We start from the raw sequence: 288,358 nt of genomic DNA on the forward strand, positions 1-288,358 counted from the left end.
ACCTGCTGAGGCCCTATGGGGTAGCGGCACAGATCTTTCCAGCCCGCGTAACTCACTGGTCAGTGTCTGCCATGGAGCTCTCTGAGTGGGAGCCACAGACAGGGCCGGATTAACTCCCCTGTGGGCCTGGGGCTAATAGATTTTGTGGGACTCTTGTATACAAGTCTTTTTCCTAATTTAAAACAAAATGATCACAATTATGGCATTGAGGCTATTAACGCTATACTAAACTTGTCTTTTAATTAACATAATGTCATTCAGTGGTTACATTTCAGTCTTAAAACATGTAGAATATAGTTAAGTTAATTCAAAATAGGCGGCTACTTATCTTAGAACAGCTGTTATATTAGTTCCTTTCTGGGAGGGAGTTGGGTGCAGGAGGGGGCTCCGGGCTGAGGGGTGCGGGCTCTGGGAGGGAGTTGGGTGCAGGACGGGGCTCCGGGCTGAGGCAGAGTGTTGGGGTGCAGGAGAGGGTGAGGGGTGCGGGCTCTGGGAGGGAGTTGGGTGGAGGAGGGGGCTCCGGGCTGAGGCAGAGTGTTGGGGTGCAGGAGGGGGCTCCGGGCTGAGGGGTGCGGGCTCTGGGAGGGAGTTGGGTGCAGGAGGGGGCTCCGGGCTGAGGGGTGCGGGCTCTGGGAGGGAGTTGGGTGCAGGAGGGGGCTCCGGGCTGAGGCAGAGTGTTGGGGTGCAGGAGAGGGTGAGGGGTGCGGGCTCTGGGAGGGAGTTGGGTGCAGGAGGGGGCTCCGGGCTGAGGCAGAGTGTTGGGGTGCAGGAGAGGGTGAGGGGTGCGGGCTCTGGGAGGGAGTTGGGTGGAGGAGGGGGCTCCGGGCTGAGGCAGAGTGTTGGGGTGCAGGAGGGGGCTCCGGGCTGGGGGGTGCGGGCTCTGGGAGGGAGTTGGGTGCAGGAGGGGGCTCCGGGCTGAGGGGTGCGGGCTATGGGAGGGAGTTGGGTGTAGGAGGGGGCTCCGGGCTGAGGCAGAGTGTTGGGGTGCAGGAGAGGGTGAGGGGTACGGGCTCTGGGAGGGAGCTGGGTGCAGGACGGGGCTCCGGGCTGAGGGGTGCGGGCTCTGGGAGGGAGTTGGGTGCAGGAGGGGGCTCCGGGCTGAGGCAGAGTGTTGGGGTGCAGGAGAGGGTGAGGGGTGCGGGCTCTGGGAGGGAGTTGGGTGCAGGAGGGGGCTCCGGGCTGAGGGGTGCGGGCTCTGGGAGGGAGTTGGGTGCAGGAGGGGAGTCTGACCGGGAGCAGGGGGTTGGGGTGTGAGGTGCAGGCGCTTACCACAGGCAGCTCCCAGGCAGTGGTGCAGCAGGGCTCAGGCAGGCAGCCTGCCATAGCCCCACGCCACTCCCAGAAGTGGCCGGCTGCTGGCACGTCTCTGCACATCCCTGGGGGGAGGGGGACAGCGTGTCTCCATGCGCGGCCCACGCCTGCAAGTGCAGCCCCCGCAGCTCCCATTGGCCGGGAACTGGCCAATGGGAGCTGCGGGGACGGTGCTGCGGGTGGAGGCAGTGCGCGGAGCCTCCTCCCGCCCCCGTGCCAGGGGCCACAGGGACGTGCCAGCAGCCGGCTGCTTCCGGGAGCAGAGTGGGGCTATGGCAGGCTACCTGCCTGAGCCCTGCTGTGCTGCTGGACTTTTAGTGGCCTGGAGATTGCAATTGACTGGCAGAAGCTCCAGGATGGACCAGTCGATCACGATCGACGGGTTGGTGACCACTGCATTGTGTATAATTATGGATTTTTGTGCCGAGGCCCGAGGCCCTGGGCTACAGCCCCTAAAGCCCCTGCGTTAGTCTGGCCCTGGCCACAGAGGATGTGAAGCTGTTGCAACCCGTAGCTGCAGAGCCTGATTCTTTAGCTCAGGCTGTAGAGAGTTGTGCTTTTAACTGGGGAGGGCCCCAGTTCAACCCTGGTGTCAGCCCAGATGTTGGCGGCCGCTCATGCACCATGATGCCATTAGGAGCGGATTCACGAGCCCCACTGACACATGGTCGAGGGAAGTGGGGCAGGCAGCAGCGTCACAGATAGTTACCGATGCCACGCACCGGGGTTGTAGCTGGACTGGGCCTGACGCAGGCAGGGCGTTCACTCACACACGCTTTGTTTTGCCTTTCCATTCAGGTTCCCCAATCGCCACCATGTTCTTAGCCCCAGGAGTGACTCCCTGGAAGACAACGCTACCCGGAGTGCACAACGGTGCCAACAACCCTGGGATCCGAGTCTTTGACTATGACCGAGGCACCCTGCAAGTGAAGGTGGGAGGTGCCCCCACACTGCATGGTCTGTCCCCTTGGGGCGTGACTGCAACAGCCCAGGGGCTACTCACCCAATACCTCCACATTGCTCTAATAAATCAGACCCAGAGGTAATCTAAGGCCAAAGGGAGAGAGGCAGGGGCAAAATATTCCAGTGTCACAGTGTATGTGAAGGTTTGATTCAGTAGGACAATGGCAGTAAGTTCCAGGGAGCTTGGGAGGGTGATGTGGGTGTAGCGAGCTGCTGGGATCAGAGCCCTCCAGGGCAGTGCAGGATTGCTCCTCCCAGTTTATTCTGCAGGCCCTTACCCAGTCTGGTTTTAAATATCCCTAGCAATGGGGCTTCCAGCACTTCCATTTGGGGAATAAAACCACAGCTGACTAGAGCTCACATGCAAGACTCTAGCTCCCATACAGAATATGGTTTAGGTCTGATCTACACTGTGAATGGGACCCATACTGTAACCGGATCAGGGAATAGCTGTGTTGTAGCGGGGGCCCCTGACTCAGTTATCTGTGCTACCTGGAAAGGTGAAAATGTGCTTGTGCCCTTCTTTGCTTCTTTACAGTGAATAAGGAAGGCCCGACAGTATCAAACTCTTCTGTTTGGTCCATTAGAAATGCAACGTTTATTTGTCCTGGAAGATTCTCTGGAAGCCTGGAGAACTAGTCAAGGAGAGATCTCGGGAGCCCAGAGAGTGAATGCTGGGAGACAGAGCAGCAGGGGTTTTAACCAGACTGTTTAAAGCTCTGCTTTTGCCTTGATTTTGTTAACACCCGGTAACTTTGCTGAGCAATGAACAGTTTGGCGAAAGGCAGCCTTTAGTAAAGATTCAGTCCCCCATCTCCTCCAGGAAGGGCTCATGCTTACAGTAACCCTGCACCCTCCCCTACACCCCCCTGCAAAGCGCCACAAGCCTGATATTTCTGTGGTAAAAACAAACACCCCAAGCGCCCTGCCAGCCCTTCTCCATCCAGCATAAAGACGCAAAGTGGGGCACAAATCCAGTTGGTCAAACTCTTTTAAAGCTGACCCTTGCAGGATACTCAGGTTTGAGATACCTTTAACCTGGGCCCCATTAACAGCCCTTTGCACATGGCCTGTTACTTGATGGGATAAAGCCCCCAGCATGATGGCCGGGCCCCCAAGCAGAGCCAACATCCAGCCAGAACTGTCCTGCTGGAATTGGCCAGAGCTTGCCAGACGCCTGCTCACCGCTCACCAGACGGCTGGTGTCTCTTCCACGCTGGGTTTGGCGTGGGCGGAAGCGCCCTACACCAGCAGCAGTGACGGGGAGGCTGCTGAAGCCCAGCCCCATCGCAGCCCTGGCCAAATTGGTCGCTCCCAGTGTTGTTTCTGTGCTCGGTTGCCCCAACACTCCTCTTGGTCTCCTCTTTCTCGCTGCAGGAGGTAGTGACTTATTATTTAAACCTAACTCATGCTAACCTGGTGGCCCCAAGATGGGAGAGAGAGTACCGGCTGACTGAAGCCTTCCAGGTCCCTGACGGGTCAGCACGCTCCATGCACATGGTGCTGGAGAAGATATCGAAGGACAAGAACTACTTACAACAGTACTACCAGTTTAACTCAGTCAAGTATGACCTCACAGAGTGTGACGAGAGCTGCCAGACTGATCATGTCTGTGCTATCAGGGAAGTTGATTTTCTAAAATACGATGAATGCATTAAAGCCAGGAGCTTCACAGCTGTATCCTCTCTGCCAGCAAAACCCCTTTTATTCCTCTGCTCACTGCTTGGCCTCCTCCACTTCCAGGGGCACCTCTGGTGACTCTGCCTAGGTGGACCCCCAGCTCTGTGCAAACAGAGAATGCAGCACATACATCAACATCAGCAAATGCCTCAGGGGTTGGAATTTACTCCAGAAGAGGATGAAATCTGTTTTTATTCCAGGGGTTTTATGACATGACTTTGACCCCTTCTAATAAAGATTGTTGGGTTTGGAAGGGATGGTGTCCTGCCTGGTGCTTTCTAACCAGGAATGTGGGCGAGGAAATTGCTGTTCACCCCACGAGTCCCATAATCTTTAACTCGGCCTGCTAACAAGTGTGGAACTACACCCTGCCTCGTCACTAGGATTGTAGCCCAAGTGCAGAAATTTGAATTAGGAACATTCCTTTTTTCCTAGTACCAAGGAGACCACAGAGGCTGACTGAGTGGCACGGGTGGGTGGCAATGTGGGGCAGATTGTGGTGCATAAGCCAAGACAGCTGGTGTGGTTCTTTAGTCTGACGCTCGTTTACCATGTGAACTTGAGCAAGTTTCTTAGGCCAAGATTTTCCAATATCAATGCCTAACCTTAGGTTCCAAAATAAATGGCCAAGTTTGAAGTGATGGGCACCCAGCGTTACCCCAAGAACAGATCCAGGGGTCCCAGAGTATCCCTTCTGTTGCTTACCTCTCATGGATTGGTAACTGGTTAAAAGATAGGAAACACAGGGTAGGAATACATGGTCAGTTTTCAGAATGAAGAGAGGTAAATCATGGTGTCCCACAGGGGTCTGTACTGGACCCAGTCCTATTCAACATATTCATAAATGATCTGGAAAAAGGGGTAAACAGTAAGGTGGCAAAATGTGCAGATGATACAAAAATACTCAAGACAGTTACGTCCCAGGCAGACTGCAAAGAGCTACAAAAGATCTCTCAAAACTGAGTGACTGGGCAACAAAATGGCAGATGAAATTCAAGGTTGATAAATGCAAAGTAATGCACATTTGAAAACATAATCCCAACTATACATATAAAATGATGGGATCTAAATTAGCTGTTACCACACAAGAAAGAGATCTTGGAGTCACTGTGGATAATTCTCTGAAAACATCCACTCAATGTGCAGCAGCAGTCAGAAAAGCCAACAGAATGTTGGGAATCATTAAGCAAGGGACAGATAAGACAGAAAATATCATATTGCCTCTATATAAATCTATTGTACACCACATCTTGAATACTGTGTGCAGATGTGGGCGCCCCATCTCAAAAAAGATATACTGGAATTGGAAAAGGTTCAAAAAAGGGCAACAAAAATGATTAGGGGTATGGAATGGCTTCTGTATGTGGAGAGATTAATAAGACTGGGACTTTTCAGCTTGGAAAAGAGACAACTAAAGGGGGATATGATTGAGATCTATAAAATCATGAGTGGTGTGGAAAAAATAAATAAGGAAGTGTTATATATTCCTTCTCATAGCACAAGAACTAGGGTCACCCAATGAAATAAATAGGCAGCAGGTTTAAAACAAACAAAAGGAAGTATTTACACAATGCACAGTCAACCTGTGGCACTCTTTGCCAGAGGATATTGTGAAGGCCAAGACTATAACAGGGTTCAAAAATGAACTAGATAAGTTCATGGAGGACAGGTCCATCAATGGCTATTAGCCAAGATGGACAGGAATGGTGTCCCTAGCCTCTGTTTGCCAGAAGCTGGGAATGAGTGATAGGGGTTCTCACCGTTTCTGACTCTATGGAGCACACACTAACAGAGACATCATTTGGTGGACACCTCCCCTCCCATTCATGATCACCCAGTCCCAGATCCCTGGCTAATCACCCTTGCAGAGATCACCTCCTCTCCCGTTTGCAACTGCCCCACCTCTCCTTCCCTCCTAGTCATACTCAGTAACATCCCTGCAGCAGCTGCAGCAATTGCTGCATTGGGAATGGAATGGGACTATTTAGGGTCTTTGATACTTTTCAGCAGATGGAAGGGGAGGAGCCGTGACCATGGTGTGGTGGGTTACCCCCCCTTTGGGGTGCAACCTGATGTACTGGGGTACCACTGAGCCCCCCTGCTCCACCAGCCTGGGCTCCCTCACTCTGTCCTGATGAGCCAGGCCCTCAAGCCTCCTCCAGCACACACACAGGTAGGGACACACCCAGCGGCAGGAAGACACAGACACTGAGATCAGCTCTGCATGGGAAGACTGAGCTCAGGAATTGCCCAGCAATCAAGTGCACACCCCCCTCCGGAGTCTAAACCCAAAACTGTATTGTCTTGTGCTGCACAGAGAACTGTACAGCGTAAGATCATGAAATCTGCTCCCTCCCGCAATGTGGCGGAAGATATGCACAGCTTTTTGCCCCCCAGTTATGAATTCCACAAATTCAGTGACTTTCTTACGGAGTTCTGGGCTAGAAGCCCTGGACTCCCCTCTTCCAGTCCCCCCCAAGCAGACTGTCACGCTTCCAAAGACCCAACCTCGGATACCCCCATTGCCCCTCCTCCTTGTCTTTGTGTCGCTTCCCAGGCAAAGAGTAATCTGGTCATCACCTGGTTGCAGCCCCCTCCTGGGTCTCAGGTTACAAAGGGCACTGGGGGCAGCTGGAGCGCCTCACCTGCTCCAGAGGGTCTCAGCCAAAGTCACACACCTCTGTTCCCAGCACCGAGGCCCTGATGCATCACACAGGAAAACCGGGGCATGCACAGTATTCATCCAAACCAGTAAGACTCACATAGACGCACGTACACCAGAACAAGGGAAATTCCCAATTCGTCACACCTTATTTCCAGTCTCTCTAGCTTCAACTTCCAGCCCTTGGACTGGGTTAAGCTTCCTCTGCTAGACTGAAGAGCCTCGGGTGACAGTCCAGTGGGGTTCAGGGGAGCACCCAGCCCAGGGAGGGGTTGTCACCGCTTGGGCTCGAAGACCCGGCCGACGAGCGGGCGGTTCGGCCGCGCTGCTCCGGCGGCTCGGGCCCCGCTCCGGCTTGCGGCAGCCTGGGTTACGCTCAGCAAGGCGACCCCAACGCCCCCCAGTCCCCACCTTCCCCAAGAGCCGTGGCCCGCACGGGCCAGGCCGCAGCGGGACCCTGGAGCCAAATAATGTGGGTCATGGTGGGGGGCGGAGCCCTGGGGGGGCCTGGGGGGGGTCGGGGCCCTGTCGGGGGGCTGGGTGGGGGTGGGGTGTTGGAGGTCCGGGGGGGCGGGGCCTGTCGGGGGGCTGGGGGGGGCCCGGGGCCAGGCGGCGGGGGTGGGGGGGGGGGGCAGAGCCTTCCCGACCCGGCCCCCGGCCCCCCAGCGAGGCCGCTTCCCGCGCGCGCTGCGGGCTGGGGGCCGCGGGCCGAGCCGCCGCCTCTGCCCCGCCCCGCCCCGCCCCGCCCCCGGCCGGGAGCGTCTCTCGGGCGGCGCCGCGGGGCCGGGAGCGGTCGGAGCGAGGGGGCAGCCGGAGCCGGGGGAGCCCGGGGGGAAGGAGGGGTCCCCAGGGGCCGGGGGGGAGCCCGGCGGGGGGGGAGGGTTTCAAGGGGCGGGGGGGGCAGCCCCGGGGAGGGGTCCCCAGGGGCCGGGGGGCAGCCCGGGGGGGGAGGGTTTCAAGGGGCAGGGGGAGCCCGGCGGGGGGGGGAGGGTTTCAAGGGGCGGGGGGGGCAGCCCCGGGGAGGGGTCCCCAGGGGCCGGGGGGCAGCCCGGGGGGGGAGGGTTTCAAGGGGCAGGGGGAGCCCGGCGGGGGGGGGAGGGTTTCAAGGGGCGCGGGGGAGCCCGGCGGGGAGGGAGGGGTCCCCAGGGGCCGGGGGGGAGCCCGGCGGGGGGGGAGGGTTTCAAGGGGCGGGGGGGGCAGCCCCGGGGAGGGGTCCCCAGGGGCCGGGGGGCAGCCCGGGGGGGGAGGGTTTCAAGGGGCAGGGGGAGCCCGGCGGGGGGGGGAGGGTTTCAAGGGGCGGGGGGGGCAGCCCCGGGGAGGGGTCCCCAGGGGCCGGGGGGCAGCCCGGGGGGGGGAGGGTTTCAAGGGGCGGGGGGGAGCCCGGCGGGGAGGGAGGGGTCCCCAGGGGCAGGGGGGAGCCCGGGGTGGGGGGAAGGATTCGAGGGGCGGGAGGGGGGGATTAGCCAGGGCAGGGAGGGTCCCGGGGGGGTTTGGTGGGAGCCGGCCCCTCCGGCACGGGGCACAGCGGGCAGAGAGCAGGGCTGTGCAGGGCGGCGACATCTGTGGCCCTTTGTGCCATGGCAGGGTCAGGCTATGGCTCTGCTGGCCCCCCCGCCCCATCCCCTCGGTACCGGTACCTGGACCTGCTCTTCGCCCTACTGGGCACTACTGCCTTCTTGGTAGACCTGGTCGCTGATCTGTGGGTGGCCGCCAGCTACATGCAGGCTGGGCACTGTCTCTGGGGGGGGCTGGTGCTGGCGCTGCTGGGCCTCTCCTCCCTGGCCATGCAGTGCTTCAGCTGGGCCTGGTACCGGACGGACAACATCGAACTGGAACTTCCCAGTGGCCGCTGCCTGGCTGCACTGCACCTCCTCCAGCTGGGCTATCTCTACAGGTAAGGAGGCTGCCCAGTAACTCCCCCTCTGCTGAGATCTTGCAGCCCAGGGCCACCTGTCCTCACCCTGACCTCAGCTGGAGAGGGGTCCAGGAGGTCCCTGCAGGCCCTGCGGCTGAGCGTTATAATTTACAAATAAAAACTACACTACACTGCAGTCAGTAACCGAAGGGTTAAAATATCACAGAGTGGCTGTAATTTTCCCCCTACCAGTTGTTACAAACCCAGGAAATTCAGGGTTAAGGTTCAACTGGAATCCAAAGAGCAGGGGTCTGGAAGTGCGCAGTCAAGGCCCCTGTATTCGTGCCGGGAACAGTGAGGCCCCTCAGTCATTCTTAGTGCACGGTCGGGTTGTGCTCCCGGGTCCCAGATGAAGCTGATTTTGAAAGACAATGTAATTTTTTTCATTTCCCCTCCTTGGTGCCCCTCCATTATACAAACAGTAACTTGCTGGCCAGGGACTCATTTGGTGGGCGGCAGGGCTTGGCTGGGGTGGGGCAGCTGCAGTAGGTGACCGCATGAGGAAACGTCAGAACTGTGCAACTCCCTGGTGCTAACGCATACGAAACAGTGCGTGGTTTTGTCTTTGTTCCCAGCGTGCACAAGGAGGCCAGGTCTGCAGTAAGGCTTGGTCTACACTGCCAACTTATACTGGTATAACGACGTCCCTCAGGGTATAGCTCTCCCGCGCCCGAGAGCGACCTCGCCCTCAGTGTGGCTAGTGCTGTCGAGGGAAGAGCCTCTCCTCTTGCCATAGTCACCGGCTCTGGGACGGGGCATTCCTGTGCCAGCGGGGAAAGCTCGCCTCGGTGTCTTCACCCTGCGCTGTTGCAGCACTTAGGTGTAGACAGGCCCATACGCTTCTGCTGGCGTAGCAGCGTCCGTCAGAGGTGGATTTGTTTGCAGCGTTGCTGTCCCGGCAAATCCCCGAGTAGAGCCGTGGCTGGAAGCGCGTCAGCCAGCACGGGTGACTTCGCTTGTGCAACGGGTCTCAGCAGAAGCTCTACCTCCAGGAGGGAGGTTTGCCCGTCCAGCAGCACCGGCGCAGTTGTATTAGCAAACCTTTTCTGCTGTTACAAGTGTGAGACACGCTCAGCTGCCTCAGGCCTCGCCCGCGCGGCCTCCGGTCTGGGGCTGGCTGCACGGCACAGTCCAGCGGCAAGCACAGAGAGCCGTGGGTCAGCTAACCTGGTTGTTGACGCTCTGCTGTTTTCTGGTGCAGAGGAGACCTAAGCTACTGCAGCTGCCTTGTCAGTTCCAGCCATTTCCCCTAAAACGTCCCACCTTTTCCGCCTGGGTTTTCCCTGCTGGGAGTAGTAGCACCAGGAAGGCTAGTGTACACAGGACTCGGAGGCCACCATCCCGTTGCCTAGACCTGCTTGGGTGTTCTGCTGGCAGCCCCCACGCGCGCGTTGAGAAAAGGCTGATGCAGACAGCCTCAGTGCTGTGCTGGGCTCACGGGGGCCTGTCCCTCTCCAGCACCGCCTCTGGAAGTGCCCCATGTTCTTCTCGGGGTGGAGGGTTTCATTCATTCTCTGCCCAGGGCACAGAAACAAACTGCTGAAGCTCCCAGGGTTTCCTGCACACTGGGGCTGTGTTTCAGGCTGCCACTGGAAGGTTCAGTATCTTGTGTGTAAAAAGCAATGTCATTTCCTGCATTTGAACCTATGGTTGTTAAAACTGGGCAGACTGTTTGCTGTTCACCACTTGAGCTGATTGCCCGGGGTTGTGCTTTGTTCAGCTGGGACAAGGAAAGTAAGTCACTTTCTCTTTTGGTTCTGGTCTGCTTCTAGTGGATTTCAGGTCAGTCTGTGGAGTGCTCCGTGCTGCAGTGTTTGGGTTGCAAATACTGCAGGGGAATGTTAAACTCAAACCAAAAGTCATTTTTACTGGAACTGGGGGAAAAATGACCCCCTGGATTTCTTTTTTTTTTTGATGGTGGATTATTAATACAGCCTAAACTTTGGGCGTAAAGTGACTTGACAGGTGAGTGGGAGATCTCAGCCTGTCAAACACAGCCCAAAGCGCCCAAATGAGTGACACTCTGAAGTTATTCATGCAGGAAATGTAACCTGATTTGGGACCCTGGTGTCAGCATACGCTCTGCATCATCCATATGATGAATGCTGACTGGTGACATAGATAGGTGTCCGTGAGAGAAGTCAGGGCAAGGCAGGTACTAGGGATTCACATGAGATCTCCCTTGATGTGAAGGGCATGAATGAGTGTCCCATTCACTTTGACAGGCACGGATTTAGAGCTGTCTTGAGGGCAGGCTGGCTCTGGAATCCCACAGACAGCCAGAGCTGTATTTGTGGCATAGAGGTGCTGCCCTGGTGTAGAGCAGCCTCTCATGGCAGGGCCGTGATGTCTGCGCAGGTGTCTCCGTGTGCTGAGAGCGGGCTGGCGAGCATGCAGGGTGGAGACTGCACAGGAGCGAGACTACGCTGTCTTCCTGTCCCACGACATCAGCATGCTGCGCCTCTTTGAGACCTTCCTGGAGGGCACCCCCCAGCTCACGCTTGTGCTCTCCATCGTTCTGCATACAAACAAGTTGGAGCCTTTCCAGGGTGAGTGGCACAGCTCCTGGGCGTGGTGGGGGCAGGGCACGGCACGGGGGATTCCTTATCACAGAGCTACCTGGTGAGGAGTGGGCGAGTGAGATAAGGGAACGATCCCCTGAGCTGCTTCAGCTCCGGCTTCTAAGGGATACGAGAGCTGGGCCTCGTTCTGGAGCCCGTCGGTCAGACTGGGGAGGTGCTGGTTCTCCCTGGTTGACCCCTCCTGCCCACAGTGTCTTGTGGTCCCAGCCCTGGGGGATTTCTCGCTAGCACATTAGCTCAGAGCTGGGGTTGAGCGTTGTGCAGTGCAGGGCTCCAGTTAGAGCTGCCCAGTGTAGCGGGGAGGTGAATCCCTAGAGGCTCGGAGCCGTCTGCGTGCACTGGCTCTGCGCCTGGGACACCCTCTGGCCAGACTCTGCAGGGTTGGGATGCGGTATGCTGCAAGGAAGGGGGTTCCGGCTGCTGGGAGACCGGACCATTGCCTAGTCGCAAGTGTTTCCCCTTTGTGCTGATGTGCCCATCTCAGACGCTGCAAAGCAGCTTGCTGAGAAGAGGGGAGGGGTTGGGATTTTGGTGCCCATGGGGAGGGATCCTCTCTGGGAGGTGGCAGAACACTCTGAACAAGGGGGGGCAAAAGCAAGGCCCTGCATTGAGCCCAGAGCTTGCTTCAGCCGGGAAAGGGATGTGTTGGGACCACAGAGCTGTGTGCTTAGCCAGGTGCAGGCATGGCACTCCCTGCATCTGAGCACATGGGGTGGGCACCGGGGCAGTGCCCTCGGAGATCGATTGGCTCTCAGAGCTTCCCAGTGGGACACAAAACTGGGCCAACCCTGAGCCCCCCACTCAGCTGAGGGCCAGATGCTATTCCATTGACTCCAGCGGGTCAGGATTACACCCCCCCCCCTTTAGTGCTTGGCTGCAGGGGGCGGCACAGACCAGGTTAATGGGAGGAGCTTGGTCCAGTCCCCCCCCCCCCGTCCAGGCTGGGCTGCCTCAGTCAGGAAGTAGCAGGGTGCCTCCGGCCTTAACCTCAGGCCCGGTCCTGTGGCTACACCCCACTCAGTCCTAAATGGCAATGGCTGAGTCACCTCCCAGCCCCACGGTGTCCCGCCTCCCCCGGCTGTTGGCATCCGGGCCAAGGAGGGCTTCCCCTGAGCCCTGCAGTTCTTTTCTGGTGCTGCCCCGTGGGGGTGGGGCACTCCCGTTCCAGGCATCTCACAGGGAGCAGGGCATGGAATAAGGGCTGGCCTGTGGCCAGGCACTTCCTAAGCGTTTCTGGGGCTCCCTGAAGCAGGAAGTGGCATGTTTCAGTGCAGGCCTATGGGGTGAGTGAGCGAGGGAGGTGTGCAAGGGAACGTGAGAGCAGCTGTGACACAGAGCCCTCTGGCTGGGGGGGCCCTTGAGAGCCGTGGGCTTTGTTCGTTGATCCAGGGCCTGGTTGCAGTGATGCCTCGTTGGGGTGAAGCCGGCACCTCTTCATGCCGGTCACTGGTGCCCAGGGCCTGAGCTGTTGCCTGATGCTCCATGCAGCTGCCCCCACTGCCTGTGGTCCCCGGTGATCCTTTCTCCCGCTGTTGTCATAGGGCTCGGGATTTTCACTGCCTCCCTATGCGTGGCGTGGTCGCTGCTGGATTATCACCAGTCCCTCCGCTGCTTCCTCTTGGACAAGCATGAGCTGGGCCCGCTCTCCTCCACCATCTACTTCCTGTGGAACTTCCTCCTCATCTGCCCCCGCGTCCTGGCAGTCGCGCTCTTCGCCACACTCTTCCCGTGCTACGTCGGCCTGCACTTCCTGGGCATCTGGGCTGCCATGCTCCTCTGGGTCTGGCTGCAGGGCACTGACTTCATGGAGTGCCCCAGGTGGGAGTGGCTCTACAGGGCCACGGTGGCCGTGATTCTATATTTCTGCTGGTTCAACGTGTCCAAGGGGCAGACGCGGCAGCGCAGCACGATCTATCATGGCTTCATCCTGGTGGACAGCGTGCTCCTCGCTGGCTCCTGGCTCTGGCACAATGCCCCTCTGCATGAGCGCTCTTTTCTGCTCCCTGTGCTTCTCGCTGCCCTGGTCTGCTTCGTGCTCGGGCTGCTGCTGAGAATCGCCTACTACAAATGGTTCCACCCCACGCTGCAGGTCCAGTGCCAGGCAAGCTATGATGAAGTAGACACTGCAGAAGGACTAGCCGGTTTCCGAGCTGGCCCAGTGCCGGCCCCTGTGAACAGACGGATGTACCAGCTGTCCCAGAACCACTTCTTGGTCTCTTTGCAGGCCGGGTGAAACTGGGGGAATGGGGACCTGGACAACGTGCCTCTCTGAGCGCAGCTGTCCCTGCTCCAGGCAGAGGGATTTACACCTCAGGGATCTGTGCTGCGGGATCCCAGGCCGGACCTGGCTCCAGCCATCTCGGCGCCTGCAGTGTGTTCCCAGGGACTGGGCACCACACCTCTGGAATGGGCAGCTGTCGCAGGGAGAGGAGATTGGAGCGAGCTAGGCGGGCTGAGGGCACTGGCATGTAGGGCCCAACAGCTGGCATCCAGCACGGGCAGCTGTGAAGCCTGTTCTGGTCTGGCATTCTTCTAATGGGACAGGCACTGCAGCGAGTGTCATGGGAGAACCCGCTATAAGAGTGCTGGACGCATTAACCCTTTATCGTTAGGCCCCTATTACAGGAACTTCTCACTTGTTTCTGCTGGTTGCTGTGGCCTCCCGGCTTCTGCTCTGCACATTGCCCTGTTCAGCCCCATCCCCATTTCCCTGCCAGGCTCACCACTGCTCTGTTTCAACAGAGTTCAATGGGAAACCGTGTGCTCTGTTCTTGGCAGGACCTGCCAGGTTTTCCATTTGTCTGGAATTTCTCTGCACCTGTGTTTTGTTGCTAATTTCAAAGCTTCCCTGTAGTAGTGGGTGACCCACGGCACCACACTGGGCGAGGCTTGGAGCCTCTAGGGATGACTTGGCCACTGCAGGGGGTGTTAGTTTGTTGATGTTTATAAAGGGAAGGGTATAAATATATGGTGTTATAATAATGTGCCATCGACAGAGACCTAGTCTCTAGCTCCGCACTTTCAGGAGGGAACAGCAGCATGTTCCTGTTGGAGAGATGGGGGTAAGCATGTGAAGAATTCAGGGCGGTGGAGGGGAGGTGAATGGTGTGGAGAATTCAGGAGGGTGGGGGGGGCAATGGTGTGGAGCGTTCGGGGGGTGGGGGGGAACGGCGTGGAGCAGTGGTTTTCAAACGGCAGGTCGCGGCATGGAAGGCGCTGGGTCGCAGCGGCTCCAGTCAGCACCGCAGCCTGGGCCGTTAGAAGTCTGGTTGGTGGCGCTGCCCGGCTAAGGCAGGCTAGTCCCTGTCTGCTCTGACCCCGCGCTGCGCCCTGGAAGGGGCGAGCAGCAGGTCCTGCTCCGGGTGGGGTCGTCGGGCTCCGCACGCTGCCCCTGCCCTGAGCACCAGCTCCGCACTCCCTCTGCCCCGGCCCAGAGCCCCCTCCCGAGCCCCGCAGCCCTCTGCCCCAGCCCTGAGCCCCCTCCCACACCCCGAGCCCCGCAGCCCTCTGCCCCGGCCCAGAGCCCCCTCCCACACCCCGAGCCCCGCAGCCCTCTGCCCCGGCCCAGAGCCCCCTCCCACACCCCGAGCCCCGCAGCCCTCTGCCCCGGCCCAGAGCCCCCTCGCAAACCCCGAGCCCCGCAGCCCTCTGCCCCGGCCCAGAGACCCCTCCCACACCCCGAACCCCGCAGCCCTCTGCCCCGGCCCAGAGCCCCCTCGCAAACCCCGAACCCGCAGCCCTCTGCCCCGGCCCAGAGCCCCCTCCCACCCCCCGAGCCCTGCAGCCCTCTCAGAGCCCTCTCCCACACCCTGAACCCCGCAGCCCTCTGCCGCAGCCCTCTGACCCAGCTCTGCTGGGTCACGGGCAACAACAATTTCCTTCAGCTGGGTCTCCAGAAAAAAAGTTTGAGAACCACTGGTGTGGAGAATGGTGGGGTGGGGGGAGGGGAATGGCTTGGAGAATTCGGGGGATGGGGGGTGAATGCTCTGAGCTGAGTAAACCTTTTGCTCTTTTTCAAAACAAAGTTAAAATGTTGAAGTTTTTCCAGTGTTGGTTCTTTGTTGCAAAGATAATTGGTGTGTTCCTGCATGAATCCCAGCCCCGATCGTGGCCCCTTTCCCCCCCCAGCCGTGGCTGACCCTCTGCTCACCTCGGTGGGGTAGTGAGGAGTTGCTTTCCCAGCATTAGGAAACAAGAGCTTGGTGTGGGAGTTGTCACGCTTGGTTCCTGCAGGGACCCACACACTGGCTGTCGTTGGCCCTGGTGGGAGCGGGGCTGCTGATTGATTGCAGTTTCCAGTGTGGTGTAGCTAAGTTGCTTAGTTTCCAGTTTGTGGGAAGCATCTGAGCCTGGCCTCCTGCCGTTTCTTGGCCTGGCTCTTGTGGCTTTAGGCACTTTCCAAGGTGCCCAGCTGGAGAGGTGTGTTTCCGTGTAACAGTCCTAAAGCTGCCCCAGCTGGGCAGGAGAGGGGCTGAGGTTTGTGGCGGGCGAGTATCAGCCCTGGCACTGGGTTTGGCTGGATGGCCAGCTCTGCAGGACCCTGGGCCTCAGTCCACCCCCTCCCTTCCCTCCAGCACCAGGGCAGGAGTCTGGGAGCGTGCAGGCCTTGCCTAAGGTCAGGAGCTGCACTGGTTGATTCAGCTTCCAAGATGCTCCAAAATCCCACCACAACTGGCTGCTCTTGGCTTAGCATCAGTCACTCCCTTCCCACTGATGCTGAACTGCTGAGAGCCAGTTAGGTATTGCAGGGGTTAAAGGTGGCAGCTGCAGGAGGCCCAGGCCTGCCTGTGAGAGATAAGAACCCTCCAGCTGCACAGGAAGGGTGTATCCAAGCCTGGCAGGGCCAAGGGGCCCAGCTCTCGCTGACGGGCCCTTCCCATCTCTGTTTCCATGAGCGCCCAGTGTCCTTTAAGAGGGGATTGGGGATGGGCCATGTTCCAGTATTGGCCAGGGTCAGCAAGGCCCTGCAGACACCTCCTCCTGACCTCTCTGAATTTATTGTTAGAAGTTCTCAGCAGAAAGTGTCGGCACTGGGCGGAGTACCCAGCAGCTTGGTAAAGCCCAACTGCACAGGCCCTTGTGTAATTTTCAGAACAAAATAATGACCCCCCCTCCCCCCCAGGCACCAATAAATCTGCTGCAGGGCACCTTCCCATCGGGGCCACGCTGCTGTGTGACTGGAGCTGCTCTTAGTGTGCTCAGAGCCGAGCTGTCAGCCACCCTACGTGCTCTTCAAGCACAGTCTGTTAGACGAATGGCCACTAGGCCAGGCCTAGCGCAGGCCAACACAGGACTGGGCTGGGCCAGGCCACCACTGGGCTTCTTCTGTTTGTACAGCACCAATCGTGATAAAAAGGATTGGGCCCATAATGCTTTGTGCTCCCCAAGCACCCTGGAACACCAGCCAGAATCCAGTAGTGCAGACCCAGGGCTGGCCTGTAAATGCAGACTGGGATCAGGCCCTATGGAAACCTGGCTTCCACGGTGAGGCCATTCACAAGGGAAACGAGTTGCAGTTTCAGGGTGAGGGGACAGTTGTCCTTATCACATCTCACGGGCTGCCGGCTGTGTGTCAGGGCTGTTCTGCACTGAACTTCAGCTTGAAACATCCTTCCCATTGCGGATTTAACAGGCTGCATAGAGCAGCTCCCAGCAGGATTAGATGCCTTAGAGACTTGGGCTCCTGAACAAGACAGGTGAGCAGGTCCCTGCGGCATGCATCAGCAAGCTGGGAGGGACCCCACATGTGGAGATGGCAGGGTCCCCCAGGGCCATTCCCACACAGCCCGCAGGGAAGGAGAATGCAGTCCCAGCAATTTAGGTGATGGGCCAGGAGCATCAGTGTGTGGGGCTCTGCCTGGCCTCAGCCCATTGGGGAGAGCCCACTGCTGGTGAGTCGGGAAGGGAAATGACAGCTCTGGACTCTGGGGAGGATGTAGGAGGTGGCTGAGGGAGGGAGGGAGTGGTAGGGGAGACCAGGACCTGTCCAGATGTAGTTTAAGGTAACTCCAGCAGAAGGCAGCAGGTGATTTCTCTGCGCCAGCTCTAAGAAAGATACAGCCAACAAACCTCTGTTTAGTACCATCTCCCTTGGGCACCAGCCATTCAGTGGCCAGGGCCTCTGCCCTAAACAAGTTGCTCCAGGCCTAGCCAGAGCCAAACTCTTTCTGCCCTCTAGCCCTTTCCTCCCAGCCAGGCCTGTGCTGGGGCCAGGGTGGCTCTAGTTCCTGACCCCCCCCAGGAGCAGAGAGGATACGTTCTAGGATCTGACTGGGGCCCTGGCTCCTACACCCCTCATGCTCTGCCTAATGTCTCTGCTGTGGTCCCTGCATGTTCGTCAAGGCCTTCTCCATCCCTGGGATGGAACCTGGGGCAAGGCCCAGAGCTCATGAACAGCAGCAGAGATGGGACCCTCTCACTGCTGGAGGGCTTTCCAGCCAGCTGCGAAAGGTCAGCACCAGCTGAAACAATGGGGTGGGAGGGAGCTGGGGTCAGGATGGTCGACTTATCAGTGCCACCTGCCCCTTATGCCCAAGCACTACAGGATAACCCTGAGCGCCCACCCCTAGTAGCCACCCATCTGGTGACATGGGGGACGGTTGGAAATCAGATCAAAAGCTTTCCCAACAGCCTCAACCCTATCCCCACCCCTGCCAATCTCACACCACCCCAAGAGGTGGGGCATAGAGCTGCGGGTCTACACATGAGATGTGCCTTGTGAGGCAACCCTTTCCCCCACATGGCCCATACGGGTGAAACATCCCCTCCACCTGGGGGGACTTTCCCCACCCACCCTGCATGGCCCATGGTATTTCCACACCATCCTTCAGGCCCACGTGTGGGAGAGGAGTGGAGGCGTTGCCCCGTTATTCACAGGAGAGATGGGGTGCTGCCTTTGGCTGTGCAGTAATTTGTTTCCTCACCTCCTGTGAGAATAGCTGAGAGTTGCTAAAGCCCCAGAAGGTGGGCAAGAGTCAGGCAGACACGCAGAAGGGGTTTTTCCCCAGGCAGCGCTCAAGAGGGCTGGAGCATCTTGTGTCACTGCCAGGTAGGTGCAGCCCAAAGCACATGACTGGGAAAACATCATGAACTGCCAGACTAGGCCCCCCCAGGTGGGGATGTGGCACCCTCTTCAGGGGGGTAACTGCACACTAGACTGGGACGAGTATTGCTCCCAGCTGGCCTGTGCAAAGCAGGGTGGATTGATTTAAGTTATTGATTTTAGTCAACTTCTCCATTTGTACTTCTGCACCTTCCTTTAGAAAATGACTGTCTTATTAAGTGAGATGAACATGTTGATTTACAACCACATAGAGCCTTGACACGAGATTTTGAACACTTTTGCTACCTCGGAGAGTTCACTACAGCAATATACATTTATGTAAGCAATATACAGCTTAATATTTTCAGATTCTTAACTGTACATTTTTAGTAGATTAGAAAATGGTGAATGATGTATTGCTATTTACTAGATAACTTTTTGCTCATTAGGATGGTAACTGGAATTTAAACAAACAAAACAATAAAATTTATTTTTATTAAACAAAGCTACCTTAAAAGTTATGTTTTGATAAGACATGTATGTAAAACACGTTTCACATTTATAACAATGATTTATCAGAGAGAGGGGATTAACTGTGGTCAGTGAATTAAACTGATTATTTCAGATGTTCTGATAATTAGTCTAAAACTTTTGCCGCCTTTGGAATTTACATGGAAAGCAGGTCAAGTTATTTTCAATAAAGAAAGCATGTTATAAACAGGTGCAAGAGAACCAGACAGAGTAAAGCCAAAAGGCCATTCTGATATAATCCAGAACCTGTTGAAATTATGCTAGTTAAAAACAGATTATGGGGCCAGAAGTTAATGTACCAAAATTGGTGTGCCTTGCATCTTTTCGGTGCATTGTTTGCATTCAGCACTTGTTCCTTTTTTATCCAGAGGTACAGGAATCTCTCGAAAATATTCCAATAGGGTCTTTTTTATGACCTGCAGCCATGGTGGATATTTCCCTGCCGTTTCCAGGTGTTGAAATTAGCACTAAGGCTGCACTCTGAAGAACACTGTCCCTTCTTCCCAGTGCCGTTTTGATACTGGTGTTGCTCCTTTCCGGTTGCACAATCTGCTCCTTCTCCCCCTTACATAACTTCCCTGCCTCCCCCCCCCGGAAAAAGAAGAACTAACAGCAATCCAAGACTTCTGCTTGTGTAACTCACAGGCCTGTTGCACTGCAGTATTGTACTTGTTTAGAGACAGAGAGGGAGACAGTTCAAAAGTTAGTGGATGTCTGTGCACACATGCAAGGGGACAGAGCAAGGCCATTTACTGGAACTGCCCAGCCCCAGCCAGAAGCAAGGGCTGGGAGTTACTGGGCAGATCACTTTTTTCATGAGCTCGAGAATAAGTTTCCATGGCAGGTGGAGTCATAAATATTCATAATTTGAGAACTGAGGCCATCAGGGCTCATGTAGGGACAAGCTATAAAATAGGAGTATGAGACCCCCACCCCGAGGTGGGCTCAATGGATGATCCTGATGAGATACATGATGGTGTCTCCTAGCGTCAGAGGCTGGGTCCCAGTGCCTGTGATGACAGTCTTTTGCACCCAATAGCACATCCCCAGGTCCCCCACAGGATGAAACCATTAACGTGGCTCCCGACCTATCGTGCCATCTTTATAAAGCTTAGCCTCAGAAGGAAACATCTTTCTATAGAAAAACAGCTTTTAACCCAAAGGTTTTGCTAGAGGCTCATGGATTCAGCAGTTATTTTTTATTTAAATGTTTAAGAGATTATAATAAGTTTTGGCCATAACAGATCTTGTATTAAATTCAGATTTAGTTTTAAACAGGTTTATTTTTAAAAATAAAAACTTATAATTTAAACAACACAATCAAAAAAATTCCATGCAAGTCACAGAACTGATCAATGTTTCTCCCCACGGTGCAGCATGAGCTTGTGGTTCTCCGTCCAGCCCACACAGCAAGCACAAACTACCCCATGTTGGCAGCCACAGCACAGAGGCAAAAGTCTGGCATGAGCCATGAAGAGCATGCTCCTCATTCGCCCTGAGAGATGGCCCTTCCAGGAGAGGGTTCAGAATTTTCCCCTGCCCATAATCAGCTGCAGGGCTGTCACACTGAATTTTAAAGCCAGCAAGTGGCTTTAGTGCCATTTACACTAAACGTAAGAATGGCCAGGCTGGGTCAGACCAAAGGTCCATCTACCCAGTATCCTGTTTTCCGACAGTGGCCAATGCCAGGTGCCCCAGAGGGAATGAACAGAACAGATAATGATCAAGTGATCCATTCCCAGCTTCTGGCAAATAGAGGCTAGGGACACCATCCGTGCCAGGGCACAATTGCTGCTGGGCGGAGATGTGACAGGTTTTCAGAGAACAGACCATAGCAATTATTACAGAAAATAGACTTTATTTTTCCAGTTTATAGGACAGTTCCCATCACACAGAACATGACTGGTCACGGAATCCACAGCCATTAATGCCCTCAGTCATATACATACACTGCAACCAACACCTAGTTCTGTGTAAGGCATCTGGCGGGTCCAGGGGGAACCACCTGCTTGCTAATATACTCGAGTACAAAGGGGTAATGCAGCCCTGCCAGGGCACTGGGAACCAGTAAGCGTCAACAGGCTGGTTTTTAAAGTAACAGGGCTACAGCAAAGCTGAGGACACAGACTTTACCGACTCCGCCAGGAGGGCATAGGAATGCTCAGAGGGAGCATTTTAGGGCTGTGCAGCTTTTCCAGCTTTAGAATTTGACAAGTTGCTGGTTAAATTACAATCAAATTGAAAATAATCAAAAAGCAACAAAGCAGCAGGCAGCAGAAATGGTTTTCAAACAATCCTCTTCTGAAGAGAATCCCACGCCTGCCAGCTCATTAGAGAAGGGACAAGTCTCACAAATGCAGCCAGCCGAGGAAAGAATAAAACAGCCAGGTTAACCTTTATTAATGTAACACAGAAATGTACCATCAACCTCCTGGTAGAAAAGTATTTTACATACGTTGGAGGGGACATCGTATAAATATCGCTAGGAAAGGTCAATGGCTGCAATAGTTTCACACTCAGCCTAAATTTTGCTGAGGTCTTAAAGGTTCCTTAAAATAATCTGAAGTAAACAAACACAAAGCAAAGCCTGCCAGCTATCTGACTGCTCAGCACCTTGGCTTTTACACTCACTGCAAGCACCGGAGCGTCCCCCCAAGGCAGGGCTCCCCTGCAGTTCTACATTGTACAGTGACTGAAGGGGGGAAGGGGGGGTCCCGAGGTTAAGGCACAGATTTCAAATCCCAAATTAAGCTCACTGAAGCATGAGAGACGTGTTCCAAACAGGCTCAGTTTCACAGGACAAAGTGCCTCAAGCATGTTTACAAAAGAGCTTCTGGCTAGTGACCCTCACCAGCAAGAGATGCTTATGGAAACCAGAACGGATTCTCCTTTGATCATCCAAAGTAGACTTTCTCATCTTCAGACGCACGCAGCATCTGTGTCTTTGGAAACTATGCATTTTCACGTGGTTAATTTCCTGCTGGCTGCTCCCCACTCTCAGTGGTTAATGTAGTAGCTAACCCTTCTATGGGCTTTATTTTACAAATAGGTGCTTTAAGGAGCTGAGAACAAGGCAACTCCAGTACCTCCTGTCACATATAGGATATCCCTCGCCGCACTCCTCTAGCGTCTCCAAACACACGGGCACCTCCATATACAGTGCATGCCTTCCCTGCCCCACGTCCTTCTCCCCCAGCACACAACATGTTAGGGAGAGCAGAGACAATGGGGTCTCCTCCCAATGCCAGTGCGTAAACCTCACTGGGGTAATGGCAGCAACATGAGCGAGACACACTGCTGTGTCTGAACACTACATGACCAGGCAGCCTCCCTCCGGCCACCAATGCAGGGAACAGAGCAGCAGTTACAAATACAGATGTAGTTCCAGACATTAGGACAATTCCCATATAATGAGCCATTAAGTAACTACTCACTGTTGAAACTGGCATCACAGATTCTCTACCAGGGAAGTTGCTTCCCAGACTGAATGGTTTCTATGTACATGCCACTAAACACATGGAAGAAGTTTCTTGGGGAGTCAGCTACAAATGCACCCAGCTCTGGAGTATATCAGTTTAAGGTCAGAGTGCAAAACTAGTGCCTAGTGAGTGGATAGAACAAGAAAGGTAGGCTCCTAGTGCCAGGGCTCCCTTTGGCCGTCGGGAGGAGACGACATTCCTTATTTGTTGTTTTATCAAGGAGGTCAAAGATATAAATACACCTGAAATCCAGAGACCCCTATGCTTCCCCAGTTCTCACCACTCCGGCTCTGCCTAGATTAGCAAACCCATCCAGCTGTCCCAAGGTTCAGAGCTGACAGTGCTTAGAACAGTGGCAGCAGCCAGCAGGCTCCAGCACTGCCTACACCCGTGCAGCTGAGCTGGTGCTAGCCATAACGCCAAATTCTCAGACTGTCTCTGGCACAGACAGGGCTCACTGCCAGTGGATTTCCTTAGAAATGCATGAGCTTGCTGCGATGGGGGAGTAGGTCAGGCACTTTGGTAGCTGTGGCCAAAACATGCAGCAGCTCAATGTCCCTCTCAGTGTGTAGCTCTTTGGAGTGAAGTGCTGAGCTTCCCAGACCATCCCCTCTACAGGTTCCAGATCACAGATCAAGGGCTGTCTCGGGAGCTCAGGATGTCTAAAGATGGGATCCTTCGGGTACATCAAACCTTTCATAACCCAGCTGAGCACGAACAGCAGAGAAGACGTGCTGCTGCTGGACATGAGAGGCTCCTACACTGTACACAGGAACCTCCCAGTCGCACATGTTCAGGTGCTACCATGGCACATGCTTAGGAAAGAGGCAGAAGCGTTTCACATGGGATAGGGAGAGCTATGCACAACAAAGCCCTGCAGCTAACACTGGAACTGCCCTCTGGCAATCTCCAAGGTCTAACACATGGCCAGTACCGAGCAGGGTGGTGCTAAGATACAGGTCTTCTCACTGGGAGCTGCTGTCACTTACACCCTAGCAGAAAGGCCAATGTAGCTACAATCCATGTCTGGGTGCAGTGGGGGAGTGGGTTGGGTGTCTCCACTCATTGCTAGTGGCTCTGGGTCTCAGTTGTCCTAGAAAACAGAATTCCACTGACAAAGGGATTTTTGTCGGGTGTAACGGGGTCTGTAGTGTAGTGGGAAGAGGAATCCAAGCAACTGAACCTGATTCTGCCAACAGGAACTTACTGGACCCAGACAGAACTGGGAGAAACAGCCCAGAAAGCTCATTGACATTTCCTTTCCTAATATAATTTATGAGGATAATTGTGCCTCAAATCACTGGTGGCCAAGTGAAGAACCTCCCATCACATCAGCAGTGCTGAATGAAATACAGCACATGTTCCTATAGTGCCCATCACTCTGTAGTCCAGATCACTGGCCATTGGCGAGGCTAGAATTTGGTAATTCTTAGCTGGGAGATAGGGCCCAGGGGAAGGGGTCTGTGGTGACTGAATAGAGATGCAAGCGTTCACTAGGAAAGCAGACCTTTTCCTATAGGGGGAACTACAAGTCCTGGATACATGCCCTTCTTCCTCGTTACTATGCAGTGAAGCTGTCTTGGAACAAAATCTAAAGAAATGGCACTAAATTAACTTCTCTGAACAGATGGGGCGGGGCTCATTTTCACAGTGACAGAGGTATTTTTGACATTTTCATTAATATTTCAAAATTAACAGACTTTTTGGCCTTGCAAGACGGGGAAAATTCAACCCTGCCCCAGACGCTGGACTCTTTTCTATAAAAATAATGTCTATACATTCACTGTGGGTTCTATAACTAAGTTGGTTAGAATGGGAGAGGGATCTTACAAAATCTGTTGCTATTATATTACCACAAGGATAAGCACAGTGAATCTCTGGCGATTACCAGCTAGAGCTCCTTAGCCCCAGTCATTCCCTTCTTTAGAAAACAGAGAACAATTAAAGACTGCAGCTATACTGTGTCTGCTGCTTTGGGTAAACCCCTTTGTACCTGGCAGTACCCGTGCTCCTGAGGAAGTGACCGGATGTCACCTCCTACTGTACAGTTTGCATTAGCTACATTTCTTCATCAAGGTGAAAAGAAAGCTCCCAGACAGACAAGATTTCTGCCCCTCCTGGAGAGGGGCTTGAAAGGAGCTACATTTGCTCCTCTCAGCTTCTTACAGGAAGTCTAACTCGAGGGCCTGGTGAAGGGACACAAGGTCTGCATGGTTCGTGATCCTCCAGAAGGGCATGTTGTGCTGCAACAGAGAGTTACAAAAACACGGTTACAGAACAGCTATCCATCTCCACATAGTCACATCAAAGTGCATAGGTCGAGTTTGACAATGCAGTCCCAAAGCTGACAGGCCCTAGCATACACTGGGCCACCAGGATTCCGCTGGCCTGTTCATGCCTGTGCTACCCACACCTCTATGTTCAGGATGAACAAGGCTGCAGTCAGCTGAATTACAGAAGGTGCTGACCTCAGGCTGCTGCTCTCAGAGGACAGTTTGCTGCCTAGTTTACAGGAGGAGCATGCTTAGATGAGAAAGCAGCTGCATGGCACATGCATGAGAGTCAAGTCTGCATAAAGACTGTACAGACAGTGACTTAGTGCACTTGGCAGTTAGCAGGATTGGATTGAACAACCCTGAACAGCTTGCTTAACCAAACTGTCAATACCCACCGTTAGTCTAATTTATAAAACTGAGAGGGGATAACCAGGAGCAATCTAGTGATCTAACGACTGTTAGGAATGGAGTCCTCACTCATTTCATTGGTGAGGTGCATTTCAGAGACCTTGCACCTCACCAATCAATGTAATACGGTAACATTCTCTGCGATTATCTAATGAGGATGGTATTGTACTAACAGGCTATGAATGCAAGTTAAATGCAACCAAAAAAGGAAGCACCCAAGGGAGACATTAAGGCTGAGAAATCAAGCCCTCAAGAGTCAAGTAATTCTCCAAATTAAAGGATCTCCCACCATGTTAACTCTGTCAGGCTCCACATCATCCTGTACGTACACCCACTGTTAAACAGCATGCCTTGGGGGAGAGGAAAGTAGGGTTACAGTCCCCCCAGCAACTGTGGTTCTTTGAGATGATGTGGTCAGCGTGGATCCCACGGTAGGTTTGCATGCACCGCTGGTGTCAGATTGGGGTCTTTTGAGAAGCATCCATCGAGGCTGTGCATGTGCCCCATGCCTCCTCATGCTCCCATACGAGGGCATAAAGGGAAGGACAGCCATGACCCTCCTTCAGTTCCCTCGTAATTCTCCCTGGATAGCGGGATGAGGAGTCTTGGCTGTATCAGTCAAACAGGAATTGAATTGAAGCACTGCTGTCCCGAACCTGTGAAATGTTTCACAGAGGTCAGTGGGTTGCTCCACGTGGCTGCCCTACAACGGTCAGTGCAGTTCTGCAGCAGGCCAGAGATGTTGCCAGTTCCTGCTGGAGCGAGCCTTGATGTTTGGAGGGGCAGGCGCAGCAGCCAACCGATAGCAAGTGGAAACGCACTGTGTGCTCTCCGTCGAGATTTGCAGGAAGGAGATGGCTTGGCCTTTCAACACATCACATGTGGCCACGAAGAGGCAGGGAGGAGGTCTGAGAGGCTTAGCCTTGTTGATGTAACTAAGCAGGCTCTTGGAACAGTCAGAGTATGAAGCTTCAGGAAGAGGACTGGTAATGATAGAGACTGGTTCAGGTGGAGTTCTGAACTCAGGGTGATTTCATCACCACTGCTCCCTGTCGAAGAAGGTACATGGCAGTCCAGCCATGAGAGCTTGTGCTTCAGCGCCTCTGTGCTGATGTGATGGCCATGAGAAAGGCAGTCTCAATGGTGAGATGGCACAGTGAGCATTCTGCTAATTATTCTCAGGGGGGCTCCATGAAATATAGGAGAACCACATGAACCTTCCATGTGAGAGTAGGGTCTCTTACTGGAGGCAGGTCTGGAGAAGGCCCTTGAGAAATCTTGACTCTGTCTGGTGTGAAAAAACAGAGTGTAACTGTGTTGGAGTGTGGCACACTGATACTACTGCCAGATGGCCTTTAAGGGAGCTAAGGCCTAGTCCTTCCTGCTTCAAGGACCAGTATGTAGTCCAGAATTTTTGGTATCAGGGCCTTAGCTGGGTTTACATCATTTTGAGTTGTCTACATGGAAAATCTTTTCCACTTCGAGGAGCAAGTCTTCCCACAGGAGGGTTTCTGACTCTGCAGAAGGGTCTCCTGGACCTGCAGGGAGCAGTCTCCATCAGTCCTGTTGAACCTTCCAACATCCAGGCCATCAGATGCAGCAACTACAGGTCCAGGTGCAATACCAGCCCCTGGTTCTGCAACTGCATGTCCAGGTAGGTGGAAAGGTGTATTAATGGAGATGTCTGCAGGAGACCTGACAGCCAAACTTGCCTCAGCCAGGAAGAGGCTATCATTATGACCATAGCTTGGTCCCATCTGATCTTGGATATGATCCTGGGGATCGACAGAAAGGGAAGTAGTCCTTGAGACCACTGAAGAAGAAAGGTGTCTGTAAGCGAGCGGGACTAAAACCTCCCATGGAGCAGAAGTCCTTGCATGTGGCATTGTTCACCATGCAAACCGGCCTATGGTGGGAATAGCCCACCAGCAAAACACTGGATCTAGGGATGGATTTCCACAGTGACCACTTGTGGTTGGTTGCCACGTTCCTGCTCAGGAAGGTGCTAGGTTGTTGCTAACCCCTGTTCAGTGCAGAGCTACTGGAGTCACTGTGTGTCAGTGGCACCATTTCCAGAACACAATCGCCTCCAGGCAGGAAGGAGATGATCGAGTACCTCCCTGCCTGTTTATGTAGTGCATCACCAGAGTGTTGTCCATAAGGATCTGCACTGTGGCATTCCAGAGGGCAGATAAGAATGCTATGGAAGCCAGCCTGATGGCTCTTAGTTCCAAGACATTCACATGGAGTTTTAGATCATCCTGAAGCCAGAAAGCTTGCATCTGCAGGTGGTTCAGGTGGACACTCCAGCCTGTGACCAGCATCATCATCAGGGAGGGGATTAAAAAAGGTACCCCTTTTCTTATGTACAGTGGGTCTAGCCACCATTCGAGGTACCACAGGACATAGGGTAGGTCTGAGACTTATTTGGTCATAAGGAACCTAGATGGGGAATAGACTGTCCTCAGCCAGTGTTGCAGGAGGCTCAGGTGAAGTCTGGTAAGTGGTGCCACATACGTGAGCACAGACTTAAGGCCAAGGGTCTCAGACATGGACACACTGTGGTTGTTGGCCTTGTCTGTGGGTCACATACTACAACTGTAGGGACTGGAACTTGTCCTCAGTTTGGCAAAAGCTTTCCTCAAAGGAGTTGAGCAGAGCTCCTTTGAACTCTAACATCTGTGCTGGTACAAAAGACAACATCTCATGGTTTACCAGGAGTCCCAAGTGGGAGAACGGAGCGAGGATATGAGCTGCTTTGATCTCCCCTTCGGATCTGCCTCTGACCTGCCAGTTGTCTAGATACGGGGAGACATAGATTCCTTGTTTCCTTAGATGCTCGGCCACCATGGACAGACACTTGGTGAACACTCTTCGCTCCGTAGAGTGTCCAGAGAACAGAACCCTGTACAGATGACAGTCGGGCCCCACTGCAAATGCTTAATACTTCCTGTGGGCCAAGTGGATGGCGATTTGGAAGTATGTATCCTGAAAATCAAGAGCCACAAACCAGTGGAGCTTGGAGTTCATGGAGGCAAATATTACCATCCTGAATCTGAGATGGCATATGTATTTGCTGAGTCTCTTCAGGTCTAGGATAGGTGAAGACCTCTTTTCTTCTTTGGGACAGGGAAATATCAGGTTTAGAAGCCTCTTCTCCTGCACTCCTGAGGTACCTCTTCTATGGTTCCTAGGCAAAGCAATGGGGTCCACTTCTGTTCGTTATAGGCTCTTGTTAAAAAGGTCCCTGAAAAGGGATGGGGTGGGTGTGGGTGGATATCAGGTAGGGAATGGAACTGGATAGAGTCTGCTTTTCTGAAGTCCAGGGTCCGTATTCTGCTGCTCTCCTTTATTCCTTGTCTCAGGATCCTGAATTTGACCATCTCATGGTCACTGCCTCCCACGTTCCCATCCACTTTTGCTTCCCCTACTAATTCTTCCTGCTTTGTGAGCAGCAGGTCAAGAAGAGCTCTGCCCCTAGTTGGTTCCTCCAGCACATATCCATCCATGACAGTACTCCAGTCATGTGAGTTATCCCACCAAGCCTCTGTTATTCCAATCACATCATAATTCCTTGACTGTGCCAGGACTTCCAGTTCTCCCTGCTTGTTTCCCAGCCTTCTTGCATTTGTAGAAGGCATGGAAGGCAGCATGTTTGGAGTCCGCCATTCTAAGTTCCTGTACAGGTGGGCTGTCTCTATGGGCAGGTTGTACAGGGGATCTGCAAGCAGCTGTTGGTTTGACAAGTGCTAAGAACAGAATAGGCCAATAAAAATAAAGAATGAAGGTGGTTCTGAAGAATCTCAGAAGATCTGAAGGAGTTTTTTGATAAGTTTAGCTGGAGTGAAAGACTAGATGGTCAGACACCATCTAGGCTCAGTCTCGCTGCCATGGCTGGTAAGAGGGAACTGAGGGAGGGTTGTTGCTGCCTGTCCTTTCTGCCCTGGCAGGGGCCAAAAGGAGACACAGGGCACATGCTCGGTCCTGCCAGGTACTGCAATTCAAAATAATCCAATCTCATGCATGTGAGACACATGCATACCTACAGTGGATCCTCACTGACGTACACAAGGGAGAACACTAGAGGAGCACAATGTGACAGAGTTTATGCTGGCAACGGCACCAGGAGATGAAGAGGCCAAGATGAACAGCTACACAGAGGCAAGAGGGGAAGAGCTGGGATGGAGTGCACGTCACAGGAGGATCGGGGAGGAGCTCCACACCACTGGGGAGCAGCCAGGGAAGAAGAGCCAAGCCCCAGGAGCAGAGTCTGTGGAAAAGAAGAGCAGTGCAAGCTCAGCCCCCCAGTTCGCACCAGCCCCACAACCTGAGCTGCAGTCCCAGACACTCACCTGTTTAGCTGCTATCTCTTCATCGCGCCCATCTCCGATCACCACATAAGTTACTTTCTTTCCAAATCGTGACACAATCCTCTCAAAACAGCTCTCTTTACCTGCCAAAACACACCCCAATGGTGAATGCTTGTGGGAGCAGCACTACTCACCCCAGCACAGGCCCACCCTGCCAGGCCAAGGACAGACTCTCATTTGGTTCCTTTCACAAGGCTACCATCTCCTCGGCAAGGACAGAACACCTGCTTTGGACTCTACTGGTACAAGCTGTTCCCTTTCACACGAGCAGCTGGAGAGAGCCAGGCAGCAGAGATTTCTCATTTACACAGTGCTCTTATTTCCATCCCAGGATAGAGAGAGGGTCATTTTCAAAGCACACAATACAAATGCTGGCTCCTTCTCTGATGCGGGAGCCCAAGTCCATGTCTTTTTCAAATCCAGTACTGGGCTGTCTAGAAGGATGAGCTCACAGCCACTGCATACTAGGGGAGTTGGGCACCAGGGAGAGATTTGTCTGTGCCTGCCACTCCCTTCCCAAGGACTGGCTGGAAACACTTTGCAACTACAGATCTAGCTCCAGTGACTAGATGGGCCAATGTGCCATATCCAGGCCATTTGAGGGGTGCAAGCCAAGGAGTTCCCCAGCAGGACTGTTAGCCAATTCAGACATCACACAGCAGCTACACCATTCCCGAGAGGGTGCAGTACAGCCCTGCCCCCCTCCACCCAACTGGCTCTGCTGTCCGGTGCTGAGGAGGGTAAAGTCATGGCCCTGCCCTCTCGCTCTGTCAGGCATCTAGCTCCCAGAGGCTTGCCAGCAGGGCCTGTGCTCTCCCTGGAATTCTGGCCAGCACCAGGGCCCTCCCTTCTCCTGCACATCCCAACACAGGGCCTGACCAAAACTGGGCCTTGAGAGGGACAGTGAGACTCTGCCAATTGAGCAACGCCTCTGTCAAGTCCCTTTAGCAATGGCTCTGTCTGCTGCAGGAGGCTGGGTCCCTGCACTGTATGCCAGGTGGCTGCGGACTCTCTATTTCCTAAAGAGATTTTACTGAAGAGGCTTAAATCTCAAATATCTACTGATAAGAATGTGTTAAAACAATTTGAATACTTCAGGAGCTGTACTGAAGCCATATTCTATGCTCTCTGTGAAGTGCCCGATGACAAGGATGAGGGCAGAAGCCCACAATTGGCAGTCTTGGGCAGTACTGTTCAAACTTAGCTGTGTTACTGGGGCCTCGTCTACATTAGGGTTTTTTGCACCAGGACAGCTACCCGAGTGCCAAACTGGCATGGATGTTCTGCACCTGTGTTAAGTGGGGTTTATCCCAGGATAAACTGTGAAGGTACAAACCATGCATTATGCCAGTGCAGTCCATCCACACTGGTGATGTAGCAACAGTGCTAAAATCCCTGACATAGTTGAGCTCTGGCTCTCCCTCTAGAGGTCCCAGCCAGCACTCTGAAACAGGCACCCCTGGCAACAACAAAGAGCTATTTGGAGTAATAACCGTACCTATTTTTGTAGCACTATAAATATTTTCAATGGGGAACACTTCTCCCAAGCCGTACAAGAGAACTTTGGCGAGAGCTGGCACCAGCTGCGTCGTCGTGATCAGGACATTCACACAATTTTTTCTAAAGGGTAAAAGAAGTAACAATGAAAAACACAGCCATGGCAGAGGGTGCAGGGGCTGGCTCTGGACAGCTGGCTTAGGCAACCATAGCAGGGGCCACATGCTTTGCTGGACACTGCTGTACTTTTCAAAGCAGATCGTAATTTAGCCTCTCTCTTTTTGCCTACTGAAAAAGTCTCCTCCTTGCTCTCCCCCTCATCCTTCTCTTACATTTAGCGCTTTTTGTACATCCCTCCTCTTCTTTAAACTGCATTCAGTGCCTTTAACAGTAGCTGGGCTCTGTCCATCACTATTGCTTTCTGTTCCAAGTCACTGACATGAGCACGCAAGTCAGTTTGAGTCGGAGCTAAGAACACAGCAATGTGCTGTCATGCAGAAGTCTGTCCCTCACTCCCCTGGGGTGAGGGAAGCAGCACCTTTGGCCACTGGGAAAGGAGCACTCAGTTTCAGTTCTGAGCACTTCCTTTGACTGATGCTTATGTAGACAGTAACAAACACCTGCCGAAGCCAGGCCCAGCCTACTTTAGCCAAACAGAGGGCTGCTGTATCTCAGGTCTCTGGGGGTGAAGAAACACAAAGTGGGAGGGAACAGAGAGAGCCCAGGGGATCCCCTCCAAAAATTATATCAAATGTTCTAAGGAATAGGCAGCTAGAGAAAGTTGTGCACGGGTACTACAAGCATTAGCTGCTTCGAGGGGCTGCTGATCACACAGCCTTTTGCTCTGCTTTTCGGCACAGGTGTGTCACTGTAACGCTGGGCAAGCAGCAGGGTGAGAGGATCACTATGCCCCTCCACAAGTTCTGCTGAGTTACTTCCTGTTCTGACAGAGGAATGGGCGCTGCAGCGGTGCCTGGGCAGCTGGTCACGGACAGTTACTGTTGGAGTGACATGTACTTGGCCCCAGTTCCATACCTGGATTGTATGAGAAGTAGGGATTTTAATGCAGTTCCCAGCCAGGAATCCGTTAACACTTCTATATCAGCTCGTAGTCTCTGCAAAGCTTCTCTCTTCTGTGGGCTGAGGAGGCCTACAGGAGGTGCAGACAAACAAAAAGCTCCTTAGAAAACCATATTTCCCCAAGTAGAGGTATTGTCCAGTGCAGAGAACTGCCCCATTCGGGCCTCAAGGTAGCAGCAGTGCTTTCTGGTCTGACTGGCTGGAAAAGGCATGTGAGGAGGGTTGTTTTCAAATCTGGCTATGAGATTAGGAAAACAACAGCTGGTAAATCAGTTTCCAGGCACACAGGTGACATGGTTGGGAAGTCAGGATTGTAACTGGTGTTTGAATTCTAAGGAGTGTGGGGAGAGGGAACAGGGCAGGGCATTTCATGATACTTTGACATGATTGCGTAGACTAGCCCTTAGAGTACTGACAGTATCATCGGTTCCGTTTTGTTCCATTCCAAAGTGCACTGAGTGAAGGGCAAGGAGCTAGGTAGGAACTCCTGGGTTCTATTCCCAGTCCTGACACAGACTTACTGTGTGGCCTTGGGCAAGTCTATAACCTCTCTGTATCTGAACTTCTCCACCTGTAAGAAAGGAAAAATGCTGACCAAACACCCTTGACACTGGGGTGGAGCACACTGAAGCAGTAAAGCACTATATTTATAGATTCATAGGGCCTGAAGGGACAATTCTGATCATCCCGTCTGACCTCCTCCATAGCACAGGCCAGAGAATTCCACCCAGTAAATCCTGAACCAAGCCCAGAATGTAGGTTTGAGAGCTAGAGTACAGATCTTTTAGAAAGAGACTTCCAATTTTAGTTAGAAGACTTAAATACAAGGGGTAGCAGGGCTGTCACCAGTACATTTGCACATTCCACTACTGCTCCTGGGTTAGTGTGGGCAATGCAGAGTTTTGGGGTTGTTAGGAGAACACTTTTTGTGGGAGGAGGGGAAGAGAAGAAACTGGATAAGGAATTCAAAGAACTTTGCCGACAGATTTTAAAAAAGGCGCATCAGACTGTGGGCCCAGCAGTCTGAAGAGTGCACACAGCACACATTTCAGGAAAACTCACGGAGGTTAAGGATGAATCCAGTGAACCTAGGGAGATGTAGGTAGCGTGAAAACGTGCAACATTTCACACCCCTCACCAGCTAACATTGTGCCAATTCACCTCAGTCCTGACCTCCAGCAACTCTAGTCCAGCCCCACACCAACACAAGCTAAACCTGGCCAATGCAAACAAGGCCTAACGCGCTACACTTCCAGTTGTGGGATTCTCCATCTCACTTCACAAACCAGTCTCATTCTGCACTCTGTACTGCTGAACAACCTTTTGAATGTCTCTCTTTTTCACACGGGAAACAAATCAAGGTTTGTGAAAATAAATGTTGTGAAGTGCAGAATGGTTTATTTCAAGTGATTTAAGGTGAGCAATATGCAGCTATTTGTACAAAAGCAGCAGCAATGGGACATTTTACATTTAATGGAAAGATTATAACCTGCTAAAGGCACTGGAAACTGATCAATGCAACCTACATAGCTAGCAAATTGCATCAGATTGCCTTTCAGTTCTGGCTAATGCATTTTCAACACATGAAAATGATGCAACATGTCACGGGGGAGTGGCCATGCCCCTGAAGCTAGGAAATGGAAAGAATGGATGGTCTGGGTTCTCCCAAAGGGTGGATCCCATATGCTGCCTTAGGGGGTGGCGGCTTTGCTAATGCCCAAGCACCAGGATGAGTAAAAATTACTGTATGTGGAACAGCTTCCAGCAAGAACCCCGCTTTGTGCATGGTGCTCAAACTTCACCTGTGGTCAAGGTTCCAGCACCTGTGCACACGCGCGTGGCCTGCACTCACCTCCAACATTGCTTTTGTGCTTGTCATAGATCTCTCGCACTTTGCGGTAGCGGAAAGCCAGTTTTCTCATCCAGTCCACTCCTCCCTGTGCCCCCACTGCGGAGCTGTGATTGGCATTGTTTCCTGAGCCACTGAAGCCATCCGTGGAGAAACTGTAGTTACTAGAGCAGAAAAACAAACCTGTTACACAAGCTGCAGCAGCAGGCTGGCTGACATCCTCCTAACTGGTGGTTTTCTAGTTTCACACTCTGCCCATGGCTGATCAAGCCTCTGGGACCACCAGTCCTTCCCCCCATTGCAGACAGGTCCTCTCTACATAACGGGCCTGTTCCTCAGCACCAGTGAAGATGGGGACTGTGTGTGCTCACTGGGCAATTTACCTCAATGCTCAACAGGTCTCACAACTGCACCTGAACCGCTGCATTCGAAGTGTGAGATTATTCCTCTTGCACTCCCTCAACTACAGAAACCGTCTTCTTCTCCCTTGGCTAACACCTCCCAGTTATATAGCATTATATATAGCAGAGCAGAGGGATAGCTCAGTGGTTTGAGCACTGGCCTGCTAAACCCAGGGTTGTGGGTTCAATCCTTGAGGGGGCCATTTCGGGATCTGGGGCAAAAATTGGGGATTGGCCCTGCTTTGAGCAGGGGGTTGGGCTAGATGATCTCCTGAGGTCCCTTCCAATCCTGATATTCTATGATTCCCCTTTAATCACCAGGCCTCAGTAATCAAATGTAATCACTCTCTTTTCATAGGTCTCACCCTTCTCAACCCTCCACTGGGGAGACAGGCAGCACTCCACGCAGCATCCCCAGCACAGTCTCAACCAGTCAAGAGGGGGCAGTACTATTACCCTCTTTGCTTTACCGGAAATGCCTCTCTACACACACACACTGGCACTTGTGTTTGCACCAAGGCTTTCTAAATAAGTCACTTTCCCTTTTTTCACTGCTGAGCTTGCCACATTTCTTTGAGACATTGGGGTTGTTGTTTTTTAAAGTGAAAAGTTCTAATAAAGTTGTTTAAATTCACAGACATGTATCTAGAACCTAAACTACATAAAAGCTATGTCTGAGAATCCCTCCTGGTTTAGGGCATCTCACTAACCTCACTTTGCACTTCAGATCATATTGTATTGAGATGCACAAGCCAGAGACTGCCTATAGTAGCCCATTAGCTACCTCCCTCATTTGGTGACTCCCCATTAAGACCTTGCTACCTCTCAGCCAATGTGTTCCAGTTTTCTTTGCAGCTGCTTTCTGACTTCCTTGCTTTCATTGGCTTCAATACAAAAAGGTTTCACTGAAATCTAGTTAAGTTACATTTACTGTGTTACCGGTCTCCCTCCGGCCAGCAGATTTGTCAACTGCAGTCTAGGTTTACTGAGTCCATGCTGCTTACTACACATAATTCTTTCTTCTAGGTATTTAGACAATTTTTTTCATTATTCAGTCCAAGATTGTCTGGTACTGTTTTACACTCAGACTAACGTGTCAGTAGGGTTCCAAGTCTCCCATTAAATAGACTGTCATTTCTACTGTCAGGTGATAGGGTACAATTTCCAAGGTAAGGACATGCCATTATAAATACCGTCAGTGGTATTCTCTAGCCTGTTTCATGACACTTCACACCTTGTTTGTTTTTTTGCACCGAGTCGATGCACTCACAGACATGACCACAACCATAGCCTGGTCTCTTTTTCTGAAGGCTTAATTTGGAAGCCAAAGTAGTTCAAATTATTCCTTTCAATGTGCTTTTCCCTGAACTTGTCAATACCGAAGTTCATCTGCCAGCATGTTGCTCAGTCACCTAGTTGTGTTAGGTTGCTCTGAAGTTCCTTGCAGTCTTCTGTGACCGTTTTAACTTAATTATATTGGTGTCACTTATTTAATGGTCCAACTGTAGTTACAGCTCAGACCGACTCCTGTGTGTTACGTGAGCCCAGATCACAAAAAGCCTCTCCTCTTGTGTGCTCTACAGCTAGCTACACCCAGAAGCCTTTGTGTAAGGAGTCAAGAGGCTGCTTTGCTAAACCCTATCCCAGCTGACCAGTTTCCATGTGAGTAGCTGAAATTTTAGCAATTTGTCTTTGGTTTCTCTCAGCACTGTGCACTTGCTCTCATTACCCTAAATTTGGGTAAACTGGGAGAGAGGGGGAAAACACTTTCTGAACCCTCTATGGCTGCTTCATCTCTTTGTGGACAGTTTCTTTGGCGTAAATTCAATCAAGACAATTTGCAAAGACCATCATGTATGGAGGGGCAGCAGCCAGCCCAAAACCGGACTGCAGAGTGGCCTGGCGAGAGGAGAGCTGCCTGTATGGGGGGAGATTCAGGCCTAGCAGGTGTGAAGGACACTCCCGCCAGGTAGAAGAAATGAGATGCCAGGCCCCCCCTCCCCCATCCCCCAAGGAGAAGCACAGATATCACCCAGACTGCTGCACCCATCTTGTCTCCTCAATACTGTCCTAATATTGCTTAACTGTGAATCAAGGTGTAGAGTTGGCCCAGGGAAAGCAGGAAGCTTAGATTAGGAGATGACCCCTCTATGATAAAATGTAAGAACCACCAACAAGGGAGTAAGCCTGTGCTGGCCAAAATGATCTAGAAGGTCTTTCTAGCTTGTATCAACCATTCACCCTAGGTCACAGCTGCACGGCATCATGTCAAAGACTCTGGCAGGACTTTCAGAGGGCAAGATCTCAGACTTGGAGCCTGCTCCTCAAGTTTACCCAGTTTCAACCACCAGATAGTACAACAGAGTACACAAGTGGTTATGTTGGATTGTTTGGCTAAGTAGCTTCCCCTTCCCTCACAGCTTTTCTTGTAGTAAATCTCTCATACAGAGAAGCACTAAACCAGTTGCTCACTCCACACACTTCTTGAATATACCACCTTAAGTCTTGTCCATTGTCATCTGATGCAACATCTTCTACATGCACCTGGTCACACTCCTGTTCAAGACAAAAGACCCACAGATTGCTGAAGCTGAGGAATGCACTGATAGAACAGAAATTGGCTGGTTGTATGTGTACAAATCTTAGATTACCCAACAGGATTAGCAAACTGGTTTAGATGAAAGATGAAATCTTCCATCCTGTCTCCCAAAACAAACCTTTTTGAGGTTCAAAGAACTTCAGTTATCTTTGCCTCTCACATTTAAGATTTCATTCCTCAGCACCTCTGCACTTGCAAGTTCTGGCCAAGACTGGAACTTGAAGTACCAGAAATGTCTGGGCAGAGTTTGCTTCCATGACATTTCAGCTCAGGTTTGCTACTCAAAGGTTGAGAACATTTGAACAAATAACTGGAAATTGTCGGAGTTTACCCTGACTGAACTTCTGATGCTCATTTAGAGTGACAAAGTGGGTGAGGTGGAACAAATGTGAGCCCCACGCAGCATGTCCACGCTGCTGTTAGAAACTCACGACTGGCCCATGCCAGCTGACTCAGGCTCATGGGATTCAGGCTGTGGTGCTGTTTAACTGCAGTGTAGACTTCTGGGCTTGGGCCAGAGCACAGGCTCTAGGATCCTGCGAGGTAGGAGGGTCCCAGAGCTTGGGCTGCAGCCTGAGCCTGGAAGTCTACACTGCAATTAAACTCCCCCACAGCACCAGCCCGAGCCAGCTGGCACAGGCCAGGTGCAGGTGTCTGGCTGCAGTGTGGACATACCCACAGAGCTCTTCTTCAGGGTCTGGGAGAGGTACTCCAGCATCATAGCTAAATGCAAGGTGGAACAGATTGTTTAGCATAAGTAGTTAGCACATATTGTAAGGGATAATTCAAGGTAGAGTGGCCCGTCACACCTCTGCAGTCACAGGACACAAAGAGGGGGTTAGTGGGTTACAGATTGTTATAAACAGCCATAAATCCAGCATCTTTGTTCCGTCCATGATTTTTACTGCCTAGCAGAGTTATGAATTTAAGCTCCAGAGGTGTTAATGTGCCACTCTTCCTTGAATGGTCCCTTAGAGTATGTACTACCTACTTATGCTAAAAAATCTGTTCAACCTTGAATTTAGCTGTGACAGTGGGAGTATCCTTCCCAGACCTGAAGAAGAGCTCTGTGTAAGCTTGAAAGCATGTCTCTCTCACCAACAGAAGTTGGTCCAATAAAAGACATTACCTCTCCCACCTTGTCTCTCTGATATCCTGGGCTGTATCAACATCTGCAGCTATACTGCATGAAGCTCATCTGTGACTTTCACCTTGGCTACCAAATCCACACTGTATTTTACAGTATCTTTGTGCAATGTTGAAACATCATCTGATCAATGATTATCCAAATCCAAATTAATTTCATCCCAATAAACCAGCCATGGAGACATGCCATCAACCTGTAATGTAGTGGCGATATTGCAAACAGCGCAGTGCTCAGTAGAGCAAAGAGCCTGTGCAGAATCATATCCCTAAATGCCCTTTTTCTTGAAAATTTTTCCCTTGCTGCTACCACTGGAGGTGATGGTAAGACCACGAGTATCAAAAAGTTCACTGGCCACTGTTGGCATTTTAACTACCTTGTGTAGACCTGAGCAGGCGAGGTCATGGGGCAGTTAAAACTACAGCTCAGTGCAATTTTTGGGGCAAATAGTAAATTGGCCAATAAATGCATTTTTCGGGGCACCAAACCCATTCGCAAATTTGGGTTGAATTTGGCAAACAGTTTCAGCCAAAAAAAAGCAACCCCAAACATGAAAACAAATTTTGAAAATGTCAAAATACATTGATTTGACATTATTTCAAATGAAATGTTGGTTCGAATTGACGTTCAAAACCTTTGATTGAGCCAAATGAAATTTTTTCATTTTTTTTGTTTCGTCAAGTAAAACAGAGAAAATTCAGTTTTGGTTTGAAACTAACCTTTTTATTTTGTGTTTATGATGTTTCTCTTCGGACACCAAAAAAACTAGTCAGTCATTGGCTCGGTCTAATTAAAACACTGGTGGCTGCTTGCAGCCCAGTCTAAACTACTGATCCCAACATCGCTCCCACATTTGAGCTGAACCAGTCGTAGCAAACATGAGGAATTGGAGGAAAGAGCCTAGTAGAGTCACCACCAGGAACCAGGGGAAATGCTGAATGTAGTGCAGGATACAAACCTAAGTGCAGAGTTCTCGTTGTTGTTGATGGGAATTGGGACCCACGGACCCCTTGGTGCCAACTGGCAGAGGGCACAGGGAGTGCAGGGTTTTACAGGGATCCCCTGGATCAGAGATCTGTACAATAGTTCACCAGAGGGTGGGATGTGAGATCTCTGCCAAGAGCCAGTAGTCCACTATGATTCCTAATAATCATAGTGAAATGTGTGTACAGATAATATTTAAGGCATTATGTATCTATGCTAAAAATTATGTTCTCAAAGTCTTGAAGTTAAGGAAAGTCACCAGGATGTGAGAGAGCTGGGACATGCTACTTTCAGGCAGGAGGTAACAGATAGATATCTCCCTGTCTGGCCATTTGAGTATTGTAGGTGAGTTGCTGATTGTTTTTAAGATACGTTTTTTCTGTAATACTTTTGTTCTGAATAAATAATACTTTGCTTTATGAAGGTTGGCTAGTCAATTGCCTCAGAGACGGTAGAGCTGCAGGTGCTGATCTACATCCAGACCTGCTGGGACAACCACAGTGAACTACAGGAGAAATTGCAGCTGAAATCCCCAGTCTAGAGGGAAAGACTCACAGGACTCTGCCCTGAGAAATGTCTCAGACCTTTAGCCATCAGCTAAGTGGGATGCCAGCAAAGAGGCTACAAAAGGGTCAGAAGTGCAGTAACGTCAGAAACTGTGACAGGTGGCAATAGGGAGATTATAGTCAATTCAAAATCCTCACTTCAATGTCTTTAATTAGCCCAAAGTGCATTTCCTACAGTAGTAACATCACAGAACATGTTTACACTTGTATCAAATTCATGTTAATGCAGCCAAGGTTAAGCAATCTCTTATAAATGTCAAGGCAAAATCATTTATGTAGCTCTTTCTACCTTGGAACACTGAGTTGTTCCAAGAGAGGCTGTATTTTGGGCTTTACCATCTCAGACCATCCAGACTGAACTGTGCGGAGACCTGACAAGCATTATGAGCTGGAATGGTGACATAACTTGATTGCTTTCTTTGTAAAGCTCAAAGCCAAACAGGGCCAGTAGGAAATTAACAAAAAAATTACATTTTTGAAAACACTAATGAAAATTTTTGGCAGTTTTTCTAATATTTGCATTTTTAAAAGCAATTGTGGAGTACACCGAGATGCTCACACATGTAATAGCTCCTGGTTCCTGATCTAAACCCAGCAGCTATAGTGTTACCTTTTAAAAACAGAACTGTGTACTCAGGGGCAATGTAGACGAGTGTTTACAGTAAGGGACTAAATGTCAGTAAGATCAGATTTCTATTCCCAACCATTTATTTGCAGAATCTGAAGTACTTCCATACCTCCTTGGGTAAGCCATATTTATTATATATAATATTCTAATTTAAAATGAATTATTATGATTGGCTGGGCGAAGCGAGGCCTTACACACCTCAACAGCATTTCTGTATTTGTCAATTAGAGCAGGCTGATTGACTGAGTGCATTCCATTTTGTATGATCTTGGCTCACACACCAGCTTTGTTCCTGTACAGCTTTAGTTCTGGTAGATGCTATTAGATTTTCATATTAAGTTCTGCTTCACACTTGTGTTTGTCATTAGAAATAGTACTCTCATCCAGAAGTTTCTGATGTTTAGGTTCCTGAACAAACAACTGGCACATACCTCTAAGTCATTGAAAAATAAGTGCGTGTCGGCCACTTCGAAAATCATCTCCTCCATTGTCAGACCTGAGCCAATCACTAGAGTTGGGTCCTGGAAAACAGGACAGAGAAAGAAAATTTTGCCCTGGTTCTGTACTAAGTAGAAATAAACCTCTTGCCAAAGAAGTTTCACAGGATTCCCACTGGATCCTAAGGCTAGAATGTGCTAGCATGGGTTTTGGGGTTTTTTTTCATACCATTCAATTGTATGGATTGTAATATCCCTAAAATATTGTGGGCACTTGAAGAAAAGCCAGATTCTAGTAAAGTATCAAAGCAAAACAAATCAAACTCCAGTGCTGTGCAGTTTGGACAGATACACTTCCAGCAGCACAACAGAAAAATTATTTGTGATTGTTTAGTATGTTTCAGAGAGGCTCTATTTACCTTCACTCTATATTGGAAACACACTGATTCATACTAATGACAGGGACATGTTTTGTTAGTTACAATAAAGTGACCACACAATAAAAAAAGCAAGCTTAATGTGCTTTATATTTTGAAAATTATATAGCAGCTGTAATACTGACGTATTTTTAAAATGTAAAACAAAACACAGTTATTTTTAGTTTACATTTAAGCACTTAAAATATTCGACAAATGAAACCTCCAAATGATGAAAGTCATTATATGATCTCAGTGCAAAGGGGCTGAAATTACAGAGTGCATGATCCTTAACTTCTGCCAACATCTGCACTTCAAAAATACATCAATTCATAGCCTTGTACTTAATTAAAATGAATGTGTTTGCAGTCTCTATCTCCTAGCTCTGTAGGTACTTGATCCAGTATTCTCTTCTTTGAAGTGGTTACCCCTTTGTTCAAATAAAAGGGGAGGTCACTTACCTGTAACTGGAGGTTCTTCAAGATGCGAGGTCCCTATTGTGTATTCCCCTGAGGGTTACGTGCATGTGCCCAGAGCCAGAGCTTTTCAAAATAGTGTTCGTCAGTCTGTGCTCGTGCCTTTGCATTGCCTCGTGGTTTTGCCTGAGGCGACAAAGGGTAGGGTGGACCAACTGCATCTCAAGTTCCTTCTCTACCGCAGAGGGGAAAGAGGGTGGGATTGGAATACAGACAGGAACCATGCATCTCAAAGAACATCCACTTACAGGTACGTAACCTCCACTACTATTACTTCTTCTTGTGACGGTCGTTACTGCATTCCACTGAGGGTGATGAACAAGCAGTTCCTATATAGGAGGAGGGTGCGAGGAAGATGACAGAGAACCGGGGAACGGAGGACTACTGCATTGAATGAGGTGTCCATTGCAGAATCGTGCAGTAAAGCATAATGAGAAGAAAAGGTGTGTTCCAAACTCCATGTGGCCGCCTTACGTATGTCTGCAAGGGGCACATTGTGGAGTATGGAGGTAGTTGATGCTTGCACACTATGGAATGGGCCCATATCCCAGCTGGTGGGGACCGTTCCGATAACTGATAGCAGAGCGTAACACATCCTGAGACCCACTTTGAGATTCTCTGGGTGGAGATGGTCTGGCCTTTAATTGTCTCCACTATGGCAACTAATAGTCTAGGAGACTTCCAGAAGGGCTTCGTTCTCTGTAGGTAAGAGGCCAGGGTCCTATGGACATTGAGGGAGTGAAGCTGCCATTCCTCATTTGAAGTGTGTGGTTTGGGAAGGAAGGTTGGCAAATGGTATAGGTTGACTGAAGTGGACGCAGGAAACCACTTTTGGTAGAAATTTAGGATGCAAGCGCAGCAAAACTATATCCTTATGAAAAGTGGTGAAAGAGGGGTTACCATCATGGCTCCCAGTTTGCCAACTCTTCTTGCAGAGGTGATCGCCACCAGGCAAGTGACCTTCATAGAAAGAAGAGAAAGTGGCGGACCATAGGTAGCATACGAATCCTCAGACTCAGAGGAACGGGGATGGGAGGGGGGGATGGAATGGGGAATGTTGTAGGAACATGACCAGAAGGAGGCAGATCTGATGTAGGAGAGGGGGTCCTCTTAGCAGGCGAATGGACCCAGGGGTGAAAGTAAGTTAGAGGACTTACCGGTACACCAGAGTCCTGAGCAGGGGGCGTGGCCTCAACTGGAAGAGGTGTGGACTTAAATCCCCGGGCCCTTTAAAACTTGATTTAAAGGGCCAGGGCTCCAGCTGCAGTAGTGGCGGCTGGGAGCCCGCGGCCCTTTAAATCACCCCCGAGTTACCAGCTGCAGAGGCAGCTGGGAGCCCCGGGGCTCAGGGGTGATTTAAAGGGCCCAGAGCTCCAGCTGCTACCGCAGCGGAGCCCTGGGCCCTTTAAATCACTGAGGAGCCCTAGGGGCTCCCGGCTGCCACCGCTACCCTAGGGCTCTGGGCTCTGGCAGAGCTTTAAAGGGCCTGGGGCTCCGCTGTGGTAGCAGCTGCCGGAGCCCCGAGGCCTTTAAATCCCCGCCTGAGCCCTGCTGCCCGAGCCCCGGGGTAGGGGTGGGGGGGCTCTGGCAGGGATTTAAAGGGCCCCAGGGCTCCAGCCGCCGCTACCGCCCTGGCCCTTTAAATCCCCTCTGGAGCCCCACCACCACTACCCCAGGGCTTCGGCAGCAGGGCTCCAGCGGGGATTTAAAGGGCCAGGGCAGTAGCGGTGGCTGGAGCTCCGGGGCTCTTAAATCCCTGCCAGAGCCCCCCCACCCCTACCCCAGGGCTCGGGCAGCAGGGCTCAGGCGGGGATTTAAAGGACTTTGGGTCTCCAGCCGGCGCTACCGCCCCGGCCCTTTAAATCCCCTCTGGAGCCCCACCGCCGCTACCCCAGGGCTCTGGCAGGGATTTAAAGGGCCCCGGGAGGGTATCGGTGGCTGGAGCTCCAGGGCCCTTTAAATCCCCACCTGAGCCCTGCTGCCCGAGCCCCGGGGTAGCGGCGGCGGGGCTCTGGTGGGGATTTAAAGGGCCCCGGGGGGGTAGGGGGTAGCAGCGGCTCGAGCCCCGGGGCCCTTTAAATCCCCGCCACAGCCCTACCGCTGCTACCCCAGGGCTTTAAATTGCCCTCTCGGAAAGTCGGTCCTGGTACGGCGCACTGGCTCTTACCGGTACACAGTACCGGGGCGTACCGGCTTACTTTCACCGCTGAATGGACCAGAACATGCAGAGACCTTATCCATTCTAGGGCACACAGTTTGCGAGGCCCAAGAGCACATCCATTTCTCCCTGGCTTCAACGGCACCTGGTCCATGGACGGAAGCAGGGCCATAAGGTGAAAGGGGGGTTACCATCATGGCTCCTAGTTTGCCAGCTCTTCTTGCAGAGGTGATTGCCACCAGGCAAGTGACCTTCATAGAAAGAAGAGAAAGTGGCGGACCATAGGTAGCATACGAATCCTCAGACTCAGAGGAACATGGGGGTGGTTGGGGGGGGAGGTGGTGGTGGTGGATGGAATGGGGAATGTTGTAGGAACATGACCAGAAGGAGGCAGATCTGATGTAGTAGAGGGGGTCCTCTTAGCAGGCGAATGGACCAGAACATGCGGAAACCTTATCCATTCTAGGGCACACAGTTTGTGAAGCCCAAGAGCACATCCAATTCTCCCTGGCTTCAACGGCACCTGGTCCACGGACGGAAGCAGGGCCGTAAGGGGGCCTGCCTCAGTATGGACAATTCACGCTGTACCAGCAAAGCCATTGCAGGAGGAAATGCCTGGTTCAGGAACCGGGACTGGTGGATCTGGCGAACGATGCAACTTCTTGTCACTCTTGTGGGCTCCACCATGGCTGGAACTCATGGCAGTGTAGTCTTTTTCTTGGATCTGGAGGAAGACTTACTGCCATGCTTACGTGCATGCTTTCGTGTTTCATGGCCAGGCCCCAGCATGGGGTTCATAGTGCTGGTACAGGTGGAACCGGACTGGGACTCTGCAGCAGGAGGTGCACTCCTGGATTGCTCAGGCCGATGTACGGGGGCAAGGGAGGGTCCCCCAGCCAGGATCCGACTGCGGTCCCATGGCAACCTCCATGAGGTGCTTCTTAGGGCACAGAGAAGTCTGGCCTTCCTGGGTGCGGGCAGGGAAGGAGAGGCATGCACATAACCCTCAGTGGAATAACAACAGGACCATCACTCCGAGAAGAAGCAGTATGCATTTTCTACTTCTTTCACCTACAATTAATGTATACTTATTGATAACATTTATGATCTTACCTCTGAGAAAGAGGTAAGACAATATTACCTTTCCATATTTCTGGGCGTACGACCCTGTGAGAAGGGAATGGAAAATGATGATGGTCTCATCCAAGTCCCATAGAAAGACTCGCTGGGAAAGGAATTACAAAAGGAGGTTAATCTTGGAATATTCCAAGTGCCATGCTGCAGCAAACAGCAAAATCATAGAAATGTAGGGCTGGAAAGGACCTCGAGAAGTCATCAAGTCCAACCCCCTGCACTGAGGCAGGACCAAGTAAACCAAGACCATCCCTGACAGGTGTTTGTCTGATTTGTTCTTAAAAACCTCCAATGACAGGGATTCCACAACCTCCCTTGGAAGCCTGTTCCAGAGCTTAACTACCCTTATAGTTAAAAAGTTTTCCCTAATATCTAACCTAAATCCCCCTTGCTGCAGATTAAGCCCATTACTTCTTGTTCTACCTCCACTGGACATAGAGAATAATTGGTCCTCATCCTTATTACACCAGCTCTTAACATATTTGAAGACTTATCAGTTCTCCCTCAGTCTTCTTCTCTCAAGACTAAACATGTCCAGATTTTCCTCACGGTCAGCTTTTTCATCATTTTTATTGCTCTCCTCTTGGACTCTCTTCAATTTATCCACATCTTCCTTAAAGTGTGGCACCCAGAACTGGACACAGCACTCCAGCTGAGGCCTCACCTGTACCAAGTAGAGCGGGACAATTACTTCCTGTGTCCGATGATATGTCTACACGTAAAAAGCCACATGGCGCAGCTGAGCTGCTGTAGCGCTTCTGTGTGGACACACACTACAGCGAAGTAGTTAATCTACCTCCCTGAGAGGCAGTAGCAAGGTTGATGAAAGAATTCTTCTGTTGACCTAGCAGTGTTTACGCCAGGGATTAGGTTGACATAGCTTCATCTCTCAGGGGTGTGGATTTTTCACACCCCTGAAAGTAGCAGCTATGCAGAGGTATGTTTGTAGCGTAGACCAGCCCTGACATATAACACTTTTTTTAATAGTCCCTAGCATAATACCAACTGCCCCACATTGTTGACTCATATTCAATTTATGATCCACTAAAACTCCTAGATCCTTTTTAGCAGTTATTCCCCATTTTGAGCTGTGCATTTGATTTTTGCTTTCTTACTTTGCACTTAATTTCACCTTGTTGATTTCAGACCAGTTCTGAAATATTGTATTGAATTCTAACCCTGTCCTTTAAAGTGCTTGGAACCCCTCCCAACTTGGCATTGTCAGCAAATTTTATACGCATACTCTCCATTATCCAAGTCATTAATGAAATATTGAACAGTACCACACCCAGGACTGATCCCCGCGGGACCTCACTTGAAACACCCTACCCGTCTTACAGTGAACCACTGATACATACTCTGACTAGTTTCAGAGTAACAGCCGTGTTAGTCTGTATTCGCAAAAAGAAAAGGAGTACTTGTGGCACCTTAGAGACTAACCAATTTATTTGAGCATGAGCTTTCGTGAGCTACAGCTCACTTCATCGGATGCATACCGTGGAAACTGCAGCAGACTTTATATATACACAGAGAATATGAAACAATACCTCCTCCCAGCCCACTGTCCTGCTGGTAATAGCTTATCTAAAGTGATCATCAGGTTGGGCCATTTCCAGCACAAATCCAGGTTTTCTCACCCTCCACCCCCCCACACAAATTCACTCTCCTGCTGGTGATAGCCTATCCCCTTGTTTTTTCCTACCTCCCCCCCCCCCCAGATGTTCTGGTTTAACTTGGATTTAAACTTGGAGAGTGGTCAGTTTGGATGAGCTATTACCAGCAGGAGAGTGAGTTTGTGTGTGTGGTTTTTGGGAGGGGGGTGAGGGGGTGAGAGAACCTGGATTTGTGCAGGAAATGGCCCAACTTGATTATCATGCACATTGTGTAAAGAGTTGTCACTTTGGATGGGCTAGCACCAGCAGGAGAGTGAATTTGTGTGGGGGGGTGGAGGGTGAGAAAACCTGGATTTGTGCTGGAAATGGCCCAACCTGATGATCACTTTAGATAAGCTATCACCAGCAGGACAGTGGGGTGGGAGGAGGTATTGTTTCATATTCTCTGTGTGTATATAAAGTCTGCTGCAGTTTCCACGGTATGCATCCGATGAAGTGAGCTGTAGCTCACGAAAGCTCATGCTCAAATAAATTGGTTAGTCTCTAAGGTGCCACAAGTACTCCTTTTCTTTATACTCTGACTAGTCTTTCAATCATTTGGGCACCCACCTTATAGGAATTTCATCGTGACTACATTTTCTGAGTTTGCTTATGAGAATGTCATGTGGGACTGTGTCAAAAGCTTTACTAAAAATCAAGATATATCTATTGTTTCCTCCTTAATCACGAGACCAGTAACCCTAACAAAGAGAGAAATTAGGCTGGACTGGCATAATTGTTCTTGAAAAATCCATGCTGGCCATTCCTCATAACCTTATTATCCTCTAGGTGCTTACAAAAGGATTGCTTAATAATTTGTTCCAATATTCCAATGTGTACCAAAGTTAGTCTGACTGGTCTATAATTCACCACATCCTCTTTGCTTCCCTTTTTAAAGTTAGGTACTAAGGTTTGCCCTTCTCCAGTCCTCTGGGACCTCACCTGTCCTCCAGGAGTTCTCAAAGATAATTGAAACAGTTCCAAGATTCACAAAAAGAAAAGGAGTACTTGTGGCACCTTACAGACTAACCAATTTATTCCAAGATTGCTTCAGCTAGTTCCTTAGGTACCTTAGGATGAAGTTCATCAGGCCATGCCTGCTGTGTCACCCACTTTGTGGTTAGGTGGAGTGTCCCCTATAGGAATGGCCCACTGCTCTTTTATCAAGCTCCATCAACAGTGTGTCTTAGTTTTGTGCCTCTGGTTAGAGAGACGCATTTCTGGATTTCCAGTGTTCCTCCCGTTTTTTACCCAATTATCCCAGCCCCTTTCCCCCGCCAGAAAGGGGAAGCGAGACACGCTGGCCTGACTGCTCTTCCAAAGTGACTATTCAGGAAACCAGACTGTTCACTTACTTCCAGTTCACTGTCCTGAGGGGAGGAGGTATCTGCTTTCCTCTTGCCCCTGTTTTTCCCAGCCATGTTTTTCCTAGTCTGCTCATCTAACTCTTTACTGGCTGTTGCTCTTGGCAAAGATGGACTTGTGGATGGATCTCCTAGAAGAAACACACAACACTGTTCCCATCTCATGATCATACAAAACGAGCACCCAGTCCCAACACATCTCTCCTCCTGACAGCTCTTGGCCATATACTAGAGTCAGAAAACAGGAGATGTTATTGCACCTCATTGAGGCACCAGGAGTTGAACACTACATAGAGCAAATGCAAAGTTTCTCTGTCCAGTCATGTCAATACACACCCATCTCCCCAGTCAATTCAGTAGTAAGCCATGATGGGGGTGAAGTCAGACGGTACGTCTACACTGCGGGCCCAGGTCAGGTGTCTCAGGCTTGTGGGGCTTGAGCTATGGGGCTAAAAACTGAATGTAGACACTTGGGCTGGAGCCCAGGCTCTGAGACCTCACAAGGAGAGGGCCTCAGAGCCTGGGCTCCAGTCTGAAAGTCAACACTGCAATTTTTACCCCCACAGCCCAAGCCCTGCAAGCCTGAGCCAATTGCCCTGGACTCTGAGACTCTGTGCTGTAAGTTTTTTATCACAGTGTAGACATACCCAGGAATGAATGCTGTAGGGTGGGTACCAGGTACAAGATCAATGACAGAGTTCCTCCAGCCACTTAAGAATTGTACAAAGAACACAACCCCTCCTCTGCCTTGCTGCTATTAGAGCTACTTCAATTTAAGTTTCATTTTAAAAATTGTAACTCAATATTTTTAGAAGGTTCCTGCAAGAAAGAGTTCTCTCGGAAAGATTCTGACCCATTTTAGAGTACACTTATTATTAAGTTAGTTCATTTAACATCTCGTTTCCCCCAGGTTCCCGGGCTAGTTGGGTGCCTTTCCTAACTGCCCGTCCCCCAGAACCCAGCTGCCACTCAGCAGCGGTTAGTACTTTGTACTACTTTCGATGCAGTGTGAAATAGGAGAGACTCAACAGGGAGTATTAAACCACCACTGTTTAATTAACTGTTGCTGGAGGGCCAACAGACCTTGCTGAAAAGGCAGCAGGTCTAACAGGTGAGGAGCAATGGCAAGCATTAATTTCCCTCTTTAAGGTATTTTAAGCTACTGAACTCGGAGCCCTAAATCTAAAATCAGATTTTTTTAAGCAGCAGCTAGTTAAACTCAGCCCCACAATTTCTCAGCCTTTGCCAAGCAGCCTAGCCAGGCTCTGGCCTAACGCTCCTCCCACAGTGGCACTTCCAAAGGGAAGCCACCACTGCCCTCTCAATCCTTCTGTGAGCGGCTCAGGAAGCAACAGATCCATCTCTACCCCTGTAAGAGAGGGACGTGGGCTTTTTGGTGATGAGGTCCCAGTCATGCACTATTGTGAGTTGAATCATGACATGACATCAGCAGAAAAGGTCATCCAGCCAACAGGAAAACAGCTTTGGACCAACAGTTAAACCCTTCTCAGTTACATTTTCTGCTTCTTTTAACTGACAAAAGCCTGCGGATAATTAACGGGACGCACAAAGACATTTATATATGAAATGCTTTCTGGAATTTCCCTTTTCCTGGTTTCTACCTTAGATCAGTGAGGAAATTGCACCCAATAATTCCAGCATGAAGGCCAATGAGTTGTAGTTAAATTAAGGCATTTCTTTTAGAAGGACATCTGATCTTGATTTAAAGATTCCAAATGATGGAGAATTTACTACATTGCTTGGCAATCTGTTTCAATGGTTAATTACACTCACTATTAAAAAGAAATGTACATCTTAGTTCCAGTTTGAACTTTGCTGACCAACCCCCCTGCCACTGGATCTTGTTATGCCTTTCAATGTTAGATTAAAGAGCCTGCTACAATCAGAAATCTTGTCCCTGTAAATATTTATAGACAAGTGACAAGATGAACAGGTTGAGCTCCTTCACTCACTAACTGCAAGGCAGGTTTTCTAGGCCTTGAATCATTCTTACAGCTTTTCTCTGTTTTTAAAACATCCTTCCCCTCTTGGTGCCTCATTTTCCCAGCTCTACAATGTGGGTTTTGAAAAGTGCTTTCACATCCTCTGACAGGGCTGCCAATTTCGGTTGGACATATTCCTGAAGGTTTCATCAAATGACAATCTTTAATTAAAGATTGATCTTTAATTCCTGGAGATTCCAGGACAATCTTATCCCTCTGATGAGAGGATTTCTACATATGAAATCTCTGTGTGTGACTATGACACATACTAGGGGATAGGACACTTCATAGCTCATGAAGGCTGAGTCCATTACACCCACCAGGGGCTCACTGTATCCCTCCATCAGCTCCCTGTGGGCCACCCTCCCACCCCCCCTCTACTTTAAGGACTCCCAGCAACTCTCCCACACACCCCTCACGCCAGGGGCTCTGTGTGCCCCCATTTCCTCCTCCCTCTATACCAGGGTCCCCCATTAACCCCCAAGTCAGGGGCTGTGTGCACACCCTCCCCCTTCTACCCCACGTCAGCGGCTGTGTGCGCCACCATTTCTTCCTCCCTCCATTCCAGGATCCCCCATTCTGTCTCTTATGTCAGTAGTTTTGCCCTGTGTGTACCCCCATTTTCCTTCATACCAGGGTCCCCCTCCCAGCTGGGGTCCCCCAATCCCAAGGTGTTCACACCCCCCTTACTCCCATACCAATGTCCCCTATTCTTTTCCCCACTGGGATTTTCTGCTATCCCCTTCTTCCCCTCATATCAGGGGCGCTGTGTGTGCCCCCATTCTTCTCATCCCCAACCATGGCTCTGTATGACCCCCCACCTTTCCTCATCATTATTGTTTCTCTTCTTTATGTCTGGGAGCAAAGTCATTCAGGGTGTTAACACATTACACTCTATTGGGAGGGTGGGCAGAGATTAGATGTGGGGTACTGTTATGCTGGAAGATGCTCATCGGTATAATCTGCCAGTTCTTTGATCTACAGACAACTGCACAGGTGCATGAAGCTGTGGCTGTGCTAAACACACGGTAGGGGCTCCATGTATCCCCCATTTTCCCCTTCCCCCCAGCACAACAGGGCACACACTAATACCTAGAACATTTGCTGAAATTTGGAATTAATTGGACAGGGCATTCAGAAGTTATCCCGTGACAGACAGACAGACAAATGCCATCAAATTGAGCATAAGGCCTCAAGCTCAGTCAATAAAAATAAGTGCAAAGTGAGTGTTTCTTTTTTCCTCAGGATCCCTCCTCACAACCTTCCCAGACCCTAGCTTTCACCAGCTCATCCTACCATAGCCAAGGGAAGTGGTCATCATGGGGAAGCTGGGTCTATCAGAGTTAGAGAGAGGCAAAACATCTGCTAATTTAGAAATGAAAATGTCAGCTCCCCTTCCCCTGCAGAGCCTGGTTTAACTTTCATTTCCCTTCACTGAAGGGCCTTAGAAGCAACTGATGGGAACACTCTGGGTATCGCTAAGAGCTAGAGGAACTGTCTGACACTTGGTCCACTGGGAAAGGAGTCTCTACTTAGCGCATGTTGGTTTCCCCTCACTGGAAGAAGAAAGTTGCTTCAGAAGCACTGGGAAACAAATGGATGTCACCATGGGGGGAAAAAGGCAACAAGCAGAGCTGCCTTCATCAGTGCCAGTTAATATGACAAAGGGGATTGGAGGAAGGAAAGGGAAGAATTTCATGTGGAATGCTGGGAAATAACTTGTTCTCATGCAGGTGACTTTCAGAGCTAAGGAATCCCAAAGTGCTTTGCACAACAGTGAGTTAGATGCCCGCAGTGCAGTGACACAGCTGCACTAGCCCATACATGAGAGCGGGAATGTTGGCCATCACCCCAAAGTTATCTTTAACTTTTATTTGAAGTGTTCCAAGGGATCTTTAATACCCACCTGACAGCAGCCACCAGAGACAGGCAGAAAGTTCTTTAGTTTAACGCAGATGGCACCTATAACCATATGACCTCCACAGTCTTCCGCATCATACTGAAGGGTGTGTAGTGGGAGAATAGGTTGCAGAATGGGTCAGAAAACCAGATATTTTAGGCCCAAAGGAGAAACAAAATGGCAAACATCCTTCTTTGAAAATGGATGGAGTGTGCTCTGCACACATCAACACACGATGCCCCTCGTTACACTTCTGAATTTCACTCCCCCAGGCCTGCCAGCATGCTGTATAACCGAGGGGGTCTGAAATCCACCCTACTAAAGCTGCAGCACTTACCAGAGAAAAGTCTCTGCTCCGTCCGCGTAGGCACCATGGCATTTGCTTTTTCAATTGGATATGTGGTGGTTGCTAATGTGGGACTCTCCATGCTGCTGTCTGCTGGTGCTATAACCCCGAAGCCAGAACTCGGATAGCATGGCTGGTACTGGCTTTGGCCGAGAATTGTGTAGGTAGGGTATTCCTATTCAAAGAAAGGATCAAATAAGGTAGGAAAAGGCTGTTCCTCAGAAAACACTGAAAACCAAATGGGCTGCTGGCCTAGAATGCCTTTGGGACGGAGACGCACAAGCAAAAGCTCAGGCTCTCCCCCTTTTTGGCCCCCAGCACCATGAGAGCTCTACGGCAGAAAGAACTGGTCCCCAAAGGGGAAGGAGCAAGTAGGCAGACAGGATCACCCACTCCAGACTTATGGAGGGAGAAGAAACGGTGCTGCCTGCTAATGAATGGCTTTTAAATTCCAGCTATATCAGAAGGGTTCTCTCTCTCTGCTCACCATCTTGTCAGACTCTTTGGATGCATCACCTTCCCCTTTCCTTGCTGAGGGAGACTGAGAAGGGTTTAAAAAGCTGTGTGACTATATTCTTCGCTGTAGAAGCTACACTTGAAAATTAGGTTGTCAATTAACTACATTGATCAGGGCTGTAAAAAATCCACACCCCTGAGCAAAGTCGTTCAGCTGACCTAAGTCACTGTGTAGACAGAAGAATTCTTCCATCGACCTAGCTACTCCCACTTGGGGAGGTGGATTCCCTACATTACCAGAAGACCTCCTCTCAGTGGTGCAGGTAGCATCTACGCTGAAGCGCTCAAGTGGCATAGCTGTGCTGTTGTAGCGTTATAAGTGTAGACAAGCCATAAGCTAATCATAGTTATGCTACTTACACTTCTGTAATGCCTGCCACACAGGGATTTCAAATTAGAGGATTGGGCCAAAAGAAATCTGATGAGGTTCAACAAGGACAAGTGCAGAGTCCTGAACTTAGAATGGAAGAATCCCATGCACTGCTACAGACCAGGGACCGAATGGCTAGGCAGCAGTTCTGCAGAAAAGGACCTAGGGGTTAGAGTGGACAAGAAGCTGAATATGAGTCATCAATGTGCCCTTGTTGCCAAGAAGGCTAAAGGCATTTTGGGCAGTATAAGTAGGAGCATTGCCAGCAGATCGAGGGACGTGATCATTCCCCTCTACTCGGCACTGGTGAGGCCTCATCTGGAGTACTGCGTCCAATTTTGGGCCCAACACTACAAGAAGGATGTGGAAAAATTGGAAAGAGTCCAGCAGAGGGCAACAAAAATGATTAGGGGACTGGAACACATGACTTATGAGGAGAGGCTGAGGGAACTGGGATTGTTTAATCTGCGGAAGAGAAGAATGAGCGGGATTTGATAGCTGCTTTCAACTACCTGAAAGGGGGTTCCAAAGAGGATGGCTCTAGACTGTTCTCAGTGGTAACAGATGACAGAACAGGGAATAATGGTCACAAGTTGCAGTGGGGGAGGCTTAAGTTGGATAGTAGGAAAAACTTTTTCACAAGGAGGGTGGTGAAGTTCTGGAATGGGTTATCTAGGGAGGTGGTGGAATCTCTTTCCTTTGAGGTTTTTAAGGTCAGGTTTCACAAAGCCCTGGCTGGGATGATTTAGTTGGGGATAATTTAGCTTTGAGCAGGGGGTTGGACTAGAGGACCTCCTGAGGTCCCTCCCAACCCTGATATTCTATGATTTGATCTCCAAGTGCTTTATGGTTACTGACCCTCACTTCTCTTTAAATTGACAGGGTGGGAAACTGAGGTACAGAGAAGTGAAGTGACTTGCTCAAGGTCCCAAAGGAAATCTGTGGTGGTCAGGAGAAGAAGAATAGCTCTACTGACTCCCAGTCCTGTACTTTAACCACAAAACTAATTCTCCACACACAGTGAACTTGCTCTCTGTAAATCCAGTGCCCAAACAACAGAATTTTGAATTTACTTCATGCCCCAACTAGTCCCCATTGGCAAGAAAATGCTGCAGTGAACAAGGTCTGGGGACCATTTAAGGTGGGTTACAAATATTTAGCCTTAAAATACTCAGGAACTCTCAAGAAAATGAATAAATAGTTACACTCCAACTACTATGATGTCAGAATATTTGAAAACAAAAGCTACACCAGATGTGCCCAAGAGAAGAAAAGCTAGCAAGATGTTTTACCTGGTGTGAGATGCTGGCTACCGCTGGTGTTGAAATATTGACAACAGTCGAGGACGTGGAGACTGGGCTAGCACTGGTAGTTGATGCTGTAAAAAGGTAAATAAATCGTATTGTTAATACATTTTAATAATGTAAAAGGGAGAAGACCTATTGTAACCGTGAAGCTGTCACATTTCTAGCCCCAACTACACTCTAACTAACAGCTTCAACAGGGTTTGCCAGGACAATAGGGACGGAGCGTAATGTTTTAAAACTATGTTTTTATAATTCGCTATAGAACACTTTTCAAAAGGCCTTGCCTCCTCCATTCCTGTCACATAAATAGTTCAAATTAGGTTAACTTGACATGTTTTTCTATTAATTTTTATTTCAAATTTTGGGACAACAAAGACCAGAACACAAGATGTATTTGTCTGTATTTGTTACAACAGATAAAAACAAATATATCTATACTAACAGTAAGAGATCTGAATAGCATTTAAATTAGCTCTGATAACATTTTTATCCAACATTGTGGATGAGACCTTAAAATATTTGATCCTACTGAATTCAACAACTTCAGGAAATATTAAAACCCATTTAAGTCATTACATATAAAGCTACTTCATACTGAGAAACTGTTGGTATTTAACGTTTGAAATCCATGTTAAATTATAAGTATTTTCTGGAAGAGGTCCCTTGAGATCACTGTTGACTGCAGCTCTGTGAGACAGACCATGCACTCACAGACACAGATTTACTAGTACGAATATTTTGAGGTGCTTAAGATTCTTAAGTTTTTCCCACAGCAACCAGTGTCCATAGAAGGGTTGCATTTTCAGACAATTTTAGTTCAACTGAATCCCTGGAGTCCCTCTGTGCCTCCCTTTGGGGACAGATGTAAATTAGCAGCACTTATGGTTTTCAAGTAGTAGAATAGTCAGATTAGACTGCGGCCTGCTTTGGGTCTCAGGAGGCCGAAACACAAAATGACAAGCCCAGTGAAATCCAAGTGTACACATTAGGTGCAATCAGAGAATGCTATTATGCCTCCGTCATGCTTGCCCAAACTCCATAAAAAACAAAGGTTCACGGCAGCACAGATTGTAAAGAGATCTTTGTGGAAACTGCACAGTATCACCCATCTTATCTCCTGCCATAAAAAAAATCAGAATTTTCTACAGATACCACCTGTGATGGAATCTCAGCACGAGACCAAAAAACAACCCAGGCTCTTCAATGGTTTGGTGTTTTCCCATCCTTGAGGGAGGCAGCAGAAGGGAAGAGCTCACACCAGGCCCTTCCTGGTCATCGCTTGCTGCCTGGTGAGTCTAGATGCTGCCCTTTGAGGATTCCAGTCAGTTCCTTCAATTTAGTAGGAGGTGAATCTCCCAGAAAGAAAAACTGATCCAAGATGTGCCTCAGAGAAAAAGGAAAACCCCGGTGCAAGAAAAAAATACCCAAGAAAGGAGACTTTCCCTCAGAGAGGTGAGTGAGAACCCTCCCAGATGACATCTCAAGAAACACAGAATGACAGTGAGGTAATTCTCTCTTCTCTAAAGACACCATTGGTGCAGGAATGCCACTCTGAAGAGGAAGCCCCAAGGAAAGAGGTGTTTAGCACATTTAGAAGACACCCTTTCTCAGAACAACGCACACAGCGCAGCTGTCTGGAAATGCTCCTCACCAACCCAGAAGCAGAACTCTGCAATGGATCCTGTGGATGCCTCAGAGGAATTTCATCACCTTGGGATTCCTGTGCCCAGACAGAAACCTTAGCAAGGAAAGGGGAAGATGGGGAACAACTGCACAAGGCGATGTGTTCTTGGAGAAAGAGAACCAACTATTTATAGTGAGCTCCACTCAGGTGGAATCTCTCAATGGAAAACACCTAGTGCCCTACCCTACCTCTGCTACACCCACACTGGCAGAGCCATTGGCCCCTTGCAGAATCCATTAAGACCTACAGAAACTCCTTCAAAAAGTCGGTGGGGAGGAAAATCTGATTCCTGCTCCCAGTATGGAACTAGGAGAAGCCTGAGAGCCTGCGGAGTGGGGGCAGATGGTTGGGGAAGCTGGTCAGGAAACCAGGACATCTGTAGGATCCTCTGGGGAAACCTGCAAAGCTTAAGAGCTCTGGAGGGCTACAGGAGTCACTAGGGCCAAGGTAAGGCGGAGTCCTTGGGCTGCTGCTGCGCCCCTGCTGTTCACGGGTCCCCATGGGGCACACTGCAAATCCCTCACCTTGGTGAACAGTACAGAACAGGTCTGTAACACTAGTCATACCAGGATGTTCTATCTTTATCTCGAGTCCCAGGACTTGCCCTTGCCTACCTCTTTGGGATCAAAGAAGCATCTCAGATTTGAGCAAGAAATTGTCTAATGGCCACAGGCCACACACACACTTTCCGAAGCTGAAAAAGATTTTTGAGGAGTTACAGGGGAGGCCAAGATCAGGCTTACAACGGAAAGCAAGTCTCAGCCTTAACCAGGGACAGGAGGCTGCTGCTCCATTAAAATGGATCAAAGAAACTATAGAAAGGAAAAAAACATATTTGGATTCTGGTAGCAACACAGACAATCTCCCCTTCATGCGTTCTCTTGTTACCCAACACCCTGAGGATATCGCCTGGTCACGGCCCACCTGTTTACACGTTGTAATGTACCAGGTCTCTAACAGGGTTATACTCAATTGCATCAGCAATACTCTTTCAGCAACCGCCGGACACAGGTTACCCTGAGGGTCAACAACTCTTCTGTGTGTGCCACAAATACAGCAACATCGTTCTGCCATGCTGACGTGCCAAAAGGAACTATCCCCAGGTCCCATGTTTAAATGGAGTCACAGAGGTTTGTGTCTTCCTTTTGTTACCCTTCCCCTCCACCCCCGGTTTTCTTTACTTCTCCCTCCTGTTTCCAGATTGCTTCTCCAGACCCTGAATCTTCACTGTCCCCCTCACTGCTCCATTCACCCCAGAATGCTCTGCTTCAACCATCCTAAAATGCCCTATCCTGCTCTGCTTCACATGCTAGTAACAGAGAGCAGAGCAGGGAAGTGGAATTGACAAATTTTGTAAGTTTGACTTGGCTGCTTTGCTCCTACATGGAGTGGAGCAGTGGGGGAGGCAAGGAGCAGTAATTCCTTCTACATCTGACCAGAGTGGTTCGTGCCCACTCTGGCATGCAGGGTAGGAGTCGTGGGTTCCCGGGTTAGATCTAAAGGATACACATTAGCAAAATTAGCTCAAAGAAAATCATCTGCTTTTCAGCTCCAGGGGGAGCTTTTATGTTCACCTGAGTACACTACCCAAGTCTGCGAAGTCAGTAAGTGCACCCGGGCATTCACCAGAGTCCTGAGCCATGGCATTACTTAGGCAGAAGTCTGAAGACCAAAACATACAGAATTTGGACTACAATACATATCAACTGGGCCAATAATACAGCATAACCACATACCACTGAATACATATTCTCCTGTGAGTTCAGTCAGGTTTTTAGGGTTTGTTTTAAAGAACATTTATTCTAAATAAATTATGCTTAAGTAACATTAAGACTCTAGCTGCCACCTTATCTTCCTCAGACCCTTTGACTCTGAAGTCATCAAACAGTCTGTTCTACTAATGTGTTTTCCCATTCCTCCAGCTCTGCCCTTGATCCTTTCCAGTTTGGATTCTGCTCTTTCCACTATATTAACGGCCTCCCCAGGATCACCACTACTGGCTTTCTAATAGCTACATCTACAGGGATCTGCCCTCATCTTTCTTGCTTTCTCTTACTTTTGACACAGCTGATCATGTTCTCTTCCAATCTCATCTATTGTGTCTGTCTGAGATCTCTGGCATCTCCTCTCACCTGGCTGACTGCATCTTATTCTGCAGCATGTCCTTTAATAGGGTAGAAGCAGCTGTCTCTTAGTGTCCCAAATAGACCTGTTCTCAGCATCTGCCTCTTCTCCTCTCCCAGTGACCGTAACTTCTTGATACTTTCGACAATCATCTCTATGGTGAGGTTACCAAATCTACCGCATTCACTCCAAAAACTGACCTGATCTTTCCTCCTAACCCCACCATTCAGTCTCCCTTCCTTTTCTGTCTACACTGACAACTTCTCCCTCCCCCTCTTCCAGGCTCATATCTCAGTGCTCCCTCCACCTCCCAGCATCCAGTGCCTTGTTAAATTCTAAAGTTTTTCTTCCTAATATCTCCCAAATTCACCCTTCCATCACTGTCCCCAAGGCAAAGACTTTTCTCATCTTTCACTTTAACCATCTCCCGACTAGCCAAATGCTGCTGCTAAAATTGTACCTCCCCTGCTAAGACCACACCAGCCTTTTCATCTCATTCAGACTTCCTGTCCTCATCAACAAGCCCTATCTAAGCTTGCCCTTGGCTAAATCCAGTGTGGCCACTCACACAGTCACAGAACACCAGACATTCCAGTACTTCCGGGAATGATGTGGGCCCACCCGCACTTGTGTGATTCCGCCCCTGCCAGCATGATCTCACAAGCACCATGCCACATGATGGACACCATTTTGAAAAGCATGTTGCCACACCCCCACACAGCATGACCTCACATGCACTATTGTGCAAGACCATGCCAGCGGGCAGGGGACTCTTCAAAATGTCATTCCCCATCCAATATCTGGTGAAACCACATCCAGTTTGGTCTCAGTTCCCGATGGGGGACAAACCTTAGAAAAGCAAGGCTGTCTGGCTTAAAACTAGATGGAGAGCCCGCCTAGCTACATCCCAACTCACTCCTCTCTCCCTTCCCTGTCCTCTTGCCAGCCTATCTCCTTTTGCCCCCTCTAGCTTTGCCCTGTTTATCATGCTGCCCTAAATCCAGAACATTCTCCCTCTCCTCATCAAGTGCCTTCTCTCTCTTTCAGCCTCTCCTCTTAACCTCCTCCTCCCCCAACTCCAGTCACCATGGATGAACTTACCATCCTTCGTGTCACTCAAGCCCATCCCTGGGGGTTATCTTCAACCCAGCCTTCTTCCTAGATACTCACAACGAGGCAGTGCCTAAACCCTGCCAATTTTTCCTGAGTACATCCTTTCCTCTCCATCCACAACTCCCATCTAGATTCCCATCACCTCATGTCTTGACTGCTGCGCACCCTCCTCCTTTCCAGCCTTGACAAATCCCATCTTGCCCCATTTGTATCCATTCCAAGTGCTGCTGCAGAGATCATTTTCCTAGCTCATGGCTTCGAGTACGTCACTCCTCTCTGCATCCCTCCACTGGGTCCCCTTCTCCACTGCACCAAACACAAACTACTGTCTTCACTTCCAAGGCCCTCCAAGCCCTACCCCCACCCATCTATTCTCTGTCACGCGATGGCGGTGCTGCTCTGCCCACAATACTGCCCTTCAGTGCCCACTGGGTAACCTTTCAAACACACTTTTGGGCTGTCCCCCCGGCTGCCCCTTACACTTGGGAGGAGCTGCCAGAACCATCTGCAAAGCACCTCAGTATCTTCCTTTCGATCCCTCCTGAAAACTCCCCTTTGCCCTGGTGCTTACAACGGTTAGGCAGGTGGTGACCACTGCCCATCATGGTGAGCTGTGCTGTACGATTGTTTCTTGGTTCTCCCCCATCTGCCTGTTCTATCCACCTGTTCTCTCATCTGAGACTTCAATTAGAAGATCTTTGGGACAGAGACTGTCTTTTTGTTATACATGTACCGTGCCTACCACAATGGGGTCACAATCACTGGCTGAGGCTCCTAGGTGCTACTGCAATACAAATAAATAAATAATCCCTCCTTCCTTCTCCTCACTACTAATCCCCACTTCTCCTTCTCCTGAATTGCTGTCTCATGTCTCATCTTTCTGTCTCATTCTGATGGTGGTGATGTGGGGTGTGACAGAAGAAAGGAATAGCTCTTATTGGAGGTTGCGAAACTCTCTAGAAAACGTCACTATCTCTATATGACGAAATGATCACAGTGACCGTGAAAAAAGCTGGACAATTCAAAGGGAAGGCTGACACGTTTTAGAAAGCACAACTATGCTCCGAACGGCGGTTCCATTCACACGATAGCATGGGGCTCCAGATTTATACTCTCTCTGCGTATCAAACGCGTGCAGTTTGTAAGTGAAGAGCCTCCAACTCCAAGGATCTGATGGTCAAGCTGGGTCTCTTCTACCTCTCACATCACCCCGGTGCATCTGTATTCTGCACTTGGAACTTAGCTGGCAATTCTAGTGATGGTGCACGATGCAGGACAGCATCCAGCAACCTCTTCCCTATCTTCTTATTTTTGTGGCAATTTCCAAAGAAGTGAAAATTTATTTTTTTGTCAGCAAAGGTACACACAGAGCAGCTTCACTGAAAGGTTCCATTTCTAGACAGACAGTCACTTTTCCAATTTTAATTCACAACAAATCCTGCATCTTGGCAGGGGGTTAGACTAGATGTTTCCTGCAGTCCCTTCTAACCCTATGATAGGAAATGAGTTCAGGATAAATGTATCCTTGGGCCTTTCCTGCTCACAATGCAGTGAGCTGAGAAAGCATCAGTCGTAATGATGCACTTCATCAGCTGTACAATTTAAGTCATGTTAAAACCCACACAAATGAGAAACTAGCACGTCTTGAAATTCCTTTCTGAAAAGACAGTTCTGGGAGGTTCTCAAAACTCTGAGAAATTTGTCAAAGGATGAATTTTCATCAGAAAACATTTTCACTAATAAAATGGCAAAAATCCAACCTGAAACAAGTAACTTTGCAGCACTTTTACTTCCCAATATTAAAATGTGAGTCGCTGGAGGGGGGTGGGTGGATATTTGTATCCAGCTCCAGTGTCTACAGCTTCACTTTCTAGCTCACCTTGTATAGTGAAGCAAGCACACACACTGGTACCCAGTGCAGACCATCTCTGCCACCCTAGCTGGCACACAGAAAAGAACACCCTTTGCCTCAAGAAGCAACACTTGAATCTTAGTGCAACTCACGCCCAGGACTGCTAAGAAACAGCTTGAGCTACAAGAGCATTCTGAGGAGCGGCATGCAAGTGAATAACATTCAGTCTCCCCTTTCCCACCGTGCCTTTGCTCTTCACCATGTTAGGATTCATCAGCATGGCATAAGCCAGCTGGGTGCAGGCAGAGCTCTATATAGAGTACAAACCACACACACACACATACAACACATAGGGTCTGGAGCATACAAGAAGAGAAAAATATGGCTTGCAAGGCACAGAGAAGCATGCACAAACCAAGAGCAAACATGCTGGCCTCTTTATTTGTGGTATCTGGACACGAATAGGTGGAGAGAGATGTATATAAAAACCATGCCAAGTTACCTTGAATAGGATAAGAATAATGTGCTGGGCAGGGCTGGCTTGTGGTTAACCCTGTAGTGCAGGTAAGAACATTGTGCTGACTTGGAGATGGAGTCTGAATTAAACCACTTTCAGGTTTCATACCTGGCCACAGTGCACCTGAATCGGATAAATTGGACCAGTTACAAACAAATACGCTGGGACCAAACAGCATGTTTACTACCCGAGAACAGTTTGTCTGTTTGTCTGTGAGAAAGTCACATATAAAAAACAATATTGCTTTTATTTTGCAATAGCAAATTCCTGATTCTCGGGTTGGATTTGAGCTGCTGAGATAAAGCTAGCTGTAAAAAAACAGCTTAGAGACCAGCAAGGCTAGTTTCTAAACCTTTCAATGGAAAATTCTTTGATCCAACAATAGGAGCTATTGCAATGCTGACACCAAGGAGCCACTCATCACTCTCTGGGACTTGGACTGCTACAAAGTGTTCTCAGTAGCCCAGACTGCTACTCAGTAAGATAATGATCCAGCACTCATTTAGTCAATGGCAGTCCTTCCATTGGCTTCAGTGGACACTTGGTGGCTCCTACAGCATTAAAGGGACATTCAACTTCCTATCTAGTACTTAATTTTTATATTTTTTTTTAAGTAGCATCAGATCCTGCATCTGCCCCTGAATCTCCTGCTGATTCATGTGGTTTTACAATTACACTTGACTATTTGTTTTTAAAAAAATCTTTCCCTTGCTTCTGTGCAAAAACTGACACAAATGGGAAAATGACTGACTGCCTTCAGGGGAAAACAGTGAATTGACTGTATAGGCAGGGCTCACAAATGCCCAAAGTAAACAAACTGCAAACAGAGGAGAATAAGCTTTTCCTCAAATCTCTTACAATTCCAGTGATCTTAAGCAATATCCGTAACAACAGAGGCACACATATAGTATGACTTCTCAATCCACGTGCCCCTTTAAGGCTCTGCCTACTGCACTCAGGCTGGAACTGAATCAGCAAGAGCAACATCTCAACAAGGCAGCCTAGTCTGGAGCAGGGTTCTGCAGACTCGTCAAGCTCCTGATTTCAGCTGCTTTCTGAACTAATTCCAACATCAGCAAAAACAAAAAAATGTGGAAATGGCAGAAGTGCTAAATGACTTTTTTGTTTCACTTTTCACCAAAAAGGTTAGTAGCGACTGGATATCTAACATAGTGAATGCCAGTGAAAATGAGGTAAGATCAGAAGCTAAAATAGGGAAAGAACAAGTGTAACAATGCTGCCTCTGGCAGGACACTACTGAGAGTATCAATTCAGGACAAATTGCTTAGAGCAGGGCAGTTACAGCCCAAGGCTGGGTTTCCTTTACCATTAAGGCACACCAAACCAGCCAAACAGAGAGGACTTCAGTCTCACCCCCTGGCTAATCATAAGTCATATAAACAATTCCCTTAGACACCCCAGTTTCCCAGTACCACCACCAGTGCCACTCATTATGGGGACAAATGGTTATGAAAACCAATACCCCAGTAAAAGAAAAAAGGTTCTCTCAATCCCAAAGGACCAAGCCCCAGACCCAGGTCAATATACAAGTCAGATCTTACCCACAAATCATGCTGTTGCCAATCCTTTAGAATCTAAAATCTAAAGGTTTATTCATAAAAAGAAAAATATAGATGAGAGCTAAAATTGGTTAAATGGAATCAATTACATACAGGTAATGGCAAAGTTCTTGGTTCAGGCTTCAAGCAGTGATGGAATAAACTTCAGGCTCAAATCAAGTCTCTGGAGTACCTCCACAGCTTGGATGGGTCATTCAGTCCTTTGTTCATAGCTTCAGTTTGTAGCAAGGTTCCTCCAGAGGTAAGAAGCAGGATTGAAGACTAGATGGAGGGGCTCCCAGGGCCTTCTATATTCTCTGCCATATGGAAGGACGCCCCTTTGTTCTTACTGTGGAAAATCACAGCAGCAAGCTGGAGTCTGGAATCACATGGGCAAGTCACATGTCCATGCATGACTCAGTTTTCTTACAGGGGGGAACAGCCATTGCTCACATGCTACCTTGAACGTTCCCAGTAAGACTTCTCATGTGGTTTGGAGTCTCCCAAGGTCCATTGTCAGTTAAGTGTTTCTTGATTGGGCACTTAATCTGCAAATTCTGTTCTCAAGAAGCTGACCAAATGCTTCACTAATGCTACTCAAACACATTGAGATACAAATACATAGCCAATATTCATAACTTCAACTACAAAATGATACACATATACAGATAGCATAATCATAACCTTTTTATAGACATCTCACACGACAACCTTTGTACAGTATTTGCTGCAAATATATAACAGTGGTTGCAACAATGATCTATACGGTCACAGTTTATGTCAATAACATCACAAGTAGTTAAAAATTACTTAGACAAGTTAGATGTATTCAGGTCACCAGGGCCTGATGAAATACATCCTAGAATACTCAAGAAACTGACTGAGGAGATATCTAAGCCACTAGCAATTATTTTTGAAAAGTTATGGAAGACGGAAGAGATTCCAGAAGACTGGAAAAGGGCAAGCATAATGCCCATCTATAAAAAAGGGAATAAAAACAATCCAGGAAATTACAGACCAGTCAGTTTAACTTCTGTACCCAGAAAGATAATGGAGTAAATAATTAAGCAATCAATTTGCAAACATCTAGAAGATAATAAGGTGATAAGTAACAGGATGGATTTGCACAAGGGCCAAGTGGCTGAGATAGAACTGCTAAAGAGACTCTTCATTTTCTGAGAGCCTCTTCCACATTTTAACTGAGAAATTTTACAAGTAGGATTACTTTTATTTCTTTGTATTTAATTTCCAAGTTCTACTTGAAGGAAGAGGACAGAGGAAAGCAAAATAGTCTCATTTGTCTGGCTCAAGTGCAGATGTCAGCTTCTAGAAGTTTCCTTTACTTTTTTTTTTTATTAAATAGCCTTCTTGTGCCAATGTTGGTGCATAGGGCAGAAGCCAGCTTTTTCCATTCCTCTATCATTTGCTGCTGCTTCCATTTGTTCTGTGGTGTTCAGATCAACTCTTTGGCCCTCCCTGCTAAGGGTTCTTCTTAAGGTTTCTTTTAGGCACCCTCATTTTCTCACAGCAGTTGGTTTCCACTTGACAGCTTCATGTGGGAGTCTGTGTGTTGGAGTACTGCAGAAAGGGATTGGGAGGTCTTAGTGGATCACAAGCTAAATACGAGTGAACAGTGAAACACTGGTGTAAAAAAAGCTAACGTCATTCTGGGATGTATTAGCAGGAGTGTTATAAGCAAGAAACAAGAAGCAATTCTTCCACTCTACTCCATGCTGATTGGGTGTCAACTGGAGTATTGTGTCCAGTTCTAGGCACCACATTTCAGGAAAGATGTGGACAAATCGGAAAAAGTCCAGAGAAGAGCAACAAAAATGATTAAAGGTCTAAAAATATGACCTATGAGGGAAGACTGAAACAAATGAAAAGGAGTACTTGTGTTCAAGAATATAAAAGGATGTTACAAAAAGGAAGGAGAAAAATTGTTCTCTTTAACCTCTAAGGATAGGACAAGAAGTAATAGGTTTAAATTGCAGCAAGGGCGGTTTAGGTTGGACATTAGGAAAAACTTCCTGTCAGGGTGGTTAAGCACTGGAATAAATTGCCTAGGGAGGATGTGAAATCTCCGTCATTGGAGATCTTTAAGAACGGATTAGACAAACACCTGTCCTACAATTCTAGGATTATACATGCCCCAGATATGTCCAGCATTTCCTTCTGATTCTGGTGGAAACAAGCTGCTGGCTGATTATTTCTCAGATCTTTTAACTGCTGAAGAAGTCTTTCCAATCAATGTCCAGAATCTTTCATAGGCACTTATTTTTTAAGGTGTCTAATTTTCTGTCTAATGTTTTAATAGACCTCCAGCTTTCGCAGCTGTATGTTCACACCAAAATTATGTTTGAACTGAAAATTCAGAGTTTTGTTCTGGTGACATATATATTTGATTTCCATACATTGTTGAGTTTAGTAAATGTTGTGGATGCCTTTCCTACCCTTGATGTCATTTCCTTCTTGAGGTCTCCATTAGCTAACATGGTGCTGCCCAGGTAGATGAACCGTTCTACTTTCTTGATATTTCTGCCTTTTAATGTGATGTTAATGATTGACGTTTGGGTTTCAAGGATGTTTGTTTTAGCATAACTAACTTTAAGCCCAGCATGGTCTGCTTTTTTTGCCAGGTTGTCTGTCTTTGTAACTTTTCAGGGATGTTGTTCAGTAGCACAATATTATTAAACTTCAGTACTTCTAGGCATTTGCCACCTATTCATGCTGTGCTGGTATTTGTGTTGCTAATACACTTCATTATCCAGTATATGGTAATGCCAATCAAGAGTGCAGATAAAATGCAGCCCTGTTTCATGCCACTGTCCACACCGAACCACTCTGTTGCTCGGTTGTTCATCCTTACAGACCACTTCACATCTTTGTATGTGGCCTTGATGAAATTACATAATACTGATGGAAACTGCACAGTAATGTGTGCATCCGTGAGAAGTCCATGAAAGAACCTTCACAGCTCAGCTGGGTTTGAGTCATCAAAGTGAAAGAAACTAGTTTTTAAAAGTAGGAAGTAGTGTATTGTGCCAATTTGATATAATTCAAAGATGGCTGAACAGAACTGGCTCAAATTTGCCAAAGAAAACCCTTCATTTTTGGGCTGAGACCATACATGAAAAGAGGGCTTCAGAAGGAAACTCCTTTTTCAACCCTAACTACAGTGCTCACTAAGCACAACTGCTATAAAAATACCTACATATGTTAATGTGATGTAACATATCATCTTACAAAGCCATTCTCATTATTGTTATAGACAGCAGGATAATGCCAAACTCAAAATCATAGAATCATAGAATATCAGTGTTGGAAGGGACCTCAGAAGGTCATCTAGTCCAACCCCCTGCTCAAAGCAGGACCAATCCCCAACTAAATTATCCCAGCCAGGGCTTTGTCAAGCCTGACCTTAAAAACCTCAAAGGAAGGAGATTCCACCACCGCCCCAGGTAAAGCATTCCAGTGCTTCACCACCCTCCTAGTGAAATAGTTTTTCCTAATATCCAACCTAAACCTCCCCCACTGCAATTGGAGACCATTAGTCCTTGTTCTGTCATCTGCCACCACTGAGAACAGTCTAGATCCATCCTCTTTGGAACCCCTGTCATAAATATAAAGAGAAGGATAAACACTTTTAAAATCCCTCCTGGCCAGAGGAAAAATCCTTTCACCTGTAAAGGGTTAAGAAACTAGGATAACCTCGCTGGCACCTGACCAAAATGACCAATGAGACAAGATACTTTAAAAAGCTGGGAGGAGGGAGAAAAACAAAGGGTCTGTGTCTGTCTGTGTGATGCTTTTGCCGGGAACAGAACAGGAATGGAGTCTTAGAACTTAGAAAGTAATCTAGCTAGATATGCGTTAGATTATGATTTCTTTAAATGGCTGAGAAATTAAGCTGTGCTGAATAGAATGGATATTCCTGTCTGTGTGTCTTTTTGTAACTTAAGGTTTTGCCGAGAGGGATTCTCTATGTTTTGAATCTAATTACCCTGTAAGGTATTTACCATCCTGATTTTACAGAGGTGATTTTTTTTTTTTACTTTTTACTTCTATTAAAATCCTTCTTTTCAGAAACTGAATGCTTTTTCATTGTTCTTAAGATCCAAGGGTTTGGGTCTGTGGTCACCTATGCAAATTGGTGAGGATTTTTACCAAACCTTCCCCAGGAAGTGGGGTGCAAGGGTTGGGAGGATTTTTGGGGGGAAAGACGTTTCCAAACGCTTTCCTAATAAATAAACCCAGATAAACGTTTGGTGGTGGCAGTGGAAGTCCAAGGGCAAAGGGTAAAATAGTTTGTACCTTGGGGAAGTTTTAACCTAAGCTGGTAAAAGTAAGCTTAGGAGGTTTTCATGCAGGTCCCCACATCTGTACCCTAGAGTTCAGAGTGGGGAAGGAACCTTAACATGGTGGCAGAGCAGTGGAATTAACTTGAAATCATTTTGAGATCAATCTGAGATTTTTTGAACCAGAAAAACAGATTTTAAAAGGAAATTTTTAAAATCCTTTGGGCTGCTAGAAAGCAGGTCTCCAACTGGAAATAGTTGCAAGTTTTTTTTGCTTTGCTTTGGGGCCAGAGCAGAGACAAAAGGGAATTATCTTTTGTGAATTGCAGTTTTCTCTACCTAAAGGCAGAGTAGTTAACCTCCTGCAGGGAAATTCACAAGTCTTCACAGACCTGAAGGTTTTTTTTTTTTACCTAAAAGTAACTAGAGGGGTTTTCTGCCTATTTGCCTGGAGACAAAGGTGTTAGGGTTTTTGGGGGTTTTTTAAAAAAATTTTTATTGTTGTTTGTTGTTGGGTTTTTTTCTTTTTTTGGATTTTTCTGTTGGCTGACAATCACTATCAGAGAATATAGGTATCCTATTACAGCACAGCAAAATTTTACAAGCCAAGTTTTGTTTGTTTTATGTCTAACCCTCGGGTGTAAAGTTAGTTAAAAACAGAGAGGTAAAGATGACAGACAACAAGGCACTACACAAATTGGAGTTAGCCAAACTGGAGGCAGTGAAAGAAGCCGAAAAAGCCCTAGAAGCTGCTCACAGGAGAGCAATGGAGGCAAAGGACAAAGAAAGGGAGGCAGTGAAAGAGGCAGAACACCACCAAGTGGCTGCTCACAGAACAGCTATGGAGGCAAAGGCCAAAGAACTGGAGGAGAAGGAAAAAGAGAGAAAGCATGTGGAGGAAGAGAAGGAAAAAGAGAGGAAGCATGAACTGGAGATGGAGAAGGCAAGGGCTCAGCAGAATATACCAACAAACCCTAGCAATCCTTCTCCAGGTACCACTTCCCATCCCAGAAAGTTCCCCACCTACAAGGCTGGCGATGATACCGAGGCCTTCTTAGAAAACTTCGAAAGGGCCTGCCTTGGGTACAGCATCTCTACAGACCAATACATGGTAGAGCGGAGGCCGCAGCTCAGTGGACCCTTAGCTGAGGTGGCGGCTGAAATGCCTAAGGCACAAATGAACCAGTAAGAACTGTTTAAAACCAAGGCGAGAATCAGAATGGGGCTAACACCCGAGCATTCCCGTCAGCGATTCAGAGCCCTAAGGTGGAAACCAGACATCTCATTTACCCGACATGCCTACCACACTGTGAAACATTGGGATGCCTGGATATCAGGAGCAAGTGTTGAATCTCCAGTAGATTTGCCCTTCCTAATGCAAATGGAACAGTTCTTACAGGGTGTTCCTGAGGAAATAGAAAGATCCATCCTAGATGGGAAACCCAAAACTGTAATCGAGGCGGGGGAGATTGGAGCCAAATGGGTGGAGGTGGCAGAGAAGAAAAAAACTGGTCGCAGTTGGAGCAGATACCAGAAGGGACAACCTCAGACCACACCCTATTACCGGGGGCCGCCCAAGGCTCCACCTACCCCCCAAGGAACCCTCCAGCCACCTTATCGTCCCACCACACCGTTCTCCAGCAACCCACCTCGCCCCAGTGACCCGTCAGCTGGACGATGTTTTAAATGTAACGAGCCGGGGCATGTAAAGGCCAACTACCCCAAGAACCCCCCGCACCCCTTTCAGGTAGTTGAAAGCAGCTATCAAATCCCCCTTCACTCTTCTCTTCCGCAGACTAAACAATCCCAGTTCCCTCAGCCTCTCTTCAAAAGTCATGTGTTACAGTCCCCTAATCATTTTTGTTGCCCTCCCCTGGACGCTTTCCAATTTTTTCACATCCTTCTTGTAGTGTGGGGCCCAAAACTGGACACAGTACTCCAGATGAGGCCTCACCAATGTCAAATAGAGGCGAACGATCACGTCCCTCGATCTGCTGGCAATGCCCCTACTTATACAGCCAAAAATGCCATTGGCCTTCTTGGCAAAAAGGGCATACTGTTGACTCATATCCAGCTTCTCGTCCACTGTAACCCCTAGGTCCTTTTCCGCAGAACTGCTGCCTAGCCATTCGGTCCCTAGTCTGTAGCGGTGCATGGGATTCTTCCGTCCTAAGTGCAGGACTCTGCACTTGTCCTTGTTGAACCTCATCAGATTTCTTTTGGCCCAATCCTCTAATTTGTCTAGGTCCCTCTGGATCCTATCCCTACCCTCCAGCGTATCTATCTCTCCTCCCAGTTTAGTGTCATCTGCAAACTTGCTGAGGGTGCAATCCACACCATCCTCCAGATCATTAATGAAGATATTGAACAAAACCGGCCCCAGGACCGACCCTTGGGGCACTCCGCTTGATACCGGCTGCCAACTAGACATGGAGCCATTGATCACTACCCGTCGAGCCCGACGATCTAGCCAGCTTTCTATCCACCTTATAGTCCATTCATCCAGCCCATACTTCTTTAACTTGCTGACAAGAATACTGTGGGAGACCACACCAAAAGCTTTGCTAAAGTCAAGGAATAACATGTCCACCGCTTTCCCCTCATCCACAGAGCCAGTTATCTCATCATAGAAGGCAATTAGTTTAGTCAGGCATGACTTGCCCTTGGTGAATCCATGCTGACTGTTCCTGATCACGTTCCTCTCCTCTAAGTGCTTCAGAATTGATTCCTTGAGGACCTGCTCCATGATTTTTCCAGGGACTGAGGTGAGGTTGACTGGCCAGTAGTTCCCCGGATCCCCCTCCTTCCCTTTTTTAAAGATGGGCACTACATTTGCCTTTTTCCAGTCATCTGGGACTTCCCCCGATTGCCATGAGTTTTCAAAGATAATGGCCAATGGCTCTGCAATCACATCCGCCAACTGCTTTAGCACTCTCGGATGCAACGCATCCGACCCCATGGACTTGTGCTCATCCAGCTTTTCTAAATAGTCCTGAACCACTTCTTTCTCCACAGAGGGCTGGTGACCTCCTCCCCAAGCTGTGCTGCCCAGTGCAGTAGTCTGGGAGCTGACCATGTTCGTGAAGACAGAGGCAAAAAAAGCATTGAGTACATTAGCTTTTTCCACATCCTCTGTCACTAGGTTGCCTCCCTCATTCAGTAAGGGGCCCACACTTTCCTTGACTTTCTTCTTGTTGCTAACATAGCTGAAGAAACCCTTCTTGTTATTATTAACATCTCTTGCTAGCTGCAACTCCAAGTGTGATTTGGCCTTCCTGATTTCACTCCTGCATGACTGAGCAATATCTTTATACTGCTCCCTGGACATTTGTCCAAGCTTCCACTTCTTGTAAGATTCTTTTTTTGTATTTAAGATGAGCAAGGATTTCACTGTTAAGCTAAGCAGGTCGCCTGCCATATTTACTATTCTTTCTACACATCGGGATGGTTTGTCCTTGTAATCTCAATAAGGATTCTTTAAAATACAGCCAGCTCTCCTGGACTCCTTTTCCCCTCATGTTATTCTCCCAGGGGATCCTGCCCATCAGATCCCTGAGGGAGTCAAAGTCTGCTTTTCTGAAGTCCAGGGTCCGTATTCTGCTGCTCTCCTTTCTTCCTTGTCTCAGGATCCTGAACTCGACCATCTCATGGTCACTGCCTCCCAGGTTCCCATCCACTTTAGTTTCCCCTACTAATTCTTCCCGCTTTGTGAGCAGCAGGTCAAGAAGAGCTCTGCCCCTAGTTGGTTCCTCCATCATTTGCACCAGGAAATTGTCCCCTACACTTTCCAAAAACTTCCTGGATTGTCTGTGCACCGCTGTATTGCTCTCCCAGCAGATATCAGGGTGATTGAAGTCTCCCATGAGAACCAGGGCCTGCGATCTAGTAACTTCCGTGAGTTGCCGGAAGAAAGCCTCGTCCACCTCATCCCCCTGGTCCGGTGGTCTATAGCAGACTCCCACCACGACATCACCCTTGTTGCTCACACTTCTAAGCTTAATCCAGAGACTCTCAGGTTTTTCTGCAGTTTCACACCAGAGCTCTGAGCAGTCATACTGCTCCCTTATATACAGTGCAACTCCCCCACCTTTTCTGCCCTGCCTGTCCTTCCTGAACAGTTTATATCCATCCATGACAGTACTCCAGTCATGTGAGTTATCCCACCAAGTCTCTGATATTCCAATCACATCATAATTCCTTCACTGTACCAGGACTTCCAGTTCTCCCTGCTTGTTTCCCAGGCTTCTTGCATTTGTGTCTAGACATTCAAGGTAACTCACTGATAGTCCTGCTTTCTCAGGATGAGGCAGGAGCCCTCCCCTCTTGCGTGCTCCTGCTCGTGCTTCCTCCCAGTATCCCACTTCCCCACTTACCTGAGGGCTTTGGTCTCCTTCCCCCGGTAAACCTAGTTTAAAGCCCTCCTCACTAGGTTAGCCAGTCTGCATGCGAAGATGCTATTCCCTCTCTTCGTTAGGTGGAGCCCATCTCTGCCTAGCACTCCTCCTTCTTGGAACACCATCCCATGGTCAACGAATCCAAAGCCTTCTCTCCGACACCACCTGCGTAGCCATTCATTCACTTCCACGATTCGACGGTCTCTACCCAGGCCTTTTCCTTCCACGGGGAGGATGGACGAGAAGACCACTTGTGCCTCAAACTCCTTTATCCTTCTTCTCAGAGCCACGTAGTCTACAGTGATCCACACAAGGTCATTCTTGGCAGTATCATTGGTGCCCACGTGGAGAAGTAGGAAGGGGTAGCGATCCGAGGGCTTGATGAGTCTCGGCAGTCTCTCCGTCACATCGTGAATCCTAGCTCCTGGCAAGCAGCAGACTTCTTGGTTTTCCCAGTCGGGGCAGCAGACAGATGACTCAGTCCCCCTGAGGATGGAGTCCCCAACCACCATCACCCTCCTCCTTCTCTTGGGAGCAGTAGTCGTGGAACTCCCTTCCCTAGGACAGTGCATCTCATGCTTTCCAATCGGCGGAGTCTCCTTCTGCTCCCTTCCCTCAGATGTATCATCTAGTCCACTCTCCGCATTCGTACCTGTGGAGAGAACATAAAAACGGTTGCTTACCTGAATCTGCATTGCTCGTACATGGACGTTCTCCTTTCTTCTTCTGGAGGTCACGTGCTGCCAAATTTCTTCACCGTCCTTCTGTCCCCGCTGCGCAGCATGCTCTGAATCTTCAGAACTTTGTGCCAGTAGAAGCATATCCTGATGTCTGGCCAGGAAATCTTCAGTTTCTCTTATGCAATGCAGGGTCGATACTTGTTTCTCCAGATCTTGAACCTTCTCTTCCGATATGGAAACCAGCTTTCACTTAAACCTCTTGGGCTGAAATTTTCCATGTTGGGCATCTACCTCAGATGGAATTTATTTATTTATGAAAGTTTCAGCAAAAGTGGTTTAGCTGTCCATTAGGGGGAAGTACATAGACTCACAGGACTGGAAGGGATCTCGAGATGTCATCTCGTCCAGTCTCCTGCACTCACGGCAGGACTAAATATTATCTAGACCATTCCTGACAGGTATTTGTCTAAACCTGCTCTTAAAAATCTCCAATGATGGAGATTCCCCAACCTCCCTAGGCAATTTATTCCAGTGCTTAACCACCATTAGGAAGTTTTTCCTAATGTCCAAACTAAACTGCCCTTGCTCCAATTTAAGTCCATTGCTTCTTGTCCTGTCCTTTGGGGTTAAGGAGAACAATTTTTCTCCCTCCTCCTTGTAACAACCTTTTATATACTTGAAACTGTTATCATGTCCCCTCTCAGACTTCTCTTTTCCAGACTAAACAAACCCAATTTTTTCAATCTTCCCTCATAGGTCATGTTTTTTAGACCTCTAATCATTTTTGTTGCTCTTCTCTGGACTTTCTCCAATTTGTCCACATCTTTCCTGAAATGTGGTGCCCAGAACTGGACACAATACTCCAGGTGAGGCCTAATCAGCGCAGAGTAGAGTGGAAGAATTACTTCTCACGTCTTGCTTACAACACTCCTGCTAATACAGCCCAGAATGATGTTCGCTTTTTTTGCAACAGTGTTACACTGTTGACTCATATTTACCTTGTGGTCCACTATGATACCCAGATCCCTTTCCGCGGTACTTCTTCCTAGGCAGTCATTTCCCATTTTGTGTGTGTGCAACTGATTGTTCCTTCCTAAGTGGAGTACTTTGCATTTGTCCTTGTTGAATTTCATCCTATTTACTTTAGACCATTTCTCCAGTTTGTCCAGATCATTTTGAATTATAATCCTATCCCCCAAAGCACTTGCAACCCCTCCCAGCTTGGTATTGTCCACAAACTTTATCAGTATACTCTCTATGCCATTATCTAAATCACCGATGAAGATATTGAGCAGAACTGGACCCCGAACTGATCCCTGTTGGACCCCACTCATTATGCCCTTCCAGCATGACTCTGAACCACTGATAACTACTCTCTGGGAACGGTATTCCAATCAGTTATGCACTCACCTCTTAGTAGCTCCATCTAGGTGGCATTTCCCTAGTTTGTTTATGAGAAGGTTATGCGAGACAATATCAAAAAGCTTTACTAAAGTCAAGATATACCACATCTACTGCTTCCCCCCCATCCACAAGACTTGTTACCCTGTCAAAGAAAGCTATCAGGCTGGTTTGACACAATTTGTTCTTGACAAATCCATGCTGTTACTTATCACCTTATTATCGTCTAGATGTTTGAAAATTCATTGCTTAATTATTTGCTCCATTATCTTTCTGGGTACAGAAGTTAAGCTGACTGGTCTGTAATTCCCTGTTTTGTCCTTATTTCCCTTTTCATAGATTGGCACTATATTTGCCCTTTTCCAGTCTTCTAGAATCTCTCCCGTCTTCCATGACTTTTCAAAGATAATCGCTAATGGTTGAGATATCTCCTCAGTCAGCTCCTTGAGTATTCTAGGATGCATTTCATCAGGCACTGGTGACTTGAAGACATCTAACTTGTCTAAGTAATTTTTAACTTGTTCTTTCCCTATTTTAGCCTCTGATCTTACCTCATTTTCACTGGCACTCAGTATGTTAGACGTTCAACCAGCATCAACCTTTTTGGTGAAAACCAAAACAAAGAAGTCATTAAGCACCTCTGCCATTTCCACATTTTCTGTTATTGTTTCCCCTCCTCCTACAATGCTCTCCTTAAAAAAAAATGTAATAACCACTTTACTGAGAAGTGCCATCACGCATTTGGGTCAGAAATGTATTTTTTCCCATGTCTGAAAATCTGCTCAAATTTAGCCAAGTTTACACATGCTCAGTAGAGTTCTGTTAGAGTCTACCAGGGTTATCCTCCATCCATCCACATGGAGTATGCTCAGTCCCCTAGCTCCTACCTGTTGACCCGACTCAGTATGTGCCATCCCCACAGAGTGAGATCATCCTGGGGCTGTTACTAAATTTGTTAAGACACTACATCTTTCAATGCCGACCTCACATTTGGTTAAGGACAAAAATTTAAAAAATAGGAACCTACCATTAGGCTCCTAAATCCATACTCAGACAACTGGTCAGGTTTTAAATGGTGCTGAGAATACAAAGCTCCTACTAAAGGCTACTCCTGGGGGAATTCTGCACCAAAAAATTAAAAATTCTCTGCATTATATTTTAAAATTCTGCATATTTTGTCAAAATAACAATATAATTAAGCCAGTTTCAATTATTTTGATAATTTATTTCAAAATACCTGTCAGCAAACATGTCTGTAACAATACAGACAAAAAAAAGATTCGGGTATTGTTTTTTTTTTTACAAATACATTCCTTACTAGGCACATTAATATAGAACTTTGAATAATTCATTCAAACTGCAAAACAGAAACTTATTTCCTCCACCCATCAGAAGCAATGCAAAGGTTTGAGGGAGTTAGGGGTAACAGAGAAACTGAGGGAGAGGAAAGGAGCCTGGAGTGAACCTGGTGGGTTATTGGGTGTGGGTGGGAGAGGTATGGAACAAATTTTTTCGGGGAGGAAGGGAGGGATTGCTAGGGAGTTGGGGAGCCTCCTCCATGCAGACCCTGGTTGACCCCAAGCCTCTCCCATTCAGTCAGGCACATCTGCCCCTATCCCCACATCCCCACGTGGCTCTGCAGCCCTCCTCTCCCATCCCCATGTGGCCTTGCACCCCCACTCTCATTCAGTCTCTGGCTCAATGCTGAAATCCCACTAGCTCCTGAGCCCATACCCCAGTCTATCCAGCTCACTAGCCCTTCTGAACCCCAGGCTGTGGAGACACACACACACACTCCCTGCAACCCTGTGTGCCCCACTTTGTCTGTTCTAACCTGGCTCCACGGGCAGGGTGCTGGGATGAACTTCTACTCCTGGGGGAATTCTGTGCCACTGTGCACAATTTTTTTCCCCGCACAGAAAATACATTCTGCCCCAGAAGAGCTGCAGTTCTGTCTTTTGCCCACCCGAGGCTGCTCTGGTGCCAGAACAGCCCGTAACTGGCTGCATGCATGCTGCTGGCGGTTCTGACACCATAGCAGCCTCTGGTGGATGAAAGTCAGAACTGCAGCACTTCTCAGGCAGAATGTATTTTCTGTGGAAAAAAATTCTGTGGCCAGACATGAATTCTGCACATGCCCAGTAGCGCAGAATTCTCCAGAAGCATTAATGGCAATGGGAGCTGCAGGGCTCTTAGTGCTTTGGGAAATCAGACCAATTCTTTAGATGCCTAAATATCGACTTAGATTGAGTGTCTAAGTGCCGTTGTTTAAAATCTTGGCCTAAACACTTTCACAAAAACAAACAAAAAAAAACCCAACCAAATCCACACACTGTTAGGATAATCAATGAAACACATGTAGGAAGACAAGAGAACACACAGAGCAATGCATATTCTTTATGTTTCCAGTAAATGAACTATCAGTTCACAGGTCATCTATGGTAGCAACTGAATGAACCTCTAAACAAATGCTCAGATTAACACAAAACTATATGTGACTCAAACAACATCCTGAAATCACAGACCGGATACACAGCGAGGCAGACACACATGAACTCAAGACTATAGAGATTGACATTCTTGTTTCATTTTGCTCAGTACAGCGTGATTGTTCTATGTATTCCTACAGCGAACAGAGTGTTCACGAACAGTACATGTGAGTGAAGACCCAGATATCAAGAGAGCTGCAGCACTGTAAGTTTCTCTGTGCTAACCCCCCGCTTCACATGAAAGGAATCACCCCTTTGGGTGAAATGGGAATTCAGTCTCCACCATCCACACAGATCTCAGGATCTAACAAGATGGACACCGGGGGCCAAATGCAATGTAGGTACCCCCTAGGGACTCTGCTGACACCACCAATTCAGTTGACCTCTTTCCATGAACATACCCAAAATGGTAATAAATCTTGGTCATTACTGACACAGACTAGGCTGAAAGTGCTGAAGCACAAAGTCCTCAAAGTCACCCAATTCCCCGCCTCCAAAGAGCCAGAATTTCTAACAGACACCCCCACACATATACATCACCGAAGACTCCTAGTTCTATAGCTTTCATCCAGCTAGTGTCATGAATCTGTCACTGCAGGTTTTTAAGAACAGGTTAGACACACACTTGTCAGGGATGAACTAGATAATACTTAGTCCTGCCTGAGTGCAAGGGGCTGGACTGGATGACCTCTCGAGGTCCCTTCTAGTACTACTATTCTATGATTCTATCAAAGGGCAAATATCTGAACACTAGTGCAGAAAAGAAGATGGTACGGAGGAGTCAGACCCTCAATATATAAGTGATTAGAAGAGGAATCATTCCCACTATCTTTTTTTTTTTTTTAAACATGCCTATTTTGACCCCAAGAAACACCATCGTTCTCCGATTTCACAAATGAGATAACAAAGCTTGCACCATTTCAGCAGCCAGAGCTGGGGACAGAACCCAGGTCTCTAATAAAATTGAGCCAAATCTCTTCCACTTTGTGAATTTTTCAGAAGCAATATGGCAAATTGGACAGTGTTGCCAACTCTCTCAGGTTTATAGTGAGAGGCGCAATTTTGGCCCCTACTGTAGGAGCTCTGGTGAGAGGAAGAGCATGTTACTCTCTGTCGACTAGCCCATACAAGGAGACGTGACATACACACATTTCAGTGGGTTACACAAGTATTGTAAGACAACAGTGAGATGCTGGGCACCAGAATTGGTTAAACAGCATAGCGTCTCTTGGGGTCACCTGTGGGGACTGATCCCTGGACTGTGGATATAAAATCATGAGCCACTACCACTTAAGATGAAGAACTAGATCTCTTCAAATGGACGCAGCTGCAGAGTATTATGTGGTCCAGCTGCTAACGGGTGATAAAGCCATACTGTTTTCATGTAAGTTACGGAAGCAAACTGCCACCCACACACTAGAGAGGAGGCAGGGGGAGTTCAGAAATTGGAACACAGTCCAAAAGACAGGATTGATTTCTGTTTCTCTCATTACTTTTGCGGCAATCTTACGATTTCTTGGCGTCTGACTCATAATTTTTTTAATTTGGGGGTTCACAATATTAGAAAATGAGAAAATCCAAAGGAAAATTCAGTGGTACAATCACTCATGACACCCTGAAATGGCTAATGCAGAACTTAAATGTTACTGCAATGTAACCATCTGTTTCAGTGGCTTAATACATAACAGGAACTACGGAGCTAAATACTATTATTAGCTAAGTAATCTCAAAGACAGTGTAACAGGCAATCTACATGCAGTGAAATGTGAGGTGAGGCAACAGGTCTTTTAATACAAGCCAATAGGCCAGTACTAATGTACCAGCAAAAAGGAAAGAAAGAGGATACCTAGTGCAGAGATGTTACACTGGGCAACACTGGAGAGGTGCTTTGTCCCATTTCACCTGGTACATAAATCAGCACTGAAGCAGTCAAGTAATAATTTGGGAAAACTGTAATCCCCAAGCATCAAACATCCCTGCAGTCAGCTTGCCAGTCCACCAGAATTAACTGAGAGTACATCAGATTTTTTACAAGATCTATTTAACACGACATTCCCACCACAGAGACAATGCACTTTAAACCTGAACAGCTGTCAACTAAACACATTATTCCCTCATTTCCAACTGTTCTATTATTGAAAGCCAAGCCTGCGGTCTTCTGTAAGTTCTTCCCTCTAAAATGCCTGGGAAGTTTGCTGGAAAAGCAATGGGCATGGGAAGTACAATTATATACATTGTTTGAAGAGAATTTAAAACCTTTAAAACAACTTTTCTGTTGACGTTTTACCAAAAGGAGGTAGTCCATAGGTCTGGGTTGTCTGTGGGTAGATGGCATAAGGTTGAGTCTGCTGTAGAGCTTGATACTGAGTCTGACCAGGATAAGGGGTCATCGTTTCGGATATAGGTACAGAAAGGATATGTGCATATGGCCTATAAAAAAAAGAATTAAAATGTTCATATTATGCAGCTCTCATCATGCACAAGAACATCCTGAAAGGGTGCTTTAGAAACATGTGCTAATTATAAATACAGAGACATTTGCTTTTTAAGGAACTCAGGAGGAGAATATACCAGCTGATAGACGCTCTTAGGCCTCATTTTCCGTGATGCCAAGCACCCACATCTCCAAATGAAGTCTTAAAGAGCTGTGGGTACCCAGCATCTCAGGGAAGTCAGGGTGCTTTCCCACAGTTTTAGTAGTTTCAGAAGAGTCTAAACGAGTTAGTGACAAGCTCCACCGGTTTCAGTAGGATTTGAGCACAGAGTTCCCTTAGAAATCCCAGCCAGTATCATTAATATCAATTAATCAAAGGGATATACAGTTACAAATGTTTAACTGTTAAAAAAGTAAAAAATGTTGCAAGCCAATTAAAGCCATCCCATCTGTTTGGCAACAAAGCAATGCCTTAGGACTTGTCCATACTACAATTTGTAAGTGCTTTAACACATTAACACACAACTGCAGCATGAGGCTCTGAGACTGCATGAAGGCAAATATGGGGAATTAAGATATCTAGAAATTATTGTGCAATGGGAGAAAATACTAAAATCTACAAGTATAGAAGAAGGCTGGGGCATCCTAAGACGAAAATCAAGGTGATGATGGCGATTTGTCTTAAAACAAGATAAAGAACAAGCAGATGACAATGTGGCTTGAAGCTCTGAGCTGAGGTTTAAAAAACTATACTGAAGTGACAGAGCAGGGAGCAACTGAACAAGACTAATCAATCAATAAAGGCATTCCAGTACCACAGTGAAAGGCACAGAATCTGGAAAGAATACCTGATAGGGAAAGAAAATAGCAGAATGAGCTAATAATAGCCAATAAGGTTAACAATATGAGAAGGGTTTTATAATAAAAACAACAAGGAGTCCTTGTGGCACCTTAGAGACTACCCAATTTATTTAGGCATAAGCTTTCGTGGGCTAGAACCCACTTCATCAGATGCATGGAGTGGAAAATACAGGAGCAGGTATCCGGGAAAAATAAACTAACATGAAAGTAAAGCCATTCATAAATGAGGAGGGTGAAATAGCAGTAACATCTCTTAAATGGCTTAATAAATGTTTTTTTAAAATCTAACTTCATCAAGAGAAATAAAGGAGATGTTTGGACAATTAGGAAGTAATGAAGACCTAATATTAATAAGAAGCAGGCAAGGGAACATTTAGGATTTCTGTGAGATCCATTTTTCTACAGTCCGGATGACACACATCCTAAGTTTGTAAGCTTACCAAACCATTATTTATGAAAAGTCATGGAGTACTGGGGAGGTACCAGAGGATGGCTGGCAGGGGAGAGAAGGCGGTATCAATCCTCAAAAAAGGAAAGACAAGTGATCCTAGAAATGACCAACAGGAAACTACATTCAACCGCTAATAAAACGGAACAAAATATGTAAAGTAAATGGTAAACATCTAGGCTGGGGTTTTCAAAGGAGGCTAAAAGGACCTCGAGTCCCAGTGACTAGGATTGGAATACCTAGCTCCCTTTTGAGAAAATGTTAAACAATGTATGAAGAGAACACTGGGAGATGTAACATCTGATTATTCCCATTTCCTTTACATTTGATGCTGACAGCTCCTTTTCCCAGGTATGCAAGTGCTTAGATGTCATCAGTGCCTAAATAAAGAGGGACAGTTGACGCTAAATATTGGTGAGATGGAAGGCATGTTGATGGGAAGAGGGAAATATCTGTAGGAAGTAGCAAACACCATAACATCTTCCATCAAGGGCATCTATTCTTAAATCATCAAGATGATATGCAGCATAGTGCCCAGAGCCCCTGACTGAGATCAGGGCCCATTGTGCTAGGTGCTGTACATGTATACAGTAAAAAACAGTTGCTGCCTTGAAGAGCTTCCAATCTTAGACCCAGTCTTACAAACTCATGCAAATGGTTAATTTTACATAAGCGAAACCACAGATTTCAGCAAAATTTCTCACACGGCTAAAGTCAAGCATGTACATGTTTACAGAACAGGGGCTAAACCAACAAGACATACACCAGGTAGAAGAAAGGGAGTATTATCCCCATTTCACAGATGGAGAACTGAGGCAAAGATAAATTGAGTGACTTGCCGAGGGTCACACAGGAAATCTGTGGCAGAGTGAGGAACTGAACCCAGATCTTCTGAGTCCCACAGGGGCCTTCCTAGATACCTCACTGCTACCAGATATCCAGGTAACCACAGCTGGTAAAGATATCTTTTTTCATCTGTGGCAAATCAGATAGAGGAGGACCTGGCATTGTGATCTGTACACTCACCACCTTCAAGCTAGATACTACAATGCACTGCCACCTGGGAATGAAGGCTCAAGACCGAAAAGGCTCATTATGGTTCAGAAGGCAGCAGTTTGCCTGCCCATCAACATAAACTGCCAGGTGTTCTACTTTTGACCCTCACAACTGTCCTTACTTTTTCCTGTTGTCTCCCGTAATTATTTGAGTCCCAGGCTCAGTGGATCCTCACCATAGGCTGGGGGAGAGCCCTTTAGCCATAGGCGGGCTTGCGCCTGCCCACCTCCTAGTAACCAATAGGAGGACACTCTTGCTGGCATGGAGCTGCTACTACTGGGCCCAGAGCACCCGCTTCAGCTTCGTCTGGGCCGGATTCCCGCCCCCCCAACCTCACCAGCTGGTGCTCTCCCTGGGCTACTGTTGCTCCTTGGGAGACCCTGCTGGCCTGCTCCCCAGAGGGGGAGTGAGGACCTCGCCACTGTTTTGCTACCACCTGTGGGGTCCCTCCTCCTGCCTGTCTGCTGGTTGCTGCTGTCTGAAAGCCTGCTGCTGCCTTGGGGAGGAAGAGGAGGACCTTTGCTGCTGGGAGAGCTCGCAGGACCACTGCAGGACACTGTGGAGGGGGCTTACTGCAGGACTGAGCAACTTTTTCCATCTTTGCTCTTGTGGTGGTGGTAGCTACTGTTGCTGTGGGGTGCAGGGGGAGCAGCGCAGAGCCCTCCCCCGGTCCATCTTTCTCCCCTCAATCACCACCACCACTCCTGCCCCCTCTATCACCCCCCCACCTACCACCTGGACCTGTTCCTCACCCCTCCGCTCAGCCGCTTGCCTTGCCCCTTTTTTCCACCATTTGGGACTGCAGCAGCAGCAAGCAAGGCCAGTGCTATGCAAGTACACGTGGGCACAAATGTCTTTCCCCTCCCTTTGGACTTGCCCTCCCCTCCTCTGCTACTTTCAGCTGGTGTATCTCCCAACCCTCTGCTTTGCCCACCGGCCTTCCCACAGCAGTTTGCCCTCTTTCCCCTTGCTGCCCATATTTGCCCCCACCCCCGCTCAGATCTCACAGCAGTGGTTCTGCTTTTTTGCCTGCCCGGCTCCAGTCCCTGGGAGTTTGCCTGCCCCGCCCTGGGCCCTGCAGTTTTCCTGCCCTGGCCTGCTTCCAGCCCGTTCCTTTCTCCATTGCCCTCCCCTCCCATCCCCTCCCCCACCGTCCAGTCCCCTCGTTAAGTGCGCCCATGTCCCACCCCTACGGGCTTGTGCCCCTTCCCCTTTTATGTTGAGCTCCTTTGTTCACTGCACCCCCCAATGATATTATAATCCTTCCCCTTCCCAGTGCAGCAGGAGGCACCAGTATTTCCAACATGTGTTGGTAATTGCGCCCCTTCCCCTCCCCTGCCTTGACTGGTGTCCCCGAGATCCCCCCACCTATCCCCCTTGGCGCCCTCCTCCCCTACTTGCAGCCAATTGTGGAGGAGTAGTTGGCCTTTTCTCCTCCCCTTTTCTCTCCTTTCCCCCCCTCTTTCTGGTGTGCGTCCCTGTCCCTTCTGAGAATGGCATGGGAAATAGCGGATGAGGCCCCCCGGGTTGACCCTGCTGCCCCCCATCAACCTGTTCCCCCATCCATCCCAAAAATAACAAACTACCAGGAACATATCAACCCAGTGTTCCAGACACAGCACTGTTTCCCCAAACACCCGGTCAAACTCAGAGCCCCAGTCCTGAGCTGTCCCATACCCATACCCTTACCATTTTTGTTCACCTCCCTTACTCCAGAGCCCTACACCATGACAATTTCACTCCTCAGGGACAAGGGAACTGTCAAGAATAATTCAGGGTGCTAAAAGGAGCAGAACTAGAAGCAATAGAATAAAATTAAGGGAAGGAACAATAAAGCTGAATATGAGAGGACACATCCAGTTACTGTTAGACTGTGAAACAGACTCCAAAGGGAAGTGGGGGAAGCTCATTCACTTGGAATATTTATGACTAGAGAAAACAAAGCACTGGAGACAACAGGGAACCCTTCCACACTCATCTATGTGAATTAGATCATGGGTACAATTTTCAAAAGGACCTAAGTGACACAGGAGCCTAAATCCCACTGAAAGTCAGTGGGGTTTGGGCTCCTAGATCAGTTAGATTCATTTGGAAATTTTAGCCCTTTCCTTTCTCTCTCTCCAGTGTGTCTGGATTTTATACATAAGGAAACGATTTTATACATAAGGAAACGATTTCATTTTCACTCATGTCCAGTTTGTTTATTCACTGACTACCTTGGGCTTGAGTCTATAATACATTATGTTCTCAGTCATTGCTAAGGTATCATGTCACTTAGTAATCACTAAAGGCCCAATCCAACTCCCACTGAAACCAATGGCAGTCTTTCCATTGGCTTCACCGTGTGCTGGTCTGGGTCACATATGCAGCAATGCTAATTTGTTGTCTCTAAATATACCATTCTGCAATGTCAAATGTTCTACTAAATGCAGGTTGAGATGGTAGGAGGGGAAGGTTAATATAAGAATGGACATAGTGGATCAGACCAATGTTCCGTCTAGCCCAGTATCCCGTCTTTCAGCAGTGGCCGACGCCAGATACTTCAGAGGGAATGAACAGAACAGGGCAATTATCGAGTGATTCAACCCTTGTTGTCCACTCCCAGGTTCTGCAATCAGAGACTAAGGACACCCAGAACATGGGATTGCATCCCTGACCATCTTGGCTAATTAATTGCCATTGATGGACCTACACTCCATGAACGTATCTAGTTCCTTTTTGAAACCAGTTATAGTTCTGGCCTTCACAACATTCCCTGGTAGAGAGTACCACAGTTTGACTGTGCATTGTGTGAAGAAATACTTCCCTTTCTTTGTTTTAAACCTTCTGCCTATTAATTTCATTGGGTGACACCTGTTTCTTGTGTTATGAGGAGTAAATAACACTTCCTTATTCACTTTCTCCACACCACTCACAATTTTATAGACCTCTATCATATCCTCCCTTAGTCATTTCTTCTCCAAGCTGAAAAGTCCCCATCTTTTTAATCTCTCCTCATATGGAAGCTGTCCCATATCCTTACCATTTTTGTTGCCCTTTTCTGAACCTTTTCCAATTTCAATATATCTTTTTTGAGATGGGGCGACCACATCTGCACACAGTCTTCAAGATGTGGGCGTACCATGGATTTATATAAAGGCATTATTGTAGTTACTGCCTTGTTATCTATCTCTTTCCTAATGGTTCCTAATATTCTGTTAGCTTTTTTGATTGCTACTGCACATTGAGCAAATGTTTCATAGAACTGTCCACAATGACTCCAAGATCTCTTTCTTGAGTGGTAACAGCTAATTTAAACCCCATCGTTTTGTATGTATAGTTGGGACTGTTTTCCAATGTGCATTACTTTGCAATTATCGACATTGCATTTTATCTGCCATTTTGTTGCCCAGTCACTCAGTTTCGTGAGATCCTTTAGGAACTCCTCACAGTTTGCTTTGGACTTCACTATCCTGAGTATCATCTGAAAACTTTGCCAACTCGCTGTTTACCGCTTTTTCCAGAACATTTATTAATATGTTGGTCCCAGTACAGATCCCTGGGTGACTCTGCTATTTACCTCTCTGCATTCTGAAAACTGATAATTTATTCCTACCCTTTGTTTCCTATCTTTTAACCAGTTACTCATCCATGAGAGGACCTTCCCTCTTATCCCATGACTGCTTACTTTGCTTAAGAGCCTTTGGTGAGGGACCATGTCAAAGGCTTTCTGTAAGTCCATGCATACTATATCCACTGAATCACTCTTGTTGACATGTTTGTTGACTCCCCTCAAAGAATTTTAATAGATTGGTGAGACATGATTTTCCTTTACAAAACCATGTTGACTCTTCCCCAATAAATCATGTTCATCTATGTGTCTGATCATTCTATTTTTTACTGTAGTTTCAATTTCCCTGGTACTGAAGTCAGTACCAGCTTGTAATTGCTGGGATCGCCTCTGGAGCCTTTTTTTAAAAACTGGTGTCACATTAGCCATCCTCCAGTCATCTGGTGCAGAAGCTGATTAAACTGATAGGTTATGTACCACAGTTAGTAGTTCTGCAATTTCATATTTGAATTCTTTCAGAACTAAATCAAAAGTTTTAAGAGTTTAGAGAAAAATGCAGTTATAAAATTTAGAACCAATTGTTCAACTTACTTTGCAGAATATAGCTGTGAGGTATAGTCATTTGGTGACCTTGGGATGTAATCAGTGCATGTCAGAACTGAAAAAGAAACATTTTATACAACAGAATTGTAAAGAAAGGATTTTTTTTAAATTACACAATTTATAAAAAAGTAACAAAACTTAACGAATCACAGTGAAACATGAGCACATCTCACAATGTGTTCTAATCTGACAAACGATGTAAGTTTTTGGAGTGCTTTAGATATGTGGCTTAAAAAATATTTACAAACATGTGCTGTTTAAACAGGGTGAAAAATGTAACTTCCTGCCCCTGTAAATAAGTGCAACATTCAAAGCAGCAAGTTGTCCCTTCAGAGATGATAACACCAGAATCTGTGGCTTTCACTGTACACCTTGATTTTGGGAGTGTGACAAATCCCCTGAACATTCTAAAGTTCTGCACATGCACCGATGCCTCACTTCAGCACGCGCTGCACTGAAAACCCCATGGAACCCAGCTGTTACCAGAGCAGCTATGGTGGCTAAGGGATAGAGAGACTGCGAGGTCAAGTTGAGCCAGGCTCTGCCCCCGGACCCCTCTCCTCTGCCCCCAAAATACATGGGCCCAGCAGCCCATCTTCTCCTTCTGGTGGCACTACATTAGGCAGGATCCCCCCAACCCATCTCTTGGGGACAGGACAAGAACTCATGGAGCAGAGAAACAGCCTGGCTGCTGCCAGAACAGCTGTAGCAGCAAGGGAGAGAGTACCAAGCGTTACCACCTGCTCTGGATCCTGCACATGGCCCTGGCAGCCCACTTCGCCCTTGGGGATACCACATGAGACAAGAGTTCACCTATCTTCCATGGGCAGCATAACAGGGCCAGTCTGAAAACACGTCCACTTAGCCTCAGCGCCTGTTCAGAAGAGCCTGCCATATCTTGTCCTTGGCTATACTGTCTGTAAAAGGGGGCTACTTAGTCAAGTCATTGCTTCTGTGGTTATCCATCCTCCTCTAGTGGCTTGTTCATATACAGTAACAGCCTTCTGCTTCCAGCTAATGTACTTAGCCCTGTAGCTCAAGTAGTACATCTGAGGTACAGTTCAAACACTAATAATGTGAAGTTCATTACAGTTGTTCAAGCCAATGTTTTTACTTTTTTCTGTTTAAAAACGCAAATGGAAATTTAAAAAGTTATCCGGGTTGCAAAGGCAAGCACTCAAAAGTGCACAAATGTCATATTTAATGTTGTGCGTGTGCCTTATGATACACTCTATAATTACATGGTCACACACTGTTTTTTCCACAAGACCTCTGCCTCATTCAGTGCACAGGGCAGTCGGTGTTCAGGGAATGAATCAGGGCTGTGCAGTAAATAAGGTCACTCTAGTCTGTGGGCTCTCTGCCTCGTTTGCTCTAGAAGTTGGACGGCACACAGAGAATGAGGAAGGGAACTGCTGGAAGAAAAAGGGTGGTCCTGGGGTAAAGGCATTTAAATGCCACTTAGAACTGGCTTCTAGCCTGGCTCTCCCACACACTTCCCATGCTTCCTCAACCAGTGCTGTGGGGCAACTGGCCACTGGCTGCATGTCCCTCACTTGCTGGTTGCCCAATGTGACAACCCAGGGGCTGGATACACAGAAGTGCTGAGTGCTCAGAACAGTGAGGCAAGTCAATGGGAGCTCAGTGGGAGCTCACTTACCACCTCTGGCAGCAAGGCAGTGAGATGTGGAGTTGTAGGCACAGGAGTTGGCAGTCAGGAGGATCTGAGTTCAGATCCTGGCTCTCGCACTGATTCAGCTTGCATCCATAAACCTCTTTCTTTGTCTCTGTTTTCACGGTTTTGAAATTGGGATGATAAATACTCTCCTACCTCACAGGAAAGTTGTGAATATAAACTCATTAGTGTCTGTGTGGCTTTCATACTATATCAATGAGAGCCACAGAAGAGCCAATGAGCATATTACTAATTCTGTATTCAGCGCAGGGCTTGGATGGGGCACGATAAATAAGGCAAAGGCCACACACTGAATGATGAGCATAAGAGCTGCCTCATTCCCTGAGTGCTGTCTGCCCTGTGCATAGAATGAGGCTGAGGTTCTATGGAAATAATAGGGTGTGATTATGTAATTAAAGAATTGTATGCACTGGGGGGCTAAATTACAGTTGCACAGGCAACCTTCAATTGACATTTTGACTTTGCAACCAAAATAACTTTCTTTTAATTTAGTGTTTTGGGATGTAGTTTAATTATACAATGTAATCCAGTATGATATTACAATCCTGAAAACATACAGTCTGAACCTTACAGAAGCTGCTTAGTATTGACCATTGAATGTTGTGGGTTATGAGTAGAGATGACAAAGAAAGTCTCAGGGCTTGTCTATACAAAGGGCTAGTGCATGGCAAGATGGGATGTGAATCTACGGCGCACTAGCTTGCCGCATACTAACTAGCCATGTGGGCCCTGCAATTTTAAACTAAATGTTCCCTAATGTGCTTTGCCCTTCTACTGAACAGCAGCAGGTCAAAGTGCACAAGGGGAGAGGAGGTTATTTTCCTGTAATTGGGCATTCTTTGAGACGTGGCCCCTTTCTGTATTACACTGCGGGTTACGCATGCACACCATGCGACTGGAGTCAGAATTTGAAAGTTTAGTCCATTGGTCCTGACTCGCCTTGTGCTGCCGTCCAAGGAGATAAAGGGCAGGGCAGACAGACTGCGTCTCCGGTTCCTTCTCCACTGTGAATCAGACAAATACAAAACACAGGGGAAGGGTGGGTAGTGGAATATAGATAGCGATCACACATCTCGAAGAACCTGCAGTTAAAGGGAAGTAATCTCCTCCTCTTCTTTGAGTGATGGTTTCTATTGTATTCCACTGTGGACGATTGGCAAGCAGTACCTTAGTTGGAGGAGGATGCAAGGATGAGGGTGGAAGGCTCATGCAAAGAACCACCATGCTGAAGGATGCATCTGCCACCGAGTCCTGCACAAAGGTATAGTGTGTTGCAAAGGTGTGGACAGAACCCCATGTGGCTACTTTACAGATCTATGAGAGGCACAACCTGAAATAATGCTGTGGTCATAGCTTGGAGTGAGCCCATACCTCTATTGGGGGAGGTTTGACAGCTGGTAGCAGAGTATAATGCAGCTAGAAATCCATTTGAAAGATTCTCTGGGTGGAGATGGCCTACCCCAAGTCTCTCTGCTACCTCAGTAAATAGACTTTCTGATTGGTTTCATTCTCTGCAGGCAGAAGGCCAGAGCTCATTGAACGTTGAGGGAATGGAGAAGATGTTCTTCTGCAGATGCATGTGGTTTCGGGAAGAAAACAGCTAAGTGAATGGACTGGTTAATCTGAACCCTTAGATAAGAATTTCGGGTATAGGCGTAAGGAAACCTTACCTTTGTGGAAGACTGTAAATGGCGCATCTGCCATTATAGCTCTGAGTTCCTGTATCCTCGCCGAAGTGATAGCAACAAGAAAGGCAACCTTCATGGAGAGGAGGGACATAGAGCAAGATGATATTGTCTCAAAGTGGGGCTTCATTAATACAGAGAGTACCAGATTCAGGTCCCATTGAGATGCAATTGTTTGGAGAGATAGGAAGGTTCTGAGGAGGCCTTTCAAAAATCTATCAGTTAGTGGGTGTGTAAAAATAGAGTAACCTTCCACAGGAGGATGGAATGTGCTGATCACCGGTAGGTGGACTCTCAAAGTGCCAAGAGCAAGGTCCAATGCGTACAAGGACAGAATGTGGTCCAGGATTAGGAAATATCAGTTGCTTCTGGTAAAACTCCTTTATGTTGTGCCCAAGACGAAAACCGTCTCTACTTAGCTCAGTAATATTGTCTACTGGAATTTTTCCTGCTGTTTAGAGAGAATGTCTTGTACCACTGAGGAACATGCCTGTTCTATAGTTGATGCCCATCCACGTATCATGCACTGAGGTGGAGTGGACATGGATTGGGGTGCTTGATCTCACCATTGCACTGTGTCAAAAGGTTGGGAAGTACGAGATGGGGATCGGTGGGTGGGACGACATGAGCAGAAGATTGGGGAAGCAGAACTGTCTGGGTCAGAAGGGGGCAATCAGAATGACTGTTGCCTTGTCTTGATGGATTTTGTGGAGCACTTGAGGTAGGAGCGGTACAGGAAGGAAGGTATAGGTGAGCTGGTGTGACCAGAAGAGAAGAGGGCCAAAAGAGGGCCTCGTCCTGAGAGCAGTAACTGAAGGCTCCCCTGGAGCAGTACGTGATGTTTGTCTAAGAAGCAAATAGGTCCTTGGTTGTGGTCCCCCATTGCGCGAAGATGTCACATAGCACTGCATTGTGAAGTTCCCACTCGTGATTGATCGCAAAATGTCTGCTGAGTGACGTTGTAAGCACATTCTGCATCCCCGGAAGATAGGCTGCGGATAGGCTGATCTGATTGCTGATGAACCAGTTCCAGAATTTGACCACTTTTGTGCATAGAGAGGCGGATCTCACTCCTCCTTGTTTGTTGTGGTAAAAAAAGAGACTGTGGTGGTGTTGTCCAACATGATCAGAACATGATGACAGCAAATGAGTGAAAGAAAGGATTCACATGCTTTTCTTACCGCTCAAAAGTTCTAGGACATTGATGTGCATTCTGGATTCTTGAAGTGTCCATGTCCCTTGTGTGGTATGGTCATCCATATGTGCTCCCTAGCCTAATAGTGACATGTCAGTGATGATAGTTCTGTCCAGGGAAGAGGGAAAAAATGGGGACTCCCATACATATGCAATGTGGGCCTGTCCACCATAGGAGGGATGATAGTATCTTGGGTGGGACTGTCAGCATGAGGTTCATAGACTGAAGGTTCAGTGAGTACACAGACTGAGGCCATATCTGCAGGCAGACAAGGTGAAGTCTAACAAAGGGGGCACGTAGGCACATGAAACCCATAGCCACGTAGAGAGAGGCACATCTTGGCTGGTACAAAAAGGTTGTTCGTGATGCGAGCTATGACAACATTCATTGCTTGAACACTGTCTGTAGGCAGGTATTCCTGTGCCATGATAGAGTTTATGCTAGCTCCAATGAAGTCCAATGACTATGTGGGGTTAAGGATTGACTTCTTGATGTTGACGCTGACTTCTAGTGAAGCAAGGAGGCTGAGTAACATGAAGGTAGATGAGTGGGCTTCTTGGCAGGACCTGGCGGCTAGGAGCCAGTCGTCGAGGTATAGAAAACCAAGGAGACCATAAAGCCTGAGAACTGCTACTACAGAAAATACTTTGGTGAAGACTCAGAACAGTAGCTATCCCAAAAGGCAGTACTCTGTATTGGAAATGGTTGGAGCGCACCATAAATCTGAGAAAATGTCTATGGGCAGGGTGGTTGTTGATGTGGAAGAAGCATCCTTCATAATGGAGAGCTGGGAAACAGATGCCTTTTTCTAAGGATGGAATTATTGTTGCCAACGCCACTACGCGAAACTTCAGTTTGCGGATGAAGCAAGTGAGGTGGCAGAGATTGAGGTTTGGTCTCCAGCCACCCCTCTTCTTGGGTATGAGGAAGTAGGTCGAATAGAACCCGTTCCTTGATATGCTAGAGAAACGTGTTTTATTGCTTCTCGTTGTAATAAAGAGTTCACCTTTTGGGTAAGAATACTGTTGCAAGAGTGGTCCCCGAAGGGGGGGTCTTTGAGCATTACAAACTCGATTGTATAGCCACAGCTGATGACATTCAGCACCCACGTGTCCATTGTTATCACACTCAAAGCATGGGAAAAGAGTGCTAAAGGACCCCCAAATGGAGCGGAAGAGTCATGAGTCTCTCAGTGATTATCGGCTCTCAAGTTTGTGTCAAAAATACCTCTTGGCTTGAGGATGGGGGTTGAGACATTGAAGCCTGTGGGGGGGCCTGGATAATTTGGACCTCTGGATCTTTTGTTGCTTTCATGGAAGTTCATATGGTCTCTGTGGGTGATAATGAAGAGACCTGTACCTTTGGGTAGACAACAGGTGGTGGGATTTTCATTTTGAGGCAGGAGTATAGATGCCTAACGAGCGAAGAGTAGCCCTGGAGTCTTTTAGTGTATACAAAGACTCATCTTTCTTCCGATTGAAGAGATTTATCTATGGTATTCTGGACCTCCCTAGGAAAACAAGAAGCATGAAGCCTAGACTTTCTGTGCATCAAAATAGCTGTAGCCATGGCCCCGGAAGAGGTATCAGCCATATCCACTGCAGACTGGAGGGTAGTTTTGGCTATGAGTTTGCCTTCTTCAGTGAGGGCCTGAAAGCAGGCATGAACTTGTTGTGGGAGACTATTTGTGAATTCCTTGAATTTAGCGTAATTCAGGAAGTCCTATTTAGCCAACAATGCTTGATAATTGGCTATCCTGAACTGTAAACTAGAGGAAGAGGAAGAGAAGACTTTCCTCTGTAGAAGATCTAGACACTTCCCTTCCTTGTCCACTAGCGTGGATTGAGGGTGGTGTTGTTTAGCTCTCTCAGCAGCAGCCTGAACTACCAGTGAGTTTGGAGCTGGGTGGGAAAAGAAGAATTCTGAGCCTTTGACCAGGACACTGTACCATCACTCCTCTCCTTTAGGAGTGGCGGTGCATGTGGCAGCATATGCCACACGGTCTTGGCTGGCTCCAGTATGGTTTCATTGATTCTCAGAGCTATTCTCTCTGGTCCTAAAGACTGAAGAATGTCCAGAATCTTTTCCAGTGGGATTTGGAGTTCCCCCGCAACTCTCTGTAGATCTTGAAATTGTCTGAAGTCATCAAGTGGGGAAGGGGATGATGCAGTCACAGCTTTGTCCAGCGACGAGGATGGGGGTCTAGCCGGTTCTGGAGGGACCATCAGAACCAGGGTATAAAATTCTTCCTCCTCCGCTACGGGATTTGTGGGCCTGCTTGAGGGATCCCTAGTGGGTGAAGCAGGTGGCAACACTCTCACAGACCAGGCAAGCTCCGAATGAGGATGCTGCAATATCCTAATGGTCCCCAATATGGCCAGTAAGACAGATGCATAGGAGGTTGTTCCCATTGGTGTGTCAGTCTCCATGATGGTGTATAGGAGCAGTACCGTACAGGTGGTTCTGCCCCTGGTTACAATTCACTGGAAGAGAAAAAGGCAGATTCCAGTTCCAATAGTGGTACTGTCAGAACTGATGGAATGGTGTACAAACATATGCAAAGAAGGCGAGAGACCCTGTACCATAAGCATATCCATAGCAGGGACTTACGTTCTCCGGAAGTGGAGGGGCCTAATAGAGATGACAATTCTGCATCCAGCAAGGTGAATCATAGAATCATAGAATATCAGGGTTGGAAGGGACCCCAGAAGGTCATCTAGTCCAACCCCCTGCTCAAAGCAGGACCAATTCCCAGTTAAATCAGACTTCTTTGGGTGCAGCCATGGCTCCAGATTTACCTGGTGTAAGAAGCACTCTCTCTTTCCTGGTCGCCAGTACCGATGCTGATGTCTGTCCCAGTGCAAGAGGTTCTCTCTTCTTGTGAGGGGCTGGAGATGGCGGTACCGACAGTTCGCCACCTGGAACCATTGGATCCCATTGTTTATGGGTCTTCTTCTCAGGCCAGTGGGACTTAAAATGTGCTGTGGCCCCTGGGGCTGAGCTGTCCAGTTTCCTGAACTTGGAGGAAGACTTAGTCCCAGGCTTATTGGAGTGCTTTCTAATCTCCCAACTAGGCCCCATCATGGGGTCTGTGGAGGTGCTTCTGCTGGCATCAGAGTTTGACGTAGCACCAGGAGGTGCACTCCTCACAGAATCAGGCCGATGTACAGTGGGGAGGGAGGGGTGTTCCCTGGCATGTATCTGACTGCAGTCTCATGACCATCTCCATGAGATACTTGTGGAGATGAAGTGCACAGCCCTCTCAGGTACAGTTGGGGAAGGACTACACAAAGCTGTGATGTGAGCTTCTCCCAAGCAGTAGAGGCACCACTGAATTGGTTGTCACTTACTGAGAGGGATAGTGGTCAAGAGATTCAGAGTTTGAAACCCAAAGTCCTCGTCATAGTCTGATATCCGAAGAGGGGTATGAATGGGGGCAGAAAATCCCTGAAGTCTTCACTAAACTGTTAAAACTATTAATTATTAAAACTAGAAATAAAACTAGGTAAACTGTCTTAAAAACCGATAAAGCTATTTACAACTGCAATTAGAACAGCATGAGAGAGGAGGACACAAAGTTCTGACCCAGACCATGTGGTGGTGAGAAGGAACTGGAGATGCAGTCGGTCCACCCCACCCTTTATATCACCTTGGACAGAAGCACGAGGAGAGTCAGGGCACATGCACGGACCAATGGACACTACTTTCAAATTCTCTGAGCGCATGATGTGCATGCATAACCATAGTGGAATACAATAGGGACCATCACTTGAAGAACTTGTAGTGTGGTAGCAAGGTCCACACAGCCAGTTAGTGCACAGCAAGCGGAGTGCACTATAGATTTATACCTCAGCTTGCTATGCACTAATTCTTCATGTACACAAGCCCTCAGTGGATTGTAGACAGTATGCACCATGGAAGTCCTCAAACGGGGACCCTCACAGAGTTCTATTCTGTCACCTCTTGTTCATCTGTATTAAAAGGCACTGGGGGACATTTTTAGGCATTCTGAAAATCCAGGGCTATCAGTATGCTGATGACACTAAGCTCCACCTCTGCCACTGTCTCACTGTGTGACCTTCTGCGAGTTGTTTATTCTGCATCTCAGTTTCCCATCTGCAAAATGAAACTACTTACCCTCACAGTGGTTTTGAGAAACTTTTTCTGTAAAGCTCTGAGAGCTTCAGATTAACTGTGCTTTAGCAGTGCAAATGATTATAACAGACTCCACTCAGTGTTTGTGTTGAGGTAGTGACAATTTATGAGAGATGGTTCCCACTCATTTGTCATTACCAAACAACAATCCCTGCCCAAAGGAAATCACAATCTAGGATTTAGACAATGCACAAAGAGGAATGAACAGGCAAATAGGGGAATGGGGAAGACACAGTAATGACAGAGGCAGGAATGTTGCATTAGTAGTCACAACCAAGGCCAGGCAGTAGCGATATGTAGGCATCGCAGCAAAGGTGGGTTTTAAAGAGGGATTTAAGAGGTTGCGATAATGGCTTTGTGAATTTTGACGAGGAATTCTTCTCGAGAACAGGGATATGCGTGGGAGAGGTTAGGAAGGTGTCTATGAGAGAAAGTGACAGGAGGGAGATGGAGATTGGCATCATTAGTAGAACAAAAGCAGGGGATGGCCTCTGATAAGTAATTAGATTTGAAAGATAAGGTGAGGTAAACGGTGAAGGACCAAGAAGTTTTTGCTTGGTGCAGAGGACCCTGAGGAACCAATGGACACAAAGAAGGGAGTGAGGGGGTCAGAACGAGCCTTACTTTCACTTGACATGGGAAGGTTTGGGCCAAGGTTTGAAGATTCAGATTTCTGATCACTGACTTCTGTGGTGCTCACTTGACTGAAAGGATAAAAGCACACATTAGCCACCAACATCACCAATCTGTGCACTAACAGCACTGGAAGTTTTAAGCAATTGCTTTTGACCTTCCTAGCTAACATTGGCCACAGGCTGCTAGGGAAACATTCTGCATTCTGCACTATTTCACATATACCAACACACAGTAGAATCTGGAAGATATCCTTGCATTTCTTTGTACAAACCTCAAATCCTCACGTCCTTCAGAGTATTAACTCACTAATTTTCTCAAAATAATAAACTTTTAATAGAACACAGAAATCTAATACAACCTTTGTTGCAACGTGTAAATGTTCCCAAAGGGACAAAAACAATCCATGTCACAGCTGGGTCGTGGGTGGCCAAATTTAGTAGTCAGAGCCAGAGTCCACAGTCACAAGATAGGGTTTAGGAGTCAGCTGGGTCAGGATACCAGGAGCTAGGGGTTAAAGTAACGCTAAGGACTTACCGGTACGGAGGGCCGGGGTCCTGAGCAAGGTGGGGTGAGGCCTCGGAAGAAAGGGCCGGGGCCTTTAAATCCCCAGACCCTTTAAATCGCTGCCGGAGCTGGAGGGCTCCCAGCCGCTGCCGCTACCCCAGGGCTCCAGCAGCAGGGCTCTGGCGGCGATTTAAAGGGCCTCGGGCTCCGGCTGCTGCCAGGAGCCCAGGGCCCTTTTAAACTGTCGGCCTAGGGAAGCTGCTCCCTGTCGGTACAGTCGGCTGTTTACCGGCTCTTGCCAGTATACCATACTGGACCATACCGGCTTACTTTCACCTCTGCCAGGAGACAAACTGGGGATCAGAACAACAAATCAGGAACCAGAGTCAGGCCGGATCAGGACACTGAGAGGTCAGAACCACAAATCAGATGCCACGAAATCAAGCAGCAGGAGCAGGAAACACAAGGCACGCAGTCCAGAATGGGATGGAGCCCAGTTGTTTGGACAGCTTCCTGTTCCTACTGCTGGCTTAAGTAGGACCAACCAGCAAAGCCTCAAACTGGAGCTGGTCTTCTCTGGTCCCAGGCAGGCAAGCATCAGCAGACTGCCAAATGGAGGGCTGGAGCATGGCTGCTCCTGGAAATCGTGCAGACCCAGGTTTGAGACTCACGGGTCACGACAATCCAATTAAAGACAGAAAAACAATCAGAAAAGACAATGCTGTCCCACTCATTTTCTCATACAATTTGATATGCATAGCACGCTTCTCTCTAAATGTAGTAATAGTGATTAATATTATCAAAGTAAAAGATGTACTTAAAAAGAGCTACTAAGCAAAAATTATGTACCATTGAATTAATTCCAAAATAAAAGATCCTATCAATCAGAGAATTCCTTACACAGTGAATGGTTGTCTCACCTGACTGCTCCAGGGAATGTATTAAATAGAGCACTACAACGCAACATTAAAAGCAAGATGTAAGTTGATGCTATTTAAATTCTATGCAGTCATTCACAGAAAATGCTTTTGGCAAGATTTAGCATTCTTATAAAAGCTCATAGTGTCTCAAAGAATATAAATGAAGATGAATGATAAAAGCCCATGTCTTGTGAAAAATGCACAAAGCAACCTGCTTTCTCAACTGAAGCATTCAATGAAAACAAGAACCTGACAATTGGTCAAAACTAACATCAAAATCAGTACTACACACCTTAAATTTTGTTCTCCAGATTCCTGCATCTTGGCCTTTTTCACCTGCAAAGATGAAAATGTTCAAAGACACCATGAGTGAGATCTGTCCTTGACAATCTCTGTACACAAGTGACAGGCTGCAGTTAGAAGCTAATCATTGTTTGCAACACAGTTATTAGTAGTTGTTTGAATTCAAGTAGCCTTGTGGTTGAGTCCTGGAGTTAAATAGTGAAACCTGTAGGTTCTCTCATTTAAACAGCTACTGCTACCCCAGAATTTGTTTGCAAGGTTGCTTTTTCCCTGTCTCCCTCCCGCCCCAGCCACTCCCCGCCCACTTTTTTGCACTGGGATACTGAACTCCCAAGGTTTGATAGGGACCTTTCTTTGTAACCCAAGGAACTTCATTAATTCTAAAACAATCCTATTCTGAACAGATCTAGCACTCAGACTGCACCCAGTGCTCAGCTGCCATGAACTAGGATCCCTTACCCTCTCCCTAGCTAAATAATGCTTGAGGCAAGAAGTTTAAATCATTTCTTTGTTCACAACAGTAGCAAATCGGAAGTCCCAACTTGCATTTTTGAGAAAGAGAAATTAAACTAGTATTTAATACTGCATTTGTGGATGGCTCAGTAGTCTAATGGTAGCATGATGTACTATTGTAGGGGGATCAATTTAAACAAAGATTTGGTCAGTCACTTCTGGTCCAAAATGGACTGGGATTCTATCATAGAATATCAGGGTTGGAAGGGACCTCAGGAGATCATCTAGTCCAACCCTCTGCTCAAAGCAGGACCAATCCCCAGTTTTTGCCCCAGATTCCTAAATGGCCCCCTCAAGGATTGAACGCAACTCTTGGGTTTAGCAGGCCAATGCTCAAACCACTGAGCTATCCCTCCCCCCAATTGTTTTCAATTTTGAATTTTTATAACTCAGCTTCCAGTCCCCAGATCTTGCAGTACTTCTCAAACAAGCCATTTAAATTCTCTTAATCTTTCTCAGGTGAGAAAACCTGGATTTGTGCTGGAAATGGCCCACCTTGATTTTCATAGACATTGTAAGGAGAGTGGTCACTTTGGATAAGCTACTACCAGCAGGAGAGTGAGTTTGTGTGTGTGGTTTTTGGAAAAAAAAAGGGGGGGGGGTGAGAAAACCTGGATTTGTGCTGGAAATGGCCCAACTTGATTATCATACACATTGTAAGGAGAGTGATCACTTTAGATAAGCTATTACCAGCAGGAGAGTGGGGTGGGAGGAGGTATTGTTTCATGGTCTCTGTGTATATAATGTCTTCTGCAGTTTCCACAGTATGCATCCGATGAAGTGAGCTGTAGCTCACGAAAGCTTATGCTCAAATAAATTGGTTAGTCTCTAAGGTGCCACAAGTACTCCTTTTCTTTTTGCGAATACAGACTAACACGGCTGTTACTCTGAAACCTGTCATTTATAAAAAGCAATTCATGTAAAGTTCAAGCAGACATTACAGTTATTCCGTATTTGAATAATACTTACTGAAATAAGAAATAATAAATTGTCTGGAATTACTCCTTTTTCCCCATTCTTCCAAATATTTTGGAAACACATATCACATAAGTAGTCAATAATATGTAACAGATTATCTTTTGTACTAGTAATCAGTAGTTTTGTAATAGATTAGATTTTCAAAGTAACTGTTGCCATAATTAATCACAGGGGGGAAAAACTGGGAATCCAGATACATAAAATATCAATCAAGTGCTAATGAGCTAGTAGCATTTTGCAAGGATTAATTCATTCCTTTCCTTATTTTTAAATGTTAACAATAGGTTTCAACAATGCTCTCTCTGTGAAAAATAATGTTAGCTACATTCATTAGTTCCCTTCTTTACTATGTACAGGTGACAAACAAATATTTACAGGCAATACAAATCAGTATTGACCATCAGTGCAGTGGTCAATCTATTCCACTGTTCCATCTCTGACAGTGGTAGGAGACTAAGAAGAAATTGCAAGGAAATTCATAGTGGGTAGTTTTGGAATAACCTGTCCATAGAGTAAGTTTCCTCCTAACTCCTGTCAGAGGCTGGCTTATAACTGAAGCATGAGTAATCACAGACCTATGTTTTCCTTACCTATGGATGCTATTATGGATGTTTTCATGACCTATATAAATGTCTGATCTTCTTTGAATCATACAGAGCTCTGAATCTCAATGGAATCTTCTTGCGGCAGTTTTCATAGAACATCAGGGTTGGAAGGGACCACAGGAGGTCATCTAGTACAACCCCCTGCTCAAAGCAGGACCAATCCCCAATTTTTGCCCCAGATCTCTAAATAGCTCCCTCAAGGATTGAACTCACAACCCTGGTTTAGCAGGCCAATGCTCAAATCACTGAGCTATCCCTCCCCCCACTCATATGTGTTTAGTATAGGAGAGTGGCAAAGAGTCCTGTGGCACCTTATAGACTAACAGATTTATTGGAGCATAAGCTTTCGTGGGTGAATACCCACTTTGTCGGATGCATGTAGTGGAAATTTCCAGAGGCAGGTAGGTATAAATATGCAAGCAAGAATCAGGCTAGGGATAACGAGGTTAGTTCAATCAGGGAGGATGAGGCCCTCTTCTAGCAGTTGAAGTGTGAACACCAAGGAAGGAGAAACTGCTTTTGGAGTTGGCGAGCCAGTCACAGTCTGTTTAATCCTGAGCGGATGGTGTCAAATTTGCAAATGAACTGAAGCTCAGCAGTTTCTCTTTGAAGTCTGGTCCTGAAGTTTTTTTGCTGCAGGATGGCTACCTTTAAATCTGCTAGTGTGTGTCCAGGGAGATTGAAGTGTTCTCCTACAGGTTTTTGTGTATTGCCATTCCTAATATCTGATGTGTGTCCATTTATCCGTTTATGTAGGGACTGTCCAGTTTGGCCGATGTATATAGCAGAGGGGCATTGCTGGCACATGATGGCATAGTATAGGAGAGTATTTCTTTGATTAGTTTTAAATTTCCTGCCTTTCAGTTTCACTGAATGTCCCCATGTCAGTTTATCTATTCTTGTGATACATAAAGAGTTACAAAATATTAACTAGATTTTTCAGACTAGTTAACTGGAAGAGATGCAGTTCTTCAGTCTGAACATCCCCAAAATATTTCCTATGCAAAGATTATTAAATCTACATTCCTCCCCAAAATATCCCCATGTTTTCTAGTACATTTGATAACTTCAGTATAAAAAGTAGCCACAGCCTACCATAAAAATGAAGTAATGTTTTCTCATTTTGTTTGCATCAAGCTTGACTGAATTCTAAATATAACATTGTCACTCATTTTTTGTCTGTAAAGTAATGTGTTTAATTATTACACTGTTGCATTTACTTTAAAGTTAGATGTAGGACTTTATATCAAATATGCTGACTATTATCCTGCATTCACATTTTCTCTTCCAGAACTGACAACAACATTCCATCTAAGTAATTTAAAAAACAAATATGCACTAACATTTCAAATATCTTTAAGAACTTTGTTGACAAATTTTCTATCAAGAAGAGCATGATCAGTGATAAGAAGCACCTCAGGAATTTTGAAACTGTAAATATAAATAGTAAAAATTAAAATGTCTTGTTTTTGTTACAGTATTTAAAAATGAGTTATTCACCCTAAAATCTTTATTAGCAGAACTTTGGATTTAGGATGCAGCAAACAGGATTTAAAAACATATATCACTCCAACCATACGTCTTACCTACAGACACAGTTAAATTAAATTAAATTAAACTAAATTAAAGGTGACAATACTGCTCTCCTGCAACAGCTGCTCACAATGTACTAGGGAATAGGGAACTTCTCTAAGCTCTCCAGGGTACCAGAAGAAATTAAAGAGCGTAGAGTTTATAGTAACTATTTTACAAGTGCTATCTTAAGTAGTAATTTTTCAATTTCTATATATGGTTTGAAACCATATATTTCATTGTACAGGTTCTGAACAAAGCAAATATTTATTATCCATTATTTTAATCTAAGATATTAAAAACTTCAAATGTACCTATTTACTTGTTTTATTACTGTAGTTTGTATAACCCCAGTGAGGCTAATGGACAATATATTTTACCAACAGCAAGAATGATCCCCACTTCTAGAAACAATAAATGTAAGACATATTTCCTGTTATCCTTTAGAATAATCACAATTGACTTTTTTTAGACTACTGATTTATTTTCCAATAATTTATAATATTTTACAAATATACTTACTGGTTGTTCTGGTAAGTCTTGTGCCTCTTCCATGAGTATTAATTTTTAAATATGCTTAAATGATTAGAATGGGTGTCTTCATCTGCAGTCTTCAAAGCCTGTTAAAAAAGGTGTTCATAGCTTTATATACTTTGTGAAGTGCTTATCATTTAGGCTATCAGAGAATATTCATTTCTATATTTTCTGCTCTCAAGCTTTCTAAAGTCATGTTGCCATCTCTAAAATAAGAGACCAAACTCACATATGGAGGTTTTCTAAAACAAAGATTTATCAGTAAGCCCCAAAGACATAAACAATGGTGGTGGGGGGGGGGGTTAAACGCACGTGGCACATTTCTACTGCATTTCCCTTGTAACATACTCACTATAGAAGCCAATATATTAAACATTTCAATCATACACGTGTGCTGTGATTGTAAAAAACACTTTAGGATTACCAGAGTTAATTTAAGTGATCAACTGCGGGCTACAATGTCAGTAAACAGAATGATAAAATCTAACCTGTTTTAATTTAGGACATTTACATAACTGTCACACAAAAAATCAGGACAAGACTCACAACTAAATGTTTCTACAAGCAAGACTGATTATTAGCAATTACTGTTTAAATTACACACTTAAGAAAGAGTAGTCTGACCTTTTATTTTGAAAGAAAAAGTTAATTTCAAAGAAAGTAAAGCTTTTAGTACTAAATGCTATCTGTATTAAGGGCCGACGGCAACAAGCAAGAGTCAACACCCACTGGAATTACCACAGAAAAGTGAGCGTTCTGAAGGAGACTACTTTCAGAATTGTTTTACTGAATTCCTATTGTCTGCTACTCAAAAAAATTAAATAAAAACATTACTTCCCCAGTGTTTTTTTCATTTGCTGGCTTTTTGGCATTTAAAAAAATAAAATCCACTAGACTTATGTCAATAAACAATACCAACAGGACGCAAAATGTAAGTGGTTAAATAGTGACAGCCAACTTTGAATATGAACTATTACAGTTTAAAGTTTAATTTCTCTTCCATCACCTCTTTATCTCCAAACCACTGACGTAAAACCCATCAGCCAAACTCTGCTCACAACGCTGAAATCAATGAGTGTTTCAAGAACTGATTTACCTTCAATACGCATTCAATGGAGTAAGACACTTCTCCCACGATGTACACTAAGTTATAAACAATTTCATACCCTCCCTAGAAATCAGTCTTCCCCACAAAAAGACACATAGCACACAAAAGAGGTGCACAACCATTTTACAGCTAGGTAAAAGCAACCACAAAAAGCACTGAAAGAATACATAATAAGTTAGGAATACATGAACAACAGCAATGTGCATAATTTACTGACTGTGTTAGACTCTGATCCTGTCACATTGCCATGGGCTTCAATGGAAACAGGATTGGCCCTATATTCATATCATATAGCAGCTGTTCTCTCACCATTTAGGTTCTTATATTTTGCCCATCACTGTGGTATCTGAGTACCTTCCATATAATGAAATCATCCCAATTAAAAATAAATAGGTTGAGAGGTATGACCGTATACAATATATTCAAACTGAGCCCAAAAATCCAGTTCAGTTCAAACCAAAACTAATTTTTTAAAAATTTTCTCAAAAAAAAAAAAAAAATCACTTTGGGTCAAACAAAACCTGTTTGTCCTGAAATTTCTCAGTTCTCCATTTTGGGGTTGTGGGTGGGAGGATTATTGTGTACACACACACACACCTTTTTAATTAGCTAAACTTCAAAGCAAAACACTTTCAAAACAAAAAGACAAAAGGTTTAATTTTGAAATGGCCAAAACAAACCACTTGACTTTTTTGTTTTTTTCCCCATTTTTGTTTCAGTAACCTAAAAAATGCATTTATCTGTGAATTTACTATTCGCTGAAAATTTTTTGCTCAGATCTACTTATAACCACTCTGGTCCTTAACTCATGCTGGTTATTGAAAAGCATCACAGTCTCTGAGCACGGGCAGGAGATCTTGTGTGGCACGTACAATTTCATATTGACACAGGAGCAAAACGCACAAAAGATTTCTGTTCCCAAATCAGTGGGAAGCACTGCAGGGTCTGTAACAAGGGTGATCTTATACACTGTGGCCAAAATTTTCAAAAGGGCTTAAAAGTCCCATTTTCAAAAGTTACTTTAGGCACTTAGGCTCTTAAGCATCGTCTTTCACTGAGATTAAGACTCTTAAGTGACAGACACTTCTAAAAAATTTACTCTGTATATACTGCACAGCAGATGAAGGAGTGGGCGGTAGTCTGAATTTGTGGTTTGTCTGTTTAAATTCATAGCCTCATTTTACATATAAAAAGTTAATTTCCTTTTTAATTAAATTTTTGTAATTTACTCCTTTTAATAAATAAAGACTAAAAAGAAAAATTGTGGAATTTAAAGATTCTTGAAATAGTTTCAGAACTACAGAGTAAATTCTGTGAAAGTTTAAAGCTGAAACAAAAAAGAAGATGATTACTTCATAAATAAAATTTTGATTCAAATCCTATCTGACATTTTGACCTAATGCTTCCATAACGTTTTTTTATTCAGTTTGGTTTTCCATAGAAAGCAAGAGTGAAAACTACCTTAGTTTTCTGATCTGGATTTATAATTTTTTTTTCAAATGAATCAAAAGGGCAAATTTGTTCTCACAAACACTGGAATTAGCTTTGAACAACTTAAGCCAAACTCACATCTAGTTTATAAACAGAGTTACAATTACAATCAGAAGATCCTCCTTCTCAAACAAATAGGACATCTTGCTACCATGAATGCAGAAAGCCAGGACCGGTGCAATCACTAGGCGAACTCGGCGATCGCCTAGGGCGCCAAGTGGTTGGGGGCGGTGGTGGAGCGGAGATGAGCTGGGGCAGGGGGGCAAAGGGAGGGCCGCCTGCAGCAAGCAACGGGGGCGGGGGGGGGGCAGCACACAGGGGAACCGCTCCCTGCCCCAGCTCACCTCAGCTCCGCCTCCTCCCCTGAGCCCTGCCCCGCTCTGCTTTTCTCCCTCCCAGGCTTGCGCACCGAACAGCTGATTGGCGCCGCAAGCCTGGGAGGTGGCGGAAGCGCCGGCGTGCTCCAGGAGCAGGCGGAGCAGAGGTGAGCTGGGGCGGGGAGCTGCCGCGGGGGGCTCCCCAGGCCGAGGGGAGGGGGCGGCGGGGAGCTGCCGCAGGGAGGGCGGCGGGGGCAGCGCAAGGTGGAAGTTTCGTCTAGGGCGTGAAACCTCCTTGCACCGGCCCTGCAGAAAGCTTCTCCAAATCAAACCATTTATTACACCTGTCATAAATATAAAGGGAAGGGTAAACCCCTTTGAAATCCCTCCTGGCCAGGGGAAAGCTCCTCTCACCTGTAAAGGGTTAAGAAGCTAAAGGTAACCTCGCTGGCACCTGACCAAAATAACCAATGAGGAGACAAGATACTTTCAAAAGCTGGGAGGAGGGAGAAAAACAAAGGGTCTGTCTGTCTGTCTGTATGCTGTTTTCTGCCAGGGATAGACCAGGAATGGAGTCTTAGAACTTTTATAATGACAGGTTTCAGAGTAACAGCCGTGTTAGTCTTTATTCGCAAAAAGAAAAGGAGTACTTGTACCGTGGAAACTGCAGCAGACTTTATATATACATCTGTGTATATATAAAGTCTGCTGCAGTTTCCACGGTATGCATCCGATGAAGTGAGCTGTAGCTCACGAAAGCTCATGCTCAAATAAATTGGTTAGTCTCTAAGGTGCCACAAGTACTCCTTTTCTTTTTAGAACTTTTAGTAAGTAATCTAGCTAGGTATGTGTTAGATTATGATTTCTTTAAATGGCTGAGAAAAGAATTGTGCTGAATAGAATAACTATTTCTGTCTGTGTATCTTTTTTGTAACTTAAGGTTTTGCCTAGAGGGGTTCTCTATGTTTTTGAATCTAATTACCCTGTAAGATATCTACCATCCTGACTTTACAGGGGGGATTTCTTCATTTCTATTTACTTCTATTTTTATTAAAAGTCTTCTTGTAAGAAAACTGAATGCTTTTTCATTGTTCTCAGATCCAAGGGTTTGGGTCTGTGGTCACCTATGCAAATCGGTGAGGCTTTTTATCCAACATTTCCCAGGAAAGGGGGGGTGCAAGTGTTGGGAGGATTGTTCATTGTTCTTAAGATCCAAGGGTCTGGGTCTGTAGTCACCTAGGCAAATTGGTGAGGCTTTTTACCAAACCTTGTCCAGGAAGTGGGGTGCAAGGTTTTGGGAAGTATTTTGGGGGGAAGGACGCGTCCAAACAGCTCTTCCCCAGTAACCAGTATTAGTTTGGTGGTGGTAGCGGCCAGTCCAAGGACAACGGGTGTAATATTTTGTACCTTGGGGAAGTTTTGACCTAAGCTGGTAAAGATAAGCTTAGGAGGTTTTTCATGCAGGTCCCCACATCTGTACCCTAGAGTTCAGAGTGGGGGAGGAACCTTCACAACACCAAAATCAAAATGGAGAAACTTCTCGTCCAGGTGACAACTGAACTTGAGCCAAGACTGTTTCCCAGAGGAAAGTAGAGTGTGAAACATTTGCTACAATGAATAGCCATTTATACGGAGGACATCCTATAGAGAGCAATCCAAGTTGCAGCTAGAGTTACAGAGAAGCAGACAGAACACAACCAGCAGAAGAGAAAGCATGCCTTACAGATATTGGGATACCTATAGTGCAGTTGGATAGAGGACTAGGAGTTCTCTAAGCAACATAGCTTTTTAGTTTAGAGTGTCTGTTTAATGTTTTATTCACCTTTTGTCAGGACACAAGGTGGGTGGCATATGCCATATTATTTAGCAAACACACGCCTTGGCTGGCAGAAAGTTGTTAAAAAGTTAGAGAAAATGAATTCTAATTTTTATTACAAACTAATTTAAAAAGCAGATTTTTTAACTCATGAAAAATTAAGGTAACCATGCTTTGATAAATGTATCTACACACTTTCCACTAGATAATCTTTAAAACCAGTACAATCATATTTTACCAAACACACGCCCAAGCATCCTTAGGTCCCCTACATAGTCTGAACTGTTGTACTCTTTCCTTTAGTCCACATACTTGGGTCTTCAAAACTTCCAAATGATGGCCAACCTTGTAAAAAACATGAAGTCACAGCAAGAGGAAAGTAACTGGTACCCAGGAATATAAACCTGTATACAAAACATGAATAATTCAAAAACCTACAGCAAGCCACTGAATGACAGGAGGCAGTCTGGAGTTTCAAGATTCTGAATAAGACTTGTGAAACAGTACATTTCTTTTTTAATTGTGAAAAATAACTTGCATCCTTTAATAAAACAGTTCAGTGTTTAACTGCTGAACTGTCTTCAAGAAACAAGATTCTACTAAAAATAAATAGCAATGTTCATCAGCTACAAAATAGAATGACAGAGACCCACTGAAATCTGAATCAAATTAATAAAGTTTTAGTGCTGATATTTTATTTAAACCTGATTTGTAATTTTATTAATTAATTTAAGCTATTTTATTATCATTGCGGGCAAGTAGTTGTTTGCTAGAGTCAGTATTATTAAAAAATAATAAAAAAAAATATTCCAAAAAGACAGATGCTTTACACATCATTTCTTTAGTTTGTTCAATTTACTGAAAAATCATTCTCCTAAACTTCAAAATAAAAGACACAAAAAGCAAGAAGCATGGACTATAACATTTCATATATCAATTTCTCTGGCTTCTGTTCCTATAGCAAAATTCTGACACTGTATCTCCATGCCAAACCTGTGTTAAAAGTACTGACAAGTAAAAAGGAGTCATGTTGCATTAAATCCTATTTTAAAAATCTTAAACAGGCAAGTTTGGAATGTTAAACCTCAGTGAGGATGTAGATAATTCCCTCAGAAACCCAGATTGATATTAGTAGCAAATACTCCTTTTCCGGAACCATCTGCTTTGGCTTTGAGTCTTTAAAATTTCAGCTGGAACTAAGTACGTCTCTCAAATTGCAAATGATTAAAGTTAAAGATACTGTGATATGAATACCAACAAATAATTAAAATATCAGTGAAAAGATACTTTTTTCCCTCAAACTGTATTTGCTTGAATGTATACTTTTCAGATTCTATACAATTTTAAATAATGAAATTAAAGATACTGAATAGAAAACTATAATGAAATATTTCACAATGATACACCTTGAGGTTTTAAAATGTACAATATTTAACACATTTATTTCAATCCCTTATCCACCCAAGGGCCACTAATATATTGTTTCTGCATGTGGTAGCAGTTAATTCTGGAATGAAGGGGTTAAAATAATGCTAAGGTTCTAAGCTACGATGGAAAAAGAGACATTTCATGATGATCTGCCCCATTTCTCTACCCTATAGGCATACGAAATTAGACATTAGACAGCAGACAGCTCTGTTAGGTCACCTAGTGCATCATCCAACCAATGCAAGATTATGCCTTAAAATATACTTCAACACTTCAAAATGTATGGTATTGCAGATTGCTCGGTGTTCAGAGACTCTGCAGTATCTAGGTACAATGAGATGTGGAAGATCCCCAAGATCACTTTTCTGTATTTAGTTTCTGTATTTGATTTCCCTTCGGGTTTCACTGAATTAAAAAATACAGCAGAGGGAGATGAGGACAAGAACACTAAATTAGTATTACGTACTGTATTGTTACCAGGTTGTCTTACACTGACATTGTAGAAGATCCAAAAAGCGAGTGCTAGTTTTACTACTGTAACAATGATTCTGTGCCATACTGTCACTGTGCATAGACACACTAATGCAGTAGTCATAACACGGAGTTAAAGACTCCATATGGGGACCACAAAACAAAAAAGAAACTGTAGTTATTTAAAATTAAGTCCAATTGCGATCCATAGGTTTGTATACAAAGTTTTAAGACATTGTAAAAAAGAAAAGAATTGGAAAGTGACTTATTTGTTTATAGTTGATATCAAAAGCTGCTTCTGTGAAATAGCTACTGCCCCCTAATTTTTAGTTTACAGAAAACCACACATTTTATGGATACTATACAAACTCCACTGATTTCTTTATGATGCATTGGATCTGTTTTATTACTGTCACTTTTGCTCTGGGTGTTTAATTTCCTTCTCTCCATACGATGACTATTGTACAATACATACAGCGCCTACTAGATTAGCATGTCTTTGAGCAGTGATAATATAGCACAGAATCTAGCAAATTATTCAAGCATTTGTGGCCTTCTGGACCATCTACAATGTCAATAAGAAAAATTCTGTTCACATTCACTTTGTACTATACTCAAAAGATCTACTAGAAACACTATTAAAATAAAAATTCAATATTCCCACAAGTGCCTTTTTAATACCATAAACCAACAAAGGGGAAAAAAAGACAGAAACTTAATGCAGTAAAGGAACCTTAAAGGGTCTGCCTTTAAAACAATCTAAAGCAAATAAATGTAGAGTGAAGGCTGCTGCTTCCTACAACACAGGCAATACTGGTGTGCAGTGGGCTGTAGATACTAGGCACAAACAGAATCTGAAGCTGTTAAAATGAAAATTTTCCACATTAATACAGAGGGACAAAATTTCCTATTAAAACACAGGGGGATAAAAAAATCCTATTTGCCAAATGGAAAAGGGCTCCCTAGGGGGAAAATGCTGTCAAGATGATAGACTACAAATAAAGTAACCAGAAAAACTTAAAATAAACTGTAAAACACTGAAGCCTTTTAAGCCATTTCTTAGCAAACTCTACCTCTAAAGTCCGTTTACAGTATTTGTACACATTACTCTATCACATCTCCTTTTTGCAGAATGAATATGCCCAGTTTTACAGTGACAATGCTGACTACAGAAAAAACTGTCTAGTGCTATCTATGTTATAGTTAACAGAAAAAAAGTAAATATAATTCATAGAATCATAGAATCATAGAATATAAGGGTTGGAAGGGACCCCAGAAGGTCATCTAGTCCAACCCCCTGCTCGAAGCAGGACCAATTCCCAGTTAAATCGAGCTAGTCTAGCCTTGTTGGCATTTTGAGATAAGAGGCCAAGGACACTCAACTTCCTCTCTTATCCTAAAAAGAGCTGGACCCTTCAGGACAGGGTTGAGGCAGCTTACTTAGCGAGATTGCACTGTTACAGCCTCACTATGTCTACACAGTATTGGAGGCCCTCACCCTCCAGGACTGTCAATCCAATACCTTTTGTCAGCAGCAAATTCAGTCAAAAATTGTACTGTCATGATGAGAAAAAGCTAATGGAAACTATTCAAACAAGGTCTATGCAAACTGCTTTCAATTTAGTTTGACACTAAAGGATGCAGTGGAGTAGGCTAGACCCAAAAATTCACCTCTGGATTGGTGTATTTTTCAATTCACCACTCTCACACCGTAAAGCAAAGGAACAAGTTTGAATAAGGGTATGTCTACACAGCCGATGTTGAAGCGCTGCTGCGGCAGAGCTTCTAAACATGGCTGTGTTTTCGTGGCTCCAGAGCTGGGAGAGAGGTCGCCCAGCGCTGTAAAAAAACCCACCTCCGTGAAGGGAATAGTTACCAGCATTGTAGCACTGTCTACACTGCCAATTTACAGCGCTGAAACTTGCATCGCTCAGGGGTGTTTTTTCACATCCCTGAGCAAGGAAAGTTTCAGCACTGTAAGTGGTAGTGTAGACAAGGAGGTAGTTAAATCATTGTTAAATCATTAAATTGTTAGATCCCAGAAGGTTGATGATTGCACTGAATCTATTGTACAAATACCACAAGGAGATTTACATGTTTCCGCCCCAACATATATTGTCCTGTAACTTTTTTGTGGAATCAGGAAGTAGAACCACTTAAATAGGTAAGGAGTTTGAGGATTTCTGTATCTGCATTGCTAATTGCTTTATTAGTCTGAATTTGGACCCAAAAGATGGTAACTTTTCATTTCCCACACAATGACCTCTGTTCCTCCATGTCAAAATATGAGCAGGCATGCATATGCAAGCAGAGAGAGAGAGAGGTCTCCTTCCTGATCCAAAGGGGAGACATCCTTGTGCCCTGGTCCCTACTCAAAGGCCAGTTCAGATGCGTTCCTCAGGTTTTCCAACTATTTCATTAATCAGCTGGCCAAAATTTTCCAATTTTTCGTTCATTTCCCTTAGTGACATCCTATTCCCCACATCCAAGTCCTCTTCTTCAATTAATCAGTGTTCTACCTGGAATCAGCCAGCAAGGGGCCTCAGTTTAGTTCCAAATTTAGACAATTTTCCAATTTGTTTTAAGTTCAGACCTATGTGAAATGAATTGGGGCTTCAGCTGGAACTCTTACTAGTCTAGCTGTCCAGGAGTGAGTAAATCTGAGGACTAAACTTCACTTTTTCTCTCCCTGAAGGGGTCACTCCAGGGCAGAGGGATGGCAGGATGTGTACCTGGGGAAGCTTGTGCCACCACAACAATGCAAACAGATAACTAAGTGAACAAAAAGAAGGCTTGAGTCTCTAGAATGGTTAATCTGGAAATTTTCAATAACACAAAATTTACTTTAAAAACATGCTCAGAACGAAAAGTAGCAGCAGCATTCAGTGACCAATATTAACTTCAGTGATTCATTTTATTAAAAGCCATTTTTCTGTATGTGCCACTAAGAGAGGAGAGAATTTTATCATTTTTAAGTAGATAATTCCCCTTGCAAAAGTAATCCCTGAAGTAGGATTGAAGGATCAAGTGCCATCTGGATCCAGTGATTTTCTAAACTAATTTCAACAGTTATATCCAGGATACATATCCAAAATTTAGCCACCTTCAGACCCTCCCACCAGATGTGGAAGAAAGCCCCACCCCACACACACACACTTGCCTGCATGCACTGCATTTACATTTTAATATCTTTTCTATGTGAGAAGTGGTAAAACCCCATGGAACCAGCACCTTAGTGATTCTCTTTAACAGAAACACCAACAGGGGAAAAAGAAAAGGAGTACTTGTGGAACCTTAGAGACTAACCAATTTATTTGAGCATGAGCTTTCATGAGTTACAGCTCACTTCATCGGATGCATACTGTGGAAACTGCAGAAGACATTATATATACACAGAGACCATGAAACAATACCTCCTTCCACCCCACTCTCCTGCTGGTAATAGCTTATCTAAAGTGATCATCAAGTTGGGCCATTTCCAGCACAAATCCAGGTTTTCTCACGCTCCGCCCCCCCCCCCCCCCCACACACAAACTCATTCTCTTGCTGGTAATAGCCCATCCAAAGTGACCACTCTCTTTAAAATGTGCATGATAATCAAGGTGGGCCATTTCCAGCACAAATCCAGGTTTTCTCACCCCCCTCCCCACCCACACACACACAAACTCACTCTCCTGCTGGCAATAGCTCATCCAAACTGACCACTCTCCTTACAATGTGCATGATAATCAAGGTGGGCCATTTCCAGCATAAATCCAAGTTTAACCAGAACGTCGGGGGGGGGGGGGGAGGGGGGGGATTGGTGGATGTGCAGGTGAATGAGCCTCTGATAGTGTGGCTGATGTTATTAGGCCCTTTGATGGTGTCCCCTGAATAGATATGTGGGCACAGTTGGCAACGGGCTTTGTTGCAAGGATAGGTTCCTGGGTTAGTGGTTCTGTTGTGTGGTATGTGGTTGTTGGTGAGTATTTGCTTCAGGTTGGGGGGCTGTCTGTAGGCAAAGACTGGCCTGTCTCCCAAGATTTGAGAGAGTGTTGGGTCATCCTTCAGGATAGGTTGTAGATCCTTAATAATGCGTTGGAGGGGTTTTAGTTGGGGGCTGAAGGTGACCGCTAGTGGCGTTCTGTTATTTTCTTTGTTAGGCCTGTCCTGTAGTAGGTGACTTCTGGGAACTCTTCTGGCTCTATCAATCTGTTTCTTCACTTCCGCAGGTGGGTATTGTAGTTGTAAGAGTGCTTGATAGAGATCTTGTAGGTGTTTGTCTCTGTCTGAGGGGTTGGAGCAAATGCGGTTGTATCGTAGAGCTTGGCTGTTGACGATGGATCGTGTGGTGTGGTCAGGGTGAAAGCTGGAGGCATGTAGGTAGGAATAGCGGTCAGTAGGTTTCCGGTATAAGGTGGTGTTTATGTGACCATTGTTTATTAGCACTGTAGTGTCCAGGAAGTGGATCTCTTGTGTGGACTGGACCAGGCTAAGGTTGATGGTGGGATGGAAATTGTTGAAATCATGGTGGAATTCCTCAAGGGCTTCTTTTCCATGGGTCCAGATGATGAAGATGTCATCAATATAGCGCAAGTAGAGTAGGGGCGTTAGGGGACGAGAGCTGAGGAAGCGTTGTTCTAACTCAGCCATAAAAATGTTGGCATACTGTGGGGCCATGCGGGTACCCATAGCAGTGCCGCTGATCTGAACGTATACATTGTCCCCAAATGTAAAATAGTTATGGGTAAGGACAAAGTCACAAAAGTTCAGCCACCAGGTTAGCCGTGACATTATCGGGGATAGTGTTCTTGACGGGTGTAGTCCATCTTTGTGTGGAATGTTGGTGTAGAGGGCTTCTACATCCATAGTGGCCAAGATGGTGTTATCAGGAAGATCACTGATGGATTGTAGTTTCCTCAGGAAGTCAGTGGTGTCTCGAAGGTAGCTGGGAGTGCTGGTACCGTAGGGCCTGAGGAGGGAGTCTACATAGCCAGACAATCCTGCTGTCAGGGTGCCAATGCCTGAGATGATGGGGCGCCCAGGATTTCCAGGTTTATGGATCTTGGGTAGTAGATAGAATATCCCAGGTCGGAGTTCCAGGGGTGTGTCTGTGCGGATTTGATCTTGTGCTTTTTCAGGGAGTTTCTTGAGCAAATGCTGTAGTTGCTTTTGGTAACTCTCAGTGGGATCATAGGGTAATGGCTTGTAGAAAGTGGTGTTGGAGAGTTGCCGAGCAGGCTCTTGTTCATATTCCGAACTATTCATGATGACGACAGCAGCTCCTTTGTCAGCCTTTTTGATTATGATGTCAGAGTTGTTTCTGAGGCTGTGGATGGCATTGTGTTCTGCACGGCTGAGGTTATGGGGCAAGTGATGCTGCTTTTCCACAATTTCAGCCCGTGCACGTCGGCGGAAGCAGTCTATGTAGAAGTCCAGGCTGCTGTTTTGACCTTCAGGAGGAGTCCACCTAGAATCCTTCTTTTTGTAATGTTGGTAGGGAGGCCTCTGTGGATTAGTATGTTGTTCAGAGGTATTTTGGAAATATTCCTTGAGTCGGAGACGTCGAAAATAGGATTCTAGGTCACCACAGAACTGTATCATGTTTGTGGGGGTGGGGGGGCAGAAGGAGAGGCCCCGAGATAAGACAGCTGCTTCTGCTGGGCTGAGAGTATAGTTGGATAGGTTAACAATATTGCTGGGTGGGTTGAGGGAACCACTGCTGTGGCCCCTTGTAGCATGTAGTAGTTTAGAAAATTTAGTGTCCTTTTTCTTTTGTAGAGAAGCAAAGTGTGCGTTGTAAATGGCTTGTCTAGTTTTAGTAAAATCCAGCCAAGAGGAAGTTTGTGTGGAAGGTTGGTTTTTTATGAGAGTATCCATTTTTGAGAGCTCATTCTTAATCTTTCCCTGTTTGCTGTAGAGGATGTTGATCAGGTGATTCCGCAGTTTCTTTGAGAGCGTGTGGCACAAGCTGTCAGCACAGTCTGTGTGGTATGTAGATTGTAATGGATTTTCTACCTTCAGTCCTTTTGCTACAATGTCCATCCTACTGACCGCTATTCCTACCTACATGCCTCCAGCTTTCACCCTGACCACACCACACGATCCATCGTCTACAGCCAAGCTCTGCGATACAACCGCATGTGCTCCAACCCCTCAGACAGAGACAAACACCTACAAGATCTCTATCAAGCACTCTTACAACTACAATACCCACCTGCGGAAGTGAAGAAACAGATTGATAGAGCCAGAAGAGTTCCCAGAAGTCACCTACTACAGGACAGGCCTAACAAAGAAAATAACAGAACGCCACTAGCGGTCACCTTCAGCCCCCAACTAAAACCCCTCCAACGCATTATTAAGGATCTACAACCTATCCTGAAGGATGACCCAACACTCTCTCAAATCTTGGGAGACAGGCCAGTCCTTGCCTACAGACAGCCCCCCAACCTGAAACAAATACTCACCAACAACCACATACCACACAACAGAACCACTAACCCAGGAACCTATCCTTGCAACAAAGCCCGTTGCCAACTGTGCCCACATATCTATTCAGGGGACACCATCAAAGGGCCTAATAACATCAGCCACACTATCAGAGGCTTGTTTACCTGCACATCCACCAATGTGATATATGCCATCATGTGCCAGCAATGCCCCTCTGCCATGTACATTGGTCAAACTGGACAGTCTCTACGTAAAAGAATAAATGGACACAAATCAGATGTCAAGAATTATAACATTCATAAACCAGTCGGACAACACTTCAATCTCTCTGGTCACGCAATCACAGACATGAAGGTCGCTATCTTACAACAAAAAAACTTCAAATCCAGACTCCAGCGAGTAACTGCTGAATTGGAATTCATTTGCAAATTGGATACTATTAATTTAGGCTTAAATAGAGACTGGGAGTGGCTAAGTCATTATGCAAGGTAGCCTATTTCCCCTTGTTTTTTTTCTAACCCCCCCCCCCCCCCCGACGTTCTGGTTAAACTTGGATTTATGCTGGAAATGGCCCACCTTGATTATCATGCACATTGTAAGGAGAGTGGTCGCTTTGGATGAGCTATCACCAGCAGGAGAGTGAGTTTGTGGGGGGGGGGGGCGGGGGCGGAGCGTGAGAAAACCTGGATTTGTGCTGGAAATGGCCCAACTTGATGATCACTTTAGATAAGCTATTACCAGCAGGAGAGTGGGGTGGAAGGAGGTATTGTTTCATGGTCTCTGTGTATATATAATGTCTTCTGCAGTTTCCACAGTATGCATCCGATGAAGTGAGCTGTAGCTCACGAAAGCTCATGCTCAAATAAATTGGTTAGTCTCTAAGGTTCCACAAGTACTCCTTTTCTTTTTGCGAATACAGACTAACACGGCTGTTGCTCTGAAACTCTAGAAAAGGTAGTGTTTTTTAATAGAACCATAATTGCACAGGACTCCTTAAGAGTTCTAGAAAAGTCTTTTAATTAAAATTAGTCCTTTTATATTAAAAGAAGCCATCTCTGCCCTTTAAATTAGCATTTTTAGATTTTATCAGAAGATTAACTTTTCTTCACAATAGCTTTTTTGGGGAATTGTGTCGATCTTTATCTGTTATTAAAACTTCAAAGTTATGGAATCTGTTTTACTATTTCACATGAAATTTTAGTTCTGTTCTAGTATGAAAATCATTTTATTCTGAAGGCAGAAAAACACAAAGTAAAATGCATCTCTTGGTAAGTCTGGAATATTTCTGATTCCTTAGGAACATCTATAAAGATTTGTCAATATTCATAAGATCTCGTACACTGCCCGGTAAATAACCAAAGAAATGCTTATGGCTTTTCAGTATTTTGGAGCAATATAGCCAATATAATATGATTTAGTTGGTGTTGGTCCTGCTGTGAGCAGGGGGTTGGACGAGATGACTTCCTGAGGTCTCTTCCAGCCCTAATCTTCTATGATTCTATGATCCAGGTCAGCTGAAGTGTAGCTTCGCTGAATCACTGGTTTTTATTAAGAAACCCCTGAAAGTAAATAATCTAAATTCTCAAAGCATTTAAAATGAAATAGACTGTAGTTCCCCTTAGGCATTAAATATAAAAATAACCCCTAACCTGAATGAAGCATTATTTTAAAATGGTTTATGAAAATAAGTTACAAGCTAGGAGGAGACATGAATGAGTGAGCAGACATTAGTAGCACTACTGGTAAGGGCAATCTTGTTTTCTTACGTTTACACATTATGTTAAGAAGGAAAACAGTATCTACCTGCAACATTATGGCACAAACAAAAATGATTAAGTCATATTAGGATATAGGGTTAACCTAAAAGAGTAATATATAAACAGCAGTTATCACAGCAGCTTTAAGTCTTTACATCCTAAACTTTATTCTAATACGAAAAGCTTCCTACTGTCTGAAAAAAATCTGAGACACTACAAACCTAACAGCCTGCAGCTTTCCTATGAGAAGTGAATTATTCGCCATTCTTCATAACATGAGGGGGAAAGGAGTCCAGGAGAGCTGGCTGTATTTCAAAGAATCCCTATTGAGGTTACAGGGACAAACCATCCCGACGTGTCGAAAGAATAGTAAATATGGCAGGCGACCAGCTTGGCATTGGAAGAATCCAATGCACCGCTACAGACTAAGGACCAAATGGCTAGGCAGCAGTTCTGCGGAAAAGGACCTAGGGGTAACAGTGGACGAGAAGCTGGATATGAGTCAACAGTGTGCTCTTGTTGCCAAGAAGGCCAGTGGCATTTTGGGATGTATAAGTAGGGGCATAGCCAGCAGATCGAGGGACGTGATCGTTCCCCTCTAGTCGACATTGGTGAGGCCTCATCTGGAGTACCGTGTCCAGTTTTGGGCCCCACACTACAAGAAGGATGTGGAAAAATTGGAGAGAGTCCAGGGAAGGGCAACAAAAATGATTAGGGGTCTGGAATACATGACTTATGAGGAGAGGCTGAGGGAACTGGGATTGTTTAGTCTGCAGAAGAGAAGAATGAGGGGGGATTTGATTGCTGCTTTCAACTACCTGAAAGGGGGTTCCAAAGAGGATGGTTCTAGACTATTCTCAGTGGTAAAAGATGACAGGACAAGGAGTAATGGTCTCAAGTTGCTGTGGGGGAGGTTTAGGTTGGATATTAGGAAAAACTTTTTCACTAGGAGGGTAGTGAAACACTGGAATGTGTTACCTAGGGAGGTGGTAGAATCTCCTTCCTTAGAAGTTTTTAAGGTCAGGCTTGACAAAGCCCTGGCTGGGATGATTTAATTGGGGATTGGTCCTGCTTTGAGCAGGGGGTTGGACTAGATGACCTCCTGAGGTCCCTTCCAACCCTGATATTCTATGATTCTTACTCCAACTCGTGTCTTAAATTTAAGTACATGAGAAATTCCATAAACATGTAGCCCAGCAATGCAGATTGAGTCAAAGATCATGAAAAATGCTATTTGGCAGCCCCAGACAATTATGAAGGACATGAAACAACCAGACCATAAAGCAGCTCAATGGGCTAACAAAATTTGAGGGCATTAAATTACGTGTTATTTAATGTGCCTTCCTACACTTAAAAAGATGTGTCCGGGAAGAATGTCTCTGATGAGAAAAAAAAAACATTGGACGCCCAGCTGGGAGGTAAATTTAACTCTTGTTTATGATTTAGTACGAACTGGAGAACCACAATACGTTATGTATTAATTTGACTAATATTATTTTTAAAAGACAAAAAAGAACAAAGACACCAGGGCAACAGCAGAGCTTTCTTGAGGGCTGTTTCAAGACTGGAATGAATTCTCTGAGGAACTAAGAACCATCATAAATCTTATCACCTTCCACTCCAAGAACAAATGTGACACATGTTAATACAACTAAGCAATGTGACTATTTAGAATGTGTATTACCATAACACCTAGCACTAGTGGAAGGCACTCAGATACTGTGGTGATGAGCACGGTATACTAATCTATACAGAACAGACACCAGGCAGGAAATAAACCAAGCTACAAACAAACCAAAAAGCTGCGTATGCCAAGATCTTTTTTTTTTTTTTAAGTAGTACAATTGACTAAGTCAGCTCAGGGGAAAACACACACTAATCTTTCACTTCTTCATGCACAGAAGTGCTCTGTAACAATGTTCCTGAGCCCCATTCATGAATAAATCCACTCAATTTGCTTTATTAAAAATATAATTTAAAAATTTCCACACACAGAGTCCCTCCACCCACCTTTAATTCCCTGAGCACTTAGGACTGGGGTCGGCAACCTGTGGCTCCAGAGCCACTTGCGGGCAGCTGTTTTTTGAGGGGGTACGAAGTGCAGGCTTTGGCCAGGAGGCGATTACCACAGGCGGCTTCCAGCCGGCAGTGCAGCAGGGCTCTGGCCCCACATCACTCCCGGAAGCGGTGGCTGCTGGCACATCTCCGCGCACTGCCCCCATCCTCACAGCTCCCATTGGCTGGTAACCGGCCAATGGGAGCTGCAGTGGCGGTGCTTGCGGGGGCGGGCAGCGCACAGAGACCCGCTGTTCCTCCCTCCCCGCAAGGGGCGTTCAAAGACTTGCCAGTAGGCAGCCGCTTCTTGGAGCAGCATGGGGCCACAGGATGCAGCTCGCCTGAGCCCTGCTGGCTGGGAGCCGCCTGTGATAAGCGCCTCCCGGCCAGAGACTGCACTTCACATCCCCTCCTGCACCCCAACCCCCTGCCCCAGGTCAGAACCCGTCCTGCACCCGCACCCCCTCCTGCACCTCAATCCCCTGCCCCCTCCTGTTTATATTCAAATGGCAGAAGTCGCATTAAAAGTATTGATGAGTAGTAATAACTTTAATATGTTCAATTATTATTAGTTGATAAATTCTAATTCAGCAAGTAGCTTTGCATGTAGCTTTGCTCCCAAAATATTTTGGTCAAAGATAAAAAACAAAAAAATGGCTCTTCTTCTTTGAAAGTCTGCACACCTCCAGCTGAGGAGAGCTAGCTCTCCACAGCCAGTTAAATACCCCTCCTAGGTTGCACAAAGGTTGTTTGAATAAAACATACAGCTAATGAAGCTAAGGGCTACACTGACTTGCCTGATAGCATTCCCAGACAGGGAATAAAGAATCAAGTTTGAGACGCAAACTCTGATCTCCTTAATTGCTCCTTAAAATAGCAGTCATGATATATGCACCATCTATTTTATTTCGGAAAGGAAAATTACCCAGGCTGAAAACCCTACAGGGCTATAATGGAATTATGGATTACAAATATTAAAGCATTTAGTTCGCACACTTGTGTAAAAATGTAAAGAAAGAATGAAATCCTTTGTAGAATTTTTTACTAGAAGAAAGCTATTTAAATAATAGAATCATAGAACCGGAAGGGACCTTGAGACGTCATCTAGTCCAGTCCCCTGCACAAAAGTCAGGGTTCAAAACTTTACTGCTAGTTAACATATCCATCACGTCCCAAGAATTAACTTCAGATGAAATATACTGTAGCAGAGGTCTGATTGCAGGTCAAGAATTCCTGATTATTAACCCCATCTGACACTACCAACCTCTGTTAGCAAGTCATTTAACCTCTCTAACTCAACTCAGTCTGTTACACAGGTACAATAGATAGCTACCTCACAAGGATGTTGTGAAAAGCAAAGTAATTTGAAGATGAAGTTCATTATACCTATAATAAACTAGTCACATTGTTAAAAGATGGAACATAGGCTAGATATTTTTGGCAGATAGTTTAGTGCAAAGAGAAATGAAGATTATGGAAGATATGAAAATGTAAGCAAAAATCAATCACTTTATTTGGAAACCTTAAAGAGCAGTTTGACATGTGGACACATTACCGGATAGCATCACATCAACAAATGGTTTCATTAGGTGGACAAATTGAATCACAAGATCAGTATTTTAAAGTGATCATTTTAAAATTTCAATTAACTTATCACAACAAATACTTTCCAGTGTACACTTAGCTGGAACAAAGAATATGTTGGTCAGTTTTGTTGTTTTTAGTTCTCTTCCACTCATACAGTGCTCTAATGTTTGGATTGCAAACACAGCTGGGGAATTTTAAATAGAAAATCTTGTTTTCACTGGAATTTCAAAAACATAATAAGTGAAAGCAAATCCATTTTCATCTTACGTTATGTAAAATATTTTTTCTTTAAACAAAACATTACATTTTGAGCCTAACACATCCCAAATATCCCTTCAAACTAATCTAGAGAGAACAGAAGTAGATCACAAACATAAAATGATCTACTCTTACAACATTTTCATTTTAGCTACCTGATAGAATGCTCTTGATCACAGAAACATAACATAATAAGTGACAGCGAGATTTCCTGTTTTGGTAACAACTGAATTTACACCTTGATCAAAAACATACTTTCTAAATTCACAATCCAGTTACAACTATGCTGAATAAATAGGATGACCAGCGTATAATTGTTGTTTTCAGTCAACATGCAATGATGGGGTCCTTAAACACTGTCCTGTGAAACTAAATTATGCACATGTGCTATACACATATCTACTCATGCAAGCAAGCCATGTCTCTGTGGTTTGCATGTACTTTTATACATACACAGAAAATCTATACAATTGCTAGAATTGCACCTTCTGAGGAAAAATCTACCCTAAATAAAGTTTACAATACTCTTCTAAATGCATTTTTAAAAACCACCACCACCACCCTCTACAGGCCACTGCTAAACTTTTCTTGTAGCTAACCTTCTTCACAGACTATTAAAACACAATAGGTAAACAGCTTTCCAGAAAAAAAGCCTTTTCAGACCTCTAGCAGGTTACCTCACACAGCCACAGCATATTAATCACCAAGAGTGACCTGTATTTATTTACCTTAGGCTGCCCTCAATTTTATTTTCAACAAGAATCAATAAATATTTTGCAAATGCATGTCTTGACTTCATATGTTGACTATTAAAGGGCTGCCAGGATCCAGCACATTTGAAGATTAATCTCTAAATAGATCTTTCATCATTTCCCCAAATCTGTTTAAGTGCTCAGCCATAAGCCACACCCATATTTAAAACACTGTAACTATGGCAAACTTAATGATTTCTCATTATTATTTTGCTTTAGGAGTGGCCATGATACTTATCATGGTGCAAGCAGTTCTAGGACATCTGTAGCAATTTGCATCTTAGCAACCATAGATTGCCAAAGTAACCCACTCAAAAATTTAAAGAAGGAATGAATTCTTGGGTAGTTTAGTATTTTTACTAAAAGAAAATTGTTTCAACATCAAATTTCAAAGCTTTGCTGCCAGTTAACACATCCATCATGTTCCCAAAATTTACTTCAGAAGAAAGATACTATGGAAGTAGTGGTCTGACCACAGGACTAGAGGGCAAGGCCTCATTAGTACTAGTGCCATCCGACACTATCTCCCTCTGTTAGTATGTTGCTTAACCTCTCTAACTCACTCAATCTGTTAAACAGGTGTAATATTTAGCCACCTCACAAGGATGTTGCAGAAAGCATAGTCATTTGAAAATTAAGCACAAGTTATGTGTAAGTATAATTACACAAAAAAGTACTTTAAAAGAACATTAGTGAGGTTGCAAAGCTAAGCACTCCATAGTTAGGAATTCCAGAATTAAGGTTGTCTATGCATGTACATAATGATACAGTCTTTAATTATGTGATCACATACTGTTTTTTCCATAGTTGCCCTTCCGTCCTTCAGTGCACAAGATTGATGGTGCTCAGAGAATGAATCAGTGTTGTGTTGGGAAGGAGACTGTTGGACCTGGCCTCATTTGTTGCAGAAGCTGGAAGGAGTGTGTGATGGTCTATACTGTTATGTTCACCACTTTTACAAGACGATGATAAATTTGGTACAAAGCGTGCCTTGCGAGGTATCACTTGAAATGTCAATCTGCTGAATATAATTATCCTGTTGGAATATGTATAGCAACACTGTATGTGTAGTTATAATACTCTATTGTATGATTGTTACAAAAATATGCTGTAATTCTGGGTAACACACACAGACCAGTTTTTCAGTGACAAGGATACACTGGTCCCAGCCAGGTGTTAAAGAGCTTAAGGTGCCATTCTGCAGGGGAAAGGTAAAAACAAGAAATTTTCATTTCATCATGGAGACAGTCCAGACCTTATGTCAACAAGAGACTGCTTGTCACCTGCACCCCAGCTGTGGGTAATCCTCAAAGAGGGGAGAGTGGTATAAGAATGAGAGACTGTGGCCTCCAATTTACCTCTGCTCATGACATCGACTCCCAAAAAACTGAACCCAGGCTGAAAGGAAACTGAGCCTGTGAAATTTTCTGCAGACAAAACCTTTTGTTTTTCATAGAATATCAGTGTTGGAAGGGACCTCAGGAGGTCATCTAGTCCAACCCTCTGCTCAAAGTAGGACCAATCCCCAATTTTTGCCCCAGATCCCTATATGGCCCCCTCAAGGATTGAACTCACAACTCTAGGTTTAGCAGGCCAATGCTCAAACTACTGAGCTATCCTTACCCCAAAGTTTTTAAGTTCACTTAGCTTGTTACATTAGGTATTAGCTTGCGTTTTACCCTTTTATTTTCTTTTGTAACCAGACTTGACTTTTATGTATCAGTTGCAATCATTTAAAACTATCTTTCTGTAGTTAATAAATTTATCTTAGTGTTTTAACTTAAACACTATGTTTGGATTAGTGTGTGTGGGAAACTCCAGTTGGGATAACAAGGCTGGTGCGTTATTATTTCCCTTTGATGAAATGAGAATTTCTATGAGCCTGTACTGTTCAGAAGGGTACTGAGTAGTACAAGATGCACATTACTGGGTAATATCAGAGTGTAGTGAATGAGGAGGCGGGGTGAAAGTAACTTAAAGGACTTACTGGTACACAGGGCCAGGGTCCTGAGCAGGGGGATGGGGCCCCACCAGAAGGGGGCGGGTCCTCAACTGCAAGAGGCGGGGCCTTTAAATCACGATTTAAAGGGCCCGGGGCTCCAGCAGCAGTGGCTGGGAGCCCCGGGCCCTTTAAATCGCCACCAGACTCCCAGGGCTCCAGCAGTGGGGCTCTGGTGGGGATTTAAAGGGCCCAGGGCTCCCGGCAAGCAGCCAAAACCCCAGCCCTTTTAAATTGCTGGCCTGGGGAAGCTGCCCCCTGCTGGTATGGTTGGCTGTGTACCGGCTTACTTTCACCACTGCGAGGTCTAATAATTAAGGCACTGGAAAGCTGTCCTAGAGAATTGGATTCTGTACATTGTCTCTGCCCCATCGTTCCCGTATGATGCTGGGCAAGCCATTTAAAACAAACTTTTCACAGCTGGCCATTAATTTTATGTTCCTCATTTTCTCATTGCCTGACTTGAGATAGTTGGTCTGCTTTGCAGACATGCTGAACACTCACAGCTGCAACTGAATTCAGCGGGAGCTGTGATCTGAACATACAGAGTGCTATATAATCAAGGTTACAAGAAAACCATGCGCTCCAATTTTATTGCAGAAACCACACTTCTAACACATACCACAACATTCTGTGACTACTGCAAATTTGAATGGCATTGTGACCCTATGTGCCAGTTTGCCACACCACTCCCTCACAATGTCACAACACCGTTCACTCAAATTTGAACCAGCTTCCCCTTCCACCATGATAGAAGGGCAGCCAGGCCAAATTTCAGTGACTGGTATTGTGACCTGGTGCCCTCAAATTTGTCCTCACACCAAAACCACAACTTTAACCAACTACGGTCACAACTTTTGAAACAAACAAATCACAACTTTCTTATAGCCTTAAATAACATGTTAAATATTCTGAAAAATCAGGACCTAGGTTTCTGAAATTGTGTTCCAAATATTATTGGATACTTTCAACCATAACATCAGGTGCTCATCTATAAAATAGGAATTATAGCACCCGGGGATGGGGGACACTCAACTCTCGTGAGCACCTCCTGTTGGCCAGGTGTGAACCTGCACTCACTCTCTCTTTTCGCAGTACCCCGTTGGCCATTGCCTCATCAGGCAGGTCTTCACTGGCTCAGCCCTCCAACTAAGTCACACAGTTAATATTCATTAATGAACAAACCCCTTCCAGGGTAATAAAGTCCAACAAATGGCTGGTCCTCTGCAGGGTCTTCAGCCCCATCTCTGGGCCTGTTTAAATTCTAGCCCCATTCTCAGGCTCCAAAATGAAATGTATCCCCTTCTCGAGGCTTTGGCCACTCTGCTAGCGGGGGGGACCCAGGCCTGCCCACTACTCTATGTCCCAACACAGGGACACCCAACATGCTGCTTTCTTTACTAGTTGCTATTGCTGCATTCCCTCAGCTGCTTCCCACTCCGTCCCATCACTTTCTTGGGCTCTCCATCTGTTCCCTGTTTAAGAGGGGTCTCTCTACCAGGCCTCCAAATTGTTTCTTAATCTCTGTCTGATTTCTCAGACTCTTCTCTCATACCTCTTTGCCTGGAGAGCTTGTAACCGTCTCTGCCACCTTTTAGTTAGGATTTTCTCTCCCAGGCCTCTGCACCTGGAGAGCTTCACAGTCCTATCCCAACTTGAGCAGGGTTTATCCCCAGTCTCTTTATCTGTGGAGTCTCTCAGCCTTCCACTCCTTCCTCACCCTTCCGGTCCCAGCTAGCAACTGACCCTGCTCAGGCCCTGCAGCTCCTTTTAACTGAGCCGGCTGGGAAATGATTGGCTGCTTCCCGTAACCTTTCTAGGTAGGCCTGGAGGAACCCACCTTCACTGCTCCTTTCTGGGTTGGGTCAGGGTGTGGTAGGATCAGGGGGCCTCAAAGAGCCCAGAACAGCCCATCACACACCCATTTACCTCAGGGGCATTCTGAAAATAAATTCATTAATATTTGTGAAGCATTCAGATATTGTAGTGATGAGCATCAGTGAAAACCCTGTGAGGAAATTAATAATTCTGCCTTCAGAGCAGGGTTTGAATAGTGTGGAGTAAATAATGCCTGGGGCCGCACATTAAACAATAAGAAGAAAACAAAATTTTGAATAGCTGCTCATTCAGTGAACTCTGTCCATCCTGTGCTCTGAAAGAGGTAGGGATCCTGAGGGAAAAATGGTATGTGACTCTGTAATTGAAGACTGTACCATATGCATATGCACAAGCGAGCTGAATTAAGGTTGCACAAGTAACTTTAATTCTAGCAATTCCTAACTTTGGAATGCTTGACTTTGCAATCTTAACAGTGTTCTTTTAATGTAATTGTGTGTGGGAGCTCTTCTAGGTTTTTAAAAAAGCAAACTGAAAAAAAAAATTGAAATTCCATCATGCAGCATTATACTGACCCCCACATGATTCATCAAAAGGGTTGGAACCGTTAGATCCACCACACAGACCTCTGTCACTTGAGCTAACGGAGTAAATGATAGCAAGAGTAAGTTGCTACCCTCTGTGTACACCAGCACTAGTAAGGCCTGGGACACTTTGCCAATGGGTTTCACAGATATTTGCTGACAGCAGAGGAATAGTGAGACTCAGGGATCTTGGGTTCCATCCCAGGCTTTGGAGGGGACTGTGTTTAGTGGGCACAGACCCTTCTGCCCATTTCTCCCAAGCTTGACCTCGCCCCATTCCCTGCAACCTGTCCCCTTTCTTCCCCACCACTAGTTCCTCATCCCAGTCTCCACTCCTCAGGCTTCTGACCCCAGTCTGCCTTCTGCAGAAGCCTTCCTCTCACCCCTTTAGTCTCCCCATCCCAGTCCTCCTGCCCAACCCTTCCCAGTCCCCCCTTCAAACTCCCCAGCTTCCTTGCACTTCCCTTCCCTGATCCGTTTCCCCACCCCCATCTCCTCATCCAATCTCAGTGCCCTCTCCTTACCTGGCTCCTTGTCTCTGTGCAGCCAGTGCCAGTTCTTCCTCCACACCCTGCCTTCCTGTCAGTTCTGTCTCCCCCCACCCACATTGGTTCCTAGTTCCAGTATCCCTCTCGGCTCCTCATTCAATCTCAGTTCCTCCCCCACCCACTGGTTCCCTGTGCCCCTTCCTGGCTCCCAGACATCGCCTCCTTGCCCAGCCAGTGCCAGCCTCCACCCCCCAGGCTCTCCATCCCAATCTACCCCCTGATCCTCCCCAGGAATGCTCCAGGTCCAGCTCTTGTCCTTTCTGCATTTAAATCAGACAGCTTCTTCCTTCCTCCTGTACACAGCCTGGGTGGAAGCAGGGGCATCACTGAGAGCACAAGAGAGCCAGGCTCCCTGCTCTCAGTTCCAGTGCCCAACCCCACCTCAACCCCTATCAGCCATTACCTGCACAATCCAGCTTCACCCTTGTAGCCTGGGGCTAGAGGGAATATGCTCAGTCACTCTGCAGGGATAGCGCATGCAGAGTCTGATCAGCACTAGATGCAAAGCGAGGCTTGACTTGAGCATGCTCAGTGAGGACAACAGAAAAGTTACCTACCTTTACAGTAACTGGAGTTCTTTGAGATGTGTTTTCCATAAAAATTGTATGGAAAAAAAAATGTCATACAACTCTTGACATGAATGCACCCCTTGCACTCGAGATCAGAATATTTTGGCCAGCAGTGTCCACTAGGACGGTATGATCTCATCCTCACAAAGGGTGCTGCATGACCAACCACTGCTCAGTTTCTCGTTCATAACCCTTCCCCGCAGAATCCAATCCAACAGAACTCCAAAACAAAGGGGAGACAGGAGGCTGGTACCACGGAGGCAGTGGGCCTGCATGCTGGTGGAATGTGGAGCTCTACCAATAGCAAAGGAGATTCAGATTCTTCCATAATCTACAGGTTTCAGAGGAGCAGCCGTGTCAGTCTGTATTCGCAGAAAGAACAGGAGGACTTGTGGCACCTTAGAGACGAACCAATTTATTTGAGCATGAGCTTTTGTGAGCTACAGCTCACTTCACTGGATGCATGTAGTGGAAAATACAGTGGGGAGATTTATATACATAGAGAACATGAAACAATGGGTGTTACCATACACACTGTAACGAGAGTGATCACTTAAGGTGAGCTCTTACCAGTAGGAGAGCTGGGGGGGGGTGGTGGTAAGGACCCTTTTGTAGTGATAATCAAGGTGGGCCATTTCCAGCACTTGACAAGAACATCTGAGGAACAGTGGGGGGTGGGAAGAATAAACATGGGGAAATAGTTTTACTTTGTGTAATGACCCATCCACTCCCAGTCTTTATTCAACCCTAAGTTAATGGTGTCCAGTTTGCAAATTAATCCCAATTCAGCAGTCTCTCGTTGGAGTCTGTTTTTGAAGTTTTTTTTGTTGAAGAATTGCAACTTTTAGGTCTGTAATCGAGTGTACAAAGAGATTGAAGCGTTCTCCAACTGGTTTTTGGATGTTATAATTCTTGACGTCTGATTTGTGTCCATTTATTCTTTTACATAGAGACTGTCCAGTCTGACCAATGTACATGGCAGAGGGGCATTGCTGGCACATGACGGCATATATCACATTGGTAGGTGTGCAGGTAAACGAGCCTCTGATAGGGTGGCTGACATGATTAGGCCCTATGATGGTGTCCCTTGAATAGATATGTGGACACAGCTGTCAACGGGCTTTGTTGAAAGGATAGGTTCCTGGGTTAGTGGTTCTGTTGTGTGGTGTGTGGTTGCTGGTATTTGCTTCAGGTTGGGGGGCTGTCTGTAAGCAAGGACTGGCCTGTCTCCCAAGATCTGTGAGACTGATGGGTCGTCCCTCAGGATAGGTTGTAGATCCTTGATGATGTGTTGGAGAGGTTTTAGTTGGGGCTGAAGGTGATGGCTAGTGGCGTTCTGTTATTTTCTTTGTTGGGCCTGTCCTGTAGTAGGTGACTTCTGGGTACTCTTCTGGCTCTGTCAATCGGTTTCTTCACTTCAGCAGGTGGGTATTGTAGTTGTAAGAATGCTTGATAGAGATCTTAGAATCATAGAATATCAGGGCTGCAAGGGACCTCAGGAGGTCATTTAGTCCAACCCCCTGCTCAAAGCAGGACCAATCCCCAACTAAATCATCCCAGCCAGGGCTTTGTCAAGCCTGACCTTAAAAACTTCTAAGGAAGGAGATTCCACCACTTCCCTAGGTAACCCATTCCAGTGTTTCACCACCCTCGTTGTGAAAAAGTTTTTCCTAATATTCAACCTAAACCTCCCCCACTGCAACTTGAGACCATTACTCCTTGTTCTGTCATCAGCTACCACCGAGAACAGTCTAGATCCATCTTCTTTGGAAGCCCCTTTCAGGTAGTTGAAAGCAGCTATCAAATCCCCCCTCATTCTTCTCTTCCGCAGACTAAACAATCCCAGTTCCCTCAGCCTCTCCTCATAAGTCATGTGTTCCAGTCCCCTATTCATTTTTGTTGCCCTCCGCTGGATTCTTTCCAATTTTTCCACATTCTTCTTGTAGTGTGGGGCCCAAAACTGGACACAGTACTCCAGATGAGGCCTCACCAATGTCGAATAGAGGGGGACGATCACGTCCCTTGATCTGCTAGCTATGCCCCTACTTATACATCCCAAAATGCCACTGGCCTTCTTGGCAAAAAGGGCACACTGTTGACTCACATCCAGCTTCTCGTCCACTGTAACCCCTAGGTCCTTTTCTGCAGAACTGCTGCTGAGCCATTCGGTCCCTAGTCTGTAGCGGTGCATGGGATTCTTCCGTCCTAAGTGCAGGACTCTGCACTTGTCCTCGTTGAACCTCATCAGATTTCTTTTGGCCCAATCCTCCAATTTGTCTAGGGCCCTCTGTATCCTATCTCTACCCTCCAGCGTATCTACCTCTCCTCCCAGTTTAGTGTCATCTGCAAACTTGCTGAGGGTGCAATCCACACCATCCTCCAGATCATTTATGAAGATATTGAACAAAACCGGCCCCAGGACCGACCCTTGGGGCACTCCACTTGATACCGGTTGCCAACTAGACATGGAGCCATTGATCACTACCCATTGAGCCCGACAATCTAGCCAACTTTCTATCCACCTTATAGTCCATTCATCCAGCCCATACTTCTTTAACTTGCTGGCAAGAATACTGTGGGAGACAGTGTCAAAAGCTTTGCTAAAGTCAAGGAACAACACGTCCACCACTTTCCCCTCATCCACAGAGCCAGTTATCTCGTCATAGAAGACAATTAGATTAGTCAGGCATGACTTGCCCTTGGTGAATCCATGCTGACTGTTTCTGATCACTTTCCTCTCCTCTAAGTGCTTCAGAGGAGAATGAGGGGCAATATTTAAATCCAGTTGATTTTGCATGAGACATCCTAAAGTCCTGGTACTTGGAGATTGCTGTGGGGTATATACACAAGGGGAGGAAGAATTAAAGCATCCCCAAAAACTAAAGCCTACTGAAAAAGGGTCTGCTATCTACACTAATTGTCAAAAGATGGAATATATATATTGGATATTTTTGGCAGATAATCTTTATTTCTCTTTATATTACACCAAGGACGATATGTAAATGTAAGCAAAAACCAATCACATCTTGAATACTGTATGCAGATGTGGTCGCCCCATCTCAAATAAGATATATTGGAATTAGAAAAGGGCAACAAAAATGATTAGGGGTATGGAACGGCTTCCATATGAGGAGAGATTAATAAGACTGGGACTCTTCAGTTTGGAAAAGAGACGGCTAAGGGGAGATATGATTGAGGTCTATAAAATCATGACTGGTGTAGAGAAAGTAGATAAGAAGTGTTGTTTACTACTTCTCATAACACAAGAACTAGGGGTCACAAATGAAATTAATAGGCAGCAGATTTAAAACAAACAAAAGGAAGTATTTCTTCACACAATGCACAGTCAACCTGTGAAACTCCTTGCCAGAGGATGTTGTGAAGGCCAAGACCATAACAGGGTTCAAAAAAGAACTAGATAAATTCATAGAGGATAGGTCCATCAATGGCTATTAGCCAGGATGGGCAGGAATGGTGTTCCTAGCCTCTGTTTGCCAGAAGCTGGGAATGAGCAACAGGGGACTGATCACTTGATGATTACCTGTTCTGTTCATTCCCTCTGAGGCACATGGCACTGGTCACTGTCAGAAGGCAGGATACTGGGCTAGATGGACCTTTGGTCTGACCCAGTAGGGCCATTCATAGAATCACAGAATTCTATGGGAGGTCATCTAGTCCAACTCCCTGCTCAAAGCAGGAAAACATTCTTATGTTCTTATTCTTATGTTCTTACTTTAGCTGGCTGGAAACCCTGAAGAACAATTTGAGATGTGGACATGTTACCCGATGTCCTCCTAATGAAGCCCTCTGTTGATGTGAAGCTAAATTGAATCACAAGATCAGTTTTACCTCAGCTCCTCCATTACCTCCTCTTCACAGGACCTCGGCACTTGCACCTTAGTTGTGATATAAAACTCTGTTCTCAAAGTATTTACCAGCAGTAATTAGGAACCTAAATCAACACTAAACAAGTGAAAGAAATAAGTTTTTCTTTCTTTCCCACAATAACTTTTGCAGGTTTACAGGCTGTTGAAATGAAAAGTCACAGAAAAGGATATGCAGTATGTGTCCAACAAAACCCAACAGGACAGAAACACTTCAGACACCTCTGCATAGGTCAAGCATGTGTAAAATAAACAGAAAAATATTCCAAACCCAAGTCTCTGAGACTTAGATCTCCACTATAATAAAAGGACAAAAGCAATCAAAGAGGAAAACAATTCTATAGACAGACCAGTCAATTTTTACCTGGACCAATTTTAGAAAGGAAATTGTAAAACCTTCCAGGAATGATGGACGCTTGAATTTTAAAAAATGTTCCATGCACAAATGAAAGAATTAATTTTGCTCTCTGACTTTTCATCAGCAGTTTCCTGTTAAACTCTGATCAGGCAAAAGGAAATGTACTTATGTGATGGCTATGGTGCTGCTCGGGTGTGCACCTGGATTCCCAGAAATCTAAAGAGCAAGTTTTCAGATAGTGGTGAAATTGTCTCTGAGCTAGAACTTTCCAATATCTTGTTACCTAATTTGTAGGTAACTAATTTGTAAAGGGTGACTTTAGGTTCCCCACCCCCTTATTAAATAGTGTTATGTCATAAGAGAAATACATTATTATATATTAAATATATTAGTAATTTTATGTTAGGTGATTCACCTCAGAGCATTAGAATTATTACCACACTATTATGATAAAAGGTCTAGAAAACTTCACCTGTGAGGAAAGGTTAAAAAACTGGGCATGTTTAGTCTTGAGAAAAGACGACTGAGGGGGAACCTGATAACAGTCTTCAAATATGTTAATGGCTGTTATAAAAAGGATGGTGCTTAATTGTTTTCCATGTCCACTGAAGGAAGGACAAGTAGTAATCTGCACCAACAGAGATTTAGGTAGATATTAGGAAAAACTTTAACTATAAAAGGACAAAAAGAAAAGGAGTACTTGTGGCACCTTAGAGACTAACAGTTTTTCCACTGAATGCATCCGATGAAGTGAGCTGTAACTCACGAAAGCTTATGCTCAAATAAATTTGTTAGTCTCTAAGGTGCCACAAGTCCTCCTTTTCTTTTTGTGAATACAGACTAACACGGCTGCTACTCTGAAACCTATAAAAGGACAGTTATGCACTGGAACAGGTTACCAAGGGATGTGGTGAAATCCCCATCACTGGAGGCTTTTTCAGAACAGGGTAGACAAACATCTGTGAGGGTTGGTCTAGGTATACTTGGTCCTGCCTCAGCATGGAGGCAATGGACCAGCTAACCTCTCAAGGTTCTTTCCAAACATACATTTCTATGATTTTTGTCTGAATGTTGGTCTTTTGTCCCTAGAGATTTAACTTAAATTATATAACCAGTATTACAAATATTTTCTTGGAGAAGTCGGATTTTCTCTCTTTGCAGTGATATTGAAGCCTAAAGTAGTACTTTATTATAGACGGAAAAACGTTCTATTGATCATTGTTATATTTAATGATACATGGATTTTTTTTTTATATTTTAGCCTTTGAAATTAGAAATAGGAAGAAAATTAGAGTAAGAAGAAAAGGCAACCCAAGGTTTTAACTTCAAAACAAGTAATCTCAAAACAACTGGGATTCTAACACTAACAATTACTGAATCTCCTCCTCATTCAAAATGCCTCACAAGAAATTTATGAAGGCTTCTTTGCAAAGTCCCATATTATTAACATTATCATGCACACTATATATAAACGTTGATAGGTGCAAAGCAATGTACACTGTAAAAAATAATCCCAATTATTCATATAAAATGATGGGTTCTAAATTAGTTGTTATCAATCAAGAAAGATCATGAAGTTATCGTGGATAGTGCTCTGAAAATATCTGCTCAATGTGCAACAGCAGTCAAAAAAGCTAACAATGTTAGGAACCACTAGGAAAGGGATAGATGATAAAACAGAAAATATCATAACGCCACAATATAAATCTATTGGACACCCACACCTTGAATATTCTGAGCAGTTCTGATCACTCCATCTCAGAAAAGACACATTAGAATTGGAAAAGGTACAGAGACAAAAATGATGATGATGGTTATGGAATAGCTTCCAAAGAAAATAGACTGGGACTATTCAGCTCAGAAACGAAATAACTAAGGAGGGATACGATAGAGGCCTATAAAATCATGAATGGCAGGGAGAAAGAGAATAGGGAAGTGTTATTTACGCCTTCACATAATGCAAGAACCAGCACGTCACCATATGAAACTAATAGGCAGCAGGCTTAAAACAAACAAAAGGAAGTACTTCTTCACACAATGCACAGTCAACCATCAACCTGTGCAACTTATTGCCAGGGGATGTTGTAAAGGCCAAAAGCGTAAGTGGCTTCAAAAAGGAATTAGATAAGTTCATGGAAGATAGGTCCGTCAATGGTTATTATTAACCAAGATGGTCAAGGATGCAACCCCATGCTCTGGGATGCCTTAAACCTCTGACTGCCAGAAGCCTGGACAAGATGACAGGGGATGGATCACTCAGTAAGTTGTCCTGTTACGTTCATTGGTCAGTTTTGTTGTTTTTAGTTCTTTTCCACTCATACAGTGCTCTAATAGTTGGATTGCAAACACTGGAGAATTTTAAATAGAAAATCTTGTTTTCACCGGAATTTCAAAAACATAACATGTGAAAGCAAAAATTCTATTTTTATCTTAAGTTACGTAAAATAATTTTTTCTTTAACCAAAACCTTGGGATGTTTTAGGCTCAAAATGTAAGTGTCCCTTCAAACCAATCTAGAGTGAACAAAATTAGATCATAAACATAAAATGATCTACCTTTATAACATTTTCATTTTTAGCTTCCTGATAGAAGACTTGATCACTGAAACATAACATCATAAACGACAGCGAGATTAATTATTTCCTGTTTTGGTGGTAACTGAATTTACACCTTGATCAAAAACATACTTTCTAAATTCACAATCCAGTTACACCTGTGCTGAATAAATCGGATGTCCAGAGTATAATTGTTGTTTTCAGTCAACATGCAATGATGGGGTCCTTAAACACTGCCCTGTGAAACTAAATTATGCACATGTGCTATACACATATCTATGCATGCAAGCAAGCTATGTCTCTGTGGTTTGCTTGTACTTTTATATATCCCATTATGACAATTGCTAGAACTGCACCTTCTTAGGGAAAATCTATCCTAAATAAAGTTTACAATACTCTTTTAAGTACATTTTAAAAAACACCACCACCCTCTACAGGCCACTGCTAAACTTTTCCTGTAGCTAACCTACACAGACTGCAGTGCATGTTAAAACACAATAGGTAAGTAACCTTCCAGAACACTGGGTAGACTCAAGCCTCTTCAGCACTCAAGCAGGTCAGCTTACACAGCCACAGCACATCAGTCACTAAGAGCGACCTGTATTTATTTACCTCAGGCTGCCCTCAATTTTATTTTCAACATGAAGTGATAAATATGTTGCAAATGCATGTCTTGACTTCATATATTGACTATTAAAGGCTGCCAGGATCCAGCATATTTGAAGATTAATCTCTAAATAGATCTTTCATCATTTCCCCAAATCTGTTTCCATGCTCAGCAGTAAGCCACGACTGTAGATAAAATGTTGTATCTGTGACCAATTTAGTGATATATTATTTCTCTTTAGAATCAGCCATGATATTATCATGGTGCAAGCAGTTTTAGGCATCTGTTGCAATTTGTGTCTTAGCAACAACAGGCTGCCACAGTAACCTGTTCCAAAATCTTTTTTTTAATGAAGGTTCCTCTGAACTAGGTGAGCCTTTACCCCACCCCACCCCTCAATGCTCCATGAGCAGTAATGCTCATTTTCATTTCACTTTTTATGATAAAAACTAAACGGGTACATTAAATAGCTCCTAATTTACATGTGTGGACTTGAAATAAAAACGGTGAGCGTAAGTGGTCCCAGAACCACAAACTTCTAAACACAATTTGGGAAGCTTGCCTTGACAAATGGGGGCGGAGCTACTTGAATATGTTCTGCAGAACATAAGATTCCACTTTTTTCTTTAAATTAAGTTGTTGCCCTTATGGCTGCAAAAAAACAAATTTTTTTTATGTCCAACGTAACTAAAAGTTTTGTCTCCATGAGTCTGCAGACAGACAGCTCCAACATGCCTGCTGAGGCTCACTGAGGCGGTTTGAAAAAGCAGAACAAAATTAACATAACTCTTATCAGTTTTATTGATGCTGTTCAGGAGCTGGTGAGTAGGATTTAAACCCAAGTATCATGTTAGTTTATTGCCTCTTCTACTTCGCAAGGCTATGAACTGCATTGGAAAAAGGACCTAAAGCTATTCACAAGGTAAGACCATCTCTCCCTCTCTCTCTCACACACACCCCCCACCGACCCCCAAGAGGGATCTCTCTCCCCCTATTCAGGATCCACAACACTGGGAAAAGCATATAGTAGGAATCCCTGCCTCCCCTGCAGCCAGGAAACTCTAGGATGGAGAAGAATCAGAAAACTCCTCCCTACCAGCACATGGGGAAGGGGAGTAGCTGTAGATTTATTAGACACCATTGAGACAGACTAATGCAAAAAGGTAGAGACTCCAATCAGGGTCTAGCGACAGCACCCTAAGACAATCCTGAGCTCCCTCATCCTTCTCAGCCACTATTGGCAGGTAAACCCAAGCTTCTCACCCGGACCTTACAGACTGAGGCCCCCATCCCCATATCTTTTGTATCTTCCCCTCAGACAAGCAGCTGTCTGAGAAATTTTTTAAGCCCTGCCTAAAGGGGCTTCTGGGTTCACTGGGGAAGAAGAATAAACTTAAAACTCCTATTTTTCTCCATCCCTCTCTCCACAGCTAGCCCAGCTGCCTTTCTGGCAGAGAGTTGGGATCTTTTCAAGTATTAATCATAGTTAGGCTTGGAAGGCTTAGATTTTTTTCAACAAATGTCAATAAACGTTGATTTCACCAGACACACAAACCGGTGAAAACTGATATTTCCATTGATAATAATGGAAATTTACAGAGAGGCAAAGAAAGAAAAGTACTGCTTGAGAATTTATTAGAGTAATTTAAGACTATTTACTTCATATATTTTGACATGTGATGTTGAAAAATTAGGCTTTAATTGTTTTAAAGCTTTAACTTTTTGAATTTCAACATCTACTGTCATTAAAAAATTATTCTCTGATCCCCCTCCATGATTTCCCACAATTTTGAAAATTTAAATAAAAAATAAAAATACAATGCTTAAAATTGAACATATTTATTGTCCATTGAAATTATAAAAAAGTAAAAATTGAATCCTGGCAAGCCTAACCATAGTTAGCATAAAGTTGTTACTGCTGACAGTCTCAGACGTAACCCGGAGACTTTTCTGAATATAAAGTCCAGAGCAGGTTAGTACCACTTTAACCAAACAGAAATAGAGGGATATGGTTCTTTATTGAGAGTGCATCAAGTTCATTTACTGTCCTGGCTAAGATAATCAGTATCAATAAGGTTACCTTGACGCATAAAATAATGGCAAGGCATCTACAAGGATTCAAGAGGTTTAGTGAGGTCTTGCAGCTATGGTAACCAGATTTTCACAGTGAACAACAGACACCTATTTCTCCTCTCTCTCTTTCCCCTTGTCCTTCAGTCTACTCCCCCCATTTCTTTTTCCTTGTCCTTCAATTCTATTATTTATTTTAATTATTTAAGTGCCATCTGGCTACTTTATAAAACAAACAGTTTTTCAAAAAGAACCATTTCTAAAAGCTTACACCACACTCAGTCTATTCAATTGCTGCATGAACAAGAGATTAACCCCTTAGATAATAAGAAAAGGAGTACTTGTGGCACCTTAGAGACTAACCAATTTATTTGAGCATGAGCTTTCGTGAGCTACAGCTCACTTCATCAGATGCATACCGTGGAAACTGCAGCAGACTTTATATACACACAGAGAATATGAAACAATACCTCCTCCCACCCCACTGTCCTGCTGGTGATAGCTTATCTAAAGTGATCATCAGGTTGGGCCATTTCCAGCACAAATCCAGGTTTTCTCACCCTCCACCCCCCCACACAAATTCACTCTCCTGCTGGTGATAACCCATCCAAAGTGACAACTCTTTACACAATGTGCATGATAATCAAGTTGGGCCATTTCCTGCACAAATCCAGGTTCTCTCACCCCCGGTGAGAGAAATGGCCCAACTTGATTATCATGCACATTGTGTAAAGAGTTGTCACTTTGGATGGGCTATCACCAGCAGGAGAGTGAATTTGTGTGAGGGGGTGGAGGGTGAGAAAACCTGGATTTGTGCTGGAAATGGCCCAACCTGATGATCACTTTAGATAAGCTATCACCAGCAGGACAGTGGGGTGGGAGGAGGTATTGTTTCATATTCTCTGTGTGTATATAAAGTCTGCTGCAGTTTCCACGGTATGCATCCGATGAAGTGAGCTGTAGCTCACGAAAGCTCATGCTCAAATAAATTGGTTAGTCTCTAAGGTGCCACAAGTACTCCTTTTCTTTTTGCGAATACAGACTAACACGGCTGTTACTCTGAACCCTTAGATAATAAACACCTTCCACAACTCATTTTGTTCACATAAAGAACAGGAGGACTTGTGGCACCTTAGAGACTAACCAATTTATTTGAGCTTAAGCTTTCTTGAGCTACAGCTCACTTCATCGGATGCATTCAGTGGAAAATACAGTGGGGAGATTTATATACACAGAGAACATGAAACAATGGGTGTTACCATACACACTGTAACAGAGAGTGATCAGGTAAGGTGAGCTATTACCAGCAGGAGGGGACGGGGGGAGAAAACCTTTTGTAGTGATAATCAAGGTGGGCCATTTCCTGCAGTTAACAAGAACGTCTGACAAACAGTGGGGGGCGAGGGGGGAACTAAACAAGGGGAAATAGTCTTACTTTGTGTAATGACTCAACCACTCCCAGTCTCTATTCAAGCCTAAGTTAATTGTATCCTATTTGCAAATTAATTTCAATTCAGCAGTCTCTCATTGGAGTCTGTTTTTGAAGGTTTTTTTTGTTGAAGAATAGCCACTTTTAGGTCAGAAATCGAGTGACCAGAGAGATTGAAGTGTTCTCCGACTGGTTTATGAATGTTAAAATTCTTGACATCTGATTTGTGTCCATTTATTCTTTTACGTAGAGACTGTCCAGTTTGACCAATGTACATGGCAGAGGGGCATTGCTGGCACATGATGGCATATATCACATTGGTAGATGTGCAGGTGAACGAGCCTCTGATAGTGTGGCAAACGTGATTAGGCCCTATGATGGTGTCCCCTGAATAGATATGTGGACACAGTTGGCAACGGGCTTTGTTGCAAGGATAGGTTCCTGGGTTAGTGGTTCTATTGTGTGGGGTGTGGCTGCTGGAGAGTATTTGCTTCAGGTTGGCGGGCTGTCTGTAGGCAAGGACTGGCCTGTCTCCCAAGATTTGTGACTCCAACAGACTCCAACGAGAGACTGCTGAATTGAAATTAATTTGCAAATAGGATACAATTAACTTAGGCTTGAATAGAGACTGGGAGTGGTTGAGTCATTACACAAAGTAAAACTATTTCCCCTTGTTTAGTTCCCCCCTCCCCACTGTTCGTCAGACGTTCTTGTTAACTGCTGGAAATGGCCCACCTTGATTATCACTACAAAAGGTTTCCCTCCCCCACCCCCACTCTCCTGCTGGTAATAGCTCATCTTAAGTGATCACTCTCCTTACAGTGTGCATGATAAACACCCATTTTTTCTTGTTTTGTGTGTATATAAATCTCCTCACTGTATTTTCCACTGAATGCATTCGATGAAGTGAGCTGCAGCTCACGAAAGCTTATGCTCAAATAAATTGGTTAGTCTCTAAGGTGCCACAAGTACTCCTTTTCTTTTTGCAAAGACAGACTAACACGGCTGTTACTCTGAAATTTGTTCACATAAATGCCTCTTCTCCAAATGCCAGAGGAGACAAAAATGGACTTTACAGAACTTCTTTTGGCCACACATCTGCTCTTAGTCCTTTGCTCTCCCTTCTCCTGCATTCCACAGACAGATACCCTTTTCTCCCCCCAGACCTGACACCCACAATCCCTTCCCCCGCCAAGAGCAGAGCCACAGGACACCCTCTGCCCCAAACACAAGCCCCTCCCCTACCCTCGCCACAGAGCCCAGCTGCGTAGCACCCCCCAGACACCAGCCAACACTCCCGACAGAGTCCAGCTGCAGGGCAGCCCCTCAGACACCAATCCCTACTCCCTACAAAGCCCAGTGGCGGGGAAGCCCCACAGACACCAGCCCCCACCAGACTCATGCGGTGGGGCAGCCCCCAGCGCCCCACCTCCCCACAGAGCCCAGCCATTGGGCAGCTCTCTGACACCAGCCCCCGCATCCCTGCAGAGCCTAGCCACGGGGAACCCCCAGAGCCCAGCCATGAGGCAGTCCACTGACACCAGCCCACCCTCCACAAAGACCCCAGCCAAGCGGCAGACACCAGACACCCCATACCCTGAGAGCCCAGCCCCAGGGCAGCCCCCAGACATCAGCCCACCCAACTCCCCACAGAGCCCAGTTGTGGGGCAACCCCCTGACACCAGCTCCCCTTCCCCAAAGCCCAGCAGGAGGTCAGTCCCCTGACTCCAGCCCCACCTCCCCGCAGAGCCCAGCCCCGGGGCAGCCCCTGGCCCAAACACCTGCACCTCTAGATCCCAGCCGCGGGGCAGCCCCTGGCCCAAACACCTGCACCCCCAGAGCCCAGCCGCCCTCCCTCCCCCGCCTGCAGAGGCCAGTCATGGGGCAGCCCCCAGACTCCAGTGCCCCCTCCCCCCAAAGCCCAGCAGCAGGGCAGCCCCCAGACACACACACCCCCATGGAGCACAGCCACAGGGCATCCCCCTCACACCAGACCCCCTTCCCCACAGAGCCCATCCGAGGGGCAACCCACAGAGCCCAGCCCCCTGAAAAGCCCAGCAGTGGGGCAGCCCCCAGACACCAGCCCCACCTCCCCACAGAGCCCAGCCACAGGACAGCTCCTTGACACCAGCCCCTGCCGGGCCCAGCCATGGGGCACCTCATGACAGCAGCCCCCGCTCCCCGCAGAGCCCAGCCGTGGGACAGCCCCCTTACACCAGCCCCCCCTTTCCCCACAGAGCCCAGCTACAGGGCAGCTCCCTGACACCAGCCCCTGCATAGCCCAGCCATAGGGTAGCCCCTGGCCCAGACGCCACCACCCCCGGAGCCCAGACGCGGGGCAGCCCCCTGACACCAGCTCTCCTACCCACAGAGCCCAGCCACGGGGCAGCCCACTGACACCAGCTCCCCCTACTCACAGAGCCCAGCCACGGGGCAGCCCCCGACACCAGCTCCCCCTACTCACAGAGCCCAGCCACGGGGCAGCCCCCTGACACCAGCTCCCCCTACTCACAGAGCCCAGCCAGGGGGCAGCCCCCTGACACCAGCTCCCCTACCCACAGAGCCCAGCCACGGGGCAGCCCACTGACACCAGCTCCCCCTACTCACAGAGCCCAGCCACAGGGCAGTCCCTTGCCCAGATGCCAGCCCCCACTGCCCACAAAGCCCAACTGCGGGGCAGACAGGGCCCTGCACCCCCAACTTCCTGCGATTCACCGTGACTCTCAGCCAGCCAGTAAAACAGAAGGTTTATTAGACGACAGGAACACAGTCCAAAACAGAGCTTGTAGTTATAGAAAACAGGACCCCTCAGTCAGGTCCATCTTGGGGACTAGGGAGGCCAGACCCCGGTTCTGGGCCTTCCACTCTGAAACCCCCTCCAGCAATCTCACCCAGCCACACACCCTGGCTCCTCCTCCAGCCTTTGTCCAGTTTCCCGGGCAGAAGGTGTCACCTGGCCCCAACCCCCTCCCGGGCTCAGGTTATGTGCTCAGGTATCATCGCTCAAGAGAAGTCACACCCTGATATCCCACCACCATCCAGCACCAATGCAGACAGTACCAGTAAAACGCCCATGCAATATTCCCAGGTCAAAACTCCCCATTACCTACACTCCATCACACCCCCTCCCCACAGAGCTGAGCTGCGGGGCAGCCTCAGACACCAGTCCCCAATCCCCACAGAGCCCAGCCGGGGGGCAGCCTCTGGCCCAGACGCCAACACCCCCAGAGCATTTACTACCCCCCCCCCCCAACTTCTTCACTGTCCCGCCGGGAGAATGAGGATCAAAGAACATGCAACCTCCAGTCATGCCAGGCTGGGCGCCCCGCTCACTGTGAACTGGGCTCTGCAGCGCCCAGCGGCCCCTAGTGCAGCCAGAAATTCTGCAGGGGAAACAGGGAATTCTGCAAAATTCTGCATTCCGCAGTATTGCAGAATTCCCCCAGTAGTAACTTCAGAAGTGCAGCCAGTAGCCTGGGTTGGGTCAGCTGCTGCCTTCAGATGGCAGCAGTGGAGTTGATCGGCCTCAAGGCTCACCACTAACCCCAGTCAGTGAGTCTCCAAATCCAAGTTAATCTGAGTCTATGTGCAGGGAAGAGAGACAGCTGAAGGATTTATGCAAGAGCGTGTGGGGGCTTTCTGAGAGGACAGCAGTAAAGAAAGTAGAGTGGAGAGGATTTCAGTTGTAGTCACATGACAGGTAGGGCATGGGCTAGTCCCTGACTATGCTTCAGCCGGACTGCCAATTTTACTGGCATAGCTAGCCAGTGTGCAGGGTTTACAAAGTGGGACAAAATACTGTTTTTGTAAAGCTGATGGGGGCAATATGACAAGCCCTGACAGCCACACTTGCAGAACTAATGCTCTAATAAATTGGTTAGTCTCTAAGGTGCCACAAGTCCTCCTTTTCTTTTTACGGATACAGACTAACACAGCTGCTACTCTGAGAACTAAGTTTGTGTCCCAGTGGGTTTTTTTGACCTAACATTTTCCCCAAGCTACAACTTTTAAAGAAGTGAGAAACACGTGAGCGGAAAAGACTGGAGTTTGGCCAGGTGTACCGGAAAAGCCCCAGGAACTTTTGACCCAATAGCCAGAGTCAATACAGTGGTCCTTGAGTTCAGGGCACCTTGGACCAGTGACCAGAGTGAATACAGTAGCCCGAATTCAGGGCAGCGTGGCCTAGTGGCCAGTGTCAATACTGCCGCCCTTGAGTGCCGGGTAGCGTTGCCTAATGGCTAGAGTCAATATGGCAGTCCTCAGATATGAGGCAGGGTAGCATAGCAGCCCTCAGGTACAGGGCAGTGATGCCTAATGGCCAAGACCTGAGAGCCCACCTCCAGGGGGGCAACCCGGGTAGGGGGTCCTGGGCCCACCTGACTCTACTGGGCCCCAACAGTGGTGGAGTGGTCTGCCACTAGGTCAGCGGAGAATCCCACCAAAACACTCTGACCTCACACACGTGGGAGATAACACTTGCTCACCCTCTCTAGGTCACTTCCTATCACACTTTGTGAAGCTGCAGTCCATGGGGAATCAGGGTCTCTGGGCTCCTCAGCACAGGTAATTCCCTGGGGCTCCGTTGGCCACAGATCTCCAATCCAGATCTCGGCATCTCCGGCTCCCGCAAGCAAGGGCTGTGACAGCTCCTCAGCTGGAGCCTCCACCAAAGGTCCTTTCTCTCCGAAAGTCAGCCCAGACTGAGCTGGGCTGCTCCCTTTTATATTAGCATAGCACCTGGTGCATGCCCAGTAGAGCGTGGGGTATGCACACCCCATCACACAGACCTAATTCTCAATTGCTCAGTAACAGGTCTCTGTGACCGTGCCAATTAGCTCGAAGGTTCATTTTGCCCTGTATGTAGGTAGCTTTCATCAACAGGCCTTGACCAGCAGGGATAAGATCCTGGTGGCTACTTCAGTTCAGGACCTGCTCTTATTCCTCCATGCCAGTCTATGTAAGCCTTTTTTGTTTGTCACTGTCATGAATCTGTATGTGGTAGTGTGCTCCCCTGTAATGACAGCTACCAGCACAGTATCTGTGATTTAGCATTTTCCATAGTCTGGAAGCTACCAGATATACTCCACTTCAGATCTCATGAAAGGTTACTGGCAAAAACAATTGATGCCAGAATCCAGGAAGACAACTCCACCTAACTCACCGTGGTCTGTGACTGGAGAAAAGGGGTTTCCCAACAAATAATACCATAAGGAGTAAACAGCCCATTTTACTGCAAGTGCTTTCTTCTCTATGATGGACTATATCTTTTCTCGAGGGAAAAGCTTCTGGCTTATATAAAGTAATGGGTGTTCTTCTCCCTCAATCTCCTTCAAAAGGACTGCCCTTAGAACACGTCTGAAGCATCAGTTTGCAGGATAAATCCTTTTGAAAAGCCTGGATTAAAAAGGACCAGCTCCTGCAATGTCTTGAAAGCCTTATTATCAGACCACTCGAACCTTCCTTTCTTTATGAGGTCTGGGAGGGAGGCTGCAATTGTGGGAAATCCTGGCATAAAGTGCAAATAGTATCCGCCAGACCCACTAAGCACTGGATTTGTTTTTTTGTGTGGGCACTGGACAGCTGTCAACACTTGGATGTTACTAACTAATGGCTGCAGACAGCCCCCTCCCATGGTGTACCCCAAAGAGGTGACTTTGTGGTTCCCTATTTTACGTTTTTCTTGGGTAGTTTTTAGGCCACCATGTGCGAGGGCCTGAAGCACTGCTCTGAACTGCTTTATGTGGCTGTCCCACTCTGGACTATAAAGGATGATGTCATCCAGGTGAGTGGCTGCATACTGCCCATTCCAGCTGTAGTACTGAGTCCATTAGCCACTGGTGTGTCTCCTGTGTGATATACAAGTAGCTGAGGACGGTGGCCTTAATTCTGGGGTAATCCTGAGTAGTCACCAGGTTGATCTCCTAGTAGGCCACCTGGGAACATTTGGTCAGATGAGGGGGGCCAACAAGATGACCCACTACTCTGGGGCCACTATGTTACTACCACCACGCACTCTAATGTCATAAGGAATGCCTCAGGGTCATCACCAGGGCCCATTTTCATACACTTCACCAGGATCGATGCAGTCGATGTGGTTGGGTTTCAGGTCCCTGCTGTTGGATTCCCTGTTGCCCCCGCAGACTGGAAAAAGAACAGCATTTATTGCACTAGGCATTGCTGCAGATGCTGTTGCTGGGCCACTAGATCACTAATCAATTGTTGCTGCTATTGTGCCATCTGCTGTTGCTGCTGAGTGGCCAACTGTTGCAGCAACTGCTGCTGTTCCTGCTGGGCAAGCTGAGGGTTCTCCACAACCCATGTTAATAATCTGTCCATTATTTTTTAAGCAACATCATTTTCCCTTATCCCAAGGGCTATCAACATGCCCATATTCTCCACCAACTGTCACGAATCTGAACATGATAGAGGTTCCCCTTTAGGAAATACATGCGGTACGCACACATGTGAGAGTCTAATTACTCCCATCCCAGCGGGTGCCGCAGAGTGGGTCTCTCTAGACAGCCAGTGCTCAAACCTTCAGCCGAAGCCTCTTGGCTGTTTCAGCCCCTCTCTCAGGGTCTCAGGTGAAACAACAAACAATCTACAGTCAATAAACAAAGTTAAACCAAAGAATGAAAAAGAAACACCTGTAGACAGCTCCTTTCAGGGATACGGGCCCCTCTTCTTTCAAAGGGCCCTGGGAATTTCACAGCATACTCCAGAGTTCACTGGGGCTCTAGTTTACATCTCTCTTTTTTCCTCCTTTTTGTTAGGGGAATCTGCTCCCATGTTCTGTGAGAGCAGGGGCTCTGCAGGCTGCCAGCCCTCTCTTCAGGGTTGGAGAACTTTACAGCCTGTTCCCTTCCCAGGGTTGTCCTCATCTGAGCAGAGTTTCCTCCTTTTAACTCCTTTAGACCTGGCCTGATCCATAGATGCACAGGGGCAGGGCCACTCCAGCTCAAAACAGCTCCTTAACCTCGTCCATGCTAGCGCGGAGTGTGTATGCCCCATCACAGACACGTTTGATATGCCAGGCTGAGACACTGTGGAATTCCGTGAAGTAAGGACTCTACACTATTTACGACCATCATTAGTTCCAACAAACTGATATTGTGATGAGTTTCCCCAACAGGATCATTTTTCTTGATTTTGACTCTACTCCAAACAGAAGAGTCGGCCAGGAATTTTCCCTGAGCTGGTTCACTTTTTATTTCCACCATTGCTGGGAGAAACAGTATGAGACATATTGGTCCTGAAAGTTCCAATGTTTAAAAAGGCACATTTGCAGGGATCCCCAAAAGGTGTGAGACCTATATTATGGCATTCACACAAAATCCCCTCATGCTGGTCGGGGCAGACACAGCAGGGCCAATACAATTAGAGATTGGATCAATGGGTTGAGCATATTAAGGATCTTGATTAACTTCTCTTGAGAAAACAGGAGTCTTCTATGTCTTAGAGAACTATCAGATTAATAACATTTTTCAAAAAGGAACAAGGGAACTCTTTTGCAGGTCGATAATGAAATCACGACATAATCACTAAGGACTCATCCTGACTGTGTGGAATACTGCACAACAGTACCTTTATCTTTACCTTTGCTGGCTCAAACAGATCATTGGAATGACCACTAGATTTGATCACAGCAGAGACGACAGACAAAACAGTGCTGCTAATCTTGTAATCACGTGAAACACAGGCCAAATCAATTGTGCTGATCCTTTTACTTCAAAATGGAGGAAGTGTTGGTGTCATTGTCATAAGAGCACAGGGAAACAGGCTTCCTTCAGGTCAGCTGTGGTTCAGGGCAATTACTTTCTGGACCAGAACCAGTTTTTCCCATATCCAACTAGGCCTTCATCACCAATAGGGTTAGTGTGGATAGGTCAAGCATTAAGGAGAAACCTCAATGTCTTTTGGATACTATAGAAAACTGGAGTAAAACCTTTAGAATCTCTTTTTTGGACCTACCAGAATTAAAGCCCCTCCCCCCAGTGCAGAAGTACTGCATCCACTATTACCTTTATATCTTTTACATTATCTAGGAAGGCTTGGCTTATTCCCCGCCCAGATCGTGTGGGGAGCAGAAGTTTGAGAAGCTAGGAAAATCAAGGTAAGGGGCTCCTGAAATTTTAAGAACTCCTATAATTTCAAGAGCTCACATATTAGATGTTGTGCCAGAAATTTAAAAAAAAAAAAAAAATCTCAGCCTTCTCCTTAAATCCTTGAAGTTCCTGGGATAACAACAATTCTTTGTTTGGGAGTGTTCTCCCAAGAGCTACTCAGGGAGAGCTGTGCTGACTTGAACTAGGGAAGTAATTTTTGGTAAATTTTAGTGAAAGAACTGGTGATTAAGTCTAGGTCAAAAACTTATGCTGCTTTGGAGCAGTGGTTCCCAAACTTGTTCCATTGCTTGTGCAGAGAAAGCCCCTGGCAGGCTGGGCCGGTTTGTTTACCTGCTGCGTCTGCAGGTTCGGCCGATCGCAACTCCCAGTGGCCGCGGTTCCCTACTCCAGGCCAATGGGAGCTGCTGGAAGCGGCGCGGGCTGAGGGACGTACTGGGGAAGGGAAGGTCATGCCTGACTAATCTAATCGAGATTCACCAAGGGAAGGTCATGCCTGACTAATCTAATCGCCTTTTATGATGAGATTACTGGTTCTGTGGATGAAGGGAAAGCAGTGGATGTATTGTTTCTTGACTTTAGCAAAGCTTTTGACACGGTCTCCCACAGTATTCTTGTCAGCAAGTTAAGGAAGTATGGGCTGGATGAATGCACTACAAGGTGGGTAGAAAGCTGGCTAGATTGTCGGGCTCAACGGGTAGTGATCAATGGCTCCATGTCTAGTTGGCAGCCAGTGTCAAGTGGAGTGCCCCAGGGGTCGGTCCTGGGGCCGGTTTTGTTCAATATCTTCATAAATGATCTGGAGGATGGTGTAGATTGCACTCTCAGCAAATTTGCGGATGATACTAAACTGGGAGGAGTGGTAGATACGCTGGAGGGGAGGGATAGGATACAGAAAGACCTGGACAAATTGGAGGATTGGGCCAAAAGAAATCTGATGAGGTTCAATAAGGATAAGTGCAGGGTCCTGCACTTAGGACGGAAGAATCCAATGCACCGCTACAGACTAGGGGCCGAATGGCTAGGCAGCAGTTCTGCGGCAAAGGACCTAGGGGTGACAGTGGACGAGAAGCTGGATATGAGTCAACAGCGTGCCCTTGTTGCCAAGAAGGCCAATGGCATTTTGGGATGTATAAGTAGGGGCATAGCGAGCAGATCGAGGGACGTGATCGTTCCCCTCTATTCGACATTGGTGAGGCCTCATCTGGAGTACTGTGTCCAGTTTTGGGCCCCACACTACAAGAAGGATGTGGATAAATTGGAGAGAGTCCAGCGAAGGGCAACAAAAATGATTAGGGGTCTAGAACACATGACTTATGAGGAGAGGCTGAGGGAGCTGTGATTGTTTAGTCTGCAGAAGAGAAGAATGAGGGGGGATTTGATAGCTGCTTTCAACTACCTGAAAGGGGGTTCCAAAGAGGATGGCTCTAGACTGTTCTCAATGGTAGCAGATGACAGAACGAGGAGTAATGGTCTCAAGTTGCAGTGGGGGAGGTTTAGATTGGATATTAGGAAAAACTTTTTCACTAAGAGGGTGGTGAAACACTGGAATGCGTTACCTAGGGAGGTGGTAGAATCTCCTTCCTTAGAGGTTTTTAAGGTCAGGCTTGACAAAGCCCTGGCTGGGATGATTTAACTGGGAATTGGTCCTGCTTCGAGCAGGGGGTTGGACTAGATGACCTTCTGGGGTCCCTTCCAACCCTGATATTCTATGATTCTATGATTCTATGATCCCACTTGGTTAAGGAGGAGAGTTTCTCAATCTCTCTCAAGCAGATTAAGTCAGCAGTGAAAAGACCAGTATAATCCAACTCAGATGATTATACTGGAGAATTTTCAGAGAGGAATTCCTTGTGATGATATGGCATCTAGACTGATAAGAATGATCTTCTAAGAACAAAGCGGTACTGAGTTTTGACCTGATTTTGTGTTTGAGATTATGGTTCTTGAAGGAGAAAGATCTGTGATAGCCTCAGGTATGAGGAACACTGATTCAAGACTTGGCAAGGGGCAGCTTTTGGAAAGTAAATATAGCCGCCTAGCCAAAGAGCAATTTGAGAGCTGTAGTTTACAGCTCCAAGGGTATGGAGAGGCCATCTTCTGTATCCATGTGTTATATCTAGTTTGGGAGATCCCCAAGAAAGGATGTAGGCCTGTGCACAATCATTCAAGTCTTCTTTTGAGTTAAAGTTTAAACTATTGAGGTAAAAGATGATGGCTGATCTGAGAAATGGAAAGCCACAATACCGGGTAACCTTTTGGATGTACAGCCTGTAGCTTAGTTACATGGCCGAGCCAGAGAGGCTGATGAGTAAAGACCTTGAGGAGAAGACAAGAGAGCTGGGGAATGAGAACAGGACTGGAGCACAGCAACTAGACCTCACCCATATTAGCAGTTTGTTACGGCATTGGTGGACATTTTCTTCCCACAGCACTAACCTTGGCATGAGTCTTGAGTGGCAAACTAGTAGGTCTGTGAGTAAGCAATCTGCCGAGTTTGTACAAGTAGCACTGCTTCATGAAGACCTTTCAGCACCTACATTTGGAACAAGGAGATAGATCAGCCACTCAAGGTACCAGAATGGTAAAATGGCATCCCTCTGAAATACTACTGAGATGTACTTCAAAGAAAGGAGCTGCTGGAAGAAGCAAAGACTCCCCTGGCTGCCTCCTAATAAATTAGACCATAACTCCTCCAATAAATTACAAAAAGGGAGAGAGAATTCACAGCAAGACGGAAAGAAAGTGAAAAAAAGGCTCTCCTTAACCTCCTAGTCATAGGGCCCACCAGCAAATGCTATAGATAATGCTCTGGTAAGAAGACCAGTCCTCACTTGCAGCTGCTCAGATTCTTGTCAGAGTGCTGTTCCTGAACATTGCTGGGAAGGTCACTTTTATATATAGGTCTCTAGCTAGTTGGCTTCTGATAATGTCGCTTTTCAAACTTGAATAACACAGGTAATGCATCCGATGAAGTGAGCTGTAGCTCACAAAAGCTTATGCTCAAATAAATTTGTTAGTCTCTTAGGTGCCACAAGTCCTCCTTTTCTTTTTGCGAATACAGACTAACACGACTGCTACTCTGAAACAGGTTTTTAGAAGACCTAATCACTGGATGGGTGTAGCACATGGCATGTACCAGCCTGCCAAGGCTCAGTTTTAACTAAAATTCAGTTTGTTTTTTAGTTGAAAGTAGCAAAGAGGATCACTGAGCTTTAAAAAAAATATTGTTTCTGTCAACTAAAAAAAGACATTTAAGGTGACTTAGGCCTGGTCTACACTAAAAAGTTTTACTGGTAAAACATGCTTTTATTTGGCACATCCTTGTGAGCATCCACACTCAATTTTGAGTCCTACCGGTAAAACCATGACTTTCTGATCAAAGTAAGCCACCTCCCCAAATGACAGAAGCCACCTACCTACCAGCGCTGTTCCACCAATAAAATGCCTGTGTCGACACCGCACTCGTAAAAACAGACTTCCAGCCCTGCCCCACAGTGCCCCTGCCCCACAACAGTGACTGTTCTGGACACAGTTCTGTTCTTTGCTGCTCACTGACTGGAAGCCTTTGAAAATCCCAGTTTTTTAAAATCTTTCTCTTCCTGATAGCCCACCTGGCTCCAACTGAAGATGCAGGAAAGCCGTGTGCTGCTGCCTAATCCAGGAAAGAAATCTTGGTTTCTGTCTGCCTGTGGGGAGAAGAGGCAGTACAAGCCCAGCTGAGGAATACCCTAAGAAATAATCTGGACATTGCAGAGATGATGTCGCAGTTGGGATACAAGAGGGAAAAGCAGTGTGACAGACTGAAAATTTCCTGCAATATCCTGAATGAACTTTATTGAATTAAATTAATCCTTACTGAATTTGTTTTAAACATCTTGGAAGTTCACTGTATTCAAATACAGTTCTGTATGCATTATTGTATGTACTTCCATGTGACAAGTAAATAGGAGAACAACAGGGGCATTTCATTTCAGAAAGGGGAACTACACAAAAATGAGGAAGCTAGTTAAACAGAAATTAAAAGGTACAGTCCCAAAAGTGAAATGTATGCAAGCTGCATGGAAACTTTTTAAAAACACCATAACAGAAGCTCAAATTAAATGTATACCCCTTAAAAACATAGTAAGAGGACTAAAAAAGTGCCACCATGGTTAAACCACAAAGTAAAGGAAGCAGTTAGAGGTAAAAGGGCTTCTTTCCTACTGAGGAAAATAGAAAGGAGTATAAACTCTGGCAAGTCAAGTGTAAAGAACAATTAGGTAGGCCACATACAGCAACTAGCCAAAGACTCAAAAAATAACAACAATTTTTTTTTTTTAAGCACATCAGAAGCAGGAAGCTTGCTAAACAATCTGTGGGGCCACTGGATGATTGAGGTGCTAAAGGAGCACTCAAGGAAGATAAAGCCACTATGGAGAAATTAAATGAATTATTTGCATCAGTATTCACTGCAGAAGATGCGAGGGAGATTCCTACACCTGAGCCACTCTTTTTAGGTGACAAATCTGAGGAACTGTCCCAGATTGAGTTGTCATTAGGAGGCGGTGTTGGAACAAATTGATAAACAAAACAGTAATAAATCACCAGGACCAGAAGGTATTCATCCAAGAGTTATGAAGGAACTCAAATATGAAATTGTACAACTACTCACTGTGGTATGTAATCTATCATTTAAATCAGCTTCTGTACCAGATGACTGGAGGATAGAATGTGACACCAATTTTTAAAATAACTCTAAAGGCAATCCTGGGAATTACAGGTTGGTAAACCTAATTTCAGTATCAGGCAAATTGGTTGCAACTATAGTAAAGAACAGAATTATCAGAGACACAGATGAACACAATTTGTCAGAGAAGAGTCAACATAGCTATTGTAAAGGGAAATTATGCCTGAGGGTGTCTTTGAGGGCGTCAGTAAACATGTGGACAAGGGTGCTCCAGTGGATATAGCGTACTTGGACTTTCAGAAAGCCTTTGACAAGGTCCCTCACCAAAGGCTCTTAAGCAAAATAAGCAGTCATGGGATAAGAGGGAAGGTCCTCTCCTGGATCAGTAACTGGTTAAAAGATAGAAAACAAAGGGTAGGAATAAATAGCCTGTTTCCAGAATGGAGAGAGGTAAACAGTGGTGTCCCCCAGGGGTCTGTACTGGTACCAGTGCTGTTCAACATATTCATAAACAAACAAGATAAATTAATGGAGGACAGGTCCTTCAATGGCTATTAGCCAGGATGGACAGGGATGGTGTCCCTAGTCTCTGTTTGCCAGAAGCTGGGAATGGGCAACAGGGGATGGATCACTTTGTGATTACCAGTTCTGTTCATTCCCTCTGGGGCACCTGGCTTTGGCCACTGTCGGAAGACAGGATACTGAGCTAGATGGACCTTTGGTCTGACCCAGTATGGCCATTCTTATATTCTTATAAACAGTGAGGAAGCAAAGGTTGCAGATGACACAAAATTACTCACGATAGTTAAATCCAAAGCAGAATGCGAAGAGTTACAACGGAATCTCACAAAATTGGATGACTGGGCAACACAATGGCAGATATAATTTAATGCTGATAAATGCAAAACAATGCAAATTGAAAAACATAATCCCAAATAGACATACAAAATGATAGAGTCTAAATTAGCTATTACTACTCAAGAAAGAGATCTTGGAATCACTGTGAATAGTTCTCTGAAAACATCTGCTCAATGAGCAGCAGCAGCCAAAAAAGCTAACAGAATGTAAGAAACCATTAGGAAAGGGATAGATAATAACAGGGTGGATAAAAATCAATGATCTTAAAAAAAAATTAAAAATCAGATTTTTTTAAATTTAAATTGGATTTTTTTGATAAAATGCTTGTAGAGGAAAGAACCTATCTAAAAGATAGTTTTAATTAAGATACATTATAGCTCAAAGATCTCATCATGGAATAGGGATGATAAATTCTAATTCTATAGTATGAGACAATATATTCATGTAATGTTTGAGAAAAGTTTTGTAGATGAATTCCAATAGTTCATGGATTAAGGATCGAATCTTATGGGGTTCCAGGGGCTTCTGTATAGATTATTTAGGTTAATCTTTCTATCCACCCAATGGGACTCAGTGCTAAGTTTAGAACAGGGGTGGGCAAACCTTTTGGCCAGAGGGCCACATCTGAGTGGGGAAATTGCATGCAGGGCTATGAATGTAGGGCTGGAGCAGGGGGCTGGGGTGCGGGAGGGAGTGCAGAGGGTGGGAGGGGGTGTGGTGTGCAGGAAGGGGCTCAGGGCAGGGGGTTGAGGTGCAGGAAGGGTGCGGAGTGCGGGAGGGGGCTCAGGGCAGAGGCGCGGGGAGGAGTACCGGTTTGGCCAATGTACATGGCAGAGGGGCATTGGTGGCATATATAACATTAGTAGACATGCAGGTGAATGAGCCTCTGATGGTGTGGCTTGTGTGGTTGGTTCTCTGGTAGTGTCACTAGAGTACATATGGGGACAGAGTAGGCAACAAGGTTTGCTACAGGGATTGGTTCCTGGGTTAGTGTTTCTGTGGTGTGGTGTGTACTTGCTGGTGAGTATTTGCTTCAGGTTGGGGGGCTGTCTGTCTACTAATGTGATATATGCCATCATGTGCCAGCAATGCCCCACTGCCATGTACATTGGCCAAACTGGACAGTCCCTACCTCAAAGAATAAATGGACACAAATCGGACATCAGGAATGGTAACATACAAAAGCCAGTGGGAGAAAAACTTCAATCTTCCTGGACATTCTATAACAGATTTGAAAGTAGCTATCCTTGAACAAAAAAACTTCAGAAACAGACTTCAAAGAGAAACGGCAGAACTAAAATTCATTTGCAAATTTAACACCATTAATTTGGGCTTGAATAGGGACTGGGAGTGGTTGGCTCATTACAGAAGCAGCTTTGCCTCTCCTGGAATTGACACCTCCTCATCTACATCCACCCTGATCAAATTGGCCCTGTCAACACTGGTTCTCCACTTGTGAGGTAACTCCCTTCTCTTCATGTGTCAGTATATTTACGTCTTGCATCTGTAACTTTCACTCCATGCATGTGAAGAAGTGAGGGTTTTACCCTCAAAAACTTATGCTCAAATAAATCTGTTAGTCTTTAAGGTGCCACCGGACTCCTTGTTGTTTTTGTGGATACAGACTAATACGGCTACCCCCTGATACTTGACAATATGCTGTAAGTTTCTGTATTAAAAATGGATTGCTGCATTGTAGGTGGTGTCAGGAGGTGGATGGAAAAGAAGTTTACGTAAGGATAATGCAGTAGTCAAACTGGCCATCACCTCCTTGTGCAGTCTCCTTGCCTCTAGACTCTCCAAACCATCAAAATGCTACTGTTAAAAAAGAGAGAGGAAAAAAAAGGTACCTTGCCTGATGCCCTGACCAGATCTCGTATATCTAGCTCTGGCTTCCCCATGCCTTTACATCTTTTAAATTTGAGCTCCTGACCTGACCTTTATCTTCAAAGCCCCTCACAATTCAGCACTTCCCACTCAACTGATTTTACCCCTCAAAGCACACAATGAGCCACCTTCCCAGTGTCATCTCCTGGCCTTTTTCCTTGCTGCTGTTCACACCCAGATCACCATGCCTCATCTTCTTTCTCAAGACTCTCCTGCTTAAAACAAACCCCTTCAGTGAGGTCTATAAAACCTTACTCTTGCTCTTATAGTAGAAGTATCCAAGTTACAAACCCCACGACGAACATGTATGTCTTACTAGCAAAAGTAGATCTTGCTGTAATATTTGTCCTCTTTTTTTCCCCCATCTCCTTATTTATCACCATAATGCATCATCACATTATGTAGTAACCTGGATCGTGATACTACAAGCTGATCTCTAGTGATAGATCTTTATGCTCATTTAGAGCCCCACTGACCTCATCCATCCACATGGACACATGAGTCTGCATGGATTAGCTAGTGGGATCAGGGCTTCAGACTGTTAGTTCCTTGGGCGGGAACATTGTCATTTGTCCAGACGTGCACTAACCACAGTGGTGCTAAATAAAAATTAGCAGTCTCTGCCACTAACCCTAGAGTTTATGGGCTTAGGAGAAGAGAGTTCCCTTAAGCAGTCTCTCCCCACCATAAAGATCTGTTATAGCAAAGCTTGACACTATCTCAAACCATCTCATGTATCTCTGACTTCCTAATATTGTAACCTTACACCCTGATTTGGGATATTAAAGAGGCAGTCATCTTAAGTATCATTTTTACAAGTTTGCAAAGATTAAAACTGAAAATGTTAAAAATCTAATTAGCTTTACACCTTTAATGTCATTTACTTTTTCCATTTCTCTCAGGTGGGAGACTGAAAGTAGTTTTTAGTCAATTTCACATTCAAATTCTCCTGCACTAGCCTAGCACTGCAAAGCATGGGGAAAAAAATCTATTGGTATCAGGTTGAATTTTTCCAAATATTAATTCAGGGGCAATTTTGACTTGCCAATATCTATGTACTGTATACATTTCTAGCACACCTCAATACCCAAGGAGAACAACATTTTGGGACCACTTTATTTTAATGATTAGATTTGTCTACCAAATGAAAACCTTCCAATCTGCTTTACCCAGCCTTCTTGTCTGTCTTTGGATCCTGACCCAGATCAAGCTCATCATAAATCCAGGACAGTCATCAGCTGTTTGTGGGGCCCGCTATTTACACCAACAAGCTCAGTCTGTGGCACATGAAAGCTAATAAACAATATGTTAGCTTATCATGGAGATCCTTCCACAAATCCTATTAACACACATTCTGCAAAATACGGATACTTTTTTATATACAGCCCAATTCAAAGTTATCCTATAATTAGACACTTAAAGGTTTAAAATGCTTACAGATGGTAAATGAATGAGGACTGAGAATTATGGTCAGCCAATATCTAGGACTTGCTACAGTAAAGTACCACAAAGTGCAAAACAGACAATTCTAGGCTGATGGGCCAGTGACCACTTCGAAGTCCAATTTCACATAAAGTTTAAACCATCTAAGCCACAAATGAGTGCTCACTCCTAAGATTTTAAGTGATAAGAAGCATTAAAGTTTAATTAAAAATTTGTAAAAATATACTAAGCAATCAGACTCACATCACAAGTAGCACAACGGGTATTCACAATTACATGATTTTAAGGAAAGGAAAGGCCACAGCTATATGATGTCAGCAGAACAGCAAACTTTTCTCCCCTAGCCAAAATTAAGATTCCTGTGCAGCTACAGAAAGAAGTCACCACCCTAAACCTGGAAATCCTGGGCGGCCCATCATTTCAGGCGTTGGCACCCTGACATCAGGATTCTCTGGCTATGTAGACTCCCTCCTCAGGCCCTACGCTACCAGCACTCCCAGCTATCTTCGAGACACCACTGACTTCCTGAGGAAACTACAATCCATCAGTGATCTTCCTGATCACACCATCCTGGCCACTATGGATGTAGAAGCCCTCTACACCAACATTCCACACAAAGATGGACTACAAGCCATCAAGAACACTATCCCCGATAATCAGCAGGTTATCTCAAGTGCTTATATACGAATGCACAAAGCCTTGGAAACAAGCAGGGAGAACTGGAGGTCCCGGTGATGTCAAGGAATTATGACGTGATTGGAATAACAGAGACTTGGTGGGATAACTCACATGACTGGAGTACGGTCATGGATGGTTATAAACTGTTCAGGAAGGACAGGTAGGGCAGAAAAGGTGGGGGAGTAGCACTGTATGTAAGGGAGCAGTATGACTGCTCAGAGCTCTGGTACGAAACTGCAGAAAAACCTGAGTGTCTCTGGATTAAGTTTAGAAGTGTGAGCAACAAGAGTGATGTAGTGGTGGGAGTCTGCTATAGACCACTGGACCAGGGGGATGAGTGGATGAGGCTTTCTTCCGGCAACTCGCAGAAGCTACTAAATCGCACGCCCTGGTTCTCATGGGTGACTTTAATTTTCCTGATATCTGCTGGGAGAGCAATACAGCGGTACATAGACAATCAAGGAAGTTTTTGGAAAACGTAGGGGACAATTTCCTGGTGCAAGTGCTAGAGGAGCCAACTAGGGGGGGAACTTTTCTTGACCTGCTGCTCACAAACCGGGAGAATTAGTGGGGGAAGCAAACGTGGATGGGAATTTGGGAGGCAGTGACCATGAGTTGGCTGAGTTCAGGATCCTGACACAGGGAAGAAAGGTAAGCAGCAGGACACGGACCATGGACTTCAGGAAAGCAGACTTCGACTCCCTCAGGGAACAGATGGGTAGGATCCCCTGGGGGACTAACATGAAGGGGAAAGGAGTCCGGGAGAGCTGGCTGTATTTCAAGGAATCCCTGTTGAGGTTACAGGGACAAACCATCCCGATGTGTCGAAAGAATAGTAAATATGGCAGGCGACCAGCTTGCCTTAACGGTGAAATCCTAGTGGATCTTAAACATAAAAGAGAAGCTTACAAGAAGTGGAAGGTTGGACATATGACCAGGGAAGAGTATAAAAATATTGCTCGGGCATGTAGGAATGAAATCAGGAGGGCCAAATCGCACCTGGAGCTGCAGCTAGCAAGAGATGTCAAGAGTAACAAGAAGGGTTTCTGCAGGTATGTTGGCAACAAGAAGAAAGTCAAGGAAAGTGTGGGCCCCTTACTGAATGAGGGAGGCAACCTCGTGACAGAGGATGTGGAAAAAGCTAATGTACTCAATGCTTTTTTTGCTTCTGTCTTCACTAACAAGGTCAGCTCCCAGACTGCTGCGCTGGGCATCACAGCATGGGGAGTAGATGGCCAGCCCTCTGTGGAGAAAGAGGTGGTTAGGGACTATTTAGAAAAGCTGGACGTACACAAGTCCATGGGGCCGGACGAGTTGCATCCGAGAGTGCTAAAGGAATTGGCGGTTGTGATTGCAGAGCCATTGGCCATTATCTTTGAAAACTCGTGGCGAATGGGGGAAGTCCCAGATGACTGGAAAAAGGCTAATGTAGTACCAATCTTTAAAAAAGGGAAGAAGGAGGATCCTGGGAACTACAGGCCAGTCAGCCTCACTTCAGTCCCCGGAAAAATCATGGAGCAGGTCCTCAAAGAATCAATCCTGAAGCACTTGCATGAGAGGAAAGTGATCAGGAACAGTCAGCATGGATTCACCAAAGGAATGTCATGCCTGACTAATCTAATCGCCTTCTATGATGAGATTACTGGTTCTGTGGATGAAGGGAAAGCAGTGGATGTATTGTTTCTTGACTTTAGCAAAGCTTTTGACACGGTCTCCCACAGTATTCTTGTCAGCAAGTTAAAGAAGTATGGGCTGGATGAATGCACTATAAGGTGGGGAGAAAGTTGGCTAGATTGTCGGGCTCAACGGGTAGTGATCAATGGCTCCATGTCTAGTTGGCAGCCGGTGTCAAGTGGAGTGCCCCAGGGGTCGGTCCTGGGGCCGGTTTTGTTCAATATCTTCATAAATGATCTGGAGGATGGTGTGGATTGCACTCTCCACAAATTTGCGGATGATACTAAACTAGGAGGAGTGGTAGATACGCTGGAGGGCAGGGATAGGATAAAGAGGGACCTAGACAAATTGGAGGATTGGGCCAAAAGAAATCTGATGAGGTTCAATAAGGATAAGTGCAGAGTCCTGCACTTAGGATGGAAGAACCCAATGCACAGCTACAGACTAGGGACCGAATGGCTAGGCAGCAGTTCTGCGGAAAAGGATCTAGGGGTGACAGTGGACGAGAAGCTGGATATGAGTCAACAGCGTGCTCTTGTTGACAAGAAGGCCAATGGCATTTTGGGATGTATAAGTAGTGGCATAGCTAGCAGATCAAGGGACGTGATCGTCCCCCTCTATTCGACATTGGTGAGGCCTCATCTGGAGTACTGTGTCCAGTTTTGGGCCCCACATTACAAGAAGGATGTGGATAAATTAGAGAGAGTCCAGCGAAGGGCAACAAAAATGATTAGGGGTCTGGAACACATGACTTATGAGGAGAGGCTGAGGGAACTGGGATTGTTTAGTCTGCAGAAGAGAAGAATGAGGGGGGATTTGATAGCTGCTTTCAACTACCTGAGAGGTGGTTCCAGAGAGGATGGTTCTAGACTATTCTCAGTGGTAGAAGAGGACAGGACAAGGAGTAATGGTCTCAAGTTGCAGTGGGGGAGGTTTAGGTTGGATATTAGGAAAAACTTTTTCACTAGGAGGGTAGTGAAACACTGGAATGTGTTACCTAGGGAGGTGGTAGAATCTCCTTCCTTAGAAGTTTTTAAGGTCAGGCTTGACAAAGCCCTGGCTGGGATGATTTAATTGGGGATTGGTCCTGCTTTGAGCAAGGGGGTTGGACTAAATGACCTCCTGAGGTCCCTTCCAACTCTGATATTCTATGATTCTATGAATGTCACGGCTAACCTGGTGGCTGAACTTTGTCCTTACCCATAACTATTTTACATTTGGGGACAATGTATAGCTTCAAATCAGTGGCACTGCTATGGGTACCCGCATGGCCCCACAGTATGCCAACATTTTTATGGCTGACTTAGAACAATGCTTCCTCAGCTCTCGTCCCCTAACGCCCCTACTCTACTTGCGCTATATTGATGACATCTTCATCATCTGGACCCATAGAAAAGAAGCCCTTGAGGAATTCCACCATGATTTCAGCAATTTCCATCCCACCATCAACCTCAGCCTGGTCCAGTCCACACAAGAGATCCACTTCCTGGACATTACAGTGCTAATAAACGATGGTCACATAAACACCACCCTATACCGGAAACCTACTGACCGCTATTCCTACCGACATGCCTCCAGCTTTCACCCTGACCACACCACACGATCCATCGTCTACAGCCAAGCTCTGCGATACAACCGCATTTGCTCCAACCCCTCAGACAGAGACAAACACCTACAAGATCTCTATCAAGCATTCTTACAACTACAATACCCACCTGTGGAAGTGAAGAAACAGACTGATAGAGCCAGAAGAGTTTCCAGAAGCCACTTACTACAGGACAGGCCCAACAAAGAAAATAACAGAACGCCACTAGCCGTCACCTTAGCCCCCAACTAAAACCCCTCCAACGCATTATTAAGGATCTACAACTTATCCTGAAGGATGACACAACACTCTCACAAATCTTGGGAGACAGGCCAGTCCTTGCCTACAGACAGCCCCCCGACCTGAAGCAAATGCTTCCCAGCAAGCACACACCAGAACCACTAACCCAGGAACCTATCCTTGCAACAAAGCCCGTTGCCAACTGTGCCCACATATCTATTCAGGGGACACCATCAAAGGGCCTAATAACATCAGCCACACTATCAGAGGCTCGTTCACCTGCACATCCACCAATGTGATATATGCCATCATGTGCCAGCAATGCCCCTCTGCCATGTACATTGGTCAAATGGACAGTCTCTACGTAAAAGAATAAATGGACACAAATCAGATGTCAAGAATTATAACATTCATAAACCAGTCGAAGAACACTTCAATCTCTCTGGTCACGCGATTACAGACATGAAAGTTGCGATATTACAACAGAAAAACCTCAAATCCAGACTCCAGCGAGAGACTGTTGAATTGGAATTCATTTGCAAACTGGATACAATTAACTTAGGCTTGAATAGAGACTGGGAGTTTCTAACTCATTATGAATGGCAACCTATTTCCCCTTGTTTTTTCCTACCCCCCCTGCCCCAGACGTTCTTGTTAAACCCTGGATTTGTGCTGGAAATGGCCCACCTTGATTATCATACACATTGTAAGGAGAGTGATCACTTTAAATAAGCTATTACCAACAGGAGAGTGGGTTTGTGGGGGGAGAGAAAACCTTTTGTAGTGGTAAACACCCATTTTTTCATGGTTTGTGTGTATAAAAAGATGTTCAGTACTTTCCACAGGATGCATCCGATGAAGTGAGCTTTAGCTCACGAAAGCTTATGCTCAAATAAATTGGTTCGTCTCTAAGGTGCCACAAGTACTCCTGTTCTTTTTGCGAATACAGACTAACACGGCTGTTACTCTGAAACCTGTCATAATGGGAGGTGGTGGAATCTCCTTCCTTAGAAGTTTTTAAGGTCAGGCTTGACAAAGCCCTGGCTGGGATGATTTAATTGGGTATGGGTCCTGCTTTTGAGCAGGGGGTTGGACTAGATGACCTTCTGGGGTCCCTTCCAACCCTGATATTCTATGATTCTATGATTCATAAGAGAAGAGTGAATTAAAACCCCTCTAATTTTACAACATTCTTTTTGAGGAGGCCTGGCCAGCACAGCACAGCGAAGGTGCAGCTCTCATTTGTATCATAGCATTGCATTTTGTCTTGTAGACTCCGTCCCATTCTTATGTGCCCGAACATCTCGCTGTTCCTTTCTACCCTAGCTGCACACAGAGAAGAGGGGCTCGCTGAACGCCCACAAGGACGCGCTTTCTTGCTCGGAACCACCGGGAACGGGCTCTGCGCGGAGCCCCGACCACGCATCGCCACGCGGCCCACGCTCGGCACCTTCCACGCGGCAGGAGCCGCGCTCGCCGCTCGTGCGCAAGCGAGGTCGCGGTTTACAGAGGCGACCGGGGCTGGGCGGAAGGACTCAGCAGGGAGACGGCTCGGCCGCCCGGCGCGGGCGCCACGGAACCTTCGCGCTCATTTGCCCGGCGCGCTCGGGGGCTGCCCCCTCCCCAGCCAGCCCTGAGGCAGCCCAGGGGCCGCAAGCCCGCAGCCGCCACGCCCGCCCGCCCCGGCGCGGCCCCAGGAGCCCCACCCCCGGGCCCCGCAGCCGAGGCCGGGCGGGGCACCGTGACGGGGCCGGGCACGCGTGGGCCTCTCCCGGCGGGGCGCTGGGTCTCGCGGGAAGGCGCTTGCAGGGGCCAGCGGAGCAGCCTCTCACCGTGGGGCGGCAGCTCGGGAGCCGGCAGCGGCAGCGCGTCCCGCGGGGGGCATGGCAGCGGCAGCGGGTCGAGACAAGCCGCCCTCAGCTCGGAGCCCAGTCAGGGCGGCGTGACCCGGAAGCAGAACCCCGATCGGCCGGAAGTGACGCTGGGGCGGCCGGCTCGGCTGTCCCGCTGGTTCGCTCCTCGTCCTGGGCTCGGGCGCGGGCCGGGCCCGGCCCCTGCGTTCCCCTCGGCGGCGCCGGGCGCTGGGGAGCGCGGGCAGCCGGGTCGGTTGAGCCCCGCCCGCCGCAGGTGCCGCCCGGCCACGAGGGGTCACCCGGGAGCTGCTCGGCCCCGGCTCTCGCTGCCAGGGCCCGGCCGGGGGCCCCGCCTGGGGACAGACCGTGCCGCGGGGGGTCGCTCTGGGCTGGGGGCAGGGAGGGGAGCCGCGCTGGGGCCTGGGCAGCGGCTCCGGGGTGCAGGCCCCAGGCGGCGCTTACCTCAGGTGGCTGCCGGGGGCCGCGGCATGTCCCTTACACCGAGTCGGAGAAGGGACCCCAGGCACTGCCCCTGGAGCTCCCATTGGCTGCGGGTCCCGGCCAATGGGGCGCCGCTTGTGGTGGGGGCCGTGTGCAGCGCGGAGTCCCCTGGTTGTGCCTCCACGTAGGAGCCGGACGGGGACCACGTTGCTGCTCCCAGGAGCGCTTGGAGCGGCCCCGACCCTGTTCCCCAGGCGCAATGCCAGAGCAGGGCAAGCCCCAGACCCTGCTCCGCAGCAGGAGACTGAGGCAGGAGTGAAATAGCTGGCGGGCCGAATGCGGCCCGCGGGCTGTAGTCTGCCCACCCCTGCTCTGGCGTGTCCTGAAGTGCAGTGAAACAGCCCGGGCGCGTGGAGGAGGCCTGCGATTGCCAAGGTGGTGAGCACCGCGGCTGCCTGACGCGAAGGTTCGCTTACTCTACTGGTAGCTGAGCACCCAAGCTAGGCATGACACAGGAACAAGTGAAGGTGTGACCCATGCCCGCGGGAGTTTACAGGGTGAGATCCTGATCATGCAATGGGATCGCCAAGGGCTGGTGTTCGACTTTCTGGGGTCAGCAGCCGAAGCCCAAGACCAAGCCTCACCGTCTGGAGCCGAAGACTGTGCCCCATTGTATGAGGCCAAAGCTGAAGCCTGAGTCTCACCAGACGGGTCCGAAACCTAAGGACTTCATCCCTTAGTGGCAGGGCTCAGTCACAGGCCCCCTGCCTGGGGCTGAAAGCCCTTTGGCTTTGGTTCCCCCGCCCAGAGCAGTGGAGCTTGGGCTTTGCTGCCGCCGCCACCACCACCAGCACCACCCCCGTTTTGTCAGAAAGGGGTCAGGTGAAGGGGTAGAGTTTGAGAATCCCTGAACTAGAGTAATAAAAAGGAGTTTGCAGTGCTGTTGCTATGTTGGTCCCAGGGTAAGAGAAACAAGGTGAGAGAGGAAATATATTTTATTGGACCAGCTTCTGTTGGTGGAAGGAACAGGCCTTCAAACAACACAGAGCTGCACTGACCTGAGGAAGAGCTGTGTGTAGCTTGAAAGCTTCTTCCCACCAACAGAAGTTGGTCCAATAAAAGATATTCCCTCACCCACCTTGTCTCTAATTAAAAAGGGGGTGGCAGAGGGAGAGAAGGGAAAATAGGTAGGACAATGGTTGCAGTAATAAGATCATACAGGTACTCTGCTATTTTACCTTTTTTTTCTTTTTTTTTAAACTTGTACTCTCAAGCCAAAGTGAATGTTAGGAGGGATGTGAAGGAAGGGGAGAGAGATGGCATGGCAGTTAGGTTTGGAAACTAATTACAGGTGTAATGAGCAGCATATAAGAAAGTCCAGAGGAGGGGAAGGAGGAAATTAAATGAAGATGAGAAATTCTCCATTTATTTTTCATATTGCTCCTGAATGCATTGCTATATTTTCAGCTTTTGATTATCATCCAAAAAAGTTCTGCATATAATTAAACTTTCTAAATAATTTTCTCTGCTTCAAAAAAGCAAAACATATCTCAGAAGTGTTGTGAGGCCTGTTTATAAAACACTTTGAGAACCATGGATGGAAGGCACCATAGAAGAGTAGAGTATTTTATTTTCATGATGTGTGGCATTCAAGTGGACTTTGTTAGAAATTAGGGAACATACTTGATAGCCTTAATACTTGTCAGGCTTTTTTTTAATTTCACTTTACAATATTCACTGTGTTTATATTGCATTCAGGAACCCTTCAAATTTTTTAATACCTGTACATTCCCTTTGACTTGACTATATAACCAAGTTGCAAGTCTCTAAAGCATACTAGATTTTGCAGAATGTTCAACTTTTTAAGACTATTCAGGTTGCCTGTTCTACTGAGTGAAAGTGTCCACAGATCTTAAGGGAAGGTGCACTGAGTTGGGAACTTTACAGACTGCTGTTTGTATTTCTGTGCACTTCATAGCCCAGATGACAGACCAAGACCTCAATCCTAGAAGGTAGTCAAGTGGTAGCCACCCCATTTTACAAATCACCAGAGAGGTTGGAGTTGGGAATAGAACTCTAGGAATAGGTTTCTAACATGATAGACCCTATCTTTATCTGCTGATCTACACTGCCTGTCAGACTAAATGTGCCAAACCTATGTGTTTTCGTTATCCTATTGCTAACGACTAGATCACACTTCCTTCCCAGAGCCAGGGATAGAACTGCAGTTCTAACTGCCAATATTCTGCCTAGCAAATAGGTCTGTGAATTACTCTCTGTATGTGTCAAGACTCCCTCTACGGCAGGGGTTCCCAAATGGTGGTACGTGTACCCCTGGGAGTATGTGAGACATATCTGGGGGATATGTGGGAGAAATTGTGTAATGGTGGATTTTATTTATTAATTTTATTTATTGTATTTTCATAATAAACTACACAGATGAAACTTTAAAACTCCATGGGAATTTGTTATATAAATATGGTAGCTAATTTACTTCAAGCTTTACCAAAATGAGATTATAGAGATGCTGAGGTACAGAGCCATTGCCTCCAGTCACTGTACAGCACGGATTCAATTGTCCAGCAACTGTCCAGTCTAACTGAGCTCAGAAACAGGGTTTTTTTTCTCAGTTGTATACATTGCACTATAACTATATCTGTACGTAACAGTGAAATATGGACAGATGGCTAAAGACAGGTAGTGTTAAGAAGAACACACAAAGTCTCAGTGATGAGGCAGGCAGCTGGATGTGGAAGGGGGTACATGGGGAGCTGGTAGATCTCAAAGGGAGTACGCAATAAGAAAAGTTTGGGAACCTCTCCTCTAGAGGCCGGTCCACAGAAAAGGTAGTAATGTTCCTATGGCTCAAATACTTCAGATCTGTGCTAGGAATCTGAAGTTGCTGGGTGGAGGGGTCTTTATGAAAAGGGAAATAAGGACAACCCGGGGAATTACAGACAGTCAGTTTAACTTCTGTACCCAGAAAGATAATGGAGCAAATAAATAAGCAATCTATTTGCAGACACCTAGAAGATAATAAGGTGATAAGTAACAGTCAGCATGGATTTGTCAAGAACAAATTGTGTCAAACCAACCTGATAGCTTTCTTTGACAGGGGGTAACAAGCCTTGTGGATGGGGGGAAGTGGAAAATGTAGTATATCTTGACTTTACTAAGGCTTTTGATACTGTTTCACATGACCTTCTTATAAACAAACTAGGGAAATACAACCTAGATGGAGCTGCTATAAGGTGGATGCATAACTGGTTGCAAAATCATTCCCAGAGAGTAGTTATCAGTGGTTCACAGTCATACTGGAAGGGCATAACGAGTGGGGTCCTGCAGGGATCGGTTCGGGGTCCAGTTCTGTTCAGTATCTTCATAAATGATTTAGATAAATGGCAAACTTATAAAGTTGTGGACATTACCAAGCTGGGAGGGGTTGCAAGTGCTTTGGAGGATAGGATTAAAATTAAAAATGATCTGGACAAACTGGAGAAATGGGCTGAAGTAAATAGGATGAAGTTCAGTAAGGACAAATACAAAGTACTCCACTTAGGAAGGAACAATCACTTGCATACATACAAAATGGGAAATGTCTACCTAGGAAGGAGTACTGCGGAAAGGGATCTGGGGGTCATAGTGGATCACAATCTAAATATGAGTCAACAGTGTAATGCTGTTGCAAAAAAAGCAAACATCATTCTGGGATGTATTAGCGGGAGTATTGTAAGCAAGACACGAGACGTAATTCTTCCGCTCTACTCCGCGCTGATTGGATCTCAACTGGAGTATTGTGTCCAGTTCTGGGCACCACATTTCAGGAAAGATGTGGACAAATTGGAGAAAGTCCAGAGAAGAGCAACAAAAATGATTAAAGGTCTGGAAAACATGACCTATGAGGGAAGATTGAAAAATTGGGTTTGTTTAGTCTGGAGAAGAGATGACTGAGAGGGGACATGATAACAGTTTTCAAGTACATAAAAGGTTGTTACAAGGAGGAGGGAGAAAAATTGTTCTTCTTAACCTCTGCGGATAGGACAAGAAGCAATGGGCTTAAATTGCAGTAAGGGTGGTTTAGTTTGGACTTTAGGAAAAACATTCTAACTGTCAGGGTGTTTAAGCACTGGAATAAATTGCCTAGGGAGGTTATGGAATCTTCATCATTGGGGATTTTTAAGAGCAGGTTGGACAAACTCCTGTCAGGATGGTCTAGATAATACTTAGTCCTGCCTTGAGTGCAGGGGACTGGACTAGATGACCCTTCGAGGTCCCTTCCAGTTCTATGATTCTATGATTGCCTAGGAGATTATTTGGAATTTTTTTGTTTTTGTTTTTTTAATGATATTCACACAATGAGAACACAGCCTTTAAAATGGTTAAACATAGTCTGTCAGTTATGGTTTTAGAGAGACACCGTGGATGAGATAATATCTTTTATTGAACCAACTTCTGCAGTAGAAGCTCAGAGTTACAAACAACTTGTGAATGGGATGAACGGACATTTTTGTAACTCTGAACAAAACTTTATGGTTCTTTCAAAAGTTTACAGCTGAACATTGACTTAATACAGATTTTAAACTTTACTATGCAGAAGAAAAATGCTGCTTTCCCTTTATTTTTTTAGTACTTCATATTTAACACAGTACTGTACTGTCTTTGGTTGTGGGGTTTGGTTTTGTTTTTTTGTCTCTGCTGCTGCCTGATTGTGTACTTTCAGTTCCAAATGAGGTGTGTGCTTGACTGGTCGGTTCGTAACTCTGGTGTTTGGAACTATGAGGTTCTATTATATTGGTGAGAGAGATAAGCTTTCAAGCTTACGCAGAGCTCTTCTTCCAGTCTGGGAAATGAGTGTCAGCTAAATACGAGGTGGAACAGATTGGTTAGCATAAGTAGATAACACCTATTTCATGGGACCAGTGTGACACACTGTACCTCAAAGTAGCAATCTGGAACTCCCATATTTACCATGGTGATATGATTATGATATCTTTTGTACAAAGTATACCTTGTGAGGTATCATTTTAAAAGTCTTGATCTGTTGAACATTAATACTCTGTTGGATTGTATGTATCATCATTGTATGTGAAGTTATGAAGTATTATGTGTGTTTCTGAAATATGTTGTGAACAACCACAACCAGCCTTTCAGTTACAACAAAGGAGTAGCCATCGGTAGCCCGACAGCATTAATGGCTCATCAGCACCCATCAAGAAAAGAATCCACTATCTCAGACTCCTTAGAGAAGGCACATATGCAGTGGAGACTGCTTGACCAATGGGGACTTCCTGATCCCCTCGTCACAGCAAGGAGGAAGAAAGTATAAAAGCGTGGAAGTGACATCATCACTTAGCCCCTCTCTTTCTCTCTGCCCCCGCCCCTCCAACTCTCTCTCCACGCCTCCAACTCAACACCTAGAAGAATGTCTGGAGGACAAAGACTTTGAACTGGGGAAGTTTAGTTGCAGGCTGGAAGGTAGTCCCAGTCTGTGTATTGAGGAACTGTAACCTGCTTGTACCATCCTGTCATAAATATAAAGGGAAGGGTAAACCCCTTTGAAATCCCTCCTGGCCAGGGGAAAGCCTCTCACCTGTAAAGGGTTAAGAAGCTAAAGGTAACCTCGCTGGCACCTGACCAAAATGACCAATGAGGAGACAAGATACTTTCAAAAGCTGGGAGGAGGGAGAGAAACAAAGGGTCTGTGTCTGTCTGTATGCTGCTCTTGCCAGGGACAGAACAGGAATGGAGTCTTAGAACTTTTAGTAAGTAATCTAGCTAGGTATGTGTTAGATTATGATTTCTTTGAATGGCTGAGAAAAGAATTGTGCTGAATAGAATAACTATTTCTGTCTGTGTATCTTTTTTGTAACTTAAGATTTTGCCTAGAGGGGTTCTCTATGTTTTTGAATCTAATTACCCTGTAAGATATCTACCATCCTGATTTTACAGGGGGGATTTCTTTATTTCTATTTACTTCTATTTTTTATTAAAAGTCTTCTTGTAAAAAACTGAATGCTTTTTCATTGTTCTCAGATCCAAGGGTTTGGGTCTGTGGTCACCTATGCAAATTGGTGAGGCTTTTTATCCAACATTTCCCAGGAAAGGGGGGGTGCAAGTGTTGGGAGGATTGTTCATTGTTCTAAGATCCAAGGGTCTGGGTCTGTAGTCACCTAGGCAAATTGGTGAGGCTTTTTACCAAACCTTGTCCAGGAAGTGGGGTGCCAGGTTTTGGGAAGTATTTTGGGGGGAAGGACGCGTCCAAACAGCTCTTCCCCAGTAACCAGTATTAGTTTGGTGGTGGTAGCGGCCAGTCCAAGGACAACGGGGGTAATATTTTGTACCTTGGGGAAGTTTTGACCTAAGCTGATAAAGATAAGCTTAGGAGGTTTTTCATGCAGGTCCCCACATCTGTACCCTAGAGTTCAGAGTGGGGGAGGAACCTTGACACATCCATCAGGGTGAGACATTGTTTGATTCAACTGTTGCTTAGACTAAATTTTAGGATTTAGAATGTGTGTTTACTTTTCATTTCAACTATCTCTGACTTTTATGCCCACCACTTATAATCATTTCAAATGTATCTTTCTGTAGTTAATAAATCTGTTTTATATTTTACCTAAAACAGTGTGTTTTGGTGGAAGTGCTTGGGAAATCTCAGCTCAGATTAACAAGGGCTGTTGCACGCCCACTACCCTTTTGTCAGAGTGGCGAACTAGGTAATGAGTTTATACTGGCCAGGCTTCTGACCAATGCAAGACCGTACATTCTGGGGTGCAAGGCTGAGGAGCTGGGGGGAATTGGCTGGAGCCTCTGTATTGATGGTTCATGAGTGACCAGGAAATCATTCATGTAACTCAGTTGGGTGTGTCCCTGTCTGTGGATGTCTGTATAAGTGCAGTGCCTATTAGAGGTTTGTAGCTTAACATCAGCATCACAGCGTGAGAGGCAACCCATGTTGGTGGGTTCAGAAGACTCAGCGGTCCCATAGTCCACGTTGCACCCTGGGGATCCCGTCACAACCAGTCAAGGTGAAGTGACCTGTTAACATCTCTCCAATCAGAAGGAGGAGGGGTTAGTGAGCTATAGATAGTTGTAATAAGCCACAAATCCAGTGTCTGTATTCAGTCATTTATCTTTAGTGTCTAGCACAGTTATGAATTTAAGCTCCCAGACTCACCTTTTGAACATGGTGTGCAGTTTCCTTTGAGGATGCGGTCTGAGAGGCCAGACATAGAGTGATTGCTTTGTGAAAAGTGTTCACCCACAGGTGATATGGTGTTTGTCCTTTGTCATCGTCTTATCATGTGAATTCATTTGAGAGCATAGTGATGGTCTCATTTCATCCACATAGTTGTTGTGGCAATTAATGCACTGGATGAGGTACACCACATGATAGAGACGTGTAGGACCAATGGATCTTGAAAGGTGTGTTGTGGGGAGTGTTGGTCATTGTAGAAGTGAAGGTATGTCTACAGGTTTTGCATCTGTTGTCTTGGCAGGGTCTGGTGTTGCTTTGAGTTGCTGTCCTGGTCTGTGGGGAGCTTGCTTCTGATGATGAGCTTGAAGAGGTTGAGGGGTTGTTTGAAGGCCAAAAGAGGGGGTTCAGGAAAGATTTCTTTCAGATGTGTGGTCCCCAATGAGAATGGGTTGTATTTGTTTGATGATACTCCATATGGGTTCCCGTGTGGGGTGGTAGTATTAGCAGTTTGTGATTGGAGGAGGTTTTATTTCTGTAGTGAAGCAGGTTGAGTGGCTCATTCCATGATGTGATCTACTTCTCTGGTGGAGTGTCCTTATTTGGTGAAGGTGGCTTTAAGTGTGTTAAGGTGTATATCCCAGACTTTCTCCTGAGAGCATATTCTGTAGTATCTGAGTGCCTGGTGTAGATAACAGATTTCTTGATGTCTTTTGGTTGGTTACTGGATCTGTAAGGTAGGTGTGGCGATCCGTGGGTTTTGGGTATATAGTTGTCTGTAGGGTTCCATTGTTGAAGCTAATCATGTGGTCCAGGAAATTGACACTAGTGTGAGAGTGTTCTAGAGAGAGTTTAAGGGATGAGTGGTAGTTATTGAAGTTGTGGGGGATATCTATGAAGGTTCTCTGTCCAGAGGATGAAAATATCAAAGATGTATCTCAGGTATATCATTGGCTTTGTGATGCATTTGTCCAGGAATTCTTCTTCAAGGTGGCCCATGAAGAGGTTGGCATATTGGGGAGCCATCCTAGTACTCCTGGCTGTTCCCATAGTTTGAATAGCATGTTTGTTGTTGAATGTAAAATTGTTGTGGGTGAGGATGAAATGGAAGAGTTTGGCAATGTGTTTGGGGTGGGTATCCGAGTATTGTTCATTATCTTGTAAATATTGGAGGCAGGCAATGATGCCATCATTGTGAGGTATGTTGGTGTGTAGGTAGGCAAGGCTAGTGTTCTGAGGGAGGTTGTTAATGTTGCAGAGTTTCTAGAGGAAGTGGGTAGTCTCCTGGAGGAAGCTGGCTTTTTGTGTGGTGAGTGGTTTGAGGATGCTTTCTATGAGTACTGATATTCCTTCAGTAAGAGTGCCATGGCCAGATCTGATGGGTCTGTCTGGGTTCCCTTGTTCATGTATTTTGGAAGCAAAAAGGTCCCTGGGGTAGGTTCATGGGAGATGAGGTTGTAGGGTTTCTCTTGGTTCATGTCTACACTATGAAATTAGGTCGAATTTATAGAAGTCGGTTTTGTAGAAAGCGTTTTTATACAGTCGATTGTGTGTGTCCCCACACAAATGCTCTAAGTGTGTTTAGTCGGCGGAGGGCATCCACAGTACCGAGGCAACCATCGACTTCCAGAGCGCTGCACTGTGGGTAGCTATCCCACAGTTCCCGCAGTCTCCGCCGCCCATTTGAATTCTGGGTAGAAATCCCAATGCCTGATGGGGCAAAAACATTGTCGCAGGTGGTTGTGGGTACATATCATCAAGCCCCCCCTTCCCTCCCTCCCCTCCCCCCATGAAAGCAACGGCAGACAATCGTTTCGAGCCTTTTTTCCTGGGTTATCCGTGCAGATGTCATACCACGGCAAGCATGGAGCCTGCTCAGCTCACCGTCACCATATGTCTCCTGGGTGCCGGCAGACGTGGTACTGCATTGCTACACAGCAGCAGCTCATTGCCTTTTGGCAGCAGACAGTGCAGTATGACAGGTAGTCATCGTCGCCATACTCCAGGGTGCTCTTTTAGCCGACCTCGGTGAGGGCGGTCAGGGGCGCCTGGGCAAACATGGCAGTGACTCAGCCATGTCATTTCCCTTTTAAGTTTCATCTCATGGCGATTCAGTCCTGCCAGCAGTCCTACTGCACCGTCTTCTAATGAGCAGCCAGGAGACGACAATGGCCAGCAGTCCTACTGCACCGTCTGCTGCCAGCAAAATGTATAAAGATAGATGAAGTGGATCAAAACAAGAAATAGACCAGATTTGTTTTGTATTCATTTTCTCCTCCCTCCCGTCATGAAATCAACAGCCTGCTAAACCCAGGGTTTTGAGTTCTATCCTTGAGGGGGTCATTCTGTTTCTCCTTGATGCAAAGCCCCCCCCCTTGTTGATTTTAATTCCCTGTAAGCCAACCCTGTAAGCCATGTTGTCAGTCGCCCCTCCCTCCATCAGAGCAACGGCAGACAATCGTTTCACACCCGTTTCCCTGGATTGCCCGAGCAGATGCCATAACACAGCCAGCATGGAGCCCGTTCAGCTCACCGCAGCAGTTATGACCATTGTAAACACCTCACGCATTATCGTGCAGTTTATGCAGAACCAGCACCTGAAAAACCAGGCGAAGAGGTGACGGCAGCGCACTGATGAGGATATGAACACAGATTTCTCTAAAACCGCAGTCCCCAGCAATTTGGAGATCATGGTGTTACTGAGGCAGGCTCATGCTGTGGAATGCCGATTCTGGGCCCGGGAAACAAGCACAGAGTGGTGGGACCACATAGTGTTGCAGGTTTGGGATGATTCCCAGTGGCTCTGAAACTTTCGCATGCGTAAGGGCACTTTTATGGAACTTCGTGACTTGCTTTCCCCTGCCCTGAAGCACATGAATACCAAGATGAGAGCAGCCCCCACAGTTCACAAGTGAGTGGCGATAGCCCTCTGGAAGCTTGCAACCCCAGACAGCTACCAGTCAGTCGGGAATCAATTTGGAGTGGGCAAATCTACTGTGGGGTTTGCTGTCATCCAAGTAGCCAACGCGATGATTGAGCTGCTGCTATCAAAGGTAGTGACTCTGGGAAATGTGCAGGTCATAGTGGATGGCTTTGCTGCAATGTGATTCCCTAACTGTGGTGGGGTGATAGACAGAACCCATATCCCTATCTTGGCACCAGAGCACCAAGCCGGCCAGTACATAAACCGCAAGGGGTACTTTTCAATAGTGCTGCAAGCACTGGTGAATCACAAGGGATGTTTCACCAACATCAACGTGGGATGGCCTGGAAAGGTTCATGACGCTCGCATCTTCAGGAACTCTGGTCTGTTTAAACGGCTGCAGGAAGGGATTTACTTCCCAGATCAGAAAATAATTGTTGAAATGCCTATAGTTATCCTTGGGGACCCAGCCAACCCTTAATGCCCTGGCTCATGAAGCCATACACAGGCAGCCTGGACAGTAGGAAGGAGCTGTTCAACTATAGGCTGAGCAAGTGCACAATGGTGGTAGAGTGTGCATTTGGATGTTTAAAGGGTCGCTGGCGCAGTTTACCGACTCGGTTAGACTTCAGCAAAACCAATATTCCCATTGTTATTGCTGCTTGCTGTGTGCTCCACAGTCTCTGTGAGAGTAAGGGGGAGACATTTATTGCGGGATGGGAGGTTGATGCAAATCACCTGGCCGCTGAATATGTGCAGCCAGACACCAGGGCAGTTAGAAGAGCACAGCAGGGAGCGCTGCATATCAGAGAAGCTTTGAAAACCAGTTTAATGGCCAGGTACTGTGTGACACTTCTGTTTGTTTCTCCTTGATGAAAACCTACCCCCTTGGTTGCCTCTACATTCCCTGTAAGCCACCCACCCTCCCCCCTTCAATCACAGCTTGCTTGCAAAGCAAATAAAGTCACTATCATTTAAAAAACATGTATTCTTTATTAATTGATTATAAAAATAAGGAGATAACTCACAAGGTAGCCCGCATGGGGTGTGGGAGGAGGGAAGGAAAAGGCCACTTTAAAACTTCTTGAATGACAGCCTTCTGTTGCTTGGGCTGTCTACTGGGGCGGAGTGGTTGGGTGCCCAGATCCTTCCCTCTTCCCCCTCCCCCCCACGTTCTTGGGCATCTGGGTGAGGAGGCTATGGAAGTTGGGGAGGAAGGAGGGCGGTTAAACAGGGGCTGCAGCAGCAGTCTGTGATCCTGCTGCCGTTCATGAACCTCCACCAAACGCTGGAGCATGTCTGTTTGATCCCACAATAGCCCCAGCATTGCCTCATGCCTCCTCTGATCTTCCTGCTGCCACCTCTCCTCACGTTCATCAGTCACCATCCTGTACTCTGCTATTGTGTCCCTCCACACATTCTGCTGTGCTCTGTCAGTGCCGGACGATTGCATGAGCTCAGAGAACATTTCATCACGCGTGTGTTTTTTTCACCGCCTTATCTAAGATAGCCTTTGGGACAGAGGAGGGAGGCTTGAAACATTTGCAGCTGCTGGAGGAAAAAAAGAGAGTGAAGTATTTTTAAAGATACATTTTACAGAACAATGGCTATACTCTTTCACAGTGAACAACACTATTCACATTACATAGCACATGTGATTTTGGTACAAGGTCGCATTTTGCATCTTATATTGAGTGCCTGTGGCTTTGGTGTTAGAGTTCACACATGCAGTGCCGGGAAACAGAATTCAGCTTGCAGGCAGCCATGGTAAGCCATAGTCTTTCGGCTTCTGCAACCTTCATAACAGCAGCGCCCTCTTCTCCCATACCAAGCAAGCACGTTGAGTTGGCCATTTAGTGCTGCAGTTTCCTGTTAACGTGCAGCAGCAGAAAACAAACTAACCCCCCCACCCTCCATTTCTCTGGGATGATTGCTTTACCCCTCCCCCCACCGCGTGGCTGGTATCAGGGAAGATCCCTGCTAGCCAAACGCGAACAGCTCAGCGCCAGTGCTCCCACCCCGCCACTGTGTGGCTAACTGCGGGGAGGATTTCTTTTCAGCCACAGGCAAACAGCCCAGTAGGAATGGCCACCTCTGAATGTCCCCTTAATTAAATTCCCCTATTTCAACCAGGTTACCATGAACCATATCACTCTCCTGAGGATAACACCGAGAGATAAAGAACGGATGTTGCTTGAATGCCAGCAAACACCGAGACCATACGCTGTCAGGCTTTGTCATGCAATGATAGCAGATTACTTGCTACTAGCATGGTGTGGTAAAGTGTCCTACCATGGAGGACGGAATAAGGTTGCTCTCCCCAGAAACCTTCTGCAAAGGCTTTTAGAGTACCTCCAGGAGAGCTTCATGGAGATGTTCCTGGAGGATTTCAGCTCCATCCCCAGATAAGTTAACCGACTTTTCCAGGGGCTACTTAATCATTAAAAAACGCTTGCTTTTATAACATATATTTTAAAAGGTATACTCACCAGAGGTCCCTTCTCCGGCTTCATTGGGTTGGGAGGGTATTTCAGTCAGGGTGATAAAAAGATCCTGGCTATTAGGGAGAATGGTGTGCTGTGTGCTCTCCTCAAGCTCGTCATGCTCCTCCTCCTCATCTTCCCCATCCGCAAAATCCTCAGGCATGGCGGAGAGTATCCCATCCTCAGAGTCCATGGACAGGAGTGGGGTAGTGGTGGTGGCCCCCCCTAGAATTGCATGCAGCTCAGCGTAGAAGCAGCATGTCTGGGCTCTGTCCCGGAGCGTCCGTTTGAGTCTTTGGGTTTCTGGTACTCTTTTCTGAGCTCCTTAAATTTCACACAGCACTGTGTTGCATCCCTGCTATAGCCTCTGTCCCTCATGGCCTTGGAGATTTTTTGAAATGTTTTGGCATTTCGTCTTTTGGAACGTAGTTCTGATAGTATGGATTCCTCTCCCCATACAGTGATCAGATCCAGTACCGCCCATTCGGTCCATGCTGGAGCTCTTTTTCGATTCTGGGACTGCATGGTCACCTGTGCTGGTGAGCTCGCCTGTCCAAACAGGAAATGAGATTCAAAAGTTCCCGGGGCTTTTCCTGTACACCTGGCCAGTGCATCCGAGTTCAGAGTGCTGTCCAGAGCGGTCACAATGGTGCACTGTGGGATAGCTCCCAGAGGCCAATACCTTTGAATTGTGTCCACACTAACCCTAATTCAAAATAGCGATGTCGATTTCAGGGCTAATCCCCTCATTGGGGAGGAGTACAGAAATCTGTTTTAAGAGCCCTTTATATCGAAAAAAATGGCTTCGTTTTGTGGACGGGTGCAGGGTTAATTCGATTTAACTACGAATCGTATTAATCGTAATAATTAACTACGAATTATTACCTGCTGCTAAATCCAACATAAAGTCGTAGTGTAGAACAGGCCTTGGAGTTATTTGGAGAAGGATTGGATAATACCCGTACATTCCTTGGTAAATTGTGATATGGGGTCTTCTTTGAATTCTTTATAGTAGGTGGTGTCAGAGAGTTGTCAGTTGGCTTTGTTAACGTAGTTGTCACGGTTGAGGACTACAATGGCACCCCCTTTGTCTACTGATTTAATCACTATTTGGTGTTTGCACTTCAGGGACTGTATTGCTGTCCTTTCAGCGGTGAAGAGATTGTGCTGATGTGATGTGATAAGGATTTCACAGTAATAGAATCATAGAATCATAGAATATCAGGGTTGGAAGGGACCTGAGGAGGTCATCTAGTCCAACCCCCTGCTCAAAGCAGGACCAATCCCCAATTAAATCATCCCAGCCAGGGCTTTGTCAAGCCTGACCTTAAAAACTTCTAAGAAAGGAGATTCTACCACCTCTCTAGGTAATGCATTCCAGTGTTTCACCACCCTCCTAGTGAAAAAGTTTTTCCTCATATCCAACCTAAACCTCCCCCACTGCAACTTGAGACCATTACTCCTTGTCTTGTCATCTTCTACCACTGAGAATAGTCTAGAACCATCCTCTTTGGAACCATCTCTCAGGTAGTTGAAAGCAGCTATCAAATCCCCCCTCATTCTCCTCTTCTGCAGACTAAACAATCCCAGTTCCCTCAGCCTCTCCTCATAAATCATGTGTTCCAGACCCCTAATCATTTTTGTTGCCCTTCGCTGGACTCTCTCCAATTTTTCCACATCCTTCTTGTAGAGTGGGGCCCAAAGCTGGACACAATACTCCAGATGAGGCCTCACCAATGTCGAATAGAGGGGAATGATCACGTCCCTCGATCTGCTGGCTATGCCCCTACTTATACATCCCAAAATGCCATTGGCCTTCTTGTCAACAAGGGCATACTGTTGACTCATATCCAGCTTCTCGTCCACTGTAACCCCTAGGTCCTTTTCCGCAGAACTGCTGCCTAACCATTCGGTCCCTAGTCTGTAGCGGTGCATTGGATTCTTCCGTCCTAAGTGCAGGACTCTGCACTTATCCTTGTTGAACCTCATCAGATTTCTTTTGGCCCAATCGTCCAATTTGTCTAGGTCCCTCTGTATCCTATCCCTACCTGCCACCGAATCTACCACTCCTCCTAGTTTAGTATCATCCACAAATTTGTGGAGAGTGCAATCCACACCATCCTCCAGATCATTTATGAAGATATTGACCAAAACCGGCCCCAGGACTGACCTTGGGGCACTCCACTTGATACCAGCTGCCATCTAGACATGGAGCCATTGATCACTACCCATTGAGCCCAACAATCTAGCCAACTTTCTCCCCACCTTATAGTGCATTCATCCAGCCCATACTTCTTTAACTTGCTGACAAGAATACTGTGGGAGACCGTGTCGAAAGCTTTGCTAGAGTCAAGAAACAACACGTCCACTGCTTTCCCTTCATCCACAGAACCAGTAATCTCATCACAGAAGGCGATTAGATTAGTCAGGCATGACCTTCCCTTGGTGAATCCATGCTGACTGTTCTTGATCGCTTTCCTCAATTTTATCCTGAGACAATCAATGTAATTATTAAGATTGTGGTTTCAACCATTGTGGCTGTCCAGTCAGATGATTATTTTTTCTTATGACCGTATATGAGGACGTGGTAACTGTGGATGGTGTTATCATTCTTGTGCAAGAATTCTTTGAGGCGGAGTTTGTGGAAGAATTCTTCTAATTCTCCACATTAGTGTGGTATCAGGTATGACGCTGTATGGAATATGCGGGTCACTTTACAAGAGTGTTGATACCAATATTGGTAAAATAGCATATCTGGTCAGATTCCTTGCAATGTAAGGTATAGGTATCTGAAAATGTTATGATTTGAAGAGTATGATAATCTTGTTTATATGTTTGTATCACGTTTATATTACAGATATATTGCTGAACTTGTGCTGTGTTTCTGGATGACACCCCCTGACAAAATGGCATCAGCACTAAGCCTGCTTGATGGCCCATTAAGGGACATCAACTGTACAATGAACTGATTGAAAGGGCCAGCGACTACATCTTATGACTTAACAAGGCATCCCTAAGGCCTTTGAATGCCATGTCCTATGAGTTTGTGTTTGGAACAAAGGAAGTACCAGCCACATGGCAAAAGGACTATGAAGTGCAGCTGCATCATCTCCATTTTGTTCTTATTCCTGCTTCTTACCTCTGGAGGAACTTTGCTACAAGCTGAAGCTCCGAACAAAGGACTGAATGACCCATCCAAGCTGTGGATATATTTCAGAGGGACTTTCAAGCCAGCAAACTGACCATTACCGCTAAAAACCTGATACTTGGACTTTGAATCTTTGTATGTATGTGATCACTTTACCGACTTGAACTTTGAATCTTTGTATGTATGTGACCACTTTACCATTTAACAACGGTCTTCTTGTTCTTTCTTTTTTCTTTATAATAAACCTTTCATTTTAGATGCTAAAGGATTCGCTGGCAATGTGGTATTTTGGGTAAGATCCAACCTAATACTGACCTGGCAATGTGGGGCTTTGGGGTCAGAAGAACATTTTGTATAGCGAGCAGAGTTTTAAAATAACTTCTCACTGTACTGGACCTAGATGCTGACTGGGAGCCAGAGAACTGGAATGCACTAAGGGGGCTGTGTGATTCCTTTTCTTTTGCTTCTTGATAACCAGTATAGGGATCAGAAGCACAGTTTGTGACTGGTTGGGGAGTTTAACTTCAGTGTTACTCACAAGACTGGTGGGTATCTGCTCTTCCTTTTGCAGCCTGTCCTGACTTTGGCATTTCTAGTAAGGGTTGCCCCAGCACACTGGGTCACATCGGGTTTTGTGGTGTAGCAGAAGTTCAGTCCTTTGGGGAGTACAAATAATTCAGCTCCAATTACCAGTAGTTATGACATTCCCCAGGGTATAAGCTGGACTGTTGGACAGCTGTGTCTCCTCAACTCTCCAACTGGGGTGCCTTTTACAGTGCTTCGCTGTGAGAACCACTCCTAGTCTGTATACACACAGCATATGCAAAATCACTCCCAGTATGCAAAATCACTCCCAGCTGAATTATGAGTGCTTTTAGCCAGCCACTCCTGAATTATATTGCAGTGACACCAGCAAATTTCCAGTTCCAGATATGCCCTGCCCAGCTCTTGCCTTCTGTGCAGTGCAAGCTCATAGAAAGTCTGTCACTTCGTTATAAAAAATCATATGCACAAACCCTGTGATCTTAAACGGAGGTTCCAGATGCTTCAATCCAAACACACCCTGATTAGATTAAAAAAAAATAAAAGGAGTTTACTAATTACAGAAAGATCGATTTTAAGTGATTAGAAGTAATGAGGCATAAAAGTCAGAATTGGTTACAAAGAAATAAAAGGTAAAAAATATCTAAACTAACAAGCTGAGTGAACTTAAAGCAAAAAGGGTTTTCTCACCACATCACCACAGCAGCCTGGCTGGATTTTGTCCATGTGGTGGGTCCTGGTACTACACGTAACAACACAGGTGTTCCACATTTTGGTCTTTAGTCACACCTTATCTTCCACTGCATGCATCCCATGCAGTGAGCTGCAGCTCAGGAAAGCTTCTGCTCAAATAAATGGGTTAGTCTCTAAGGTGCCACAAGTCCTCCTTTTCTTTTTGCGGATACAGACTAACACGGCTGCTACTCTGAAACCTGACCTTTTGAATGATTGTGTCACCCTGGCAGGTTTGAAGGTTGAGAGGTATACTTAGTAAACCAGTGTTTGCTTTATTTTTAAAACCCAGTTTTGTACTACTAGTAGTAATTTTTACTAACATTTACGGCCATCAGTGTAATTATGGATTGCTTACCAAAAGACTCTGTTGAAAGAATGTGAAGCAAAATCAAGCACTCAGAAATTAGGAAATGCCAGAATTACTGTTGCCCTGGCAACCCTAATTCACCTGCCCAATGCATATCCATGTGATAGTCTTTAAATACATAATCACATTTTATTTTTCTCCAGGACCCCTGCCTCATTCTGTGCCGAGACTGGATGATGCTCAGGGAATGGTTACTTAGGTCTTTTTCCTTAACTTAATTCAGTGTGTGGTCTCTGGCCTTATTCACTGCACTCCACCCAAACCTTGCACTGAATACAGAATGGGCTTTTTTATAGATGATATCTCATGGTAGTGAGTTCCACAAGCTAATTGTGCAGTGTGAACAAATATTTCCTTTGATCAGTTTTAAATGTGCCCTTGTTCTTGATATCAGGGAGGAAACAATCTAGTTACTCATTGCTGATTTGGGGTTTTTCCCCTAAGCACCTTGCAGTATCCTAAAACTAAAAGAAGTGTGGTCCATTCCTACAATTAACTTCCTGTGGGTAAATCCCTCTGTAAAACAAGGATAATAATACTTCCTAACACAGAGGAGTGCTGTGAGACTTAACGCATTGTTTGGAAAGTGCTTTGGGATTCCCACATGGAATGATTGGTAGTTTGAGTATCACAGTTACTGACTTTGCTGAGGTCATACAGTCACCTTTAACAGAAATGGGCCCAAACTTGAAAACCAGAGTTTTGGTTCAGGTTAATCTTTAAAACTCTTTGCCAGTAAAGAGGAGGGGAACTTGAATTGTCCCTGATGTTAAGTCTCAACCTGTTGCCTGGGAATGGCTAGCGATACAGGAATTTGGGCACAATGTAATGGATCATGTGATGAAGATGTGTGGATGAACATACTCTTTAATTCCATCCTCCATATCCTTGCAAGCAGCCCTAAGATAAACTTTGCCAATCTGGCACATCTTTTTGACTACATGTAGAATTCCTTGGCATTGGGAAACCAGCACCTCCCTAGCTAAATGCAACTGGAGAAAGGACAAGCACATCCAAACCAAAATTCCTCTAGTAAAAAACTGTCACTCAGCTGAGAAATGAAAACCAGGTTGAATGAGTGTGAAAGTGATTTATTGAGAATGCTACTTGTTAAATAATTATAACATGTTCAGTGCAATATGAGACAACTAAAAAGAGAGTCCTGGCCCCTAGTATTTTATAATCTGGCCCTCAAGCTGATACTCTTAACACTGATTTGTACATTATCTCTCATATAATCCCATTGGTTTCAGTAGGACTACTCAATGTGAATGGGGTATGGCAGTCGGCCCTGAGAGAGAATATTTATGCTCATGGAATACAGCTACCATCAATCCTCTCAGCAGGCAAGGTGGTGATTCGGTCTTGACTTCACCTACCAGAAATCACAATGTAAAATTTAATCTGAAAAAAAAAAATTGAAATGCTCTTCACAATACTGATTCTTCGTATGACTGTTAGTCACTTTATGGGTCTCCACAACCATTTGTCCTCTGTACTGTCCACTACCTTCACTTCATTATTGTAATGGATGGAACCACCTTTTCTTCTCTCTGTTTTGTTCTGTTACAGAAAGTTTCTGAAAATAATTGGTTTTTGGCCATTTAAATCATTTCAGTCTGACTGTTCAAACCCATCATATTTCATGCCCACCTTTCTAAGCAAAGTCCAAAGCTCTTCCCTTTCCCAGTCTTTTGGAAAGTGCTCCTTGTTATTGGCCTATTACTGGCTACTGGCTCAAGCCAATATTTCAGAAGTTCGTTTCCGACTGAAACCTCATTTCTTTCCCTTTTTTCTTAACTGGGTTAGATTGTGTTTTATTCTTCTCTTTCATCGTCCCGGCTGGCCTACTTGCTGTGGTTTAAAAAAAGAAAAATCGCTGCCAGTGAACACATGGCAACCTGGCTTTGGGGGGCTGTAGACCTTAGTTGTACTTTCCTCTGCACCAGAGGAAATAAATGAAGGTTAAATTCAATATCAGTTGCCTTTGAATTCTACCCCAACTTCTATTCATTATTATAGAAATATTTCTCTGGAGTTTTTTCACCTTCTGTTGCAACGTGGGCATTGGTTTAAATTAGAATAAATGGTGGATTTTCTGTCTTTAAATCATTGTTTGAGGACTTCAGTAACTCAGCCAGAGGTTATGGATCTATTGCAAGAGTGAGTAGGTGAGGTTCTGTGGCCTGCAATTGTGCAGGAGATCAGACTGGATGATCATGATTGTCCGTTCTGGCCTTTATGTCTGAGTCCTCATCCCCTGATTCTGTTCATCATTACAGATGTTATGCTTAAAAATATGTAACTTGATTCATCACAAGCATCCAGCTTGGCTTGATTTATGAATTTCTACCCTTTGGGCTGAGTGAGAACGTCACTTTTTTTCCCCCATTTCTCTTCACTTCCCCTTTCAGCTCCCCATTTATTGGTGAATGTAGAAAAAAATATCAGAGGATTGAGCACAAGGGGGAAAAGTTTTAAATTTATTTAAGACTCTTCTGGAGGATCCATTTTGCTAAGTCAGGTCAGGTCATCCTTGTCCTGCATGCAGTTTAACAATTTCCCATTAGTATAATCCTGTTCCTCCTCTAAAATTTAAACGATCATCCCAGAAGCAGAAGTGAAAAATCTCAGCAATATTTTTAAACAGATATATTTTAAGTGATTTGGTTAAGTTTAAAAAAAAAAATCCAGTTGGAGTGCATTGTCTGTCCTGTGCAAATATCTTTGTCTTTGCCCTTTGATAATAAATGCAAACATCTAAAATCAAAATGGTTTGCTCTAATAACCAAGTGGATGCCATATCTGCACTAGAAGAAGCCCCTGCGTAGTCTTTGTGGGCAGCCCTCAGCAGAGACCATTGCAGTAGTCTAGCCTACAGGAGGCAAAGGCACATGCAGTTCTGATTGGGTTCTTATCCATGTCCTGCACTGTAGCATCTGAATGCATAGGTGACCATTGTGAGGTCCACAGTAGAAAGGAAAAGTGAACTTTTTGCCCACTCACAGATATCAAAGTTTCAGTGGTCCACCAGTGATGTCTGGGGATTGAAGAGTTGGGAATCCTCTCAGTGAAATATGGGCATAATATAATACCATTGTTGGTCAGATGATTGGAGAGGTTTGAAGTTTGCCACACAAACAATCCTAGCAGTTCTCTGGCTGGAATCACCAGGCTGCTGCTAACTGGTATAAATAACCTTTTCCAATGTTGACATGGTAGATGAGTTTTTCCAATCACTAGCTGGGAAATTTTTCTAGAAGAGTTTAGGAACCAAAAACTCATGTAAGTAAGTTCCCCACCCTGTTCCACTTCCTGTGCTTGAAGGAAGTTTAATATTGAGCAACTCAGGGTTAGACAAGGAGCCTTAAGTGTCTTCTAATCCGTAATCAAGCCTAGCACCCTCAGGATAACCAGCTTTCTGTGGGCCCATATTGTCTGCAGCCAGCACTGTTTAGAGCAGGGTCCCTTTCACCCTGGACTGAATGCCTGAGCTTAAAACCCTTGATATTTTTGCACTGGACTTAACATGACAGTAGCAGTTGAGTGGCTTGGAGGTTGCCCTGGGGTGTGGCCACAACCTGTTTGTTTTCTAATATTTTATCATTAAAAAACTGTCTTCAAATAAGCAACCAGCTACATTTCTTTGTTTTCAGCAGTACAAGTACAAGCAGGGACAATAGCCACTCCCTCTTAAAAATCCCCATCTATAATAAATAAAAGCGATGAGAATGAAGCATTAAAAACCCATTCATTTGCTATCTTAACTCCTATGCTGGCAATCACCTTCTGTCACTTGGAGCTTTCAGTTTATATTTGGTCTCTTTCTGAAAGATATGTGCTAGCTCAACCAGAAGTTATTGGCCTGGGTCCAGGAATAGGTGACATTCTCTAGCTGGTGATGTGCAGGAGGTCAGGCTAGATAATGGTCCCTGGTGACCTTAAAAATCTATACATACAGATCCCAGAGATTGGGAGATCTATGGCAGAGATTTCTAGCACATCACCAATACCCATCAACTTTCACAGACCACCCCCTTATCCCCAGGCTGGTTACTTGGATCAGATCCCATAGAATCTCTGTCATTCATAAGGGTGAGCTCTCTGCATGGCAATCCCTTGCCCTCCCATGTTAAAGTGCTGACAGATCACATAAGGAGATAGGAGGAGTGGGAAGGGCACAAGGTCAACAGAAAAGAAAACCAACTGAGCTGTGATTAGTGTCCCATGAAGCATCAGTATGTGGCAGAAGTTGCTCCTTTGCAGCCCCTGCGGGGTCCCTATTCCTCTGGTTGCATTTGTGGGTATGGGGATTGAATGCTCATATTTCCTCTTCCTGATGGAAATGCAGAGATCTGGCCCACTGATGTGTCCCTCTCGGGCCTGGCTTAGTGAGAGGAAGCTGATGACACAAGTGGCCCAGCCCTGCTCAGTAGGAGACAGGGCTGTATTCGTTTCTCATGGGGTTGGTGGGGAGGTCATTGATGGGCACCATGCCCTCAGTCACTGTTTCAGTGGTTGGCCTGGAACACTTGCGACTCCCTTTCATGTTTTTAAGATTCTCTGAAAGGTGCTTCCTGAACTTCTTGGTTAGGAAGCAGTAGATGACAGGGTCCAGCATGCAGTTGGTGCTCAAGAGGCATAGAGTAACCTGATGGGCATCGTTGATCTGCCGGCGCAACAGACAGTTTTCTTTCTGCCACCACTCTAGGACTGTTAGGGTCCAGGGGAGGTCAATGAAATGGTGAGGTACAAAGCATATGATGAATACAGCCAGGACAGTACACACCATCCTGAGTGCCCTCTGCTTGACATGGGTGCTCTTCTGCAGCTGTACTGGCTTGGTCAGCAGTGTCCTGATAATGAACAAGTTACACACCAGTATAAACAGGAAAATTAAGACAAAAATGACGAATATGACAACATGGGTGGCGAGGATGTGCACAGTGTTGCCAGAGGTGTCATAGCGCTCAAAACACCGCATGACGGTGCCTTGGTTAATCTTCTCCTCATTAGTGCCATCGCCAATGAGGTAGTACAAAGCACTGCTCACTATCACCACCCAAATAGCTGCGGAGAGGAAGATACCCCTTCTCCGGGTGGGGAACTGAGCGGCTGTGATGGGCTTGGTCACTGCCTGGAATCGGTTGTATGTAATGACTGTCAAGAAGGCTATGGAGCAGTAGGTGTTAACGAAGAACAAGTAGCCGGCGACGTTACACAGGAAAGTAGGCATAATCCAGTCTCCTTGGTGGTGATAGTAAACAATCCACAGGGGCAGCGTGATCAGGAACAGCAGGTCAGCCACTATCAGGTTCACCATGAATATCTTGATTTCGTTTAGTTTCCTCCAAGCATAAACCTGGCAGAAAATCCACAGCACATAGCAATTGGCAATGAAGCCCAGAATGAAGATGAAGCTGTACAAGATGGTGAAAAGGGGGTATCTGAACTCAGAGTCCACCCTGCATGAGGTGTTAGTGGGCAGGGTGGAGACACTCAGAGGTGAAAGAGTGCTATCTCCCCACTTCGTGGACATTGTGTCACTGACCCGACTCTTCCAAGGCAGAAAATTTTCTGTCCACTTCTTTTCTTCTTATTCTAAGAACACAAAACATATGAACTAGGATTACAGGGTGTAGGGTCACTGCCAAGCCCCAAAGCCACCTGTCTGTTCTCAAAAAAGAAAAGGAGGACTTGTGGCACCTTAGAGACTAAAAAAATTTAATTTGAGCATAAGCTTTCATGAGCAACAGCTCACTTCATCAAATGCATCCGATGAAGTGAGCTGTAGCTCATGAAAGCTTATGCTCAGATAAATTTGTTAGTCTCTAAGGTACCACAAGTCCTCCTTTTCTTTTTGTGGATACAGACTAACACAGCTGCTACTCTGAAACTTATCTGTTCTCAGTTCATATCCCCTCTGACTGCATATCCCGCATTCGCTGGGCCCATTCACCCCTCTGAGCGCTCCTCTCACTCTCCAACCTCTGACATCCACCCTGCTGTCTGCCCCCCACCCACTCTGCTCCTTCCTCTTCTCAGTATTACTCCAGTTTCATACCCACCTACATCCTATGCCCGCTTGCTCTGTGGTCCAGTCTCCCTTACTTCTCTAGTTCCACAGCCAGCTACTCCCCACCCATTCTACCACTTTCCCTACCCTGCCTCTCCAGGGATTTGAAGGAGCCAACTGTAAAGTATGGGACAGAGCTCATCCTGAAATTGTTTTACTCGCGATACAAAGCCTGTGTTGGTATCACAGGGCCTGAGCATTTCCATGGTTATAACTGGAAAGCTGATGTGCTTCCTAATGTCTACTTCTTGGACACTGGTCATATCACAGGGCATTAGACACCACATAAGCCATGTTCTTTAAAATACAGAATGGCCAGTCACCCTACAAGCTCATATCTGCCTACGCCGCCTGCCCCTCCAATCTCAGCCTCTTTCCCGGAGTTGTGTGGTGGGGAAGTTGCTCTTTAATTGCTGCTGGCCCGTCTGACTTGCACTGAACATAAGAACGGCCCTATCAGGTCAGGCCGAAGGTCCAGCTAGCCCCGTGTCCTGCCTCCCGACAGTGGCCAGAGCCAGGTGCCGCAGAGTGAATGAACAGAGCAGGGAATCAAGTGATCCATCCCCTGTTGCTCATTCCCAGCTTCTGGCAAACAGAAGCTAGGGACACCATTCCTGCCCATCCTGGCTAATAGCCATTGATGGACCTATCCTCCATGAATTTATCTAGTTCTTTTTTTGAACCCTGTTATGGTCTTGGCCTTCACAACATCCCCTGACAAAGAGTTCCAAAGGTTAATTGTGCCTCACTGTCCCTTCTCACATAGGTTACTGCCTCTCTTTTCTCCTTTACTGTTGACCAAGCAACAACCTATTGCCACATAAACACAGAGAAACCAGAATCATTAGTTAACCCCATATAGTATATGGGGCAGCAGGCCCAGTGAGCTCTGTTAGCTCCACCTCTAAGAGCTCACCCATTTCTTTGAGGGCGGGATGTGTTTGTATAGGGATAGATGCTGAGTTTTTTGTAACATGACTTTACTGTATAAATATATCCCCCATGCTGTGAGCTACAATGCCTGCTGAAGCAACCAATGCATAACCAAAGCCCCTGGTGGTGGTGCCCAGCCCTTCCCCTCCCTTTGGTCCCCCCAGGGTGCAGTGTGGTGTGCATGCATGCCCCATGAAATAGATCCATTCCATTGGAGGTTTACAAACAAGCAGCCCTTGGCAGTGGGTGTGTTCAGAGACTTTCTACAGCCACGCTTGGAGTTTGGGCACAGTCACACTCTGGAAAGGCCCCATGGAGTCTCTGCTGACTTATCAGTGGAAGAGAACATACAGGAAACTAATCTGCCCCTAACACCCTGCCAGGAGTTGAGTAGAAAACATAAACACATGCCCCTGTTTTCCTCACTAGGTCACCTTGCCCATAGAGCACCTCTCGAGAGCAACTTGCCTGTCTCCAAGAGAAGAGCCCTGGCCAGGGAGCGGGAGTGCCCCAAAAGGGAAAGAGGTAATTCCTAGTCGTGCAAGTTGAGGAAGAGAGTCTGTAGGCTGGGAGACTGGGACCTGCTGAGGGAACGGCAGAGAGAAGCTCTTGCTCAGTCAGGCTGCTCACTCAGCAGCATCACTGAAGCAGCCCGTATATTGTCTGCTGTGAGAGCTGTGGGAAGATACTGCCCTGGCTGCATCACCCCCAGCAGCACAGAGGGGAGTGTTGCTAAGAGAGAGCTAGAGGTTTGCTCCAAATTCACCGGTTGCTACCTGTGGGGTCCATCAGCTTTGACAGCCAGCACAGTGTTCCTGCCCTGGCATGTGCAGAGGGCTCTGGATTGAGGTGATGCTGTTCAATGGTGGTTAACCTCTGAGCCTGGTCCTCCCCACCCTGTTCAGTAAAGAAGCCTTTTTGTGGCTTTGTTCCAATCCAACCTGTCTGCTGTACCTGGAGATTCACTCATGTGGCTGCTGCACTATATTTAGTAGCCTGGAGATGTCCAGACAGAGTCTCCATGTGCTAATTTAGATCAGATCCAGGAATCATTCCAAGCAAGGCCACCTCCTGGCCTTCCTTCCTCAGTGCAGTGGGGGTAGGAGTCACTATTCAAGCAAGGGGCAAGAGGAGTCGTCTGGAATTTGCACTTTGGGGAAATACAATCAAATTTCTGCACCAACCAGGGGCTTTGAAGGTGCTTCTCTCTGTCCATCCATCCATCCAACCTGGGATTGGATTGTGGAGACTGAATTGTACTCTCTCCTGGAATGGTGACAGGTTTCAGAATGGTAGCTGTGTTAGTCTGTATCAGCAAAAGGAACAAGGAGTTATGCCCAAATAAAATTTGTTAGTCTCTAAAGTGCCACAAGTACTCTTCATTCTCTTTCGTGGAAGTTGTTAGGAGATAGATATTCAGGCCTGTCTGTAAAGGTCTATACTCTAAGAATTTAGGTGTATTCTTATCACTTGGCTAGTTCTAGAGGTATAAAAGAAAGAATCAAAATCACTGTCTGCCACTGTAAGGGCCTTCTCTTACTGTGACAGTCTGAGGCCCTGTGCTTAGGCTAAGGCCTTTGGCTAAGCAGCAGAGGCAGCCATAAGCTGGGACCGGTCACATCCTCACATTCCAAACTAGTCTCATTGAAAGAAGGTGCTATGGGGCTGTTAGGAATACAATCCTGTCCAGATAATGCCTATCGCCTCCAGAGAAAGGGAAGTGCCTTGAAGATGTAAAAGGAAACTTAGTTTAGTAGCATCCTGTCTGGCAAGGACTCACTTATCAATAGCTGGGATGTGAAATCCTCACTTCTGTGTTGTTTTGTCATTATAGTTCCCACTTTGCTATTGTTTGTCTGTATAATCTTGGTCTGGTTCTGTGATTGTTCCTGTCTGCTGTATAATTAATTTTGCTGGGTGTAAACTAATTAAGGTGGTGGGATATAATTGATTACATAATCATGTTACAATATGTTAGGATTGGTTAGTTAAATTTCAGGAAAATGATTGGTTAAGGTATAGCTAAGCAGAACTCAAGTTTTACTATATAGTCTGCAGTCAGTCAATCAGAAAGTGGGTGGGTATGGGGGGGGATAGGAACAGGGAATGGGGGTGGGGAAATTGGAATCCTGTTTGGCTAAGGGCAGGAATAGGAACAGGGACACAGGTGTAAGGCTCTGTGGTGTCAGAGCTGGGAAAGGGGACACTAAGGAAGGAAACTGGAATCATGCTTGCTGGAAGTTCACCTCAATAAATTATCAAATTGTTTGCACCTTTGGACTTTGGGTATTGTTGCTCTCTGTTCATGTGAGAAGGACCAGGGAAGTAAGTGGGTGAAGGAATAAGCCCCCTAACAGAAGTGACCCCTCTAGGTCAGTGTGTGCATGAAGCTGCCCATGCTGTGCCTGAGAGAGGGGACTGTAGGCTCCTGGCTGTCAAACCAGCAACATCTTCCCAATTAACAGTGAATGGAGGCTGATGCTGAATGTACAACAAACCCTTTGTATTAATTATACACAGTGCCAGGGAAGCCAGCTTTATGCACTGAAGTACAGAATATATAGCAGAGGACAGCCAACAAAGGAATTCAGTTACCAAGTTCCTAGAGGCTTCCCGCTCCTAGTGCGTCACACTTGCCCTAACAGAAAGGATTTCTCTGCCTATTTAATGCAATAACTATGTTGCCGGCACCCAGTGCCGAGAGGCTGAACAACAGCTTGAGTTGGTTCGTTACCCAGTGTGCTACACCCAATAATCACAACGGGGTGGAGAAGCAGAAAAGTTTATTTGCAGCTGCAAAAAGGTACAGGGAGAATAAAATCTCAAATCCTGCACCCAGAGCAGGAAGTTACACAGGCTTTTATACATCCTTTTTCCCAGCATACTTATCCAATAGCAAGCTGCCCCAAGTATCCATATAGCCAGCCAATCCAGTTCCCAGCTAGTTCCCTGATTCTCTGTATCATTTGTTAAACTATACATAAAGCTGCTTTATTCAGCATTGTTCTTCCATATCTGCCCTGGGGGCCTTGCTTAGTTTCAGGCAGTCTGACTCTGCAACAATATGTTGCAGATTCTCAGCATAACCGCTGTGTGTGCCTCCAGGCGGGGGGGGGGGGGGGGGGCCCAAGGACACTTGGCCCCAGTACACAGAGCTGCTGCGAGTGCCTCCAGGCGGGAGGGCGGGCCAAGGACACCTGGGCCTAGTGCGAGGGGGCTTCATCGACACTCGTGGTCTTCCAGCCCCTTGGGTTACCTAGTGGCCATGCCCCAGTGTCCCCAACCACCATGTTCCCGTCTCCCCCACGCATCCTGTAGGTCTAGCCCAGGGAGTGAGCATTGCAGCCCAGTGAGTGCCGCACATTCAGGATATCCTGGCACACCAAGTGTGCATCCCAACACAAATGGAAAGATCCTTGGTTGCAACCAAGGCATTTAGTTCACCTTAGGAAGTCAGGTTAAGAAAGTAGCTTTAAATTATCTTTGTGTTCCCCTTATCCAGGAGCCATCCTGGTCCCAGTCCCAACTTGAGCCTGAAGGCTGCTCTAAGTTAGAACAGCTGCCACTATCTCCAATATTGCCCAGCAGTCAGGGATCCAGTTGGGCAAGAGGGAACCCTGGGGATACACCCTTTGCCAGGAGGGGTTTGTGCCATTGTAACCTTTGCACCAGCATGACACAGAGCTGTCGTAGGGCACTGGAGGGTCTGGCCACATCAGGCTGGGTCCCAGATTGACCAGGTGTATCCAGCTCATCACATGCCTGTCTCCACTCAGTGGGATCTAGACTTGGATTGGGCACCAGGGTGGGAGTGGAAACTGGGGTTCCATTCCCAGCTCTGCCCTGACTCACTGTGTGATGCAGGAAAAGTCACTGCATCTCTGTCTGTTAGTTTACCCATCCGTAAAGCATGGGGAGTGCTACACATACTTGTGTCCTGGGGAAATATGCCTCACGTATTCCAGCCCCAGGAGTACCTGCCTGATGGAACTTGTCCAGCACTCCCATCCCAACGATAGCTGGGCCAGGGGATCTCAGCCTGGGTGTGTCCTGGCCCAGTGAAGAGGTGTCCCAGCACAATGTGTCCAGTGCATCCCAGCTGCATACTCATTGCTCAGCACAACGTGTTCTGCAGGTCCTGGTACAATGTGCTGAAAGTGACCCAGCTGAGGTACACATCGTCCACTCAGTCCCTCTGGCCTGCTGAGCAGAGCTGGGAAGGGGTGACAGCACCCAGAGGTCAGACTTGTCTGTCTGCACCCATGGCAGAGGATGGTGTTAGGAGCACTCTTCTGCTGAGGGCCTGATGTTAGAATGAGATGAAACATGAAGCACTAATTGCTTGTGATCATTAAAGATCCCATGGCACTTTTCAAGCGGGGTCTGAATTCCAGTGTTGTGATGAAGCTGAGAAATTGCCAGCCAGAACAGCAGGGGTTAAGGAGAGCCTTTGGGCCCAGCTAGCCCTGCCCTTCCATTCCTGCAGACAGTGCCAGGCCTGGAGAGGGGAGGAAAGGACAGAGCCTGGCCCAGTTCAGGGCTGACTGGCGGAAAGGCAGGAGCTAGCTGCCTTCCTACCCATAGGCACCGACTCCGTGGGCGTTCAGCCCTGGAGCTTGCACGGGGAAAAATCATCAGCTGCTTATCACTGGCTGACAGCCTGCTCCCCCTTCCCTCCCAGTGCCTCGCAGCCAGGTGCTCAGTTGTTCCATGGCATGCAGGAGGCACGGTGGGAGGGGGGTGCGCTTGGGGCACCTCTGTCCCTAGGAGGAGGGGAAGAAGCGCTAGCCTACTAGCCAAGGCTGCCACCTAGGGACATGGTCTTCCCAGCCAAGGGGACCTATGTACCCAGCACCCCAAGAAACTGGGGTTATTATGCAGACGTTGTGGGGCTTCCCTAACCACCTTGTGGCTGGCTCCCCAAGGAGCTGCCCAGGACCCAAGAGAGGTCAGCAAGCTGCCAAGCAAATTGGACTAGGGGGCCACACCCCAAACTGAACAGTCTGGTAGGACATAGCCAAGGTCAGTATGTTTTGATGCCCTGCTTGGGGCCACCCTTCCCTCCCTCTGTCCATCCATCTCCCCATCCCTCAGTTCAGAGCTTGACTTGCACAGGGCTCTGGGCTGGGCCCTGGTGGAGAGGGAGGGCTTGGGTCCCCCTTACCCCACTGGCTTTAAAGACTCAGGCTCCTAAACCAAGTAGGAAGCTGAGAGCTCTGACCACTAGGCTACCCAACTCTCCAAGCCACCTGTTACAGATGTCTTGGCTAGATTCCAACCTGGGTACTCTGTTCTGTTTACCAAGAATTCCCCCAGCAGCTTTAGTGGGGTACATTGTTCTCTCTGCTTCTTGTAAACTCTTAAGTAATGCTGATGCTAAGGGCTCAGGTCAGAGGTGACTGCATTTCAGCAATAGATGAAGTGATTCCTGTGGATGTGGCCTATAAAATGCTCTGGGATCCAGTGGATGAAAGGTGCTCTGGCAGGCTCCCCCTGCCCATTGGCTACAGATTGCTAGAGCCAGAAGAGTTCCCAGAAGTCACCTATTACAGGACAGACCTAACAAAAAAACAGAACGGCACTAGCCATCACCTTCAGCCCCCAACTAAAACCTCTCCAATGCATCATCAAGGATCTACAACCTATCCTGAAGGACGACCCATCACTCACAAATCTTGGGAGACAGGCCAGTACTTGTATACAGACAGCCCCCCCCAAGCTGAAGCGAATACTCGCCAGCAACCACATACCACACAACAGAACCACTAACCCAGTAACCTATCCTTGCAACAAAGCCCGTTGTGAACTGTGCCCACATATCTATTCAGGGGACACCATCACAGGGCCTAATAACATCAGTCACACTATCAAAGGCTCGTTCACCTGCACATCCACCAATGTGGTATATACCATCATTTGCCTGCAATGTCCCTCTGCCATGTACATTGGGCAAACTGGACAGTCTACGTAAAAGACTAAATGGACACAAATCAGATGTCAAGAATTATAATGTTCTCCAACTGGTTTTTGAATACTTCAATCTCTCTGGTCACTCGATTTCTGATCTCAAAGTGACTATCCTTCAACAAAAAACTTCGAAAACAGACTCCAATGAGAGACTGCTGAATTGGAATTAATTTGCAAATTGGATACAATTAGCTTAGGCTTGAATAGACACTGGGAATGGTTGCGTCTTTTTATAAAGAAACCTATTTTCCCCTTTTAGAGGAACAGCTGTGGTAGTCTGTATTCGCAAAAAGAAAAGGAGGACTTGTGGCACCTTAGAGACTAACCAATTTATTTGAGCATGAGCTTTCGTGAGCTACAGCTCACTTCATCAGATGCATACCATGGAAACTGCAACAGACTTTATATACACACAGAATATGAAACAATACCTCCTCCCACCCCACTGTCCTGCTGGTAATAGCTTATCTAAAGTGATCAACAGGTGGGCCATTTCCAGCACAAATCCAGGTTCTCTCACCCTCCACCCCCCCACACAAATTCACTCTCCTGCTGGTGCTAGCCCATCCAAAGTGACAACTCTTTACATAATCAAGTCGGGCTATTTCCTGCATAGATCCAGGTTCTCACATCTCCCCCACCCCCATACACACACACAAACTCTCTCCTGCTGGTAATAGCTCATCTAAACTGACCACTCTCCAAGTTTAAATCCAAGTTAAACCAGAACATCTGGGGGGGGGGGGAGGAGTGTAGGAAAAAACAAGAGGAAACAGGCTACCTTGCATAATGACTTAGCCACTCCCAGTCTCTATTTAAGCCTAAATTAATAGTATCCAATTTGCAAATGAATTCCAATTCAGCAGTTTCTCGCTGGAGTCTGGATTTGAAGTTTTTTTGTTTTAAGATAGCGACCTTCATGTCTGTGATTGCGTGACCAGAGAGATTGAAGTGTTCTCCGACTGGTTTATGAATGGTATAATTCTTGACATCTGATTTGTGTCCATTTATTCTTTTACGTAGAGACTGTCCAGTTTGACCAATGTACATGGCAGAGGGGCATTGCTGGCACATGATGGCATATATCACATTGGTGGATGTGCAGGTGAACGAGCCTCTGATAGTGTGGCTGATGTTATTAGGCTCTGTGATGGTGTCCCCTGAATAGATGTGGGCACAATTGGCAACGGGCTTTGTTGCAAGGATAAGTTCCTGGGTTAGTGGTTCTGTTGTGTGGTATGTGGTTGTTGGTGAGTATTTGCTTCAGGTTGCGGGGCTGTCTGTAGGCAAGGACTGGCCTGTCTCCCAAGACTTGTGAGAGTGTTGGGTCATCCTTTAGGATAGGTTGTAGATCCTTAATAATGCGTTGGAGGGGTTTTAGTTGGGGGCTGAAGGTGACCGCTAGTGGCGTTCTGTTATTTTCTTTGTTAGGCCTGTCCTGTAGTAGGTAACTTCTGGGAACTCTTCTGGCTCTGTTTCTTTACTTCTGCAGGTGGGTATTGTAGTTGTAAGAAAGCTTGACAGAGATCTTGTAGGTGTTTGTCTCTGTCTGAGGGGTTGGAGCAAATGCGGTTGTATCGCAGAGCTTGGCTGTAGACGATGGATCGTGTGGTGTGGTCAGGGTGAAAGCTGGAGGCATGCAGGTAGGAATAGCGGTCAGTAGGTTTCCGGTATAGGGTGGTGTTTGTGGCCATTGTTTATTAGCACTGTAGTGTCCAGGAAGTGGATCTCTTGTGTGGACTGGACCAGGCTGAGGTTGGTGGTGGGATGGAAATTGTTGAAATCATGGTGGAATTCCTCAAGGGCTTCTTTTCCATGGGTCCAGATGATGAAGATGTCATCAATATAGCGCAAGTAGAGTAGGGGCTTTAGGGGACAAGAGCTGAGGAAGCATTGTTCTAAATCAGCCATAAAAATGTTGGCATACTGTGGGGCCATGCGGGTACCCATAGCAGTGCCGCTGATCTGAAGGTATACATTGTCCCCAAATGTGAAATAGTTATGGGTAAGGACAAAGTCACAAAGTTCAGCCACCAGGTTAGCCGTGACATTATCGGGGATAGTGTTCTTGACGGCTTGTAGTCCATCTTTGTGTGGAATGTTGGTGTAGAGGGCTTCTACATCCATAGTGGCCAGGATGGTGTTATCAGGAAGATCACCGATGGATTGTAGTTTCCTCAGGAAGTCAGTGGTGTCTCGAAGGTAGCTGGGCGTGCTGGTAGCGTAGGGCCTGAGGAGGGAGTCTACATAGCCAGACAATCCTGCTGTCCCCGATAATGTCACGGCTAACCTGGTGGCTGAACTTTGTGACTTTGTCCTTACCCATAACTATTTCACATTTGGGGACAATGTATACCTTCAGATCAGCGGCACTGCTATGGGTACCCGCATGGCCCCACAGTATGCCAACATTTTTATGGCTGATTTAGAACAATGCTTCCTCAGCTCTCGTCCCCTAAAGCCCCTACTCTACTTGCGCTATATTGATGACATCTTCATCATCTGGACCCATGGAAAAGAAGCCCTTGAGGAATTCCACCATGATTTCAACAATTTCCATCCCACCACCAACCTCAGCCTGGTCCAGTCCACACAAGAGATCCACTTCCTGGACACTACAGTGCTAATAAACAATGGCCACAAACACCACCCTATACCGGAAACCTACTGACCGCTATTCCTACCTGCATGCCTCCAGCTTTCACCCTGACCACACCACACGATCCATTGTCTACAGCCAAGCTCTGCGATACAACCGCATTTGCTCCAACCCCTCAGACAGAGACAAACACCTACAAGATCTCTGTCAAGCTTTCTTACAACTACAATACCCACCTGCAGAAGTAAAGAAACAGAGCCAGAAGAGTTCCCAGAAGTTACCTACTACAGGACAGGCCTAACAAAGAAAATAACAGAACGCCACTAGCGGTCACCTTCAGCCCCCAACTAAAACCCCTCCAACGCATTATTAAGGATCTACAACCTATCCTAAAGGATGACCCAACACTCTCACAAGTCTTGGGAGACAGGCCAGTCCTTGCCTACAGACAGCCCCGCAACCTGAAGCAAATACTCACCAACAACCACATACCACACAACAGAACCACTAACCCAGGAACTTATCCTTGCAACAAAGCCCGTTGCCAATTGTGCCCACATATCTATTCAGGGGACACCATCACAGAGCCTAATAACATCAGTCACACTATCAGAGGCTCGTTCACCTGCACATCCACCAATGTGATATATGCCATCATGTGCCAGCAATGCCCCTCTGCCATGTACATTGGTCAAACTGGACAGTCTCTACGTAAAAGAATAAATGGACACAAATCAGATGTCAAGAATTATACCATTCATAAACCAGTCGGAGAACACTTCAATCTCTCTGGTCACGCAATCACAGACATGAAGGTCGCTATCTTAAAACAAAAAAACTTCAAATACAGACTCCAGTGAGAAACTGCTGAATTGGAATTCATTTGCAAATTGGATATTATTAATTTAGGCTTAAATAGAGACTGGGAGTGGCTAAGTCATTATGCAAAGTAGCCTGTTTCCTCTTGTTTTTTCCTACACCCCCCCCCCCCCCCCAGATGTTCTGGTTTAACTTGGAGAGTGGTCAGTTTAGATAAGCTATTACCAGCAGGAGAGTGAGTTTGTGTGTGTATGGGGGTGGGGAGGATGTGAGAAAACCTGGATCTATGCAGGAAATAGCCCGACTTGATTATGTAAAGAGTTATCACTTTGGATGGGCTAGCACCAGCAGGAGAGTGAATTTGTGTGGGGGGGTGGAGGGTGAGAAAACCTGGATTTGTGCTGGAAATGGCCCACCTGATGATCACTTTAGATAAGCTATTACCAGCAGGACAGTGGGGTGGGAGGAGGTATTGTTTCATATTCTCTGTGTGTATATAAAGTCTGCTGCAGTTTCCATGGTATGCATCCGATGAAGTGAGCTGTAGCTCACGAAAGCTCATGCTCAAATCAATTGGTTAGTCTCTAAGGTGCCACAAGTCCTCCTTTTCTATTTTTCCCCTTGTTTATTCCTCTCCCCCCTGCCTCCCCCCGCACTGTTCCTCAGACGTTCTTGTTAAACCCTGGATTTGTGCTGGAAGTGGCCCACCTCTGTTATCATATACATTGTAAGGAGAGTGATCACTTTAGATAAGCTATTACCAGCAGGAGAGTAGGGTGGGGGAGAGAAAGCCTTCTGTAGTGATAAACACACATTTTTTCATGGTGTTTATAAAAACCATCTTCTGTATTTTCCACAGTATGCATCCGATGAAGTGAGCTCTAGCTCACGAAAGCTCATGCTCAAATAAATTGGTTAGTCTCTAAGGTGCCACAAGTCCTCCTTTTCAATATGGGAAGGGTCACCACTTAGTCATCAGTATGTTATACTCTGAAATCAGAAAGTCCATGGCCAAAGCCAGGAACGAAGGCAATACACTGTCTCCAAGATAAAGATACTTCATGTTCATCCAGCGAGCTCCAATCACTTGAAAAACAAGGGTGAGCATCATTAGTTCCATTTTATACTAGGGGAACTTAGACAGCATGGAAGTCACTTGCCCAACATCAGCCAGTGAGGCTGTGGCAAAGCTAGGAACAGAGCCCCGGTCCCTTGATTCCCAGTCCACTGGGCCATGTTGTCCCAATACATGATAGACAACAGTATGGCAGCTTGGCACAGCAATCCAACGCAGATAAACCATTCTAAGACATTCAGGATAGAATGCGAATTCCATATTAATAGCACTAGTGGAAGCTAGTCCCTGCTTACCAGAGTCAAATGGATGCAGAGTGATCTCTCCAATGCCAGCCTTTGAAGAGCAGTGGCGTATTCAGCTTGCTGGGTCTGCTTCCAGGTCCTGTCCCTCCCAGCTTGTGGCTACAGCCTTCCCTCCACCCACAGTTCTATTGATCAGAATTGCAGAACTGAAAGGATTGCAAAAGCTTCCTGCCAAGTCATTAGAGAAGAGGAAATGTCATGTGATAGCAGGGCGAAGGAAAAGAGAAATAAACTAAGACATGGGGGGAAAAGCAAATTGACAGCAAAGACCGGGTGTCCCTGAAAAGCCATTAGCAGTAGCATTTCAAAGGAACTCTACTTCTAATGGCTGTGTTCCTGAAAGAGATAGGGACATCACAATTAGCCTCTGGAGGCCAAGGAGGAATCCGGTCCCTTGCCTGTGGTGAGGTCAGGAAGGAAACAGCACTTGAATGGCATCTTTCCTAGCAGCAGGGCTGGCCTGTGCACGGAGTACTTTTTCCTTTACAAATCCAAGAAAATTAATTGCTTGAGAACAGGCCACTCCACATAGAGGCTGGGATTTTTGATGCACAAAGGCCACAGGAGCAGATTCTCCAGTAAATAGTCAGCTCTGCATCTTTACGCCAGAACTAAAGAGACTTAAACCCAGGGAATCCAGCCACACTAGGACTCCTGTTTTGCAAGGGGATCCTCAGGGATTGCTGAGCCACCTAGTAGTTCCTACCCTACCCTCTACCAGGCACTGGTGCAGGGGTTAAGACTGGAAGAAAGAAGACATGGCCTGGGGTATCCTTGTGCCTGAATCCCTAGCTCCCAGAACAGCCCTAGGGCCATTGTCTGCTGGTGCAACTTAAAGCAGCATTGGGCCACTGTGTTGCTCCTGAGAACTGGCTTAGTGCTTGACAGCCCCAAGATCAGGGCACCAAAGATGATTTACGGAACAGCCCAGGATCTGGGCCAGCAAATGCAAAGTTCTGGTTCCCACAGCCACTGTAACTGGGCAGCAATCATAGAATCATAGGGTTAGAAGGCACCACAAAGGTCATGTAGTGAGTCTAAGCTCCCTGACAAGATGAAGGATTTGTTGTGTCTAAACCATCCAAGACAGATGGCTCCAGCCTCTGTTTGAAAACCTCCAGTGAAGGAGGTTCTACAGCCTCCTGAGGCGTCTGTTCCATTGTCCTACTGTTCTTGCAGTTAGGAAGTTTATCCTGAGATTTAATCTGCTATGCTGTAGTTTGAACCGACTGCCTCTTGTCCTGCACTCTGTGGACAGAGAACACATGACTTATGAGGAGAGGTTGAGGGAACTGGGATTGTTTAGTCTGCAGAAGAGAAGAATGAGGGGGGATTTGATAGCTGCTTTCAACTACCTGAAAGGGGGTTCCAGAGAGGATGGTTCTAGACTGTTCTCAGTGGTGGAAGAGGACAGAACAAGGAGCAATGGTCTCAAGTTGCAGTGGGGGAGGTTTAGGTTGGATATTAGGAAAAACTTTTTCACTAGGAGGGTGGTGAAACACTGGAATGCGTTACCCAGCGAGGTGGTGGAATCTCCTTTCTTAGAAGTTTTTAAGGTCAGGCTTGACAAAGCCCTGGCTGGGATGATTTAGTTGGGGATTGGTCCCGCTTTGATCAGGGGGTTGGACTAGATGACCTCCTGAGGTCCCTTCCAAGTGTGATGGAAGGGACCTCAGGAGGTCATCTAGTCCAACCCCCTGATCAATGCAGGACCAATCCCCAATTTTTGCCCCAGATCCCTAAATGGCCCCCTCAAGGATTGAACTCACAACCCTGGTTTAGCAGGCTAATGTCCAAACCACTGAGCTATCCCTCCCCAAGTCAACTGAGCAAATGCTGAAGGAACTGGTATGTTTAGTTTGCTATCATGTGCCTCTTCAGTCTTTCAAATACTTGAAAGACTGCCATGAAAAAGATGGAGAACGGTTGTTAGAATCATAGAATATCAGGGTTGGAAGGGACCTGAGGAGGTCATCTAGTCCAACCCCCTGCTCAAAGCAGGACCAATCCCCAATTAAATCATCCCAGCCAGGGCTTTGTCAAGCCTGACCTTAAAAACTTCTAAGAAAGGAGATTCTACCACCTCTCTAGGTAATGCATTCCAGTGTTTCACCACCCTCCTAGTGAAAAAGTTTTTCCTCATATCCAACCTAAACCTCCCCCACTGCAACTTGAGACCATTACTCCTTGTCTTGTCATCTTCTACCACTGAGAATAGTCTAGAACCATCCTCTTTGGAACCATCTCTCAGGTAGTTGAAAGCAGCTATCAAATCCCCCCTCATTCTCCTCTTCTGCAGACTAAACAATCCCAGTTCCCTCAGCCTCTCCTCATAAATCATGTGTTCCAGACCCCTAATCATTTTTGTTGCCCTTCGCTGGACTCTCTCCAATTTTTCCACATCCTTCTTGTAGAGTGGGGCCCAAAGCTGGACACAATACTCCAGATGAGGCCTCACCAATGTCGAATAGAGGGGAATGATCACGTCCCTCGATCTGCTGGCTATGCCCCTACTTATACATCCCAAAATGCCATTGGCCTTCTTGTCAACAAGGGCATACTGTTGACTCATATCCAGCTTCTCGTCCACTGTAACCCCTAGGTCCTTTTCCGCAGAACTGCTGCCTAACCATTCGGTCCCTAGTCTGTAGCGGTGCATTGGATTCTTCCGTCCTAAGTGCAGGACTCTGCACTTATCCTTGTTGAACCTCATCAGATTTCTTTTGGCCCAATCGTCCAATTTGTCTAGGTCCCTCTGTATCCTATCCCTACCTGCCACCGTATCTACCACTCCTCCTAGTTTAGTATCATCCACAAATTTGTGGAGAGTGCAATCCACACCATCCTCCAGATCATTTATGAAGATATTGACCAAAACCGGCCCCAGGACTGACCCTTGGGCCACTCCACTTGGGACCAGCTGCCATCTAGACATGGAGCCATTGATCACTACCCATTGAGCCCGACAATCTAGCCAACTTTCTATCCACCTTATAGTGCATTCATCCAGCCCATACTTCTTTAACTTGCTGACAAGAATACTGTGGGAGACGGTTTTGAAAGTTTTGCTAAAGTCAAGAAATACATCCACTGCTTTCCCTTCATCCACAGAACCAGTAATCTCATCATAGAAGGCGATTAGATTACTCAGGCATGACCTTCCCTTGGTGAATCCATGCTGACTGTTCCTGATCACTTTCCTCTCATGTAAGTGCTTCAGATTGATTCCTTGAGGACATGCTCCATGATTTTTCCGGGGACTGAGGTGAGACTGACTGGCCTGTAGTTCCCAGGATCCTCCTTCTCTTTTCTAAAGATTGGCACTACATTAGCCTTTTTCCAGTCATCCAGGACTTCCCCTGTTTGCCACGAATTTTCAAAGATCCTTCTCAGCAGTGCTGCTGCCGCCAAGCCAGTTTCCCCCCATTCTGTATTTGCGCATTTGGTTTCTCTTCCCTAAGGGTAGCAGCTTCCATTTGTCTGTTGAATTTCATTGTGTCATCTACAGTCCAGTTCTCCAGTTTATCAAGAGCCCTTTGAATTTTAGCTCTATCCTCCAAAGTGTTGGCAACCTCCTGCCCCGTGTCACCTGCAAAGGTAATCAGTGTGCTCTCTACTCCCACATCCAGGTCATTAACAGAGATTTTAACAATACTGGACCCAGAACAGATCCCTGTGGAACCCCCGAGTCCTCCCTCCAATCTGACATCATTCCATTAATAGCTACTCTTTGTTTGTGGTTGTTTAACCAATTGTGTCCTCTTAATTGTGGTTCTGTCTGTAGTAGAAAGAGCCTGAGACAGAAGGCCTTGTATCAGAGACCCAGCCTGTGGCCTGAACTAAAGTAGTGGTCAAGCCTTGCTAATAAGAAGGAAAGTTAGCAAGAGACAGGCTGTGAGCAGAGTCAGGCTCTGCCTGCGTGCAGGCTCACAGAACCTGGCAAGAACAGGGCTGGTATTGCAAACACACACACACTCCTGAGAAGTGTTGGGCACAGGACACTCATGCAGACACATGCCAGAAGGATGGTACCGGAACACCCCACTATCAAGTGTGGTACAAACACATGCCCTATGGATGATACAAAAATACACTGACCCCCTTTCTGAGGGGGGTCAGGCTGACAGTGTGATGGATAGGTACGTTTTGATTGAACTAACATGTACAAGGTAATGGGTGGTAACTAACCACAAAAGAGGGTGGAAATGGACCATGTCAGAGGGGCAATACAGAACTTGTTTGTATCAGTGTATAAAATGGAGTTTGATGAGGAGTGTCTTTGGCTGGCCAGGGGGCAGTGGAAAGTCCTGCTACTGATCGGGCTGGTCCATTGTGATGGGCATACACGTGTCCATGATCCTGTGGACTGTGGATACTAGGACCATGCTTTGTTAACAATAAATCTGGCCGGATGCCTTTGCTACTAAACAGGTCTGTGGTTACTGGGCAGTTTGATAGCCTATGCAGCAGGTTCCTATCTGGCCAGAGCCAGTGCAGCACGCATAGACACACACAGCCAACATCTGTCGACACTGCGTAAGCCCACATTTCTCCAGCTTACTTATCAGCCTGTCAAGTGAGAGTTTCAAAAGCTTTCCTGAAATCCAGTATATTATGTCCATGGTGTTTCCCCCTAGCCTCCAAACCAATTACCCTGTGAAAGAAGGAAATCAAGCTGGTTTGGCATGATTGTTCTTGGTAAATCCAGGCTGGCTGCTAGTGATCACCCCTTCATCCTCCTGGCACTTGCCAGTTCCCAAGCAAACTCTGTTTGCTTCTCCTCTGTTCACTGCTGTAATGCATACACACACTGTGGTGTTAGTCTCCTCTAGAGGAGAGTGGGCCAACTCATTGCCCAAGAGCTCACTGTGACTAAAGGTCACTATGGGTATGTCTACACAGCATTTTGGAGCAAGCCTCCCACCTTGAGTCAGACTTGAGCTTGCAAGGCTCATGCTAGTACTCTAAAAATAGTAGCTAGACAGCACCCCCCATCCCCCACACACGCTCCCTTGGCTTTAGGGTCTGAGCACCAGCCCGAGGCCCAACTTCAAAGAGCTGCCTAGACAGGTATTTTTACAGTGTTATTGCATGTACCTGCTGGCTTTTCCCCCGGGAGAATCACAGAGACAACAGCCTGCCAACAGGGGGGGCACAGTGAGAACAGCCAGCTTCAGCAGATTATACTGAGCATGCTCAGTAACAGACAAGCAGCAAATCTGGGGGAGGGCATATTACCCTGTGTGCCCTCCCACTAGGGTTGCCAGGTGTTAGTTTTTCAACTGAGATGTGCACAGGGACCCTGGTGGCTCCAGTCAGCATCCCTGACCAGGCCTTTAAGAGTTCAGTTGTGGCACAGCAGGGCTGGCAGACTCCCTGCCAGGCTCCATGCAGCTCCCTGTCTCTGCAGCTCCTAGGCGGAGGGACAGCCAGGGTGGCAGGGGCAGTGCATGGAGCTTCAAGTACTGGCTCCGCAGCTCCCATTAGCCAGGAACTGCGGCCAGTGGGAGTTGCAGGGGTGGCAGTGCACGGAGCCTCCTTAATCATCCCTCTGCCTAGGAGCCACACGGAGGGACATGCCGGCTGCCTCCCAAGAGCTGCCGGAGGTAAGCGCTCACCCTGAACCTCCTCCCACACCTGCACCAGCCCTTTCCCACATCCTGAACCCCTCATTTCTGTCCCCACCTTGGTGCCTGCACCCCCAGCCCAGAGCCCATACCTCAGTCCCCTGCCTTAGCCCAGAGCCTCCTCCCTCACTCTGAACCCCTTGGTCCCACCCCCCTGCTTGGAGCCCTCTCCTGTACCCAAAACCCCTCATTCCTGGCCCCAGTCCAGAGCCCACCCCCCCAGCTGAAGTCCTCCTGCACCCCAATCCCCTGCCCCAGCCCAGTGAAAGCGAGCAAGGGTGGGGGATAGCGAGTGACAGAGGGAGAGGGGATGGAGTGAGTGGGGGCAGGGCCCCAAAGAAGCAGGGTTGGGGGAGGCCTCGGGGAAGGGGCAGGACAGGGTGTTCGGTTGTCCGCAATTAGAAAGTTGGCAACCCTAACGTCCCCTCTGGTCAGAATCAGCCTGCAGGGGGCGCTTGGGGCTGCTGCGGGGAGAGGCTGTACTGGAAAGAACGAAAAGCCTGCAGGGGGCAGGGCTGTGGGGAAGGGGACCTCTGTAGGTTCGAGAGCGTTCTCTGATCATCAGTGTCCAAATGTCTGTCTGGCCGCTTAGCGGAGCTGGGAGCAGTGGCGTAGCTGGGGGGAGCGGGGCAGCAGCTGCTCCCTCACTGAGCGCAAGTGGCTCCTTGTCACTGTTCCCCCGTTGAGGGAAGAGGGGGAGCGATCCCAAAGACAGGCACCACCCAGGGTGGCACTCCTACGCCCCCAGCGGCACTCCGGGTCTTTGGCGGCGGGACCTTCACTCGCTCCGGGTCTTTGGCGGCACCTTGGCAGCGGGACCTTCAGTGCCACCGAAGACCCGGAGCGAGTGAGGGCCGGATGCTGGAGTGCTGCCAGGTGAGTAAAAGTGCTGCAGCGGGTGGCACCTTTCTTTGGGCTCGCGCCCCATTCCCTCCACCTGGCTACGCGGCTGGCTGGGAGTCCCTGTGCCTCTTCTCCACGATCAAGGAGTGAGGCTCAGCTGCCTGCTCCGGCCATGGCTGCACAAACAAAAGCAGCAGTCTTGGGGAACCTGAGTGCTGGGCCCTATTGGTGGGCTCAGGAAAAGACCATCTGCCCCACAACCATGGAATATCAGGGTTGGAAGGGACCTCAGGAGGTCATCTAGTCCAACCTCTGCTCAAAGCAGGGCCAATCCCTAACTAATTCATCCCAGCCAGGGCTTTGTCAAGCCGGGCCTTAAAAACCTCAAAGGAAGGAGATTCCACCACCTCCTTAGGTAATGCATTCAGTGCTTCACCACCCTCCTAGTGGAAAAGTTTTTCCTAATATCCAACCTAAACCTCCCCCACAGCAACTTGAGACCATTACTCCTTATTCTGTCATCTGCCACCACTGAGAACAGTCTAGAACCATCCTCTTTGGAACCCTCTTTCAGGTAGTTGAAAGCAGCTATCAAATCCCCCCTCATTCTTCTCTTCCGCAGACTAAACAACCCCAGTTCCCTCAGCCTTTCCTCATAAGTCATGTGTTCCAGATCCCTAATCATTTTTGTTGCCCTCCGCTGGACTCTCCAATTTTTCCACATCCTTCTTGTAGTGTGGGGCCCAAAACTGGACACCGTACTCCAGATGAGGCCTCACCAATGTTGAATAGAGGGGAACAATCATGTCCCTTGATCTGCTGGCAATGCCCCTACTTATACAGCCCAAAATGCCATTGGCCTTCTTGGCAAGAAGGGCACACTGTTGACTCATATCCAGCTTCTTGTCCACTGTAACCCCTAGGTCCTTTTCTGCAGAACTGCTGCCGAGCCATTCGGTCCCTAGTCTGTAGCAGGGCATGGGATTCTTCCGTCCTAAGTGGCCCAACCTGATGATCACTTTAGATAAGCTATTACCAGCAGGACAGTGGGGTGGGAGGAGGTATTGTTTCATATTCTCTGTGTGTATATAAAGTCTGCTGCAGTTTCCACGGTATGCATCCGATGAAGTGAGCTGTAGCTCACGAAAGCTCATGCTCAAATAAATTGGTTAGTCTCTAAGGTGCCACAAGTACTCCTTTTCTTTTTGCGAATACAGACTAACACGGCTGTTCCTCTGAAACCTGCAATTTTAGGAAGCATTAGGCAAGGGATTTTCAGTAGAGACAGCAAAGATACCATTACAGAAGGCAGTGGTGAGACCTCACCTGGAATACTGTGTGCAGTTCTAGTCTCCCATGTTCAAGAAGGATGAATTCAGACAGGAACAGGTGCAGAGAAGGGCTGTGAGGGTGATCCGAGGAATGGAAAACCTACCTTTCAAGAGGAGACTTAAGGAGCTTGCCTGCTTTAGCCTAATCAAACAAAGGCTGAGGGGAGATATGATTGTTCTCTATAAATAGACCAGAGGGATAAATACCAGCATAGGCCCCGACTCTGTGGGTGCTCCACAGCTGGACCACCCATGGGGAAAAGTTAGTGGGTGCTCTGCACCCACTGGCAGCCAAGCTCCCCTCTCCTCACCTCCTTCTTCCCAGCCCCAAGCATACCATGTCCCTGCTCCTCCCAGCGCTTCCCATCCCCCCAGTTATCTAACAGCTGTTTGGCAGCGCTTAGGACTTTCTGGGAGGGAGGGGGAGGAGCAGGGACATGGCGCGCTCAGGCGAGGAGGCAGAGAAGAGGCGGAGCAGGGGCAGGGACTTGGGGGAAAGGGTGCAATGGGGTGGGGCCAGGGTGGGAAGAGGCAGGGCCAGGGGGATCAAGCACCCACCAGGCAGAGGGGAAGTTGACGCCTATGAATACTGGGGAAGGGAAGTTGAATTTCCATACCAGTAGTGCACAAGAACAAATGGATAGAAACTGGCCATCAATAAATTTTGGCTTGAAGTTAGACGAAGGAGTCTAACCATCAGAGGAGTGAAGTTCTGAAGCAGCCTTCCAAGGGGAGCAGTGGGACCACAAAAAAAAAAACACTAACTGGCTTCAAGACTGAGCTTGATAAGTCTATGGAGGGGATGTTACGCTGAGACAGTAGCATGTGGCCTATCTGCCACTGCTGGTAGCAAGTGTCTCCAGCCATCAGTGGAAGAGCTGGGGTAGGAGTGGTCTTTGGGCTTGCAGGTCATTATCCCTTCCCCTTGGTGCCAGGGCACTGTTTCTCATTTGGCTTCCCAGTCTCATGTGCAATATTGTGAGCATGCCTGCAGCAAGGGCCAAAAATCACGTTATGATAAATTTGCAAGAGTGAGTAAACTGTTGTTCCTCTAGGCCAGCAGTTCTCAAACCGTGGGTTGGGACCCTAAAGTGGGTCATGACCCTATTTTAATGTCATTGCCAGGGCTGGCATTAGACTTGCTGGGGCCTGGGGCCAAAGCCCAAGCCCCACTGCCTGGGGTTGAAGCTGAAGTCAGAGATCTTCAGTCCTTGGTGGCTGGGCTCAGGTTACAGGCCCCCTGCCCAGGGCTGAAGCTCGTGGGCTTCACCTTTGGCCGGCTTGCCCACCCGGGCTGGTTGGGCTTGGGCCCACATGCTTGGGTGGACTCAAGCTTCAGTAACTCCTCCTTAGGTCACAGTTATTTTTGTTACCTGAAGAGGGTCGCGGTGCAATGAAGTTTGAGAACCGCTGCTCTAGGCCATGCTGCCTTAGTATATGATCCAAGGGCCACAGATTAGTTGGGCAGTCACATCCAGAGATAGAAGAAACAAGACAACACATCACATGCACTGACCAACAGAGCACATAGGATTCCAAAGCCACCCCCTTGGAGCTGGGGCTGGGAATGCCTGTGTGTCCCTGACTCCCTTGCGTCACTGCCTCAGTGGTCAGTTTCTGTTAGAGAGACAGACACAGAGCACCGAATGTTCATGTTATTTTGTGGGGAGGAGGATTATTTGCTGGCAATGAAGGGACAATTTCTCATTTTTGCTGAATAGTGATTTATACTGAGACAATTCAAGACATAGAAACAGTCCAAAGTGTTTAATTCTTTAAAAGAACCAAATCATTTCCAGAGCCCAGCCAGACATTCCATGCACAGGAAGTGAGGTCAGTTCTCACTATAAGCAGAAAGCGAGTGATTTCACAAAACCACTGCTTCATTAGTTTCACCTTCATTAATTAACAGAGAAGTGGAGGAGCTGCCAGAAGTGGCTCAGACTAGGGGCCCTCTAGCTCAGAATCCTGTCTCGGATAATGGCCATCGCCAGCTGCTCTGGAGGAAGGAGCCAGGGGCCTGCAGTAGCAGTTACAGGCTCATGCGGTTTCTTTTACTTAGAGGTTGGCCCAGAACAATCTCAAACCAAGATCTATTGACACAGTGCAGCGAAGAGGATCTGAGCACCATCATTGCCAGGAGGCGTTGGAGATGGATCGGTCATGTGATTCCATCACCAGAGTAGCAATAAGATGGACACCTGAAGGCAAGTGAAAACGAGGCCGCCCGAAAACATGGTGAAGAGCTGTGGAAGCCAAGCTGAGAAACCTGGGGCACAGCTGGGGAACCCGAAAGACTCACCAGAAACAGACGGGAGTGGAGGAGCTTCGTCACTGCCCTAAACCCCAGAGGCGTAATAGGAACATGATGAGGACAATAAATGGTGATTGCCAGATGCTAGCTTTGCAGATGCAATTTTCTTGTATTAGTCAGGCAGCAAAAAACAATATTCTAAAAGAAAGTCCAGAGAGCTCTGTCAATGAGCACAAATAATTTTAATGCATTTATTTGCGAAAAATGCAATGCTTCCTCAGCTCTTGTCCCCTAATGCCCTTACTCTACTTGTACTATATTGATGACATAATCATCTGGACCCATGGGAAAGAAGCCCTTGAGGAATTCCACCAGGATTTCAGCAATTTCTACCCCACCCTCAACCTAGATCAGTCCACCCAAGAGATCTACTTCCTGGGCACTATAGTTCAAATAAGTGATGGTCACATAACCACCACCCTATACCGGAAACCTACTGACCACTATACTTACCTACATGCCTCCAGCTTTCATCCAGACCACACCACACGATCCACTGTCTACAGCCAAACTCTAAGATACAACCAAATTTGCTCCAATCCCTCAGACAGAGACAAACACCTTCAAGATCTCTATTAAGCATTCTTAAAACTACAATACCCACTTGCTGAAGTGAAGAAACAGATTGACAGAGCCAGAAAAGTACCCAGAAGTCACCTACTACAGGACAGGCCCAACAAAGAAAATAACAGAACACCACTAGCCATCACCTTCAGCCCCCAACTAAAACCTCTTCAACACATCATCAAGGATCTACAGCCTATCCTGAAGAACAGCCCATCAATCTCACAGATCTTGGGAAACAGGCCAGTCCTTGCCTACAGACAGCCCCCCCAACCTGAAGCAAATGCTTACCAGCAAGCACACACCACACAACAGAACCACTAACCCAGGAACCTATCCTTGCAACAAAGCCCGTTGCCAACTGTGGCCACATATCTATTCAGGGGACACCATCATAGGGCCTAATCACATCAGCCAGCCTATCAGAGGCTCATTCACCTGCACATCTACCAATGTGATAATGCCATCATGTGCCAGCAATGCCCCTCTGCCAGGTACATTGGCCAAACTGGACAGTCTCTATGTAAAAGACTAAATGGACACAAATCAGACATCAAGAACTATATCATTCAAAAACCAGTCAGAGAACACTTCAATCTTTGGTCACTCGATTACAGACCTAAAAGTTGCAATTCTTCAACAAAAAAAACTTTAAAAACAGACTCCAGTGAGAGACTGCTGAATTGGAATTAATTTGCAAACTGGATACAATTAACTTAGGCTTGAATAGAGACTGGGAGTGGATGGGTCACTACAAAAACTAATTTCCCCATACTAATTTCCCCCTACTGTTTCTCACACCTTCTTGTCAACTGTTTGAAATGGGCCACCCTGATTACCCCTACAAAAACGATTTTTCCCTCCTGTTGATAATAGCGCACTTTAATTGAATTGTCTCATTAGACCTGACCCTCCACGTGATAAGGCAACTCCAATCTTTTCATGTACATATACATCTTCCTACTGTATTTTCCATTCCATGCATGTGATAAAGTGGGTTTTAGCCCACAAAAGCTTATGCCCAAATAAATTTCTCAGTCTCTAGAATGCCACAAGGACTCCTCTTTGTTTTTGCTGACACAGACTAACACGGCTGCTACTCTGAAATAAAGAATGAGGCAGCCAGATTCTGTACTCCTGCCTGTAGTCAGACATGCCGTTATTAATTAGGAGTGTCTGACATGCATTGCCATCATGCCCAGAGGGACCAGTCAGGATCAGGATGTTGCTGTACTGGGTACTGCATAAACACAAGGTAGTGCTGGTCACTGTCCCAGCAAGGTATAATGACAAGTCTGTTACAGTTTTACTGAATAGCAGCTGTGGCAGAGCTCTAACCTTGTCCCCATAGGTCCTGTGCTTCCAGGCGGTTTATGCTAGCCTCAGAGGCTCACTGCGACCCTCCACATAGCCCTTCTCTCTCTCTAGGGCCAGGGAACAGTCTACTGAGCCCTTTTTATCATAAGCCAGCAAGGAGGTTGGTGAGAGAACTCCCACAGTCTCTGTTGTCCCTACAGGCTTATTCAAGAACAGTTTAGCCTCCTGTCCTGACAGGGGCCTATCTTCCCCTCCCAGGAGGTGTTTCTGTAGTGTTGGGGGAACCCAGGCCCACCCTCTACTCTTGGTTCCGGCCCAGGGACCCTAATAGCAGCAGCTGTTGGCAGCTGACCTTTCACTGCCAGAGTTGCTACATTTCCCTGGGCCACTTCCCCACAGCTCCCCCGCTTCTCTCTCTTAATGCCTTCTTCACCCTTACCTTAGGGCTCCCTTTCCAGTGGTTTGAAGGCATCTTCATTACCCAGACCATCAGCCACACTTCCTCAGCCTGACGGGAGTGAGCCCTTTTATAGTATCAGAGGGGCCTTAACTAGAGTCAGGTGTTCTCATTAGCCTGACAGCTTCAACTGACTCTTTGCAGGCTAATTGGAGTCAGGTGTCCACCCTAGCCTGGCACAGCCCCTGCTGTGGTCACTCAGGGAACAGAAAACTGCTTATCCAGTGGCCAGTATATCTGCCTTCTACTACTCTGCTGTACCCAACTGGCCTGGATCTATCACACAGCTAATGAGTCAATGCGAGATGCTGTGGTCTGTGTATTTCCATTAAGCAGCTGCTGAATGTTAAGGGCACTCATTTCTGAAACCCGAGGAATTCAGCATTCTCACAGGAAAGGCAGAAATTAAGGGCCTGGCTCTGCCTTGTGCTATCACTTAGGGCTGTGCAGAGTGGTTGTAATGCACTATCCTGCTGTTTGGTAGCAGATGAGACTCCGTTGCACAGGTGCAAATAGCAACATCAGATACAAGACATTAGGAATCAGGACCTCATTCTGGACCACATATAACTCGGGGACATGTAGCTATGTAACTGTTATGGTTTTGTGTTCTGTGTACCGTACCTTTATGTGTCTAGGCGTCTTCAGGCTGCAGAGACAGCTGCCATTTCGTGCCGCAGAGTAGCTGCAGCATGTTACAGAGGAGGCACACACTGTCATCTTGAAAGTCATTGTCACTAAAAGTATCCTGCTGCTTTTTCTGTTGGGAAAGAGACATGAAGACAGCCCCTGACTGTGCTATCGTTCTGCTCTGGCCACAGCAGTACTGGAAAGTCTCTCAGAGACCTCCCTGTCGTTCCAATAACAGCAGGATCTGGGGTCAGGACAGACCTGTACTTCCACCACTCAGTAGCGACTGAGCCGGGGGACGTGTGACTCAGCCACATAAGATGCTCGTTTTAAATCGACTGCACTTGGCAATAACAGAGAGCGATTCTCTGAACTCTTGGCCTTACAATTCCAGGGGTGCCCCAGACACACAGCTCATGTGCAGCCCGGCCACATTTCGTCTATTTTGTTATTTTAATTCATGGTCACACAAATACTGGCACTGTCCAACCTGATTGCTTCAGCAGTGCAGCGTGGGGTCTCCTGCAGCAGAGCACGAGGGACAGCTCAAAGCACTGCTCTGTGAGCTGCTGCATAATCTGGTTTCTTGGGGCTCAGGTGGGAGGCAACACAGCTCAGTGTTTCTGCCTTTGCTAGAAGCGTCAGTGCTTTGTTTCCACGGTATGCATCCGATGAAGTGAGCTGTAGCTCACGAAAGCTCATGCTCAAATAAATTGGTTAGTCTCTAAGGTGCCACAAGTACTCCTTTTCTTTTTGCGAATACAGACTAACACGGCTGTTACTCTGAAACCAGTGCTGAGCTAGATTCTCAAAGCATACCACAGTGAGGAGCAGTCCTGAGATGGGCCTTGATGTGAACTCATTTGTCTGGTTAATTTCGCCAGTGGCTTGAGTATGTCAACTCCCATCTCAGCCACATTCCAGGGAGCAGGAGTCAGCAAAGTGGCTCAAGCTTCCATGGCCCTAAGCAGTATTTTCTTTTACTCATTCCAGTAAAAAAATATTAAATCAGCACCTGTAGCTTTCCACCTTGTTAGCACTCCATAGACTAGCAGGAAACAGGCTTGCCTTGCTGGCCATTTCCAAACCAGAGGGTTTCAAATACACAGCAGGAAGTTATGCAACACGAAATGAAATGTGTACCGTGTAAAGCTCTGTGAAGCAGAGTAATAGCCGCTCAAATGAAATGTTACCCGTGACCCCAAATTTAACTACATAGTGAGAGGGCCAAAAAAGTGTCCCCGTGGCTAAACAACAGAGTAAAAAGAGTCAGAGGCAAAAAGGCAGCCTTTACAAATTGGAAGTCAAATCCTGCTGAGGAAAAGAGAAAGGTGCATGAGCTCAGAGCCAGTGGAATGTGCTCCCAGGCTGATATAGCAGCATTTCACATCCATTTTCTCTCATCTGGGTTCTTGCACTGGGCCCATCACTGCAGTATCTGAGCGTCTCCCAGCAGAAAATAATGGCATCCAGGGCCTCTCTGTCTTTCTTCCCTGCTTGCCATAGGCAGGCTCCAGCTGCTCCTGAATGCAGAAGAGCAGGAGTGTGGTGCTGGCCATAGTGATGGGGTTTGCATTAGCTTTAAAGGCAGCCAGGCTGCCCATCCTGGTTTCCTCAGCCAGCGAGCTGCGTCGTCTGGGTCTGGTTCCCATGAGGACTCTGTCAAACCCGATTGTTGGTCTCCCCCTCAGTTAGCAGCTGTTGTGGGAAGTCATGGCGGAGGGGGAAGAAAGCCGGTATCTCAGGCAGGTGGAGCCAGTGTCAGGCAAAGCTTTGAAACCGAGGGCAAGGAGCCTAAACGCGGTGTTCAGTGGGGAGCCAGAGCAAAGAGCAAAGACCCGGGCAACGTGTCCCTGGGAGCCCGTGGGGCTGGGCAGACGCTGCCGCACTGTGAACCACGTGGCGCATTCTCAGAGCTTGAGCCTCCATTTCCTGAAGACAGGAAACTGCAGCAGCCTTATCAGGGCCTTTACCTAACTCGTGGCCAGCTCAGCAGGTGATAAGATCAGCTGTGACCTGCTGGCCGGATGCAGACAGATGGGAGGGTGTTCTGCTGGGGGGGTGTGCAGGAGCAGGGCAGAATCAGTCTGGCCTGCGCAGAGGCAGACTGTTCAGCTAAACGGGATGCCTAGTGGTGATGCGGGTATTTTGCTGCAGGTCTGTGTGGATGGTCTGACTCTGGAACAAACCTGGCTCAGGGTGGAGTCAGCGATGGCTGGTAACAAACCCAATTTAGCTAACTCTGTTCTAGCCACGTTGCTTCCCAGACAGGAGTGACACAGCCTGGCACAGGAATACCCGCTCCAGGTAAGCCAGCACAGGAGGTGCCCAAGGCCAGGGGCCCCTCGAGCTGTCTAGGGCCAAGGGAAGGGGTTGCTCTGGCAGAGTTCTCCAGAGTACTCCCCTCTCACTGCCAGAATCAGCTCCGCCTCGTGTGGGGTGGCTACTGCCGCTCCTCTCACCCCACTGCTGATGTTGGCCAGGTAGCGAGAGGCCGAGGAGACAGGGCAGGTAACATTGGCCACGAAGCCAGAGCAAAGCTAGGTGTGGTCTGTGCCCTGCTGGTTCCTCAGCCTGGGCATCTTGGCAGCTCACCTGTTGGTTTTCTGCAGCTGCTGAATAGGGAGGGCGGGGGATGAGCCCCAGGAGATGGGAGTCCTGGAGGTTGAGGAGTCGTTGCCCAGAATGACCTTGGGCTTCAGTCAGAGATGAAAGGCCGGAGCCATTTCAGGGCCTTGCTTGTCCTCCTTTGCAGGCAAGTAGCACAGCACAGTGGCAAACGCTGCAGAGACCTGCCGCAGGAGCAGAGCGGCCGCACCCCTAGCCTGTGGGCAGGAGCCCATCGCTCAGAGCCCAAGTGCTGGAGCCTGGTAGGGACAGGGCAGGAGCTGCTTGCAAAGTGGGGAAGCATTCAGTTTGCACAGGTGGAAGGAGCAGACCTGCTCTCAGGTGCAGGGCCGGGTCCATGTCTTAAGTCACCAGGATTCACAGTAACTTTTCACTCCAGAGACTCTAGCCAGCTGGAGGGGGCTGAGCAACATCTCCCAAGGCTGGCTTGCTAGGCCTGGAGTATGTTCACAGCCTTCAACCTGGGCTGGGCTGGGGTGGCTGTGAGGCAAGTGCCTAGTCCCTTGTCCTGTGGTGTGGCACCTCTGGGCGCTGGCTGCACAGGGGAAGCCATATTATCTGGAAGGAGGAGGACGTTCCAAACTGTGCATGTGGCTTTTGTATGAAAAGCTCCCACAGCAGTTGTCTCTGGTGCTTTCCCCACAAGAGCCAGTGGAGGACCATCCCTGGGATGCAGCAGGACACTGTGTTTGAGTGCTGGCTGGCTGGTCACTGGTCCAGCCTGAAGAGGCAGCGAAGTCCAGTGGGCAGAGCACTAGCCTGGGCTCTGTGCCTCCTAGGGGTAGAAGGGCACTGTGGAGGGGCTACGTATTGCAATGGGCATGAAGGCTTCGAATAGACTTCTGGGCTCAGTGCCTCTGCAGCATTATTCAACTGAACCCAAAAAACAGGAAGGAGCCATTTGTGCACAAGGCAAATCCTCTGGGAGTCCCCTTCCCCCCCCTGCTACTGCATCCCCAGAGATTTGGGGCTAGCTCCTCCCAGCTCCATGCTGTATTCTTCCCTCCCTCCGCCAAACTCAGGCCTGCCTGCCTGTCAGCAACACCCCCAAAATGATGTCCTTGGACCTAACACCTGGAAGCAGTGGGTCCCTGCACCCTCCTGCTGGCTTGGGGTGATTATCAGCACAAGGGGAGTTCCCTGTCCCCCAGAGCTGAGGTTGGAGAAAGCAGCTGCTCCTCTTCCCTTCCCAGAAGCCATGCTGTCCCCTCCTCCCTGACCCTTCAGGTAGTACATCTCCATCAGGCAGAGACTTTTTGTCTTACGGCCCAGCTGGCATTCCCTCAGCTGGTGACCACTGACTCCTGGTGCTAAACCCGCATTGCTGCCCATCCCTGTGGTGTCGGTTGCTCACCTGCCCGTTGTGTCAGTCCTAGACTGTGGCTGCTCTGCAGCAGGGACACACACTCTTTGCAGTGTTTGCAGAACGCCCCGTATAATTGGGTGCTGCTCCCTATCTGGGGTCCTATGGCACGACTGCCGCAGCAAAAATAAATAACCCAGGCAGTGGCCTGCTTCCCTGCCATTTCCTGGAGTCTTGATTCTCTCCAGCCTATTCCCAGCCGCACACTTAGCACCCCTGCTCTGCCGTGCTCACAGTGCAGGTGCCGCAGCCTTGGGGAGGCTCTGCTGGGCAGCTCCAGCGTGTGACGAAACCAAGAGCCTTGGCGTGCTCAGGCTGTGAGCGTAGCCAGTTCCTCCCGTCTCTGTAACAGACTCCGGGTGCGGTGAGAACGGGCTCATTTCCTAGGGAGCTTCTAAGCAAAATCAGAACTACTGACTGCAAGAGACTGGGGATGGGCCAGTGATACCTCTCAACCCTAGGTCATGGGTTCCAGTCCCACCACGAGGAGCTGTGGATAAGACAGTCTCACCTGGTGGCTGGGCAGGGAAGGGCACATCAAATAAAAATGTGAGGCTGCACATTTAAAACTGAGCAAAGCAAATACATTTTGGACAATGCACATTAACCTATGGAACTCACTGCCACAAAGTATCACGGAGGCCAAGAGCTTAACTGAATTAAAAACTAGATTGGCCGTTTGTATGGAGAACAAGAATGTGCAGAGATATGATAGTAGAGATTATTATTAAACCTAAGCAAGAGTTTTTGAAGGGACACAAATCTTCCTGTTTCAGAGGAGGAGCCAACCCTTACCTAAAGGGGTCAAAGGGGTCAGGAGGTGCCTTCCCCCAGGGCAGGTTATCCTGTAACTGCTGCTGCAGGGCTCCTTCCACCTTCCTCTGCAGCAGCTGGTGCTGGCATTGTCAGAGACAGGATCCTGGGCACTCTGCTCTGATCTACTCTGGCAGCTTCTCTGTTAATTAATGAAGGCGAAACTAACAAAGTGATGGTGCTGTGAAATCATTAGCTTTCTAATTGTAGCAAGAATTGTGAAATCATTTCCTGCACAGGGAACGTTCAGCTGGGGTGTGGAACTGATTCAGACTGGATGCCGTGTCCCAAAGAGCAGGCAATGGGTCCACGGGCATCTCTGCTCCTTGTCCGTCCTGCTGCCTCTGACTGGTGCAGACACCTCCAGCAGGTAGGCGCAGGAGTGGCGAGAGTAGTGGTGGGCGTGGGGAATTCAGGGGCTGTGAGCTGAGTACCACACTCTGGCCCCCGCAGTTCAATCCTTGGCCACCCAAGAATGGGATTTTCCTGGCTCTCTGTGTCCGTCCCCCCCTCCCCGCACCGTGTGCAGGTCTCTCCCTGGGAAATTCCTGGCGCTGTTGGAGCGAGCACCAGTGGCTTCTGGTGAGAATGTAGCACTATGGACCTGCTGCGGGAGAGAGCAGCACAGAACATCCTGTTTGGAGAACAGTGGCCTGGCCTGCTCGCTCCTCAGATCTCTGCTTACTCCCAGCTTGATATTCCCTGGCCAAGTGAAATGGTGCCAAACCTCTCCTGGCCTGTGACTGGCTAGAGCAGCCCCCAAAGCGCCAGCACCTCTGGGCACCTTTGCCCCATGTCTCAAACAAAGCAGCAGCTGGCAGAAAACAGCTGACCAGAAATGACCAGCCATCCTGTGACATGGCAGCCCCGGGCCGGTGCTCCCCAAAGGCCTGGGAATGGAGATGGGCCCTGCCAGGCACCCTGGGGGTTCCCATACTGGGACTCCTGGGGGGACCCAGGGGCAGTAAATCCCATGGCCCTTTTATCCCAGGTGGCTCCAGAGCCAGTGCCTCTTCTCACCGCAGCCATGGCAGTGTGACCTGGGGAGAGACAGCCCCCAGACAGGCGGCGCCCAGCCCAGATAGGACTCTACAGCTCAAAGCCAGGCCCCCTCAATTCAACCCAGAACCCCAGAGGCCACCAGGGGGTCCTCAGCACAGTGCACTGCTCCTGACACAGGCTGAACCCTGCTGCCCATTGCAGGGTGCCTTCAGGTGCCAAAGCACACGCACTGCACTAGTCTGGAAGGGACAAAGGCCCAGATAAGGGGTGCTGAAAGGACCAGTGGTTAGGTTGCTAGCCTGGGTCCTGGGGTCAATTCCCTGCTCTGCCATGGACTCCCTGTGACACCTTGGACCAGTCACCTCCACTCTCTGCCTCAGTTTCCCTGCAAAATGGGAGACTAGCCCTGCTGTGGGGTGGGAGGGTGGGTGGCTAAACCCAGTACAGAGTTAGGCTGAGAAGGGGTCCCGGGCGGTGAATCTGGCCACCGACCCCGCTCCTCAAATGCCGCACGCTTCAAGAGCCCTCCCCCTGGACATCAGCTGCTTGTACCTCTCTCTGCCAGAGCCAGGCAGTTCCTGAGTGCTCCTCCCACTTCAGCAGCCCCTGCTTTTCCCACCATCCTCGAGCGGATCAGAGGCCGATTGCGGACGGTTACTCAGGTAACTGGACTTTTGGTGTCCAGTCAGTGGTGCTGACTAGACACTGCCAGGTCCCCTTTCTGACAGGACTTTCCAGTCGAAAACTGGACACCCGGCAACCCTATAGAATGCAGGTGCAGATACGACTGCAGCTGGATCCCACCGAGACACCAGACACCCTTAGCGGCAGGAGGAAATGTTGCTTTTTTCTGCACTGAGCTTTAGCAGGAACTCTCTTCCTGCCACCCTGATGAGGCTGGGTCTGATGAGCTAAAGATAGCTCATCACCAGCATGAGGAAGGTAGCCCCCATGTACCCCCATCTTCCCACTGGCCCCCTGTCCCGGAACCAGAATGGAGCACAGGTAGAAGCCTTCTGAGCCCCGTGAGCGATTGGGTGGGGGGGGAACTGCAGACATCCATTCATTCTCATGTGCCCTTGGATGCTCTCCTGGAGGCTCAGACAGCGAGCCATAGGGAGCGCTGATTGCACCGAAAACAAGTGCTGGGCAGAGCCCAGGGACGGGCAGAGGCCCCAGCTCAGATAGGGATGCACAGGACGGTTTCTGGCCCAGGCAGGTGGAGGAAGCAGAGGGGTTTTGGAGGCAGCCAAGGGATCAGCCCAGTGATGGGGGAGAGAGATTCCCCCAGGAGAACGACAGGAAAGGACCTTCTTACCTTCGGGACATGAAGCAGCAGAGCACTGGGAACTGGAGCCACCAGGAGCCTTTGCAAAGGCCAAGCTCTGAGGGATCCCTGAGAATGGAGCCTGTTTCCTGTATGCTCAGAAGACTCTGCCCCAGAGTAATGAGCAAGAAGGGGAGGTGTGGAAGGGGAGGGGTGCATGGGTTCGCAGGTGAGTCATCTTCCTCTTGGCAGCTGCAGTACTCCCCAGACTTGCTGCTCCTCTCAGGGTGTGGCCTGGACCAGGCACTGGGAATCCCACCCACTGACTCACACAGCGTTTAGCAGCTTTTCTGGCAACTGGGCTGCTGCTGAGAAGTTGAACGGCAGGTCCCCTCCCAGGGAGGAGGCTGTGGGAGGCACGAGGCCGTGCATAGCCCCTTGTAAATCAGGACTGTTGGTGGTGTTATTCAGCAGTTCTCAAACTGTGGGTCAGGACTCCAAAGTGGGTTGCCAGGGCTAGTGTTGGATTTGTTGGGGCTAAAGCCAAAGCTCAAGGGCTTCAGCCCTGGATGGCGGGGCTCAGGATACAGGCCCCCCACCTTGAGCTTCACCTTTGGCCACCCCCACCCTGAGCACCGGCTCCGTACTCCAGTTGGCCAGGAACTGTGGCCAATGGGAGCTGGGGGAAGGGGTGGTGGTGCCTGCAGGCGAGAACAGCGCATGGAGCCTCCTGGTCCCCCCGCCTAGGAGCTGGACCAGCAGGCCACTTCTGGGGCACAGTGTGGAGCCAAGACAGGCAGGGAACCTGCCTTAGCCCTGCTGCGCCACTGACCGGGAGCTGCCCGAGGTAAGCCCACACACCAACCCTGAGCCTCAACCCCCTGCCCCTAGCCCTGAGCTCCCCCAAACCCAGAGCCCCCTCCTGCACCCTGAACCCTTCATTTCTGGCCCCACCCCGGAGCCCGCACCCCCAGCCAGAGCCCTCACCCCCTCCCACACCCCAGCTCCCTGCCCCAGCCCAGTGAAAGTGAATGAGGATGGTGGGGGGCAGTGAGCCACCGAGGGAGGGTGAATGTAGTGAGCAGGGATGGGGCCTCAGGGAAGGGACAGGGCTAGGGTGTTCATTTTTGTGCGATTAGAAAGTTGGCAACCCTACCCAGCATGGGACCATGGGCAAGTCACTCCTTTGGGCCCGCTTTCCCCCTCAGAACTCCCCTCCCACACAGGGTAGGGCTGTCAGGCGTCTGGTTTTTGAGTGGGACACCCAGTTGAAAAGGGACCTTGGCAACTCCAGTCGGCATCACTGACTGGGCTGTTAAAAGTCTGGTCGACGGCACAGCGGGGGCCTGGGGCTAAGGCAAGCTCCCTGCCTGCCCTAGTTCTCTGCGGCTCCCGGAAGCAGCCACCAGGTCCTTGCAGCCCAATGACACATGGGCAGCCAGGGAGGCTCTGTGCACTGCCCACGCCCCGAGGGCTGGCTCCACAGATCCCATTGGCTGGGAACCACAACCATTGGGAGCTCTGGGGGTGGCACCTGTGGGCACGAGGGCAGCGCACAGAGCCTCCCTGGCCGCCCATGCAGCTAAGGCAGCGGTTCTCAAACTGGGAGTCAGGACCCCTCAAGGGGTTGCTAGGTTATTACCTGGGGGGCCACGAGCTGTCAGCCTCCACCCCAAACCCCATTTTGCCTCCAGCATTTATAATGGTGTTAAATAGATAAAAGCGTGTTTTTAATTTATTAGGGGGGATTGCACTCAGCGGTGTGCTATGTGAAAGGGGTCACCAGTGCACAAGTTTGAGAACCACTGATCTAAGGGCTGTAGGGACCTGGCGGCCACTTCCCATAAGTGCCGCCGAGACCTAGGGTGACCAGACCGCAAGTGTGAAAAATCGGGACGGGGTGGTGGGGGAATAGGTGCCTCTATCAGACAAAGCCCCAAATATCGGGACTGTCCCTATAAAATTGGGACATCTGGTCACCCTACCGAGACCCCACACCCCAACCCCCTGCCCCAACCCAGAGTCCCTTCCTGCACCCAAACTCTCTTCTGGAGCCCGCACCCCCCGGCCTCCTGCCACAGCCCTGAGACCCCTCCTGCACCCCAAACACCTTATCCCAAGCCCCACCCCAGAGCCTGCACCCCCAGGTGGACTCCTCACCCCCCCTCCGCACTCCAACCCCCTGCCCCAGCCTGGTGAAAGTGAGTGAGGGTGGGGGAGATCAAGCAACAGAGGGAGGGGGATGGAGTGAGTGGGGGCGGGGCCTTGGAGAAGGGGTGGGACAGGGTGGGGCCTCAGGGAAGGGATGGAGCCAGGACAGGCAACACACTGGTGCCTCAGGCAACACACTGGTGTTAATAGAACAAGAGGACTTGTGGCACCTTAGAGACTAACCCATTTATTTGAGCCTAAGCTTTCGTGAGCCACAGCCCACTTCATCAGATGCATGCAGTGGAAAATACAGTGGGGAGATTTTATATACGTGTTCTCTGTGTATATAAAATCTCCCCACTGTACTTTCCACTACATGCATCCTATGAAGTGAGCTGCAGCTCACGAAAGTTTAGGCTCAAATAAATGGGTTAGTCTCTAAGGTGCCACAAGTCCTCCTTTTCTTTTTGCAAATACAGACTAACACGGCTGCTACTCTGAAAACTGGTGTTAATGGAGCTTTGGAGCCGGCCTCCTGCGACACGAGCAGCCTAGGTGACTGGCCCAATCCTGGTTACTTTTCTTGGGTTGTTGTCCCCAGTACAAGTGAAGGCATAAGCCCTGCCCACCCTCACTGTGCTGCTCATGCCTTAGCAACTAAACAAGGGATCTGCTCACCAGCACCATGGCAGGCCTGCCTTTCTTAGGCACTGGCATACGCTGCTCTGGGAGCACTGCACTCAGATGTGACAGGCTGTTTCCTCATATGCTTATAAAGATTGCAGATTGTGGCACTGCTGAATCATGGGAAGACTGTCCAGCTCTGAGACTCTGATGTAACAACAGCTCACATGTGCACTCACTCACAGGACTTGCCCAATGTAGGTGGGAAGAAAGCATTGCAGGGGAATTTTTTGTGTGCTATTTTGCAATTACACTGTTTTCGAAAGGAGAGAAAAATTCCAGTTTGTGAGAACAAAGTCACAGGCCCCAGCTAAGGGCCACACGTTCACAAGTGTTAGATGCACAAATGTGTGCCCCACACGTGTCTATTGGTGCATGCAATCCCTGCAGTTGGGGGAGGAAACTGAGCATTTGCATACTTCAACATCCTATTAGAGTGCACTAGCGAGGTGTGATGCTCTGTGCCTCGGGGGAACACCCTACACGCCCATGTTCATCCTTGTAAAATGACTGTGGGGTAACCAATGCAAAGTTTGTCATGTTGGGTGTCTTTGGAAGGCTCATGATGCACTGAGCATGGTTGTTACAGTAATGTTACAGGTTGTAATTTCATGTATGTAGTTATGAGGCTGAAAATGTATCCTCATGGCTTAAAATAAGCCCAGGCAAAAACTCTCCAAGAGCAGAGAGGCAGTTCACACCTCATTAGGGCAGGTATGAGACAAACCCAGCCCAGCCTCACCGGAACAAAGGATGCTGGCCTAGGCAGCAACAAAAGAATCTGTTAGACTCTGGAGGGAATCACCCCCCTCTTTGGTCAGTTTGGAACTGCAATGAGGTAATGCTCACCTGACTCTGAAGCTGGGGGGCAAAGCCAGGAGGGAAGAAAGGACATGATAAAAGGGAGAGACATTTGCCATGCTCTTCCTCTCTCTTCCACCTACATCTACAGACACCACACGAAGTGACTGAAGTGCTGATCAAAGGGGAGAGCCTGGCTGAAGAGCAACCAGCTGGCCTGTGGTGAGAATTATCTAAGTTTATAACGACATTGAAAGTGTTAAGATCAGCTTAGAATGCATTTTGCTTTTATTTCATTTGATCAAATCTGACTTGTTATGCTTTGACTTATAATCACTTAAAATCTATCTTTGTAGTTAATAAACCTGTTTGTTTATTCTACCTGAAGCAGTGTGTTTGGTTTGAAGCATAACAGAGACTCCCCTTGGGATAACATATCAATTTCTTTGTTAAATTGGCAAACTCATATAAGCTAGCAGCATCCAGCAGGTATAACTGGATGCTGCAAGACGGAGGTTCCTAGGGTTATGTCTGGGGCCAGAGATATTGGCTAGTGTCATTCAGTTGCACAATCCAAGGAGCAGCTTACATGCCGGAGGCTGTGCGGGAACAGCCCAGGAGTAGGGGTTCTCACAGCAGAGCAGGCTAAGGCTGGCTCCCTGAGTCAAAGATTGGAGTGACCTAGCAGATCACCGGTCTGGATAACACCAGAGGGGAATGTCACACAAGATTACTGAATATGCAGCTTAGACACACAATTTCATTCCTAATATTTATGGAAATAGTCCCCTCCCTAAATCTCCCCAGAGAACAGCACTACAGATTTATGATGGCCCTACATACAAAGCTGCTACAGGTGCAATTTTAAACCATGTTAGTTAAACCACAGCAAGAGAGAGAGAGAGAGAGGGAGAGTGTACACACTTGTCCAGCAGTTTAAACCTGCCTTCTGGTAGGGCAGCTTGCCCTGTCATTTACAGATGCTAACTAAACCAGGCTGAGGCCAGCGGCATAGCTAGGTGGAGGGAAGCAGCCATCCAAGTAGTCAAGTGAACTCTAAGCCCCCAAGGAGGAGGAACGCAGGCATGTTTAACACTTTCAATAGAGTCTGATCTTCTCGGAGAGATGTTGTGATGTGATTGCCTGCACTCTACTGCTCTCCCCAGGAGAGACAGCACTGGGGAGCTCCTGGGTTCTAATTCAATGAGAAGGTGAATGCTCTCTTAGCATCCAAGCTTCCCTGAGCAAGAGTGCGGCCTAGGGGAAAACATTGGCAAGTTTATGGACTAGTTAAGATAGAATTCTGTAACCACCTTGTGGAGAAAATTTGTATCTGGCTTCATCTTTGTAAGAGACTGTAGAAGGGGGGTGAGTCATGAGAGCATGCAGCTCACTCACCCTTTATAGCTATAGTAAAGGCTGTCTGAACTGATAGGTGAAACAGAGACCATTCTCCCATAGGCTGAATGCAGGGTTCATGAGCTGATTACTCAGCTTCACACTGAGGTCCCACACCAGTGGAGGGTTGCTAACTGGAGGGCAGATGTTCATTAACCCCTTCAGGTCTGTTTACTATTGCCTGGCTAAACAGCCTCTTGCTAGACTAAGCTGCAATGAGCTGACCTAGCTGTGAGATGTACGTTTACAGAGGAGCTGGAGTGTCCCAAGTGTTTTAAATGAAGCTGGCACTGCGGGATGGGTGGAACAGCAACTGCAGCAGAGATTGTGTTACTGATGCTTGCGCACAAAGAGAATCATTTCCACTTATGATCATAACAGTGGTGAACTGATTGCTCCCCGGAGTTTAGCAGAATCTCCTGTGCCTTTTCCAAAGGACAGTTCCAGATCTCTGAAAGTCCTACAGTTGATGTTGCCAAGCGGAGAGAGTCTGGCGCCGGATGGCAAATCCAACCTTTCTGCTGGCTCACTAGGTTTGGAATTGCAGGGGGGGAAAACAGATAAATCAGTTGTGATAGCTGCAGTAGATCATAGAAGAAACAGTTCACACCCTCTCCGTAGCGGTCGTTCTGCATGGTGTGTTGCACACGTCCATTCCACTGTAGGCGTATGCGTGCTCCAGTGCACAGCTGCCAGAGACTTTCCCTTAGTGGTACCTGTTGGGGCGGCATGAGCATGCACGGCTGCCTCACACAGGCATATAGAGAGGAGCAGTCCCCAGCACGCCTCTACAGTGGAACAGATATGTGCAATCACTCAAAGAACCACCCTGTTGTCTTGCTCAGGCCAGGCCAATAGGGATAGCCATTGCTCCATCGTGTTTGATTTTCCCGAGAACTCCCTGAATTGGAGGAATTGAGAAAACACAAAGAGGAGACCTACTCCCCAGTCTAGAAAAAATTCATCCAGATGGACAGGTTGTCTGCTCCTGTTCTGGAGCACATTTGGAGTTGTACCTTATTGCAAACAGGTCTCTCTCTAGATAATCCCAGAGCCCTTGAGTGACTTGCTTCCGAGCCCTTGAGTGACTGCTCAGGCTCATCACAGGTCTCTGCTCAGCAGATTGGCCTGTATGCTCTCCTTCCCTGCAAAGCAGAGAACTATAGAATAAATTCAGTGTATGATTCATAGATTCCAAGGCCACACAGGACCATTGTGATCAACTTCCCATATAACACAGCCCAGAGAACCTCCCCAAAACAATTCCTATGGCAGATCCTTTTAGAAAAGCATCCCATCTTGATTTAAGTGATGGAGAATCCACCGCGACCCTTGGTAAGTTGGTTCCAATGGTTAATTACCCTTACTGTCAAAAAGTACACTCTATTTCCAGTCTGAATTTCTTTAGTTTCAACTTCCAGCCATTGGATTGTGTTAGACCTTTCTCTGTTAGACTGAAGAGCCTATTATCAAATATTTGTTCCCCATGTAGGTATATACAGACTATAACTAAGTCACCCTTAACCTTCTCTTTGATAGACTAAATAGAGTGAGCTCCTTCAGTCAGTCACTATAAGGCAGGTTTTCTAATCCTTTAATCATTCTCATGGCTCTTCTCTGAACCTGCTCCATAGAATCATAGAATATCAGAGTTGGAAGGGACCTCAGGAGATCATCTAGTCCAACCCCCTACTCAAAGCAGGACCAATCTCCAATTTGTTTTTTGCCCCAGATCCCTAACTGGCCCCCTCAAGGATTGAACTCACAACCCTGGGTTTAGCAGGCCAATGCTCAAACCACTGAACTATCCCTCCCCCGCCAATTTTTCAACATCCTTCTTGAATTGTGGGCACCAGAACTGGGCACAGGATTCGAGCAGCAGTCACACCACTGCCAAATATAGAAGTAAAATAACCTCTGTACTCCTAGTCAAGATTCCCTTTTATGCATCCCAGGATCATATTAGCTCTTTTGGCCACAGCATCACACTGGGAGCCTATGTTCAGCTGACTGTCCCCCACACTCTTCCCCCCCCCGCCCCAAATAAATCTTTTTCAGAGTCACTGCTTCCCAGGATAGATTTCTCCATCCTGCAGTTATGGCTAAAATAGTTGCTTCTAGATGTATACATTTACCTCAGATACACAAATTTATATTTATGCACCACTCCCACAGAGCTCTGGCCTCTTCGTACAGCTGGCTGGAATTGCGCACCCGCTTGCTCATATAGAACGGTGCTGTTGGCTGGGGAGGAAAGGACGTGAGAACCTTATAAATTGCTCTTAATTCTAGAATGTTGCTGTTAGGTTTTTCTTGCAGAAATTCCAGTGATGGTGCCTTGGCAACGTCTTGTAATGAGCTTCCTAGCCCTGCCTGGAAATACTGGAAGTGATTGTGGCCGAGAGAGCTGAAGGGTTGAAGACAACTCTGTTGAGATATTGCAAAGTTGAGTCCATCATGAAGGACAGGAACACATCTCTGGGCAGTGCCAATCTTATAAACATGCTGTCTGAATTTGGTATACAGTATTTCGCTAGCCAATGTAAAGGGTTCATCTTTGGATGAGCGTACAGAGCTGTGCATGCCCCTGAAGGCCTCTCAGCTTGAGGAAGGACATCACTGTTTGACACAAGTTCCAAAAAGGGAAAACAGTGAGAAGGTTGAAGGGGTCTCGTGCTTCCTGCTGAAGCTGAAAGGCTGGGGCAGCGGAAGATGATATGGCAGATCTCCTCTGTTGGGGGTTTTAGGACTTATACTTCTGTCACTACTGAGCAGGGAACTGTTGTCAGCATTGCTTCCTTTGAACAGAAAGGGAAGTATAAGTTGGGTTTAATGTCTCTGATAACAAAACAACAGCACCCTGAATCTCTTTAGAGGGGGGTTGAGATGTCCCCAGAGCCCTTGCAATAGGATTGGTCTCTTTCAGTTTCTCTAGAACCTCTTCTGTTCTGCAGCAACAGCCCTCCACCATCCAATGGGAAGTCTCCTCCCCAGTCTAGGTAAACAGCCACGAATGGTGGCTTGGGGCAACTGCATATGGTACAGCTCTAGATGTCATATCAGAAGCGATGGTGGATGCCCTCAGGCCATGCTTAACTATCAGCTGAGTGTCAGGGATTAGGGCTTTGGCCAGTTTTCTCTGTTCTTCCAGCAGTGACTGAGCAAACAGTGCTATTTTCTCCCAGAAGGGATACTGGTATTGGGACATCAGCGCTTGAGAGTTCACTACTCTAATGCCTAGTGTGGCAGAGGAGCATCTAGCTTCTTACCTTCACTGTCTGAAGGGCTAGAGTGGACTCAATCTCCTACAGCCCTTTGACTGGCAACCACCACTACCAACAAATCTGGGGCTGGGAAAGCAAGAAGCCCTCATGAGGCAGATAGTACAACTTGTCTGCAGATTTAGAAAGTGCCTGCCCAGCAGCTGGGTTTATTCAGGTGTTCTTTGTTGGCTACAGTAGGTCACCTAGGCCTGGCAAGGTAATCTGACTTCTAGATGGTGAACCCAGGATATTGAAAGCTAGGTATGTCATTTCCTCCTAGGTCACTGAAGGGACGTGTAAGGTAGTAGCCTCCTTCTCTGTGCTCATGAAGTTATAGCATATCCTCTGGGGGAGAGGATGCAACTATGGTCATCTAGCAGAGTCTGAAGGTCCAGATCTGTACATCTGTCTTGTGAGTTCAATAGGACTTTCCATCTCATCCCCAGCCACCACATGCAGGATTAGTGAAGTAGACTGTTCCTTTGGTAGCAGCAAGAGTAACAAACGCAAGCAGGACAAAGCCAGTGTAGGGCCCTCTCTTTGAGCCCTTACGTGAAAAGGCTCCTTTTGCAACTGCCCTTGCTCAGTCCTTTTGATTTTGGGGAAGTACCAGAGGGAAGGGTTTTATGGCCACATTTCCCATTGTGGTACCTTCCAGCCCTGCCACTACCCAGCAGGGAATTAATTCCTAATTTCGAGGGATGTGATCGTTCCCCTCTAGTCGACACTGGTGAGGCCTCATCTGGAGTACTGTGTCCAGTTTTGGGCCCCACACTACAAGAAGGATGTGGAAAAATTGGAAAGAGTCCAGCGGAGAGCAACAAAAATGATTAGGGGACTGGAACACATGACTTACAAGGAGAGGCTGAGGGAACTGGGATTGTTTAGTCTACGGAAGAGAAGAATGAGGGGGGATTTGATAGCTGCTTTCAACTACCTGAAAGGGGGTTCCAAAGAGGATGGCTCTAGACTGTTCTCAGTGGTAGCAGATGACAGGACAAGGAGTAATGGTCTCAAGTTGCAGTGCGGGAGGTTTAGGTTGGCTATTAGGAAAAACTTCTTCACTAGAATGGTGGTGAAGCACTGGAATGCGTTACCTAGGGAGGTGGTAGAATCTCCTTCCTTAGAAGTTTTTAAGGTCAGGCTTGACAAAGCCCTGGCTGGGATGATTTAATTGGGGATTGGTCCTGCTTTGAGCAGGGGGTTGGACTAGATGACCTCCTGAGGTCCCTTCCAACCCTGATATTCTATGATTCTATGAACATATACCTGGATGAAAAAGGGTGATCTCATGGTATGAAGGGCTGGAGCCAAGAGCCTTGGTAATGCTCTCTAGGTTTCCTAGGAGGGGAAGGATAAGGAAGGTGTCAAGTCAGTCAGTCTCTTTCCAGAGTAGAGTGTAGATTCAGAGGTTTCCAAAGATGATAATTGTTTTAATAAATGCGAAGCTGGGAAGGGTCAGATATTGCCCTGGAACACCAGCAAGAGTCCTAAGGGGCGGTTACTGTTTCTGGGAGGTTTGCATAACTGGGGAAACTAGCTTAGCCTTGTACAATTTTCTCTCTCTCTCTCCCAGAGGAGGAACCATCCCTACTACCTTACATTCCCCCCCCCCCCCCAACTGTCTTTTTGCACTGAGAATAAAGTATCCAGTGCCACTGAGGGGCGCCTGATCTAAGGGTGGATCCTCACAAGGGAATCTCAGGGGCTTGATGAGATGAACCTATGTCACTACGGTAACTATGGATCCTGTAGGAACTGATGGCTCTGAAAGGGCGTCAGGCACCTTATCAGGCTTATCATGAGCATAAGACTGGCACTGTAGCCCTAGGTCCAGCACAGAGAATGAATCCATATTAGAGCCTTGGCCCTCAGTTGCATCCGATGAAGTGAGCTGTAGCTCACGAAAGCTCATGCTCAAATAAATTGGTTCGTCTCTAAGGTGCCACAAGTACTCCTTTTCTTTTTGCGAATACAGACTAACATGGCTGTTCCTCTGAACCAGACTTTATTTTGACTCTGGCTTTGGTGGCTGGAGCCTTGAGGGGACACTTTTACACATCAGTGCACAGTACCAGAAGAGCGGGATCCTGAGGGGAAAACCCTTGAGGGCAGGCTGTCAGCAGACGCAGACACCTCTAAGGCCGAGCATTTTTTAGGACTGGCTCCAGTCTAGGAGCTTGACAAGACTTTGCCAGGCTTTTTAGGCACCTCACAGGACTGCTGCATCTTGCAGCCAGAAGGAGGAGCTACTAATTCCTCCTGCAATGGCACAGCCCAGAGATGCTGCTTTCTAGCCCTGGGGGTGGAGGAGCAGCGAGGGGAATTACCACCCACCCACCCCGGGCAAGCCAAATGGACTTGTGCCTGAAGCAGGAAAAACAGCAGGGCAAGTGACCCAACTCTTGAACCCTGGTTTCTCAATCAGGGTGCCGAGGGTGGGGTGCCGAGGGTGGGGATGGGATGCTCTGCATTAGTGTCAGTGCTGGGGTGGGGAGGGCTCTGCAGCCAGTGCGGAGATCCTGGGAGAAAAGAAAGGCAACGCAAGACATTTTTAAATGATAAAAATTGGCCAGCTAAGGTAGCGGAAGTGGTAATGATCTATTCCCATGAGTCTGGGTCAGACTGACCCTGTATGGCTCCTGGTCCATCTACTACAGAGTCTGGAAGGAACTGAAGTTGCTGGTGTGCCATGCCCCCGAGAGCCCCACCTTTGACTGTTCAGTGCTGTGGGGAGGGGCCCAGGGTGCACAAGCCCTCCAAGAGGGACAGCCACTAGCTGCACCCATGGTACATCCTCAGCAGCAGGAATGGGCAGAGACCATTCAAAGAAGAGACCACTGATTTAGCTTAACAAAGAAGGAAAAAGGGGTAACGAGTATAGTTGATAGGTAGTGACATGGGCAACCGCTATTTAATAATGGGCTCTTCAGTCTAACAGAAAGATATAACATGATCCAATGGCTGGAAGTTAAAACTGAAATAAAGCATAAGTTTTTACCAGTGCAAGTAATTAACCATTGGAACAATTTACCAAGGGTTGTGGTAGATTCTCCATCCCTGACAATTTTTAAATCGAGATAGGATGTTTTTTAAAAGCTCTGCTCTAGGAATTGTTTTGGGGATGTTCTCTGTGCTGCTTTACACAGGAGGTCAGACTACGTAATCACAGTGGTCACTTCTGTCCTTGGAATCTATAAAAGCCACCTTGTTTTACAAACTGAACATGGGACCCAAACCAACCCAGCAGCATCCTTTCAAGGGGCTGGAGAAGTCTTTATCTAGCAATGGCACGGTGCTTGGGCCTCTACATGCCACAGATAGACAGCTCCAGTGCCCAAGGGCATCCAGCCTCCTGGCCAGAGTAGACGGGACACAGGCAGGAGTCTGGAGGAGGAAATCACCACAATTATGAAGCCTGCACAGACAGCAAGAGCCATTGCTAGATTTTTTGAGCTATCATGGCAAAGCCAAGCAGACCTTTTCTCACAGCCAATCAACAGGCAGCTGCTCCAATTTGCTAAAAAACTAGTTCTGCTGTGGTATGAGCCTGCAAAAGCAATCCTGCAAGCAAGAAGAGCTTTGTGGGAAACATGGCCTCATGGAAAGGAGATTCGACCTTGACAATGGAGTCATTGCTGTGACTAATTCACAGTGAATAGAGTGCCCATGAGGCAGGCTGCCAAATTATCTCCCAGTCAGGAAGCAGGGGCAATTTCTACCAACACTGGACTCAACAGCTTTTACCAGCCATGAGGGAATGAACCCACTTGGCAGGTCACATGTCAAAGCTCCACCAGCATCTCCAGAACCAGACTGAGCAGGATGGATGGAAACTTCTCTGGCAAACATCCTAGTCGTGCTCCAGACAGCCAGTTCGCCACAACCAACTGATCCCACCTCCAGAGAGAATCCAGCAACACTTGTTAATTCCTCTCAGGAACAAGAGCATGGAAACAGTCACCTCCCTGCAGGAACCAGCAGGACTCCACCTGAGCTCACACCCAGTCCACGCCCTCAGACGGACGGCAGAGAATGGCAGGAGGCTTTCCAGCATGTACAGGAAGTGCAGCCCCTGCAACTGGAGACGATAGAGTGAAGTGGATTCATGGAACAGCAGCAAACTGCGTTCGCTCAGCTCTTCACCAGTCTGACTCTGTACTCGGCACATTAACGCCCATTGCATCTGCTTATGGAATGAAGTGCCAAAGTAGTGACTTGGAGAAGGGATCTCCACGCTCTAGAGTCAAGTCATAGCAATTTCTATAGTGACCATCTAATGAGTTTGCAAGCAGGTGCTGGAGCAGGAGCTGGCCTGAGGAAGCATTCACACCAAGCAAAGAAGTGCCAAGTACCAGAAGCTCATGTTCTCCCTCAACAGCTCAAATTTGCATCTTTGGAATAATTCTGAGCAAGAATCAAATAACCTGGGTAAAAATTTATTTTACATACAGAACAGAGAGTTTTTTCTTTACAGAAGGTGACTAGCAAGTCAGATTCCCAGAGCTCTGAACTGGAGAGCCAGGAGATTGCAGTTTAGGAATCACACACAGGGGGTGGCTTTCAGCACCACGCACTTTGGTGGGGAACTGCAGAAGACTTAACTGCACAACTCCAAGTCAGGCTCAAGCTCCCCACCCGTGTCGGGCTGGCAAATGACCCCTGGCTGGTAGAGATCTTTCCGAAGTTTGACTTGCTGAGAAGGACGAGGCCCGGGAAGGTGCCGGGCACCATTTCAAGCATCTTGTTTAATTCGACTCTCACAAAACTATACATGAAGGTGGTGGAACAACACAATCTCTGAAGTACAAAACATTAAATTACAGGGCTGCAAACAAACAGGACAGTAACAACAGCGGGACCCTCCTAAGCCAGTTATTTTACGAGCAGCTGGTTCATGACTGATTTTATACCACGATCCTAATTCAAATGTACAGAGTACAAAAAATACTTTGACCAATATTCAGTTGTACTGGAACCAAGCAATCTACTAAAAAGCAAGTATTATTCTAGAGGCCAATAAGTCCTTAAAAGCAGGGAGGGGCTGAGGAGACTTGCTCGTGCATAGCTGCTGCTGGACTCATTCGCGCTGCTCCATTTTTACTTTGGGGGGTCTCAGGAAGGTCCTGTTTTTCTTTTCTTTCTTCCCTTTTGTATTTGCCTGGAAGTTTCTCCAGCTGTCCACACGGCCATCCCGACTCTCCTGAACAGGACAAAGAAGGAGGAAGGGTTAACAAGAGACAAGAATGGGTCAAGTCCTACCAACTCTAGCAGATTGCTGGCATTTTCCTCTTCACCCAGCAGAGGGGACTCCCCACAGAGATCCCCTAGTACAGTGGTCCCCAAACTGTGGGGTGCATCCCCCTCCCAAAGGCGGCACGGAGGAATGTTCAAAGGGCACCGGGGGGGTCCTCAGCCAGCCCCCACAGGGAGTGGGGAGGGAGCACCACCTGGCCCTGCTCTCAGCCCCGGCTCCTGACCACAGCTTCTAAGTGGGGTGCAGACCAGGTGTGGGGGAGCCAAAACTGAAAAAGTTTGGGGACTACTGCCCTATCAAGAGTGCAGATGACTGCCAGCTGCTTGAAGGCCATTGGACAGCAGACAGGGACTGAGAAGAGCAGATGAACAAGAATATGAACAAGAGTAGCTGCTGGCAGGTTTCCAACCCCCCAGTGCAAGAGAAGTATGTTGGTGTCTTGCTCTAGCAAAGACCAGCCAGGGGTTTGCAGCAGTAATTGGGGCCATCAAATCCTCATTAGCACAAAGCGAACAAGAAACCTCACTTCCCATCTCTGCCTTAAATCACTGATTAATCATCCAAGAACCAAGCCCCTGTTGAGTCCTTGGTCACAGCTCTCAGCCTTTCCCCACCCTCCACCCCACATCCCAGTAGAGCCTCAGCATTAACCTCCACCCCAGACACCACTTTTTCAGTCTCTCCCTTCCTCCTTTCTTCACACCACCCCCTTCCCAAGCCATCCCCATTACAGAGGTGTGGTGGAGGAAGGGCTCTTGGCAGTATGTTTTACTCTCCTCCTCTGCCAGCTCTAGGACATGACTGGAAGGTGGGTAAGCAAGACCAGCCTCAAGCGGGGCCAAGAGCACACCCCACAGACCTTGCTCCTATTAGCCAACAGGCTGAAGGCCCAGACAGTGGGACAGAACAAGGAGTGTCCTGGTGGGTGGGTGTTTCCTTCACATCATCTGAGCAGCAAGCAGAGCAAGTACAGAGTCTGCCTCAGTGTACTGACTATGGCCTCTGGGCCCTCCTGAACTTAGGCAGGTCTAGACAGATTTTGTAACAATTTAAATATTTCAATTCAGGGATGACTTTTTAACCACAACAGTTAAATCAGAGCAACCCCCTAGGGTGGCCAGTTATCCTGGTATGAAAAGACTTAAGCCAGTATAACTCATTTCCACCCATTTAGGGGAAATGAGCTATACCAGAGTGGGGCACCTCCATACCTGAATAACTGCAGCCACCCTAGGAGGTTGGCCTGATTTAACTAGAATAGTTTCTACACAGATGGTTAAACTAGTATCGAAAGCGTGCATGGACGAATGCGGATGCGTTGGGCCTCAGGCTGAAAACCCTGCGCATCCTCGCAGAGCAGCAGCCCCAGATCCCTGCCTGGAGAAAGCTGCACAACCGCTTCCAATCTAGGCCCCTGATTCACATACTCCCAACTGCGGGAAACTTTCCAGGCTTGGAATCGGTGTGAATGAGAATTTTCAGAGTCTGCATGAGCATGGTGGGATGTTCTGACCTGCTTGTTCTTCATAATGATCACTGTAAATGGCTAAACTCTCAAGCCAGGCCCAAATAGCCCCCACTGAGCCACACGCTCCAACTTTAACTAGAATTGTTATAAAATAAAGCTGTGAGCATTTGGAAATGCAGGAGGGGGCATATCGTAGAAAGCCCCTTGGGGTGGAAATAGACAATACAGCTGATCCAGACCAACTCAGAAGACAAGGAGGAGCACAGAAAGGGACAAAAGTACCAGAAAATAGACATTAGGGAAAGGGTCACAAGTACCAAGCTGGCAATTCCACAGCCGCACCCCCCAGTCTCGGTTAGGGATGGTGACCTGCACAGAATGGGCGACCGTGCCTGTTGTTGCTAATATCCAAAAAGGATTCGGAGCTTTTTAAAAGCATTTTTTCCTCTTGCTTTTAATCCTACCAATATCCAGAATCTCTAGACTTGCTTCCCAGTTTGGGCTGGGGACTCTGCTGCCCCATAATTGAATAGGTAAAGAGAGCTGAATCTTGAGCAAAGAGCTTTTCTCACAAGTGTCTGCAGGCTGTCTGAATTAAATGGTTTAAACAAAACCAGAGTTTTCAACTGTCTGAATAAAAATCCCTTCTTTCAATTATTCAGTTGCATTTCTGTTATATTGATGATGTCAGAGCCCTTCAGTTCTTCAGGTGCCCATAGAACAAAATTCACATGACAGAATCTGAATTTTTTACATAAAAACACAGCAGGAAAAGTTGAGAGAACTTTCAGGCCAGCCAAAGAGACAACTCTCCAGGGCTCCTCCTTTGCAGGTCACCTCAAAATGTCTTGGCCAAACCCTGCCAAATGCCCTGTAGGATGTAGTAAGATGAGGTCCTGAAACATAAGCCTTGTATCAGAGGCCCAGCATTAGCCTGAGGCCTGAACCAAAGGAATGGTCAAGACTTTGCTAACATAAAGCAAAGTTAAGCTGCGAGCCAGAGACAGGCCCTGCTCACAAAAGTTGGCAAGAAGAAGGCTGCTAATTGGACGTATACACATATCTAAAGAGGATCAAGCACTAATAGGATAAACAGGTGCCAGGATGGCACCAGAACAGTCTGGTACAAACACATTCCACAGAAATAACGAGGACCAGGCTGACCCATCCTAAAAGACAGGGTCAAAAGGATAATATGATGGATAGACTCGTTTGTTCAAATCAACATGTACCAGGAGAGAGGCAGCACCCCAACACGCAGAGGGGTTGTACCTCGATGCCTCAGGAGTGATGTGTAACTTGTTTGTACCTGTGTATAAGAATGCACCCCTGAGGGGATGTCTTTTTCTGGCCTAGGGGGTAGTGGAGAGTCCTGCTGCTGACTGAACTGTGTCCATTATCGGGGGCACATATTCGTAGTATGTTCTGTAGAGTCTGCGGGAAACTATTACTGTGCTTCGTTTGACAATAAACCTGGCCGGGTGCCACTCGTCTGTGGTCATTGGGGGTTCTCTCGGGGTCTACTGTGTCAGCTATCTGCGCAGAGCCGGGGCAGCACACAGAGGGAACGCACGCACGCAGCCGACTGTTATCAACATTGAACAGAGCAGAGCACCACATTGGTGGCATCTGACAACATAGGAAACCATCTCTCACTGTCCAGGGACAGACAAGGCACTAACCGATCCTTTCCTTTCCTGACTCCTGGAATTCCAGGAAGCAGACTCAGACAGAACCATGAGGCAGCAGAGAGGAAAGCAAGACATACATGAACAAACACTAATGAGTCAAATAGAGATGCAGCAGGAGTGAATCCATTCTAAAATACAAACCTGGGTCCAGTTTACATATAAAGTGCAGTTATTGTCTGGAATGCAATTGAATAAACGCAGTTCTTCCTATTCTGTAGACCTGCTCCCTATGTGAAGCTGTCAGAGATACTGGCTTCAGTAACACAAAATGAGGTTAAATTGCCCTGCAGAGCCTCACAGCTCTGGGAGGGAAGCTGGATTCCCCTCTGGCTCTCAGGCCAGAATGGTTCACTACATTCCGATTGCCAGACCTTTGTTGCTGGTGTTAATGCACATACCAGAAAGAGCCTCAAGTGACCAGCAGGAGCATATACCACTGGCTGCCAGGAAGAGCTTTTTATTTGTGAACTCAGTGGGTTTGAAATGGATTCAGAGAAACATGGAATTTTAGGGTGCCATTTTCAGGGTCACTTTCCAGGTCCCAATCTCATTTAAAGCAAAAACATTTGTCTTGCAGCACTGAGAACTCAAAGGAGAATCTCTCCTAGAAACAAGAAACCTGAAACAACCTCAGCAAGGGTCTCCACTACAATCACACACACATGCTCTGACCAAGAATTCACAAGCTCTTCTGTCTCTAAACCTTCTCTCCCAGCTAGAGGGAGGTGTGGGGGTGTGTCAATCACTCCAGTTCCCAACATTAGCATACCCAGAGGGGAGCTCCACCTCTGCCCCCATTTGGTCTTTGATACTCTGCATCTCTGTCAATCTCAGCAAATTGAGATGGCAATTTTTGTGATGTGAACACCTAACCAAATCAGGTTGAACTAGCCTGGGACCCACCGACTAATTCCAATTCCACACTGGTTGTTGAACAGCCATCAGAGGTTAACTCTTATTGGTCACCAATGACCTGGGCTCAGAGGCAACCCAATCTCCTGACTTGGGGTAGGTATCAGTCGGTGACCTGGAGGTGAAAGACACTGGACTGCAATTCACCAGACATCTACTCTCAGAAGGAGCAGGGATCACATCCTTTCCCTTGGCTGTGAGACACCCTTCAGTACTCATGAGACACGCAAGGGGGTAGTTCCTGCCCATCAATAAGGCAGTAAACAGGTTCCTGTAGGATCCTTCACTAAAATGTGCCTACTTGGAGTGCCTCGGGTCTTCAACAAAATGGGATGACCTTCCTTGTTCTTCATGTACATGCTCTGCAGCCTACCCAAGAGCAGATATGACTCCCTAAATGCAGGTGGCAACTGGTTATGCTGCAGATTACCTCAAAGTTCTTCTGCCATTCTCGCTCTCGCTTGGCTTTCTCTTGAGCCTCAATTTCCTCCTCTCTCTGTCGCTTCCTGTACAAGAGGTCATAAAGCAATAGTTATGGACCAACCAGCATCTACATTAAAAAGACACACAAAACCCCTCACCACAGAGACATCTGAGACACCTGTTCTGACTGCAAAGGGGAGACTAACTTTTTATCAGAACAGATGGATGAAATACTCACTTCTAAGCATCTAGTAGAAGAAAAGTGCAACTGAAGGTAGCATTATTGATACAAGACCTTCTTGCAAACCATACAGATGAAAACGGCAGAACATATATATACTGGACCATATAAAACACTGACTGGTGAGCCACCAGGACATGGATGTCACCAAATGACACCACACAACACCCAAAAGATTTCAGGCACATAATTAACATTAGGAATTTAGCCCTTTGCACACTACTTGCATACAAACATATGCGCCAATTTATTTAATTGTTCCTCTGGGAAATGCCAGCATCCTCAGTTTAAAATAACATTGTCTTTATGAACCAAGTCTCCACACCGTAAATTTACACACAGAATTCTGCAGTCATGACACATTGTTTCTTCTCAGTAAACTTGAAAAAAGATCCTCATTCACACAGATGGAACTCCAATGTTGTCATACCTTTCATGCATCTCTTTAGCTTCTCTCTCTTTCCTTTTAATTTCCAGTTCAGCAAAGAGCTTCATTGTCTGTTTGTACACAGCCTGTTTGAACTGTAAGCAACAGAACTTTATTTCAACAACATAATGCATCGTAATGTGGTTACGTAAGCCTCTGTTTTACACTAGCCCTTCAGTTCTACAGTCTAGCATCCATGGGTTATTAGGGACAAGAAGGTCCATATGAGACCCATAGTTAAGAGGCGTTAATCAATGTGGTATGGCACAAAAGCTCAACTCTTGGCATCCAAGTTAATACATTTCCATTGACTTCCACAGGAGCTGACAGGTCAGCAGGCCACTCCAGCCTTCCCTTGCTAGGGGGACAATTACCCTTTACATCAGGATCCCTGTTGCCAGCAGCTGCAGAGCCAGGGGAATGGGATAATGCTGCACAGAAACACTCTGGTAACACAGTCTATTGGGTAAGGTTGGCTGGAGTGAAGAAGTGCACCCCACTTCAGTTCCATCGTTGGTGGGAAAGAGAGGGGAAAGCATGCAGGGGCTGGGTATTGCCCCACAAAGCCACTCTGCCCAACATCCCTACCCAGCACCTCCTCCCACAGCAAGAGAGTCAAGTATCACACAAGGTCAGAATCATGTACCTTCTGGAGGCCCACAGGATAGAATTTTAATGCTCAAAAAATTGTAACGCTCTCTTATTTTCAAGGCGGCCAACCTTAATAGCAACCCAACCTAATGGGGACAGGGAGGAGTCATCTCACATTATGGCCTGCATCAGAAAAGAGCTCTTTGTTAGCCTGACATGGTCTTTTTTCCCCCCACTTGCTATTACTAAAGCAGAGTCAGAATCAAAGCTCTCACTCACAAGCCCTGCTACCCTTCTGTTGAGTCCTGCAATGTAGTCTTGACTGCTGCTATGGAAAGAACATGAGGTCACTACCCCGGTATTATGGACTTCACTGCAAAATCATTCTACACTAAAAAAAACAAAACATGCTGAAAAATGGGAAACCTGGATTTAAATAAAAGAACCTTTAATAACAAACATACATAGCAAGGAACTTCTAGAAACAAATGGAAAGTAAACAGTGGCACTTCACTAAGGGCTCTTTATTAGCTGTCAACAGAAAGTCCCTTTGTAAGAACAAAAAACTGAAACTGTAGAATATCCTTTAGTTTCCAAATACCTATTGAAACAGACTTCTTTGTGAGCTCACTGACTGAGCATCCCCCAAAGCCCTGTTAGAGCCATGAACACCTCTGGCTTTCACTTTGTAAAAATCTAGTGATGAAGAAGGAACTTACATCGAGTATTTTTTGCTATCATGTAATGCCATTGTTTACAGCAGTGATACTCAGACTGGCTCTCGAGCTGCACATGGCTCTTTAACCTGTCTCCTGTGGCTCTTTGCAGCACATATTAAAACACTGTGTGATTCAATTATTAACCAATCTGAGTTATTAACCAATCAAGATGCTTATACTATGTTATTAACCAATTAAGGTATCAACTTGCACTAAGATATTAACTTATTTGCTGTGCGAATACTATGTGTGTATATAAACTAAACATTTCCCCCGTCATTCACACTAGCGTGACTCTGTTGGGTAATGCTGATCTCACTGATTTGGCTCCTGAATCCCCGAGGTCTGAGTATTACTGGAATAGCAGCTGAGGACACATTTGGTTTGGAAGAGGCTATCCAAGCCAAAAATTTATTGTAGCCCATAGTGTTAGCAAGGACTCCGAGTCCCCCCAAAGCTTTACATATTTCTGCTGACATCAAGGATGTCACTATTCTAGTGCACAAAGTACAGTGACATAGAGCTATTCAGTACTAGAAACACAGTGAAATGAGATATTGGCCAAACAATAAAGGCCTAAATGAGTGAAGCATTCAGACCTCTAACAGGGTATTAATGCTGGAGATAAAGATACTAAACCTACACAATTAATTGCATTCCTTTTAGAGAGGAGCTTACATGCCCAGCAAGAGCCATCATGGTTATATAGCATACTCTCTAATCAGTCTCTCTGTAATGCTGTACACTCTTCAAAGTCACAGACAAATGTTTCTGTATCATTGTAGAAATAAAATAATAGTCTCAGATTTCAAAGTCAGAAGGAACCACTGCGATCACCTAGTTGACCTCTAGCCTGGAGTCATTGTGGATAGTTCTCTGAAAACATCCACTTAATGTGCAGCGGCAGTCAAAAAAGCTAACAATGGTAGGAACCATTAGGACAGAGATAGATAATAAGACAGAAAACATCATAACACCAATATATAAATCCATGGTATGCCCACACCTTGAATACTGAATGGCGTTCTTGTCGCCCCATCTCAAAGAAGAGATATTAGAATTGGAAAAGGTATAGAGACAAAAATGATTAGAAGAACAGCTTCCATACAAAGAGAGATTAAAGAGCCTGGGGCTGTTCAGTTTAGAAAAGAAACAACTAAGGGCTGATATGACAGAGTCTTCAAAATCATGAATGGTAAGGAGAAAGTGAATGGGGATGGGTTACTTATCCCTTCACATAACACAAGAACTAGGGTCACCTGATAAAACTAATAACCAACAGGTTTAAAACTAACAAAATGAAGTACTTCTTCACACAATGCACAGTTGCCATGGGATTTTGTGAAGGCCAAAGTATAACTGGGTTAAAAAAAGAATTAGATAAGTTCGTGGAGGATAGGTCCATCTATGGCTATTAGCCAAGATGGTCACAGATGCAACCCCTGCTCCAGGTGTCCCTAAACCTCCAACTACCAGAAACTGGCATGGGACGACTGGGAAAGGATCACTCAAAACTACATTGGGCCAAGAACAGATTCCTCTTTGACTTTCAGCCCCTTTAAACAGTCCCAAAAAATATCTGCTTTCATGCAACTTACTAATTCCGGATCATCCTCCTCTACGTTGGTTGGCTTTCCTTCCTTCTTTAACGACTTCTTTTTTTCTTTCACCTAAAGAGCAACAAACATCAGAACAGAAAGAACATTTTATTGGTGTTCGGTTAGTGGTGTCCAGCTAATTCTGCAACCCCGACACACCCATGGAACTAGGTGTTTTGCAGAGAACTTAACCTGGATTTGTGTTTTACATTATAGCCAAGTGCGTGGCTCTAGATAGATATAGATACACACACACTTTGTTCCAGTCTACTGAGAAGTTTGCCACAATCGCTAGCAGAACAGATGAGAGTTTATTGGTTTAGAGAGCCCCTGAGTTTCCCCTTATCAGCCTGTTTCTCAAGTTTAGTGTGTGTATGACTAAGCCTACCTTTCAGCTCCCTCCCTCACTTTACAGGGCTTCTTCCCAAAACCCACCTGCCCCACTACCCAGTTCTAACCACCTTCTGCCTCCCTGTGTTTGTTCAGTATCATTCATTCTTAGAGTTTAAGGCCAAATGGGAACATCAGACCATCTAGTCTGACCTCGAGTATATCGCAGGCCATTACATTTCACCTAGTTACCCCTGTATTGAGCCCAATTACTTGTGTTTAACTAAAGTTCATTCTTGTTCATGCACCTGGACAGTAACTCCTTGGGGCACAGATCTGTTCTGGGTTTTGGACAGCTCACCTGTTCTGCCTTTAGCATACATTGTGCTGTACAACTAAATGACAACAATTCTCTAAGCACCAAGGGCTGTCACACATGGAGTACTTACAGTATGTTCCACATATTCTTTCCCTGCCTGTATCACATCCAAGGCCCTCTTCTTTTGCTCCTGGTCCAGCAGCAACTTGTATGCTTTGTCCACAGCTAACAAGAACATAAGAACATAAGAGTGGCCAGACCGAAGGTCCATCTAGCTGAGTATCCTGTCTTCCAACAGTGACCAATGCCAGGTGCCCCAGAGGGAATGACCAGAATAGGCAATCATCAAGTGATCCATCCCGTCACCCATTCCCATCTTCTGGCAAACAGGCTAGGGACACCATCCCTGCCCATCCTGGCTAATAGCCATTGATGGATCTATCCTCCATGAACTTATCTAGTTGTTTTTTGTTGTTGTTGTTGTTTTAACTCTGTTATAGTCTTGGTCTTCACAACGTCCTCTGGTAAAGAGTTCCACAGGTTGACTGTGTGCTGTATGAAAAAATCTTCCTTTTGTTTTAAACCTGCTGCCTATTAATTTCATTTGGTGACCCCTAGTTCTGAGAAGGAATGTTATGAGAAGGAATATATAACACTTCCATATTTACTTCCTCCACACCAGTCATGATTTTATAGATCTCAATCATATCCTCCTTTAGTCATCTCTTTTCCAAGCTGAAAAGTCCCAGTCTTATTAATCTCTTCTCATATGGCAGCCATTCCATACCCCTTATCATTGTATTGCCCTTTTCTGAACCTTTTCCAATTCCAATATATCTTTTTTGAGATGGGGCGACCACATCAGCACGCAGTATTCAAGATGTGGGCGTACCATTGATTTATATAGAGGCAATATGATATTTTCTGTCATATCTGTCCCTTTCTTAATGTTTCCCAACATTCTGTTCACTTTTTTGACTGCTGCTGCACATTGAGTGGATATTTTCAGACAACTATCAACAATGACTCCAAGATCACTTTCTTGAGTGGCAACATCATTTTATATGTATAGTTGGGATTATGTTTTCCTATGTGCAACACTTTGCATTTATCAACATTGAATGTCATCTGCCATTTTGTTGCCCAGTCACCCAGATTTGAGAGATCCTTTTGTAGCTCTTCGCAGTCTGCCTGGGACTTAACTATCTTGAGTAGTTTTGTATTATCTGCAAATTTTGCCACCTCACTGTTTACCCCTTTTGCCAGATCATTTATGAATATGTTGACTAGGACTGGGCCCAGTACAGACTCCTGGGGGACACCACTATTTACCTCTCTCCATTCTGAAAACCGACCATTTATTCCTACCCTTTGTTTCCTATCTTTTAACCAGTTACCAATCCAGGAGAGGACCTTCCCTCTTATCCCATGACTGCTTACTTTGCTTAAGAGCCTTTGGTGAGGGACCCTGTCAAAAGCTTTCTGAAAATCTAAGTACACTATATCCACTGGATCCCCCTTGTCCACATGCTCGTTGAACCCCTCAAAGAATTCTAGTAGATTGGTGAGGCATGATTTCCCTTTACAAAAAACACGTTGACTCTTCCCCAACAAATTATGTTCATCTACGTGTCTGACAATTTTGTTCTTTATTATAGTTTCAACCAGTTTCCTGATACTGAAGTCAGGCCTACCAGCGTTTAATTGCCGGGATCACCTCTGGAGCCCTTTTTAAAAATAGGCGTCGCATTGGCTATCCTCCAGTCATTTGGTACAGGAGCTGATTTAAATGATAGGTTACAGACTACAGTTAGTAATTCTGCAACTTCACATTTGAGTTCCTTCAGAACTCCTGGGTGAATACCATCTGGTCCTGGTGACTTATTACTGTTTAGTTTATCAATTTGTTCCAAAACCTCCTCTAATGACACCTCAGTCTGGGACAGTTCCTCAGCTTTGTCACCTAAAAAGAGTGGCTCAGGTTTGGGAATCTCCCTCACATCCTCAGCCATGAAGACAGATGAAAGAATTCATTTAGTTTCTCCACAATGGACTTATCATCCTTGAGTGCTTCTTTAGCCTCTTGATCGTCCAGTGGCCTCACTGGTGGTTTAGAAGGCTTCCTGCTTCTGATGTACTTAAAAAAAAAAATTGTTATTACTTTTTAGGTCTTTGGCTAGCTGTTCTTCACATTCCTTTTTGGCCTTCCTAATTATATTTTACACTTCATTTGCCAGAGTTTATGCTCCTTTCTATCTTCCTCACTAGGATTTAAATTCCACTTTTTAAAGGATGTCTTTTTGCCTCTTAACTGCTTCTTTTACTTTGTTGTTTAGCCACAGTGACACTTTTTTGGTTCTCTTCCCATGTTTTTTAATTTGCGGTATACATTTAAGTTGACCCTCTATCATGGTGTCTTTAAAAAGTTTCCATGCAGCTTGCAGGGATTTCACTTTTTGCACTGTACCTTTCAATTTCTGTTTCACTAACTTCCTTATTTTTGTGCAGTCTCCCTACAGTGTTGGGCTGCTGTGGCGTTTTCCGTGACACAGGGATGTTAAGTTTAATTATATTATGGTCATGATTACCAAGCGGTCCAGCTATATTCACCTCTTGGACCAGATCCTGTGCTCCACTTAGGACTATATCAAGAATTGCCTCTCCCCTTGTGGGTTCCAGGACTAACTGCTCCAAGAAAAAGTCATTTAAGGTGTCAAAAAACTATCTCTGCATCCCGTCCTGAGGTGACATGTACCCAGTCAATGTGGGGATAGCTGAAATCCCCATTATTATTGAGTTTTTTATTTTAATAGCCTCTCTAATCTCCCTGAGCATTTCAAAGTCACTATCACCATCCTAGTCAGTAATATATCCCTATTTCTCTATTCTTATTATTAGAGCACGGAATTACTATCCATTGAGATTCTATGGTACAGTTTGGTTCATTTAAGATTTTTACTTCATTTGATTCTGCGCTCTCACATACAGTGCCACTCCCACACCAGCATGACCTGTTCTGTCCTTCCGATATATTCAGTACCCTGGTATTACTGTGTCCCGTTGATTATCCTCATTCCACCAAGTTTCTGTGATGCCTATTATATCAATATCCTCCTTTAATATGAGAGACTCTAGTTCACCCATCTTATTATTTAGACTTCTAGCATTTGTATACAAGCACTTTAAAAACTTGTCACTTTTTAGTTGTCTGCCATTACATGATGTAATTGAATGGGACTTTTTTTTCCATTTGATAAAAAACATTCACAAAACACTACTAGTCTAAGCTACTACGTGACTTTTGTAGACTGTTTCCAGGGATCTCCTAAGTCAGTCACAACTTGACTAGCTAGAAGAAATATCAATAAAGATTCCAATGGCAAAGACCTTCCTTGGGCCACAATTAGGATTCATTAAGCTTGAAATTGTCAGTCCCAGTAAGTGGTGGGGTTTTAGAGCATTAGGCAGTTAGTTTTATGCTGCATGACTCCTCCTGGCTTTAGTGCAAAGTGTGTGGCTAAAACCCACACAACACTGCCCTACACACAGTCCACATATTTTTCTACTCCAGTTAGAGAAGTCCCACTAGATCTATAAGCCACTTGAGTTTCAATTTGTCTATTATCACAAAAAGAAAAGGAGTACTTGTGGCACCTTAGAGACTAACCAATTTATTTGAGCATGAGCTTTCGTGAGCTACAGCTCACTTCATCAGATGTATACCGTGGAAACTGCAGCAGACTTTATATACACACAGAGAATATGAAACAATACCTCCTCCCACCCCACTGTCCTGCTGGTAATAGCTTATCTAAAGTGATCAACAGGTGGGCCATTTCCAGCACAAATCCAGGTTCTCTCACCCTCCACCCCCCCACACAAATTCACTCTCCTGCTGGTGCTAGCCCATCCAAAGTGACAACTCTTTACATAATCAAGTCGGGCTATTTCCTGCATAGATCCAGGTTTTCTCACATCCCCCCCACCCCCATACACACACAAACTCACTCTCCTGCTGGTAATAGTTCATCTAAACTGACCACTCTCCAAGTTTAAATCCAAGTTAAACCAGAACATCTGGGGGGGGGGGGGTAGGAAAAAACAAGAGGAAACAGGCTACCTTGCATAATGACTTAGCCACTCCCAGTCTCTATTTAAGCCTAAATTAATAGTATCCAATTTGCAAATGAATTCCAATTCAGCAGTTTCTCGCTGGAGTCTGGATTTGAAGTTTTTTTGTTTTAAGATAGCGACCTTCATGTCTGTGATTGCGTGACCAGAGAGATTGAAGTGTTCTCCGACTGGTTTATGAATGTTATAATTCTTGACATCTGATTTGTGTCCATTTATTCTTTTACGTAGAGACTGTCCAGTTTGACCAATGTACATGGCAGAGGGGCATTGCTGGCACATGATGGCATATATCACATTGGTGGATGTGCAGGTGAACGAGCCTCTGATAGTGTGGCTGATGTTATTAGGCCCTGTGATGGTGTCCCCTGAATAGATATGTGGGCACAATTGGCAACGGGCTTTGTTGCAAGGATAAGTTCCTGGGTTAGTGGTTCTGTTGTGTGGTATGTGGTTGTTGGTGAGTATTTGCTTCAGGTTGCGGGGCTGTCTGTAGGCAAGGACTGGCCTGTCTCCCAAGACTTGTGAGAGTGTTGGGTCATCCTTTAGGATAGGTTGTAGATCCTTAATAATGCGTTGGAGTGGTTTTAGTTGGGGGCTGAAGGTGACCGCTAGTGGCGTTCTGTTATTTTCTTTGTTAGGCCTGTCCTGTAGTAGGTAACTTCTGGGAACTCTTCTGGCTCTATCAATCTGATAGACCAGACTCTAGCGAGAAACTGCTGAATTGGAATTCATTTGCAAATTGGATACTATTAATTTAGGCTTAAATAGAGACTGGGAGTGGCTAAGTCATTATGCAAGGTAGCCTGTTTCCTCTTGTTTTTTCCTACCCCCCCCCCCCCCCCAGATGTTCTGGTTTAACTTGGATTTAAACTTGGAGAGTGGTCAGTTTAGATGAACTATTACCAGCAGGAGAGTGAGTTTGTGTGTGTATGGGGGTGGGGGGGATGTGAGAAAACCTTGATCTATGCAGGAAATAGCCCGACTTGATTATGTAAAGAGTTGTCACTTTGGATGGGCTAGCATCAGCAGGAGAGTGAATTTGTGTGGGGGGGTGGAGGGTGAGAAAACCTGGATTTGTGCTGGAAATGGCCCACCTGTTGATCACTTTAGATAAGCTATTACCAGCAGGACAGTGGGGTGGGAGGAGGTATTGTTTCATATTCTCTGTGTGTATATAAAGTCTGCTGCAGTTTCCACGGTATACATCTGATGAAGTGAGCTGTAGCTCACGAAAGCTCATTCTCAAATAAATTGGTTAGTCTCTAAGGTGCCACAAGTACTCCTTTTCTTTTTGCGAATACAGACTAACACGGCTGTTCCTCTGAAACCTGTCTATTATCACAGTGGTTTTCAAACTGCGGGTCGCGACCCAGTACTGGGTTGCAGAGACTCTGGTCAGCACCACCGACTGGGCCATTAAAAGTCCCAACAGCAGTGCTGCCCAGCTATGGTAAGCTAGTTCCTACCTGTTCTGACACCGTACTGCACCCTGGAAGTGGCCAGCAGCAGGTCAGACTCCTAGGCGGGGGGGGGGTCAGCGCCACAGGGCTCCATGCACTGTCCCTGCCCAGAGCAAAGGCTCCGAACTCCCATTGGCTGGGAACCAGCCAATAGGAGCTGTGGGGGTTGGTATCTGCAGGAGAGAGCCACGTGGAGCTGTTTGCGCGCTTCCGCCTAGGAGCCAGACCTGCTGCTGGCTGCTTCCAGGGGGCAGTGTGGGCGGCGTTGCCAGGACAGGTAGGAAGCCTGCCTTAGCACCCTCGCTGTGCCACTTACTGGGAGCCTCCCAAGGAAAGCCAGCACCCCAACCCCCTGCCCCAGCCCTGAGCCCCCTCCAACCCCAAGCCCCCTGCTGCATCCCAAACGCCTCATCCCCGGCCCTACCCCAGAGACTGTACCCCCAGCCCAGAGCCCTGATCCCCTCCAGCACCCAACCCCCTGCCCCCGCCCTGAGGCCCCTCCCACACCCCAAATCCCTCTGCCCCAGCTCCGTTGGGTCGCAGGCATTACCAATTTTCTTCAACTGGGTTGCCAGAAAAAAAAAAAGTTTGAAAACCACCGTATTATCAGACTGTAACAAAGCAACTGCTGCCACCTAGAGGAATTCTGCAGCTATAAGAGAAAGTAACCATACTGAATAGAAAAGGAGTACTTGTGGCACCTTAGAGACTAACCAATTTATTTCAGCATAAGCTTTCGTGAGCTACAGCTCACTTCATCGGATACATACTGAATAGGTTTCAGACTAGCAGCCGTGTTAGTCTGTATTCGCAAAAAGAAAAGGAGTACTTGTGGCACCTTAGAGACTAACCAATTTATTTGAGCATAAGCTTTCATAGAATGATAGAATATCAGGGTTGGAAGGGACCCCAGAAGGTCATCTAGTCCAACCCCCTGCTCAAGCAGGACCAATTCCCAGTTAAATCATCCCAGCCAGGGCTTTGTCAAGCCTGACCTTAAAAACCTCTAAGGAAGGAGATTCTACCACCTCCCTAGGTAACGCATTCCAGTGTTTCACCACCCTCTTAGTGAAAAAGTTTTTCCTAATATCCAATCTAAACCTCCCCCACTGCAACTTGAGACCATTACTCCTCGTTCTGTCATCTGCTACCATTGAGAACAGTCTAGAGCCATCCTCTTTGGAACCCCCTTTCAGGTAGTTGAAAGCAGCTATCAAATCCCCCCTCATTCTTCTCTTCTGCAGGCTAAACAATCCCAGCTCCCTCAGCCTCTCCTCATAACTCATGTGTTCTAGACCCCTAATCATTTTTGTTGACCTTCGCTGGACTCTCTCCAATTTATCCACCTCCTTCTTGAAGTGTGGGGCCCAAAACTGGACACAGTACTCCAGATGAGGCCTCACCAATGTCGAATAGAGGGGAACGATCACGTCCCTCGATCTGCTCGCTATGCCCCTACTTATACATCCCATACATACTTATACATCCTTTCGTGAGCTACAGCTCACTTCGCTATATTTCTCTCTCTCTCTCTCTCTCCAAATACATCTGCACTCAAGGCCCAGTTTGCAGCCCCTCACCACCCAGGGAAGAGAACAAGCTCTCTCCTGATCTAATAAACTAAAGCATCAAAACCAGCTAAGGAGAAACACCAGTACAATAGCACTATATGTGACATTGTCAGGGGTATTACCTTCAAAGGCCTTCTGGGCTCTTTCAGCATCATCTTGATTTTTGTCAGGATGCACCAATATGGATAACTACAAAGAATGAAGAAGTATTGCAAGATTATAATCATTTTTACAGATAATAGATATTTCATAGATGCCTCCATGGAAACAAAGGACACTTTCTGAGGTAAACGACATCCGACAGGAGAAAAGCATCAGCTAAAAAGGCATCACACTGCTTATATAGCACAGGATTCTCTCCTAGTGAAGAGAAAATTGACTCACTGGAGCTTCCACCACTCAGTGTAGTATCAGTAAAGATCTGAAGGGGACATTCTAACCAGTGGCAGCTTTAGGGCTAAATTTGAGGTGAGCATCATGATTCTGCAGATCCACAAGGGCTCAATAAAAGGAATTCTAACAGAATGCTCAGTCCTTAGCTTGTGCTGATCAGATTGTAGAACAAACACCCTTCCTTAAGTCCCGCTGCTCCAGAGGCCTCTGTTCACTGGGCTTAGCTCAAAACTCTGCTGCACACAGATATGCCCTGCTCCTCAGTGAGGTTATTTCTAGGGCATGGGATATTTCAGCTGAGAGGCCTGAACACCCTCTCTATGCAAGGGATGCAAAGTGCAGAGAATTAAGGCCAGCAAGTCACAGACATTGAGAAATAACTCAGGGCTTCCTGACTCCCAGCCCCACGCTCATTTCCTCAGGCCACAGGGGTACTTGGGGGAGATGCAATGCAACAGTTGGAGTAGAATCCCCTTCACCACATCCTGTTCTCCCACAATACTGGGAAGTCAAGTGCTCACTGGAGTCCTTGGCTACACATACAATCCATCATGAGGGGCAGGGTCATGGACTCTGCAAACATAAATACGCACTGGGCACTTCAATGCTCTCTTGGTCAAACCAAGACCAGTTTCTTCGCAGACCTGGCCACACGCTGCTCTGCAGCAAAGTATTTCCCCGACCACTTGCAGCCTTCACACCCCGGCCACTATAAATAGCAAGAGCTGCTAATGGGCATTCTCCTTATGTTCACACACAGCTGACCCAGCTTTGCTCAAGTTCTCAAGGTCCCTCCAGAGGCATTCGGCACTACCATAGCTAGACCAACAAAATGGCCACATACCTGCCGGAACCTCTTCTTTATTTCTTCATCTGTGACATCAGGATCCATCTGTAGTACCTAGAAGTACCCACAGCAGAGAGAGTTTCATGACAGGCACCAATTGTCAGGTTCCCTGCGGCCCAGCCCTGTAACACCTGTTTCACTGGCATACAGGGACAAAAAGTCAGTCAGAGGGGGCGTGGCTGGACATGTTGCTGTTCCAGTCTCCACCTGGCCCCAGTATCTCAGTGATGCAAAGGTGCCAGGAAGCCACCTTTAGCTGCTAACTCCAGTTTCAGCCCTGCAGTACAGCTCAACTTGTCTGGAATAGAAAATCAGAGCTGGTAGTATTCAGTGAGATACTGGCAGGTTAAGTCATTTTTAACAATTTGTTTCCTGCCCAAAATTACTAACATCACTTTTGATCTGATCAAACATCTATGTCAGTCTTTACCATTTACACAGTTTGTTTAACTTACGCATTTTTCTCATCTTGAAATGAAAACAGACTGGTGAGTTTCACTGCCTGGTTCTTGAGTGACAGCCTAGCAGTCCAGAGGTTGGAAGTTTGTCCAAGGAAGTGCCCATTAGGCTGCATTTGAATTTAGGAAATCTCTCTTATGAACTGGTCTTCTGAATGAAAGATCTGGGGAATGAACTTCTGTGCGAGCTCAACTCTTGAGTCTATAGGCACTGCAGAGGACTATGTTAATTAAATAAATTGGAAATTAACTTTAATTCCATGGAGAAAATCCCTATACAGCTGTTAGATTTCACAGGGTTTTCAGAAAAAATGTGTCCACTTTCTAACCAAGTGTCAGGATTCTGTGTAGAACTATTCTGCAGATTCACCCTGGCAGACTGAGCAACTGGGCTTCTTTTTAGCTCAAACTCAGGAACATAAAAGGCTGAGAGTTTCTCAGGCTAGAGACAGGAACAGGAGATCTTGCACAAAGGTACGCTCAGAAGAGCCAGCTCAGGCTAATGCTTGTTATATGTACAGTACAGCTTCAAGGCTTTGTTACAGCATGAATGCATGATGCACTGAGAGCTAGGGGGCACACCCCAATTTCACACACCTTGATGATCCTCTAAAGTGCCATAGGTAACTGACTTGAATTTACTTACTGCCCTGCAAATTGCTCCAGGGAATAAAGTTTTATGTAATCTGTTCTAAAGCTTTGCTTCAGATGTCCAAACTAATATGCACAAACAGTAAATACCAATGGAGTCGAGAGTCTGATAAGACCAGAAGTTGGTGAGACAGTCGTGTTACACCCTCACCTAAAAGATGCCAGCCATAAACCTGCCAAGTCGGTCAGTGACACAGTATACCAGTGAAACCTGCCAACAGGAGGTGCATGTATAGCTTGTGCCTCCTATTGGCTGAGCAGGGAGCGTGAGGACACAGTCCATCTGGTGAACCCTTGCTATATGGGACTATGCCTAGATGTATTTTTCTATGGTAATTAAATATCCAGTAGGTACACAAGGATCTAAGTAGGAGTCAATGAGAAGGAGAGGGCTCAGACTTACTTCAAACGGATTCAGGTTGAAATAGGAAGATCCAGGTCGAGTCAGTCTCTCAATCTGGTTTTTTGGCGTTAAAACAGAGTCACGCTTTTCGATCTGCTTCACCTGGAGAGGACACTTGATTAACTGAATGATCACCACATAATTAGCTGCATTCTCATATGGCCACCATGACAGAGGGTTTCATTCAAAGGCAACTTACGCAACATCCCACCCAGACTCAGGTCTGCAGCCATCAGTTCAGTGGAGACCTTTCCTTGCTCAGGTATTTGCTGAGCTCACTTTATTCTTTTACTGCATAATGCTATAGCCTTCTCTATCCCCTCGCAGCCACAACAGTCCGGATACTGCTTTTGCTTCTTCCTGCACTAACCTGTTCAGCAGCTGTGCCCTAAACCCTGTATCACCTGATTCCTGACACCCTAACAATGCTGCTCACCTTCAGCCTTCACCATTCTCTAAGCTACATAAACTGCCCCTTAAGGTCTTATCCACAAACCTTCACGGGTTTAACTAGAGGTGTGGTTTTAAACGGATTTAATTAAGCTGGCACAAATGCATGTGCAAATTTATTTAAGAGTGGACTAATTTTGGTCCATCTTACTATTTTTTTCTTCTCCACAGGATTAAACTAAACCGAAATAAGAGCGTCCACATGCCTACAAAAAGAGAAGGAGTACTTGTGGCACCTTAGAGACTAAAATTTATTTGAGCATAAGTTTTCGTGAGCTACAGCTCACTTCTACTACTCTGAAACCTGTCACATATATACATTGGTTCAAATGAACCAGTTTAAAAGTCAATTTAAGTTAAACCAGCACAACGTAAGAACGGCCATACTGGGTCAGACCAAAAGTCCATCTAGCCCAGTATCCTGTCTTCTGACCATGGTCGATGCCAGGTGCTTCAGAGGGAATGAACAGAACAGGTAATCAAGTGATCCATCCCCTGTCGCCCATTACCAGCTTCTGGCAAACAGTGGCTCATGTTAAACTGGTGCAAGTTTATGTGAAGATAAAGCTTAACGGGAGAGGGAGGGAGAAGAAAATCATCTTCACCTGAGTGGGACGGCAAATGGTCTAAGAGGCCAAGTGGTGAGGTGGAGCAGGCTCAGCAACGGTGCAGTGCTTGGCGTGCACACACAGAGCCACTTTCAGCGCAGGTATAGTGAAAAGGGGGAGCTGTCTGAAGTGTACAATTCCCACGGAGTGTGATCCTCAAAATACAGTGTACTGCATGTACAACGAAAATATTGCACATTAGGGTCCCCTTCCTTTGCAACAAGGGTAGTGAGATGAGCCCCCTCTTGACAAGGAAGGGAAAGACCCCTCTCACCAGCAGCTTGGTTAAGTCTGAAAACTTTCAGGCCACCTTGAGTGCTCCGAACAGAGACTCAGCACCCTGCATCTGTCCTCATGATTTACACCCATAGAATCACAGAATATCAGGGTTGGAAGGGACCCCAGAAGGTCATCTAGTCCAACCCCCTGCTCGAAGCAGGACCAATTCCCAACTCCCAGTTAAATCATCACTCTGCTGCCCTGTAACACGCATTCTTCCGGCTTATCTCCTACTTTGTGACAGTGGCCAGCACACCCTGGAATCTAATAAATGCCGAATACAGTATCGTGCTACTCTGACATAGGGAACGGGTTAGTTACCACCTGGTGGGCTGGGCGGGGCTGGGGGGCCCGCGGCGTGGAGCACAAGGATGCAATCCACTTTAAAAAGAAACATTTCCCGGGCCAGGAAAAAGCAAGCGGCGCATCCGGGCTGCAGCTTGGCCTCTCTCGCTGAGTCACCGGAGATCCCGGGCTACGCGGACACCCGCCGCCGCTCGCCCCGTGTTCCCCGTGCCCGGGCCTGGCTGCGTGACCGAGGCCGGGAGGCGGCGGCGGGAGGCGGCGGGGAGAAGCCCCCGCCCGGGCGCCGCCTCACCCGCCGCAGGGCCCGCGCCGGCCCGGAAACGGACAGGCAGCTTTTCGGGACGCAGGAGCCGCAGCCAGAGGCCCAGGCCCGGCCCCGATCCCGATCCGCAGCAGCTGCCGGGCCGGCAGCGGGGGCGGGGCCGGCGGGAACCAGGACCCCGCGCGGCGCCGGGAGGGCGCGGCCGAGCCCCCTCGCGGGCCAGCTGCCAACGGCCCCGGCGGCTTGGCGGGGCGCGGCCCGGCACCGGGCGAGGGGCCGCCCCGGGCCCCAGCGCGGCCGCCCCCGAGCCCGCGACGGCCCGCGCGCAGCTACCTCGCTGTAGAAGGTGAGAAACGCCTCCTCGGCGGCGCCCCCCGCCCCGCGCTCCCCGGGAGCCGCCATCGCCCGCGCCACGTGACCCGCTGACCCCACGTGACCCGGACACCGTGCCCGACAGCGGCCGGCACCCGCCACGTGATCCGAGTCCCTTCTACGCGCCCGGGCCCCGCCCCGCCCGGGCCCCGCCTCCTGCTCGCTGCGGGGGGAGGGCGGAAGGCCCCGCCCCCGCTGGCCCCGCCCCGCCCCCGCCTCCTCCCTCGAGCCTGGGCGCCAGCGCCCCGCCCGTGCGTAGGGCCATTGGCGGCCACGCGCAGGCAGAGCCCTGCGCGGCCCCGGGCTCGCCCCCGCGCCCATCCGCGCGGCCCCGGGCTCCGCCCACAGGACGCGGCGCTGAGCCGCGCGCGGCCCCTGGATCGGGCAAACGCCTCTGCCCGCGCCGCCGCACGCGCGCCCCCGAGCGGCGCCAAGGCGAGGCTCGTCCCCGCGGCCCCCAGCCGGCCCGGCCCCCCGACGGCCCCGGCCCCGGCCCCCGCCCGACGGCCCCGCCACCGCCCAACGACCCCGTCCCCGCCCGACTTCCCCGTCCCCCGCCACCGCCCGACGCCCCCGGCCCCCGCCCCCGCTCCCGCCACCGCCCGACGGCCCCTCCCCCGCTCCCGCCACCGCCCGACGGCCCCGTCCCCCGCTCCCGCCACCGCCCGACTTCCCCGTCCCCCGCCCAACGGCCCCGTCCCCGGCCCCTGCCCGACGGCCCCGACCCCCGCCACCGCCCAACGGCCCCGTCCCCCGCCCCCGCCCGACGGCCCCGTCCTCGTCCCGCGCCCGACTTCCCCGTCCCCGGCCCCGTCCCGCGCTCCTGCCACCGCCCGACCGCCCCGCCCAACGGCCCCGGCCCCCGCTCCCGCCACCGCCCGACGGCCCCGTCCCCCGCTCCCGCCCGACGGCCCCGCCCCCGATCCCGCCCGACGGCCCCGTCCCGGCCCCGACCCCCGCTCCCGCCACCGCCCAACGGCCCCGTCCCCCGCTCCCGCCCGACGGCCCCGCTCCCGCCACCGCCCAACGGCCCCGTCCCCGCCCGACTTCCCCGTCCCCCGCCACCGCCCGACGCCCCCGGCCCCCGCTCCCGCCACCGCCCGACGGCCCCGTCCCCCGCTCCCGCCACCGCCCGACGGCCCCGTCCCCCGCTCCCGCCACCGCCCGACTTCCCCGTCCCCCGCCCAACGGCCCCGTCCCCGGCCCCTGCCCGACGGCCCCGACCCCCGCCACCGCCCAACGGCCCCGTCCCCCGCCCCCGCCCGACGGCCCCGTCCTCGTCCCGCGCCCGACTTCCCCGTCCCCGGCCCCGTCCCGCGCTCCTGCCACCGCCCGACCGCCCTGCCCAACGGCCCCGGCCCCCGCCCAACTTCCCCGCCCGACGGCCCCGTCCCCCGCTCCTGCCACCGCCCGACGGCCCCGTCCCCGTCCCCGCCCGACGGCCCCGACCAACGGCCCCGTCCCGGCCCCGACCCCCGCTCCCGCCACCGCCCAACGGCCCCGTCCCCCGCCCGACTTCCCCGTCCCCCGCCACCGCCCGACGCCCCTGGCCCCCGCTCCCGCCACCGCCCAACGGCCCCGTCCCCGGCCCCGCCCGACTTCCCCGTCCCCCGTCCCCCGCTCCCGCCACCGCCCAACGGCCCCGTCCCCGCCCGACTTCCCCGTCCCCCGCCACCGCCCGACGCCCCCGGCCCCCGCCCCCGCTCCCGCCACCGCCCGACGGCCCCTCCCCCGCTCCCGCCACCGCCCGACGGCCCCGTCCCCCGCTCCCGCCACCGCCCGACTTCCCCGTCCCCCGCCCAACGGCCCCGTCCCCGGCCCCTGCCCGACGGCCCCGACCCCCGCCACCGCCCAACGGCCCCGTCCCCCGCCCCCGTCCGACGGCCCCGTCCTCGTCCCGCGCCCGACTTCCCCGTCCCCGTCCCCGTCCCGTGCTCCTGCCACCGCCCGACCGCCCCGCCCAACGGCCCCGGCCCCCGCCCAACTTCCCCGTCCCCCGCCCGACGGCCCCGTCCCCCGCTCCCGCCACCACCCGACGGCCCCGTCCCCGTCCCCGCCCGACGGCCCCGACCAACGGCCCCGTCCCGGCCCCGACCCCCGCTCCCGCCACCGCCCAACGGCCCCGTCCCCCGCCCGACTTCCCCGTCCCCCGCCACCGCCCGACGCCCCTGGCCCCCGCTCCCGCCACCGCCCAACGGCCCCGTCCCCGGCCCCGCCCGACTTCCCCGTCCCCCGCTCCCGCCACCGCCCAACGGCCCCGTGCCCCGCTCCCGCCACCGCCCAACGGCCCCATCCCCCGCTCCCGCCCCCGCCCGACGGCCCCGTCCCCCGCCCCCGCCCAACGGCCCCGTCCCCCGCCCCCGCCCAACGGCCCCGTCCCCCGCCCGACTTCCCCGTCCCCCGCCCGACGGCCCCGCCACCGCCCAACGGCCCCGTCCCCCGCTCCCGCCACCGCCCAACGGCCCCGTCCCCGTCCCCGCCCGACTTCCCCCGCCACCGCCCAACGGCCCCGTCCCCCGCTCCCGCCACCGCCCAACGGCCCCGTCCCCCGCCCAACGGCCCCGTCCCCCGCCCGACTTCCCCGTCCCCCGCCCGACGGCCCCGCCCCCGCCCAACGGCCCCGTCCCCCGCTCCCGCCCCCGCCCAACGGCCCCGTCCCCCGCCCCCGCCCAACGGCCCCGTCCCCCGCCCGACTTCCCCGTCCCCCGCCCGACGGCCCCGCCACCGCCCAACGGCCCCGTCCCCCGCTCCCCGCCACCGCCCAACGGCCCCGTCCCCCGCTCCCGCCACCGCCCGACGGCCCCGTCCCCGCCACCGCCCAACGGCCCCGTCCCCCGCCCGACTTCCCCGTCCCCCGCCCGACGGCCCCTCCCCCGCCACCGCCCGACGCCCCTGGCCCCCGCTCCCGCCACCGCCCAACGGCCCCGTCCCCGGCCCCCGCCCAACTTCCCCGCCCGACGGTTCCGTCCCCCGCTCCCGCCCGACGGCCCCGCCCCGTCCCCCGCCCCCGCCCAACGGCCCCGTCCCCCGCCCGACTTCCCCGACCACCGCCCAACGGCCCCGTCCCGGCCCCCGCCCGACGGCCCCGTCCCCCGCTCCCGCCACCGCCCGACGGCCCCTCCCCCGCCCACCGGCCCCCGCCCGATAGCCCCCGCCCCCGCCCAACGGCCCCGTCCCCCGCCCCCGCCCGACGGCCCCGTCCCCCGCCCGACTTCCCCGTCCCCCGCCACCGCCCGATGCCCCCGACCCCGCTCCCGCCACCGCCCGACTTCCCCGTCCCCCGCCCAACGGCCCCGACCCCCGCCAGACGGCTCCCGCCACCCAACGGCCCCGTCCCCGGCCCCCGCCCGACTTCCCCGGCCCCCGCCCGACGGCCCCGCTCCCGCCACCGCCCAACGGCCCCGTCCCCGGCCCCCGCCCGACGGCCCCGGCCCCCACTCCCGCCACCGCCCGACGGTCCCGTCCCTGGCCCCCGCCCGACTTCCCCGTCCCCCGCCAGACGGCTCCCGCCACCCAACGGCCCCGTCCCCCGCCCGACGGCCCCGTCCCCCGCTCCCGCCACCACCCAACGGCCCCGTCCCCGGCCCCGGCCACCGCCCGACGGCCCCGTCCCCGGCCACCGCCCGACGGCCCCGTCCCCGGCCACCGCCCGACGGCCCCGCTCCCGCCACCGCCCGACGGCCCCGTCCCTGGCCCCCGCCCGACTTCCCCGTCCCCCGCCAGACGGCTCCCGCCACCCAACTGCCCCGTCCCCCGCCCGACGGCCCCGTCCCCCGCTCCCGCCACCGCCCGACGGCCCCGTCCCCGGCCACCGCCCGACGGCCCCGCTCCCGCCACCGCCCGACGGCCCCGTCCCTGGCCCCCGCCCGACTTCCCCGTCCCCCGCCAGACGGCTCCCGCCACCCAACGGCCCCGTCCCCCGCCTGACGGCCCTGTCCCCCGCTCCCGCCACCGCCCAACGGCCCCGTTCCTGGCCCCCGCCACCGCCCAACGGCCCCGTCCCCCGCCCAACTTCCCCGTCCCCCGCTCCCGCCACCGCCCAACGACCCCGGCCCCGGCCCCCGCTCCCGCCACCGCCCAACGACCCCGTCCCCGGCCCCCGCCCGACGGCCCCGTCCCCCACTACCGCCACCGCCCGACGGCCCCTCCCCCGCCCACCGGCCCCCGCCCGACGGCCCCGTCCCCCGCTCCCGCCACCGCCCGACGGCCCCGTCCCCCGCTCCCGCCACCGCCCAACGGCCCCATCCCCGGCTCCCGCCACCGCCCGACGGCCCCGACCAACGGCCCCCGACCACCGCCCAACGGCCCCGTCCCGGCCCCCGCCCGACGGCCCCGTCCCCCCGCTCCCGCCCAACGGCCCCGTCCCCCGCTCCCGCCACCGCCCGACGGCCCCGTCCCCCGCTCCCGCCACCGCCCGACGGCCCCGTCCCCGGCCCCGCCCGACGGCCCCGTCCTCCGCTCCCGCCACCGCCCAACGGCCCCGTCCCCGGCCACCGCCCCCGCTCCCGCCACCGCCCGACGGTCCCGACCAACGGCCCCGACCACCGCCCAACGGCCCCGTCCCGGCCCCCGCCCGACGGCCCCGTCCCCCGCTCCCGTCCAACGGCCCCGTCCCTGGCTCCCGCCACCGCCCGACGGCCCCGTCCCCGGCCACCGCCCCCGCTCCCGCCACCGCCCGACGGCCCCGACCAACGGCTCCGGCCCCCGACCACCGCCCAACGGCCCCGTCCCGGCCCCCGCCCGACGGCCCCGCCACCGCCGACCACCAACGCCGGATGGCCCCGTTCCCGGCCCCGGCCCCCGCCCGACGGCCCCGTCCCTGGCCCCCGCCACCGCCCGACGGCCCCGTCCCCCGCTCCCGCCACCGCCCGACGGCCCCGGCCCCGGCCCCGCCCGACAGCCCCGTCCCCCGCTCCTGCCACCGCCTGACGGCCCCGGCCACCGCCCCCGCCACCGCCCGACGGCCCCGACCAACGGCCCCGGCCCCCGACCACCGCCCAACGGCCCCGTCCCGGCCCCCGCCCGACGGCCCCGTCCCTGGCCCCCGACACCGCCCAACGGCCCCGTCCCTGGCCACCGCCCGACGGCCCCGTCCCCCGCTCCCGCCACCGCCAGACGGCCCCGTCCCCCGCTCCCGCCACCGCCTGACGACCCCGTCCCCAGCCCCGGCCACCGCCCGACGGCCCCTCCCCCGCCACCGCCCAGCACCAACGCCGGATGGCCCCGTTCCCGGCCCCGGCCCCTGCCCGACGGCCCCGGCCCCGGCCCCCGCCACCGCCCGACGGCCCCGTCCCCAGCCCCGGCCACCGCCCAACGGCCCCCGCCACCGCCCGACGTCCCCGCCACCGCCACCGCCCGACGGCCCCGTCCCCAGCCCCGGCCACCGCCCGACGGCCCCTCCCCCGCCACCGCCCAACGGTCCCGGCCACCGCCCGACGGCCCCGTCCCCAGCCCCGGCCACCGCCCGACGGCCCCGGCCCCGGCCACCGCCCAAGGGCCCTTTTCCTAGCCCCGGCCACCGCCCGACGGCCACGGCCCCGGCCCCCGCTCCCGCCACCGCCCGACGGCCCCGTCCCCGGCCCCATCCCCCGCCACCGCCCGACGGCCCCGTCCGCATCCCCCGCCACCGCCCGACGGCCCCGGCCACCGCCCCCGCTACCGCCACCGCCCGACGGCCCCTCCCCCGCCCACCGGCCCCCGCCCGACGGCCCCGGCCACCGCCCCTGCTACCGCCACCGCCCGACGGCCCCGTCCCCCGCCACCGCCCAACGGCCCCGCCCCCGCCACCGCCCGACGGCCCCGCCCCCGCCACCGCCCAACGGTCCCGTCCCCAGCCCCGGCCACCGCCCGACGGCCCCGCCCCCGCCCCCGCCCAACGGCCCCGGCCACCGCCCAACGGCCCCGGCCACGGCCCAACGGCCCCGTCCCCGTCCCCGGCCACCGCCCGACGGCCCCGTCCCCGGCCACCGCCCAACGGCCCCAGCCCCGGCCACCGCCCGACGGCCCCGTCCCCAGCCCCGGCCACCGCCTGACGGCCACCGCCCGACGGCCCCGTCCCCCGGCCGACGGCCCCGTCCCCCGCCACCGCCCCCGTCCACCGCCACCGCCCAACGGCCCCGTCTCCCGCCACCGCCCGATGGCCCCCACCCAATGGCCCCCACCCAACGGCCCCCGCCCCCGCCCGACGGCCCCGGCCCCCGCTCCCGCCCCCGCCCAACGGCCCCGGCCCCATCCCCCGCCCCCGCCCGACGGCCCCGGCCCCGGCCCCGCCACCGCCCGACGGCCCCGTCCCCAGCCCCGGCCACCGCCCAACGGCCCCGGCTCCCGCCCGACGGCCCCGGCCACCGCCCAACGGCCCCGGCCCTGGCCACCTCCCAACAGCCCCGGCCCCCGCCACCGCCCGACGGCCCCGGCCCCCGCCACCGCCCGACGGCCCCGGCCCCAGCCACGGCCAACGGCCACGGCCCAACGGCCCCGTCCCCAGCCCCAACCACCGCCCGACGGCCCCGTCCCCGGCCACCGCCCGACGGCCCCGGCCACCGCCCAACGGCCCCGGCCACTGCCCAACGGCCCCGGCTCCCGCCACCGCCCGACGGCCACGGCCCAACGGCCCCGGCCACCGCCCAACGGCCCCGTCCCCAGCCCCGTCCCCTGCCCAACGGCCCCGTCCACCGCCCGACGGCCCCGGCCCCATCCCCCGCCCCCGCCCGACGGCCCCAGCCCCGGCTCCCGCCCCCGCCCAACGGCCCCGTCCCCAGCCCCAGCCACTGCCCGACGGCCCCGGCTCCCGCCCGACGGCCCCGGCCACCGCCCAACGGCCCCGGCCACCGCCCGACGGCCCCGGCCCCTGCCCCATCCCCCGCCCCCGCCCGACGGCCCCGGCCCCCGCTCCCGCCCCCGCCCAACGGCCCCGTCCCCGGCACCGGCCCCGTCCCCGCCACCGCCCGACGGCCCCGTCCCCAGCCCCAGCCACCGCCCGACGGCCCCGGCTCCCGCCCGACGGCCCCGGCCACCGCCCAACGGCCCCGGCCCCGGCCACCGCCCGACGGCCCCGGCGCCCGCTGACGGCCCCGGCCCCCGCCACCGCCCGACGGCCCCAGCCCCGACCAACAGCCCCGTCCCCGGCCATCGCCCGACGGCCCCGGCCCCGGCCACCGCCCGACGGCCCCGTCCCCGGCCACCGCCCGACGGCCCCGTCCCCGGCCACCGCCCGACGGCCCCGCTCCCGCCACCGCCCGACGGCCCCGTCCCTGGCCCCCGCCCGACTTCCCCGTCCCCCGCCAGACGGCTCCCGCCACCCAACTGCCCCGTCCCCCGCCCGACGGCCCCGTCCCCCGCTCCCGCCACCGCCCGACGGCCCCGTCCCCGGCCACCGCCCGACGGCCCCGCTCCCGCCACCGCCCGACGGCCCCGTCCCTGGCCCCCGCCCGACTTCCCCGTCCCCCGCCAGACGGCTCCCGCCACCCAACGGCCCCGTCCCCCGCCTGACGGCCCTGTCCCCCGCTCCCGCCACCGCCCAACGGCCCCGTTCCTGGCCCCCGCCACCGCCCAACGGCCCCGTCCCCCGCCCAACTTCCCCGTCCCCCGCTCCCGCCACCGCCCAACGACCCCGGCCCCCGCTCCCGCCACCGCCCAACGACCCCGTCCCCGGCCCCCGCCCGACGGCCCCGTCCCCCACTACCGCCACCGCCCGACGGCCCCTCCCCCGCCCACCGGCCCCCGCCCGACGGCCCCGTCCCCCACTACCGCCACCGCCCGACGGCCCCGTCCCCCGCTCCCGCCACCGCCCAACGGCCCCGTCCCCCGCTCCCGCCACCGCCCAACGGCCCCATCCCCGGCTCCCGCCACCGCCCGACGGCCCCGACCAACGGCCCCCGACCACCGCCCAACGGCCCCGTCCCGGCCCCCGCCCGACGGCCCCGTCCCCCCGCTCCCGCCCAACGGCCCCGTCCCCCGCTCCCGCCACCGCCCGACGGCCCCGTCCCCCGCTCCCGCCACCGCCCGACGGCCCCGTCCCCGGCCCCGCCCGACGGCCCCGTCCTCCGCTCCCGCCACCGCCCAACGGCCCCGGCCCCGGCCACCGCCCCCGCTCCCGCCACCGCCCGACGGTCCCGACCAACGGCCCCGACCACCGCCCAACGGCCCCGTCCCGGCCCCCGCCCGACGGCCCCGTCCCCCGCTCCCGTCCAACGGCCCCGTCCCTGGCTCCCGCCACCGCCCGACGGCCCCGTCCCCGGCCACCGCCCCCGCTCCCGCCACCGCCCGACGGCCCCGACCAACGGCTCCGGCCCCCGACCACCGCCCAACGGCCCCGTCCCGGCCCCCGCCCGACGGCCCCGCCACCGCCGACCACCAACGCCGGATGGCCCCGTTCCCGGCCCCGGCCCCCGCCCGACGGCCCCGTCCCTGGCCCCCGCCACCGCCCGACGGCCCCGTCCCCCGCTCCCGCCACCGCCCGACGGCCCCGGCCCCGGCCCCGCCCGACAGCCCCGTCCCCCGCTCCTGCCACCGCCCGACGGCCCCGGCCACCGCCCCCGCCACCGCCCGACGGCCCCGACCAACGGCCCCGGCCCCCGACCACCGCCCAACGGCCCCGTCCCGGCCCCCGCCCGACGGCCCCGTCCCTGGCCCCCGACACCGCCCAACGGCCCCGTCCCTGGCCACCGCCCGACGGCCCCGTCCCCCGCTCCCGCCACCGCCAGACGGCCCCGTCCCCCGCTCCCGCCACCGCCTGACGACCCCGTCCCCAGCCCCGGCCACCGCCCGACGGCCCCTCCCCCGCCACCGCCCAGCACCAACGCCGGATGGCCCCGTTCCCGGCCCCGGCCCCTGCCCGACGGCCCCGGCCCCGGCCCCGGCCACCGCCCGACGGCCCCGTCCCCAGCCCCGGCCACCGCCCAACGGCCCCCGCCACCGCCCGACGTCCCCCGCCACCGCCACCGCCCGACGGCCCCGTCCCCAGCCCCGGCCACCGCCCGACGGCCCCTCCCCCGCCACCGCCCAGCGGTCCCGGCCACCGCCCGACGGCCCCGTCCCCAGCCCCGGCCACCGCCCGACGGCCCCGGCCCCGGCCACCGCCCAAGGGCCCTTTTCCTAGCCCCGGCCACCGCCCGACGGCCACGGCCCCGGCCCCCGCTCCCGCCACCGCCCGACGGCCCCGTCCCCGGCCCCATCCCCCGCCACCGCCCGACGGCCCCGTCCGCATCCCCCGCCACCGCCCGACGGCCCCGGCCACCGCCCCCGCTACCGCCACCGCCCGACGGCCCCTCCCCCGCCCACCGGCCCCCGCCCGACGGCCCCGGCCACCGCCCCTGCTACCGCCACCGCCCGACGGCCCCGTCCCCCGCCACCGCCCAACGGCCCCGCCCCCGCCACCGCCCGACGGCCCCGCCCCGGCCACCGCCCAACGGTCCCGTCCCCAGCCCCGGCCACCGCCCGACGGCCCCGCCCCCGCCCCCGCCCAACGGCCCCGGCCACCGCCCAACGGCCCCGGCCACGGCCCAACGGCCCCGTCCCCGTCCCCGGCCACCGCCCGACGGCCCCGTCCCCGGCCACCGCCCAACGGCCCCAGCCCCGGCCACCGCCCGACGGCCCCGTCCCCAGCCCCGGCCACCGCCTGACGGCCACCGCCCGACGGCCCCGTCCCCCGGCCGACGGCCCCGTCCCCCGCCACCGCCCCCGTCCACCGCCACCGCCCAACGGCCCCGTCTCCCGCCACCGCCCGATGGCCCCCACCCAACGGCCCCCACCCAACGGCCCCCGCCCCCGCCCGACGGCCCCGGCCCCCGCTCCCGCCCCCGCCCAACGGCCCCGGCCCCATCCCCCGCCCCCGCCCGACGGCCCCGGCCCCGGCCCCGCCACCGCCCGACGGCCCCGTCCCCAGCCCCGGCCACCGCCCAACGGCCCCGGCTCCCGCCCGACGGCCCCGGCCACCGCCCAACGGCCCCGGCCCTGGCCACCTCCCAACAGCCCCGGCCCCCGCCACCGCCCGACGGCCCCGGCCCCCGCCACCGCCCGACGGCCCCGGCCCCAGCCACGGCCAACGGCCACGGCCCAACGGCCCCGTCCCCAGCCCCAACCACCGCCCGACGGCCCCGTCCCCGGCCACCGCCCGACGGCCCCGGCCACCGCCCAACGGCCCCGGCCACTGCCCAACGGCCCCGGCTCCCGCCACCGCCCGACGGCCACGGCCCAACGGCCCCGGCCACCGCCCAACGGCCCCGTCCCCAGCCCCGTCCCCTGCCCAACGGCCCCGTCCACCGCCCGACGGCCCCGGCCCCATCCCCCGCCCCCGCCCGACGGCCCCAGCCCCGGCTCCCGCCCCCGCCCAACGGCCCCGTCCCCAGCCCCAGCCACTGCCCGACGGCCCCGGCTCCCGCCCGACGGCCCCGGCCACCGCCCAACGGCCCCGGCCCCGGCCACCGCCCGACGGCCCCGGCCCCTGCCCCATCCCCCGCCCCCGCCCGACGGCCCCGGCCCCCGCTCCCGCCCCCGCCCAACGGCCCCGTCCCCGGCACCGGCCCCGTCCCCGCCACCGCCCGACGGCCCCGTCCCCAGCCCCAGCCACCGCCCGACGGCCCCGGCTCCCGCCCGACGGCCCCGGCCACCGCCCAACGGCCCCGGCCCCGGCCACCGCCCGACGGCCCCGGCGCCCGCTGACGGCCCCGGCCCCCGCCACCGCCCGACGGCCCCAGCCCCGACCAACAGCCCCGTCCCCGGCCATCGCCCGACGGCCCCGGCCCCGGCCACCGCCCGACGGCCCCATCCCCCGCCACCGCCCAACGGCCCCGTTCCCGGCCACCGCCACCGCCCGACGGCCCCATCCCCGGCCCCCGCCACCACCCACCACCACCGCCCGATGGCCCCGTTCCCGGCCCCCGCCACCACCCACCACCACCGCCCGATGGCCCCGTTCCCAGCCCCCGCCCGACGGCCCCGGCCACCGCCCAACGGCCCCGGCCCCGACCCCGGCCACCGCCCGACGGCCCCGGCCCCCGTTCCCGGCCCCCGCCCAACGGCCCCCGCCACCACCCGACGGCCCCGTCCTCCGCCACCGCCCAATGGCCCCGTTCCCGGCCAACGGCCCCGGCCCCCGCCCAACGGCCCTGTCCCCGTCCCCCGCCACCACCACCGCCCGATGGCCCCGTTCCTGGCCCCGGCCCGCGATCTTGATTTAAAAATGGTCAGTGATGGAGCACCCACCAGGATTATTATTAGTGAACATAAATAAATCCTCTGGTGAGACTCCATCCCTATTCCATTTACAACAGTCCCAACAGCAACACATCCCCACCCTCAACTACCAGCCTCATTCTCTGATCATCCCATCACCCCCAAACCATCTCCAAATACCAGAGATAATCCCCTAATGAGATCAACCACATGACCCCAAAGAACAGCCACAATCCCCAAATTAAAATAGCTTCAAACACCCCTCCCCTACCAGCCCTGTGCTGTCACCGAAATACCATCCCCTCCCCCTTCCCAGAGGCACCCTTCCCTTCTCCTCCCTGGAGGACCCCAGACAAAGCCATTCCCTGAGTCCGATCTTGAGTCTGCCCCCCAGCAGTCCTGTGCCCAGCTCTGCCCCTCCCCGCTCGGCTCCTTCCCCACAGCTGTCCCTGCCTACCTCTGACCCCGCCCCCAGCTCTTTTCCTTTCCCAGCCTGGCTCCCCCCAGCCACCCCCAGCCCGGTTCCTCCACACCCCCGCTCCCTAAAGTCTCTACCCCCGCAAGCTCGTCTCTACCCCCGAGATCAGCTCCCCTACTCTGTTTCCCCCCACCTCCCCCCCGCTCCATGGATGCAGAAAGTTTCACTCCTGGATACAAAGTTGCAGTGATTGTTGATGCAGCTGGGCTGGCTCCTCCCCCCCGGCTGCTGCCCCGACTCACCCTCCGGCTGCCCAGGGCCCCATCTGCCCTGGCACTGTCCGGCGAGGTGCACGGAGCCTCGTGGACTGGACCGGCAGAGCCACTCGGCAGCCTGCAGTGATCACTGGGACTCAGCAGCACGCACCTAGGAGCCCTGTGGCCCCCGCAGACAATGTAAAAGGGTCCGGAGCTCCCGGCTGCTGCTACCACAGCAGCGGCCAGGGGGCCCCAGGCCCTTTAAAATCACCCGGGCACCTAAGCAATTGCCCCCTTTGCCGCCCCCATCAGCGGGCCTGGCAGGTACACAAAAGGGCTGGGCCAGTACAAGTAGTGTAGACATAGCTTGAGTAACTGATAGCAATAGAAAGTTCTTGTTTAATAAAAGGGGCGGACAAAGGAGGTGCTGTAGTCATAATGAACAGGTCAGATTATGAACAGGAGGCTGCCAGGCAACTCTCCAACACCACATTCTACAGGCCACTATCCTCTGATCCCACTGAGGAGTACCAAAAGAAACTACACCATCTGCTCAAGAAACTCCCTGCTACAGCACGGGAACAAATCTACACGGACACACCCTTAGAGCTCCGACCAGGGGTATTCTATCTGCTACCCAAGATCCATAAATCTGGTAACCCTGGACGCCCCATCATCTCAGGCATCGGCACTTTTACAGCAGGATTATCTGGCTATTTGGACTCTCTCCTCAGACCCTACGCTACCAGCACTCCTAGCTATCTTCGAGACACCACCGACTTCCTGAGGAAACTACAATGCATTGGTGTTCTTCCTGAAAACACCATCCTGGCCACCATGGATGTAGAAGCTCTTTACACCAATATTCCACATGAGGATGGACTACAAGCTGTTAAGAATAGTATCCCTGATGAGGCCACGGCACACCTGGTGGCTGAGCTTTGTGACTTTGTCCTCACCCACAACCATTTCAGATTTGAGGATGATTTATACCTTCAAGTCAGTGGCACTGCTATGGGTACCCGCATGGCCCCACATTTTTATGGCTGACTTAGAACAACACTTCTTCAGCTCTCGTCCCCTAGCGCCCCTCCTCTACTTGCACTACATTGATGACATCTTCATCCTATAGACCCACGGGAAGGAAGCCCTTGAAGAATTCCACCTGGATTTCAACAATTTCCACCCCACCATCAACCTCAGCCTGGTCCAGTCCACACAAGAGATCCACTTCCTGAACACTACAGTACAAATAAGTGATGGTCACATAAACACCACCCTATACCGGAAAGCTAGTGACTGCTATACTTACCTACATGCCTCCAGCCTCCATCCAGGACACATCACATAATCCATTGTCTACAGCCAAGCCCTAAGATACAACCGCATTTGCTCCAATCCCTCAGACAGAGACAAACACATACAAGATCTTTATCAGGCATTCTTAAAACTACAATACACACCTGGGGAAGTGAGGAAACAGATTGACAGAGCGAGACGGGTACCCAGAAATCACCTACTACAGGACAAGCCCAACAAGGAAAATAACAGAACACCACTGGCCATCAAGTACAGCCCCAAACTAAAACCTCTCCAGCACATTATCGACGATCTACAACCTATCCTGGAAAATGATCCCTCATTCTCACAGACCTTGGGAGACAGGCCAGTCCTCGCGTACAGACAGCCCCCAACCTGAGGCAAATACTTACCAGCAACTACACACCACACCAAGAAACACTAACCCAGGAACCAATCCCTGTACCAAACCTCATCGCCTACTCTGTCCCCATATCTACTCTAGCGACACCATTAGAGGACCCAACCACCTCAGCCACCCTATCAGAGGCTCGTTCACCTGCACATCTACCTATGTGATATGTGCCAGCAATGCCCCTCTGCCATGTACACAGGCCAAACTGGACAGTCCCTACGTAAAAGAATAAATGGACACAGTCAACAGTGTGCCCTTGTTGCCAAGAAGGCCAATGGCATTTTGGGCTGTATAAGTGGGGGCATTGCCAGCAGATCGAGGGACGTGATCGTCCCCCTCTATTCGACATTGGTGAGGCCTCATCTGGAGTACTGTGTCCAGTTTTGGGCCCCACACTACAAGAAGGATGTGGAGAAATTGGAGAGAGTCCAGCGAAGGGCAACAAAAATGATTAGGGGACTGGAACACATGACTTGTGAGGAGAGGCTGAGGGAACTGGGATTGTTTAGTCTACGGAAGAGAAGAATGAGGGGCGATTTGATAGCTGCTTTTAACTACCTGAAAGGTGGATCCAAAGAGGATGGATCTAGATTATTCTCAGTGATAGCAGATGACAGGACAAGGAGTAATGGTCTCAAGTTGCAGTGGCGGAGGTTTAGGTTGGATATTAGGAAAAACTTTTTCACTAAGAGGGTGGTGAAACACTGGAATGTGTTACCTAGGGAGGTGGTGGAATCTCCTTCCTTAGAAGTTTTTAAGGTCAGGCTTGACAAAGCCCTGGCTGGGATGATTTAGTTGGGATTGGTCCTGCTCTGGACAGGGGGTTGGACTAGATGGCCTCCAGAGGTCCCTTCCAACCCTGATATTCTATGATTCTATGACACAAATCGGAAATCAGGAATGGTAACATACAAAAGCCAGTAGGAGAACACTTCAGTCTCCCTGGACATGCTACAACAGATTTGGAAGTAGCTGTACTTGAACAAAAAAACTTCAGAAACAGACTTCAAAGAGAAACAGCAGAACTAAAATTCATTTGCAAATTTAACACCATTAATTTTGGCTTGAATAAGGACTGGAAGTGGCTGGCTCATTACAAAAGCAGCTTTGCCTCTCCTGGAATTGACACCTCCTCATCTGAAACCTGTCATCTATTATTGGGAGTGGACTACATCCACCCTGATCGAATTGGCCCTGTCAGCCCTGCAGAACTGGAATTAATTTGCAAACTGGACACCATCAGATTTGGCCTGAATAAATACTGCAGTGGATGGGTCACTACAAAAAGTAATTTTCCCTCTGCTGATACTTACACCTTCTTGTCAACTGTTAGGAATGGGCAACGTCCACCTTAATTGCATTGGCCTCTTTAGCACTACAAAAGTAATTTTCCCTCTGATATTCACCCCTTCTTGTCAACTGTTGAGAATAGGCCACTTCCACCTTAATTGAATTGGCCTCATTAGTGATGACCCCCTCCACTTGGTAAGGCAACTCCCATCTTTTCATGTGCTGTAAAATATATATACTGCTTGCTGTATTTTTCACTCCATGCATCTGATGAAGTGGGTTTTAGCCCATGAAAGCTTATGCCCAAATAAATTTCTTAGTCTCTAAGGTGCCACAAGAACTCCTCCATCTTTATTTGTCTCCTTCATGTGATTGTTGCTGCTGGTAGTAATACACAGTGGCAGGATGATCATTTGCTGACTACAAATCTTCGTCAGCAATCATCACAATTTTCATGCAAGGCGGCAAGTTAACATGGCAGAATGCTGTATAGAAAGACACATTACTGGGGCTCGTTATTAAAATGTTGCTTCAAAGCCTCCCTGATTCAAAAGACAGGGAGGGGTTAAGGGAGTTCCCTAGCTCGTGGTTTTCCGTCATGTTAGATTGTGATTCCTACGGCGGACAGCTTGCTTACTCACCAGATCAGTGGTTGGGGTCACCACTGTGGTCAGACGCCACTGGTGTGGTGCTCTGCTCTGTTCAGTGATGATAACAGTCGACCGCATGTGTGTGTTCCCTCTGCATGCTGCCCTGGCTCTGCGCAGGTAGCTGACACGGCAGACCCCGAGAGAACCCCCAATGACCACAGACTCTGATAAGGTACGAAGGCACCCAACCAGGTTTATTGCCAAAAGAAACACAGTCCCTAGCTCCCTGAATCAGATGTCTACAGTTCTGCTAGTACATATGTACTCCCTAACAATGGACCGGCTCTGTCAGTGGCGGGATTCTCCACTGCCCTCCAGGCTGGACAAAGACATCCACTCAGGGGTGCATTCTTGTACACAGGTACAAACAAGTTACACATCACTCCTGACATATCGAGGTACAACCCCTCTGCATGTTGGGGTGCTGCCTCTTTCCTGGTACATGTTGGTTCAAACAAACAAGTCTGTCCATCATATTATCCTTTTGACCCTGTCTTTTAGAATGGGTCAGCCTGTTCCTCAGTATCTCTGTGGAATGTGTTTGTATCAGACTATTCTGGTGCCATCCTGACACCTATTTTACCTATTAGTGCTTCATACCCTTTAGATATGTGTATACATCCAATTAGCAGCCTTCTTCTTGCCAACTTCTGTGAGCAGGGCCTGCTTCTTGCTCACAGCTTAACTTTGCTTTATGTTAGCAAAGTCTTGACCATTCCTTAGGTTCAGGTCTCAGGCCTCATACCAGGCCTCTGATACAAGGCTTATGTTTCAGGGCTTCATCTTACTGTTGGAATCGTGTTGATGCAAGTGTGTAGGGCCATTAATCGCATCTTGCTCAGAAGAACCGTGACTCTGGGTAACGTGTGTGACATTGTGGATGGCTTTGCACAAATGGGTTTCCCTAACTGTGGAGGAGCAATAGATGGCACGCATATTCCAATTCTAGCACCAGACCACCTAGCTTCCGAGTACATAAATTGCAAGGGGTATTTCTTGATGGTTCTCCAGGCACTTGTGGATCACCGTGGGCGTTTCCAGGCTGGTCTGGAAAGGTGCATGACACACACATCTTTCAGAACACTGGCCGGTTCAGGAAGCTGCAAGCCCAGACCAGAAGATCTCCGACAAGGAAGTCAGAATACCCATTGTGATCCTTGGACACCCCGCCTAACCTTTAATGCCATGGCTCATGAAACCATAGCCAGAGAGCCTTGACAGCAGCAAGGAGCAGTTCAACAACAGGCTGAGTTGGTGCAGAATGGCTGTTGAGTGTGCTTTTGGCCGTTTAAAGGCCCACTGGAGCTGTCTGTAGGGGAAACTGGACCTGGCCACTGACAACATCTCTACAGTTATAGCTGCGTGCTATACCCTCCATAACATTTGTGAAGGGAAGGGTGAAAGCTTCACTCAGGCATGGACCGCTGAGATTCAACACCTGGAGGCTGAATTTGAACAGCCAGAGACTGGGGCTATAGAGGGGCCCAGTGCGGGGCTATAATGATTAGGGATGCCTTGAGGCAGCAATTCGATGCTGAAAGTCACTGGTAATGTTTGGTGCCCTGCACGGGAGTGAAATGCAGTGGTTCCAATGCTAGTAGGCATCTGTGTTTGCTACGTACGATGCACTGATTTGCAGTGCCTGTTGCTTTCCTGGCCTATGCTATCTTTTACTTAATGCAATAAAGAATGTTTCCAAAACCAAAAAAATCGTTTATTGAAAAGAAACACAACTGCTGGAGAAACACACATGGCATGACCCATCTGTGCTGTGTAGGAGGAGGGAAGGGTGGGGAACGGAAAAATCACAGATTTGTGTATGTCCTGTTATCATATTTAGCCTTCCTGTCTGGAGTGCCATACAATGAGTGCTGCACTTGAGGCTGGCTAAAGTGCATGGTGATGGGGGTGGAGTGCAGTGGGTAAGGGTTGTAGTTTGCAGGGTTGGGCGGTGAAGGTAAAGGTGCTGGAGGCAGCTGGTGGTGATAAGAAACTGGCTGTTGGGGGAAGTGGGTTCGCAGTGACACGGGGGCACAAGGGAAAGAGTTTTGGGAGAAGGGCTGCAGGTGCAGATCTGCTCCATATGCAGTGCTATGAGCGCCTGCATTGAGTTCACTTGGCACTCTATAATGCTGAGGAGCCATTCTGTGGTTTGTTGCCGGCGATCCACATTCTCCTGGCGGACCCGCCTTTCGGTCTCCCACCACTCCTGTACTTTTTGATTTTTCAGTAAGGGACTGCTGCATGACTTCATGCAGAAGGTCCTCCTTGCTTCTTCACGGCCGCTTCCTGAGGCTGTGCAGCCTTTCGGCTGTTGATAACAAGGATGGCTGGGATCTCAAGACTGCATCTGTAAAGCCAAAATGCAACGTTTTACAGAGGCAGCATTGTTAACACTAGACAAAGCAATGATTTGGCCGAACTGAAAGACAAGCACAGTGCACACAATAGCACAAACTGTGTGTCCCAAGGCAAGCACACATAACCCACAAGAGCTCTGAAATGGTGAGTAACCACAGGGGCAGGGGGGACTGATTGTTCCAGAGCCATACTGTCCTCTGGGGTCCTGTGTCTTGGGGACCCAAAGCTGCACGGGGCCCCTGTACTCAACACTGTCCCCGCATTTTTAACAGGATGGGTTCGTCCTGGAAGATCTCACTGCTGAGGGTGACCTGGGAAGCAAGGGAGGGTCTTCTGCAACAATGTGGCTTCTGCCCTGGCCCTTATGCAGCTTGCCTGTGTGCAGCAATGGTCTCCCTGCCCCTCGCGGCACAGTGGCATGGATGTGTTAGCCTTACTGGGACAAGGAGCACAGTAGCTCTGCCAAGGAACCCACGTAAGCAAATTGCCCAGCTTCTGTATGAGACCTTTGATGAGATCACTGAGGCCAATTACCACGATGTGAGAGAGTACATGAATGCCCTATTCCGGAACTAGGCATGCACGCAGCCCTAACCTTTTTTTCTGCAACCCACCTCACTCCAGCAGCCCACACCCAATGCTCCCTTCTCAAAATAAAAGCTGCTTACCAAGCACCACCTCTGCTATTTGTTCTTCCCCAAGCACAGTCCGCTGCGACTGGCTACCTTCCTCCTGGCTTGAAAACAGCTCCTGGCTGCGTGCACCTATGGATGCTGGGCCGTCCTCTGGGTCTGGGCCCCACTCCTCCTCAGCACCCTTGCTCCCGCTTTCCTCCTCCTGCCTCGTTGCACTCTGGGCTGCCACAACCTCTGAAGTGTCCATGGTGCTCTTCGGAGTGGAGGTGGGGTCGCCCCCAAGTATCTCGTCCAGCTCTTTGTAGAACCGGCAGGTCGTGGGGGCAGCACCGGAGCGGCAGTTTGCCTCCCGTGCTTTGTGGTAGGCATTCTGCAGCTCCTTCACTTTAACCCTGCACTGGCCTTGATATCTGCCCGTAAGTACTGTAATTCCTAGGGGTGGAGCGCAGCTGGGCCTGGACAGCCTCCTCCCCTGAAACACTGATGAGGTCCAGCACCTCGCCATTGGTCCATACTGGGGATCGCCTGGCGCGTGGAGGCATGGTCACCTGGAAAGATTCGCTGAGAGCACTCCACGCTTTGCTGAGCAGACAGGAAGGGGGCTTTCAAAATTCCCAGAGAATTTAAGGGGCAGGTCTGGCGGTTGGTCACCTGAGGGCAGAGCAGGGCAGCAGAGTTCAAAGTGATGACCAGAGTGGCTAGACCAGGCATTGTGGGACACTTCCTGGAGGCCAATCAGAGCGCATTAAGAGACCAGGGCGTCCACGCTGGCACTGCGGTGCTCCAGCCGGGGCGCAGAAAGCTCTGTGCTTTTCGTGGAGGGGGATTTCCAGGGGCGCTCCAGCTGCAGAGTTCAGGAGCTCTACGTGCCTTGCCAGCGTGGACACCTTCGGAGTTAGGGCACCCAGGGCTGATTTAATCTGCTGCAACTCGCAAGTGTAGCCAAGGCCTCAGTCAATATTCCTAACTTCAGGTACAGAAATGACACATGCATACAAATAGGATAATCACATTCAGTAAGTCATAACCTCTCCAATGAGATCTCACATGACCCATCTTGCATAAAACATATCTTAGTTATGCCATATTCATATCAGAACAATATCTCTATGAAGAATATGGGGCGTAGTGTCACGGTAGGCTCCAGACCCATGGCAGGGCTGCATAAACAAACAGTCCATAGCCCCTGAGCCTCTGGGCTGGGATTGACAACCACAACTGGAGTTCTTGTTCTCTGGGCAGAGCAAAATAGCAATTAGTCTGTAGCCCCTGGGCAGGGCAGAATAAACAAATAGTCATTGGCCTCTAAGCCTCTGGGCTAGGACATAGAGCTGACAGCAGCCTCGCCTGGTGGGGTGTGGTAGGGGAACCTGGCCTGGCCTCTCCACCGGGTTCCAGCCCAGGGCCCTATGAAGCCAGGGAACTCCCCAGTAGGGGTTCAGGCATCGGCTTCTACTGCCTTCCCTGGGTCACTTCCTACCACAAGTTTTATCCTGGGCATCTCCTCAGCTGGCGGCGGCTTGGCTTCCCCAGCAGTCTCCGCAGTCAGCAAGTCATCCGCAGTGTAGTCCGGGTCTGTGGGCTCTACCACCTGGAGCATCACAGGCATCCTTACAGGAACCTGCAGTACACGTCCTTCCTCCACCACAGCCAGCCCCAACTGAGCTGGGCGGCCTCCTTTTATCTGCCTTTTCCACCTGGAGCATGCGCAGCAGGGGAAAGGGGGCGTGGCCTCCTGGGCCCACAGGGATTGGTCCATCCCCGTTGGCCCAGTGCTGGGTTGGTACACCCTGTCACACACCCGTCCCCTCAAGTCAGGACCGGATGGGGGTCCCCCATCATCCTTTCCCCTCCTACCCAGGTTGGGCACTAACTCAGCCCCAAACTGCTCCAGGAGGAACTGCCCCATCTCAGTAGGGGGCATTCCAGAAGGCTCTAAGCCCAGTTGCTTGGCACTGCCCATCACCTCTACAGGCTTGGCAGCTGCAACTTGGGTGCCATCCACAGCGGGCAGGTGGAAAAGGCAGGGATGCACCAGAAATGAGAGCAGGGACAGTATCCTGGGCAGTGGGTGGGGGAAGGAGGAGGAGGGGATGCTGCAATGGGCATGGTGCCCATGGGGACTGAGGCCCACTGGCAAAGGGTTGCCCTCCCTCTGGGTTACAGGGGTCAGACTCAGGGCCTTAATCTCCTCCACAATCACTTGGAGTCCTCTGCCCACCAAAATGGGGTCCTCCCCATCAGCAACCAAGGTAAGTTCCACCTTGGTGCTGATGGGGGAACAAATGGTAGAAGGGGAAGGCTCCTTCTGAGGTCTCCTCCATGATGGACTCTGGAAGATGGGCAGCATTGCCCCACCACCACCACCAGGGCCTCCTTGGCCAGCTCCATCCCCTGAATTTTCTCAGGAGGTGCGTAAGCAGGCCTACCAGCAGCCTCCCTAGATATCAGGCAGGAGGCTTCCTTCCCTTCCTCGAGAGGCAGGTGCTGGGCCCACAACTTGGTTTGCCATGCTTTGCCACCATTACTAGTAACCAGCCCCCTGTGGTGGTGTCTTTGGAGAGCTGGCCAGTGGGGGTGGGACCAGGGGGTACGGGCAATGGGATTGGGGCTTGGGGGGGATGGAGAGGGGTCAACGGGGGAGGGGTGGTCTCCATCTGAGATAGGCCCTTTCCCAGGCAGCCAGATGTACAGGGACTGAGGGGTTTGTGCTGTTCAGGAAAGACAGAAGTCAAGGTAAAGGTGGTGCAATATCCTTGTGTGTTAATAATGAGGAAACTAGAAGTGATGGAATGGATAAAACAGAGTGTGTTTGGGTCAAAATCATGTTGGGGAAGAAAGCTACCAGAGGTTCCCCTAGGATAGCGCTTGGGGCGTGCTACAGACCCCTGGATCCGATTTGGATATGGATAGAGACCTCTTTAATGGCTTTTAATTAAATAATTCTACTGGGAATTGTGTGGTTATGGGAGACTTTAACTTCCTAGATTCAGATTGGAGGATAAGTGCTACTAATAATGGTAGGGCCCAGATTTTCCTGGACGTGATAGCTGACAGATTTCTTCACCAAACAGTCGCTGAACCAACAAGAGAGGATGCCATTTTAGATTTGGTATTGGTGAGTAGCGAGGAGCTCATAGAAGAACTGGTTGTAGGGGATAACCTTGGTTCGAGTGATCATGAGCTAATTCAGTTTAAACTAAATGGAAGGACAAACAAAAATAGATCTGCAACTAGGGTCCTTGATTTAAAAAGGGCAAACTTTAAAAAAAATAAGGGAAATATTTAGGGCAGTTACTGGACTGAAGAACTCAAGGATCTGAATGTGGAGGTGGCTTGGAATTACTTTAAGTCAAAGTTGCAGAAACTATCTGAAGCCTGCATCCCAACCAAGGGAGAAAAATTCATTGGGAAGAGTTTCAGACCAAGCTGGATGAGTAAGCATCTCAAACAGGCTATTAAGGAAAGATGGGCTTGAACAGCAAGGAACGCTACCTCTTGGAAGTCAAAAAGTGTAGGGAAAAAGTGAGAACTGTCAAAAACCAAGCAGAGTTGGACCTTGCAAAGGAAATTAAAACCAATAGTAAAAGGTTCTATAGCCATATAAATAAAAACAAGGAAAGAAGTAGAATTACTAATCACTGAAGATGGGGTGGAGATTAAAAATAACTAGGCATGGCCCACGCCTAAACAAATATTTTCTTTGGTTGGGGAGGGCTCTGAGTTACTACAGATAATTCCTTCTTAGGTGTCTGACTGCAGGGTCTTGCTGAAATGCTCAGGGTCTAACTGATCTAACTGATTGTATAAGTAGGGGCATAGCGAGCAGATCGAGGGACGTGATCGTTCCCCTCTATTCGACATTGGTGAGGCCTCATCTGGAGTACTGTGTCCAGTTTTGGGCCCCACACTTCAAGAAGGATGTGGATAAATTGGAGAGAGTCCAGCGAAGGGCAACAAAAATGATTAGGGGTCTGGAACATATGAGTTATGAGGAGAGGCTGAGGGAGCTGGGATTGTTTAGCCTGCAGAAGAGAAGAATGAGGGGGGATTTGATAGCTGTTTTCAACTACCTGAAAGGGGGTTCCAAAGAGGATGGCTCTAGACTGTTCTCAATGGTATCAGATGACAGAACGAGGAGTAATGGTCTCAAGTTACAGTGGGGGAGGTTTAGATTGGATATTAGGAAAAACTTTTTCACTAAGAGGGTAGTGAAACACTGGAATGCGTTACCTAGGGAGGTGGTAGAATCTCCTTCCTTAGAGGTTTTTAAGGTCAGGCTTGACAAAGCCCTGGCTGGGATGATTTAACTGGGAATTGGTCCTGCTTTGAGCAGGGGGTTGGACTAGATGACCTTCTGGGGTCCCTTCCAACCCTTATATTCTATGATTCTATGATCACCCTATCTGTGGTTAGGAAGGAATTTCCCCCCACATCAGATTGAAAGACACTCGGGGGGGGGGGGCATTCGTCTTCCTCTGCAGCAGGGGGCACAGGTCACTTGCAGGTTTAAACTAGTTTAAAGAGTGGATTCTCTGTAACTTGAAGTCTCTAAATGATGATTTGAGGATTTCATTAACTCAGCCAGAGGTTAGGGGTCAGTGAGGTTTTGTGGCCTGCAATATGCAGATCAGACTAGATGATCATAATAGTCCCATCTGGCCTTAAAGTCTATGACTAAGCAGAGGTGGGGCAATGACAGTAACTGGGGGTTGCCCTCCGTCAGTCTCCAGCCCCCTTCCCCTCACGGGTGAAGCTGCCAGAGTGGAAGCCTCGCATGGCCAAGCTGGGGTCTGCCATCGAGTGCAGGTGATGGGAACGGCCACCAGAGGGAAGAGTAGGGGTAGGGAAAAGGAAGCGAACCACTCCGCCCCACTAGGCTGCGTGCGAGGGAGGAGGTGCAAACATAAACTGGAGGGGTTAACAACAAAATCAAGGAGGGCATGGGGCAGAACAGGCTGTAAAAGTGAGGGGGTGCGGTGAGTGGGGGAATCCAATGAAATGGGGGGATCACAAGTGCAGGAAGTATGCAAGTGCATGGGCTGGGAGGGGCAGAAGGGGCCTGGCTAGGGGACAAACAGCAAAGGGCAGGCTAAGGAAAACAGGTAAGCAAACACCCAGGGGGGCTGGGTGGGGCAGGTAGGAGGGGGAAGAGGAAAACTGCCAGGATGGAGCTGGTGGGCAGGCCGGGTGAGGAGGAGGTGGCCCACCAGCCCAATGCTAACTGGGGTGAAGAGAGGGGAGGGGTAAGTCCAAGGGGGTGACGTACACCCATGTGTGCTGTGAAGGAGTCTCTGCAGCAGCAGTAGTCCCAGGGTAGGAGGGAGGCTAGAGGCAGGCAGGTAGTGCAGCAAAAACACCAGCAGATGGTCTTCAGCAGCAGGAGGAGCAGCTGCAGAGAAGTAGATGGACTGGGGGGAGGGCTCCAGGCTGCTTCCCCCACCCCAGCAGCAGCTACAGCAAAACAAAAGCAGCTGTCACAGGAGCAGTTGCAGTAGCCTTAGCAGCCTCCTCTTCCAGTGACAGCCACTGCAGCAGTGACAAGGCCTCATCCGCAGTCACAGGTGTGCAGGGAGTGAGGTGGGGGATTGCAGGAACAGAAAGGCGTCTCCTGGTTAAAGCAGATGAATGCCATCCTGGAGAATTAGATTCCATCCCTGCTTCTGTCACAGAGTTCCTATGTGATGCTGGCAAATTGCTTAAAACAAGCTGTCATAAATAGAAAGGGAAGGGTAACCACCTTTCTGCGTACAGAACTATAAAATCCCTCCTGGCCAGAGGCAAAACCCTTTCACCTGTAAAGGGTTAAGAAGCTAGGATAACCTCGCTGGCACCTGACCAAAATGACCAATGAGGAGACAAGATACTTTCAAAGCTGGAAGGGGGCGGGAAAAAAGGGTCTGTCTGTCTGTGTGATGCTTTTGCCGGGACCAGGTCAGGAATGCTTTTCAGAACTTCTGTTAAGTTAGTAAGTAATCTAGCTAGAAATGCATTAGATTTCCTTTTGTTTAAATGGCTGGTAAATAAGCTGTGCTGGAGGGAATATATATTCTTGTTTTTGTGTCTTTTTGTAACTTAAGGTTTTGCCTAGAGGGATTCTCTGTGTTTTGAATCTGATTACCCTCTAAGGTATTTACCATCCTGATTTTACAGAGGTGATTCTTTTACTTTTTCTTTAATTAAAATTCTTCTTTTAAGATCCTGATTGCTTTTTCATTGTTCTTAAGATCCAAGGGTTTGGGTCTGTGTTCACCTATGCAAATTGGTGAGGATTTTTATCAAGCCTTCCCCAGGAAAGGGAGTGTAGGGCTTGGGGGGATATTTTGGGGGAAGACATCTCCAAGTGGGCTCTTTCCCTGTTCTTTGTTTAACACGCTTGGTGGTGGCAGCATAGGGTTCAAGGACAAAGCAAAGTTTGTACCTTGAGGAAGTTTTTAACCTAAGCTGGTAACAATAAGCTTAGGGGGTCTTTCATGCAGGTCCCCACATCTGTACCCTAGAGTTCAGAGTGGGGAAGGAACCTTGACACAAGCTTTCACAGGGGGTCACTAAGGCCTGGTCTACACTACAAAGTTAGGTCAATGTAAGCTGCCTTGCTTGACCTATTTATGTGTGTGTCTACACTCAACTTTGTCTCCCACCGATATAAGCACCTTGTTACTGCAACACAGTAACGCCTCCTCCCTGAACAGCATTGAGCCAGGGTCAATGTACTTTGGTTGATGCAGTGCAAGTGCGGACACTGTGTGGCCTGTGTTGACCCTAACAGTCCTCCAGCAGCTTTCCCACAATGTCTGACAGTGGCCACTCTGCTTACATTGTAAATGCCACTGCCCAGGGGTCACAGAGACCAGAAAACAACCCCACCACCACCACCTCTTTAAAAACCCAGCATAGTTTTGAAATGCTTTTTCCTAATTGCCCAGCCTGGGAGCTCACCTGGCAGCTCTCCACTGTTGTGTGCAACTGTCCAACCGACTCTGCTATCTACATGCTCTAGACATGCTCCTGCCTGGAGTAGACAGGAAGAATTGGATCTCCTGGCCTATGGGGAGAAGAGGCACAGCTAATGAGCAGACATAGAAACGTCAACATCTACATGCAGATTGCACAGGGGATGAAGGAGAAGGACTACAATAGGGGCAAGAGCAGTGCCCTGTGAAAGTGAAGGAACCATGGTAGGCATAGCAGAAGGCCAGGGGTGCCATCAGTTGATCCAGTGCTAAGCCACCCACCTGCCACTTTTACAAGGAGTTGCATGCCATACTTGGTGGAGATCCCACCTGCACCCACAGAGCACAACGGATACTCCTGAGAAGCCTGAGACACAGACCCATACCATGAACAGTGAGGAGGAGGATGGGGGTCTTGTGACCTAGGGATCCAGCTATGCCATGAGCCAGGACTGTTCAAAACTCTACCACAGTCTAGGCAGTCCCATTGGGCTCACCCTAGCATGGGTGAGCCTGATGCAGGTCAAGGAACCTCAGGTTAAGTGTGTGAATTCATTTTCCATTACAATGTTTAACAGTACAGATGGTGTCACACCCCAACATAGAAGGACACTGGTATCACATTTTCATTAATTTACTCATCTAAGTAGAGGCAGTGGTTCGGCAAACATCAGTAGAGTTATCTGCATTTCATTTCCCCTATAGGGCTAGATAGGGGTGGGCGGCCAAAGAATCACAGAAGTGTCGGACTGAAAGGGACATCAGAAGATCATCTGGTCCAGTCCCCTTCACTCAAGGCATGCAGAGCAATTTATGTACGCAGGGATGTCCTTTGACTCCTCCTGAGAGGTCTCGATGAAACTTTGCAGAGTACTTCCATGAATCCTCTCCCGAAGGTTTCTAGTGATTGCAGGCTTATTTTTTCGTCCAGAGTAGGACACTTTCCCACCCCAGTGCACAATGACTTTGGCGGGCACCATTGCAATATACAGACAAGCAGCATAAGGGCCCAGGTGGCTTTGGGACGCCAGCAATTACGCTCAGGAGTGAGTGTCATGGATCCAGAGGATTGGTGCTGTGGCCCCAGCTTTGGAATGGTCTCTAGGAGGAAAAGCTTTAGTGCGCCAGACCCCCTAAGGGTCTCGCTCTTCTTCCATAGTAAGCTATGCAGCTTTCGCTGCCTCCTTAGACTGGGCCTCTGGGCCTGCAGCCCTCCAGCTTCACACCATGAGCTCCTTTCAGCAACTTCAACTGAGAAAGACCCCAATGGAGACCTGTACACCCTTCAGGGATTAATGCACCTCACCAAGCATTTGCAATGACGCTCATACAGCGTTGTCAAAACAGTTGGGTTTATTCATTAACTGGACACAGCATAGGAAGTCCTAGAATAGTCTAGAGAAATAACGGTTAAATCATATCCATTCTGGTTAGCCCAGACAAGCTGTAGTGAACCCCTTGGTTCAAGCTCTGTCTGTCTCTCCATCTGACCTCTTTCAGCAGACTCCAGGTGAGAGCCCTTACTCCTTCCAGCAGCCAACTCTTATCCCTCACCTCACACTGTCCCAGTCCTTTGTTCTGCAGCTGGGGAAATGCCGCTCAGCTTCCTGCAGAGAGGTGGGCAATCTATGGCCATTGGTTGGTAGATTTCAGTGTCCTGGTGATGGACACTGTCTTCATAGATTCTCCACTGATATGGGGTCAGCCTCAGTCAGTCCTTTTTCAATGACCCAATTAGTCCCAGACGGAGGCACCATTCACACCTGTGTCTTACCATGCCCCAAGAACAAACAGTCCTTTTCCAACCATACAGCATAGAGAGGAAACTGAGGCACACACAGGTGTCATAAAAATATTACAAAAAATCCCACTTCATCACAGTGAGATATCGGCTAAAATCACCACTGCCTATGGACTATAGCACCAGTATTCAGTACCACTGCCCATTGCCAACATTTTACTGTTTCATGCAACTGCACAATTATGTCCTCATTTCATCTCTCCACCCACTATTCACCGTGACTGGGACTGGAGAGCAGCCCTGTGCACTTCGAAGATGAAATGTCAGTCAGCATGTCTTGTTTAAAACTGTAGAGGAAAAAAAGAAGGGAGTTCTGAAACTTAACTTTTGCTTTCTATTGTGACTGTTTGTTTTATCTGTAGCTGCTGCCACTGCAGCCTTGAGGGGTCCCTTCCTCCACACCTGCAGAACATTTGACCATAAGGAGGAGAAAGAGGACTTGGGAGGACATGTTAGCTGAGATCCTGCAAGCCAGTGCTGCATCAGATCATGAACAGAAGACCTAGGGGGTGAATATTTCAGACAGGTGGAGAAGGAAAGAGCAGAAAGGAGAAAGACCCAGGAGTCCCAGCAGGAAAAGAAGGGAGATGCACCAGGACATAATGGGGCTTCTCCGGCAGCGAACACAGATGCTGCAAACTCTGGTTGACCTACAGGTTCAATAAGCATGGGCTCACCTTTGCAGGCAATGTAGAACACCATTTTAGCACCTCCCTACATCCCCCTCCAACATTCAGCATGGCTTCAGGGGTCACATCCATACCCCAACAGCGGGAGGAAATAAAGACAATCACAGCTGCAAATACATTGACTTGCGAGAGCCACGGTTGGTATATGTGTATCCTAAATAGACTGATGTGGACATGAATGTTCTTTCCCCTTGTTAAATTCTGTTCTGTTCATTTATTTCAGAAGTTTTTATTGTATTTGTTTTTAATTTGCACATAGGATTTTTTGCACTGGTTTGGGTACACAGTAAAATTTTTATTTTTTTGGAAAATAATTCCTCTTTATTTCTTCACACCATATGCTGCCAAATACCTAGCATTACTGAAAACACCCATTACGTGTTATTATTCATGGTGACAAAACTCATAGGATCAATGACAAACACAACGTAATAATTATAAATGTTCAACAAGTACTGCAAAACTAATAGGTGCTTTAACAGACAATGTTCTGTTCATAAATGTACACCAGGCGACACAAGTCCTAACAGCCCCACAACGTCAGGGGCAGGTAGAGCTCAGCCCACCAACTATATTACTGTGGCTGACTGTTGAGATGCTCTTTCAAGCCCTCCCTTAGCGGCATAGCTCCACTAGCTCTTCCGTTTGGATGTTCAGATTCAGCAGACAAATGCTGCACTTTCCCCCTGGCGGCAGCCTTTCCCCCTTTTTCTCACAGACATGAGGCAGGACACAACAGGCAGTTAAAACCACTCGCATATTTTTCTCACAGAGATCCAGATAGCTGCGGATCATTTCTTGTGAATTGGAGGCCGATACAAATTTTGTATCTGTGCAGGGCTCTACCTTTAATCTACTAAAAGCACATTCAGCTATCGTTGTGCACCTGACTCTTTCCTTCGAGTTGTCAAGGTGTCAGGCGTATGGGTTTATAAATCAGGGGAACAAGGGCTAGGCGGGCTCACCCAGGATCACTAGTGGCATTTCAACATCACTAATTCACTGGTCAGAAAAGAAAGCCCCTGCTTGCAGCTTTCTGAGAGACAAGGTAGGAGAGGTAATATCTTTTATCTGGTTTCAGAGTAACAGCCATGTTAGCCTGTATTCGCAAAAAGAAAAGGAGTACTTGTGGCACCTTAGAGACTAACCGATTTATTTGAGCATGAGCTTTCATGAGCTACAGCTCACTTCATCAGATGTATACCGTGGAAACTGCAGCAGACTTTATATACACACAGAGAATATGAAACAATACCTCCTCCCACTTTAGATAAGCTATTACCAGCAGGACAGTGGGGTGGGAGGAGGTATTGTTTCATATTCTCTGTGTGTATATAAAGTCTGCTGCAGTTTCCACGGTATGCATCCGATGAAGTGAGCTGTAGCTCACGAAAGCTCATGCTCAAATAAATTGGTTAGTCTCTAAGGTGCCACAAGTCCTCCTTTTCTTTTATCTGTGTGGCTCAAAAGCATGTCTTTCTCACCAACAGAAACTGGTCCAATAACAGATATTCCTTCCCCCACCTTGTCTCTCTTATATCCTGGGACCAACAAGGCTACAGCTACCTGAATGCAGCTTTCTGAACAGTCGTGTTCTCAAAGATGAACTTATAATGTGCACTATCCCTGAGCTGCCAACATTGATGTCGGTGAAGTATTCCTGGTGCAGGCGCGCCATTTAGGGGGGTAGGGGACGGCTCTAGCCCCCGAGTTTCTAGGGAAGGTCTACTTACCCTAGCCCCAGACAGTGCTCTTAACTGCAACAGCTTGAGTGTGAGACGTGATGAGTTCAAAAGCTGGGAGCAGCACAACCTTTGCAGCAGGGAGTTTGTTTATAAACAGGGTGATAAAGATAACAAAAGGCTTCTCATTACAGTAAATTAAGGATCCTTAGATGATCCTGAAAGTACTGCCACACATATCAGTTACAAGATAGGAAACAAAGGGCAGGAATAAAAGGTGAGACTGGAGAGAGATAAATCGTGGTGTCCCTCAAGGGTCTGTACGGGGCCCAGTCCTATTCAACATATTCATAAATGATCTGGAAAAAGGGGTAAACAGTGAGGTGGTAAAATTAGCAGATGGTACAAAATTACTTAAGATAGTTAAGTCCAAAGCAGACTGCAAAGAGTTACAAAGGGATCTCACAAAACTGGGTGACTGGACAACACAATGGCAGGAGAAATTCAATGTTGATAAATGCAAAGTAATGCACTTGGCAAACTATAATCCCAACTATACATATAAAATGATGGGGTCTAAATTAGCTGAACCCTATAAAGAGATCTTGGCGTTCATTGTGGAGAGTTCTCTATCAACATCTGCACAATGTGCATTGGCAATTAAAAAAGCTAACAGAAGATTGGGAATCATTAGGAAAGGGATAGATAATAAGAGAAAATTATCATATTGCCTCTATATAAATCCATGGTATGCCCACATCTTGAATAGTTCATGCAGATTTGGTCACCCCATCTCAAGAAAGACATATTGGATTTGGAAAAGGTGCAGAGAAGGGCACAGAAACGATGAGGGGTATAGAATGGCTGCTGTATGAGGACAGATTAAAAAGACTGGGACTTTTCAGCTTGGAAAAGCGATGACTAAGGGGGGATCTGATAGAGGTCTATAAATTCATGACTGGGGTGGAAAAATTGGATAAGGAAGTGTTATTTACTCCTGCTCATAACACAAGAACTAGGAGTCACCAAATGAAATTGATAGGCAACAGATTTAAAAAAAAAGAAAAAAGTATTTCTTCACAGTCAGCATGGAACTCTTTGCCAGGGGATGTTGTGAAGGCCAAAACTATAACATGGTTCCAATAAGAACTAGATAAGTTCATGGAGGACAGGTCCAGCAATGGCTATTAGCCAGGGTGGGCAGGGATCCAACACCATGTTCTGCATGTCCCTCACCTCTGTTTGCCAGAAGCTGGGAGTGGGCAACAGGGCAACTTGATGATTGCCTGTTCTGTCCATTCCCTTGGAAGCACCTGGCATTGGCCACTGTTGGAAGACACAATACTGGACTAGATGGACCACTGGTCTTACGCAGTATGGCCATTCTGATGTTCTTATATAGAACCCAGATGTATCTGCTCCAAGAGCTGGGATAGAACCTAGGAGTCCTGGTGGGGTCTTTTTCTGCGCAGAGTTAGTAATAAATTAAGAATATACATTAAAATTTAAAACCTAACCAGTGTCTCTTAAGTGGCTTGACACAAGATGTCAGAACATGTTGTTATTAGAACTGAGTGGGTCTAATATTTATTTAATTTTCTTTCTTTTATAAAGGAATTAGGTACAGGGCTCCTGTCAGCTAATTGCTAAGTTATTTGCCAAAAACTAGAGTTTTCAAGTCCCTGAGTAGCCCCAGAAATCATGGTGAAAGTTGCTCCCCTGCACCAAAATCTGAAATGGCGCCCATGTGCCAGTGATCCACCACATAACCACAGAAAAGTAGCCCTTTCTCTTTATGTACGTTATGGCTGGTGCCTGTGACAGGGTGCTAAGCAGAAAACTGCTTAGCCAACTCTCTGTCACTCCAGGTCCAATTCAGGGAGGTGAACTGGAGCTGGGTAGATCACCTGGCTCTGATTGGGGAAGCTTGAACAGCTGCTGCCTCATCAGGCTGGGGCTGGATAAGAGCCCCAGGGAAAGGAAGCTAGGGGGAGGAGCTAGAAAGAGGAAAGCTACAGTTCTTCTGAGCACTGGGAGGCGGAGAGCGATAGCTTGCCCCCTCTCCTGCTGGTGGACTGCAAGAAGGGGCCTATGTGTATGGTGGAAAGGTGGTGCGAGCACAGCCAGTAAATAAAAGCACCAGGTGGACACTGCACCAAGGTCTCGGTGTGACTTTCTCAGCCCAGCGGGGGCAGGAGCCAGGAGGCGATTGTGCCAGGGCAAGAGTTTGGCAGCCTGAGATGGAAGAGACCTTGCAGTAGCTGGTCAAGCAGCAGGAAGGGCTGCAGAAGGCAGTGCAAACCTTTCAGCGGTCCCAGCAGCTGGAGAAGCAGGCCCTTCTCAGCTGGCAAGCTGAGCAGCAGAGGAGCCTGCAAGACTCAATTTGGGAGCAGACAGCCGCTCACCGCAGCTCCCTCAGAGGGCAGGGAGTCCCCCGGTGGGGGATGGCATGCGGGCACTGGGCTTGGGCAGGGCCGCCTGGGGGGGCAAGTGGGGCAATTTGCCCTGGGCCCCCAGCAGAGTTTCCGCCGGCACTTCAGTGGCGGGTCCTTCAGTGCCGCCAAAGACCCGCCGCCGCTTCTTCCGCTCTGAGTCTTCAGCAGCAATTTGGTGGTGGGGGTCCTTCCGCTCCATGTCTTTGGCGAAGTGCCCCGAAGACCCAGAGCGGAAGGACCCCCGCCGCTGAAGACCCCAGGCTCCCTGAATCCTCTTGGCAGCCCTGGGTTTGGGACTATGTAAAATGGGCCTGGCAGATGACCCCGATGCCTTTCTAGGCCCTTTTGAGCAGGTAGCTATGGGGGCAGGATGGGACAGGACAACCTGGGCTCTGCAGGTGGCTCCCTACCTGGCTTGCAAAGCCCAAGTGGCCTATCTGGCCCTGAGTGAGGAACAGGCCAGGAGCGAAGACACGGTAAAAGCAGCTGTCCTAGACCAGGGAGGGCCCTGCAGGGTGGTGGTATAGTGCCAGATAGGACTGGAAGGGACCTCGAGAGTCATCTAGTCCAGTTCCCTGCACTCATGGCAGGACTAAGGCCTCGTCTACACTGGCAAGTTTCTGCGCAGTAATGCAGCTTTCAGCCCTGTGACGCCGCCAACCCAGAAACTGCGCAGTTGCAGCGCTCTAAAAAACCATCCCGACAAGAGGCGTCGAGCTTTCCGCACCGGGGCTATGGCGCAGAGGTGCCAGTGTAGACACCATGGCAATTACAGCGCTGCGATTGGCCTCCGGGAAGGGTCCCACAAGGCCTGTTCTCACCTCTCGAATCATCGGTTTGAACTCTACTGCCCTGCCCTCAGGTGACCAACCGTCATCCCCACCCCCTATATTCCTCTGCAAATTTGAAAGTCCCCTTCCTGTTTGCTCAGTAGTGCATGCAGGGGTCTCAGAGCATCTTTCCAGGTGGCCAGGCCTGCTCCACGCGCCATGCAATGCCGAGCTACTGGACTTCATTGGCATTTGGGGAGAGGAGGCTGTGCGGTCCCAGCTGCGCTCCAGCTGTAGGAATTATGATACCTATGGACAGATTTCACGATGCATGACAGAAAGGGGCCATGACCGGGACACATTGCAGTACAGCGTCAAAGTGAAGGAGATGCAGAAAGCCTATCACAAGGCACGGGAGGCAAACTGCCACTCCAGTGCTGTGCACACGAGCTGCTGGTTCTACAAAGAGCTGGACAAATACTCGGTGGCAACCCCACCTCCACTGTGAAGGCCTCTGTGGATACTTTGGTGGCTCGCATGCCAGTCGAGAGTGGACCGAGCCAAGAGGAGAAAATCTTGGACGAAGAGGGGGAGGGGGACCCAGAGGCAGAGGATGACTCGGAGGCCAGAGATGCATGCAGTCAGGAGCTCTTTTCTACCCCGGAGGAGCCTAGCCAGTCACAGCAGTAGGATCTTGGCAAAGCGCAAACAGGAGAGGAGGCCCTTGATAAGTGGTTCTGATTTGGGGAACCGCTGAAGCGAGTTGCTGGGGTCAGGAGGGTGCAGGAAGCAGGCTTGTCTCCCACCACATGCCTAGTCTGAGCAGCGGAACAGGCTGTTGATTGACTCCCTCATATCACGGGAATCTCCCTCAGAGAGCTCCAGGAAACTCTCATGGAGATACAGGGCAATCCACTGCCGCAGGTTCTTCGGAAAAGCTGCTCTGTTTCTTGCCCCATTAACAGTGACTTTCCCATGCCACTGTGTCATCACGGGGCAGGGATCATTGCTGCACACAGGCAAGCCGCATAGGGGCCAGGGGGGAAGCTGCAGGCTTGGAGAAGACCCTCCCTTGATTCCCTGCTCACCCTCAGCAACAAGAAAACTTCCATAATAATCACCTCCTGTTGAAAATGTGCAGACAGGAATGATTATCAGGCCCCCCACTATAGTCCCCATGTGCCCAGTGTACAGCAGGGTCTGGGAAGAGTGATTTACCCTGCCCCTGCAGCTACTCACAATTTTGGGGGTCTTGTGGCTCATGTGTGCTTGCCTGGGGTCAGCCAGTTAGTGACAGGTTGTGAGTACTGGCTGTGTTTTAAAGCACTGAAACAGGGTTGTCTGTGTTGCAAACAATACTGCTTCTGTAAAATGTTGCATTTAAACTTCACAGAGATGACCTTGGGAGTCCAGCCTCCCCCTTTGTTATCAGCGGCAGAACGGCTGCACAGAATTAGAAAGCAGCCAAGAAGAACTAAGGAGGACTTTCTCCGTGAGGTTATGATGCACTCCACCGCCGAGAAACAGGAATTGAAGGAGTGGCAGGACAGCAAGAAGAGGGACCAAAAGGAGAACGCGACACACCAGAAAGAAGCCACAGAGTGTCTCTTAAATGTTATGGAGCGCCAAGTGGACACGCTCCAGGTGGTACTAGCTCTTCAAACTGAGCAGCTCCACACCTGCCCTGCTCTGCAGCCGCTATCGCAAAACTCTTTCCCGTGCACCCCCCCCCCCCATACCAACAACACATTGTTATCAACCTCCTGGCTCCACTCTACCCGCAGCATTCATAGAATCATAGAATATCAGGGTTGGAAGGGACCCCAGAAGGTCATTTAGTCCAACCCCCTGCTCGAAGCAGGACCAATTCCCAGTTAAATCATCCCAGCCAGGGCTTTGTCAAGCCTGACCTTAAAAACCTCTAAGGAAGGAGATTCTACCACCTCCCTAGGTAAAGCATTCCAGTGTTTCACCACCCTCTTAGTGAAAAAGTTTTTCCTAATATCCAATCTAAATATCCCCCACTGCAACTTGAGACCATTACTCCTCGTTCTGTCATCTGCTACCATTGAGAACAGTCTAGAGCCATCCTCTTTGGAACCCCCTTTCAGGTAGTTGAAAGCAGCTATCAAATCCCCCCTCATTCTTCTCTTCTGCAGACTAAACAATCCCAGCTCCCTCAGCCTCTCCTCATAAGTCATGTGTTCTAGACCCCTAATCATTTTTGTTGCCCTTCGCTGGACTCTCTCCAATTTCTCCACATCCTTCTTGTAGTGTGGGGCCCAAAACTGGACACAGTACTCCAGATGAGGCCTCACCAACGTCAAATAGAGAGGAACGATCACGTCCCTCGATCTGCTTGCTATGCCCCTACTTATACATCCCAAAATGCCATTGGCCTTCTTGGCAACAAGGGCACGCTGCTGACTCATATCCAGCTTCTCATCCACTGTCACCCCTAGGTCCTTTTCCACAGAACTGCTGCCTAGCCATTCGGTCCCTAGTCGGTAGCGGTGCATTGGATTCTTCCGTCCTAAGTGCAGGACCCTGCACTTATCCTTATTGAACCTCATCAGATTTCTTTTGGCCCAATCCTCCAATTTGTCTAGGTCCTTCTGTATCCTATCCCTCCCCTCCAGCGTATCTACCACTCCTCCCAGTTTAGTATCATCCGCAAATTTGCTGAGAGTGCAATCCACACCATCCTCCAGATCATTTATGAAGATATTGAACAAAACCGGCCCCAGGACCGACCCTTGGGGCACTCCACTTGATACCGGCTGCCAACTAGACATGGAGCCATTGATCACTACCCGTTGAGCCCGACAATCTAGCCAGCTTTCTACCCACCTTATAGTGCATTCATCCAGCCCATACTTCTTTAACTTGCTGACAAGAATACTGTGGGAGACCATGTCAAAAGCTTTGCTAAAGTCAAGAAACAATACATCCACTGCTTTCCCTTCATCCATAGAACCAGTAATCTCATCATAAAAGGCGATTAATTAGTCAGGCATGACCTTCCCTTGGTGAATCCATGCTGGCTGTTCCTGATCACTTTCCTCTCATGCAAGTGCTTCAGGATTGATTCTTTGAGGACCTGCTCCATGATTTTTCCAGGGACTGAGGTGAGGCTGACTGGCCTGTAGTTCCCAGGATCCTCCTTCTTCCCTTTTTTAAAGATTGGCACTACATTAGCCTTTTTCCAGTCATCCGGGACTTCCCCGGTTCGCCACGAGTTTTCAAAGATAATGGCCAATGGCTCTGCAATCACAGCCACCAATTCCTTCAGCACTCTCGGATGCAACTCGTCCGGCCCCATGGACTTGTGCACGTGCAGCTTTTCTAAATAGTCCCTAACCACCTCTATCTCCACAGAGGGCTGGCCATCTCTTCCCCATTTTGTGATGCCCAGTGCAGCAGTCTGGGAGCTGACCTTGTTAGTGAAAACAGAGGCAAAAAAAGCATTGAGTACATTAGCTATTTCCACATCCTCTGTCACTAGGTTGCCTCCCTCATTCAGTAAGGGGCCCACACTTTCCTTGGCTTTCTTCTTGTTGCCAACATACCTGAAGAAACCCTTCTTGTTACTCTTGACATCTCTTGCTAGCTGCAGCTCCAGGTGCGATTTGGCCCTCCTGATTTCATTCCTACATGCCCGAGCAATATTTTTATACTCTTCCCTGGTCATATGTCCAACCTTCCACTTCTTGTAAGCTTCTTTTTTATGTTTAAGATCTGCTAGGATTTCACCGTTAAGCCAAGCTGATCGCCTGCCATATTTACTATTCTTTCAACTCATTGGGATGGTTTGTCCCTGTAACCTCAACAGGGATTCCTTGAAATACAGCCAGCTCTCCTGGCTGTATCCATTCCACTCCTCCCTCCTCACAGTCCAGCACTGTGGACTCCCACTACCCACTGCACTCAACACCCATCCCTCTGCAGTTTGGCCCTGCTGAAATACAGCATTGTACTCCAAAGGAAAAAGTTGCATTGTACTACAAAGAAGAAAGTTGGGTATGATCCCTGGACATACACAAATCTATAGCTGTCCTGGGACCCCTCCTCCTCTTGAGACCTTTCCTTCCCCCATCCCTCTCCCTGATGATGAATTTTTTCATTTGACTCTTTCCTCCAGGTGTTGTCTTTTAATAAAAGAATTGTTTGTTTGAAAGCAATCTTTATTCTATCAAGTGAAAGCAAAAAGAGCCCTGCAATGCAACAGACAATTATGTTAAGGCCCCTTCTTGCATCATGTGCACCAATCACCTCCTAGAATTGCAAGCACTGCAATCCCTAGCATAGAAACAAATATTAGTGGCTTTCCGCTTCAAATTGCTGCCTCAAGGCATCCCTGATCCTTATGGTCCCGTTCTATGCCCCTCTAATAGCCCTGGTGTCTGGCTGTTCAAACTCAGCCTCCAGGTCCTGAGCCTCTGTGGTCCAGCCCTGAGTGAAGCTTTCACCCTTCCTTTCACAAATATTATGGAGTGTACAAGCAACTATAGGAATATTGTCATTGGCTATGTCCAGCTTCCCATACAGGCATGGTCAGCGGGCTTTTAAACGGCCAAATACGCACTCATCAGCCATTCTGCACATGCTCAGCCTGTTGTTGAACTGCTCCTTGCTGCTGTCAAGTTGCCCCGTGTATGGCTTCATAAGCCACGGCATTAAGGGGTAGGCAGGGTCTCCCAGGATCATAATGGGCATTTCGACTTCCCCTGCGGTGATCTTCTGGTCCAGGAAGAAAGTCCCTGCTTGCAGCTTCTTGAACAGGCCAGGTTCTGAAAGATGGACCAGCCTGTGTTAATGTCTGTGAAACGCCCACAGTGATCCACAAGCATGTGGAGAACCATTGAGAAATACCCCTTGCGATTAATGTACTCTGTGGCTAGGTGGTCTGGTGCCAGAATTGGAATATGCGTACCATCTATCGCCTCTCCGCAGTTAGGGAAGCTCATTTGTGCAAAGCCATCCACAATGTCATGCATGTTGCCCAGAGTCATGGTCTTTCGGAGCAGGATGCAATTACGGGCGCTGCACACTTCTGTCAACATGACTCCAATGGTCGACTTTCCCACTCCAAGCTGGTTAGCGACAGATCAGTAGCCGTCTGGAGTAGCCAGCTTCCACAGTGCAATCACCACGTGCTTCTCCAGCGACAGGGCAGCTCTCATTCTCATGTCCTCGTGCCGTAGGGCTGGGGCGAGCTCATCCCGCAGTCCCATGAATGTGGCTTTCCTCATGTGAAAGTTCTGCAGCCACTGCTCCTCACCCCAGTCGTGCATCACAATGCGATCCCACCACTCAGTGCTTGTTTTCCGAGCCCAAAAGCAGAGTTCCACTCTGGTCAATAGCTCTGTGAATGCCACAAGCAATCTCGTGTCATAGCTACTATGCGTGGCGAGAACAATGCTGTACTCCTCTCGCCTCTGTAGTTTAAGGAATAACTCCACTGTCACTCATGAGGTGTTGGTCAGGCCGAGCAGCATACTGGTTACCCCTGCGGGATCCATTCCTGCAGCCCGAAAGAGGCAGGGCCCGGCGCGCAGTGCACAAACCCGCGACCCACAAGTTTCAGCAGCAGAAGAGAAAGAGGCGCTCTGTGGGACAGCTGCCCAGCGTGCCCCGCTCTGCATGGCGCCGCGGGGGTGAGCACGCCATGGCGCGGGCAGCGGTCCGCCTGAACGCGCAACGGCCGCTTCCCTTCTGCGCTCCCCGGAGGCGCTGCCCGCTGCCACCGCCGCGCTGGGCCCCGGCCCGCGGGACGTACCCGCCGCACCGCCCGGCCCGCCACTGGCCCCGCACCCTGCTGAGCGCCGCGCTGGGCCCCGGCCCGCCACTGGGCCCCGCACCGCCCGGCCCGCCACTGGCCCCGCACCCTGCTGAGCGCCGCGCTGGGCCCCGGCCCGCCACTGGGCCCCGCACCCTACTGAGCGCCGCGCTGGGCCCCGGCCCGCCACTGGGCCC

General features: G+C 48.7%; 5 protein-coding genes and 2 long non-coding RNA genes across 7 annotated transcripts in view; 3 read left to right on the top strand and 4 right to left on the bottom strand.

Annotated features, from left to right (window-relative positions):
• The window catches only part of SMPDL3B (sphingomyelin phosphodiesterase acid like 3B), a 21,228-nt gene extending 17,021 nt beyond the window's left edge, over positions 1-4,207 (top strand). The window contains exons 7-8 of the mRNA XM_048825900.2: positions 2,110-2,243; positions 3,652-4,207. Coding sequence (XP_048681857.1) covers positions 2,110-2,243; positions 3,652-4,032 — 515 coding nt within the window. The 3' untranslated portion in view covers positions 4,033-4,207. The remainder of the gene's footprint in view (positions 1-2,109; positions 2,244-3,651) is intronic.
• A 3,880-nt stretch (positions 4,208-8,087) lies between these two features.
• On the top strand, positions 8,088-18,660 carry XKR8 (XK related 8). The gene is made up of 3 exons (XM_048825901.2): positions 8,088-8,510; positions 10,890-11,080; positions 12,655-18,660. Exons 1-3 carry the CDS (start codon positions 8,194-8,196, stop codon positions 13,344-13,346), a joined length of 1,200 nt encoding a protein of 399 aa, XP_048681858.2. The 5' UTR covers positions 8,088-8,193; the 3' UTR covers positions 13,347-18,660.
• Positions 18,661-20,524: 1,864 nt separating this feature from the next.
• On the bottom strand, positions 20,525-159,436 carry EYA3 (EYA transcriptional coactivator and phosphatase 3). Its single transcript, XM_048825899.2, is given in 20 exon segments — positions 20,525-24,408; positions 29,202-29,302; positions 30,718-30,839; positions 31,752-31,866; positions 33,649-33,809; positions 36,544-36,602; positions 40,399-40,488; positions 44,596-44,679; positions 47,596-47,735; positions 51,845-52,028; positions 54,032-54,117; positions 61,322-61,459; positions 78,445-78,587; positions 85,098-85,164; positions 94,465-94,544; positions 96,193-96,236; positions 100,394-100,437; positions 100,440-100,491; positions 146,876-146,972; positions 159,303-159,436. Coding segments are annotated over 19 exon segments (1,872 nt in total). The 5' UTR covers positions 146,957-146,972; positions 159,303-159,436; the 3' UTR covers positions 20,525-24,327.
• Positions 159,437-159,442: 6 nt separating this feature from the next.
• LOC142069575 (uncharacterized) lies at positions 159,443-175,778 on the top strand. Its single transcript, XR_012665483.1, has 2 exons — positions 159,443-160,230; positions 175,223-175,778. It is a non-coding gene; the product is annotated as an uncharacterized LOC142069575 (long non-coding RNA).
• Positions 170,856-173,475, bottom strand: LOC142069576 (uncharacterized). The gene is made up of 2 exons (XR_012665484.1): positions 172,372-173,475; positions 170,856-171,433 (listed from the first exon to the last, which is right to left on the bottom strand). It is a non-coding gene; the product is annotated as an uncharacterized LOC142069576 (long non-coding RNA).
• A 2,455-nt stretch (positions 175,779-178,233) lies between the features above and the next one.
• On the bottom strand, positions 178,234-195,021 carry PTAFR (platelet activating factor receptor). Its single transcript, XM_048825903.2, has 2 exons — positions 194,924-195,021; positions 178,234-182,759 (listed from the first exon to the last, which is right to left on the bottom strand). Exon 2 carries the CDS (start codon positions 182,695-182,697, stop codon positions 181,588-181,590), a length of 1,110 nt encoding a protein of 369 aa, XP_048681860.1. The 5' UTR covers positions 182,698-182,759; positions 194,924-195,021; the 3' UTR covers positions 178,234-181,587.
• A 32,787-nt stretch (positions 195,022-227,808) lies between these two features.
• On the bottom strand, positions 227,809-249,649 carry DNAJC8 (DnaJ heat shock protein family (Hsp40) member C8). Its single transcript, XM_048825913.2, has 9 exons — positions 249,517-249,649; positions 247,279-247,380; positions 245,764-245,820; positions 244,649-244,715; positions 237,492-237,586; positions 236,713-236,784; positions 233,808-233,899; positions 233,144-233,219; positions 227,809-228,588 (listed from the first exon to the last, which is right to left on the bottom strand). Exons 1-9 carry the CDS (start codon positions 249,583-249,585, stop codon positions 228,466-228,468), a joined length of 753 nt encoding a protein of 250 aa, XP_048681870.1. The 5' UTR covers positions 249,586-249,649; the 3' UTR covers positions 227,809-228,465.
• Between the last annotated feature and the right edge of the window lie 38,709 nt (positions 249,650-288,358).

This window comes from Caretta caretta, chromosome 19 (genome assembly GCF_965140235.1).
Source record: "Caretta caretta isolate rCarCar2 chromosome 19, rCarCar1.hap1, whole genome shotgun sequence".
NCBI classification, from domain to species: Eukaryota; Metazoa; Chordata; order Testudines; family Cheloniidae; genus Caretta; species Caretta caretta.

Bases quoted from the DNA above. Each gene is read 5' to 3' on its own strand.
- XKR8 (XM_048825901.2), top strand. From the start codon at position 8,194: ATGGCAGGGTCAGGCTATGGCTCTGCTGGCCCCCCCGCCCCATCCCCT. The intron at 8,511-10,889 runs GTAAGGAGGCTG...ATGTCTGCGCAG, and splicing joins CAGCTGGGCTATCTCTACAG to GTGTCTCCGTGTGCTGAGAG. The intron at 11,081-12,654 runs GTGAGTGGCACA...CTGTTGTCATAG, and splicing joins CAAGTTGGAGCCTTTCCAGG to GGCTCGGGATTTTCACTGCC.
- PTAFR (XM_048825903.2), bottom strand. From the start codon at position 182,697: ATGTCCACGAAGTGGGGAGATAGCACTCTTTCACCTCTGAGTGTCTCC.
- DNAJC8 (XM_048825913.2), bottom strand. From the start codon at position 249,585: ATGGCGGCTCCCGGGGAGCGCGGGGCGGGGGGCGCCGCCGAGGAGGCG. The intron at 247,381-249,516 runs GTAGCTGCGCGC...TGTCCTCTCCAG, and splicing joins TTCTCACCTTCTACAGCGAG to GTGAAGCAGATCGAAAAGCG. The intron at 244,716-245,763 runs GTATGTGGCCAT...CATTCTTTGTAG, and splicing joins TAAAGAAGAGGTTCCGGCAG to TTATCCATATTGGTGCATCC.